This window comes from Amblyraja radiata, chromosome 32 (assembly GCF_010909765.2).
Source record: "Amblyraja radiata isolate CabotCenter1 chromosome 32, sAmbRad1.1.pri, whole genome shotgun sequence".
NCBI classification, from domain to species: Eukaryota; Metazoa; Chordata; class Chondrichthyes; order Rajiformes; family Rajidae; genus Amblyraja; species Amblyraja radiata.
In genome coordinates, this window is record NC_045987.1 from 21,159,992 (window position 1) to 21,406,185 (window position 246,194).

Consider the following 246,194-nt stretch of genomic DNA (forward strand, 5'->3'; position numbering starts at 1 on the left):
TCAGGGTAATTGTCCATAACATAGAAAAATAGGTGCAGGAGTAGGCCATTCGGCCCTTCGATCCAGCACTGCCATTCAATATGATCATGGCAGATTATTTAAAATCAGTACCCCGTTCCTGCTTATTCCCCACATCCATTCATTCCTTTAGCCCTAAGAGCTAAATCTAACTCTCTCTTGAAAACATCCAGTGAATTGGCCTCCACTGCATTCTGTGGCAGAGAATTCCACAGATTCACAACTCTCTAGGTGAAGGAATTTTTCCTCATCCCAATCCTAAATGGCCTACCCCTTATTTTTAAACTGTGACCCCCTGGTTCTGGACTCCCCCAACATCGGGAACATTTTTCCTACATCTAACCTGTGCAATCCTTTAAGAATTTTATATCCCCTCACATCCTTCTAAATTCTAAACCCAGTCGACCCATTCTATCATATGTCAGTCCCGCCATCCTGGGATTTAAACTGGTGAACCTACGTTGCACTCCCTCAATAGCAAGAATGTCCTTCTTCAAATTAGGAGACCAAAATTGCACACAATACTCCAGGTGTGGTCTCACCAGGGCCCTGTGCAACTGCAGTAGAACCTCCTTACTCCTAAACTCAAATCCTCTCACAATGAAGGCCAACATGCCAATAGCTTTTGTTACTGCCTGCTGTACCTGCATGCTTACTTTCAGTAACTGATGTACAAGCACACCCAGGTCTAATTGCACCTTTCTTTTCCCAATCTGACACCATTCAGATAATAATCTGCCTTCCTGTTCTTGCCACCAAAGTGGATAACCTCACATTTATCCACATTATACTGCATCTGCCATGTATCTGCCACTCACCTGACCTATCCAAGTCACCCTGCAGCTCACACTGCCACCCAGCTTTGTGCATTCCGCAAACTTGGAGATGTCACATTTAATTCCCTTGTCTAAATCGGTAATATATATTGTAAATAACTGGGGTCCCAGCACCGAGCCTTGCGGCACCCCACTAGTCACTGCCTGCTATTCTGAAAAGGACCTGTTAATTCTTACTCTTTGCTTCCTGTCTGCCAACCATTTCTCTATCCATGTCAATACCCTACCCCCAATACCAATAATTTTGCACACTAATCTCTTGTGTGAACCTTGTCAAAGGCTTTTTGAAAGTCCAGATACATCACATCCACTGGCTCTCCCTTATTCATTCTACTTGTTACATCCTCAAAAAACTCCAGAAGATTAGTCAAGCATGATTTACCCTTCCTAAATCCATGCTGACTTTGACCGATCCTGTCACTGCTTTCCAAATGCGCTGCTATAACATCTTTAACAATTGACTCGAGCATCTTCCCCCCTACCGATGTAAGGCTAACCGGTCTATAATTCCCCATTTTCTCTCTCCCTCCTTTCTTAAAAAGTGGGGTTACATTGGCTACCCTCCAGTCCACAGGAACTGATCCAGAGTTGAGCGAACATTGGAAATGATTACCAATGCATCCACGATTCTAGGACCACCTCCTTGAGTACTCTGGGATGCAAACCATCAGGCCCTGGGGATTTATCTGCCTTCAGTCCCAATAGTTTACCTCACATCAATTCCTGACTAATGTGGATTCCCTTCAGTTCCTCCTTCCCACTAGATCCTCGGTCCCCTAGTATTTCTGTGAGATTGCTTGGGTCTTCCTTAGTGAAGACAGAACCAAAGTATTTATTTAACTGTTCTGCCAATTCCTTGTTTCCCATTATAAATTCACCTGTCTCTGATTGTAAGAGACCTACATTTGTCTTCACTAATCTTTTCCTTTTTACATTTTTGACGAAACTTTTAGAGACCGTTTTTATATTCCCCGCAAGCTTTCTTTCATGCTCTTTATTCCCCCCTCTTAATTAACCCCTCTGTCCTCCTCTGCTGAGTTCTAAATTTCTCCCGGTCCTCCGGTTTGCTGCTTCCTCTGGCCAATCTAAATGCCTTTTCCTTGCATTTAACACTATCCTTGATTTCCCTCGTTAGCCACGGTTGAGCCGCCTTCCCCATTTTATTTTTTTGCCAGACAGAGATGAACAATTTCTCGAGTTCATCCATGCAGTCTTTAAATCTTTGCCATTGCATCTCTATCGTCAACCCATTAAGTATAATTTGCCAGCCAGTTCCTATCTCATACCTTCAATGCCTCCTTTCTTTAAGTTCAGGATCCTAGTTTCTGAAATAACCGTGTCATTTTCACTTTCCATCCTAATGCAGAATTCCGCCATATTATGGTCACTGTTGCCCAAGAGGCTTTGCACAACAAGATCACCTCCTAATCCTTCCTCATTACACAATACCCAGTCTAGGATGGCTTGTCCTCTAGTCGGCTTTTCTACATTTGGTTTAAAAAACCATCCCGTATACATTCCAGGAACTCCTCCTCCTCAGCACTGCTACCTGGTGGAACTTCTGACTGCCTTGTCCACGTGTGCATTTTATGCTGTGCATCATCGTCCACTTGTCTGACTAGATCTGCTATGGGTTGTTTAATGCAACTGATGGCATTACAGTATAACACGGAACATTTGTGTTCGAGTGGCTGGAGTGGGGCTTCAAACCCACAACCTCTGCCTCTGAAGGGAGAATGTTATTGAGTGAGCTAAAGCTGACAGGAGAATGTCGGCTTTACCAACTTGAATTCTGACATGGCCTATTGTACTGCAAACAAATCAAAGCTTCATCATAGGGCAACGGCAAAACATCCCCAGGAGAAAGCAGTACAAATTGCCTTACTATTGACAGTTCGGACTAATGGAATGCATTTCATGTTTTAACAGCATGTAGCTGTCCAGCATGAATTGACCATTTTCAAATGTGGTTTTAAAACTGCGCACTGCAACATGAAATAAGCTGGGCGGCACGGTGATGCAGCTGGTAGAGCAGCTGCCTCACAGCGCCAGGGAGCCCGGCTCGATCCTGAACTTGGGTATTGTCCGTGTGGAGTCTGCACGTTTTCCCTGTGACTGCGAGGGCTTCTTCCGGGTGCTCCGATTTCCTCCCACATCCCAAGGACTTGCGGATTTATAGGTTAATTGACCTCTGTAAGTCGCCCCTAGTGTGTAGGAAATGGATGTGAAAGTGGGTAACACATAACTAGTGTGATCGGGTGACCGATGGTCAGCGTGGACTCGATGGGCAGAAGGGCCTGTTTCCATGCTGCACCTTTTAATCAGTCAATTGCACATTTCCATCTATCAAAACAGAAAGTAGTTGGGTTTTAAATCGACTTTTTATCCAGGATTTGGAATAACTTGCTTATTACTTTTCCCATTTGACTTAAACGCTGTTGGATCAGGAAAGGTCAAGAAGCGCGAAAACCATCTGAACATCTCCGTCACCCAATTCCTTCAGCTCCAGGCATGCTTCCAGCGGAGTTTAGGAACGTATTGATTCCCGTGAGGTGCCTTCAATGAACAGGAATGAAGCTGACGCAACTGTCATTGCAACCTTTTATTCAGTGGAAGAATGATTGAGATTTACAAAAAGGGAATGAGATATTAGTCAACCAAATCAGGGGACTGGAATGCATCAAGACAAAAGACCTTTACCCAGATCCCCACAGACTAACTAAATGAGGTGCCCTGCTGTGGGGGTGGAGTGGAGACTTAAACAATTTTAACGCTGGTTTAAATGAATTGTCAAACATTAACTAGGGAAAGCTGTTTCCCTGGGAAGAAGGCAGAATAAAAAATTACCATGGAGACACGACATTGTCACCCATCTTGCACTCCTGCCCCTTCGAATAGCAAGCCATTATTTATGGCTGCTTCCCAATGAATGGGACCACATTCACCTCAGCCCGAACATTTCTTTTTTGCTCAGCTCTTAGAGGGCACACTGTATAACGATGCAGATTTAATAGGTTGTCATGGAGAATACTGGAGACCATTTAAACATGTCAAAATGAGGGCAAGTTCTGCTTCCCCCACTAAAAGGGTGGTTAAGTCTCCCATCTGAATATTTCATTCTCGAGTATTTTAAGTGATGTAGGACTTTTAACTTTAGAATTTGTATCTTTTATGGAGCATATTTTCATGATTAAGATGTGGCGAGTGGGAGGCAGGGATGAGCGAGCAGTTGGTTTAAACCGAAGATAGACACAAAAAGCTGGAGTAACTCAGCGGGACAGGCAGCATCTCTGGAGAGAAGGAATGGGTGACGTTTCGGGTTGAGACCTTTCTTCAGGAAGATTGGTTTAACTTGCTTTCCATGTAATTGACTTGATTGATTCCTACATTTGAAAGAAACAGCATGGAAACAGGCTCTCCGACCCACTGAGCGACCTTGCTGATCACCCGTTCACACTAGTTCAATGCTATCCCACTTTCTCATCCACTGCCAACACACACAATTTCCAGAGGCCAATCGAGGCCAGAGGACCACAAAACCGCAGGTCTTTGGGATGTGGGAGGAAACCCGAGCATCCTGAGGAGACCCACGCGGTTACAGAGAGAATTGCTTCAACTTTCTCAGTATGAAGCAAAGATTCAATTCACATTAGGTGTTTGAAGTTTGGCAATACTTTTGGCAATACCTTTCTGAGGTGTATTGCACTTCCCAATATAGTTGCTAAAAGTCTATTAAGTAGAGCCTGACTAGGCCATGAATATATTATAAAGCAAATCTCTTTTGTTAGAGAAACAAAAAACTGCAGATACTGGAATACTGTAAGTGTTGGAGAAAATCAGCAGTCAGAAACCAATGCGTGCTTGGAAATGGACAAACATTTCAGGTCGAGACCCTTCCTCAAATTCTTCAATCCTTTTGTCTCACACCTATTTTAATCTTTCGGTTTTGTTGTAAGCATCTGCCCGTTGAAAACCTACCTCGCCTTTCTTCACTTATTATCTGCCATGCTTTGTCGGGCTTCACCTCTCTCCCAGTTTTCTTCGCCCCCACCCCCACAATCAGTCTGAAGAAGGGTCGCATCCCGAAACATCACCTATCCATGTTCTCCGGAGACGATGCCCAACCCGTTGAATTACTCGAGCTCGTTGTGTCCTTGTTTTGTAAACCAGCATCTGCAGTTCTTTATTGGGGTGGAAGATTGCAACCTTCACGTGGTCCGCCCTGTTTCAACGAATGCAACCAACCTGGCGTGCACAATCAAATAAGATCAAATAGAACAAGTTGTTCCACAACTTTATGCTGTGCACGCCATACGCAAGAAGAAGAAGAAGAAGTTCTTTGTTTCTACATCACTCTATTAATGCTGCCTGGCCCGCTGATTTCCTTCAGCAGTTTGCTTTTTAATCCTTTTAGTTACTTTTTCTCCCCTGTCCTTTCATGAGATGTGGGTAACACTGGGCAATGCCAGCACCTACTGCACATCCATAGCTGCCTTTGAAATGAGTGCTTCAGAGGGAATTTAAGGGTCAACCAATTCCTCGGGTCAGAGATTTTGAATGAGCACGGATTTCTTTCCTCAATGACATTGGTGAACCAGATGTGATTTTACAATAATCCAGTCACCATGACGTAAACTAGTTCTTTATTCCAGATTTATCTAATTAACTGAATTTAAAATCCACAGCCATTGTGTTGGGATTTGAGCCCATGCCTCTCAATCATTAGTCCATGCCCATGAATCACTGGTCCACACAGAGAACTGGAACGAATGAACATGCTGTCTGTATAATCACTATGTTTATTCCCCGCGCAATTATTCCAGTAGTTTCAGTTTAGTTTATTGTCAAGTGTACCGAAGTACAGTGAAAAGATTTTGTTGGGTGCTATCCTTACAGTAGCTTACAAACCAACTGTATTGACGTTGAATTCTCCAATCCTAGGTAACAACCCTCCACCTTTCTTTCCCCCCCCCCCATTCCCTCACCCCCATCCCCCCTCACCCCCCCCCCCACCTTCTCGCTCCTCCACTCGCCCCCCCCCTCCCCCTCCACTCACCCCCCCAACCCCCAACCCCATCAGGAAGGATATCATTAAGTTGGAAAAAGTGCAGAAGAGAGTCCCCACGATGTTGGCTGGGCTCGTGAGTTATAGACAGAGGTTGGATCGTCTGGGAGTTTTGCCTTTGGAGCGTAGGAGGCTGAGAGGTGACCTTGTTGAAGTGTACAGGATCGTGAGGGGCATAGATAAAGTGAACGCTCCCAGTCTTGTTCTCAAGGTAGATGATTCTAAAACTTGAAGGCACAGGATTAAGGTGAGAGGGGCAAGATTAAAGAGGGATCATTGGGGCAACTTTTTCACTCGGAGGTTTGTCTGCAACTGGAATGAGCTGCCAGAGGAAGCTATAGAAGTGCACACAATTATGACTTTCAAAAGACATACAGACATATATATGGATAGGAAGTGTTTAGACAGCTATGTGCCAAAGTCAGGTAAATATATCAAGCACAGTATGCCAATTTAGTTGGCATGGACAAGTCTATTTCCGTGCTGCTTGGTTCAATGATTATATGATTTGCCAGACACAGAATGTCATATGAGAGAGTTTCAAACTGTATATTTACCTATAATAAATATATCACCATAACATGTTATAAATGAACCAGGGTATCAGTTGCTGCCTCACAGATTCAATCCTGAACTCAGATACCGTCTGTGTGGAGTTTGCACGTTTTCCCTGTAACGTGGGTTTCCTCCTGGCGTTCCAGTTTCTTCCCATATTCCAAAGACCTGCGGATTGGTACGTTAATCGGCCTCTGTAAATTGTCCTTTACGTGTATGGAGTGGATGAGAAAGGGGGATAACATAGAACTGGTGTGGACGGGTGATCAATGGTCAGCATAGACTCAGTGGGCCGAGGAGCCTGTTTCCATGCTGTATCACTAAACTAAACCTATTTTGGTAGCAAGACTGCGAATGAGGGAAATGAGAGCTAAACACCCTTTGTCTGGACTGTGGATGCTTACTCAAAGGCAGCTGACTCGAGTCTCACTCTGTCTGGTGACAGTAGACAGTTCCCCATCAGATTCAGTTCATCAGACCAGTTACGCAAGTTGGAGCTTACTTGATCATACAAACTTTAATTCCATTTTCTGAAGTTATTCTAATAATGTTGTCTCAAGTTCAAATGAGTTGCAAAGGGGAAAATTGCTAAATGGCAAATCTTCAATTGTTTTGGAGCAAATTGTGGGATGTTTAATTTAGAGATACAGTGGGGAAGCTGGCCCGTTGGCAACCGAGTCCGCGCCGACCAGTGATCACCCCGTACACCGCCACTATCCTACACACTAGGGACAATTTACAGAAGCCAATTAACCTACAAACCTGTACGTCTTTGGAGTGTGGTGGGAAACAGGAGAACCCGGAGAAAACTCAGGTAGGTCACAGGGAGAACGTACAAACTCCGTACCTGTAGTCAGAATCGAACCCAATGCAACTTTAATCAAGGACCAGGAATGGTAAACTCCACTTTCCCTTCAACAGGAGCCAACTAGAATTATTTTAACCAGCAAAAACCAATAGATGTAAACCTAAATTATACCTAAATAATACCAGAAGTGTCTGTTCCTCTACTTTCACTCTGAAAAAGCAGGCGATTTTGTCATCCTGAAAAACATTTGGAAACACAGTGAGTTATTTTTAGTCAATTCGATGAGTGTTACTGTTTCGTTCTCTAAAAAAAAAGTGCAAAATCGCACAAGCGAATGATAAAGGAGGAGGTCTGAGTGTTGTAAATAGTTCGGCCTCTGCTTGTTCTCAGAGGTGTTGTTTCCAAATGCTTCCCCTCCCTCAGAGTGAAGTAACGTCAACCGAGGCAACTTCTGCCAAGTTTTAAAATGGGCTTGCGAGCAGCAGGGGTCTCCCAGACCTCGGCGAGCTATTTCTAAACAGCCTGCCGTTGTGTGCTGGAGGAGGGAGCTGTGTCTGTAGCGCAGTGCTTTGAAACGTGTCTCATTACCATCAGAAAAGCCAAAGAACCTTCTGTCCAGGAGCCAGCGATCGGGCAAAGTGCGTCGGAAAGCGACCATGAAGGAACAAATCTTTTAGCTTTCAAAGATGCTCACTGGAGCTGCTTTCGAACCTGTTGAGCAGGGTAAGAGTTTAATCGTTCCTTCCCTCGAAAATATTGGCAGCAGCTTTTCACCGATTCCGTCTCCCCGCCCACACTCGCCGGCCCCTCTGGTAATGCTTCGCTGAGAGGAACTATAAATTTCCAATAAAATAATTGCAGGTATTTTTGTTTTAATTTCCTGCTCCCCACTGTGATAACATTGGCAGCTGACTTGGGGCAGGCGCTCGGAGAGTTGCTGTGTGAGGCGCTCACCGATTGAAGCAGCTCCTCACCCGATCCTGGGAGCCCGAAACCGGAGCCCATGGAAATGCCCAGACCCCCATGCGAGAGTCATCCTCTTGTGCAACCCCAGGACAGTCTGACGGCAACCGCATCTTCACCGCGCCATCCGTCCTCAGCATCGAGAACAACAAGCCAATACAAGTCGTTTCTGTGAATTTTAAGCGTTTAGTTTTGATGGATGTTAACAATTTTATATGAGACTTGGGGTTTACTGTGATTTTAAATTCTTATTTATAGCCGTAATAAATATGTATGTATTGGCAACTTTATTGCAGTTATGTTCCTTGATTCCCTAATGGCATAGTTTGCTGCTGGGGTGGTAACATTGCTTCAAAGGTTTGAGCTGTTACCTGGAGTATCTATGAGACCAATTAGGTTTTGCTGTTCACTGTGGAACTACAATGTACAGGAACAACTATAAACATCCTTCTCATAACCAGGCAAACATCCGGACCTCTTGTTTTCAATTATTTCCATATAACTTTTAAACACTTCATTGTAACAGGGGACTCGTGCAACAGTTGAAGAGAAATGTGTGGATTACGTTTAATTACGTTTGGGATCTATGCCGCCCTGGTAAGTTTATTTCATGGAAATGTTGAATGTTCATCATACAGGTCATTTGGCCCATCAAGCTGATGCTAACTTTAGGGAAGAAGAATCCATTCGGTCCTGTTCCCTCAACATATTGCTCATAAATCTGCCAAATCTTTTTCCTCCCAGTATTTACGAATCACCAAACACCCAGGTTAGACTCTGATTTTGGGTGCTGTCTATGGGCAGTTTGCACGTTCGGGTGCTATCTCTATGGACTTTGTACATTCTCCCTATGACCGCATTGGTTTCCTCCCGCATGCCCAAGAAGTACAAGTTTGTAGGTTAATTGGCTTAGGTAAAATTGTAAATTATCCCCAGTGTGCAGGATACTGCTAGTATACAGGGTGATCGCCAGTCGGCGCGAACTCGATGGGCCGAAGGGCCTGTTTCTGCGCTGTATTTCTAAAGTCTAAAGTGTAATTGGGTATGTTTCCAAGAAAATTGTCAATGATCAATAATTTTAAATGGAATATTGTTCTCTAATGTTTTTTAAAATAGAGTAATGCGTGTAACTAGAGATACAATTTAACATGAAACCGCAGTTCTTTGAAAGATTCGAGTTTTGTTTTCTCCTTCCTTTCTACAGGCTTGGAGTTCAGATGGAGCCCATTCACAGGGTAAGAATAAATAGGTGTAGCTTGAACTAGTTGTAGTTTTCATCATGTCCAACGTAACAGTGAATGTTGATAATGTAAATACAGAGTTTATGCAAACTATCAGTCTCTTAGCTTCTGGACGTGTTGTGGGGCATCTTCTGATAATAATTTGAAAGGAATTAGGCATTTATGCTTTTGCTCTTGGTTTATTATGGTCACGTGTACCAAGATACAGTGGAAAACATTAGATAGCAGAAATGAAGGACGGCAGATGCTGGTTTACAAAAAAGAGACACAAAGTGCTGGAGTAACTCAGAGGGTCAGGTAGCATCTCTGCAGATGCATTCTCAAAACGGTCCCAACCCAAAACGTCACCTTTCCATGCTCACCTGAGATGAGAACATGACCCGCTGATGTACTCCAGCACTTTGCGACCTGATGTTTTGCGTGCTCTCCATGCAAGTCATTCCATACACGAGTACAATATGACCACACAGGTAATGCAAAAGAGAAAATAAATAGAATGCATATTGTGGTGTTACTGGTACGGAGAAGTGCAGGTATAAAATGTGCAAGGGCCTCAATAAGGTAGATTGGAAGATCAAAATTACATCCTTAGCATATGAGAGGTCCGTTTAAGAGCCTGATAACAGCGGGGGAGAATCTGTTTTTGATTCTGGTTGTGCATGCTTCTTTTGTATCTACTGGCGAACAGGAGACGGGAGAGGAGAGAATGACCGGGGTGTGGGTGGTCCTTGATTGCATTGGCTGCTTTCCCGAGGCAATGTGAAATGCAGATGGAGTCAGTGGAGGAGGCGGGGGAGGTGGGGGGGGGGGGGGGGGGGCAGGTTTGTGTGATGGAGTGGGCTGCGTTCAAGACTCTCTTAAATAGCTTGCAGTCTTGGGCAGAGCAGTTGCAAAAGCCAGCTGTGATGCATTCCACAGGAATGCTTTCTACACTGCATCTGTAGGAACTAGTAACAGTTACTGGGGTCATGCCAAATTCCCCCTAGCCTTCAGAAAAAGTCGAGGTGTCGGTGTGCTTTTCAAAAAAAAGGAACAGGTGACATTTTGAGTCAAGAGACGCTTCTTCAGTCTAGCCTGACAGAAGGTGCTCGACCGGAAACGTCACCTATTCCTTTTCTCCAGAGCTGCTGTCCGATCCGCTGAGTTACTGCAGATTTTTGTGACTACCTTTGGTTTAAACCAGCATCTGCAGTTCCTTCCTGCACACGGTGTGCTTTTTAATGTGGGTGAGAATATTTTGTAAAATGTAAAGTCACTGAATGAATTTTGGGCAATAACGGTCTTGGACTGGATCCACGTATGCATGTGTTGAGAGTGGTTTACTTGAGAGATTTTTTGTTGATTCAGTTTTGTTCCCAGTCCAAGTCTGTTACATTGTTGGGTGTAACTGCTTCTGCACACTTCACTGATGAAGTCATCAGCACACACAGCTAAAGACAAATAATGACACGAACAGCAGAGGTTGTTATAGATACATAGAAAATGTGTGCAGGAGTAGGCCTTTTGGCCCTTCAAGCCAGCACCGCCATTCAATGTGATCATGGTTGATCATCCACAATCAGTTCCCCGTTCCTGCCTTCCCCCCATATCCCTTGATTCCGTTAGCCCTAAGAGCTCTATACTGTAATTCTCTTTTGAATGCATCCACTGAATTGGCCTCCACTGAGGCAGCGAATTGCACAAATTTACAACTCTCTGGGTGAAAGTAAATGTATCTGTTTACTGTTGAGAAGATACCGAGTGGGAATTATTTGATCAAAAATATATATAACCTGTTTCCTTGAGCTGCCATTTACTCTTTATGCCCTTCCAAGATGTTACATTATGTAACTGATCATATTTATAAACAAAAACATTATTTTAATGTATATTTTGCACATTACTGTTAAGTAGAAAGGATAGTAAAAGGGTAAAATATTCATCATACAAAAAATAATACGCACAACTGTTAAAGGCAGTAAATGTCTAAATGTTGCTCCACATTTTGTGTTTAGCATTTAAACACTGTGGTGTCTGATCAGGAGTAGGAACTTCGACAGCTTTATAGATTTATAGAACAGCTGTGAGATTTCTCTCTGTGGCGATGTACTGACACTGACATTGTCTTGGATCGGTGCAGTGCTCCCCATGGATGTCTTACAAGTCCTCTCAGTTCATATAAACAAATAAATATACAACCCCCTTCATCCACGCTGACCAGAAACCCCCCCTCTGCCCTGATCCCATGTGGCTGCATTAGGTCATTCTCACGCTACACTTTTTCTATCCAGGTACCTATCCACATGCCTTTTAATCATTGTAACTGTATTGGCCTCCACCACCTCCTCTGTCAGCTTGTTCCAGATGACCACCTCCTTCAGCACAAAAAAAAATTACCTCTCAGGTCTCCTTCAAATTTATCCCCCTCTCGTTTATTCTGACTATCTTTCTGTCTATGCCTTGCATACTTTTGTGATTCTATACTTCTACTTACAGTGAGAATAAACCCAATCTTTCGTTCCAGGCAACATCACAAGGAATCTCTTCTGCACTCTCCCTAGTGCTATCACATCCATTCAGTGGATTTGCACCCCAAGGTGTACATCAATGTTTATAAGTTCCTTGCCATTTACTCTCTGTGTGGACGAGAGAATTGATGGCTTTGTGGCCAAGTTTGCAGATCATACTTGGTGGAGGGGCATGTAGTGTAGAGAAAGCAGGGACTCTCAAGGACTTGCACAGGTTGGGAGAGTGGGCAGAGAAGTAGCAGATGGAATATAGTGTAGCAAAGTGTGGAGTCATGCATTTTGGTAGTAGGATTAAAGGCATACACTATTTTCTAAATGGGAAGTTAATCCAGAAATCAGAGGTGCAAAGGGACCTGGGAGTGCTGGTGCAGGATTCCCAAAAGGTTAAATTGCAAGTCGAATCAGTAGTAAAGAAAGCAAACTCAATGCTAGCATTTATTTCAAGAGGGCTTGTATACAAAAACAAGAATGTAATGCTGAGGCTCTATAAGCCGCTGGAAAGATCGCATTTGGAATATTGTGAGCAATCTTGGGCACCATATCTGAGGAAGGATGTGCTGGCTCTGGAGAGGGTCCAGAGGAGGTTTACACGAATGATCCCAGGAATGAGAAGGTTAACATATGATGAGCGTTTGTCAGCACTGGGCCTGTACTTACTGGAGTTTAGAGGAATGAGGGGGGACCTCATTGAAACATATAGAATAGTGAAAGGCTTGGATAGAGTAGATGTGGAGAGGATGTTTCCACTAGTGGGAGAGTCTAGGACTAGATATCATAGCCTCAGAATTAAAGGTTGTTCTTTTAGGAAGGAAGTCAGAGGGTGGTGAATCTGTGGAATTCATTGCCACAGAAGGCCGAGGAGGCCAAGTCAGTGGATATTTTTAAGGCAGAGATAGATAGATTCTTGATTAGTACAAGTGTCAGAGGTTATGGGGAGAAGGCAGGAGAATGGGGTTTGGAGGGAGAGATAGATCAGCCATGATTGAATGGCAGAGTGGACTTCACGGACCGAAAGGACTAATTCTACTCCTATCACATGACTTTATGACTTTTTGACTTGATGTCCTGACCTAATTTGACCCCCCAACATGCATTACTTCACACTTGTCTGGATTGAATTCCACAGAGGCACAGTTAAGCAGAACAGATTTTGCTAGCTCTTAAAGAGGCAACCTAAATACAAGCAGCTCTCTTCCAGTTACTATACTATAGTTGCTATATGAATAGATGCTGCAGTGCTGCCAAGTGGAGGTATAGAGCATTAGAAAGACCTGAAAATCATAAAATCTGCAGATGTTGGAAATCTGACACAAAAACTCAGCTGGTCAGGAAGCATCTGTGGAAGGAGAAACAGGTAAGAGAAAGGATTGTCACTCTTGCAGCAGACACAACAATCTTGTGGCTAAGTTACTGGTCATACAGCATGGAAACAGACCCTTCGGCCCAACTTGCCCACACCGACCAACATGTCCCATCTACACTTGTGTCCCATCTACACTAGTGTACAGTGGTGTGGGAACCTGAGAATAGGCTGATGAGAGATAGTCCCCACAGGAAGCAGGTATGTGGACCACAGAGACACTTCAGGTACTGGCGTCAGGAATGCAATCTCTAAATGCTTGAGCTCCGAAGAACCCTCACTGCAGGTAAATGTCCATGTCCTCGCCACCTGTGTCTGGGGGCTAAAGGGAGCTGATGAAGTCTCCTTTTACTGAGCAGGTAGTTTGGGTGATATCCTTCATGTGACGTGGCAGAGATCAGCAGCAACAGCCTGGGAAACTGAGAGTGCCAGACCCAGGCTCATGCGTTCAACCATCAAGGCACATGTGAGACTGGCTCTGTGCTTAGTGGAGATCCATGATCTCAGCACGGATAAAGAATGAGTTTGAATGCTGGCACTTTAAATAATGTGGTTTCAGAGGATATAGGTTTAGTAAACCTTGGTTGTTCTGCATTTAAATAAGAACTGTGGTTTTTCATATCAGATTCAAATCTAACAGTTACAGTAAGTAGACATAGTATTAACTACAGTTGGGGGAGTTGTACCTCAGAACAAAGTGCTTGGGAGAATGAAAATCCTCAGGCAGCCAAGTCATCCAGAAACCAGCCATGCTGTCTGATGAAGGGTCCTTACCTGGAACGTAGCCTGTCCATTCCTTCCACAGTTACTAACTGGTCTGCTGAGTTCCTCCAGCACTTTGTGTTTCACTCTTGGTTAACCCACCTTTCAACAGCACAGGTAGACACAAAATGCTGGAGTAACTCAGCGGGACAGGCAGCATCTCTGGAGAGAAGGAATGGATGACGTTTCGGGTCAAGACCCTTCTTCAGACTGATGTCAGGGGAGTGGGCAGGACAGAGATAGAATGTAGTTGGAGACAGTAAGACTGCTGGGAGACCTGTGAAGGGGGTGGGGGTGGGGGGGGGGGGAGGGATGGAGAGAGAGGGAAAGCAAGGGCTATTTGAAGTTAGAGAAGTCAATATTCATACCTCTGGGGTGTAAGCTACCCAAGCGGAATATGAGATGCTGTTCCTCCAATTTGCGCAGGGCCTCACTCTGACAACAGAGAAGGCCCAGGACAGAAAGGTCAGATTGGGAATGGGAGGGGAGAGTTTTAAGTGCTGAGCAACAGGAAGGTCAGGTATGTTAAGGCAGACTGAGCGGAGGTGTTCAGCGAAACGATCGCTGAGCCTGCGCTTGGTCTCGCCGATGTACTGGAGTTGACATCTGGAACGGCGGATACAGTAGATGAGGTTGGAGGAGGTACAAGTGAACCTCTGCCTCACCTGGAAAGACTGTCGTAGTCCTTGGATGGAGGTAAAGGGACAGGTGCTGCATCTCCTGCGGTTGCAGGGGAAAGTATGCAGGGAAGAGCTGCAGAATATCGAGGAGACCCTGGTGAGAGCCTCATCTATAATGGAAGAGGGGAACCCCCGTTCCCTAAAGAATGAGGACATCTCCGATGACCTAGTATGGAAAACCTCATCCTGGGCACAGATGCGGCGAGAGACAGAGGAAATAGGAGTAGGGGATAGAGTCTTTACAGGAAGCAGGGTGGGAAGAAGTGTTGTCTAGATAGCTATGGGAGTCAGTGGGTTTGTAATTGATGTCAGGCAATAGTCTGTCTCCTGTGATGGAGACGGTGAGATCTAGAAACGGTAGGGAGATTGTGGAGATATCCAAGTGAATTTGAGTGCAGGATGGAAATTAGTCACGAAGTTGATGGTCAGTGAATTCTGCATGGGTGCCGGAGGTAGCACCGATGCAGTCATCAATGTTGCGGAGGTAGAGCTCGGGGATGGGCCAGTGTACGCCTGGAACAGTGATTGTTCGACGTACCCCACAAAGAGGCAGGCATAGCTGGGGCCCATGCGAGTGCCCATAGCTACGCCTTGGATTTGTCTTCTCTAACTGCAAATAACCGTTGCTTTCCCTCTCTCTCCATCCCCTCCGAATTCCTAGTTCTCCTACCAGTCTTACTGTCTCCGACTACATTCCATCTCTGTCCTGCTCACTCCCCTGAAATCCGTCTGAAGAAGGGTCTTGATCTGAAACGTCACCCATTCTCTCTCTCCAGAGATGCTGCCTGTCCCGCTGAGTTACTCCAGCATTTTGTGTCTACCTTCGATTTAAACCAGCATCTGCAGTTCTTTCCTACACGTTCAACAGCACAGCATCTGTATACCTGGAATTGCATAGAACATAGAACAGTACAGCACAGGAACAGAACCCTTTGGCCCACGATGCTTGTCGAACATGATGCACAATGAAACAACACTCCTTCACTTGCACATGGTCCATATCCTTCCATGGGTGGCCAACGGTGCCGCAGCGGTAGAGTTGCTGCCTTACAGTGCTTGCAATACCGGAGACCCGGGTTCGATCCCGACTATGGGTGCTGTATGTACAGAATTTGTACGCTCTCCCAGTGACCACGTGGGTTTTCTCCGAGATCTTCGGTTTCCTCCTACATTCCGAAGACGTACAGATATGTAGGGTAATTGGCTTGATGTATGTGTAAATTGTCCCTCGTGTGTGTAGGATAATGTTAATGTGCGGGGGTCGCTGGTCGGTGTGCTGAAGGGCCTGTGTCCACGCTGTAGCTCCAATCTAAAAAAAAAAACGAATTCCCTGCATAACCATGTTTAAATTCAGATTCAGATTCAGATTCAACTTTAATTGTCATTGTCAGTGTACAGTACAGAGACAATGAAATGCAGTTCTCCCTGGAAGAGCGACATAGAATATAATTTCAATAAATAAATCTATTTACATGCATACAGACATAGTGTTTTTCCTGTGGGAGGAGTGTCCGGGGGGGGTGATTGGCAGTCACCGAGGTTCATTGTTGAGTAGTGTGACAGCCGCTACTCAATGCTACTTAAAATCTGCGTGAAGACACTTTCCCTCAGTTCAGTCTCTCCCTGTCTCTCCCTGTGTCCTGGACAGAGAAGCTAGGAAGCATACAGATAACAGTCAGATTATATCAACTTGGAACAGCACAGCACATGAACAGGACCTGGCGCCCACAATGTTTGTGCCAAACATGATACTGTTAAACAAATCTCTTCTGTCTTCATGTGGTCTATACCTGTCCATTCCCCGCATTTCAATGTGCCTATCAAAAAGCCTATAAATACTATTATCAATTCTGCTACCATCACCACCCCTGGCAGCACCTTCCAGGCACCCATCACTCCCTGTGTAAAAGTGCCTCCCCTGCAGAGCTTTGAACTTTTTCCCTCTTACCCTGAACCTATGCCCTCTAGCGTTTGATATTTCCACCCTGAGAAAGATGCTTCTGACTGTCTACCCTATCTGTGCCGATCATAATTTTCTAAACTTCTATCATGTCCCTCCCATTGTTCCAGAGAAAATAATCTAAATTTGTCCAACCTCAGGTGGCTCTTGCTTTCTCTCTCCATCCCCTTCCCCATCCCAGTTCTTTCACTAGTCTTGCTGTCTCCCCCTACATTCTTTCTTTGTTCCGCCCCCTCCCCTGACATTAGTCTGAAGTATGGTCTAGACCCGAAATGTCTATCTCTCCATAGATGCTGCCTCACCTGCTGAGTTACTCCAGCATTTTATGTCTACCTCTCCTTACAGCTAGTACCCTAGTGCTGGTAAACCTCTTCTGCACCATCTCCAAAGCCTGCACATACTTGAATGACTATAACAAAATGAAATGATAAATCAATGGGAATTATAGATTCACAGATGTAGATTCATATTAAAACGTGATTCAACCATACAGATATGAGTATTCAATTCCCTAGATGAGAATTAAAAGAATTAAAGTGCCAAATTATTTATTGTTTGTTGTAAAATATTGTCAGAGCAATTACAATAACTTTGCGGGCAATAAGTACAATAAAATCCCGTTCTGCAAAATACTGCAGATGCTGAAAATGTGAAACAAAAACCAAAACAATCTGAGATACTTAGCAGGACTGGCAGTGTCTGTAACGAGATAGTGTTAAAATGTTCACTTCAACGAGCTTTTGCCAGACTGAAATTATTATAGATCAACTTTCTAAAGTACTTATAAGTGATGTTAAGTAGAAATATTGCAAGATGTTTCTCGGTGATTGGATATATTTTATTTTTTCGATTCAGATTAGAAATGGACTGAAAATCTCCATATGTTAGTACCCAAATGTTTACGTTCACCAAGAACTCCACAAATTCAGATTATCCTTGAATGGGAAGGATGGTGCGGCATAGTGTTGCAGTCTCACAGTGCTAGTGCTCCGGGTTTGATTCAGACCCCACAGATGGGTGATTTCTTCCCACATCCCAAAAGACGTGCGGGTTTGTAGATTTTTAATTGTAAATTGCCCCTCGTGTGTAGGGAGTAGATGAGAGAGTGGAATAATATAGAACTAGTGTGTTGGTCGGTGTGGACAAAAGAATGCTGTATCTTTCCATCAATCAATCAATGTGTATGCTTTGCAGAGGGCGCAGAAGAGGTTTACCAAAATGTTGCCTGGATTAGAGGGGATTAGTTTCATGGAGAGGTTGGACAAACTTGGATTATATTCTTTGGAAAGTCAGAGGCTGTCGGAGGACCTGATAAAGGTTTATACAATTATGAGAGGTAGAGATAGAATTAATAATAATAATAATAATAAACTTTATTTCAGACTCAAGGTCCAGACAAGGGACATTACATAAAATTACATTGCATATAAAAACATCATAAAATACATATAAAATCTTAGTATATCACTTATAAAAACATCATAAATTATATATTTAAAAAAACACAAAACATGATTTAAAATCCAGAATAAAAAAGAAAAATCAGTGTCCGACAGCGATACCAGTGTCTCCACAACTGGGATTCGTAGCGTGTAGTGCTAAACCGTACGTTTGACAAGGCCACGATAATTACACTTTTTGTCATTTATCCTGCAAATGAATTTATACATATGATTTCTTAGGATAGCTTCTAAAGTGCTGACATGTTACTAGCACTACACCATCTAGGTTTCCTTAGCAGTGTTCTCATGGCATCGTTATTGGCCACCTTGTGTCTCTGCAAACTTCTCTTTCCGTAGTTCGCCCACAGGTGCGCAGTACAGAGTGGTGTGCAATATGCTCTAAACAGCGACATCTTCAACACATCTGTACACGCACCAAACTTACGCAAGAGAATATTCGCCTGTACATACAGCATACATCGTTGCCTATAAATATCCTCATCATCTATCATTTGTTCTGTAATAAAATGCCCAAGATATTTTACCTTATTACAATTACTAAGATTATTGTCAGACAATTTAAAATCAGGTCATTTTAGATATTTATCTTCTTTGGTTCTACAGATCATAACAGCACTCTTACAAGCATTATATTTAATATCATATTCCACACCATACACAGAACATATAGTAAGGAGCTGCTGGGGACCAGTGCTAGATGGACCAAAGACTACAAGATCATCTGCATACATAATATGGTTCACTAAAATATTACCAATCATGCACCCAGTATTACAGGCTTTCAATTGTTTGGACGGATCATCAATATAAAGATTAAAAAGGACTGGTGACAAAATCCCCCCTTGTCTAACACCATTGCTAACCCCAAATGGGGCTGAGACCCTATTGCCCCATTTTATTTGCATAGTTTGGTGGGCATACCAGTAAGCCAGAATTCTCACAATGTATTTAGGCACCCCTCTTTGACTCATTTTAACAAACAGCTTTATGTGCATTTATATAACACGATCAAAGGCGTTGGAAGCATCAATAAAGCACATAGGAATTGAAGAGTTTTTGCCTCTATATTTGTTTACAATCTCCTTTAGGGCATACATGCACAAGTCAGTGCCATGTTTAGCTTTAAAACCAAACTGGTTATCTGTGGAGTTAACAAACTCACTTACTCTATCCAGCAGAACTCTTTCCAAGACTTTTGACAATATGCTGGCTAAAGCTATGGGCCTGTAATTTTTTAGGCTGCCTACTTTACCAGCTTTGTCCTTAATGACCGGCACTAGCAGAACAGACAACATTGAGTCTGGTAACAAGCCATGAATCATAAAGCCAGTAAAACAAAAGCAAGGAGAGGAGCTATCCTCATACTCGCACACTTAAGATGTTCAGCAGAAATATGATCCAAGCCACTTGCTTTGTTGTTGGTCAGCTTGTTCATGGCATGATACACCTCATGTGATTTAATCACCATAGAGTCATTACTCTCAATATTCTCCACCCTATACAAGTCACCCTGGACACAGTTGAATAAAGTATTATAATGTTGTCGCCATAACTCCGCGATATTGGCTGTTCCGGAGATTCCATCTACAGTTCAAGGTAGAGATGTTTTGCAACTGTTAAGAGCTCTCACTTCTTTCCAAAAATCTGTAGCATTGTTGCTTAGCAGCTTCTTAGCCATGGAATCAGCTTGCTCATATTTACAGATGAAGTGAACAGCATACCTATATATTGCATTAGTGAGCTTCTTGTACTCAAACACAGGCCTCTGTCTGTGTCTACCTGCCATAGCCCATGATTTAGTGGCTTCACGGGCTTCAGCTACATACTTATTCCAGCCAGGTCTAATGTTATGTGTCTTATTTTTATGCTGCTTGCAGTAGGGCTTACTGCCTACATATAAAGCGCTTACTATATCATTACACATGGAGCAGATATCTCTCATATGCTTCATATCCTTACAATTAACGTTACTACACATTATTGCATCTTTAGGTTGATGAATATTGCTTAAGGATTTATCTGTAGGGGCATAAGATGTCTTCCTTTGTGGGGGTTGACCAGTCCAGTTTTTCTGTGTTAAAGCTATTTCTATCCCTGGATACCACAGGTAGGTGTTCAACATTTATTGTCATAGCAACAGGTCTATGATCAGTCATTGCTGCCCCATACAAAATGCTCATACACCCCAATGAGGCATGTGCATCAGTTGCACTAATACAGTGGTCCAGCCATGATGTAGTGTGCCAGGCCTCATTAATATAAGTATAACTATCTGTAGGTAAAAGCACTTTGATTGCCAATATTAAATTATTATCTTGACAGAACTGAGCCATATGATTGGCAAATAATGAGTTCCTATCTGAGATATCTGCATTCATATCCCCAATGACATATACACTACAATAATTATTGTTTTGAATAAATATTCAGTCAGATCCTTTTTTTCCCTGGGTGAAAATGTCATGTGTAAATGGAATAGCTTTAAAGTGAGAGGGGCTCGCTGTTATGTTCTACGAAAAGAGAGAGACAAACCCCACAAAAGTTGGTCATGTATTCATGGTGATATTGATATATAACTCTAAACCAGGTCGGAAGACAAGTGCAGTGTAAATATTTAAAGAAACATGACCTGATTTTATTCAAGAGGAGGAGAAGAATTACTATCATAAAGAAACATGTGGCGACTGTAATTTGGTGCCCACACTCATTTTGTTTCAAAGAGTTCTTGTGGGCCCTCGTGAAAGAAGAGGATAACAGGGCTCCCTGTGCAAATGATACGTGAAAGCCAATTAAAATCAAACAGTGATGAGCAACTGGCAATGCTAGAGTTTGGCTGCTAACTATATTTGCTTTCCATTTTCACAGCTTATAGTCATTCATTGGACATTCATTCATCATACTACACTTATGAATATATAACAACACCCTTAAAGTGGCAGCACGCATACAAATATTGTGAGCTACGCTTTGGCAGCCTGCCTGGTGTCAGTGATGTGGAAGAAAAGAGTGTTCTGTTGGACCTGTTAGCTTTACAAGGTGTTAATCAGCAAATATGGATGAATGGAGAATCGAATGTGGCAAAGAGAAGGGATGAAACCTTGGAGGGAAACAGTAAGTGGAAGACATTTCTGTCACCTTTATGAATATTAGTTTGAATAACTAAATATTGCTTACTAGTTATCTCTTGTGGGTGCTGTTCATATTACTCCAGAATATGAAAAGTATTCAAAGGTAGACAAAAATGGTGTCGAAACTCAGCGGGTGAGGCAGCATCTATGGAGCGAAGGAAATAGGCAACGTTTCGGGTCGAAACCCTTCTTCAGACTGTTGTGAGGGTGGGGAGGGACGGGTGGAAGAAAGGAAGAGGTGGAGCCAAAGGGCTGAGGGAGAGCTGAGAAGGGGAGGAGAAAGTAAGGGCTACCTGAAATTAGAGAAGTCAATGTTCATACCGCTGGGGTTCAAACTGCCCAAGCGAAATATGAGGTGCTGCTCCTCCAATTTATGGTGATCCTCACTCTGGCCATGGAGGAGGCCCAGGACAGAAAGGTCAGATTCGGAATGGGAGGGGCAGTTGAAGTGCTGAGCCACCGGGAGATCAGGTTGGTTAATGCGAACCGAGCTGAGGTGTTCGGCGAAGCGATCATCAAGCCTACGCTTGGTCTCACCGATGTAGAGCAGCTGACATCTAGAGCAGTGGATGCAATAGATAGGTTGGAGGAGGTGCAGGTGAACCCCTGTCGCACCTTGAATGACTGCTTGAATAGAGTCAAGGGGGGAAGTAAAGCGACAAGTGTAGCATTTCTTGCAGTTGCAAGGGAAAGTGCCCGGAGAGGGGGTGGGCCGGGTGGGAAGGGACGAATTGACCCTGGTCAATTCGTCCCTTCCAGGTACGGCAGAGGTTCACCTGCACCTCCTCCAACCTCATCTATTGCATCCGCTGCTCTAGATGTCAGTTGCTCTACATCGGTGAGACCAAACGCAGGCTTGGCGATCGCCTCGCCGAACACCCCCGCTCGGTACGCTTTAACCAACCTGATCTCCCGGTGGCTCAGCACTTCAACTCCCCCTCCCATTTCGAATCCGACCTTTCTGTCCTGGGCCTCCTCCATGGCCAGAGTGAGGACCACCGTAAATAGGAGGAGCAGCACCTCATATTTCGCTTGGGCAGTTTGCACCCCAGCGGTATTGATTTCTCTAATTTCAGGTAGTCATTACTTTCTCCTCCCCTTCTCAGGTCTCCTTCAGCTCTCTGGCTCCACCTCATTCTTTCTTCCTCCTGCCCCCCCCCCCCCCCCCCCCTCACCCCTCACCCCTCACATCAGTCTGAAGAAGGGTTTCGACCCGAAACTTTGCCTATTTCCTTCGCTCCATAGATGCTGCCTCACCCGCTGAGTTTCTCCAGCATTTTTGTCTACCTTCGATTTTCCAGCATCTGCAGTTCCTTCTTAAACATGAACAGTATTTATATGTTTTTGTATGATTGTTTTTAACAAGTATTGTGTTTGGTACGTGCATTGCAATAGGCCAAGTAAATGGGCAACACCGTCGTGCAACGGTTGAGCTGCTGCCTTACAGCGAACGCCAGGGGCCTGGTGTTAGTGCCAGACGGCAGTGCTGGTGTATGCGGTGATCGTTGGTTGGTGCAGACTAGGTAGGCCGAAGGGCCTGTTTCCGTGCTTTATCTCTAAACTAAACTAAACCTAAAAATCAACCTTCAAACCTGTACATCTTTGAAGTGTGGGAGGGAACTGGAGCACCAGGAGAAAATACATGTGGCCACATACAGGGAGAACGTATAAACTAGCGCTGTAAGGCAGCATTCTACTGCTGCGCATATGTGCTGCCCAGTTCAAAAATTTACCCAATTCTAACATTTCAATAATTGAAATCCAGAAACAAAGTTTGCAAACAAACATTCTCGGCGAAAAATGTTTATTTTAACATCAAACTTGTGGACATTCTACAATGATAGTTCTACATATCTAAGTCTTATAAGTTCTGCTATTGAATGTGTAACAGAATGTGTTTGAATTTCATCTCAGGACATCTAGCAGTGTTGAAGTTCCCAATTAAAACGGACACCAATTATGCCAGGATTCTCAGCGTGCTGCCTTCTATGTCGGCTGTTACAGCCTGCGTGCGCCTACAGTGGGACAACCAGACAGACACCATTGCCACGGTATTCTCCTACGCTGTTCCGATGTTCACGAACGCATTTCAGCTTCGCGGCCGCATCAACGACACTGGATTCATCCAGCTGGCCCTGATCGTACACGGGCACCACACGGCTTATCGGACAGCGCTGAGGAGCGATGGGCAGTGGCACCACATTTGCGTTACGTGGCGAACAGAGAAGGGGGCTTGGTCTTTCTACGCTGACGGCCAGGAGGTGAGTTCAGGAGAGGGTTGCCACAGCTCTAAGCTTCTTGCTGGAAATGGGACCTTCATTATCGGTCAAGAACAAGACGCATTGGGAGGTGCGTTCAAACAAAACGAGGCTTTTAGCGGCAACATCACAGACCTGAACATCTGGTCACAGGCGCTGGATGGCAGTCAGATTGCGGCAGTCAGCGGGTGTTCCCCGCCTCTTCAGCAGCATCTCGCCTACCGATGGAACGTGACCAGCTTGGAACTTACATCAGTGGAAGTTGGGGAAGTTCATCTGAAATGTTCAGGTAAGTGAGCCATTGGATGATACAAAACCAGAGTTGTGAAAAAGTTCCAGTGCAGTAAATACTGTGCAGAACGCCTTGCTCTTCCTACAGTGAGGGTGCATGTTTGTTCCATGTAGAACAGTACAGCACAGGCCCAGGCCCTTCAGCCCATTATGTCTGTGCCGAACATGACGATTATATGAACTAACCCCTTCTGCTTGTACATGCTCCATATCCCCTTTGGAACATCTTTGCCCCATTAAAAATACTTAGAGTCGTGCAGCATGGAAACAGGCCCTTCAGCCCAACTCGTCCATGCCGACCAAGATGCCCCATCTAAACTAGTCCCAATTGAGCGGGTTTGGCCCACATCCCTCTAAGCCTGGGTTAAACACACAATGCTGGAGTGACAGGCAGCATCTCTGGATCGAAGGAATGTGTGATGTATCAGATTGAGACCCATCTACCTATCCATAAATGGATGTCCCTCTAAAATCTTTACGACTTCACAATTGTAAACTATTGTAAAATGTTGGACATAAAACACAACGTTATGTGGATTTTGCAAAATCTACACAAGGTCTTGTGGTCAGCCTGATTCTTGAACTGTAAAGGCTGTCCAGGAGATGCTGTGGAGAAACATGAGTTGAAAACAAGTTTTGAAGTTGATAAATTACCGAACATGGAGCCAGTGTACATCAGTGAGTGGAGGGACCATGGGTGAATGGGATGGAGCAAATTAGCAAAGGGACAGCAAACTTTGATCTTATTTTCCTTTGCAAAACATTTCTCCTGTGCAATTGAAATGGGTAATTTAGACAAAAGTTACGAAAGCAGTGTCCTGGATTTTCTAGTGAGCTGGGAAAGTGCTCAACATTGGAGATCGAGCAGGCACTTCCTCTCCGCCTTGCATTCTGATGCCTGTTAGATTGGACCTCTGCTGCCCAGCCCCACTGATCCATTAAACTGGCTCAGCATAAAATCACAATCACAATCAAGAATTCTTGCAAAGTAGCAATATTGAAAGTAAAAAGTACTGACATAGAACAGTAGAGTACAGAAACAAGCCCTTTGGCCCACAATGTCCATGCCGAACATGACACCAAGTAAAACTAATCTCCTCTGCCTGCACTTGATCCATTTCCTTCCTTTCCCTCAATATCCGTGTGCGTATCTAAAAGCCTATTAAACGCCACTATCATATCTGCCCCCACCACCTGTTCCAGGCACCCACCATCCTCTGTGTAAAAAACCTTGCCTTGCACATCTCCTTTAAACTTTGCCCCTCTCACCTTGAAACTAAAACCTTCAGTCTTAACCATTTCCACCTTTGGAAAAAGGTTCCGACTGTCTACCGTGTCTATGCCTCACATCATTTTATGTACTCCTCAGGTCTCCCCTCAGCCTCTGATGCTGTAGAGAAAACGGTCCAAGTTCATCCAACCTCTCCTTATTGCTAATACCCTCTAATCCAGGCAGCAATCTGGTAAACCTCCCCTGCACCCTCTCCAAAGCCCCCACATACCACAACGACATAGCATTCATCTTAGAAGACAGCAAAATAAAGATGGGTATTTATTTTACCCATCATATCCAAAGTAAGAATGTGAAAATATCACAAAACAAGCCGTAAAAATTAAAAATATTTTAAAATCATTGTTGTGAATGACCGTGGAAATTAAAGCTATTTTAAAATCATTGAATTTTCAAATAATGATCCAGGTGATCAAGACCATATATTCAGGATAAGTTTTTAGTGTCAGAAACATTGTTCACAGTAAAAAAAATGGCTTAGTAGGCCATATAAAAACTTTTTACATTTCATTTAAGAAGCCGAGACAATTTCCGATCTTTTTTACACACTGTAACTTCTCATTAACTCATTCGTTTTGTTCGAAGAGTTGTATTGCAGAGGACCGCGGGGAGCAGGATGTTGGTGCAGGATGGGGATTCCTGCCTTTACTGCCTGTGTCTGCTCTTGAGGTTGCTATCAAGTTTCCCCCATTACAACAGTGAGCAGTGACTGCCTCAGGGTTCCACTAATCACAATGCCAGACCCTTGCATTGGGACACAAAAGGGTCGCCCTTACATTGGGCCACATTAACGACTGGCTCCAAGAGGCTTATTCAAGACTGAACTGTACGAATTTTCCAATCATGTCACAGCAGGTGATGGTTAAGGAGTTCGAGCAGTGGCCTGTTTTGGTCCTTTGAGTCACAGACGTGGCAGCACTGAAATTAATTGGATAAATCTGGAGTTAAACTTAGGTGTAAGTAACAGTAAGCATGAAAGTACAGTATCGCTAAAAAACTGTATCTGGTTCACTTGTGTCCTACAGAGGCGGACATCTGCTGTCCATACCCTGTTCAGCCCACATCTGATCAAGTTAACTCTTAAGGACATCCTCAAATCAAGGGCAATAAATAGGGCTGCATGGTGGCGCAGTGGTAGAGTTGCTCCTTCCAGCGCCAGAGACCCACGATCAGGTTCGATCTGGAGTATGGGTGCTGTCTGTAGGAATTTGTACGTTCTCCCCATGGGTTTTCCCCAAGTGCTCCATTTTCCTTCCACATTCCAAAGATTGTAGGTTAATTTGGCTTCAGTAAAAATGAAGTGTAGGATAGTGTTAGTGTACGAGGTGGTCACTGGTCGGCGCGGACTTGGTGGGCCGAAAGGCCTGTTTGCACGCTGTGTATCTGAACTAGACTGAATGCCAGCATTGCACTAACCCCCACATCAAATAATAGAAACACAAATTGGTATTTGGCTGTCTAATTGCTAAAGGCACGGTTGTGTTGTTTTTTCGCAGCGGCCAATGTTTCCTCAGCAGAGTGTCGGACTTTTGATGCTGTGTCTGGAGTTGAAAGCCGACTGGACTGTGAGCTTCCCCTCCCATTCATCTGCCAGTTCAACAAAGGTTAGTCGAACGAAACACAGTTAAAGATCTCACAGCTTTTAGACCTGTACAGAATGTTGTGGAACCATGCATCTCTTTCATTGCAGATACGTATCTGAAGTTGAAGAAGTTTGAGTTGGATCCACGTAGTTCATTCAATGCCAAATTGAATGAATTTTCCAAAAATGTCACTGTAAGTTCTTTTTGATATTTATCGTAAGGCTGGTATGATATTTAAAGAGTTTTTCTGATCGCCAAGTTACAAAACAGGACAACTTCTATTCAGAGCATAACAATTGTACCCTGCTTCTGAAAGTTAAGTGATTATGAAATATAAATGTACTGAACTTTTGATATTGTTGTTTATTATGAGATTTACAGTGCGTCATGTCCACATGTCTGTTGTGCTGTTGCAACTAAGAATCCCCTTGCTCCGTTTCGGGACATATTACAATAAAACGCCCTTGACACTTGATTCTTCACTTTTGATCCCTTGCATAGAGGAACAAAGTTAACATTTCAAGTCTTCAACAAATATCGCCTGGGGTCAACAACCTGAAATGTTCATGATTTGCTTCCCACAGGTGCCGACTGACCTGCTGAGAATCACCAGCATTTTCTGTCTTTATTTCAGATTTCCAACACCTGCAGTGTTTATTCCTACAGTGATAACTGTCGCTTTGAAGTCTCCTCTTAGAAATTTGTGGAATGCAATCAATGTACAGAATAAAATGATTTATTTAAGTGTAAAAAATGCTGCACATTTGACCCTTGTTAGTGTTTTTAAGGACTGTGGAAAGATGGGACAACACTTTCATACTGAGCAAAAACATAGAGTGCTGGAGGGTTAAGCAGCATCTGGAGAGGCAATGGAGATATGACGTTCTAGGTTGGAACCCTTCCTCAGACTGATGAAGTGGGGGTGGGGGCGAGGAAGCTGGAAAAGAGAGGTGGGGGCAGGATGAAGCCAGGGAAGTGATAGGTAGATACAGGGGGGGGGGGGGGGGAGGGTTGTTGATTTGCAGATGGGTGGAGTTGGTGACGAAGTTTACAGGTGAAAAGGAAATAAAAGGGTGTCCGATAAGTAAACTAAACCAAACTAGAGGAGAGGAGAAGTGAAATGTAAAGTCAGAGGGACGGATGTGTGTAGAAGGGGACGGGTGGGATGGGAAGAGTGGGTAATAATGGGCACAGGGATGGGAAATGAGTGTTGGAAGGAGGGGAATGAATCAGGGTGACACGATGGCGGTGAAGGCAAGTGCTGAGGAAAGACACGGGGCTGTGGTAGCGAGTCTGGGTCGGAACTGGTCAAACAGTTCTTACCCAGTATCATGAGCAGCGAAAGATTGTAAATACCCATCACACGAGCGACTCTTTCACCTGTGCTCAAGCTATGGGCACAGATGGCACTGCCAACATCCATCCACCATTCACAAACCAAGGAGGCACTTGAGAGCCCTCGCATAGGGGTCATAGATAAAGCGTCATAAATTCTGAAGAAGGGTCCCAACCCAAAACCTCGTCTGTCCATTCCCTTCACAGATGCTGCCCAACTTGCTGACTTCCTCCAGCACTTTGTGTTCTGGTCATAGATTAAAGCTGAACGGTGACTAGGTCTAGATGAAAGGTGGTGGACAGTATTGTTCCTTCTGCTTCTGTCTGTTCCCAGGAATCTCTACCTCCAGCCCCACCTCCAGTCTGTTTTTGTATCATACTTGCGGTATCTGCAGTATTTTTGCTTTTAGAACATAGAACAGTGCAGCACAGGAACGGGCCCTTCCACCACCAATGTTTATACCGAATGTGATTCCAAGTTAAACTGGTCTCATTTACCTGCACATGATCCATATCCCTCTATTCCCTGCACTTCCATGTGCCTCTCCAAAAGCCGCTTAAATTCCACTGTTGCATCTATCTCCACCACCACCACCACCCCTGGCAATGCGTTCCAGGCCCCCACTACTCTCTGTGCAAAAAACGTGCCCTGCACCTCTCCATCACACTTTCCCCCCCCTCCCCCCCCCCCCCCTCTCACCTTGTGGCTATGCCCTCTAGTGTTGGGCATTCTCACCTTGGGAAAAACGTCGCTACGCCGCTTATAATTTTATATACCTCTATCAAGTCTCCCCTGATCCTCTGACATTCCAGAGAAAACAACATACATCCAACATGTATACCATCCATTGCCCTACCTTCAATCTCCTTCGCTGTCTCCTCAAAAACCTCAAACAAGTTAGTAAGACTTTTCGGTCGCAAGTGGGCCAAACTGGGTAAGGGTGACCTTGGTGTCTAACGGCATCTGAGGTTGGGATCTCAGATTCCCTTCATTGAAATACATTTGTGAACGATCCCGTGTTGTCATGGTCACTGTTACTGAAACTTGCTTTTGTTTCACATTTAAAATCTAAATTCCCTAAATTCAAACTTAAATTTGAGTTCATGTGGATCAGTGATGTGGAACTCTGGTGGTGGTGGTGGTGGTAGTACAGTTAACTCCAACATGATCTACATTTAGACATAGAACCCTAGACCTGCACAGCAGGGGAAGCAGGTCATTCAGCCCATCTTGGCCATGCTATTCAAGTGGACATATTACAATTGTCCCATTGGCTACAATTGGCTTGTTGCCCTCCAAACCTTTCCTATCTGTGTATGTGTCCAAATGTTTTTAAAATCATGCAAAGTCTCAGACCAACCCACTGTGTTATGCAAGCAGCAATCTTTCTTTCAAGTTGTTTAGCATTGCTGGAGACACAGAGGTATTTGCGCACAGTAAGAGGGCACAATCACCGGTGAGATGAAGACCAGATAATTGATCCGTGTGTTGTTGATTGAGGGATAAATCTTGGGCAGGACACGAGGGATAAAGTATTAGCTTACTGTATGTTATTTGATATTAGAAGCATTGGTGAGATGAATACGATTACAGCAAGCACAAGTAACACAATCTCTCCCCGCACAGGTTACTGATTACATGTTGCTGAGCGGAGTCAAACTTGTCCCCAATGTTTCTGAAGCAGAAGCAGTACTGAAGGCAGTGCAACATGCCCTGAGTGCGGAGAATGCCACTCTGCAAGCAGCTGACCTGCTAGGTGTTATCAACATGCTGCAAAATGTTGCAGGCATGGAGGTGGATGCAAGTGAACCCAGGGAAGGCCTGGAAGACATGAGCCGAAGCTTCATAGATGTAGCTGCCGACATTCTTGATCAGAGCAACACAGAGAGCTGGAATGAAATCAGTGAGGTAGAAAATGACTTTTCTTCATTGCTAGAGCTAAGGTCTGAGAAAGGATATTTTGAGATACTATACCTTTGTCAGATTGATCATTTGTTTAGGAGATTACATTTATAAAGTTTCAACCTTGACCAGATCTTCATTGTGCTTTCAGATAGTGGTTGGAAATAACTCTGAAAATACTCATCATTCATCTGTATATTTTTATTGATTGATTGATTGAAAGCTACAGTGTGCAAACAGGCCCTTCGGCCCACTGAGTCCATGCCGACCATCGATCACCTGTTCATACTATGCTATGCTAACCCACTTTCTCGTCCACTGCCTACACATTGTGGGCAATTTACAGAGGGCCAATTAACCTACAAACCCACACATATTTGGGATGTCCACGCTGTGAGACCCAGAACGTGCAAACTCCACACAGACAATACCCAAAGTCAGAATCAAACCTGTGATGCAGCAGCTCTACCAGCAGTGCTTTCACAAGTGATAAACTACACTAAGTATCTCTTTGAGATCCTAATATGAGGCCAGATTATGTAAGAATTAGATACAGGATTCAGCCCCTGAAGCCTGCTCTGTCACTTCATTCTAAGGGTGAACCTACACCTCAATCCTACTCTCTCATCTGATCTCCTTTCGTTCAATTTCCTTTACTTCCAGAAACCTCAACGGCAGTCTTGAAAATATTCAGTGACTGAGCATTCAAAGTCCTCTAGGGGAGAGCAATCCAGAAATGTACAGCCCTTTGAATAAAATAATTTGTCCTCATCTCAGTCTTAAACGCCGGATCACTATCCTGAGTCTGTCCCTGAAGTCTAGCCTCTACAGCGTGGGATGTACCCTCTCAATATCTACTGTGACTCTCGCTCAGAATCTTGTGTGCGTCAGTGAAATTATCCCTCATTCTTCCAACTTCCAAAGATTACAGACCCACTCTACCTGTCTGAGCAATGTGCATCCAATCGGTCTGCTCACGTTATTCATGGAAGATGGTGGATATTTATGTTATTATCCAAATTCAGTTAACAGATCTGGAGCTCACAAATTTATAATTTAAAACCAAATGGTTTACTGGTAAATCTTGTTAATCTCACCTATCAATCTGAATTCTGTGGCAAAAGTCAATCACAAATCAAACAACTGAAAAGACAAATGGTGACAAGATCACCCGAACACTAATCCAGGGAATGGATGAATTTTCCCCCACAACACTGTGACTGGCAAGGTGATTGGCAAGGGACGTCAAACAGCACGGAAACAGGATCTTTGGCTCAATTCATCCATGCCGGCCAAGATGCCCCATTTAAGCTTGTCCTATTTGCCCACATTTCATCCAAATCCCCCTAAACCTGCCTGAATGTCTTTTAAATGATGTTATTGTGCCAACCTTTACCACATTAAGTTGATTTAGTCGGAAGAAGGGTCAAACGGCACCCATTCCTTCTATCCTGAGATGCTGCCTTTGCCCTTGCGTTACTCCAGCTTTTTGTGTCTACCTTCGGTTTAAACCAGCATCTGTAGTTCCTCCCTACACATTGAGTTGAGGTTCAGTTGTTTCTTTGGGATGTTCAAGTGACTGACGTTCCCTTATAGTGAGATGTTCATTGATAATTGCACAATATTCAACTCCATTGGCAACTCCATAGATAACAGGGCAGCACACACACCTTTATGCAGCAAGACTCAGGCAATATTCCGGCATGGTCGAACAGGTGGCAAGCTGCATATGTGCCATGTAAGTGTACGGGTGATCATTGGTCGGCACGACCTTGATGGGCTGATGGCCTGTTTCCACACTGTATCTCTAAATTAAACTAAACTAAACTAAAGATAAACGCAACAAGCTGGAGTAACTCAGCAGAACTAATACCTTGTAATGTAGATTTGTTTTTGAAGTATCTTGAATCTTTGTTTCATTAATACCTTGTAATTCTTCATCTTAGATTGTTCCAGGGCCAATGACAGTGGTTTATGGTGTGGACAGAATGATGCAAAATATGAACAAGGTGTTCGCTTTTGGCCAGAAGACTCTCATCATTCGAAATAAAAACATCCGTACGTATAGCCTCAGGAGGCATTTGGAGCAAATATTTAAACGTCTGCCATCAGACTTTATATCACATAATTTCATATCATCTGTTAGTATGGTCCATCAGTGTACAGTATAGATGCCTCCTGGAGATTCTTACAGCTCTGTCTTCGGGACTCTTTATTTGGCAGCTTATGAGTTTAGTATGTTAAAGCAGAAAATTAAAATAATACCAGGGATGCTTGGTGGTAAATGGGATCATAATTGAGATGATAAGGAGAAACCTGTGGTCAACATAGAAATCATTGCTTCGGATTCAGTTTTGAGCACATGCTTGGCACTTTGCCTTGATTGGGAATGGTGTTGAGTATAAAAGTTGGGAAATCGTGATGCTGTTGTACATGTCGACGCTGAGACCACACTTGGAGCACTGTGTGCAGTTCTGGTTGCCCAGCTATGAGAAGGATGCCATTTAGTTGAAAAGGGTGCAGAAGAGATTCACCAGGATGTTACCTGGGCTTGCGGGCTTGAGCTACAAGAAGGGGTTGGATAGGTTGGGACTTTTTTCCTCGGGGTGTAGGAGGCTGACAAGTGACCTTGTTGCGATGTACAAGATGATGAGGAGCATGGTTAAAATAAACACTCACATTTATTTCCCCTGGGACTGAGGATTCAAAAACTAGGGATCTTAGGCTTAAGGGGAGAGATTTAAAAGTGACCAAAGTTGCAACTTTTTCACCTAGGGGTCATCTGTATCAGGAATGAACTGCCAGAGGAAGTTACAGAAGCAGATTCAACTACGAATTTTTAAAGACATTTGGACATGTATATGGAAAGGGAGGGTGCAGAGGGCTATGGGCCAAATGCTGACTAATGGGACTGGTCCAGCATGCCATCTTCGTTGACATGTACAAGTTGTCCAGAGACAAGTAACGTCACTACCCTGGGAGATGCAACATGTCTGACACTTGTATTAACATCCCACTTCCCAGAAATATAAGCCTTCACAAAGATACACGTTAAAAATAAAGTGAGATTTCAGTTAAAAAAAAATTTCCGGGCAGGTAATATTAACCCTAGATGATGGTAGAAAATGACCAATTGAACTGTTATGCATCACAATTAAAAATTAGGCCAATTTTTCCTTCCTCTTGATCTCAGTGGAAAACAAAATCAGACTGGTATCATGGAGACCAAATTGTAAATCACATATCAAACTATTTCTCATAAAGTTAGTCCAATTATATATAAAAAATAAAAGTCAAGGAGCGATTACATCGGCAGCACCTGGGAAAGCGCTCTTCTTGTTGATACTGTTGGGCAGGAGGTGTAGAGTCCTGAAGTCGCACACAACTAGGTTCAGGAACAGCTACTTTCACATAACTATCAGGTCTAGAACTGATCTGCACAACCCTAATCCCACCTCAACTACAGTCCACCTCTTCCACTATCGTGGACTTGGTTTTTTTTCTAATCGTGTGTTTGCACTAATGTCTTGTGTTTTTTATTGCACAGTTTTCTTTCATTTAGAAATGTGATGCAGAATTTCTCTATTATTTGTTTGTATGTGTTTGTCTGAATCTATGTGATGCTGCTGCATGCATGATTTTCACTGTACTTGTACCCCACCGTACTTGAACAGATGGTGAAGTACGTCTGCTCAATAATCTCGACTTGATTTAACTCGTTATTAGCAGCAAATGAAACACCAAAGATCAGTAATTTGGGCAGTTCATTAAATGTCAACTTGAGCCATTGCTTGGCATTAATTATTCCTGTTGTTCTTTACAGAACTTGAAATCAGACCAAAGCAGCTCAACGATTTTGCAAATGGGTTTAATGTTTATATGGGTGATGGGATTAACAAATCATCTGATCAAATTGGACTTTCGAAGGAAGCAGTTGAAAGGCTCCAAAGAAAAGGGAAGTATTGCTCTGTTCTTTCTGTTTCATGGTCATTAATATCTTTTACCGACCTCTTCAAATCTCTCGAGCAATATGCCTCTTGTCATGGCGGCCTTGATGTGCATGAGTGTTGAACAAATGTGGGTATCGGACTCGGAGAAGAGTATTTAGTTTTTGTTCACATCTTGTAGCGAAAAGCTCAAAAACCTCAACAGGATTTGTCTATGAATGAGATTTTAATCTTAGCTGTCATCTAGAGGCCCCAATTATTTATCACACTTGCCCTAATTTTCTGGGAGATCTGACTTTGGAACTCATTGGGAGTTAAAGACATCCAAAAATTGTGCACTGACTCATAACTTTTGGACCTTTGCGCGAATGCTTAATGTGCAGCATCTGAACTGGACTCAACTAATATTTGCTCGAATACCAAGTCAAGCCAGATATAGAAATGTAATGAAGAAAAGGAAAGAAGGAAAAAAATTAAGAGAGGGAACAGTAATGAAGGAAAAACATTTTTTCAAGAAGAAATAATTTCCAAACTGATTAAAATATGAAATGCAGTGTACCCTTGTTTATGCGGTGTTCTTTATAATGGATTTTGGTTATAGCGGATGGGCCTACCGATCTTCACTGCCAGGCTGGGCTGCCGACGCCACCCCCGGCCTGTGCCACCACCCAGACCGCACCTGCCACCGCCTTCTTTGCACCACCTCCGACCCTCACCTGCACTCCGGCCGCCCACGGGTCAGCGACCATTGACTCCGCGACTCCTTGCCTCTGCCCCCCTGGCCACCAGCAGGCCGGAGCCGTCAACTCACCGGGTTTCCAGGCCCAGCTCCAGACCGAGAGTTTGAAGAAGGGTCTCGACCCGAAACGTCACCTATCCATGTTCTCCAGAGATGCTGCCTGGCCCGCTGAGTTACTCCAGCACTCTGTCATTTTGTGTGTTACCCAGCAACCGCAGTTGATTGTTTCAACTACTTGTACAATGATATTACCTTACTTTGTTATAGCGGGCAATCGGCAATAACAATCACCATTCACCCCCTTCCCCCCCCGTCCCCCCTTTACAGTCCATTATTACAAGGGTTTACTGTAATGAGTCTCTACATTAGTTAATGTCAATGCTCCTTGCAAGAGACATTGTTTGGCAATAAATAAGACTTATTACAGAGTTAAGGTGGTATCTATTCTGACTTACAACCAAACAGTATGAACATCAAATTCTCTCATTTCAAGTAATAACCCCATTCCCACTTCTCTCCTTCACCGACAACCACCCCACCCCAGTAAGTGCACATGTTTCTTCCACCATTTCCCACGACCCGTCACCCTGCTCCTTCCCCCTCCTTCCCATGCTTATCTCCATCCCCCGAGTCCCATGTTTCCTTTTATCCCCCCTTTTTCCCCTCCGTCCCATTCCATCCCTATGCCTCCCTCCAGCTGTACATTTCACTCCTCCCTCTCTCCTTGCCCGATGCCCTTTTGTCTCTTTTGCACCTCTAGCCTTTGTTACTTACTTCACCCATCTGCCAATCAATTCTTCTCCTTACCTCTATTCACCTATCACTTGCTGAGAACGAAAGGACACAAAGTGCTGGAGTAACTCAGCGGGTCAGGCAGTATCTCTGGAGAACATGGGTGGGTAACATTTCAGGTTGGGACCCTTGTCCAGACCCTTGTGCAGCATCTTCTGAATGCATAACCCTCTGCTCACTTAACAACAAAAAATGCCTGCATTCTACTCTCTCTGGACCTGCCAAAGACGTGCAGGTCTGTAGGTAAATTGCCCCAAGTGTGCAGGGAGTGGATGTGAAAGTAAGATAACAAAACTGGTATGAATGTGTAATTGATGGTCAGCATGTCGAGGTGGGCCAAATGGCCTGTTTCCATGCTATATCTTGCAATCAATCAATCAACTGTATCTTTCCACTTATTCTACTCTCAACAGCTCAGCAAACCACCAAATTTTAAAAGATTGCTTGTTGGTCAGCATGAACTTGATGGGCTGAAGGGCCTGGCTGCTACACTTCAAAAGTACTTCATCAGCTACGAAGCACTTTGGATCTTCCTGAGGCTGTGTAAGGTGCTGTGCCAGAGAGATGGTTTGGCGGAAACTGGGGAATGATCACACATTTATGGGCCTGTCCCACCTAGGCTATTTTTAGGCGACTGTCATAGTCGTGGCAGGTCGCCGAAAAGCCGGCGATTGGACCCCCCTTCAACATAAAATTTGAAATAGAATCAACACTTTAACAACAAAAAAAAACCGAAGTCAGCACCGGCGACGACCTACCTCACCTGGTGACAACCTACGTTAACCTGGCGACAACCTGGTGACAACTATGACAGCACCTAAGTCAGGCAAAGTCAAGCTACGCTCATTGGCGTCAAACCCACTGTCGCTTACTGTCTCCGAAAATGTTTCAACATGTTTAAAATCCAGCGGCGACCAGAAAGACACTACGACTCTTTGGGCGACTGAGGAGATTACGCACGACCATACAGGCGACACCCCGGCGACCATGTGGCAACAGCCGAGTCGCTGCCAGTCGTCTAAAAAATAGCCTAAGTGGGACAGGCCCATTAGAGTCTCATTAACACTGGAATCAACAGACCCTGCTTCTATTGAGTTTTGATTGAGCTCAACACCTTCTTGTTGTTCCTTGTATGTTTTCAAGTTAAGTTTATTTTTTCTCTCTCTTGTGCCTGTGCTTCAGGTTTAACAGCCACGCTTGTGAACATCTGGTACCTCACTGTTCCCAACTTGCTGGGGAGCAGCCCACTGGACATGGGTGGTTTGGTGAATACAGGTTTTGATGAAGGATTAATGTGAGTGAAATTTCACCATCTCTGCCAATTAGCCATCCCATACAAAGCATAAAATAGAAATGATGCCGGCATATATCAAAAAAAATTGTGTGATACTTCTGTAATCTTACATTGAATATTCTACCATATTTTGAGATGAGATCCTAACTGCAACATGAGTATATTGGTATGATAAAAAGGAACTGCAGGTGCTGGTTACAAAATGCTGGAATAACTCAGCAGGTCAGGCAGCATCTCTGGAGAAAGAGGATAGGTGTTGTTTTAGGTTGGGACCCTTCATCAGTTTGAAGGCTGGTCCCAACCCAAAACGTCACCCATCAATCTGAAGGAGGGTCCCAACCCCAAATGTCACCCATCAGTCTGACGAAAGGTCCCAACCCGAAATGTCACTCATCCATTTTCTCCAGAAATGCTGCCTTACCCGCTGAGTTACTCCAGCACTCAGCGGGTCTGGCAGCATCTGTAGAGGCAAAGTAGGTGAAAGGTTTGTGGTCAAATCCCTGCATCAGGACCATGTGTTTAATTTTCAATTTGATGTGTTATTTTGGGAGCAAGCTTAAGAAATAACCTCAAAGATAAATTGTGAGGCGTTTTCCTCATTCAGCATGAATGAGTGGGAGAAAGTGAATGAGTTTGAGCACAGAGAACAGAATATTACACCTGAGAAGTGAGCGTACACGACGGGTGAAGGGAACACAGGTAACTGCAGGTGCTGGAATCTCGAGCAAAGATGAGGGGGCAAGTCGGGTGAAAGGTGAGGTCCCAGGGGAACTCTATCCTTGTTCCGTCTGGGAGGGAGTGGTGAGGAGCGTTAGAAGAGGGAGGGAGCATGGATTTAAATCTGGCATGGATTGATTGATGGCAGTATCAACCTCCCCAGTTTCATTCAAAGATAGACACAATATGCTGGAATAACTCGGCGGGCCAGGCAGCATCTGCGGAGAGAAGGAATGGGTCGAGACCCTTCTTCAGATTCATTATTTGCCATTTTGCACTTTTGGATTTAAATCTGGAAATAGTATTAAGCATAATATGAAAAAGTAGTCTTGGAAGTAGTATTAAATGTAGTAATGAAAGTAATAGTAAAAGTAGTATTAATAGTCCAGTTACAGTATCTAGTATGAAATTCCAAGGTATGTTTTGCAGAAAAGAACCATCCTTTGCTGCAAAACATACAACCAAGGATATTTCTCTTTGCGCTACGTTGTTCATAGTATTACAGATTATTAACAGTCAACGTTATTGTCGTGTGTCCCGAAAGGGAACAATAACATTCCTACTACTATTTTAAATCCTTCTTATTGATTATTATAAATGTGTTTATTGTGTCATTGCATTAATCAGCCTGCAAATGCCCATTAATACATAGTTCCATTCTCAGTACATATGATAATTAAACACTTGACTCTTGAAATGTAATTAACTTCTTCACGTTTTTGACGAAGATTTGAGATAACTGAACTTTCGCAACCGGGAATAATGGGATATCATGTTTCTTTGCCATACCCAGACACGTCAGTACACAGGTGGCCTCTGCACTTATTTCATCCACTGTGTTCCAAGGAGGTCAGGAAGTCAATACTCCGACTCAGTACAGACTGCTCCACAGAATAAAGGTAAGAGCTGCCATTTTAGTGTTGATCTTCTGGTGATGTCAAATGACCATAGGAACAGATATGTAATCATGGAGTCAGACAGCACAAAACAGGCCTTTCAGACCATTACACCCATGCCAAACCTGTTACTCATCCACACTAATCCAGTGATAATCAGCCAGATTAGGGGAATAGTACAGCACAGGAACAGGCCCTTTGGCCCATATTGTCTGTGCCAAACATAATGCCAAGACCAACTCTTATAAGCCTGCACATAATCCTTATTCCTCTATTCCCTGCATGTCCATGTGCCAGTCCAAACGTCTCTTAGATGCCACTATCGTTACCACCACGTCTCCACCACCACCCCCACCCCCAGCAGCGCCTTCCAGTTATTCCGACACTTTTGCTTCAGATTCCTTTTTTTAAATTTAATATTTTTTATTTTTATTAGAAGTACGGTAAATTACAATACTACACAACACATATGTCTTAATACATTTTTTGTACCGCTTCATTTGTTGAGCTTTAAGAAAAAGATAGAAGTAAAGAAAGTAAAGAAAGTGCGCAAGAGTCGTGAAGGTGCAAGAGAGTGTTGAGAAAAGAAAGCCCCTTAGAAAAGAAGTTAGAGAAGGAAGTAAAGAAAGAAAGAAGACCCTAGAAAAGAAGGAAAAAGAAAGGAGAAACAATCGCTCTAATATAACATTAAACTCCGCAGAAAGGGGACTACCAACCAAGTCTGTTTTTGTTATTTAATTTTTTTTATTTTTGTGTGTTTTTTACCCCCCGTTACCAGATCCTGGCACCTTTTATTTATTTATTTATTTATTTATTTTTAATTACTATTGCACCTTATGCTTATAATAGTTCCAAAAACGTAGACCACGTCTTTTGGAAATGGTTTGCTTTGCCTGCTAAGAGGAATCTCATCTCTTCCAGATGTAGTGTTTCAAACATATTTGATATCCACATTTTTATTGTTGGTGTAAGCGCATTTTTCCAGAATTTAAGTATGAGCTTTTTTCCCATTATTAGCCCATAATTGAGTAAATTCTTCTGAAACACGTTTAGTTCAGGGTTACCTTCCGATATTCCAAAAATAATCCATTCTGGTTTTGGTACCAGTTTTATTTTAATTAATTTTGTAAAGATGTCAAATATTTAATTCCAGAATTTTTGGATTTTTGTACAAAAAACAAAAGAATGCGCTATGGTAGCTTCTTGACACAGACATTTATCACAGATGGGTGAGACATTAGGGAAGAGTTTATTTATTTTAGTTTTTGAATAATATAGTCTATGTAATGTTTTGAACTGGATGAGAGTATGTCGTACGTTGATCGAACATTTATGCACCTGTAGTAAGTGATTATCCCAGCTCTCTTTTGAAATTTTTATAGCTAATTCTTGTTCCCAGTCTCTTCTAATTCCATCAGTTGTGGGTATTTCTATGTTTAAGATGATGTTATATAAGTACGATATTAGATTCGCTGATTCCGCCTTTGTCTTCATTGCTTCATCCAGTAAGTCTGTAGGCATATTATGATAGTATTTTGTGTATTTTTTCAGATAATCACGAATTTGTAGATATTTAAAATATTGATTATTTTTCAAATTATATTTCAGTTGTAGTTGTTGAAATGATAGTAATTTTCCCAATTCATACAGATCTCCGAGCGTTTTGATTCCCATTCTTTCCCATTGTATAAATGATTTGTCTATAATTGATGGTTTAAACGATGGATTATTAACTATTGGTATTAAAAGAGATAGGTTTCTTAATTTTAGATTCTGTTTTATTTGTTTCCATGTTCTAATTGTGCTATGTATAATTGGATTTTTGTTATAATTTTTGTTATTCAGATGTATTGGTGAGAGGAGAGTCGCTCCTATATTACACGGAGAGCAGTCCTCTCTTTCCATTACAATCCAGTCCACCTGCTGGGCAGAATTGTCCAGCAGATGAATCATATTTTTAATATTTACTGCCCAATTATAATACATAAAGTTAGGGAGCGCTAGACCACCCAACTCTTTTCGTTTATTAAGGTGTGCTCTTTGTATTCTATGGGATTTATAATCCCATATAAAATTTGTAATGTCTGAGTCCAATTTTTTGAAAAACTTTTTTGGGAGATATAGGTATTGATTGAAATAGGTATAGGATTTGTGGTAGAAATATCATTTTTATAGCGTTTATTCTGCCTATTAGGGACATCGGAAGTGTTTTCCAGAATTTAATCAAATTATTTAGTTTCTTAAGTAAGGGATTATGCTTCAGATTCCAGCATCTGTAGTTTCTTGCATCTCAATTAATAGACACATCCATCTGTTTGATAAAACGTTAGCTGAACATTATAGAATCAAAACATAAAATCCTAGAGTTGTTGAGTCATACAGCATGGAATTTGGCCCAACTTGCCCATGTCAACCAACAAGCCCTATCTACACTGGTCCCACCCGCCTGCGCTTGGCCCATATCCTTCTAAACCCATCCTATCCACATACCCGTCCGAATGTCTAATAGATAAATCGAATGGACACGATCTTTTTCCCAGAATAGGGGAGTCTTAAACTGAAGTTCTGTAACGCAGTAACACTACAAATAAATCTACAGTAATCAATAATTCAATAAATTAATAATCAGTAATACTAAGTAACCAGAACGTTAAGGAGTGAGGGGCAGGTTTTTCAAGTTCAAGTTTACATTTATTGTCACTGTACCAATTGGTACAGCGAGATTTGGGTTGCCATACAGCGAATAAAACGAACACAACACACGATAGAATTTAACATGAACATCCCCACACAGCGGAATCAACGTTTCCCACTGTGAGGGAAGGCAATAAAAGTTCAGTCATCTTCCTCCATGTTCAAATCTATTTTCTCACAGTGGGTATATGAAATGAGCTGCTTGAGGAAGTGATAGAAGGGGTACAACTACAACATTTTAAAAGACATTTGGACAGGTTCATGGATAGGATAGGTTCAGAAGATTGTCACTGCCCTATGTGGCAGGCATTCCCTGCCACAGAGGGCAGTGGAGGCCAAATCACTGGATGGATTTAAGAGAGAGTTAGATGAGGGGCTAGTGGAGTCAAGGGATATAGGGAGAAGGCAGGTACGGGTTATTGATTGGGGATGATTAGCCATGATCACAATGAATTATGGTGCTGGCTCGAAGGGCAGAATGGCCTCCTCCACCTATTTTCTATGTTTCTATGATATGGACCACATGCAGGCCAATGAGAATAGCTCAGGAAGATGCCTTGGATGAGTTGGACTGAGGGACCTTTTTCCATGATGTCTGACTCGGTGACACTTTGACTGTTTGACCCAACCCATGCCTTGTCTTCTGTAGGACCCGGATAGATGTGATAAAGATTTGCAGGGTACCTGGGCCTAATGGAGGGATAATAGTTTTGGTGGTGGAATTTTCCATGGGAAGGACATTGGTATTAGTATTTTATTATTATTGTCACGTACAAGAATACAGTGAAAAATTCTGCGAGCTATTCAGTCAAATCGAACTATGCAAACGAGTACAGTCAAGCCACACACAAGCACAGCATGTTGTACAAAGAGATGAATACCAGCGTAGAATATGGTGTTACAGCATTATAACATTACAGTTACAAAGAAAAAGTGCAAGGTCTACAATGATGGTAGACAAAAATGCTGGAGAAACTCAGCGGGTGAGGCAGCATCTATGGAGCGAAGGAATAGGCGACTTTTCGTGTCGAGACCCTTCTTCAGACTTGAAACATCGCCTATTCCTTCTCTACATAGATGCTGCCTCACCCGCTGAGTTTCTCCAGCATTTTTGTCTACGTTCGATTTTTCTAGCATCTGCAGTTCTTTCTTAAACACAAGGTCTACAGTGAGGTTGGTTCAAAGATCGGGACTTATGAGTGAACCATTCTATTGTCTGATAACAGCAGGGAAAAAGCTGAGTCTGAATCTGGTGGTACCCTCATTCAAACTTTTATATATTTTGCCCAAAGGAAGTTGGCAGAAGTGGGGATGAGAAGAGGTACTGCTTGCCTGTTACACACCCTGACGTTTGCTCCGTTTCATTCACTCCAGCTATCACTGCATATCAAGCATATCCTGTAATATATCGACAATGCAATTGGTATTCCTTGTCAATATTCAAAGTCCCCCAACACCTCTTCCATGGTGTGTTCCATCAAATCTAGTTTTGTACTGTGTTCATTTTGTGAGAGTTACACTGAGAGATTTCAGGATATACTAGGAGAACCTCTCATGCAGCTTGGGAGGTTATGGGTAGTGGTGGGAGGAGGGTGGCAACAGAAGATGGCTTGAATTGTGGTTTTGCTGGGATTGATCACCGTTTTTGCAGTAGTTCCACCTGGAGCCTTGACTGGATCCACCTCCTACACACCACATCCAAGGGATGTACTTGGCGAATTCTTCTCTCCCTTGCTGAATCAGAGCTTCCAAATGCCTCCATGAGGAGTAGGCTTCTGTCATGTCTGCACCTTGCTCATTCTTCCCCTGTACAGTTCCCTCCTGCATTGGAAGGGGAAGTGAGCTCAGGCTGGGGCCTCCCATTACCAATCTCTGTAATTTCCCTCAGTGCCCGCCTGGCTGTGAAAATGACCCTTAGCGGGGGAAAGTGGTGGTTGGTGATGCAGAGTGGGGGGGCCACGTGCGTGAGACACCCTCACACCAATGGCGCAGACCCCCAGGATGGTTCAGGATACCCATCTGGATTGGCTCGAAGAGTTCCATTGACTCCATCTACATTTCACATTGTCACGGGCAAGGCCACCAACATAATCAAGGATGCGTCTCACCCCGGTCACTCCCTCTTCTCCCCTCTCCCATCAGGCAAGAGCTACAGAAATGTGAAAGCGTTCAACTCCAGATTCAGGGACGGTTTCTTCCCAGCTTTCATCAGGCAAATGAACCATTCCATCAACAACTAGAGAGTAGTCCTGACTTACCATCTACCTCATTGGAGGCCCTTGGATTATCTTTAATAGATGTTAGTGGATCTTGCACAAAACGTTATACCCTTTATCCTGTATCTGTACACTATGGACAGCTTAATTGTAATAGTGTATAGTCTTTTCACTGACTGGAAACCACGCAACAGAAAAGATTTTCACTGTACCTCAGTACACGTGACAATAAACTAAACTGAAACAAAACATTAAAAAAGAACTATTCTCACCCATCATTTGATGAATCAATCATCCTTTGTTTGATTCATGATCTGGGGGACTCCCAGAGTTTTTATGAATGCTATATAAACGCATCTTTATTTTCAGAGGCAGACTTTGACTCTGCCATTTAGTTTATGAAGAGAGAAAAAGCAACTTTCAAGAAATATAATTCACAGCCTGGGAAACAACAGCGGATTGAAAGTGATAGTCATAGAGAGGGTAGGTCGTCAGAACTTTTTCCCCGGGGTGGAAATATCTAAAGACTTGAGGGCATAGCTTTAAAATGAGAGGGACAAAGTTTAAAGGGGAAATATTTTTTATACACAAGGTGTTGGAAGCCTGGAACACTACTGGTCAGGGGTGGTGGTCTAGGCCGATACATCAGTTGCATTTAAGAGGATTTTAGATTGGTACTAAAAAAGGGTGGCACGGTGGCGTTGCGGTAGAGTTGCTGCCTTACACCGTTTACAGCGCCAGAAACCCAGGTTCGATCCTGACTACGGGCGCTGTCTGTACGGAGTTTGTACGTTCTCCCCGTGACCTGCCTGGGTTTTCTCTGAGATCTTCGGTTTCCTCCCACACTCCAAAGACGTACAGGTATGTAGGTAAATTGCCATGATAAATGTAAAAAATAATTATCCCTAGTGTGTGTAGGATAGTGTTTATATGTGTGGATTGCTGGTCGGAGTGGGTCGAAGGGCCTGTTTCAACGCTGTATCTCTAAATTTAAAAAAAACTAAACTTGGATATGCAGGGAATGAAGGGATATGGATCATGTGCTGCCAGAGGAGATTTGCTTATCTTGGCATCATGTTCAGCACTGACATTATGGGCAGAAGAGCCTGTTCCTGTGCTGTACTGTTCTGAATTCTGTGATTGAGAGATTGGATTGCTTGGAATTATGGTATAAACTTGACATAAAGGTTTATTCGTGATTGAATAAAGCTCATGGATTCAACCATGGCACAGTGTGTCCTAAAAATTACCTTTGTGCCCTTGTTGTGACAACAAAGCGGATGGTGCCTCTCACCTCCCTTTCAGGATGTTCTTGTGCTCCACAATGATCGAGAGCCGCAGCCTTGTGTAAAAGGACGTTACAAGATTCACTGACACTTGTCTTCCTTCTATAGGCCATTCCTTCTCTGATCGTTCATCCTCTCTGCGCCTTCTGGAATTTCAGTCGGAAGTGAGTACTCCAAAGTCAACAAGGCAAGGCTGGTACAAACTGTGGCTACATGTCTGGTAGGGTCAGAATTTATGAACCACGTTTACTTTATGTTGCGCATTGCCTCTGAACCCCAAGGTTTCCAGTTCATGTTTCCTTGCACAAACATAAGCACATATGCTAGCATTTATTTATAGATGGCTAGAATACAAAATTAGAGATGTAATGTTGAGGCTCTTTAAGGCGCTGGTCAGGCTGCATTTGGACTATTGTGAGCAATTTTGAGCCGGCTCTGGAGAGGGTCCAGAGGATGTTTACAAGAATAATCCAAGGAATGAGTAGGTTAACTTATAATGAATGTTTGTCGACACTGGGCCTGTACTAGCTGGAGTTTAGAAGAATGAGGGGGGACCTCATTGAAACATACCGAATAGTGGAAGGCTTGGATGGAGTGGATGTGGAGAGGATGTTTCCACTAGTTGGAGAGTCTAGGAGTAAAGGCCGTTTCTTTAGGAAGGAGATGATAAGGAATTTCTTGAGTCAGAGGGTGGTGAATCTGCGGAATTCTTTGCCACAGAAGGCTGTGGAGGCCAAATCAATGGATATTTTTAAGGCAGGGATAGATTCTTGATTAGTACGGGTGTCAGAGGTTATGAGGAGAAGGCAGGAGAATGGGGTTAGGAGGGAGAGTTAGATCAGCCATGATTGAATAGCTGAGTAGACTTGATGGGCCAAATGGCCTAATTCTGCTCCTATTACTTATGGTCTTATGACAAATCCACACTGCAGTACTGTAATAATGCTGCACTATCAGAGGGTTTTCTCAAGAGCCCAACAGCTCGCAAAAGTGGTAGTATGACCATACTCTGAAGAAGAGCAAGGGTGTTGTCCTGACCGATGTCTGTTCTTCAATCACCATCAGCAATATAAATTAGGGGCGGTGCAATGGCACATCTGCCAGAGCTTCTGCCTCACAGCACCAGAGATGCAGGTTAGATCCTGGCATTGGGTGCCGTCTGTGTGGAATTCTCCCAATGACCACATTGGTTTCCTCCAGGTGCTCTGGTTTCCTCCCACATCCCAAAGACGCGCAAGTTTGTCGGTTAATTGGCCCTTTGTAAAATTGCCCCTAGTGTGCAGGGAATGGATGAGAAAGTGAGATAACATGGGCCTAGTGTGAACGGGTGATTGGTGGTTGGCGCAGACTCAGTGGGCCAAAGGGACTATTTCCATGTTGTTCCTTTCCATCAAATTCAATCAAAAGATGGCTATCTGGTTGTTTTGCTGTTTATGGGAATTGTTTGTGAGTGTGTTCGGTGCAATAGTGCCCATACTTCGAAGCTTCATCACAGTGGAGCACATTAGAACATTAGGTGTCTTTTACCTCCTGAAAGGGAGGTAAAAGACACCTGTCTTTGTTTTCACAATAAATGGTGCAAAGGTCACATTTTAGGACATACTGTCCCGTGGTTGGTTCCATGAGTTTATTCCATCCTATATCAAGCTTTATTTCAGCTTTATACCATGCAATCGAGAGCGAGTTAGCCAATTGGATACAAACATGGCTTGAATGTAGGAGACAGAGGGTGGTGATAGAGAGTTGTTTTTCAAACTGGAGATGGTACAAGCATTGTGCTGCAGGGATCCGTGCGGGGTCTACTGCTGTTGGTTGTGTATAGTTATGATTTGGATGTGAATGTTTATGGCATAGTTTGTGGATGACACTGAAATTGGTGGTGTAGTGGACAGTGAGGAAGGTTATCTATGAATACAAAGGGATCTTAATCAGCTGGGCCAATGTGCCCAGGAATGGCAGATAGAGTTTAATTCAGATAACTGTATGTGTTGAATTTTAGGAAAAACCAGGGCAGGACTTTCACAGAAAATGGTTGAGCCCTGGGGAGTTTTGTTAAACAGAGGAACCAAGGGGTGCAGGTACATAGTTCCATGAAAATTGCAACACAAATGGACAGGGTGGTGAAGAAGGCATTTGGCAAGGTTCATCTGATAAGATTTTAAGTACACACGTTGTGACACCATGTTAAGGCAGTACAAGACGTTGGTTAGGTTACATTTGTACAGTTCTGTGCACATTTCTGATCACCCTGCTCTCGGAAGGATATCATCAAACTGGAAAGGATTAAAAAAAAGACTTACAAGGTTGTTACCATGTCTGGATGGTTTGCGTTATATCAAGAGGCTGCAGGGGTGACCTCATAGAGGTTTATAAAATCATGAAGGGTATTGATAATGTAAATAGCCACACTTATTCCCAGAGTTGGGGGAGTCTAAAACTAGAGGGCATAGCTTTAAGGTAAGAGGGGAAAGATTTAAAAGGGACCTGAGGGGCAACTTTTTCACACAGAGGGTGGTAAATACATGGAATGAGCTGCCAGAAAAAATGGTGGAGACTGATACAATTAGGACATTTAAAAGACAAGGATAGGAACAGATTGGAAGGATCTCATCATGTGCCAGTGTGAGTCTAGCTCATTTAGGCAACATGGTCGTCATGTACTAGTTAGGCTGAAAGGCCTGTTTCTGTTTAGTTTAGATCTATAGCGCGGAAACAGGCCCTTCGGCCCACTGAGTCTACGCTGACCAGCGATCCCCATACACTGACACTATCCTACACACTGGGGATAATTTACATTTATACATTTATGCCGAGCCACCCTACGTATATTACTCTAAGTCTACGTTGTGCTGTTGTGTTTATAAAGGTGGTCCTCTAATTTTAGATACCTTTAAATACCTTTGCCACAGGGACAATTTTCCTATCATCCAGATCATAGTTTTGACATCTCTGCCACATCTCCCCTCAATGTAAACAAACGCAGACTCTCCCCATAACTGAAATGTGCCATCCCAGACACAACCCCGTTACACTCCCACCCACGCAATCATGTACTTCTCTGCGTGATGAGGTGGGTTGAAGGCCAGGTTAGAGCTAGCCCCACACAGGGTAGCGATTCCTAGCCTTTTCCTCGCCAACGTGCGCTCACTGGCAAACAAAATGGACGAACTCCGGCTAAGGATCACCTCCCACAACTGGATCAAAGACTGCAACATCCTGATCTTCACGGAAACTTGGCTCAACACCGACGTTCCTGACAGCGCCATCCAGCTAACGGGGCGTCATTTACTCCGAGCGGACAGGACAACAGACTCCGGTAAGACCAGAGGTGGGGGTCTGTGCATTTATGTAAACAAAGCATGGTGCACGGACTCCACCATCATCGAGAGTCACTGTTCAGCTAACCTTGAGTTCCTCTTGGTTAGATGCAGACCGTTCTATCTGCCCAGAGAGTTCACCTCCACTGTTGTGACTGCAGCCTATATCCCTCCTGATGCTAATGCCAAGCTTGCAATGAAAGAGCTGCATACTTCCATTAGCAATCAACAGACGCACAACCCCGAGGCAGCCTTCATTGTTGCGGGTGACTTCAATCACTCTAACCTGAAGACTGTACTCCCCAAATTCCACCAACATGTCTCCTTCCCCACTAGAGTAGACAAGACACTGGACAAAGTCTACACCAACATGGCTGAAGCTTACAAAGCCATCCCCCTCCCCCACCTTGGTCAGTCTGATCACGTCTCATTGTTCCTGCTCCCTAAGTACTCCCCACTCATCAGACGGGTTAAACCCACTGTGAGGACAGTTAAAGTCTGGTCAGAGGAAGCGGACTTCACACTTCAGTGTTTTGGAAACACTGACTGGAAGGCGTTTGCAGACCAGGCCACCCTTGACTCCCACACGGACATTGATTCCTACACATCCTCTATTCTGGACTTTATAAACTCCACCATCAATAGTGTCACCTCCCTCAAACGGGTGACCATATTCCCGATTCAGAAGCCATGGATGAACAGCGAGGTCAGGCTACTGCTGAAAGCACGGGATACCGCTTTCAGGTCAGGCGATGCTCGAGCCTACAGTTCATCCAGGGCTAACCTGAAGAGGGGCATCAAGAAGGCCAAGCTCTGCCATAAGCTCAGGATTGAGGAGCACTTCAACAACAACTCCGACCCCCGACGCATGTGGCAAGGCATCCAGGCCATCACGGACTATAGACCCTCCAACACCACCCCCACATCCAGCGACGCCTCCTTCCTTGAGGAGCTTAATCACTTCTATGGCCGCTTCGACAGGGACAATCTAGAGACAGCCATCAAGGCTGTGCTACCTGCCGATCACCAACCCCTCACACTCACCCCCTACGACGTATACGTGGCACTGAGTAGGACTAATGCACGTAAGGCTGCTGGCCCTGACGGCATCCCCGGGCGCGTGCTCAGGGCTTGTGCTGCGCAGCTGACAGATGTCTGGACTGACATCTTCAACCTGTCATTTGCCCAAGCAGTTGTCCCCACGTGCCTTAAAACCACCTCCATCGTGCCAGTGCCAAAACACTCCACTGCGGCAAGCCTCAACGACTTCCGCCCAGTTGCACTTACCCCCATCATCACCAAGTGCTTCGAGAGGCTGGTCCTGGCACACCTCAAAAGCTGCCTACCCCCCACACTGGATCCCTATCAGTTTGCCTACCGCAAGAACAGGAGTACGGAGGATGCCATCTCAACGGCACTTCACTCCGCCCTCTCCCACCTCGACAACAGAGACACTTACGTAAGAATGCTGTTCATCGATTACGGCTCAGCATTCAACACCATTATACCATCTAAACTGATCACCAAACTCGGTAACCTGGGCATCGATCCCTCCCTCTGCAACTGGATACTGGACTTTCTAACCAACAGACCACAGTCTGTTAGGTTAGACAAGCACACCTCTTCAACCCTCACCCTGAACACCGGCATTCCACAGGGCTGTGTGCTGAGCCCCCTCCTCTACTCCCTCTTCACCTATGACTGCACACCTGTACATGGTACTAACACCATCATCAAGTATGCAGATGATACAACGGTGATTGGCCTCATCAGCAACAACGATGAGTTGGCCTACAGGGAGGAGGTCCAGCACTTAGCAGCATGGTGCGCTGACAACAACCTGGCCCTTAACTCCAAGAAGACCAAAGAGCTCATTGTAGACTTCAGGAAGTCCAGGGGCGGCACGCACACCCCCATCCACATCAACGGGACGGAGGTGGAATGTGTTTCCAGCTTCAGGTTCCTGGGGGTCAACATCTCCGATGACCTCTCTTGGACCCACAATACCTCAACTCTGATCTAGAAGGCTCACCAGCGTCTCTTCTTCCTGAGGAGACTGAAGAAGGTCCATCTGTCTCCTCAGATCCTGGTGAACTTCTACCGCTGCACCATCGAGAGCATCCTTACCAACTGTATCACAGTATGGTATGGCAACTGCTCTGTCTCCGACCGGAAGGCATTGCAGAGGGTGGTGAAAATTGCCCAACGCATCACCGGTTCCTCGCTCCCCTCCATTGAGTCTGTCCAAAGCAAGCGTTGTCTGCGGAGGGCGCTCAGCATCGCCAAGGACTGCTCTCACCCCAACCATGGACTGTTTACCCTCCTACCATCCGGGAGGCGCTACAGGTCTCTCCGTTGCCGGACCAGCAGGTCCAGGAACAGCTTCTTCCCGGCGGCCAGTGGCGTAGCGTGGGGGGGGCCAGAGGGGCGGTTGCCCCGGGCGCTAAATTTTTAGGGGCACAAAAAAATTGTTGGATACATTTTTTTTATAAAATGGCAAAAAAAATTGTTCTAAAGGCACGCTGCACCTCTTTAGCAGCCTTCCCCTGAATTATTGTAATAAAATGTAATTTTTTTTGCCATTTTATAATTTTTTTTATCTAACAATTTCTTTGCGCCCCTAAAAATTAATCCAACAATTTTAACCAACCAGCCATCTCTGCGCCGAGGCCGCTGCCGCTGTCCCAGCCGCCGCTGTCGTCCACTGGGCCCGTGGTCGGGTCGAGTGGCCGCTGCTGCCGGAACGTGCCCCAGCTCCGAGTTCTGGTCGCCGCTGTCCCAGCTCCGAGGCCAGGTCGCCGCTGCCGCTGCTCCAGCTCCGATACCGTGTGGCTGCTGCCGCTGACCCCGCTCCGAGGCCAGGTCGCCGCTGCCGCCGCCCCAGCTCCGAGGCCAGACCGCCGCTGCCGCTGCCGTCGTCCCAGCCGCTGCCGCCGACGTCCCAGCTCCGATGCCGGGCGGCCGCTGCCGCTGTCCCAGCTCCGAGGCCAGGCCGCCGCTGCCGCCGTCCCAGCCGCTGCCGCTGTCCCAGCTCCGAGGCCAGGCAGCCGCTGTCAAAGCCGCCGCTGCCCAGCTCCGAGTTCTGGCCGCTGCTGCCGCTGCCGCCGTCCAAGCCGCTGCCGCCGGCGTCCCAGCTCCGATGCCGGGCGGCCGCTGCCGCTGTCCCAGCTCCGAGGCCAGGCCGCCGCTGCCGCTGTCAAAGCCGCCGCTGCCGCTGTCCCAGCTCCGAGTTCTGGTCGCCGCTGCCGCTGCCCAGCTCCGAGTACTGGTCGCCGCTGCCGCTGTCCCCGCTACCACTGCCCCAGCTCCGAGGCCGCCAGCTCCGCCATTAGGCCTCGGCGCAGGCGGAGACGGGGGATACGACAAAAGAAGTCGCATCCCCCGAAGGAAGGGACCAAAAACCGCTAATGAGGAGGCGCAATATTTTAAACTGCCCCGGGCGCTCAAAACCCACCCTACGCCACTGCCGGCGGCTGTCACTCTACTCAACAACGTACCTCGGTGACTGCCAATCACCCACCCCCCCCCGGACACTCCTCCCACAGGAAAAACACTATGTCTGTATATATGCTAATGTAAAGATTTATTCAAATCATATGCTATGTCGCTCTTCCAGGGAGATGCTAAATGCATTTCGTTGTCTCTGTACTGTACACGGACAATGACAATTAAAGTTGAATCTGAATCTTAATCTGTACGCTGCATTCTGCTGCAGCCTGACCGGTAGTTTATAGACAAAAACACAAACTGCTGGTGGAATGCAGATGGTCAGGCGGTGTTTGTGGAGGGAATGGACAGAAAACCTTTTGAGGCAGGACCTTCCATCAGTCTGAGGAAGGGTCTCAACTCGAAACATTCCTTTCTCCTCATGGATGCTGCCTGACCCATTGAGTTCCCCCAGCAGTCTGTTATTTTGCTCAAGAATCTGGCACCTACAGTTTCTTGTGTCTCCAACATTTGATAGGAATGTTCTTGTTAAAGAGGTTGATGCAAGTTGTTGTTGCATTGGTCCTCTGTAGAGATTTAATCCAGTTCAATGCGATAGCCATCGGTCTGGAAGCACCGCAGCAGGGTGAAGACTCTGGATGTCCACAGTAAATCAAGTGCCCAATTGCAGACTAATTTGGACTGAAGAATTAGAACACTGGTGGCAGAGTGATGCAGCTGGTAGAGCTATTGCCTCACAGCACCAGAGACCTGGGTTCGATCCCACTCTTGGATGCTATCTGGACCCCACTCTCACCATCGACGGCACCACTGTCTCCCCATCTCCCCAGGCCCGCAACCTTGGCGTGATCTTTGATTCCACCCTCTCCCTTGAGCCTCACATCCGCCATGTCATTAAAACCTCCTTCTTTCATCTCCGCAACATCGCCAAACTCAGACCCTCTCTCACACCGCCTGCTGCTGAAAGACTCATCCATGCCTTCATCTCCTCCCGACTGGACTATTGCAACTCACTTCTCCTTGGCATCAGCTCCACCTACATCAACCGACTCCAACTGGTCTAGAACGCAGCCGCCCGACTCATCACCCACACCAAATCCTGGCATCACATCACTCCAGTCCTCAAAAAACTTCACTGGCTTCCCATCTCCCACCGGATCACCTACAAAATCCTGGTCCTCACCTACAAAGCCCTCCACCATCTGGCCCCCACATATCTCATTGACCTCCTCTCCCCCTACCAACCCTCACGGTCCCTCAGATCCACATCAGCCGGTCTCCTCTCCATCCACAAGTCCAACCTCCGCAGTTTTGGGGACAGAGCCTTCTCCAGGGCAGCTCCCAGGCTCTGGAACTCCCTCCCCCAACTGATCCGCAATTCCGTGTCCCTCCCCATCTTCCAGTCCCGCCTCAAGACCCATCTCTTCACCTCTGCCTATCCTTAGCCCCACGTCCCCGTCCCTTTTCATCTGTGCATTAATTGCCTCATGCTGTGTTTTGTATTGAATTCTGTCTTTACTTTGTGTACTAGTCATGTCTCTACTATTTATTTCATTCCCCTTACATGTTTTTCCTATACATGCTCAATTTTTGTAAGGTGTCCTTGAGACTCTTGAAAGGCGCCCATAAATAAAATGTATTATTATTATTATTATTATCTGTGTGGAGTTTGCATGTTCTCCCTGTGACCTCATGATTTTTCTCCAGGTGCTCCAGTTTCCACCCACATCCCCAAAATGTGCGGCTAACTAGCCTCAGTAAATTTCCCCCTAGTGTATAGGGAGTGGATGAGAAGTTGGGATAACATGAATAGGTGACCGATGATCAGCGTAGACTCGGTAGGCCGAAGGACCTGTTTCCATGCTGTATCTCTAAACTAAACTAAATTGAATTAAACAGAACGTGGCTGTTATTTATAAACAACTCAGTAATTCCGAGGACGGGTGAAAAAATGATTTACACATGTTACCAGTTTTAGAGAGTTTGAGTTATACAGAGAGTCTTTTTTTCCCTGGAGTGTCAGAGGCTGGGGGTGGGGTGAACTTATGGAGGAATATAAAATCATGAGGGATATAGATAAGGTGACAGGATAGGTAATGACATCCTTGCTGGAGCAGGGTACCAGAACTGTACAAATGTAGCCTTACCAATATCCAACTGTAACATGACATCCCAACTCCTGTACTCAAACCTGCGGCTGATGAAGGCAAGTGTGCCAATGCCTTGTTCACCACCCTGTTTATTTGTGTTGCCTCTTTCATGGAACTATGTATCTGCACTATGTCTCTGTTCTACAGAAGTCCCCAGGTGCCCTACCAGTTACTGTGAAAGTCCTGCCCTGGTTTGTCCACCAAAATGCAACACCTCGTAGTTATCTGAATTAAACCCTAATTTACGAAGAAAAATGTCACAACAAAAAGTTGACCCTGATGCAGTGACTTGTGCCCACAGGCCAGGGACTGGTGGAAGCTGGTCCACACATGGCTGCAGCATCGTCCAGTCTGATCGCCAGTCAACAACATGTTTCTGCAACCACACCACCAACTTTGCTTTGCTTTTCCAGATTTATGAAACAAAGGTAAAGCATAATTTATTTTCTTTAGCATATAATTTCACTGCATGAATGCTTGCACGGGTGCAGGATTGTAAAGGTTTACATAGTTGTAAACTTGTGTTATCACCAGCATGTTCATTCTGAGCGTTGACTTGCTGTAAGTTATCTCTCTCACCTGACAGCTATGTTCTCTGATGTTGGACAATTCTCCCTGAAGAAAAAGGATCTGAGTGTCTACCCTATCTATGCATCTCATAATTTTTTATTAAGTCTCTCCTCAATCTCTGATGTTCCAGAGAGAACCATCCAAGTTTATCCAACCCCTCCTTGTAACTGAGACCCTCTAATCCAGGCAGCATTCCAGTTTACAATCCAGCGGTATGAACATTGACTTCTCTAACTTCAGATAGCCCTTGCTTTCTCTCTCCATCCCCCTCCCCTTCCCAGTTCTCCCACCAGTCTTACTGCCTCCGCCTACATTCTATCTTTGTCCCCGCCCCCTTCCCTGACATCATTCTGAAGAAGGGTCTCGACCCAAAACGTCGCCCATTCCTTCTCTCCAGAGATGCTGCCTCACCCACTGAGTTTCTCCAGCAATTTGTGTCTACCTAGCATTCTGGTAAACCTCAACATATGATTGGATAGCATCCAAACCAAACGTATTCACTGTACCTTGGTACATGTGACAATAATAAACCTAAACTTAAACCCAAATACCAGAGATTGACACAAAAAGCTAGAGTAACTCAGCGGGACAGGCAGCATCTCTGGAGAGAAGGAATGGATGACATTTCAGGTCGAGGCCCTTCTTCAGACACGGATTCGGTACAGAGATTATCTTGGTGAAATTTACAGTTGCGAAAGTATCATTCAGGCAGGATAGACCAATTACCTGCCTGTCGTTTTCCTACATTTGTATGAATGTCCCCCGGCCCAGCCTCAGCAGGGATTTCCACAGGTTACAAGGGTCTGCCCCTCTCGAGCCTCTATGAGATCAGTTGAGGGAGTTACCAGTTTGATTCCTTCTTGCCGTTTGTGCTGCTGCTGTACTTTTAACATCACAGCACCCCATAACACCACTTACTTTTATTCCCAGCAAAGTTCCTATGAAGAAGCTGTACTAATGAAGTTAACCCTGACTGGCTGCTCTGTGTCCCTGTGTGCAATGGTGACCACGCTGATAGTGTTTGCAGTGCTGGAGTGAGTATTTGCTGTCCTGCCGTGCACCTTCAGTTATTCATTGCACCCTGTCTACACATTTTGTTTTGTAACACTCTTTGCCATTCATAATGATTCATGCTGAGTTCCCAGTGAAGTAGTATAACACCAGGATTATCCTCCCTTAGGTTTCTTGTCCAATACGTGTAAGCGGCTGGTATGAGTGTTAGCACAGGACCATGGTGTCAAGCGTAGTTTAATTAAAAGAACGTCAGATTCAAGCATCCCCAGTGGCACTCCCTATTGAAGTTTATCTTCAGGTGATTCATAGAAGAGTGACAGGCTCTTCGGCCAACAATGTCCGTGCCGAACATGATGCCAAGTTAAACTAATCTCCTGTGATCCATATCCCTCCATTCCCTGCATATCTATGTACCTATTGAAAATCTCCATGTGCCTAGCTAAATGGCACATGATGTCAGATATCAAGAGAAGCTGGCACTCCATTTACTTGACTTCCTACTTCTAACTAGGTGGGTTGCATCAGTGAGTTATTTCAGGCAGGGAATGGGGTTGGTGATTCCGACATGTAAAATGTGACTAGCGTAAAGGTTCACGGAACGCCACCTTACGTTAGTCGAGAAGTGCCTGTATGTTCTTCAGGGGAGGAATCTGCCTTTCTTACCCAATCTGTATGTGACGCCAGACCTACTAATTGCCTGACTCATGGCTCCCCTCTAAGATGGCCCGGCAATCACTCGGTGCAGTAGCAACTGGAGATGAGCAGTAAATGCCGTTTTAGACAGCAATGCCCACGCCTCCTAAATGAACAAGTAAAAGGTGGCACGGTGGCGCAGCAGTTGAGTTGTTGCCTTAGAGCATCAGAGACCCGGGTTCAATCCTGACCATGGATGTTGTCTGCACGGAGTTTGCGCATTCTCCCTATGAGCACGTGCCATTTTTCCGGATGCTCCCGTTTCCTCCCACACCTCAGGTTTGTTCAGGTTTCCAGGTTAATTGGCTTTGGTAAAATTGTAAATTGTCACTGGTGTGTAGGATCATGCTAGTGTATGGGGTGATCGCTGATTGGTGCAGGCTCGGTGGGATGAAGGGCCTGTTTCCGCGCTGTATCTCTAAAGTCTAAAGTTTTAAAGAAATAAACCACAGTTATGTACAAGAATTGTATACGCACACAAGATGTATTTCACGACTTTACAGTGAGTGGAGCCATCCTTTAGTATAACACCAACTTCCATTGACTCCATTTACACTTCACGCTGCCTCAGCAAGGCCAGCAGCATAATCAAGAGCAAGTTGCACCCTGGCCACTCCCTCTTCTCCCCTCTCCCATCGGGCAAGAGATACAGAAGAGTGAAAACGCACACCTCCAGATTCAGGGGCAGTTTCTTCCCAGCTGTTTTTAGGCAACTGAATCATCCTACCACAACTAGAGAGCTGCCCTGAACTACCTCATTGGTGACCCACGAACTATCTTTGATCCGACTTTACTGGCTTTATCTTGCACTAAATATTATTCCCTTATCTTGCACCTGTACACTGCAAATGGCTCGATTGTAATCATATATTGACTGGTTTGCATGCAACAAAAGCTTTTCACTGTAACTTGGTACACGTGACAATAAACTAAACTGAAAACTTCAGCTGTTTGCAAGATTCAGTGATGGGGGATAATTATCTTGCAGAGTTCCAAACTCCGACCGAACTACCGTCCACAAAAACCTCATCGGTGCACTGATCGCAGCCGAGACTCTGCTGCTGGCGAGCGAATCTGCAAGGACGCATCGGGTAAACAAGATCAATTGAAAGCCTCATGTTCATTCATTCATCTACAATGCTCTGGCCCGGAGAGGAATACAACCAGCAATAAAGGATTGAAAGGGAACTGGAAAGGCTAGCTGAGGTTCATAGTCCAATTACCTTTGAAACTTATAAATGCAAAGCCTATATGAAGTCAGATCAAATTAACTAGAATGCACTTAGAGAACATACAACAGTACAGCACAGGATCGGCCCCTCAGGCCCACAACATTTGTGCAATACATGATGCCAAGTTGAATTGATCTAATTTGCCTGTACATGATCCATATCCTTCCATTCCCTGTACTCCGTGTGCCTATCTCAAAACCCATTACATTGCCCATATCACACCTGTCTCCACCACCACCCCTGGCAGCACATTCCAGGCACCCACCACCTTTTGTGTAAAATAAAACAAAGCCCCCAAAAACATCTCTTTTAAACTTTGTCCCTTTCACCTTAAAACTATGCCCACTAGTCTATGACATTCTAATGGGGCCTGTCCCACTTAGGCGACTTTTTAGGTGACTGCAGGAGACTATGCAGTCGCCACATGTTCGCGGGTGGTTGCTGGGGAGTCGCCTTCATGGTCGAGAGGAGTTCCCGCATTCTGGGAACTAGTTGCGGCCTCAAAAATTTGAAAAATGTTGACAAATTTTTCATGTTGAAAAATTAGCGGCGACTGGAATGAAGACGCCATGGAGAGTAACGAGAATTCTTGTGCCGAAGGTGGGTCGCCAGGAGGTGCTAGTGGGTTGCCAGGAACTCGTAGGTTCTCGTAGGTTGTAGCTGGTGCTGACCGGTGAATTTCATTGGCTCATTGGGGAAAAAGTAGTTTTAAGTAGTAAGCAGTATTTTTCAGAACCAAGGATAACCGACCAGTAACGATAAATGTCCGTGTATCTCTGGCTTCTTAAAAGTTGTCTCCGTTCCTTCTCGCCCCCTTCTTCCGCCTCTCCCACCCCTCTCCCCCTCTATTTTAAAGGACTCATGGTACACTGTGCTTTAGCCATCTTAATTACACTGCCAACCCTGGCACCTTGGCTTTGCACTGTGTGAATTTCACTCAGACCGCTCTCCCCCCGCTTGCCCTGTCCCCCGCCTGCTTAACAGGCTGGTGAAGGAAGGCGTGTGTGTGCGTGCGTGCGTTCAGAAAAATGACCCAAGTGGGGCAGGCCCATAAAGGCACGTCCTTGTAATCTGAGTCTGTGCCCTCTGGTCCTACACTCTTCCACCGAGTCCACTCTGTAATCTCCAGTCTTAAATGCTAGGCTCAAACACCAGTTCAGTGCTGGTGGAGGGGGTTGTTTCTGTCCACTTGTATCATTCTGTGAACAGGGTCACTATCATGGTGCCATATTTGGGATCTTGCTGTGTAGACATCAGCTCCTGTGTTTCACACATTGACGATGTGATTACTTAATTGCTGAAAAGCCTAGCAGGGATGTGAAAGTTGCAACAGTGCATTTTGCACAGTGGTGGGTGGCTCTGCAACTTACTGCCTCGTCTCCCACCAGGTGGCGTGTTGGGTCGTGACGGCTCTTCTGCACCTGTTCTTCATGGCTGCTTTTGGCTGGATGTTGGTGGAAGGAATTCTCCTCTGGAGCAAGGTCATCGCAGTCAACATCAGCGAAGGCAGGAGGATGAAGTATTACTACCTGATCGGCTGGGGTAACGTAATCCTCGCCTTCCTTCTGTTAGACACGCACTTATCTGCAGTTCTCAGAATCATTATTATTTACACAGAAGCAGCCACATTTTTAACTCTGGGTGAGCGGTGAGATTTGAGCTGGCCGGATGGAGGGTCAAGGTGTCTTGAAACGTATATGGGAGTTTGTAAACTGTAATATCCAGGTTCAGGAATAGCTTCTTCCCAACGTCCTTCAGACTCGTGAACACTACGAACTCCAACTAAACTCTGAGCTTCGAACTGCCTGGGTTGCACCAGGGACGCTGGGCCTTGTTTCATTTTTGCACCATATTGTTTTTTTTAAATTCATTGGACTTCTTTTTGTTTATTTATCATATTATATTTATTACCTGCTGTGCTGCTGCAAGTACGTATTTCATTGTTCTGTTTCGAGACATTTAACAATAAAAGCACTCGTGACTCTTGACTCTCGACCCTCGTATGTAGACGAGGTCCCCTCCTGACCTCAGCGGGGAAGGATCAGGACTGGCCCTCCGAGTGGCCGGATGAGATTGGAACCATCCCTCTTGTACGGTGGAGGTTGGGGGAAGGGGATGATGAAGGGTCACAGGTGATCTCAAGCCATCAGATCATCTAGCGTCTCACACACCTACTGTTAAATTGTGTAGGAAATACATCAGGCTCTTAGAGTCCACACTTGTGTGTGTTTAACCTCAGTGTTGGTCCGAACCTCATCTTTATTGGCAAGTGGCCTGGTCACCATTTAAGTTGTTTTCAATCATTTGGTCATTTCTTGCGACAGCAATCCAAATTATGTGAAGAATATTCAGTTCTAATTTAGAACGAATGTATGTTCAAAGGATCTGCTGCATGTTGTCAGTACAGGAATGTTTCTACTTGGGCTAAAGTTGGGATGTTATCCCTCTTCAGTGCCTGTGCTTATAAACAGGAGGCAGGGATGGAGAGAGGAATGGACAGAGTGAGAGGGATGCAGAGACAGGGGAGGGGACAGAGAGAGTGAGAGAGGCGAAGACTGGGACAGAGGCAGAGTGAGAGAGAGAAGGCGGGGCAGAGACAGGAGGGGGAAGAGAGGCAGAGACGTGGTGGGGATTGTGGGAAGATATAGAGACCGGGAGAGAGAGGCAGAGATGGGGCAAGAGAGTAATGTAGAGAGAAAGAAATGGAGACAGAGAGAGGCGGGCATGGAGTCAGAGTCGGGGAGAGACAGAGATGGAGACAGAGGGAGACAGTAAGAGAAGAGTGAGGGGGGCAAGGACCGGAGAGACAGACAGAGAGACGGTGAGAGAGGTGGAGACAGACCGATTCAGAAAGAGAGGCACAAGAGAGTTTGTAGAGAGACAGGGCAAGAGAGACAGACAGCAACAGAGCTGGAGATGGAAAAAGGCAAACAGATGAAGAAAACAAGGGGAAGAGAGATAATGATACTAAAGAGGGAGAAAGGGATGCTGAGAAAAGATGGAGAGAGAGATGATACACAAGACATTATGATGGATGAGGAGGCAATCAACGATAAATTAAAAATATATGACAAGAACTGAAGAGTAACTAAGTGTGATGAGTGAGTCTCAGCTCTGGAGGATGAGACATGTACATAACGGTGTTAGCTTAACCTTTTGTTGAAGGCGAAGGAGGGTGGAGTTTTCTTTACCCACGTACTTATCATTGTGCTGTCAATGTTGAATCTCGTGTCAAATCACAAGACTTTTAGTTGCATGCTCTTAACATTTTCAGAACAATGATTTAAAATCAGTAGCAATTTTACTGCGACGAAAAAAGGTCGAGCTGGGGAAATTAATTGAATGAAATTGAGTTTCTCTAAAATGTGTGAGATGAAGGCAAGAGGAATGGTTGTTACAGAGAAATAGGAAAATAACTTATATTTTTTTTTCTTTCAGGATTCCCAGTTTTTATTGTGGTCATCACCGTGGCAACTACCAGCGACCGATACATCGCTGACAATCATTGCTGGCTGAACATTAAGGGCAACGTGATCTGGGCCTTTGTTGGGCCTGTCCTTTTCACTCTAACAGTGAGTAGCCTTGCTTTCTCTATCAACACAGCAGATGAAGTTGTCAGACATTCAATCAGAGCCACAAATGGCTCAGTACATCTCTGACTCACTTTCTTCGATACGGAGGGTAGTCAGCTATTTATAATGTCAGCAAAGGCCTTTATTAGTGAAACGGCGTTCAGAGCCAGCATTGACATCCTTCTACAATGTTCTTCAGCAAATCCAAAGAGGTACAGGGACAATGAAAATCTCGCTTGCAACACCATCACAGGCACATGGACAACACACAACGGGATAATTGTACAGAAATCCCACATAGATTCCACAAGACCGTGAAAAGAAAAGGAACATGCAAAAACAAGGCGTTACTGCGAAAATACGCAATTAGAAAACAAGTTTATGACTATGCAAGAGATGGTCTGTAGTGGTCAGCGCCAGCGGGAGCTTCGGAGGCAATTGGAGCCTTGGTGGCGGCCGGAGCCTCAGCGGCAACGGGAGCCATGGTGGCGGTGGGGCCCCGCAATCGATGAGCATGAGGGGGGAGGGGAAGACAATCGGTATCCGGCATGGGAGGAGGGCTGGGGGGCACTCTAGTTTAGAATCCTCTGCCTAGGAGATAAACCGGTATTTGTTTGTTTGTTTGTTCTGGTGAAGGTGCTGTGTACACGCAGCCAGCCAACACTCGCTTGGCTTTTTCTTTTTGTTTTCACTTTTAATTTCCAGTTTTTGTGTGTTGTGACTGTCGACAGACCAATTTCCCTCCGGGGATGAATAAAGTTTATCGTATCATATTGTATCGTTAGTGAGGTAGGATTGAGGTCGTGTAGGTCAGTTCAAGAAACTAATAGTTGTAGGAAAGCAAATGATAATTGTAATAACTGCAGATGCTGGTTTACACCGAAGATAGACACAGAATGCTGGAGTAACTTGGAGTAAATGGTTGATGCTTCGGGTCGAGGAGAAAGGTCTCGACCGGAAATGTCACCTTTCTTCTCACCAAAGATGCTGCCTGTCCCGCTGAGTTACTCCAGCATTCTGTGTCTATCTTCATTGTAGGAAAGTAGCTGTTCCTGAACCTGGTGTTCTGGGACTTCAGGCTTCTGTCCCTCCTGCCCAACAGTAGCAGTGAGAAGAGGGAATGATCCAGATGACGATAGATGCCATCTTCTTGCGGCTGCTCCTCGTAGAGATGCTTTCAATGAAGGGGAGGGTTGTGCCCATGATGGCCAGGCTAAGTCCACCACTCTCTGCATTCCTTGGCTTTTGTATTGCCGTTCCAGGCCATGAGGCAACAAGTCAAGTGGTAGAAACAAAATGCTGGAGTAACTCAGCGGGTGAGGCAGCATCTCTGGAGAGAAGGAATGGGCGACATTTCGGGTCAAGACCCTTCTTCAGACTCCAACATTTTGTGTCTACCTTTGATTTCAACCAGCATCTGCAGTTGTTTCTTACACTCTTAGGCAACATGTCAGCATGCTTTACATAGTGCAAATGTTGAAGATTGGTCTAATGCCAAATCTCCTCAAACTTCTAAGTAGTGAAGACACTGATGAGCCCTCTTTATGGTTAGATCTATATGCTGGGCCCAGGGCAGATCAGGGCAGGAATCTATCAATCTCTGCCTTAAAAATATCCATTGACAGCCTCCACAGCCGCCTGTGGCAATGAATTCCACAGATTCACCACCCTCTGACGAAATAAATTCCTCCTCAGCTCCTACCTAAAGGAATATCCTTTAATTCTGAGGCTATGACCTCTAGTCCTAGACTCTCCCACTAGTGGAAACATCCTCTCCACATCCACTCTATCCAAGCCTTTCACTATTCGGTACGTTTCAATGAGGTCCCCGCCTCATTCTTCTATACTCCAGCGAGTACAGGCTCAGTGCCGTCAAACGCTCATCATATGTTAACCTTCTCATTCCTGGGATCATTCTTGTAAACCTCCTCTGGACCCTCTCCAGAGCCAGCATATCTTTCCTCAGATATGGTGCCCACAATTGCTCACAATACTCCTGCTCACAATGCAGCCTTACCAACGACCCATAGAGCCTCAACGTTACATCCCTGTTTTTGTATTCTTGCCCTCCTGAAATAAATGCTAGCATTACGTTTACTATCTTTACTACTGATTCGACTTGCAGATTACCTTTTTGGACACTCCCAAGTCCCTTTGCACCTCCGATTTCTGGATTCTCTCCCCATTTAGAAAATAGTCTACGCCTTTATTCCTACTGCCAAAATGCATGACTCCACACAATATTCCATCTGCCACCTCTGCCCACTCTCCCAACCTGTCCAAGTCCTTCTGCAGAGCCCCTTCTTTCTCTACACTACCTGCCCCTCCACCTATTTTCGTATTATCCGCAAACTTGGCCACAAAGCCTTCAATCTCCTCATCCAAATCATTAATATGCAACGTGAAGAGCAGCGGCCCCAGCACCGACCCCTGCGGAACTCCGCTAGTCACTGGCAGCCAACCAGAATAAAACCTTTATCGCCACTCTTTGCCTGCCTTCTCCATCCAGCCAACCGGCTATACATGCTAGTATCTGCCCTTTGATACCATGGGTTCTCATCTTCCTTAGCAGCCTCACCTTATCAAAGGCGTTCTGAAAATCTAGGTAAACAACATCCACTGATTATTAGAGCCCCTATTCTTCTAATAGAGTCACGGAAGCCAAGGGTGTGTGTGAAGTGAATCATTGAAAGTGACAGGGTAGCTTGAGAAAGCCATTGATAAGGTAAGCACATTTCTGTCTGGGCTATATTAATAGATGGACTGTCCTTAGATGCAGGACTTTCTGTTTTTGTTTTGTACTAATATTGTTCCTTTTTAATTTATTATACTCTTTTTTTCTTTATCTATGGGTGCTGTGTTTACAGACATGTTACGCTGCTGCAAGAAAAAATGTCATTGTTCCGTTTTCAGTACATTTCACAATAAACACTGTGTAGCTTGAAGAAGGGTCTTCACCTGAAACGTCACCTATTCCTTCGCTCCATAGATGCTGCCTCATCCGCTGAGTTTCTCCAGCATTTTTATCTACCTTCGATTTTTCCAGCATCTGCAGTTCTTTCTTAAACAATAAACACTCATTCAGTTTAGTTTATTGTCACAGTGGCACATAAGAAGGGAATAACATTTAGTGCAAGGTAAAGAATGTAAAGTCCGATGATTCTCGACTCTTGAAGTTATAGTGAACCAATGCAAAACACTGGTCCAGCCCCCACTACAATACTATGTTTAATTCTGTCAATTGCCACAATTTAAGTTGGATGAACTTTCTCAGTAAACTTTAGCGTTATAATACTGTAACAGTATATAGAAAGTCATGACGTTTTACCCAGGGTGGAAATGTCAAAGACTAGGGGGCATAGCTTTAAGGTAGGAGGGAGAAAGGTTAAAGGAGATGTGCGGGGCAGATTTTTTACACAGAGGGTGGGTGTCTGGAATATGCTTCCAGATGCGGCGATGGAAGTGGATATATTAGTGGCATTTAAGAGGCTTTTCGATAGGCACAAGGATATGCAAGGAATAGAGGGATATGGATCACGTGTAGGCAGATGAGATTAATGGTGCAGCGGGTAGAGCAGCTGCCTCACAGCGCCAGAGACACGGGTTCAATCCTGACCTTGGGTGCATTTTGTGTGGAGTTTGGGCATTCTCCCCGTGACCGCGTGGGTTTTCTCCGAGTGCTCCAGCTTCTCCCACATACCAAAGATGTGTGGGTTTGTAGGTTAATTGGCTTCTGTAAATTGCCCCTAGTTTGTAGGATGCAAAAGTGGGATAACATAGAGCTGGTGTACGGGTGATCTCTGGTCAGCATGGACTCCATGGGCCGAAGAGTCTGTTCCACTGCATCTCTACACTAAACTAAAATATAACATACAGCCTTTCATAATTTAGCTTGCAGTAATAAAAATAAACAAATAGCCATGAAAAATACCATTGTTTTGAAAATCCTGTGGGAAAATAACGCTATTATTCCAAGTGTGAAACTCATTCAGCCCTCGCCTTTTCCCCATTGACATCATTGTATTATAACACAATTTTCTATAACGTAACATATTATAGGACCATAACTACCACAGGTTCATTCCAGGTGGTGATATATATGTTTCTGGACATTGAGAGAATACAGTGAGCAGGCATGTGGTGCTGAGGTAAATGCTCAGCCAAGACTGGGCAGGAATGAGGGGCCTTCATTTCATAATGTCTTCATGACGCTGTGACTTTTGTTCTTGCATTGCAGTTTAATGCGTTTGTCCTGTGTCGTGTGGTGGTGATCACAGTCTCCAGCTTCCAACGGCGCTCGGTGATGTTGGTGTCGGGGGCCAGCCTGCCTCACCGCGTTTACTCCCAGACATGGTGAGTTGCAACGATGCGCCGCCTGTCACGCTGTCACGTGGACAGACAAGGGAACAGGGTGACCGCTGCTTTGCAGACACATCACAGTTATCTGAGGGCACTCAAGCTCTGTTTATATGCTTGGTGGAAATGGGCTAGATATTTTGTCCGGGACATGCTGCATCAATTAATGACGGCAAACCTGATCCAAAGCAATTGGAAAACAACATGAAACTGCAGACGCTGGCTGTGCACAGAAAATTCATGGCTCAGACTCGGGGCACAATTCTGCGAAATGCAGAGGGGAGAATCTTGGAAGTGCAGCCTGCAGTGAAGAAACTTCAGCAGACATCAAGAAGGGTCCCGACCCAAAATGTCGCCTATCCTTTCCTTCCACGGACACAGTCTGACCCGCTGGGTTCCTCCAGCATTTTTATTTCCACAAGAGGACGCTGGCAGGCAGCTGAAACTGGTGATAGACACAAAGTGCTGGAGTAACTCAGCGGGTCAGGCAGCATCTCTGGAGAAAAAGAACGGGTGATGTTGCGACACTTGAGGAGACATCGCGCGTCAATACGCCATCACGCAGCATCACGCCGCAACTTTTACGGTGACCTGATACGTCAGTCAATGATGCCGACAGTCACCAAAAAAAATCACCAAGTGGGATAGGCCCTTTAATAGATGGTGCTTCCATTGGCTGACAGAGGATAACAAGAGGCTCAGGATAGGGGTGATGAGCAAGAGATGAAATGACCGACTGAGGAAAACTCATTGGTAATCAGCAAGTACACCTGGAATTGGCTATCTGAAAATGGATTCACTCATGGCCTTCGAAAATAAGTTGGGTATATACTCATGGTATCACGGTGGCGCAGCGGTAGAGTTGCTGCCTTGCAGCGCCAGAGAACCGGGTTCAATCCTAATTACGGGTACTGTCTGTGCTGAGTTTTGTACGTTCTCTCTGTGACCAGCGTGGGTTTTCTCTGGGAGCTCAGGTTTCCTTCCGCACTCTAAAGGCATACAGGTTTGTAGGCTAAATGGCATGGTAAAATTGTAAATTATCCCTAGTTGTGTGTAGGATAGTGTTAGTGTGCGAGGACCACTTGTCAGCGAGGACTAGGTGGGACAAAGGGCCTGTTTCTGGACTGTATCTCTAAACTAAACTGAACTACTCCAAAGAGAAAATATATTGGAGGAAGGAACAGGGAAGTGGAAATAATTGGATTGCATTTTGAATAAACTGGCACAGCTTGGGAGGGCCGAAGGGCCTCACTCAGTGCCGTGCTTACTTATGATTACAGGGCAACATCACAGGGGAACTGTGGGAGTGCAATGGCATTTAACCAGGGATAGGTGTGTAAACGGGAAGAGGGTGGGGGGACAATATTTACCGCTCGCCCTCACAGCATGGTGCCGCCACATGTACGTTGTGAACAGCTATCGGGATGCATCACAGCGCGGTTTGGGAACAACTCCATCCACGACCACAGAAATTCCCCAGGGTGGGAATGCCAAACACTAGAGGGCATAGCTTTAAGGTCAGAGGGGGAAAGTTTAAAGGAGATGTGTGGGGCAAGTTTGTTTTTTTACACAGGGTGGTGAGTGCCTGGAATGAGTTGCTATGGGGAGGGGGGTTGGAGGCAGATAGAGGAGACGTGTTTAAGGGGCTTTTATATAAACACATGGATAGACAGGAGATGGAGGGCTATGATCATGTGCAGGCAGAGGAGATTAGTTTAACGTGATCATGTTGAGCATGGATATTATGCGCTGATGGGCCTGTTCCTTTGCTGTACTGATCTATGTTCTGCTTATAATGCCACCACCATGAGGGTGGTGGGGGTCTGGAACTCGTGTCCCGTAACTCTCACCACATTTAAAGTGTGCTCCGATGTGGACAGGGGCTGCGATCCAGTGGACCTCAATGAATTTTAGGGGATTAGGCTGGGCTGTTCTTCTTTAAAGGGCCGGATGGCCTCCTAGATTCTATAATTTTATGAATTTTGCTCCATTCACCCATCCTTCCTGAATCTAGCCATTGCCACTGACTCTGTGTTGCAGTGTTTCAGTGTAAGCTTAACTGTCTTTTGCATCCGTCCTTGGCCTGAATCCATCCGACCTCTGTGTCCTTCATTTGGCGATTGAGTTAAGCTGTGCTTTCACTCAGTGGGGCAGGTGCACAGAGAGGAACAACCCAGTCAGGATTTGTTTTTGCAAATCCTACTCAGCAACTACAAACCTGTAATAGTAGACTTGATCCAAGAGACCCCTTTGATGTAGAAATATTCTTCAACAGCTATGTGCTGGTGACAAATATGGCTCAAGGAAGGCGGCAGATTTTTTTTTAAACTGCCTAACCTTGCTTTTTTAAATCTCTAAAGCAACTTAGATGACAAGATCATAAGTGATAGGAACAGAATGAGGCCATTCGGTCCATCAAGTCTACACCGCCATTCAATCATGGCTGATCTTTCTCTCCCTCCTAACCCCATTCTCCTGCCTTCTCCCCATAACCTCTGACACCCGTACTAATCAAGAATTTATCTACCTCCACTTTAAATATATTCACTGACTTTGCCTCCACAGAGCTTCTGTGGCACAGAATTCCACAGAGTCACCACCCTTCATTCCTGCATTGGATCACCGGACTGATCTTGACTCGGGTATCCGAACACAACTCTGAAATCCTTTCCCTGAAACCTTGTGTTCGACTAACAACTCATTTGACAGATTGGGACTTTCAGAATTATTGAAGAAAATTAGAGCACCAGAACATCGGGGATAATGGACAAAGACACGACAGATAATGTGGGGTCATCAAGCACTGTTCTCTGAAATTCCTACACACCTCACTTCTAAATGTCTGATCCCTCGTTCAAGACTTTTCCACTGGTGGAAACATCTCAACATGTCTTCTGTGTAGGAAGGAACTGCAGATTCTGGTTTGCACCGAAGATAGACACAAAAGGCTGATAAAGGGTCTCGACCCCAAACGACCCCTATTCTCCAGAGATGCTGCCTGACCCGCTGAGTTGCTCCAGCATTTTGGGTCTATCTTCAACATCTTTTCTCTCTTGCTTCTTATGGATCTTATATTTTTCCAAGAACATCATTCCTTATTCTTCTAAACCCCCAACGAATGTAGATCTAATTTATTTAGCCATTTATGATAGGATAATCCACTCATCTCAGGAATTGTCTTCTGGAATATCTCTTGAACTGCCTCCAGTATCAGTAAAGTCTGAAGAAAGGTTCTGACCTAAAATATTGCCTGCACAGTATTTCAGGGAGTAACTTTGTGGTGCAGTTCAGTTGTACTTTCCCTGGTCAACAGCAGGTCCAGCATTTCTGATTAAACACCTGAGAGCCACTCCAGTAGGAACCAGAACCATTTCCTCAACGGTCCCTGCTTGGGGGGTGATTTTGTGTTTTACTTGATCCTTCATTTAAGGAGCGGAGGTTTAATCCTGCAATGTTTCTCTTGTTTCCAGGGCAGCTATCAAGCCAGTGGCGATTCTTTTGCCAGTCTTGGGTTTGACCTGGTTTTGTGGGGTTTTGGTCCATCTCGATATTACACTTGGTTACATCTTTGTTGTACTAAATTCCTTCCAGGTAAGTGTGAATCAACTCCTTTGCACGTGTTTAAAGACTACACTGCCTGCATCACAAACATTTAAGGTGCAGGCAAACTGTCTGTGCTTCCTCGTGAGATAATCAGCTATTGTATCAAGTTTTCTTCATAGAGTAGTCATGGGCGTTGGCATTGAACTGTGCAATCTCCGTAGAGTGGCATTATGATAAACGTGTCCTGTGGATCACAAAGTGGAAAGCGTGCGAGAAATGGAAGCAAGGGTACATTCACTGACCACTCTGTCCTGTTCAATATTCAACGTGATCTAGGTTGATTCACTCGTGACCACAGCACCAGACCCTCTGACTCCCCTGTCATTGAAATATCTGTTAGTCTCTCCTTTGAATATATTCAGCCACCACCATCACAGGTCTCCAGGGAAGAAAATTGCAAAGAGTCATCTTGGGTGAAAAGAGAAATTACTTCTCGACTTCATCTTAAATGGGGCATCCCTTGATCTGCAGATATACCCCTGAGTTCCAGATATCCCCACAAGGCCAAGGCTAAAAATGCCCCTCAGTTTGTTAACAGTTTCATTTGAGAGGGTGGACCAAGAGCTTTCCATCCAACAATCTGCTTCTGAAGGGTTGCCGCTATTACAGAGAAGCAAGCCTACCTTTAGCAACAAAACCTCAGGGAGAGGGTTGTTTGTTAGTAAAGCTGAACACACTGTAGTCGTAGAAGATCTTTGCACGTCAGCACATTCTACTCTGCCTCCAGTATTCAATTTGATTGACTTAATACTGCCGTTGGCTTCTCTAGAGTATGTTTAGCCTTCCCCCTCCACCCTACTGACTCAATCTACTGAAGCTTGAAAGCATGCACCACCAGACTTAGCTTCTTTCCCTCTGTTATCAGGCTTCTGAACATTGCCCCCATGGACAAAGTCCATTTGCCTCTACCCCATTGTTGGACTTTGTCTAAGGATCTGATACGCTATAATGTAATGTAATGCAGTGCTCTGTATCTTCCCCTTTGCACTATCTAATGTACGAGTTTGAACTGATTGTATGGTATATCTGATCTCTTTGTATCGCATGCAAAACAAAGCTTTTCACTGTGTGTTGGTACATGTGACAATAATAAACATAACCCTAAACATAAAATAAGAACAGCTTCTTCCCTGCTTTTCTGCAGACAAGTGTACGTGATTAATAAACAAAGGTGTCACGTAGCCAGAAAAGAAAATAATGACTGAATAGAATTGCCGGTACACCGTACCACTGTGTAAACTCACAAAAATGAACGTTGGAAGATACCCTGTTAAATTACAGACAATACAACAGTCAATGGTTGCATAGGGCGTGGTGCAATGGTGCAGCAGGTAGTACTGCTATGACTGGAGTGACTGGTGCAGCAGGCAGTGCTGCCATGACTGGAGTTCGATCCTGAGCTTGGTTACTTGTGTGGTGTTTGCACCTTCTCCCTATCACCGTTTGGTTTTCTCTGGGTGATCTGGTTTCCTCCCACACCCCAGAGATGTGCTAATTGGTTACCATAAATTACCTCAGCAGGAGGGGGAGAATCAGGATGTGGCTGTTGGACTGTTGGGGTCAAAACAATAGCTCACATCTTTAAAACCTATTAAAAGCTACAACTAGCCCTTAATAAAGCTTGACACATTGTCAGTTTGAAATATGAATCCCTGTTCCCCAATGGTTCACAGTGGCCTCATGTGCAAATTGTTGCACTGTGGTTAAACCTCATTGAACAGTCAAAATTGGGGGTGGGAACAGTGACTCAGCAGTAGAGTTGCTGCCTTATTACAGCGCCAGAGACCCGGGTTCGATCCCGACTACAGGTGCTGTCTGTTCAGAATTTACACGTTCTCCCTGTGACCACTTGGATTTTCTGCGGGTGCTCCGGTTTTCTCCCACACTCCAAAGACGTACAGGTTTGTGGGTTAATTGGCTTTGGTAAAATTATAAATTGTGCGTAGGTAGGGTTAGTGTACGGAGTGATCGCTGTTCGGCAGGAACTCGTGTTTCCATGCTGTAACTCCAAAGTCTAAAGATGCACTGTTGTGAAATGGCTGATGAACAATTCCATGTCCTAGGGTCAAGTACAACAACATTCATGAGCAAACACACATGCTTACATATAATTATAATATGGAGACACAGGGAACTGCAGGTGAAAGAATCTTGAGCAAAACGCAAAATGCTGGAGAAACTCAGCGAGTCAGGCAGTATCTATGGAGCAAGTTACAGATGACATTTTGGGTCATCCAGACTTGAATGTTCGTTCCTTCCATATGCTGCCTGACATGCTGCCTGACATGCTGAGTTATTTTGTGTTTGCCCACTTACAATATATCTTGACCAATCGTGCCAGCAGTGGCTCGGTTGACTGCAGTCTTGCCCTCGGAAGATGTGTGTTTGAATTCATCTCCAAATTTAGCACCAAGGGTTACACCCTGCTGCAGTAACAAGTCCCGCCTTGTCAGAGGTGTTTGGGTGATGTCTCTCTTGGATAGAAGTAATATTCAATGTAAGAGGGAAAGTGCATCACTTCACTGGACTTGGCTAATATTTATCTCTCGTCAGTCGATCAGGCAATATTGTCATCGCCACTCTGCCGTTTGTGCTTACTGTACACAATTTGTTTTCTATCTTGTAAAGTTTGGGGAGGAGGGGAGGTGAAGGGTAATCTGCCATTGGATGTGTTGAGGTGAACATTTCAAAAATGCATATAGATTAAAATACAAGTCTATTCTCTCCAGAAGCAATAATATACATAGAACAGTATAGCACGGGAACAGGCCATTTGTCCCACATTGTCCATGCTGAACATGATGCCAATTTAAACTAATCTCCTCAGCCCGTATGTGATTGATAACCCTCCATTCCCTGCATATCCATGTGCCTGTCTAAAAGCCTCTTAAACATCACTATCGTCTCTGCCTCCTCCACCACCCCTAACAGTGTGTTCCAGGCACCCACCACTCTCTGTAAAAAAACTTGCCCCACACATCTCCTTTAAACTTTACTGCTCTGACCTTAGAACTGTACCTTCTAATCCTTGATATCTCCACCCTGGGGAAAAAAGGTTCTGATTGTCTACCCTATCTGTACCTCTCATAATTTTATATACTTCCATCAGGTCTCTCTTCGGTCACCAACGTTCCGCACTTTTAACATTTGTAACATCCGAGGATTTTTCACTCTTGTTGAATTTTTTCAAGTTTCGATGACAAAGAGTTAACTTTTAAAAAAACTTTAGGTTATGTAAATCAATTACAAACGTCTGTCCCATGGAACGAGTGTCTAGCCCTGAAGACAAACTCCTCACATTTTCGTATTGGAATACATTTTGCAAGCTAATTAATTCTCAAAAGAGCAACAATACAAAAGTAATTACCTCCCACTGTTCGCAAACGCAGTGATTAATTGGACAAATGAGATGTTGGTAAGTGCTCCACCGGTTACATAAAATGCTTAAAACTCATGAATTTAGCCTTATCTAGAATTGATAAGTAGTTAAAGTAACTAAAACTGGCAGAATGTTAATAATCACAAAATATTTGGAGCATTGTCCCTTCCATAAATCTTTCAGTTCCATGCCTTTAAAAATCCACTGTAATCATAAATCTCTTGCCTTCTCATACAGATAGTACTTCCAGCTTGATTGCTTCCTCCCGTTGAATTATGTCAATCCAGTAGAAGGGACAGCCTTCTCTTTCCTTTGGAAAACTTAAGAGTCCCTTGAAGTTGTTCTTCTCACCTCGACAGCCTAACGCTCCACGAGCTTGAAAGTAAAGGGAATGGTCTGAAGAGATGACTAGACCCGAAACGTCACCCATTCCTTCTCTCCAGAGATGCTGCCTGACCCGCTGAGTTACTCCAGCATTTTGCGTCTATCTTAGGAATGGTTTTATTTTGCTTTAACATCCCTGCCTTCCCTGATTGTAAAAGATTTTTTGTTGGTGGAATACTGGATGCTAACGGCTTGACATCATTGAGCAGTTTTGATGCCAACCAGGATGGGGCTAACTCTCAGAGTGAATGATGCTGAATGAGTCAGTGGGTGTATTTACTGCTTGACAGCTCTGCCCTCAGTTACTCCTCGTGCTTATTCCTCAGACTGCCTGTCCTACAGCAGAATTGTAGGAATGAGGCCATTCAGCCCATCATGTCTGTGCCCTTCAAACAAGAACATTGAACATAGAATATGGACAGTATAACGCAGGAACGGGCCATTCGGCCTACAAAGTTTGTACCGAACATGCCAAGCCAAACTAATCTCATTTGCCTGTACATTATCCATATCCCTCTATTCCCCACACTTCCATGTGCCTATCTACTGTAAAAGCCTCTTAAATGCCACCATTACATCTGTCTCCACCACCACCCCAGGCAATGCGTTCTATGTCCCAACTACTCTCTGTGTAATAAAACTTGCCATTAAACATATCCCCATTAAACTTTCAACCCTGTCACCTTATAGTTATGTTCCACCCTGGGAAAAAGGTTCTGACCCCATCAACCCAGTCTATTCCCATCTTTTGGCACAGGGTCAGTAGCCCTGCAGAACACAGCATCTCACATCCACACCCAAGCCCTGTTTCTATTTCCACCACCCTGCCGGGCTGGGAATTTTAGCCCCCCAACACTGAGTGATTTTTTTTTCTTTCTGATCTTCTCTCTAATCTTTCTGTCAATGATTTTAAGTCTGTGCCCCTTGATCTTTGACATTTCTAATTTTATATAGCAGCAGAAATATAATATAATTACAATAGTAAAACATTCAAATCACATCACCAGTAGCACACCTCCAGATTCAGAGACAGTTTCTTCCCAGCTGCTATCAGGCAACTGAACCATCCTACCAACAACTAGAGAAGCGGTCGGTCCTGAGCTACTATCTACCTCACTGAAGTCCCTCAAACTATCTATAGTCGGATTTTACTGGACTTTATCTTGCACTAAATGTTTAATGCCTTTATCATGTAACTGTGCACTGTGGACAGTCGATTGCAATCATGTATAGTCTTTACGCTGACTGGTTAGCACGCAGCAAAAAGCTTTTCACTACCTTGGTACCCGTGGCAATAAACTAAACTGAACCGAGGTCACCAATCCATACTTTTTCTGTAACAGTGCAGTGTATCGGCACCTTTAAAATGTTATAAACTAGATTGACGACAGGCAATAACATCACGTAAATGGTTATATGTGTATAAGCATATGTACCACTACCCTGCTTCACCGTAGGTATGGTATTGGCCAGGTGATGAGTGGTGCCTGGTTTCCTCCAGGCGTGACGCTTGACATTCAGGCCAAAGAGTTCAATCTTGGTTTCATCAAACCAGAGAATCGTGTTTAGGTGATTTTTGGCAAACTCCAAGTGGGCTGTCATGTGCCTTTGACTGAAGAGTGGTTTCCATCTGGTCACTCTACCATAAAGGCCTGATTGGTGGAGTGCTGCAGATATAGTTGTCCTTCTGGAAGGTCCTCCCATCTCCATCGGGTTCTTGGTCATCTCCCTGACCAAGGCCCCTCCCCCGATTGCTCATATTGGCCGGGCGGCCAGCTCTATGAAGAGTCCTGGTGGTTCCAAAGTTCTTTCATATAAAAATGACGGAGGCCACTGTGCTCTTCGGGACCTGCAATTCTGCAGAAATTGTTTTACACCCGTCCCCAGATCGGTAATTCGACACAATCCTGTCTCGGAGGTCTACGGACAATTCCTTTGTCTTCTGTTGTACTGTTGTAAATTAATTTAGCTGCATTACAAATTATGGTAATATTCCAGTAAGCCATCTTGCAAGTGTGGCTAAACTCGTAGGTATTATGTTCATTATTTTCATAAGAACCCCACTGATTTATTGACGAGCGATTGGTTTGTAAAAGGATAATTGAGCTATACTTTAAATATATATAATTTGTGACTAGGAAGTGTATTGATGGTGGTAAAATCATTGGTAGTGATGACTGAGTTTCCTATCAATCTAGGTCAGCACACTAGAGCAGTTGGATTTTGTTTGACCAAATTAATTACACTGATACACCATTTGCCTTATGGGGTAAGTGTATGTACATTGCCGCATTTTGAAGGAGAGCCTGGATTTCTCCTCCGTTTTACTGGGACCATAATCTATCCCTCAGTTAGTGGAAATCAGGAGACAGAGTACCTGTACCAGCATAGTTAGTTGAAACCATGATTCAGTTCTTTTTTTAAATTTTTTTATAATATTTTTTATTAGAAGCATATGCATATCATAATCATAACCAATACAGACTTTGTTTACCAATTACTTATTGTTAGTATCTTGGGTCCCGGGGTTATTTATCAATTACGTATTAACACTGTTTCTAATTGTTTATTTTTATTTATAGATAGAAAGAGATGAAAGAAAACAAAAAAAAATTAAGAAAAATTGAGTAAATTATCAATAATACAGCTTAGGAGATAGGTTCGTAGGTTATAAAACGTAACTATTCATCTAATCCTGGATTCAAATTTCAGTCAGGCTCCCCCTTCAAATAATCTATAAATGGAGACCATATTCTAGCAAATAATACTGGTTTGTCAATTAAGGCAAGTCTAATTTTTTCCAAATGTAAGGTCTCCGACATCTCCATAATCCACATTTAAATTGTGGGGTTGTTGGGTTTTTCCAAATTTTTAATATTGATTTTTTCCCCAATTAAAACCACGATTCAGTTCTGCCTGTCTCGGTGATGACGCAGCATTCTCCGTTTTTATTTCAGACTTCTTGCATCTGCATAGTTTTGCTTCATAACCATGTCGTCGTCCCCCCCCCCCCCCCCCCCCCCCCCCCCCATTTTTTCTCCATCTCTTCGTTCATTCATCTACTTCTGTTTACACCTCCAACAGATGGAAGCACTGTGATCATCAAGCCTTCACTGCCCTCCATCAGTGAGCACTTCTGACACTCTCTCCACTGGTCCACTCTGTCACAGACATCTGTACTGTTTGATTTCTAAATCTGGTCAAACCTGAATGCCATAACTTCTAATGTTATAGGAGCAGAACTAGGCCATTCGACCCATCAAGTCTCCATTCATTCATGGCTGATCTATCCTTCCTTCTCAACCCCTTTGTCCTGCCTTCTCCCCATATCCTCTGTCACTCGTACCAATCAAGAATTTATCTAACACCACCTTAAAAATATCCATTGACATCCTCCACAGCCTTCTGTGGCAATGAATTCCACAAATTCACCATGGTCATTACTCTCAGTCAAGTGTCACCTCTTTCTCCCTGCACAGATGTTGCTTGACCTACTGAGTATTCCCAGTATTCATGTTTTGGTATCCATTAACACAGATCATCTTGTCACACTTTCTGGGAGGTTGCTGTCCACAACACTGACTGCTCTGTTTCCTGTGTCACTGTTAGACTGAATAAAATATTATCGGTTGTAAAGCATTTTAGGACATTATGAAAGGTGGTGAACAGTGTCAGGCTGGCACGGTGGCGCAGCGGTAGAGTTGCTGCCTTACAGCGCTCACAGCGCCGGAGACCTGGGTTCGATCCCGACTACAGGTGGTGTCTGTACGGAGTTTGTACGTTCTCCCTGTGACCTGCGTGGGTTTTCTCCGAGATCTTCAATTTCCTCCCACACTCCAAACTCCAAAGACGTGCAGGAACAGCCCATTCAGAAAGTATTCAGACCCCTTCACTTTTTCCACATTTTGCTATGTTACTGTCTTATTCTAAAATGGTTTAAATTCATTTTTTTATCATCAATCTCCACACAATACCCCAGAATGAAGAGGTGAAAACAGGTGTTTAGAAATTATTGCAAAGTAATTAAAAAGATATAACTGAAATATCACATTTACATAAGTATTCAGACCCTTTGTTATGACAATCAAAATTGAGCTTAGGTGCATCCTGTTTCCATTGATTATCCTTGAGATGTTTCTACAACTTGATTGGAGTCCACCAGTGGTAAATTCAATTGATTGTACATGATATGGAAAGGCACACACCTGCCTATATAAGGTCCCACAGTTGACAGTACGTCAGAGCAAAAACCAAGCCATGAAGACGAAGGAATTGTCCGTAGACTTCCGAGACAGGATTGTGTCGAGATACAGATCTGGGGAAGGGTATAAAACAATTTCTGCAGCATTGCATGTCCCGAAGAGCACAATGGCCTCCGTCATTTTTATATGGAAGAACTTTGGAACCACCAGGACTCTTCATAGAGCTGGCCGCCCGGCCAAGCTGAGCAATCGGGGAGAAGGGCCTTGGTCAGGGAGGTGACCAAGAACCCGATGGAGATGGGAGGACCTTCCTACAGGACAACTATATCTGCAGCACTCCACCAATCAGGCCTTTGTGGCAGAGTGGCCAGATGGAAACCACTCCTCAGTAAAAGGCACTTGAGAGCCCGCTTGGAGTTTGCCAAAAGGCACCTGAACAAGACTCTCTGGTTTGATGAAACCAAGATTGAACTCTTTGGCCTGAATGCCAGGCATCACGTCTGGAGGAAACCAGGCCAATACCATACCTACGGTGAAGCATAGTGGTGGCAGCATCATGCTGTGGGGATGTTTTTCAGCGGCAGGAACTGGAAGACTAGTCAGGATCGAGGGAAAGATGAACGGAGCAAAGTACAGAGAGATCCTTGATGAAAACCTGCTCCAGAGCGTTCCGGACCTCAGACTGGGGTGGAGGTTCACCTTTCTACAGGACAACGACGTTAAGCACACAGTCAAGACAACGCAGGAGTGGCTTTGTGACATGCCTTTAAAGTCCTTGAGTGGCCAAGGCCAGAGCCCGGACTTGAACCCGATCGAACATCTCTACAGGGACCTGAAAATAGCTGTGCATCGACGCTCCCCATCCAACCTGACAGAGCTTGAGAGGATCTGCAGAGAAGCATTGGAGAAATTACCCAAATACAGGTGTGCCAAGCTTGTAGCGTCATACCCAAGAAGACGTGAGGCTGTAATTGCTGCTAAAGGTGATTCAACAAAGTACTGAGTAAAGGGTCTGAATACTTATGTAAATGTGATATTTCAGTTATTTCTTTTTAATTACTTTGCAAACATTTCTAAACACCTGTTTTCTCTTTTTTATTATGGGGTATTGTGTGTAGATTGATGATAATAAAAATGATTTTAATCCATTTTAGAATAAGGCTGTAACGTAACAAAATGTGGAAAAAGTGCAGGGGTCTGAATACTTTCTGAATGCACTGTATGTAGGTAAATTGGCTTGGCTAATGTAAAAAAATTGTCGGGTAGGGGATCGCTGGTCAGCGCAGATTCGGTGGGCTGAAGGGCCTGTGTCCACGCTATATCTTTAAACTAAAGCTCTTCCTAACATTGTTATCCCTCATTCCCATTGATTGGACATCCCATCGTTCTAGTGCATTCAATTTGAAGAACTTCTTCTCATCAAGTCCACACACAAGATTAGAAGTTGTTCATCCAGAGCTGAACTCACTTCTCGGCATCTGCATACAATGGTGTCTGTCTTGTGCTTCTCGTGCGTGGTGGTGGAAAGATTGGTGAAAACAGGGCCGCGATGTGAAAGCTCTTTCCTTGACCCCAATTTAAGTAAATAGCTAATTGGTGCAGGGTTATGTTCAAGGTAACTAGCAGCCTGTCATTGAGATGATAAAAACAATTCAGCTGTATTTGCTTGAGCTCCTACGAGGTTAGACTTCCACATGTCCAGAGATGTCAGGGACAAGATCTGCATGAAAACACCTCTGGAGACAAGAGGAACTGTAGATGCTGGTTTACAAATAAAACACAAAGTGCTGGATTAACTCAACAGGTCAGCTTCTCTGGAGGACATGTATAAGCGACGTATCGGGTGGATACCCTTCAGACTGATTGTTGTAGGGTGGAAAATCTGGAAAAGGGGTTGGATGAGACAAAGTCTGGCATGTGAGTGGGATACAGATGAGGGGGGGGGGGGTTATTGGCAGATGGATGAAAAGGAGATAAGCGGGTGTGCGGTAAGGATGGAAGAGGAGCAAATTGTGAAGCCAGAGGAATGGATGTAGGTGAAAGAGGGCAGGGGAAGAGGAAAGGGGGCACTGGATAGTGGGGGAAACAGGTGTACACCTGAGTGGGGCATAGGGAATAGAGGGGGGACAGGGTGGGGTGGGAAGGTTGTTACCTGAAATAGGAGAATTGAAATGCCCTCTGCTTGGTCCTGGACTGTTATTAATCATTTGTTCATTCAAGTGGATTGGGTTTCACTGACTATATTTAATTGCCCATCCCTAACCGCCTTTGAGAAAGTGGTGGTGAACTGCTGAATCCTCGAGGCATGGGCACAGGTTTAAGGTGAAGGTGAAGGAACAATGACGTATTTCCAAGTCAGGATGGCATGTGGCTTGGAGGGCAACCTGCAGGTGGTGGTGCTGCGTATGGTTTTGCTACCCTTTCCATTTTAGCTGGTAGAGGTCATGGGTTTCGGATGTGCCTTGACGAGCTGTCGCAGCGCACGCTGTTGATGGTGTAAACTGCAGCTACCTAGTGCCGGTGTGTGCGAATGGTTGTGGATGGGGTGCCTACCTGGCGGACTGATAAGCCCTGTAATGGTGTTGAGCTTCTTGAGTGTTGTTGAAGCTGCACTCGTCCAGGCAAGTGGAGATTGCTCCACCACACTTCCTTACATAAGCCTTGTAGATGATGGGCTGACTTCGGGGAGTTAGGTGGTGAGTTACTCACCGCAGAATTCCTAGCCTCTGACCTGCTCTTGTGGCCACATAGTGTATATGACGACTTCAGTTCAGTTTCTGGTCAATGGTAACCCCCAGGATACTGATAGTAGGGTGCTTCTGTGATATGAGGGAGTGTTAGCTGGATTTTCCATTGGGAGTGAATTTTCCGCAAAAAGGGATCATCACGAAGATCAAACTTGCAGAGAGAGAAGTGGACCCTCTAGGAGACATCAGGAACTGCAGATGATGGAATCTTGAGCAAAACACCCGAGCTGAAACATCATCTGTCCATTCCATCCACGGACGATGTCTGACCCACTGAGTTCGTCCAGAACGTTAATATTTTCCATTAAAAGACAATTTTGATTTGCTGTGGGGGTGGGGTGCTGTGGTGTTTTGACAGAGCTAAATTAAGATAACGAATGGCCTCCCTGATCTAGATTGTTGCTTTTCTTGTAGACTGAAGTCCCACAGCAGCACCGAGTGACTCCAGCTGACATTCCTGGTAGTAATGTAGAAATGCAGAGCAGAAAAGTTGCTGGGAATCCAAACAGGAAGTCAAATTATTCTGAAACTACGAGAGTTTGTGGGGGATGGTTGTATAATGTCATTTCAGATCTTGTTAATGAGGCAGCCCGGACGGACCCGGTCAGTATGGGCTGTTAATTCGGGTCTGCAGAGTAACTGCTGCTGATTGATCAAGGACCTTCAATATTGCCAGTGATGAGAAGCTGACTAACGATTGTGTGGAACAATGGGTTCTTTTCATTCACTTGTTGCAGATGCTCTGGGGTAGACCAGAGACTGCTTACCTCCCTCTCTCAGACTCCGGGGTAAGATCCAGCTCTTCCTGGGAGTTAGCTCTCTGCTTCAGCCGATGATAGAGGGACTGCAAATGACATGATTTGCAGAAATCAGACTCGATGCAAATTCTCACATATATTTTACAGCATTTTTGAAGCTGGTAATAATAAAATTGATTGAAAGATACGGCAGAGAAACATGCTGTTCGGTCCATGAATACTTTTTTATGGAAGCCATCTTAGCCATGAGCTAAGGCCTGAGGAAGGATATTTTGAGATACATGTATCTATACGAGACCTCAGACAATGGTCGGACTAGTATTTTGGTGGTAGCTTTCAGTTATAGGGTTTGTACCTCAACCAGATCAGAACTGGTGTCCTTTCAGAATACCAGTTGGAAATAACGTTGAAAATAGTTATCATTCAAATGTACATTTTTATTGATTGAGTGAAAGTTGCAGCAAGGAAACAGGCCTTTCAGCCCACCAAGTCCACACCGACCATCAATCACGTGTTCACACTAGTTCTATGTTATCCCACTTTCTCATCCACTCTCTACACACTAGGGGCATTTTACAGAGGCCAATGAACCTACAAACCTACACGTCTTTGGGATGTGGGAGGAAACCGGAGCACCCAGGTGAACCACACAGGGAGAACATGCAAACTCCACACAGACAGCACCTGTGGTCAGGATTAAACTGGGTCTCTGGCGCTCTGAGGCAGCAGCTGTGCCACTGTGCCGCTCCGTTTTGTACCATTCATTATTGACTGAATACAGTCTATATTCCATTAGTTTAATTCTGGGTGGTTATTAGAATGGAGTAATTGTGTGTCGAGCAAAGCGATCTTGTTTACTGTGAAAAACGGATGCTTCTGCTTTGTGGACATATCGACTGGAGGGCAGTTCTCAGGGATGGAGCCCTGGGATTGCCTTTAATCCCATTCTAAAAGCACCGTTGATTTTCTGTTGCCAATACTATTGTGTGATTTAAAGAGCTTTAATTTATTGCTCATAGAGTCATTCAGTGTGGAAACAGAGGGATATGGATCATAGACAGATAAGATCAGTTTAACTTGACATCGTGTTTAGCGTACATATTGTGGGCTGAAGGGCCTGTTCCTGTGCTCTGCTGTTTTATGTTCTAGCATTGTAGAGTAACAGTTCCAGAGAAAAAAATATAATGACTGCAATGAGATAGGTTGGAGGATCGGAACTGTACTCTAGCTTATGGAAGGACCGTTCAGATAACAAAGCTCGGTCTTTCCTACAAGGAAGAAATTGACAAAATTTCTGAAGAATTCTTGTAATGTTTTGTACTTTGCTCCATTTACAAAAATCTACAATTTTTTTAAAGTATTTTTGGAGAGTTTTCAGAAAGTTAGCAATTAAGTCGTAATAAATGTCCTGGATATCTCGTGACTACTTTTTAAGTTGAATAAGTTCAGAGCAATACATTGTCACACACCGTCTTTGTCGGGTGATGTAAGCAAGGGGGCATGACGGATATCTATCGTTCTCCCCGAATCATGTATCTCGTACCTTTGTCCCCATTATTGGGATGGCAAGCAGTCAGTTTTCTTAGGGCTCAGGACTTGCAGCTGGCTTTGAGTTAATCTAAAACTGCGTTGGAAATTCGACAAGACATTGCTTGGTTTGGCAAATTAACCAGCAAAGCTGCTCCTGTAGGAGTATTTGGTGTTCTGTCGAAGGACAGGTCAGTGGCAGGAGTCCAACAATATTACCCTGCCAAAAAGCTCCAAATGAGGAAAAGCATTTAGTCAGGAAATCGGACAAGATGGATCGCAGGGATCTTAGCCATGTTATCTAGTGCTGATTAAATGCAAGCAGATAGCATAAATCAGGTCAGAAGAGCAGGAAATGGTACGCATCAACTCTTGCCGTCAGTATAACATTTTAAACAGTCTCATTTATCTGCGTCCACTGCCCTGTGTGGAACCCTTTGCATTGTCACTCGTGCTCTGGTGAGCAGAGATAGATTGTGAAGACTTCAGTGGGGCAGGGACCCAGTCACACTGGGATCAGCAGACAGCAGAGGAGTAACAAGCTAACATGCGCCAGCTAACGAGCCAGACTTGGATTGCTTTCACTGGAGCGGCAGAGTTTGAAGGGAGACCAGAGAGAAGTATAGACACAAGGAATTGCAGATGCTGGTTTATACCAATGATAGACACAAAGCACTGGAGTAACTCAGCGGGTCATGCAGCATCTCTGGAGAAAAATTCTGAGTGATGTTTCAGGTCGGGACCATTCCTCAGAAGTATATAAAGTTAGGAAAGGCATAGATCGGGTAGATATTCAGAACCTATTTTCTCAATGCAGAAATGTCTCAGACTAGAGGGCATAGCTTCAAGGTGAGAGGGACAAAGTTTAAAGGAGATGTGCATGGCAATATCTTACACAGAGTGGTGGGTGCCAGTGGTGGTGGTGGTGGATATGATCATGATATTTAAGAGGTTTTTAGATAGGCAAATGGTTATGCAGGGAATGGAAGGATATGTATAATATGCAGTCAGATGAGATTAGTTTATCTTGACATATATTGGTTCAGATATTGTAGGCCGAAGGGCCTGTTCCTGTACTGTATGGTTCCATATGGGGTGTAGATATTTAGCTCCTGCTTTTCCATTGGGAGCCGAGGGTTTATTAAGGCAGCTTAATATATTGCATTATGCTTCCACAAGCAGGAGCTAGAAGCCTGAAATAAATCCCATGAATGCAGAAAATGGGCAAAATTACCCTGCTGGCACCTTTCAATCTGTCTGCCTTTTTGATGCGGCGCATTCCCAATCTCCCAGCATCCCAGCAGCTTGCGTGCAAAAGGGTTGGAGTCGCAGGCGAGCAGCAACTGAAACTGAGCCCCTTTGTCCCGATGGTCCAGTCTTGAGATGCCAAAGGCCTGACCCACTGTCGGCCGTTTTGTTGAACACTTGTGCTCGGTCCACCAAGGCCTACTGAATCTCTAGGTTGCTAACCATTTTAACTCCCCTTCCCATTCTCGTACTAACCTTTCTGTCCTGGGCTTGCTCCATTGCCAGAGTGAGGCCACATGCAAAGTGGAGATACAGTACCTGATATTCCGCTTGTGTAGCTTACAACCCAATGGTATGAACATTGAATTCTCCAGTTTTGGCGAACTACCAACCCTCCCTTCTAACCCACTTCCTTCATTCTCCCCCTCTCTCACTTGCCCAAGCTGGATTTGTACCTACTTCTCCCCTCCAACTACTCATTCCCTTCCATCTATTTTCCTTCCTCTGGATTCACGATTCACATCTCTTCAATCCTTCCATCTCACACCTTTGGTCTTTACATTTCTGCCGTTTGTCCAGCCATCTTCCTATCAAGCGCCCCCTCATATTGATCTACATATTATTTGCCAGGCTTTGTTCTGCCCTTCCTCTCTCCCAGCTTTGTTTACCCTGTATTGGTTACCGGAGATTGTAGTAGTGGAGGTCTTACCTTCCACTGCCAGCAACCTCTGGTAACCACCTTCAACTAGCATCGCAACCGGCTTCGACTAAAAAATTACAGGTTTTTAAAACTGCAACCTATTTTTAGTCGAGGCCGGTTTTGAATTTTTTGAAATAATCGCCGGAACATAGAAGAAGCGGAAATCACTTTTGACCATTAGGGAGAGTGACAAAAACCTCTGGGAACCTCACGGAAACCTTGGGTGGGGCGCAAAGTCTCCAGAGGTTTCCGTTTAGGTTTCCTAAGTGGGACAGGGGCAGAAGGGAGTGAAAGAGGGTGATAATGGACCAGCTAAAGCAATAAGGCCTCATCTAGAGCAGGTTGGAGAGGTGAAACATTATCTGAACTTGGTGTTGAGTCATGGCGGTGTTGTGTGTACAGTTGAACGATGAGTGCTCTTCCTGACCTTGAAGCATTATATGTACCTTGAGCTTTAAGCCATGGTTTTGCAATGACATACTGAGGTCACTGGAGCTTGCGTCTTAGTAACAGCTAGCGCCTGGCTTAGCAGCCTGAACATCAGACTGAAATCAATCATTTGATCACAATGTGAACAATAAGATTTGTAAACAGTCCCTTATGAATGCACGTATTAAACAGAGCTCCAAGTGCACAGAGACCCTTCATATATCTGGCAAATAATACCTTATGAAATGATTACTAAATACGGACAGATTACCCCCCCCCCCCCCCTTTACTCCCACTGCCCCAAAGATAAGATTAATGCACCACCTGTAATTAGGCAGATTTGATGCTAATTTTTTTCAAATTACTACTGCTTTGTTAATTAAAATTAAAATAACTGAGTAGAGTGCAAGAGTACATTTGCTATACAAACCGTGTGCAGAAAGTCAACTCTTATAGAGCCCAGCGTTCATGTCTAGGTTGGATGGACGCTCACTTGTTAAACAGCAGCTGTGGGGACGCCGGGCCTTCAGGTTAGACATAGATGTTTGCAGCTGGCTGTTGCAGGGACCACTTTCCAGGGCCACTAAAGAGAGCACCTTGGCTGACATTGAGAGCATTAAGAAAGTCCTAGCTTCCGAGCTGAGTGAGATGACGTGGAGTTTAAAATGAAGAAAGTCAGGAGAAAGTCAAGAGTGTTTAAGATGCACCAGGGCAGGTGCAATTACATTCTCACTTGCTGCAGCTTAGTTTAGTTTATTGTCACGTGTACCAAGGTACAGTGAAAAGCTTTTGTGTTGTGCGTATTCAGTCAGCGGAAAGACTATACATGATTACAATCAAACCATCCACAGTGTACTGATATATGATAAAGGGAATAATGTTTAGTGCAAGATAAAGTTCAGTACAGTCTCACTATCTCTCCGCTTTGGAAGCTCCCCTCTCCCATCAGGCAAGAGATAGAGAAATGAGAAAACACACATCTCCAGATTCTGGGGCAGGTTCTCCCCAGCTGTTATCAGACAACTGAACCATCCTACAAACAACTAGAAAGCAGTCCTGAGCTACTATCTACCTCATTGGGGGTGGAAGATTGCAACCTTCACGTGGTCCGCCCTGTTTCGATGAATGCAATGAACCCGGTGTGCACAATCAAATAAGATCAAATAGAACAAGTTGTCCTACAACTTTAGGCTGTGGACGCCATACGCAAGAAGAAGAAGATGAAGATCTACCTCATTGGACTATCTTTGATCCGACTTTACTGGACTTTACCTTGCACTAAACGTTATTCATGTAATTCACTTTATCATGTATCTGTACACTGTGGACGGCTCAATTGTAATCATGTATAGTCTTTCCTCTGACTGGTTAGCACGCAACAAAACCTTTTCGCTGTACCTGGGTACACGTGACAATAAACTAAACTGAAACTAAAAGCCAAAGTATGAAGTACGACCGAGTAATAGAGCTTGTGCAGTGTAAGAACATGAGAAATAGGAGTGGTCAATGCTGCCCCATGGGAGTGCCCCGTGTTCATAGCTGATCTGACCATTGGCCTCAGCTCCGTCTTCCTTGCCGTGCCAAACAAGAAGCCAACCTCGTCCATGGAGTCCACTGCCCCAGACGAGAGGACATGTTTTAAGATGAGAGGCGGCAAAGTTTAAAGGAGGTATGCGGGGCAGGTTTTTTTACACAGAGAGCGGTGGGTGCCTGGAACGTGCTGCCAGGGATGGTGGTAATAATAATAATAATAATATCTTTTATTGTCATTGCACATAAGTGCAACGAGATTTGGGTTTGCAGCTTGGGTTTGCAGGTGGAGACAGATATGACAGTACTCTGCTGGGACTGCCGACTTAGGTTGTTGTACTTGTGTACTTGGAGTGGAGCCTGACAAGTTTCTGGCAAGGAACAAGACACTTTAGGTGAAAAATATTCTGAAGCAGGAATTTTCTGATAAAGCTGAAATTTCAATAATATTGTAGGAGAACAGTTTTTCATGGCGTGGATGTCTTGGACAGATCCCATGGTGGAAATGTTATCAGACTATTCTGGCCAAATTACAAATGTGTAGATCAGTGTAAAACTTATGGGGTAACTTCAGCCAGCATGCTGTACATTTCCTTTTGAATATTACATGTGTTATCTCACAGAAAAAGAATACCGTTGGCTGGGAGCAATCTTTGGCAACGTTTTGTCTGCTGGGATATTTTTATTTCTTAATTAATGTTTTGTGATAAGCAAAATCTATCATTGGATTTCATCGTTAATAGTATCTAATGTTTTAAAATGTACACTATGACATATTTTAAGTTGTCATTATCCAGACATTACAGAAAGTCTCAATGTCATGGAGTCATTGAGCTACACAGCGCAGAAAGAGGCCCTTCGGCCCACCTTGTCCATGTTGATCAAGTTGGTATTGCAGGCTAGTCCCATTTGGCCCATAGCCCTCTAATCCTTTCTCTCTAAATGTGATTATATCAGACATCATTATCAAGTATAGTTTGGATATTTCTTCGTCAATAAATTGTCTAAGTTTAGAAACAATATTTCTTAACATTAAAGCGGCCTTTTCACGGGGCGACTTGACGCAAGAGTTAACCAGAGTTTAACATCGTGGGAACCTCGTGCGGTAACAGTACGGCATTCGTGGACCACCGTGGACCACCGTAGCGCTAACGGCAGGTAATCGTGTATCTTGGTCACTCGGTAGAAAATTCAAGAAAGTTTGAATTTCTCCAAGAGTGACTTGTACACTTGTGGTTGAGCATTGCAACATTATATGGACGTAGTGGCCAGTGCGATATCCGTAAAAACTCTTGCGGGTACCGTGGAAACTCCTGCGAACGGTGAACCCGGAAGCTGGACAGAGAGGACAGAAGGTGAGTAAAAATTGTCTTCTGTGGGATTGAATTTAAAAAATAAATAAAAATAAAGATTTGCATCCGTATATGGACATCAACTTATTCATGAGTTATGTTAATGAGATTCAAGAAAATAACTATAATCTTTAAAAGGGACTTTACTGAAAGGTTACGCATTTTTATGGTCCGCGAGAAATTTTTCACATGTACTTCTTTGAGAGATACAGGTCGGAGTCCTCGCCGACTAGCGATCGATGCCTTTCCGAAGCAGGGTCCGGAACGCTACCAATCAATGTTGTACAGAGACCCGTGTAAGGAGTGAACTGCACATGCTGGTTTAAACCGAAGACAGACACAAAAATCTGGAGTAACTCAGCGAGTCAAGCAGCATCTCTGGAGAAAAATAGCTGATGTTTCGGGACGAGACACATCTTCAGACTCAATTCCGATTAGGCTGTCTGAAGAAGGGTTCTGATTCGAATCGCCACCTATTCTTTTTCTCCAGAGATGCTGCCTGACCCGCTGACTTACTCCAGCTTTTTATGTTTTTCTTCCCAGATCTGACTTACCTGCTGAGTTACACCAACATTTTATGTCCTTCTGTGCGTATTAACCAGCATTAACCAGCGTCTGCAGTTCCTTTAGACATTACCTAACTTCAGATTTTAGAGATATAGCGCGTGGGAACTCCTGCAAACGGTAAACCCGGAAGCTGGACAGAGGGGACAGAAGGTGAGTAAAAAAGGTGGTCTCAATATCGACAAAGGAACATGTGTCCTTCGAGGACGTCCCACCTAATTGTCATTGTTGGATAATCTTTTTAACAGGAACACTTGCAGAGATGGCTCCCAGAAAATCTCAAAGAAAGGGGGTAAAGCGTGTCAGAGATGTTTTTGCCATGTTGCTCTATTCAGTTTCTATATTGTTTCAGTTTCTATATCTATATTGTTGCTCTATTCAGTTTCCCAGGGGGTCGGGACGGGACTGGAGTTGGGAGGGAAAGGTGGGGGAGTCGAGGGAGAGGAGGGGGAGACAGATGGGGGTGTCTTCATTTACTGGCGGCGGGTGTCTGTCACTGAAACAGGCAGGTGAGATTTCACATCCACCTTGTGTGTGCCTCTCTCTCTCTCTCCCTCCCTCTTACACAGGCTGAGAGACTCTGCCTCTGTGAGTGTACGTCTCTTTCTCCCCCTCTCCCACACACAGTAAGACCGAGGTACTGTGCTCAGTCCATCTGTGTCTCCCACATACACAGTAAAACATGTCTCCAAATGAGCCAATTCAACCAAGGGAGGATATTTATATTGTGTGAAAAAAAAGTTACATCATTTGTGTCACGTGTAGTTCACGATGTTCATTCAAGATTTAACGCGAAAGCTCGGGAGACGGACAAGTCACTCGCACAAATAACAGAAATGCCGAGTACCGTGGGAACTCGTTATCTACCCCCCGTTATATCGTGCGAGACTCGTGCTGGACCACGACCACTTCACTCTGGTGACATCTTGTGTCAACTCGCCCCGTGAAAAAGCCCCATAAGGCAGCAGGACAAGGCTTTCCAATTTAGTACAGTAAGCCGGCACTTTAAATGATGGGATTGAAACTGTTTGTCAGTGGATCCCATGTACCTTCCTGCAGAATAGAGTTCTGTGTGGGAGTGAACTTTCCATCTCAGGAGAGAAGGCGGGATGTCGAGAGCTAAGGCGGCCCATCAAAGCACATCTGTTGCCCACTGGGTATTGAGAGTGGGCCTAAAGACATCTGCAACCCTGCCTGTCCTGCACTGCTGGAAGAAGCAGGATGCAAATTACAATTGAATCGCGATAAACACATAACTCGTCTGCCAAGAAATGCTTGATTTGGACCAGACTTTTGCTTTGATCAGGACTTGTATAAAAACAGCAGAAAACAAGTTAGTTTCATAAGTCATTGTACTGTAAGCTTTTACAATTGTCCAATCGAATTCAAATAGAAAGGTCATTTAGCATTTCAACTTCGAGCAGTGTATTTTTATGGAGTATTTTATCTTTGGAGTAAGCGCTATCATAATGATGAGTGGTTCTTATTTCTAAGCTTGAGGAAGGTAGAGTCAAGAGTCCAGAGAGTATTTAATTGTCATATGAACCGACAGCAGGGCTTTCTTACTATTTTACAGTTTTAGAGATAAAGCAAGTAATCATGCCCTTCGGCCCTCCGAGTCCGTGCCCACTAGCGATCACCCTGTACACTAGCACTATACTACACACCAGGGACAATTTACAGAAGCCAATTTACAGAACCTACAATTTACAGAACCTACAAATCTGTATGTCTTTGGAGTGCGAGAGGAAACTGGAGGACCCTGAAAAAAGTCACGGGGCGAACGTACAAACTCCACACAGACAGCACCCCTAGTCAGGATCGAACCCGGGTCACTGGCACTGTAAGGCAGCAACTCTACCACTACGCCACTGTGCCGACCAGTTGTTAACAAATATTAACAATTACTTGCATTACAGGCCCATTAACACAAAGCACGCAAATAAATATGCAATGATCACTAATAGAATAAATGAATAATCAGTAATACCAGGTAACCAAACCGTAATTGTGTAAAAACAAAGTCTGTTGTGCGACTTAGTTTTACCTGTCATGTCTTTGGAATGGAACTTGAACACAACTTTCTGACAAGGAGCAAAGAATTCTACATGAAAGAAAGCAAATTATTTTGAAGCTGGAATTTGTGATTAAACTGAATATTCAACATTGTTGCAAGAGACCTGTTTCTTCATACAGGTGCATATATCTTGGACAGACTCTATTTTGGAAATATTCTCAGAATATTCTGCTTAAGTTACAAATGTGCCGATCAATTTTCAAACTTCTGCAGTAACTACAACCAGCAGGCGGTACATTGTCTTTTATATATTACACGTGTTATCAAGTAAAAAGGACCATGGTCAGAGAAAAAAAATTTGTTATATTTCATCCGGTGTGGTATTTTCAAATCTTAATAAATTTCTTCGTCTTCTTTTTGCATATGGCGTACACAGCCTAAAGTTGTAGGACAACTTGTTCTATTTGATCTTATTTGATTGTGCATGCCAGGTTGATTGCATTCGTCGAAACAGGGCGGACCACGTGAAGGTTGCAATCTCCCACCCCAATTAATTTGTTAATAAAACAAAAGCCATAGTAGGCCATAGTTGGTGAGGTGGGTTGTGGTTGGTGCTGTGCAGTGTTCAAGGGCCTGATGGTTGTAGGGGAAGAGGCTGTTCTTGATGCTGACGGTCACGGTTTTCAGGCTCCTGTCCCTTCTCCCCCATGGTGGCTGCAAGATGAAAGCGTGGCCAGACTGATGCAGGGCTTTGATATTAGAAAGGTCTATTTGGAAGCAGCGTCTCCTGCAGATCACGTTGATGATGGAGAGGTCACTACCCCACGATGGACTGGGCAATGTCTACTACTTTCGTGCAGATTACGAATTTGCAAATACAAAACAGCAGACATTTAACAATGAATATATCTTACTGTAAGATAAAATATAACCACTGTATGCTTAAAACTTTGTTATTTTTGATTTATTTCAGGGCCTCTATATATTCTTGGTGTACACTCTGTACAACAGCGAGGTATGAGACATTTTTATGTGGATATATCTTTTAATGCCGTATATGGTATTGGCAATAAGCTGGGTCGTTTAAACTTTTGGAAGAGTCAAAACGTTTCATTAAATAACTTCCTTTAGAGTTCAGGTGTAAATTATGAATCCATCACAGGTTCTCCAGTGGAGACCAAGGTTCCTTCCTGAGGGAGTCGGTGGAACCAAATTTCAGAGCCAGAGCACCCTGGGCGCACATGGTCATACTGTGCCTTTAACAAGAGCAACTGAGGAAAGGTCCCACCTTGATCAGACCTTCAGAGCCTTTTCCCCAAGGTGGAAATGTCTAAAACTAAAGGGCACAGGTTTAACATGAGAGGGGGTGGTGATGGGGGCAGATACAACAGCGACCTTTACAAGGTTTTTAGATAGGCACATGAACATGCAGGGAATGGAGGGATATGAATCACATGCAGGTAGCGGAGATTAGGCATCATGTTTATCACAGACATTGTGGGCCAGAGGGCCTGTACTGTACTGTTCTATATGTTCTAGTACAAAGCAAGTACAGGTTAATAATATCCAATCTCCTGTTACAAAGCTCCTCTCTCCCCAAACTAACCAGCAAGTTCCCTCTTGGTGCTGGTATTCAGGTTAAATAAAGGAGATGGACACTCTGAGAGGTCACTTCACTGACAAAGGCTTTTGTGAATTCTACTCATCTACAGGTGAGAAATGCCATCAAGAGAATGAGAGAGAAAAAGAAAGCTTTGTCATTCAAGGTGAGTACAATTAGTTTGAAAGTACTGTTGGCATGTACCGCAGAAGAGCAGTAAAATTCAATGGTGAGAGACCATTAACTTCCGGCATTCCTAAGATCAGATTGTCCATGCATGGGTTAGTGTTCAGGAGCCACACATTATTGAGCAGGCATATGGAATGTTGATGTCTAAAGAAAGTTCCCAACCCAAAATGTCACTTTACCATTTTCTCCAGTGATGCTGCCTGACCCGCTGAGTTACTCCAGCATCTCATGTCCTAAATTGAATGTTGGCCTTTATCGCAAGAATGGTGGACAGGAGAGAGTAAGTTTTCCTTAGCTGGCCAGGGCTTTGGTGAGGCCCCAGTCAGAGTGCCACCTGGCACTTAGATCTCATTTAAGAAAGGATGTACTTGTCTTAGAGTCATAGAGTCATAGAGTGACACAGTGTGGAACTTGCCCACACTGGCCAACATCTCCCAACTACACTAGTCCCACCTGCCTGCGCTTGGTCCATATCCATCCAAACTTGTCCTATCCATGTCCCTGTCTAGCTGTTTCTTAAACTTTGCGATAGTCCCAGCCTCAACGACCTCCTCTGGCAGCTTGTTCTTGGAGGCATTAGATTGATTCCTCGAATGAACAAGTTGTCTTTTGAGGAGAGTATAAGCAGATTAGTTCGAACAATACCTAGAACATTGAGCGGTGATCTCATTGAAGCGTTAGATCCCGATGGGGCCTGGGTAGATAGAGTCAGTCAAGGTGCTTCTCCTGCTGAGAGAGGCCAGGGAGCATCATCTCACAATAAGGGCTCAGCCAGTTAATCCTGAGGTGAGGAAAACATTTTTCTCTCTCGGGAAGTTGGGAATCTTTGGAATTCTCAACTCTAAAGCACTGTGGATGCTGAGTCGTGTGGAACGTCATTCAGAGGCGAGATAGAACTGTAGATGCTGGTTTAAATCGAAGATAGACGCAAAATGCTGGAGCAACTCAGCGGGACAGGTAGCATCTCTGGAGAGAAGGAATGGGTGACGTTTCGGGTCAAGACCCTCTTCAGAGTCCATTGGCTTGGTGGAACACAGATGGTCAGGCAGCATTTGTGGAGGGAATGGACAGATAACCTTTTGAGGCAGGACCTTCCATCAGTCTGAAGAAGGGTCTCGACCCGAAACGTCACCCATAGATTTTTGCAGGGCAGGAGAGTCGAGGATGAACAAAACATCAGAACTTTGGAGCTGAGGGCAAGGTCAGATCAGCGCTGTCCATGCTGATTGGCAGAGCCGCACACCGGGATAGCACCAAAGCGTGGCCACTCTTCGCGTGCTGGTCCCAGAGGATGATCTACTATCATTCAGTACAATCACCTCACTCTACCCGTTTTACTTATGTTTGGTTTGATTGTATTCATGTATAGTATCCGATTTGTATGGATAGCCCGCCAGCAAAAACCTTTCACTGAACCTCGGTACACGTGACAAACCTGAACATTTACTCCTGCTACTTCTTATGCTGTGAATGTATCGTGGCATCATGTTCGACATAGTTATTATAGTCATTTCTTTGTATCATTTGTGCTACTTATGGTGTATAGAAGCACAACAAACAGTGATCTGTGGAAAAGGCAAACTAGACCTCATTGAAACATACAGAATAATGAAAGGCTTGGATAGAGTGGATGTGGAGAGGATGTTTCCACTAGTGGGAGAGTCTAGGACTGGAGGTCATAGCCTCAGAATTAAAGGATGCTCTTTTAAGAAGGAGATGAGGAGAAATTTATTTAGTCAGAGGGTGGCGAATCTGTGGAATTCTTTGCCACAGAATCTGATTCATTGATGTGCTTTGACCATGTCTTCTTCACTATAGAACTGTACAAGTTTGCGGCCATCAAGTTGTCTTGCTGCTCCAAGAATGACCACCGCTCTGAATGCTGGAAACTGTTGCAGTCCTCCAGCTGAGAAGAACATTCCCACACCAGCAAATTCATGCAACAAATCTGTTATCAGTGAAGGTAAACTGATATGCCTGGAGTTTCTGTACCGCAACCCCTATCTCCCCATTGTGGAGTATCATTAGAAAACCCTAAACCACAAGGGAAATACGTACATGCCTTTGTCGACACTATATCTTCAGTGGTTTGTTAGTTAATGCTACAAGTATCCCCATCGTGTTCTGGATATTCAGAGGGTGTTCTAGTCAATGAAGCATCGTTCCACCCACCCCTCAGTCAGGGTTGTGGTTGAATTTTTCCCACTACGGTGAAGAGCACAGGATTCCTGACTGTGGTGACTTATTTTAATGTGGATCAGACATTGCTCAGCAGCTATCATACGGACTCGGCACAGTGCAGTCTCAGTCCAGCAGCATGGAGGCCCAAGGTGACTGGAGATCAGGCTGCATTACACACACCGAGCACACACACTCGCATGCACTCCGCAACCCCAGCTGTCCACTCACATAGACACATTCTACACCCACACACACACACACACACACACACACACACACACACTGATGTAAAGACACACAATTCCGTTCTCAACCTTATGCTCAGCTCCTTCCCTCACTTCCCTACATCAGTCTCCTCCCTCCTTTCCCCTTTCCAACCACCCCTCCCTGCACAATCCCAGTCTGCGACACCTCCCTTCCTCTCTCCTCTTTCCACACAAACAGCCCAAAGAGTCGAGTTTGAGTTCACATTTATTGTCACAACCAATTAAGGTACAGTGAAATTTGAGTTACCATACAGCCACACTAAGTGAAAAGCAACAAAACACACAACCACATAATATAAAATTTAACACAAACATCCATCACAGTGGAATCCACATTCCTAACTGTGATGAAAGGCAATAAAGTTCAGTCATCTTCCTTCTTTGTTCACCCGTGGTCGAGACCTTTGAACCCTTCGCAGTTCGCCGCTGCCGACGGTCCGATGTCCAAACCCTCGCGTGGGGATGATGGAAACTCCGGCGTCGGGATGGATCGGAACACTCCGCGGTATGGAGCTCCCGAGTCCGCCTCTTCTTACCGGAGACCATGGCTTCACGGTGTTAAAGTCCACAGGTCTGAGCCCTTTCACTGGCGTTCCTCGGGAAAGGATCGCAGGCTCCGCGATGGTAAGTCCGCGCCGTGCCCGCAGCTTAAAGCTCCGGGCCAGTCTTAAGGAAAGGCCGCACCATTCCATATTGTTAGGCCGCAGGGGGAGACGGAGATGCGACACGGAAAAATATTGCACCTCCGTCGAGGTAAGTGGCTGAAAAATCCCCTGATCCCACCCCCCACATAAAAGATACCAAGAAACATTAAAACATACATTTAAGACATACTTAAAATAATAAAAACAGAGAAGGGACGTGACAGACTGCTGGCGAGGCGGCCATTACGGGCGCCACCCGGTGGGAACGGTCGTGACACTAACCATTCTTTCTTATCCACCCTGTTGAAATCCTTAAGATCTTCTATATTTCAACCATTCCCTCTTCTAAACCTCAGCGGCTGCAGCCAAGATCACCATAGGCCAACCTGTCCATTCCAGATATTATTTCAGTAACACACAAAGAGCTGAAGTAGCTTTTTATTTTTTGCTCATGATTCCGCCAGCTGTAGTTCCTTGTGTCTCCATTATTCTAGTACACGTTCTCTGAACTACTTCCAACTGATTTACAAACTTCTTTAAGTAAGACCTAGAAGATCTACCTTCTACAGCCATAATCTGTAGCCTCCCATTGATCTGGTATTTTGTTGGTTCACATGCTTGATCGATGGTGTTTTATCATTAATGTCATTATTATTAATGTTTAGTGTTTTCTGAGTCATTCGTAAACTGTCACTGTATGTCATGTTGTTACTTGTGGGCGGAGCACCAAGGCAAATTCCTTGTATGTGAATACTTGGACAAAAAACTTACTTACTTACTTACTTACTTACTTAGTAAACCTATCGTTTGCATTAAAACTTCTGTGAAAACCAACAGGCTAATAGAATTGATCATTTTGCCGAAAACCTGCACTCCGTCTACCAAGGTCTGCTGGATTTTCTGGTCGATAACTCCTCTTCCCATTCCCATACTGACCTGACTGTATCGGTTCTCCTCCATTGCCGGAGTGAGGTCACAGACAAACTGGAGGAACAGCACCTCCTATTCTGCTTTTTGTTTTTTTTAATCAAAAATATTATTCAATTATTAAAAAATAATATTGACACTACAATAAAACAAACCAGAACCCACCACCATAATATAATACAAACAAATATCCTTAATAAACTACTATACAACTATGTTACAATCCTTATTGAGGATGCATTCAACACCCTGCGGAGCCCAGCGGTCCCGTAACTCCCCCAGGGTGCCCGTGGATAGGGCGTATTCCCTTTCTAACCCCACCTGGGCATCCTACTCTGCTTGGGTAGCTTACAATCCAGCAGTATGAACATTGAATTATCCAATTGCAAGTAATACACTCCCAAAGCCCTTCCCACAGTTCTCCCACCATTTCATAGCCCCACTGCTCATTTCCACTCTTCCATCAACTCATCTCCCATCCCCGTCACCCACTTCCTTTTTATCCCCTTCTTGCCCTTCCCCCCCCTGCTCCCTTCAACTATATCCCTCCCTCTGGCTTCACATGTCAATCCTCTACTCCCCGTACCTGACACCCTTTGTCTGCTTTTCGCCTCTAGCCTTTGTCACTCACTCCAGCCATCTGCCAAACATCCCCTCACCTGTATACATCTATTACTTACCAAGCTTTGCCCCATCCTACTCTCTTTTCAACCTTCTCTTCCCCCCCCCCCCCCCTCACACTCCATCATCAGTCTGAAGAAGGGTCCTGACCCAAACAATATCTGTCCATTCCCTCCACAGATGCTGCCTGACCCCATTGAATTCCACCACTTTGTGTTTTGCTCAAGATTTCAGTATCTGTGCCTCCTTGTGTGTCTCTGATAGAAATACTAGATGTCTCATTGCCTCTGTAAATGGCACAGAGAGTCTGTGGGTCCAACAAACCTCCACGGGGATTGTGAATAGATGTTGTCCACTGATGCCTGGCCCCTGGCCCGAGCTGTTAGCTTTTGAGATTCCTCTCTAATTGTGCTTCCTTTTATTTTAGGGAAAACCAACACATCCAGTGAGTTGCCGGGAGCGGAGGGTCTGACGTGTTTCTCACCAGGCATGGCACCAGATAAACAAGTAAGTTACGGTCATCCGATAAATATAAGGTTCATTCTGTATAAATCCACACTTTATAATTCCTTTCTAGTTTAGTTTTGTTAATTGTCCCATGGTCTGAGGTGCAGTGCAAAGCTTCTGTTGCATGCTAACCAGTCAGCGGAAAGATAAAAGGGTGGGGGTTGGGGATGAGGTTGGGGGGTGAGGGTGAGAGTGGGATTGAGAGTGGAGGGTGGGGGGTGAGGGTGAAGGTGGGCAGTGAGGGTGGGGGGTGAGGTTGGGGGGTGAGGGTGAGAGTGGGATTGAGAGTGGAGGGTGGGGGGTGAGGGTGAAGGTGGGGGATGAGGGTGGTGGGCAGTGAGGGTGGGGGGTGAGGTTGGGGGGTGAGGGTGAGAGTGGGATTGCGAGTGGCGGGTGGATGGATGAGGGTGAGGGTGGGGGGTGAAGGTGGTGTGGGGTGAGAGTGGTGGGCGGTGAGGGTGGGGGGTGAGGATGAGGGTTGGGGGTGAGGGTGGGGGTGATGGTGGTAGAGGGGTTGAGGATGGGGGGATGAGCGTGGAGGGTAAGGGTGGGGTGAGAGTGGGGGGGTGAGGGTGAGAGTGGGATTGAGGGTGGAGGGTGAGGAGTGCTGATAGGGTTGACAGAGCATTATCTGAAGTTGTTGAATGGTGTTGGGACTGGAAGGCTGTAATGTAGACTGATCCTCAGTGTAGGAAGCCAAGAGCAGAGAGGCTGTAGAGGGGGTGGGTGGGAGTGACTGCAGCCAGGAAAGTTCCTCTTCATCAATGATAGTTTCTGCAAGACTTTAATTCTGGGCACAGTCTGCATGGACCATTTTCTTCTTACTCTGTCAAGAGTCAAGGATGTTTAATTGTTACACGTACAGAGAACAGAACAATGCTTAACAGGCCTGTTACACAATACACATAGATTTTATAGTATAAACAAAAATGCAATCATTTAATAGCAACATTTCTAGTGAAAATAAAACTAAATGTTTAGTGCAACCAAAGACATTCCATAGTTCATAGTTGAGGTTCGTGTTGTGCGGTGTTCAAGAGTCTGATGGTTGTTGCAAAGAAACTGTTCTTGAACCTGGTGGTCACGGTTTTCAGACACCCGTACCTTCTTCCGGATGGTTGGAGTGAAATGAGAGCATGTCCAAGGTGGGGTGGGTCTTTGACGATGCTGGCGGCCTCTTTGTGGCAGCACCTCTTGTAGGTCCCTTCAAAGGTGGAGAGGAGCACTGGGAAGGTTAATTGTCAGATACATTGCAGCTCTGTTGGAGATATTGTCCAGAGAGAGTCCAGAGGTCTATCCTTGTGGTTTAATCTTCCTTGACACATGGCTTTTTGAAGTCGCCTCACCTAGGGTGCCAATTATGGGCAGGTGTCGTTTGGGCCAATAACACTTGGTAATGAAGTGGATCAGGCCCTAACACCTTGCATCCGTCCAAGAAATTGAACAATATTGATCTGCACCACACCTTAGGGAAGTGCCACTAATCACCATCAGAGATGACGTTCTTCAAGCGCTTCCTTTCATAGCAAAGTCTAAAATGGCAGCTCATTAGGAGGTAACAGGAATGTCAGGCTTTGCCTGTAAGGCAGTGTTGTTTTATTTCCAAGCTGGCTTTGAGGGTAAAATATCCTGTATGTGCTCCTTACTACACGTTTCCTTTAAGGACTTTACCCTGTCCTCTTTGTCCAGGTTGTTGCTATTGTAATGCACATCCAGAGCTAGTGACTGTCATACCTCAAAGTTATTTTAGTAACCATTCATGTGTTTTTATTTTAGCAATTCTATTTTTAATTTGAAGTGTCTTGACACGACCAAAATTCTAACGATTTACCTCAGAACCTTCTAAGAGCGTGAGGCTGTTTTCATTTTTGCAAATGGCCTAATCTGTTAGTTGATCAAATAAAGGGGAACAAACCATAATCATTCAAATTAGTTCAGTTTAGAGATATTTCGCGGAAACAGGCCCTTTGGCCCACCGAGTCCGTGCCGACCAGCGATCCCTGCACATTCACACTTATTCTACACACACTAAGGACAATTTTACATTTATACCAAGCCAATTAACCTACAAACCTGTACGTCTTTGGAGTGTGGGAGGAAAATCAAAGATCTCAGAGTAAACCCACACCGGTCACGTACAAACTCCGTACAGACAGCACCCGTAGTCAGGATCGAACCAGGGTCTCTGGCGCTGTAAGGCAGCAACTCTACCGCTAGGCCACCGTGCCGCAAATGAAAAGTTTCCCCCAGTTGGTGTCCTGTTTAATAAATTAAGTTGATTCTTAACCACCCTCAGGGAAGACCTAGAAAGCCACTCATTTCAATATCAATTTGTTGGGTGACACAGTGGTAGAGAGAGCTGCTGTCTCACAATGCCAGATATTCACATGTTTCCTCACCTTGGAGGGCTGTCTGTGTGGAGCTTGTTTGATAACTATGCTGAAAAGCACAAGGAATGTCTCACTAAGGGCACTGGATGTCTGCCAGGTTTTGTTATGCCCATGTGGTGTTAACCTACAATTGACACCACAATACAATGGACACGCAAGAAGTATTTAACTAACACCTACTCCATAGTTAGTTATTGCTGCAATTAAATCCTCTCCGGGTAGTTTCACGTTACAGCTCCAGTGGTGATTTGCCACATGTTAACAGTGATACCTGTTTAAATCAGGCAAACCATCTTCACACCAACACACCCCTTGGAACCAGCAGAGCATGTAAGATCACTCTGCTTTGGACAGCACCTTTACTGTGATGGTACAGTTTACCGGCAACTCTAAAAAGTTAAACGCTATTATTTTATTTTCTGGCCATGTACATTTATTAATTGTGCGTACACTTTATGTGTACAGTGAAAGCACTGGTAATGGCAAGTCCAAATACGTCCTCCAAGCGAGGAGAAGAGTGACAGACCACCACGGCCAAAAGGTTTACCTGCTGTTTCTACGTCACGGCAGCTCCTCAGAGCAGCTGCCCAGGACACTGATCACAGGAACGTTTTCACCGAATGTCCAGCAGCGTAGAGTAATCAGTCAGGCAGCGCGTTTCCGTGGCCAGCGAGTCGAGATTTGGTAGCTTGATGAGAGAAGAACGTGCCGAAAAAAATAAGGGAACCGAGGAAGTAGGTAAATAAGATTTGACCAATTTGCATCACGGAGGGTTAATGTGTAGGAAGGAACTGCAGATGCTGGTTTACACCGAAGACAGACACAAAATGCTGGAGTAACTCAGCCGGGCAGGCAGCATCTCTGGAGAGAAGGAATAGATGACGTTTCGGGCTGAGACACCTTCTTCAGGTAAATGTGTTGAGCTCGGGTCAGTCACTACCCAGGTCAGAGTCAAGCTCCCCCTCGCTCAGCGTCACATCCACAATTAGGAATAGTTCTGTACAACTGACTGTTCTGTACCTGAGGCATCTTTGCTTTACATTAGTCGGGGCCAATGTGTCCTTTTGTCTGTGTCCACCTGCATCACAGCTTATCCTCATCCTCAGCAGAGTCTGCCCTCACCTTCTCCATCATGGTCTGGTTTGGCTCAGCCACCAAGCACAACACCCGGAGGCTGCAGCGAATCGTCCGATCAGCTGAGAAGGTTATTGGCTGCAACCTTCCCTCCATTGACGAACTGTACACTGCAAGGGCCAGGAAGCGAGCGGGTAAGATCATCTCTGACTCCTCTCACCCTGGCCACAAACTCTTTGAATCACTTCCCTCTGGAAGGCGACTCCGGACTGTCAAAGCTGCCACAGCCAGACATAAAAACAGCTTTTTTCCACAAGTAGTAGCTCTACTCAATAACCAAAAATCTGTTGCCTCCTTTTGTTCTGGTATTTCATTTAATTCTCATACTTAATCAATAATGTTTTATTATTAATGTTTAATGTTTTATGTGTCATAGAAACATAGAAAATAGGTGCAGGAGGAGGCCATTCGGCCCTTCGAGCCAGCACTGCCATTCATTGCGATCATGGCTGGTCGTCCCCAATCAATAGCCCGTGCTTGCCTTCTCCCCATATCCCTTGATTCCTCTAGCCCCTAGAGCTCTATCTAACTCTCTCTTAAATCCATCCAGTGATTTGGCCTCCACTGCCCTTTGTGGCAGGGAATTCCACAAATTCACAACTCTCTGGGTGCAAAAGTTTTGTCATTCCTAACTGTCACTGTATGTCATGTTGTCACTTGCGGGCGGAGCACCAAGGCAAATTCCTTGTATGTGAATACTTGGCCAATAAACTTATTCATTAATTCATAGTACATGTGCGGTATACAGCTGTGTACACCCAGTCCTCTCATACTGGAGGAATGTCGCAGCGTGCAATAATGACTGCACCTGGGTGGTGAATCTGTGGAATTCATTGCCACAGGAGGTTGTGGAGGCCAAGTAAATTGATATTTTTAAGGCGGAGGTTGATAACGTCTTGATTAGTACATGTGTCAGGGGTTGTGGGGGAAGACAGGAGAATAGGGTTGAGAGGGAAAGATAGATCAGCCATGACAGAATGGCAGAGTAGATCTGATGGGCCGAATGGCATAATTCTGTTCCTATAACTTGTGAACTTATGAACTTGCTTGTTGCTATCAACAATTTTATGATCAGCGCAGTTCCAACATGAGAGTTTTAATCTGCTTGGGGAACTCAGTTATAGCCTGGGGAGCACCCCGGCTTTTACTGAGTTACGTGTAGTCTTTTCCACACAGCTGAGACAGGAGTAGTTTAGTTTAGTTTAGTTTATTGTCACATGTACCGAGGTACAGTGAAACGCTTTTTGTTGCGTGCTGTTCAGTCAGTGTAAAAGGAGTAGTAGGTTCCTTTAATAAACGGCAGGTCTGACAGTACAGCATTAGCCCTGGACAAGGGCAGGTCAGAACCTAGAAATACAGCAGAGAGTAACTTAGCTCCTTCCACCCCAAAGGCCCTTCCACCACCTACAAGGCACTAAGCAGGAATCTGACAGAACACTCCACTTGGTTGTGAGCAGTTTTAACATCTCTCAAGAAGCTTGGCACCACCCGAGTTAAAGCGGTCTGTTTGACTGGTGGCTCTGCCACTGCCCCAAACATTCAGTTCCTCCAGCAGACAATACTTTAGTTTAGTTCAGAGATACTGCGTGGAAACAGGCCCTTCGGCCCACCAAGTCTGTGCCCACCACCAATCACCCCGTGAACTAGAACTATCCTACACACTAGGGACAATTTACTATTTTTTATTGAAGCCAATTAACCTACAAACCTGCACGTCTTTGGATTGTGGGAGGAATGCGGAGAACCTGGAGAAAACCCACGCGGTCACGGGGAGAACGTACTAACTCGATACAGACAACACCTGTAGTCGGGATCAAACCCGCGTCTCTGGCCACTGTAAGGCAGCAACTCTAGCGCTGCGCCTCCGTGCATCGTTGTCAGTGCTATCAGTACATCGCTTCACCTTTCACCCATGGGATAGAGTTAGAGCCACAGGCTTTGATAGAAAAAGTAACAGTGGAATGAATATTAAAGTTAAAATTGAGAATTTGTGCAGATTTATAACAAGGTGCATTTAATACTGACACCACAGCTGTCATGTGACCTTCAGTGCGTTGAAGATGTTGGTTATTTTGATTCATGTCACTTGATCATGTCATTATCTGTACCATCGGTCAGTAACCTGAATCTCCGTTCCCTTGCCGCTCTGCCAGTTTTTAATGCGTTATTGCTTAGTGACAGAGGATTAAAATATTTATTTCAAGAATTATGGGGAGATTAAGGTGCAGCTCTGCGAATGGTTTGGGTGATCAACAAATTGCTCTTTGTGTTATGGCTGTCAGCCCAGAGGACCTTGGAAAGTTCTGACAGTTAAGAGAGGATTAAGTTGGGAGATACATGTCCCAGACGGGTTAAACCGCAGCCAGTCCTACTCATGGTCCATGTGCCGCAACTTCTCCACTATAATCCCTGGATACATCCAGTGCCACTGGCAGCACAGAGCTACCGGTGGAGGGAGTGCAGCCAGGAGGAGAGTCTAATGACCATACCCCTGATTAGTCATGGTGTCAGGCCAAGCATGGGCACGGATACATCCTCCCGATTACCGCCGATTGCCTCCCCGTGGCAAATGACTCCTCCATGTCAGATTTAGAAGAAGCACTGAGCGTGGCCAGAATGTACCCTGGTTTGGGGAGCTCAATGCCCACCGCCAAGAGGTAGCACATCACTGACTAAGCTGGCTGAGTGCACAAGGATATAGATTGGGTCTAAGACAGGTACTGAGTCAAACCACATGAGGGGGAAGCCTGGAGACACAAGGAACTGCAGATGCTGGTTTACAAAAAAGACACAAACGCTGGATTAACTCAACGGGTCCAGCACCATCTCTGGAGAACACGGATAGGCGACGTTTCAGGTCAGGACCCTTATTCAGACGTCAACATTCCATTTGCCGCCTTAATTATTTGTGGCTCCTGAACACTAACTTTGCTTTACCCGTGTATGGACAATCTGATCTTGGGAATGCCAACAGTTAATGGTCTCTCACATTGAATTTTACTTCCCTTCCCTGGTACATGCCAACAGTATTTCCAAACAAACTACACTCACCTTGAAAGACATGCTTCTTCAGACAGTTCAGATAAGTCTTCTTGACCAGACGACATTGGTTTACTGCAACATTGGTCGAGGTGGCCACTGTGCAATGCTTGTACATACAAGGTCCCGTCTACACACAGAGGACATCCTCCATTGTGCTGAACGTAAATAGACCACAGAGCCGATCGGGCAGCTCAAGATTGGACATCCACCAGCAGCTCCACAATCTGCAACCTCCTGCCCCGCCAGGTCTCTCCCTCCGTCCATCACCATTGAGGAGTGTGGAACAGCACGGCAGGCACAGCCGAAACTGAGGTGCCAAACCCAGACAAGCTGCAACACAGGACCACAGACGTGCTAAAGATGGACAACAGTAGGCAAAGGAAGAGCAAGGAATCTCACTCCCAATAGGCTCTGCAACCTTGAACACTGGCAGGCAAGCAACAACTGAGGAGAGGAGAGGCTCCAAGATCAAGCTCTTCATCAAATAGTCTCCCACAGTGTCATAAGGAAAAATGAGACCCAACAAAATAAAATGAAAGAGCAGGAAGAAATCCTGTCCTGAATCAGTTGAAATTGGTTGCACAGAGCACAAGAGGAAATACGGTCATAGAAATCTCTGTGCACATGGTTAAGGTGTTAAAAGGATGCCTGAACTGGTGAGGAAAAAACAGTGCTAGAGGAACTCAGCGGGTCAGGCAACATCTGTCTGAACAAGGGTCCTGGCCCTAAACATCACCTGTCCATTCCCACCCCAGATGCTGCCTGAACTACTGAATTCATCCAGCACTTTGTGCTTTGCTGAAGACTACAGCATCTGCAGTCTCCGTGTCTCCATCTAAAATGGTGTGTGTGGGATTGCAGATATTTGGAGCTGGAAATACCGTGTCTGCTTCCGTAAATTGTGTGGAGTTCAACTTGGCTTCTCCAGCTGAGCTGGTCTATATGCCAGTCTTTGAACATTAAAGCAGAGGCTGGAGTAGGCCCCTCTGTGCTTGGATCCATTTCATACGAAGGGGAGAATGGGGAGAAGGCAGGAGAATGGGGTTGAGGGGGAAAGATAGATCAGCCATGATTGAATGCCAGAGTAGACATGATGGGCCAAATGGCCTGATTCTGCTCCTATTTCGTATAAACTTCAGAACGATCAGACAAAATTAATCATTGGTTTCAACTCCACCTTCCTGCTTGAACCACCCATTTCTTAAGTCAATTTCCCACAGGTCAATATATGTGTTTATCTCAAGCCTCAGAAACAGTATTTGTTGCTCTGGATCCACAGCTCTCTAATGTAGAGAATTATGAAGATTCATGAGCCTCTGAATGAAGAAACCCTTCCTCATCTCAAGCTTACGATGGCCTCATCTTATCCCGAGATTGCCGCTCCAAAAACAGAGCTAACAATTCAGAACAAAGAACTTTCACCTAATTTCAATACAATCTTAAGGTCCTAGTGGATGGACCTTGAGCCTTGATCTGTGGCAAGCAAGGCTTGTTCCCTGTGTACAGCCTCTGACCAATCATCCTACGCAGTTCATGCCCATGCCTTCCCGACAGAGCCGGATGTATCTATAGGCTTCGTAGGCTGAAGCCTAGGGCCTCAAAATCTAGGGGGCCTCCGGCCAAGGTGTATAATATTTTTGACACTGTCATAGGCTTTTCTTACATACGCTGTCACAACGCACTGTAGTCTCTAAACAATCCTTCAGTAATTTTCCTTGCCCTCCATTTCAGAATAATAGTGTTTTAAGCCAATAACTCGACACTAGCACTGGCAATAAATAAATAAATAGCGCAGCTTTCCAGCCCCTTATCTCATTGGCCATGCTCGGCTGCACATCGGTGTCAATCTGGTGGATTCTTCCATCTTCCTCTAATCGTGGGGGTGGGGGATTGGGAGGGGCCTCACAAGTGGAATAGCCTAGGGCCTCTCTTCATCTAAATCCGGCACTGCTTCCCGAGGATATCACATAACACTGTGCAGCACAGGAACAGGCCCTTCGACCCACAATGTCCATGCCAGATATGATGCCAGGTAAAACTAATCTCTATTCCCTGCATACCCATGGGCCTCTTGAATGCCACTATCCTATCTACTTCCACCATCACTGCTGGCAGTGTGTTCCAGGCACCAACCAATTGTTTAGACAACGTTCCCCACACATCTCCATTAACTATTGCCCCTCTCACCTTAAACCTATGCCCTATAGTCTTTAACATTTCTACCCTGGGCAAGACATTCTGAGTGTCTCTCCTATTTATGTCTCTTATAATTTTAGAAACTTCTATCAGGACTCTCTTCAACCTCCAACGTTCCAGAGAAAACAAACCAAGTTTGTCCAAAGCCTCCCCTTATCGCAATACCCTTTATTGCAGGCATCATCCTGGTAAAGCTATTCTGCACTCTCTCCAAAGCCACACCCTTCCTGTAACGGGGGCAACCAAAATTGCCCACAGCACTCTAATTATGGCCTAACCAAAGGCCATAAAGCTGCCTCATAACTTCCTAAAGATAGACACAAAGTGCTGTAGTAACTCAGCGGGTCGGGCAACATCTCTGGAGAAAAGGCCTTTACTTACCTCCCCTCTACTTACAGTCTGAAGAAGGGTCCCAACCCGAAACGTCAACCGTTCTTTTTCTCCAGAGATGTTGCCTGGCCCGTTGAGTTACTCCAGCACTTTATGTTAATCTTCGGTATAAACAAGCATCTAAAATTCCTTTCTGCACGTTACTTCCTGTGTTCACCTGTAACTAAAGCAATCTCAAGCTGGATTCAGCTGTCCATAAACAAGTGGGGGGGGAGGGGGATTATCTGATCACAAAAGGTTATCGTGTTCCAGGTTGTGAATGATCCAAAGCCAATGCACTTTTCCACAGATGTTATGTTTCAATCACTCAGCTGTTCTGCTTGAAATTATGATCTAGGTGCAAATCGGCTCAGTTTCACCAAATTACCTCAGAGCCATGTCCTGCTCTTTCCCTCCAATGTTCAAAAACAGCTCCGCTCTCATCTTTTCTTCCACAAGCAAAATTTTTTTCTGGTGAATAATCAGCTAAAGATTGAGGATTGTTTACGCACTGAAATAATTGATTCAGCTGGGAATCAATTTGCACAGTGCTCTCATGCACACCGTTGCAGGAGCGCTCTGACAATTTGCACAGTGCTCTCATGCACACCGTTGCAGGAGCGCTCTGACAAAGAGGCACCTGAAACATTAACTCCGTTTCTCTCTGCACAGATGCTGCACAACCAGCTGAGTATTTCCGTTTTTAACTCAGACACTGCAGATGCCCAAATCTGGAGCAAAAAAAAAACAGTAGCTGGAGGAACTCAGTGGGCTAGGCGGCATCTGTGGAGGTACTCTGAATTCTTCCAGCTATTTGTTTTTTTTCCATCAGTTTTAACTGTTTCGATCTTCTCTTTCGTGCCATTGACCATAAGAGCCCAGAAGACATGATGCAGTTCTATTTGGGAGTTTAAAAAAATGCTTTGAATTTTTATATTGGTCTAAAATGCATAGCCTGATTTCATGGAAACTGCATCAATTTCAATGGAAACAGTGTTGGTAACCAGGGCAATATTCCCACCATCAGTCCTTTCATCCAAGGGATCTCTTCCACTCTGCCCATTCCCTGCACATTGGTTCCATCACTCCCCCTGACGTTGGTTGGAGATTGAACCAAACTGTACACAACTTGGAACCCAAGGTGACTTCCCGCAGTCACTGGGGTAGACTGCTTCATAGAGTCGTAGAGAGTCATACAGCATGGAAACGGGCCCTTTGGCCCAACTTATCCACACCAACCAACATGCTCCTATCTACACTAGTCCAACCTGCCTACATTTGGCCCACATCCCTCTAAAGCTGTCTTATCTGTGTACCTGTCTAAATGTTTCTCAAACATTGCAATAGTAGCTGCCTCAACCATCTCCTCCAGCAGCTCGTTCCATATACCCGCATGAGTGTCACAGAATCTTCATTCACTATTTTCGGCATATACTGTGTGAAATAGTTACCCCTTGGGTTCCTATTAAATCTTCCCCCCCCACCTTAAACCTAAGTCCTCTGGTCCGCGATTCCCCTACTCTGGGCAAGAGACTCTGTGCATCTACCCGATCTATTCCTCTCATGATCCTGTACACCTCTATATGATCACCCCTCATCTGCCTAAGCCTCAAAGAATAGTCCCAGCCTGTTCAACCTTTCCCTATAGCTCAGACCCTCGAGTCCTGGCAACATCCTTGTGCAAGTTTCCACCTGCAGAACATCTACCAGTTTCTACCCTTCCTCGGATTGCCGCTGCTGACACCATCATCCATGCCTTCACCCATTGACACCATCATCCATGCTTTTGGTATCTCCAGAATCGATTGCCACTTCTGTCTGGGTTCCCCATTCTACTTCCTGTAACCAAAGCCCTACTGCCCCTGTCCTACCGTCACAGGGCCATACGGTGCTGGAATAAACCATTCTATGATGATCTGTATTCATCCTCTCTTCCAGCTCCAAGCCCCTAGCCTTCTATACGCCAGCGGTTCAAGTTCTCATCTTGACATTTCTTAAATGGTGTCGGCAACTCTGCCTCTATCACTCTTCGACTCGTGTGTTCCAGGTACTCACCACTCTCACCGTGGTCCCCATTGAATCCCCTCTAAATCTCTCATCCTTTACCTTGAATCTATGTCCCTCAGTTTTATCTACCTCTGATGTGGGGGGGGGAAATTCCTGCGCTCTACCCCCTCACCTTGATTAAGTCCCCTCTTGAACTCTCTCATTCCAGGGAAAACAGACCCAGCATCTCCAGTCTGAAACGCAACTTCCTTGTGAATCTCCTCTGCCCAATCTCCGGTTATCCTGACTTTCTTATTCACACAAACCCATTCTGCATGGTTCACCACACTGGTTCCTGACAATATTAATTGGACCAAATTATCTCAATCCTCCACATCTGTGTAATCTTCTCCACTTCTGCAACTGTGCTCTTCCCATTCCTGCCTCTTAGCAGTAGAGCAGCTGGTAGAGTTGTTGCCTCACATCCTCAGAGACTTTGGCTGCTGTCTGTGTGGAGTTTACACGTTCTCCCTGGGATGACATGGGTTCCCTCCGGGTACTCCAGTTTTCTTCCACATCCCTAAGATGTACGGGTTTGTGGGTTAATTAAATTTGCTGCTGTAAATTATCTCCAGTGTGTAGGGAATGGCTGCGAATGTGGGATAACATCGAACAATGTGAACAGGTGATCGTGATGGTCGGCATGGACTCGGTGGGCTGAAGGGCCTATTTACATGCAGCATCTCCAAACTAAGCTAAACTAAATGAATTGTAGGCATGTTTAATCGCTACACTCTTGGCAACTATGCTAAGAGCTGAGTTTTGAAATCCCTTCTCTAAACCTTTATGTTTCCTCCTCAAATGCAAACATTTAATAACGTCCTAACATCGGGAGATATTAGGAGATATGGCACATTATCATTCTTTGATTGATTCCACTCCTGCAAAGCACTTTAGATTGCTTCATCCCATGAAAGCACTGCATGAATTTGTTACAAAAATAGCCCAGATTTATTGAGGGCAGAACTGTCTGTGCTGGATCTGTGTGTGATTATTTAACATGCCAAGATCTGTTTAGGATCTTAGCTTGCCTTGGACAATTTACAGAGGCCAATGTACCACGCATCTTTGTTGTCACCTACAAACCCACACATCTTTGGATGTGAGAGGAAACCGGAGCACCCAGAGGAAACCCACGAGGTCATACGGAGAACGTACAAACTCCACAAAGACAGCACCCGAGGTCAAGATTGAACTGGGTCTCTGGAGGTGTGAGCCATCAGGTCTACCAGCTGTGCCACTGGGATACCTAGTTCTGCGGTAATGAATCATCAGCATCGTATGAAGCTTCTTTTAAAATGTCAAACAATTCTAAATTCAGTTGGGATCCAAGCAAGGACAATTTCATGAAGCATGACAAGCCCTGCACTGGCTTTACAACCTATTAGCAGATCTCATTTGGTGGATTAAAAATAACCTAAAGTAGATGCAAGTCAGACTAACGATGGATCTGTTTTTTAGAAACGTGAATTCCAGAATTGTCCGAAGCTCTGGGTCGGATGGGTGCAAATTCATGATTGACCTCCTGCCTGGGGCATTAATTCTCCCTGTAACGGCGATATTCCCACTTAATCGAGCTGTACGGGAACCAAATGTCATTCACATCAGACCTGCCATCCGCGTGAGGATCGGTTTCAGCACTCTTTAGATAAGTGTTGATGAAATGCCCCGCTGACCTCAAAACTGACCATTGTAATTTGACACAGCTGAGAATGAGATCAACATGCGCATTCACTACCTCCAGATACAATGTTCCTTTTGTCCCTGTGTGGCACGCACGGCACTGCAAGGTTTTGGAAGTTCCTTTTCTTACACCGTCCCAGCAGTGAACAGAGACCATCGATTGATTTCCACTAATTCAGACACAGGTTTGAATGCAGTACCGAGGGAGGGCCGTTCTGTCGGAGGATATATCGTTCTGTTTAGTTCGTTGTCACGTAAACCAAGGTACCCGGAAAAGCTTTTTTGGTGCGTGCTCGCTAATTAGCAGAAAGACTCTCCGTGATTCCAGTCAAGTTGTCCACAGTGTAGAGATACAGGATAAAGGGAGTAATGTTTAGTGCAAAATAAAGTCCAGTAAAGTCTGATTAAAGATAGTGCGAGGGTTTCCAATGAGGTAAATGGTAGATCGAAGCTGGGTGGCAGTGTGAACTGTGAGGAGGATGCGACGAGAATGCAGGGTGACTTGGACAGGTTGGGGGAGTGGGCAGATGCATGGCAGATGAAGTTTAATGTGGATAAATGTGATGTATCAAAAACAGGAAGGCAGATTACTATCTAAATGGCGTCAAGTTGAGAAAAGGGTAAGTACAACGGGATCTGGGTGTCCTTGTTCATCAGTCTATGAAAGTAAACATGCAGGTACAGCAGGCAGTGAAGAAAACGAATGGCATGATGGCCTTTCTAATAAGAGGTAGAGTATAGGAGCAAAGAGGTCCTTCTGCAGTTGTACAGGGCCCTAGGGAGACCACACCTGGAGCATAGTGTGCAGTTTTGGTCCCCTAGTTTGAGGAAGGACATTCTTGCTGTTGAGGGAGTGCAGCGTAGGTTTACAAGGTTAATTCCCGGGATGGCGGGACTGTCATATGCTGAGAGAATGGAGTGGCTGGGCTTGTACACTCTGGAGTTTAGAAGGATGAGAGGGTATCTTATTGAAACATATTAGATTATTAAGGGTTTGGACACGCTAGAGGCAGGAAACGTGTTCCCGATGTTGGGAACCAGGAGCCACAGTTTAAGAACAAGAGGTAAGCCATTTAGAACGGAGACGAGGAAACACTTTTTCTCACAGAGAGTTGTGAGTGTGGAATTCTCTGCCTCAGAGGGCGGTGGAGGCAGGTTCTCTGGACACTTTCAAGAGAGAGCTAGATAGGGCTCTTAAAGATAGCGGTCAGGGGATATGGGGAGAAGGCAGGAACGGGGTACTGATTGGGGATGATCAGCCATGATCACATTGAATGGCGGTGCTGGCTCGAAGGGCCGAATGGCCGACTCCTGCACCTATTGTCTATTGTCTATTGGATTACTCTCTGGTTGGTGATAGGATGGTTTAGTTGCCTGATAACAGCTGGGAAGAAACTCACTGAATCAAGAGGTGTGCCATCTGTACGGGAGAAGAGGGAGTGTCTGAATGCCTACCCTCTTAGGTGATTGTGAGAGATGGCTTCGTATTATTGGGAAAAGATTCAGGGGTTGTTATCCCCAACATCACAACCAAAGTTCATACTCGAGCAACAAAGCTGAAGCAACCAACCTGGTCATCTTCACAATAGTGTTGGTGGCAGATTGCTGAGTTCAATTTGGCTGCTTTTCATTTTAATAGTGAGTGCAGTTCAGAAGGCTGCCATGGGATGACCTGGCTTTGGCTGTAGGATTAGAGTGGGGTTGCCTGTTTTGTGAAGTGTTCCCACCAGCAGAGAATCGTGTTGGAAATAACAGCGAGCTACTGGTACACCTTGTCCCTTGCTTTACTGTCACGTGTATCGAGGTACAGTGAAAAGCTTTTGTTTGCATACCTACCCGGTCAAATCAAATTGTACTATACATGAGTACAAACCGTGCACAAGTACTGTAGAAAGTATTTATTTATTTATTTATTTATTTTTAATTTTATTAGAAGTAAGTACAATCATATGGCACCAAAGTGCCTAATATATATTTTCATAATACATTTTATGTACAGCTTCTTTTTTGTTGTTGTTATATTATATTAAAGAAAGATTAGAATAAGAAAAAGAAGTAAAGGATAGATAGTAAAGGATAGAAAGACGTGAGATATATAGTGTGTGACGAATGAGGAAGAAAGTTGAGAAAAAGAAAATAGAAAAAAGAGAAAAACATTAAAAAAAAAAAAAAAAAATTTAAATTAAGGAGATCATTGTTTATAATCTTGACCAACCCTCGTCCAGTCCTGAAACAGTTATTTTTTACAATTGTGTTGCACCATATGATTCCAAAAAGACGACAAATGGAGACCAACTCGTTATGAATTGGTCTGATTTATCCATTAGGAGGAATCGCATTTCCTCAAGATGTGCGGTGTCCAACATACTTGCAATCCACATTTTAAGCGTTGGTATTGATGTATTTTTCCAAAATTTAAGTATTAATTTTTTTGCTATTATTAAACCATAGTTAAAAAATAAATTTTGAGATGTGTTCAATTTATTCCCATCTTCCATTACGCCAAATATAATCATTTCAGTATTAGGTTCCATTCTTATCTTGAATAATTTTGTAAATATTTTGAAAATATCACTCCAAAATCTATAAAGTTTTATGCAGGAAACTAAGGAGTGTGTAATAGTTGCATTTTGGGATAGTCATTTATCACAAATGGTGGATATATTTGGATAAAATTTGTTCAATCTTGTTTTTGAATAATATAATCTATGTAAAATTTTTGATTGAATTAGATTATGTCTTACATTAATCGAACATTTGTGAATATATATCAAGTATTTTTCTCATGTAACCTTCGTAATTTTTATCATTAGTTCCCGTTCCCACTCTTCTCTAAGTACCTCTGTCGATGGTAGGTCTATATTTAGAATACTATTATATAAATATGATATTAATTTTTGTGAGTCAGCTTCAATATTCATTGCTTCTTCCAATAATTCAGGAGTTATTTTTTGATATCGTTGTATATATTTTTTCATGAAATCGCAAATCTGAAGATATTTAAAATATTGGTTGTTTTTCAGTTTAAATTTTAATTGTAATTGTTGGAATGTAGGTTTCCCATTTCGTACATATACCCGATCCTTCTAATTCCGAGACTTTCCCATTGGTTATATGTCTTATCAATAAGAGATGGTTTAAATAAAGGGTTATTCGCTATTGGCATTAACAATGATAGATTTCTTAATTTTAAAGATAATTTTATTTGTTTCCAAATTCTTATTGTACCATATATAATTGGGTTCTTCTTATATATTGTGTTATTCAGTTTTTTCGGGGAGAAGAGGATCGTTCCTATATTACAAGGATGACAATCCTCTTTCTCCATTGTACTGTAGAAAGTATAAAGAGAAAAATACCAAAGTACAGAATGAAGTTTGTCCGATGAGAGCGGAGAATATGGGAATGGCCTGGGTGGGAAAGGTCCTTGATTATGTTGGCTGCTTTCCCGAGGCGGCGTGAAATGTAGCTGGTGTTGAGGATGGTGGGGAGGATGGTCTGTGTGATGGACTGGGCGACATTCACAACTCTCTGCAATGTCTTGTGGTCTTTTGTAGTGCTGTTTCCAAACCAAGCTGTGAAGCAACCCAATAGTACGCTTTCTATGGTGCTTGTGTAAGATTTGTTGGAGACATGCCAAACTTTCTTGGTCTCCTACGGAGGTAGAGGTGTGATGTGCTTTTCTGACCGTCACTTCCATGTGGTGGGTCCAGGATAAATTGTTGGTGGCATTTATGCCAAGCTCTTGACCATTTCCACCGACACCATTGATCTGATTGAGGCATGTGATGTGCACCACCTCTCTACCTGAAGTTAATAACTAGCTCCTTCATCTTGAGGGAGAAGTTGTAACCTTGTTCTCTATCTCCTTCCTGTACCCAGTCTCATCGATTGCTCAGGTAGGCTCGATTTACAGTTTAATATCATGTAATGCCAAACCTCAAACAAATGGAGTAATTTTACCCATCTCTCCACCTCTCACTCCCACTCCCATGGTCCCTCACTGCATACCTGTCATTCTCTCTCTCTCTCTCTCTCTCTCTCTCTCTTTCCATCTCTCTCTCTCTCCATCAATCTCCCTCCCTCCCTCTCTCTCTCTCTCTCTCTCTCTCTCTCTCCCTCTCTCTCACCATCTCTCTTTCTCACTTCACCTTTCTTTCTCCATCTCTCTCACGCCTGCTCTCTCCATCTCTCTATCTCTATCCCTCTCTCCCCAATCTCCCTCTACTTTCTGTCCCTCCCTCTCACCCTATCTCTTCCTCTCCACCAATCTCTGACGTCACTATCCTTTCATATCTCAAGGGCAACTAACATTTTCACCCCATTCTTACACTTTGAATTGATAAATGGTTGTATTTCACAATTAAGAGAGCTCCGTGCGTCTCTCTACCCCACTGCCCACCCACGAGGTGCTGTCGTCAATGATTTATGGTTCACATAACTATTCAGGCGATCAGTGCTTCTTGGTTGCATGAAGGAATAGGACTGTGATGATCCCAAACTCAGCTGGGCGTAGAGGATTTATGGTCATGAACATCCTGTTGATGTGGAGAAGTTACCAGCCATACAAATGTGGACACAAGGAACTGCAGATGCTGGAATTTTGCATAGAACACCAAGTGCTGGAGTAATCCAGTGGTTTCCACAAGGTGCTGGAGTAACCCGCTGAGCTACTCCGACACTTTGTGTTCCAGCCCCACAAATGTGACGGGATTTGCACGCACCAGGAAGATCAGCTCTATACATCTCCACCTCTGTACGTACAGCTCAGCTACTGCCTGCGGTTCTCACAGAGCTCGCTTTGCCTGGCCTGACACCAGAGGGAGCTTTTGATCTCTCCATGCCTCTGCTGACAAGGATTGGCAGCACCGTTGTTTTAAATTAGTGACCACCTTCCAGCATTGTGCCTGAGCAGACTCTCTCTCCACCTCACTCAACGAGCTTACGTGAAGCCCACGGTGATCGGGAAGGAGACCCAGCTGACGAGTGGCGCTCTGCTGAAGGTGATCATGGAACCACACAATCCCCACTGGAAGTTTCTTTCTTGTTCTAATCACATTCCACTCTTGGCAGCATCAAAGAGGAGCACAGTGCAGGGGGCCAGTTAGCCCATCATGACTGTAGTCTAGCACAGGAGGACGTTCAGCCCCTCATAAGGCTAGTACACCACAGAAGGGGGCTATTTAGCCCATCCTGAGTGTAGTACAGTACAGGAGCCCCTTCAGCCCATCATAAGGCTAGTAAAGTACAAAAGGCCATTCAGCCCAATGTAAGGCTAGTAAAGTACAGAAGGAAGCGTGTAATGCCCCTGTCCCACTTAGGAAACCTGAACGGAAACATCTGGAGACTTTGCGCCCCACCCAAGGTTTCCGTGCGGTTCCCGGAGGTTGCAGGTGGTTGCCGGAGGTTGCAGGTAGTGGCAGCAGGTAGGGAGACTGACAAAAACCTCCGGGAACAGCACGGAAACCTTGGGTGGGGCGCAAAGTCTCCAGAGGTTTCCGTTCAGGTTTCCTAAGTGGGACAGGGGCATAAGTAGAGTAGAGACCCATCATAGGCAAAGTACAGGACAGAAGCAGGCCATTCATCCCATTATTAGTGGTACTGTACAGCAGCAGTCCATTCGGCTCTTCAAGCTAGTACTAATTCTTTGAGAGAGCAACTAGTCCCTGCCCCCCATTCTTTCCTTGTGGCCCAGCCATTATTTTTCTCCTTGTAGCTGCGAGTCATGGCTCCATTGAACAGTTCAGTTTGTGGGTGGGAAAGCAGTACCACCAGGATGTGGAGCATTCACATTCACCTTACCCATCATTTCACTTTGCCTTTTTCCGAGCGGTGACTACTTTCTCCTCCCAAATTATCTGCCGATCAGTCACATGCTCCTGGTGCAGCCAGCACTACACTTCCAAAATGCAACCCTACCCAGCCAAACATCAAACACAATGATTTATGGCCCACAAAATTATTCAGGCGATCAGTACTGCTTGGTTGCACGAAGGAATAGGGCAGGAATGATCCCAAACTCAGCTGGGTGAACAAGATGTATGGCCATGAACATCCTGGTGATGTGGGGAAGTGACCCTGGGACCGTGTGGGTTTTCTCTGGGCACTCTGGTTTCCTCGCACATCCCAAAGACACACGGGTTTGTAGGTTAATTGGCTTCCCTAAATTGTGCAGAATAGAACTTGTGTATGGGTGATCATGGCCGGCATGGAGTCAGTGGGCCGAAGGGCCTGTTTCCACGCTGTATCTCGACAACTGCGAGGAGGAACTCAGCGAACCAGGCAGCCTCTGTGGAGGGAACAGACAGGAGCTCAGTGGGCCAAACACTGAATGGAAGGGTCGTGACCCCCTCTTCAAATTGAAAGGTCTATTCAGAGGAAGGGTCCCAACCCTAAACATCGCCTATCCATTCCCTGTCCAGATGCTGCCTGACCCGCTGAGTTCCTCCAGCACTTGGTGTTTTATTCAAGATTCCAACATCTGCAGTTCCTTGTGTCTCCAGTCAGAACCTGTCACCCAACCTTCATCTATCCTCTCTCCCTGGTCATCCAACTGAGGCTGATAGCTCACCGCTCTGAGGGTCACAAAAGAAATGCACTCAACACTCAGAGTTTGCATTGAATCTCAGCCAAGGGTGTACAATGACCAAAGGCCTGCATTTATATCCAACCATCATTCTCCAGCTCAGGGGAGACTGCCCTCTTCGGTGTTACAAGGCCCACAGAAACAAGTTTACCCAGTGATAGTGTTTGTGCAGGAAATCTAACAGGAAATGCAGGCAATGGCCAGCAGGTCAGGCAGCATCCGTGGTGTGAAATACAGAGTTAAATGCCTTTCGTTTTAGTTATATTAAAATTGCAACAGTAGGTACAATTTGTTTGACCGCACTGTGTAATGTGGGAGTAACTGTGCTGGCTTTGGGTTATTTTCGTTGACCTTCATTGCACAAATTCTTCTCTTCTAGGGGATTGAGCTGACAGCGTTCAGAGTGTCAGGTACGTGTTGATACAGTGATGCTGCAGGGAGAAGGAATGACCATGGCCACAGCTCAGCCTGAGACCTGAAACAAAGCAAAGTACACGGGTTACAGCTACCACAGTCGTCATGTGGTCATAGAGTCACACAGCACGGAAACAGGCCCTTCGGCCCAACTCTTCAATGCTGACCAAGATGCCCCATCTAAGCTAGTCCTATTGGTCCACATTTAACCCATATCCCTCTAAACCTTTCATATCCATGTACCTGTCCAAGTGTCTATTCATTGTTTTTATTGTACCTGCCTCAACTACTTCCTCTGGCACCTTGTTCCATATACCCACCATGCTTTGAGTGAAAAAGTGGCCCCTTAGGACCCTCTTAAATCTTCCCCCCTCACGGTAAACCTCTGGCCTGCTAGGTTTGTGCATAGTCATACAACATGGAAATAGGCCCTTCGGCCCTGCTAGTCGATGCCAACCAAGTTGCACCCATTTATGCTAGTTCCATTTGCCCACAATTGGCCCATATCCTCTAAACCTTTTTATCCGTGTACCTTTTAACATTTGGACGAGCACATGGATAGGAAAGGTTTAGAGGGATATGGGCCATATTGTTATTGTACCTGCCTCAACCACCTGGCAGCTCGTTCCATCCACCCACCACCCTCTGAGTGGAAAAAGCTGCCACTCCGATTCCTATTAAATCTTTCCCCTCTCACCTGAATACTTATTGTTCGATGAGCATTCACACACACCAGCATCTGGAGGATTACTATGATGGAGCCTGCACGGCCATGGCTATTGTTTGCTCTGGCATCCCAGACAATACTGATCCTATCCACTGGGGGTTGCAGGTAAATTCCAGACAGAGACTGCGCATCGAGTAAGGTCCTACACCGCCTGATAATTGTTCAGCATAGAAAATAAAATCCAGAAGAGGAACAAGGGCAAACTTACATCTGCAAACTTACAGGAGTGGCACGCTGGGGCAGCGGTAGAGTTGCTGCCTTACAGAACCAGAGACCCGGGTTCCATCCTGACTGCGGTGCTGTCTGTACGGAGTTTGTACGTTCTCCCTGTAACCAAGTGGGTTTTCTCCGGGTGCTCTGGTTTTCTCCCACACTCCAAAGACGTACATGTTTTTAGGTTAATTGGCGTTGGTAATATTGTAAATTGTCCCAGTGTGTAGGATAGTGTTAGTGTGCATGGATCGCTGGTCAGCGCAGACTCAGTGGGCCCAAGGGCCTGTTTCCGCACCATATCTCTAAAAACAAAAAAAAAACTAAAGCTAAAAAAAATTAAGACTAATCCATGCCTAATCCAAAATGTTGATGTAGATGACCATTAGCAATGGGCCCAACACCGATCCCTGAGGCCCACCTCTCCAGTCCAAGAAACAACTGTCTACCATCATCGAAGATAGACACAAAATGCTGGAGTAACTCAGCAGGTCAGGCAGCATCTCTGGAGAAATGAAATAGGCGCCTTTTCAGGTTGAGACCTTTCTTCAGACTGAAACGCCACATATTCCTTTTCTCCAGAGATACCACCTGAACCAGCATCTGCAGTTCCTTCCTACACACCTTCGACCATCATCGTCTGCTTCCTACAATGAAGCCAATTCTCCATCTAGTAAGCTGGCTCTCCCTGGATCCCATGCGATCTAACCAATCATTATAATTTCCTTTTCACAAAACCAAGCTGACTTTCTCTTGAATTCTTGAATATCTTGAATTACTCAAAGTACCCCATCATAACATCTTTGTTAATAGCTTCCAACATTACTCAGGTGACTTGTTCAGATAACTCCCCTGTAGTTTCTTGTTATCTCTTTCCCTCCCTTTTCAACAAACTGTTTAATTAAATTAAGAAACCATATCAGAGAACCTGGAATAGCCACTCAAAACTGTAAACTGGAGCAGTGGAAAGCAAACTTAGACAGGAGGAGAATCAAAAGAACTAAAAATACTGGAAAAATGAAACAAAGGCAGAAAATGCTGGAAACTCCCAGCTGGTCAGGCAGCATCTGTGGAGAGAGAAACAGTTAACGTTTTAGATCCCAAATCCTTTATCACAACTGGGAGAATGAGAGGGAAAAACATGTTAGTTTTGTGCTGCAGAGAGAGTGGGAGGGGGAGAGGGGAGAGAGCAACATCTGTGATAGGGTGAGGCCAGGTCTGCCATGGAGATGGGTTGTTAGTGGGGTGGTTAGAGAGGGATAAAGATGTTATGTAATTAGGCCAGGCTGCACTAATGGAGAAGGGGAAACAAGTGAGCCAATGTCACAGACTTACAACAGACATGACTATTTCTGAGTGACTTATTGGCAGTTATTGAGTCATGCAGTCATACAGCATGGATATAGGCCCTTCGGCCCAAATCGTCCACGCTGATCAAGATGTCCCATTTATGTTTTCCCACGTTTTTCTCACATCCCTATAAATCTTTCCTATCCATTACCAGTTACTAATCTATTTTAAATCTAGTACCTACCTGCCTTAACTATTTCCTCTGGCACTCATTATAAATACCCACCACCTCCTGGGTGTGAAAAAGTTGCCCCTCAGGTTCCTATTAAATCTTTCCCCCGCTCATCTTAAACCAATGTCCTCTAGTTCTTGATTCTAGTTCCAGTTCTTTATTCCAATAGTCTGGGTCAAAGACTGCATTTACCCTATCTATATGCCCTTCATCCTCCTGCACTCCAAGGAATAAAGTTACAGCTTAAAGTCCCATTCTTCTCTGCCGTGGAGATGGGGAGAAGGGCCCTAACACCGAGGCTTGTGAATCGCTGGAACCCCATTTCTCCCAAGGGTTGCTTGTGGAACATCAGGCACTGGGTACATTTCACAGCTGAGATACATAGATATTTGGAGAGCAAGCATTGAGCATCAGGGCAGGCCTAGATAGAGTGGATGTGGAGAGGATGTTTCCAGTCAAGGACCAGAGGGCACAGCCTCAGAATAAAAGGACATACCTTTAGAATGCAAATGAGGAGGGTGGTGAATCTGTAGAATTCATTCCCACAAACAGTGGTGGAGGATGTCATTGGGTATTTTTAAAGCGGAGATTGATAGGTTCTTCATTAGTAAGGGCGTCAAAGGTTACAGTGAGAAGGCAGGAGAATGGGGTAGAGAGGGAAAAATAGATCAGCCATGATTGAATGGTGGAGCAGACCTGAAGGGCCAAATAACCTAATTCATCTCCTATGTCTATGGTTTTATGGAAAGTGGACACGGAATAGAGGATCAATAATGACCTTAATGAACAGGACAGCAGCCCCAACGGGCTGAATGGCCTACTCCTGTTGCTTAGGTTCTTATTGTTTGACACCATGCAATGCTGAGATCCTTGTGTTAACTTGCAGGATTGTGAAGCATCAACACTGCCGTACCACCAGAGGGAAGCACCGAGCCACTGGGTGGCTTTGTGGTCGATATGCGTTCAAAGACCAAACGACAACTTGTGGAAGTTGGACTTACAAGCTTCTTTGTGTTCCGGCGATGGATTATAAACCTCAGCCGAATAAGACCTCTTGTGTTGGCGAGGGAGCTCGACTGCAGAGACTGCAGTTGCTGGGAATCCAAAATAAAACAGCAACTGCTGGAAACACACAACAGGTCAGGCAACATCTGTGGAGAAAGAAACAGGGTAAATGTTTCAGGTCAATTCTAGAAGTGATTCCTTCCAGTCCTTCATCTGAAACATTAACTCTGTTTCCTTCTCCACATGTGTTGTCCAACCTACTGAGTATTTCCAGCATTTTCTGCTTTTGTGCCAAACCCAGTATCTTTAGTTTAGTTTAGAGATACAGCATGGAAAAGGGCCCTTCAGCCCACCGAGTCCACATCGATCATCGATTCACACTAGTTCTGTGTTATCCCGCTTTCTCATCCACTTCCTGCACACTGGGGACCCTTTACAGAGGGCCAATTGGCCTTCAAACCCACACATCAGTGGTATGTGGGAGGAAACTGGAGCACCCAGAGGAATCCCACACGGTCACAGGAAGAACATGCAAACTCCGCACAGACAGCACCCAAGGTCAGGATGGAACAGGGGTCTCTGTCACTGTGAGCCAATAGCTCTACCAGCAACACCACTTCATTCTTCTTGCAAACGGAAAAAACCCAGAGAAACTCAGCAAGTCGTGCAGCATCTGTGTAGAGTGGAGTGGGATGGGGGGAGAGCATAAGGAACTGTCGAGGCTTTGGGTGGAGTCCCTGCATTGGGAGTGAGTTTCTCTAATAGTTTATTCTTTGCTCTAGATTGCAGTATCTGCAGCCTTTGTATCTCCATCTGATCTCTTGTTTGTTGATGTATTGTGTAAAGTTCTGTAGTAGTGATACGATTACCCTGGAACAGCTAATATGACAGGTTAGGGCAGCTGGGGATAGAGTTTTGCATTGTCAGATGGTGGACAGAGTTACTGGGGAGGATTCAAGACACTGCCTGCATTATGTGAGATCCAGTTTCCAAGGTATAATTGCCCATTATAGCATGCTGGTGAGAGCAATAGTTATTTACATAATACGAGTCACCTGTAAGGTATCTGAGCTTTACTGTGCATTGGATCAGTGACCTACTGGGGTGATCAGAGAAGACTTGCTGGATGTGTGTGACACTTCATGTGATCAACCAGGTGCAGTTGTGGGGGTACACTGGAGGAAGGGTGTTAGTGCAGCAGAGAACATTTACCAGGGTGGACAATGGAGGAGAGGCTGGATTTGTTTCAAGAGGTCGGCAGGAGATTTAATAATTACGAAAAGACAATAAGTGGGTTTTGTAGGATTAAGATAATGGTAGATGGATTAGAGAGGAAGTGAGGGGAATGGATTGTGGCTCTGGATATCAGTGCCTGGAAGGGTGTTGGAGTCAGGAACTCCCAGCATTTTTGGAAGATACCCGGATGGATATTTCATGTCCTGTCACCTGCATGGCCACAGACATGTAACTCTATTTAAGAAGCAGATAAATCGAGCTGGGAAGCAGGTCTGGGCTGAGCAGCTCGTGAGCTGATGGAATATATTTGCTTTGTTAATTCCTAGCTTGCCAAGACTCATTTTCTGAAATGCTTTTTCCTGTACCGATACAAGTTCGAGACATTCCTGAAGTTGTTTCAGGCATTTTGGAGGCAGGAAAATGGGATCTCTGCTCTGTTCAGACTTTTTAATACTTGTCCTTGTCTGTGTACAATCTTTGTTTATGTGAAGTGGGAGCCATTGTTTTAAACAATGATGTCTATTACGTACATTTGCAAGAGTAAAAACAGTGTGGAATGCAAGTAAAATATATGAATGTGGTAATGATTTAGATTCTTTATTAACATAATTTATACATTAATGAAAGCACAGACAAAAATCCAAAATATTCCAAAACTTTAATTAAAGTATCACAGAAAACAGTAACTTAGGGCAGAGATTAAAATACAAAAGCAGTCAATAAAATTTGTTGTCATTGCAAAATACTCCTTTTTCTTAAGAAAACACAATTTTCCAAAAATATACGCAGGAAATCCTAATAAACACTTGAAATATTCAGTGATCCTAATAGTAACATGTTGAAATATTATCTTTTGGACTGTTCAATATAAAATAAAATGTTTCAATGCAGAACACATGTTGCTCAAAACGCATTTTTGGCATAGCTAAACTGATAGCTGCTATGAGGAATAGTTTTGTTCTACTGATTCTCAAATGGCGATTCACAGCAACCCAGTTTTAAGAACAGATTTCTTTGTTGATTAATGCCAACAAAATGAGTCCCTAAATTAATCCTTGAGCTCCCTCAGAGAATGTCTCATCCTTCTACCATTAACTTAATGCTGTTATTAATGATTTGCTGAAATGGATTAGATTTAACTTCATTTATAATGTTCAAATGTTACGGTACAGGGGACCAAACCAAATATTTGTGCACATCGGTTCACTCTAGCTAGTTGTTACATTACATCCTTGTACGAAAGTACTGAGGCATCATATCAAGGAAGGGCAGAGGAGTCAGCACTTGCAATAAATTTGTGATTAATATAAATATCAGGTCAGGGTTACATTTCTTTTTTAAAAAATCTCTTATTGAAGATCAATTCTGTCACATAGAATAAACGATGTCTGACTGCATATTCTGGTGATGTAGCAATGCATCTTACATGGAACATAGAACAGTACAGCACGGGAACAGGCCCTTTGGCCCACAATGTCTGTGCCGAACATGATGCCAATTTAAACTAATCTCCAGTGCTTCCACATGCTCCATATCTTTCCATTCCCTGCATATCCATGTGAAGCAGTCAGAATGTTACACCTTCTTGGAATTATTCAAGCATTTTCTGGTATCAGACATTAGCTGTATGAAGGTTTGAATTAGACTGTGAAAAGATCCAAGTTTCAACGTAGTTAGTCATAGTTTTATAGTGCATTTTTTATGTCGAACTGCAAATGCTGATACAGTCAATTTATTCTTTATTGCTTTAGAGAAATAAAGCATTTAGAACTGAATTTTGATCATTGTCAGTTAAATTTTGGAGCTGTCCTGACTTGTAATAAAATATCAAATGGGGTAATTTAGAAACAAATGCTATCTCCTATTAATTTTGGCACACCTGAAGTTCATGGATAGGATTTTGTATATAGACAATAGGTGCAGGAGGAGGCCATTCATGGCTGATCATCCACATTCAGTACCCCGTTCCTGCCTTCTCACCATATCCCCTGACTCCGCTATCTTTAAGAGCTCTTTAACTCGCTCTTGAAAGTATCCAGAGAATTGGCCTCCACTGCCTACTGAGGCAGAGAATTCCACAGACTCGCAACTCTCTGGGTGGAAAAGGTTTTTCCTCATCTCCGTTCTAAATGGTCCACCCTTTATTCTTAAACTGTGGCCCCTGGTTCTGGGACTCCCCCAACATCGGGAACATGTTTCCTCCCTCTCATACTTCTAAACTCCAGAGTACACAAGCCCAGCCGCTCCATTCTATCAACAGTCCCGTCATCCCGGGAATTAACCTTGTGAATAATTAAATGAAGGCATTCAAAATGAAAGTTAGAATAAATTAATAGGGTAGGATTTATGAACATATTTGCATAGGCAAGGTAAACAATACAATTTTGTGTTAGGAACAGCAAATGACATGGTCCCTGTCAGTGCTGTTGTTGGACTTACTGAGTGCCAAATGGCTGTTTTCACAGCAGCGACTTTGCTTCCAAAGCACATCATATTTTAAAGCTGATTTGCACACCTCAGGTACTGAGTTGGTGAAAATACAATGGAAATGGAATTTCCCACACTGTCAATGACTGAAGTGCCAGAGGGATCTTATCATCGAGATTTCGATTCTAACAGTGAAATGCATGGAAAGTCTCCAGAAAATATTCTCCAAATGATTCAGTAAGAAATAAATTTAAAGCCTACTGGTAAAGAATAAATAGAAAATCTCACTTCAAAATTAGTTTGCCAATTATTGTATAAAATATTTGAGAGGCAAAAGCGTGAGATTATTATGTCATTTGTACAAATGAAATGACAGTGGCTCGGTACAAAGGCCCAATTCATGGAACTATTTATGACACAGTCTGTCTCTCTGATAAAGGAAATCCATCTCAACTAGCTGGAATAAAAATGCCCACGGCTTTTAGAGTTAACATGGGAATCATAGAACAGAGACCAGCACAGGAACAGGCCCTTTGGCCCACAATGTCCGTGCCGAACATGATACCAGGTTAAACTAATCTCTACCTACATGTGATCCGTATCCCCCTATTCCCTACATATTCACATGCCTATCTAAAACATTCTTAAATGCCACTATCGTATCTGCTTCCACCGCCACTCTTTACCGGCTTTTCACACACCCACCATTCTCTGTGTAAAAAACCTTTACAATTTTTTGATATTTTTTCAATTAAAATTATTTTAATTTTTCCTGGACTCACCTTAAAGCTTTGCCCTCCAATTTTTGACATTTCCACCCTGAGAAATAATCATGTTATAGGAACGATATTGACAAGATGGAAAGGGTGCAAAAGAGAGAAGATTTATCAGGATGTCGCCAGGATTCAAGGGCCTGTGCTATAGGGAGAGGTTGAGCAAGGCTAGGACTTTATTCCTTGCAGCGCAGGAGGATGAGGGGTGACCTTATAGAGGTGTACTAGGTATTGAGAGGAATTGATCAGGTAAATGCGCAGAGTCACTCGCCCAGAGATGGGGAATCGAGAACAAGATGATACTGCTTTAAGGTGAGGGGGGGGGAAATATTAAATAAGAGCCTGAGGGGAAACTTTTTTACACAAATGATAGTAGGTATATAGAACCAGCTGCTGGAGGAGGTAGTTGAGGCAGGAACTATCAGAACATTTAAGAGATATTTGGACAGGTACATGGATAGGACAAGTTTAGAGTGATATGGGCCAAGTGGAACCAGTGGTGATGGGGCATGTTGGTCAGTGTGGGCAAGTTGGGCCGAAGGGCCTGTTTCCATGCTGTATGACTCTATGCTTCTCATAATTTTATATCCTTTTATCAGGTCTCCCCTCAACCTTCCATGCTCAAGAAATAAACAATCCAAGTCTGCCCAACCTCTCTTTATAGCTAATATCCTCTAATCCAGGTAGCATTCCTGTAAACCTCTTCCGCACCCTCTTGAAAGCCTCCGCATACTTCCTGTAAACAGGTGACTAGAACTACACACAATACTACAGATGCAGCCTAAAACTGCAACGGGACATTTTGACCCTTATACTCACCCTTGGCCGTTGAAGGCCAGCGTACCATATGCCTTCTTTATCACTCTTGTTACTTGCATTGCCACTTTCAGGTAGGTATAGCCTTGGGCCACAAGATCCATTTGTGCATCAATTTTACTAAGGGTCTTGCCATTAACTGTATACTTTACCCTTACATCCGACCTCCTAAAATGCACCACCTCACACTTGTTTGGATTAAATCCACCTGCCATTTTTCTACCCATTCCTATACTTGATCTATATCACGCTGTATACTTTGTCAGCCTTCCTCACAGTCTGTGACTTCAGCAATGTTAGTGGCGTCTGCAGATTTATCACCCTCCCTCTTGGTCTCCATTCTTTTTCTGCAAGAAATCTGCAAAAAAAGTTTTCTTTCAGAGTAAAATATCACCTGTCATAATATTTGACTGAATTGATCAAAAGATACAGCATTGAAACGGCCTCTTAAGCCAATCAAGTCCACGCTGACCATCCGTTCTCACTAGTTCTGTGTTATCCCACTTGCTCATCCACTCCCCACACAATAGGAACAGTTTACAGAGGACCAATTCATCTCCAAACCCACATGCCTTTGGGATGTGGGAGGAAACTGGAGCACCCGGAGGAAACCCACACAGTCGCAGGGAGAATGTGCAAACTCCACACAGACAGCACCCAAGGTCAGGATCGAACCTGGGCCTCTGGCAATGTGAGGCAGCAGCTCTACCAGCTGCGCTGTTATGTTGTCCCAGATTTATTTTTAATTTGTGTAAGCATGTTTGAAAGACCTGACACACTAGTTCAGTTTATTCATTGGGAATGACCATGTCGATGAGCATTGAACTTTTCACTTGCATACTTCACCCTTCTGTTGAAGAGCAGCAATATCTCCCAATATCCTAGCATCTCCTGTGGCTCAATGGGTTCCTCTGCTGCCTTGGATTCAGAAGGTTGTGGGTTCAAGACCTGTGAGTGACCTGAGCAAAGTCTGGGCTGCCCTTTCAGGGGGCTCCCTGTAATGCCAGAGGAGCTACCTTTCCGATTAACAGAAGAAATTAGGAACAGGTTTTGACCACCAGACCCCTCAAGCCTGCCCCACCGTTCAATATGATCGGGCTGATCAATGCCTTTGTGTACCAGTCCCCCAAGACCCTCACATCCTACATCTTTAAAACATTTATCTATCTCCACCTTAAAAATACCTGATCCAGCCTCCTGCACCCTCGGGGAGAGAGAAGCCCAGAGATTCACCTCCCTGTAAGAGAAGATATTTCTTCGCACCTCAATTTCAAACTACCACTATCTTGTAGCTTTGTCCCCCAGTTTGTGACTCTCCCACTAGTGGGAACAGCTCACCATCTCCCTCTGCAATCCCTCTTCAGATTTTATATGTTTTAATAAAACCACTCCTCATTCTTCTAAACTCCAAGAACTACAGATGCAAAACTGCATTGCCTCTCTCTCTCTTGGTAGGACAACCCTCTGATCTGAGAAATTATCCTGGTGAATCTTCTTTGGACTGTCTGAATCCCCTTTGGCCAAAGGAATGGAGAAGCTGGGAAGGGTTTGCCCAGTGTCCTAGTCACATGAATCCCACTCCCAACCATAGGGTCTGATGTGCCTCATTTTCGATATTACTAGACTGGGCTCCAGAAGGCTGTAAAACACCTTGAGACACGCTGAAATACATGCAAAAGGCACTAGAGAAATGTAAAGGGCCTGTCCCACTTTCACAACCTAATTCACGACCTTTTTTACTCGTGGACATTTTTCAACAGGATAGAAAAACGCCCCGACCTACTTGATGCCACGAGTATCTATGATTAGCATCACGGCCTGCTACGACCTACCTACCACCTCCTACGACCTCGTGACGACCATGCTGCGAGTATGAGTCAAGGGCAAACTCGGCAGAGGTCGTGAATTAGGTCGTGAAAGTGGGACAGGCCCTTAAGTCTCCTTACTCTCTTGTTTCTAATAGAAGCAAAACATTTCTGTAACCACTGGATTGCGAAACCTGGTGCATTTTATGGCACCCAGAGAGTTATAAATAGGATCAGCACGGGTGTACAGATTTAATCCGTTTATTTCTCTAAGAAGTGAGCTGACATGCATGAAAGCAAAATACAAGAGAATTGTTTATGCCGTATAGTAGTTATGCAAAACAAAGTTAAATATGACAGAATTAACAGTTGTTTACTCATTAAATATTAATTTCCATAAAACAATCGTTTTACCGTAGTCTTATTTTGTACAATTGACCATAATACTCTGAATAAAACAAACTCAAAGCATAAAAATAACAAATACAACTGCTTGCAACTCAATAAAAAATACAAGTGCATTCAGCTTTCAAATATTAAATAAAGTACAGGTGTGCAGTTCTAAGATTGTGTAAAGCGGATAACTGGAGAGAAAAAGAACACTGTTATAGCTCTGGAAATATTACCGCATCGGCTCATTTTACAGCCACTGTTTCTGTAGTTTGAAGATCTCCTGTGTAATAACTTGTGTGGGATTAGGTGTCCATCTCACACATGGTCACGGGTAACAGATTCCCAACTTGGGAATGAGACGTGGAGAAACCTTGCCTGGTGAATGAATCTTTGGATAGACCTAAAACGCTGGAGTAACTCAGCGGGAACAGGCAGCATCTCTGGAGAGAAGGAATAGGTGACGTTTCGTGTCGAGACCCTTCTTCAGACTGAGAGTCAAGGGAAAGGGGAGTCTAGGAATGTGGAAGGGTGAGGGGTGAAAACGACAGATCAAAGCAGATGATGATAAGGATTGTCTATCTGCTAACTTTGGGCTGGCAGATGTTGAGACAGAGAGCATCAGGTAATGGAAGTGCACTTGTGGCAATGTTTCTGCCCTGACCTTAGTGGATGGTGGGACCAGTTCAAAGGAACACCCGGCCACCTCCTGCTTCTAGTTCCCCTGCTGGCAAGTCCCAAGAAAATCAAGTGTAAAGCCTGAACACCCTGTGGCTGTCAACATAGTCACTGCGATCAGAAATGGCCCCAATGCTGATAAAATGTAAACGCCATGCTTGGCTGCTTGGGAATCACACTGTCCCATAAAACACAAAATAAATTCTGAGCCTGAACAAGCCATCTTAAAATAAAGCCAACTTTTCTGCAATGAAAGAAAAAAAGAGAGGCAGCATCTGGAAAATGTTGTAGTCCCAGATTACATAGGTCCTGTATACTTAAAAATCATCTTGTTACTACCTAATTACAGTGATTTAGTAATAATATAAAGTAATGTAATATATATTTATATATATAAATTGGAATCCATAACCTGCCTCTAGGGTTAGGCTTGGTTCTAGGCTCGCTTGGCGTGAAGCATTTCTATCAGCAGGTTGTTGCAAGGCACCTCACCGCTCAGGTGCTTGTAGTACAGGTATTCTTCAGCCTGTTTACTGATGGCGTGGATCTCTGGTAACCGTAGTAGCAACTGTCCAAACTTCTCGCCGTGCTGAGGGTAGTTGCACATGGTGTAGTCCAGGAGGGCAGCGTGGACCTGCTCCTGAACGCTCTCAATCAAATGCCCGCCCTCCAACACTTTCACATCTGTGGGGGGCAAAGGATTCCGTTAACAACTGAATCTAAAGAAGAGTCTCACAGCTGACCTGCGACTGGATCACACTCATTCACTCACACTCACTCACACTCACTCACTCACACTCATTCATTCGCACTCACTCATTCGCACTCACGTTCACACCCACTCACACTTACTCACTTACTCTCACTCACACTCATTCACACACCCACTCTCACTCTCACACTCACCCACTCTTTCACACACTCACTCTCACACTCACTAACACTCTCACACACTCACTCACACACTCTCACACATACCCATTCGCACTCACTCGCTCACTTACGCTCACACTCATTCACTCACATACTCACACTCACATTCACACACTCACATTCACACACTCACTCATACTCACACTCACTCACTCGCACTCACTCACTCACACATACTCAAGCTCACATACTCACACTCACTCACTCACCCACTCAAACTCACTCGCACACTCACTCATACTCACACACACTCACTGACTCACACTCACATTGACTCACATACACTCACACGCACACTCACTCACACTCACTCACTCGTTCACTCACTCTCACTCACACTCACTCACTCACTCACACCCACTCACATTCACACACACTCTCACTCTCACACACTCACCCACTCACTCATGCATTCCCACTCATTCATTCACTCAGTCACTCACTCAGTCACTCCCTCAGTCACTCACACTCACTCACTCACACTCACTCACTCACACTCGCTCACACACACACTCCCACTCTCACTCACTCATTCACGCACTCACACTCGCTCACTCACTAACACTCACTTACACACTCACTCACTTACACACTCACTCGCACTCACTCACTCAGTCACTCACTCACCCACTCAGCCCAGTACTTTGATGAAATCACAAAGAAAGCCCATCGACACCCCTACTTCCTCAGAAGATTGAGGCGATTCAGTATGTCGACCAATACTCTGCTGGGCTTCTACAGGTGTATTGTAGAGACCATTTTCAATGGATAAATCACGACCTGGTTCGGCAACTCCAACACCCAGGAAAGGAATGGTAGACACTGCCCAGTCCATTACAGGTACTGACCTCCCCACCTTCGAAAGATCTACAGGAAGCGCGGCCACAAGAAGGCACTCAATATCATCAAAGCCCCACACCGTGCTGTATCACCGCCCAACATCATCAAAGCCCCACACCACCCTGGTCACGCTCTCATTTCACTCCTACCATTCCTCGGGAAGAAGGTACTGGAGTCTGAAAACTGAGACCACCAGGTTCAAGAACAGCTTTGTCCCAGCAATCATCAGGCTCTGGAACACTACACAACACAAACCTCAACTATGAACTTCTTTGGACTGTCTTTGATTGATTTAAGGACTGTGGGGTATTTTTTGACCTGGTGTTGGGGTTATCAATATATTGAATGTTTGCTTATCATGGACTAATGAGTATTGTGTTTATTGGCCTAAACTGCTGCTGGAAGTAAGATTCATTTCTCCATTGTTGGTGCATATGACCCTTACACATTCTTGACTCTTCAGACCAACCAGCCGTTTACACTCATGCCATTTTATTCCACAGAATCAGGCATGTAGACAATGATACCAGCTCACTGAGCTCTCCACCACCCCCATCTATTGCCCCCACTGCTCACCTCAACTCAGGCCAATTAACCTCCTGTGAAAGGTGGAAACTCAGAAAGTCTCAGGGAACACTTGCAAACTCCACATTAACAGCACCCAAGGCCAGGATCGAACCTGGGTCTCCAGGACCGAGAGGCAGCAGCTCCACCCACTGCGCCAGTGTCCAGAGTTAGTTTTAAGATGGTGTTCATTTTTACTTTAGATCTGCATTTTATTCACTCAAGATAAGCTTGAATTTGTTGAGCTCGATACAGTTTGGGAGAAAGATTGCGAAGATCCATGTATTTAATAGAAGCGTTTTGAGGGAGGGAGAGTCTTTGAGATAAGCAAGGCTGATGGGAGGACAGGCTGCGGAAATCTGCTCGCCTCGACTGTGTAACAGAGAACAGGAACAAGTCGGCGGTGATAATATTTTACAAATCACAGCCTTAGCCTGAGCATTTGACCACTTCTGGGGGCCAGGTGCTGAATAATAAAATCCAGAACCAAATAGAGAAAAATATCATGGGATAGAAGTTTTATATAGTTGGTGGAAGGAGAGGGTCGTTGAGGAAGATTCTGTTCATCCAGAGGTTGTGGTGGGTGTCTGGGACTCACTGAGAGAAACGTCCTGAACATTGAATTGTCCAATTTTAGGTAATACCTCCCCCCTTCACCTTCCCCTGTACCATCCTCATCCCAATGAGCACCTATTTCTCCCACTATCACCCCCCCCCCCCCCTTCCCTTCCACCCATATCCCTCCCTCCGACTTCACATTTAACTTCTCTGCTTATCTGACACCTTTTTGTCTCCATTTCACTTCTAGCCTTTGTCACTTACTCCACCCATCTGCCAATCACTCCCACTTCCCTCAGCAGTAGAGTTACTGCCTTGCAACGCCAGACACCCGGGTCCGATCCTAACTACGGGCGCTTGTCTGGGTGATCTAAGTTGAACTGTGCCATAAGAGCGTTAAATATCCCATAGACTTTCAAAAGAGAATTATCAATCCCAAAATGTTGTATTTGTTGAAAGAAGGAACTGCAGATGCTTCTTCAATTTACAAATAAAAGTCACAATGTGCTGGAGTAACTTTGGGTCAGGACCCTTCTTGAGACTCATTGCTAGGTGACATTTTGGGTTGGGACCCTTCTTCAGTCTGAAGAAGAGTCCCGACCCTAAACGTCACCCATCAATGTTCTCCAGAGATGCTGTCTGACCCGCTGAGTTACTCCAGCGCTTTGTATCCTGTTGTACTTGCGTATGGCTTGATTGTACTTATGTGTAGTATTATCTGATTCGAATGTGTAGTATTATCTTCCCTCTCCCATTGGGGAGAAGATATAAAAGTATGTACCACCAGATTCAGGAACACCTCTTCCCCACTGTTATCAGACTAATGGTCCTCCCATAACCCAGGGTGCAGTCTCGATCTTCCACCCTACCTCATTTCGGGCCTTGGACTTTTTTTAAGCGATGAAGTTCTTTTTTTTTTTTTTTTTTTTTGAAGTTCAGGGACAATCAGGAGGTTGGAATCAGAGGAGATCCCACCACCTGCAGTTCCTTGTGAGCCGAGAGTTCTGGCAAGGTTACAAGGATGGATGAGATTACAAGATAAGAAGAGGCAAGACCATGTTAGGATTGGAACAGGATGCGAATTGTAAAAATCGAGGCATTGCCTAATCACGACCCAAACTAAATATGTAGGGATGGACTGCAGATGCTGGTTTGAACCGAAGGTGGACACAAAAAGCTGGAGTAACTCAGCGGGTCAGGCAGCATCTCTGGAGAAAAGGAATGGGTGACATTTTGGGTCGAAACCCTTCTTCGTTTGCCGGCTAATGGAGGCCTAAAGCTCTCGCCGGAGAACATTATTCTGTTAAAATACTAAATTCAACTAATAATTGCCTATTTCTGAAAATATAGCTTCCCTGGCACAATGGTAAAAAATAATTCACACAAGCCTACAAGTCAGATGGATCGTACATTTGTACGCCCACGGTTGGAACACTTCTGAGGTACAAAGCTCTTCCTAACAATTGTTGACCTGCTTTAAGTTGTTGCCTGCTCCTAACAGATCTCATTATTAGGAGCAGTCTTTGTTCACAAGAGGGCTGTTGCTAAATTGCCATCACTTAAGGGAATGGGAGTTACTGTACAAAAGCTCTTCCTAGCAAAGGATCTGTGTGATTGAAAGGCAACAGAGGTCAATTTGTTGAGGCTCTCTATTAAATGCTTCTTTAGAACAAAGCTAAAACATATCTTCTTCACAACCACTGCATTTTTCCCCCGCATAATTCTAATTTTAATTAAAACTCTTTACCTGCTCAGGAGGAAAATCAATACGGACAATAAATGTCACACTCTTTTGTAAATAATTTGCTTTGTGAGTACTGTGATCAGCTGAATGTAAAAATCCATGCACTCCTGAAGGTAATTAAGACAGAGCAACATAAAAACCTGGCTGGGGAGCTGATTCTATAGAAGACACAAAACACCTCGCACAATGTTTGCAGACTTAAAAAAGGGTGAAATCTGGTGAAAATGACCCTGAATGGATGAGGGGGAGGGGGGTAGAAAAGGCATACTTCAATTAGATTTTTTTTGTTGGGAGAAAGCTTCGTTGAAAATAAATGAAGCACATTGAGTGAAACCTTTAAATCCAGGGCGCAGTTGGAAGAAAGCCATGTCTCTGCTGCCAGAAAGGAGATTTTTTTAGTGCGTACCTCAATACTAACTTTCTTCTTGCCATCAGCAATGCATAACAGCTTTGCAAATTAAACCTGTGGATTGTTTGCGAAAAGGGAAATCAAGTGCTGGCTCGACTCAGATTCAAGAGCAGAGGATTACAATCCGGGCAACAGCCATTTTCTCTTCCCAAGCGCAGACTTTGAAAACCACACTTTTATACAATTAATTACTCAATTGGGGTTGTCATTTGGAGTCACAAGGAAATGCAGATGCTGGAATCTTGGGTAAAACACAAAATGCCAGAGTAACTCAATGGTAGACTGGAGAAACTCAGCAAGTGAGGCAGCATCTATGGAGCGAAGGAATAGGCGACGTTTCGGGTCGAGACCCTTCTACAGACTTCAGGCGAGAAAAAGAAAGGAAGAGGCGGAGGAAGAGCTGGGAATGGGAGGGGAAGGAGGGAGAAAGCAAGAAATTGGAGAAGTCAATGTTCATACCGCTGGGGTGTAAACTACCCAAGCGAAATATGAGGTGCTGCTCCACCAATTTGCGGTGGGACTCACTCTGGCCATGGAGGAGGGCCAGGACAGAAAGGTCGGATTCGGAATGGGAGGGAGAATTGAAGTAACTCAAAGGGTCGGGCAGCATCTGGGAAGGGAATGGACAGGCGACGTTTCGGGTCGAGGCACTTCTTCAGTCTGATTGTAGTAGGGGGTAGAAAGCTGGAGAAGAAGTGGGGGCGGAGGAAAGCCTGGTGAGTGATAGGTGGATGCAGGTGAGGGGGTTGTAATTGACAGATGGGAGGACAAAGGCTTGAATGGAAAGTGTTCAAAAGGGTTTGGTTTAGTTTAGTTTAGAGATATAGCGAGAAAACAGGCCCTTCGGCCCACCGGGTCTGTGCCGCCCAGCGATCCTCGCACACTAACACTATCCTACGAATTCTAAGGACAATTTACAATTATACCCAGCCAATTAACCTACAAATCTGTATGTTGTTGGAGTGTGGGAGGAAACTGGAGCTCGCGGAGAAAACCCATGCAGGTCACGGGGAGAAGGTACAAACTCCGTACAGACAGCACCCGTAGTCAGGTACGAACCTGGATCTCTCTGTCGCTGTGAGGCAGCAACTCTACCGCAGCGCCACCGTGCCGTCAGATAAGGAGAGAAGAGGAAGAGTGAAATGTAATGCCAGAAGGAGGGATGTAGGTGGTAGGGGACGGGGGGGAGGGGAGTAGAGGAAAGGGAGGAAAGAGGAGCATGACCTTGGGAGAAATGGGTGCGCACTAAGGTGGGGGAGACACAGGGAAGAGAGGGATGAAACGTGCACTCTCTCAGTTTCCCAACCCAGCTAATGTTCAGCGGGCCAATGAGGGGCGGGACCTATGGGGATGGGCGGATGAGTGCAAGAAATTCAGGGGAAACCAAGGGAGACGCAACTTGTAACTGCAGATGCTGGAATCTTGAGCAAAACACAAAGTGCTGAAGGTCGGGCAGCACCTGTGGCGTCATTCTTCACGGCAGGCAAAGTCTGCACGTCCCTGTGGCGGAATGGAGTCATGGAGTCATGGGGCAATGCAGGCCCTTCAGCCCATCTCACCTATTTCTCCCACGATCACGCTCCTTTTCCCCCCCCCCCCCCCCCCCCCGTTCCTCTACTCCCCACATCCCCTTCCAATCCCTCCAAACCTTTCCTCCCCACATACCTGTCCAAATGTGTTTTAAACTTCATCATTGTACCCGTTTCTACCTCATTCCTCTGGCAGCTTGTTCCGTTTGCCCGACACTCTGTGTCAGGGTGTTGGCCCAGCAAGTCCCCTTTGAATTTTCCCCCCACACATTAAGCCGAAGCACTCAAGTTACAAACTCTGCCAACCTGGGGAAAGGACTGTGCCTTTCACATTATCTATTATCTATGCCTGTCGTGCTTTTATAAACCTGTATAAGGTCACCTCTCAGTTTCTACTGTCCAGTGAAATGTGTTTATTGTTGTTTTTTATTGTATTGTATTGTATGTATGACTGCTTCAATTTCGTTCAGACTTCGGTCTGGATGACAATAAAAGGCTATCTCATCTCTCATCTCAAACAGTCCCGGCCTGCACAGAATCTCCTCACAACTCCAACCTTCCAGTCCACGCAACACCATCATCAACCTATACAGATGGAGGATTGAGGATTTAACACCAGCTGAGTGAGGGCGATGTACAAACTACATTTAAATGGCTCAATGTAATACAGGGAGCTTCTCATTTATTTTATGGGGTACTTTTAAGGCAGAGGTTGATGGATACTGGATTAGTATGGGTGTCAGGGGTTATGGGCAGGAGAATGGGATTGAGAAAGATAAACCAGCCACGATTGAATGGTGGAGTGGACTTGATGGGCCAAATGGTCTATTTCTGCTCCTGTGACTAATGGACTTATGGACTTACTTCCACCTCCCTGCGACTGTTACTTGGCAGCATTCCGCTGAATGTTGCTGCCAAACCTGCAGTGCAGAACCTGGTGAGACACACGTTTATTTATTTTGTCTACATGGACCAGGCGAGCAGGGGAAGACAAAGCCACTCGAACCAGGGAATTCCTGGCGGCGGGTGATGCCAAGTCCACGGCCTGCATTGGAAAAGCCACTGGGACAACTAAGTGCGACGGTCATTATCATCCCCCTGCATCTGAGCCTCAACAAAGCTATTTGTTTCCGTTCCACTATCGCTCTTCACGAGCTGTGCTGTCTGCTCAGAGGCTTCGGAAGGGAAAACACAGTCTGCTGCTTAATTGACTTTCTCCATTGCAAGCAGTTATGACAATTAAGCTACCGTGCATCCAGGCCCACATAGGGTGAATGTGAAAAGGATGTTTCCACCAATGAGAGAGTCTAGGACCAGAGGCCATAGCGTCAGGATAAAAGGACGTACCTTCAGAAAGGAGATGAGGAGGAATTTCTTTAGTCAGTGCGTAGTGAATCTATGGAATTCATTGTCACGGACAGCGGTGGAGGCCAAGTCAACTGATATTTTTAAGGTGGAGATTGACAAATTCTTGATTCGCGTGGGAGTCACGGGTTATGGGGAGAAGGCAGGGGTTGAGAGAGAAAGATAGATCAGCTAGGATTGAACGGCAGAGTAGACATGATGGGTTGAATGGCCTAATTCTGTTCATAGAATTTAAGAACTTATGCACCGTGAGTGAATGAAATGACTGGACATTCAAGAGGAGAGACAATTTTTGAGTTTTGTGACCCGTTCAAAAATAAGACTGTCCATTTGAGATTTTAACTCCAAGGTTTAGTACAGCTGCAACATGGCATCTCAAACTCAGACACTCAGACCCTTACAGGCCTAAGAAGGCAAATGCACTCGTCATGACCCTATCTGCCTGTGGCACCTGGAGCAGAGCACTTTAAATGGCCAACCACCATTCTGCATGAAGTAATGGCATGCAGGCAGCCAGGCAGCAGCTTTAACTGGTTTAACACCATGGGTGTCAGTTAGTCTGAGATGCCAGGACATCCCTCCGGCCCAGGTGATCTCCCCGTTCCCCCTCCTAGTCACGCCCCTCCCCCAGGTCTGGGTACAGAGGTGAGCCAATAGCCTGGCCTGATCGATGACCCTCCAGCCTCCCCCCCCCCCCAACCCCCCACAACTGCATGAAAGCTTCACCAGCCGGCAAAATCCTACCCCTGCTTTGCCAGCTGTCAACACCGTAAGGATCACTCTACATGTCTCTGACATTTAAAATGCATGAACAATTAGGGACATTCCTACAAATATAATCCTTGAATTGGAAAACTTGAGCACAAACAATAAAAGATATCTAAATTACAGAAACACTCCTCAGAAAAACATCTGACATTGGCTGCTGCTTTCTATCCATGACGATACTCTCCCCGCTGAGCCCAGAGCCACCGCGAGCAGGGGCTAGAGCCAGCCCAGGCTGATTCCTGGCGTAAGTTTCCTGGAGTAAATTCCCACATGATGGAGAGGGAGCAGGAGGGCAACTCCCAGTCGTTCTCCGAACTAAAGGCAGAAATGCTGGCATTTGGTAGCAGGATCTTGACTATTAAATGCACTGTTCCAGCTCAGTGGGAGCCAAGCCTAAAGTAAAATGGCCCCTGTTGATAACTGGGCTTAGTTTAACTTAGTTTAGTTTAGTTTAGTTTAGTTTAGCTTAGTTTAGTTACACAGCGTGGAAACATGGAAACAGGCCCATTGAGTCCACGCCAACGAGCGATCACCCCATACACTAGTTCTATCCTAGGGACAATTTACAGAAGAGAATTAACCTACAAACCCACACATCTTTGGAATGTGTGAGGAAACCGGAGCACCGGAAGAAAACCAACGTGCTCACGGGGAGAACGTACAAACTCCGTACAGACAGCTCCCATAGTTTGGATCGAACCCGGGTCTATGGCGCTATAAGGCAGCAAATCTACCGCTGCACCACCGTGCCGCCCTGTGCAGAGCTGGATGGCAACGATGGATTCCCAGCTGTTGTGCAGTGAACACTCAGGAGGCAGCAGTGCAGGAGTGGGCAGTGCAGGGGTCGGTAGGGAGAATGCAACATGCTGGGGATCCCTGTGGCAGAGGGGCCGGATACACTTTGTATCTGGCCCCTCTATCATAAACCAGCAAGAGGTGCACGTCCACTGCAGGCTAAATGTGACCTCTCTGTGATCCTCGGTCTGTTCAAATAACTTGTCGCTGTGAACAGGAAGAGTTCCAGAATCTATATAATCAGCGGTGGCACAAGAAACTGTAGATGCTGAAATCTGGAGCAAAATACAAAGTGCTGGAGGAACTCAGCGGGTCAGGCAGCAGCTGTGGAGGGAATGAAACTGTCGGCATTTTGGATGCAATCAGGATTAATTGTGGATCTGAAACATTGGCTGTTCCTTGCCAATGTCAAGCAGGTGCTGCCTGACCCATTTGAGTTCTTCCAGCGCTTTGTCGGCAATTCACCTCCCCCCACCTCCAAACCACAGGTGCTGCCTGACCCATTTGAGTTCTTCCAGCGCTTTGTCGGCAATTCACCTCCCCCCACCTCCAAACCACAGGTGCTGCCTGACCCATTTGAGTTCTTCCAGCGCTTTGTCGGCAATTCACCTCCCCCCACCACCAACCCACAGGGGCTGTCTGACCCATTGAGTTCCCCAGCAGTTTGTTGACAAATGCACCCACAGTTGACCCGCTGAGTTGCCTGGCAGTTTGGTCTTTGCCCTGGTTGATCAATGTTCAGAGTATCGGGCTTACCAGGACTGAAGAGGAGGAGGAACTTGAAGCAGACGATATCCCTACGATCGACCTGCAGGGACTGCAGCTTGGCCACCAGCTCCTGCGCCCGCAGCACCAGGTTAATGAGCGTCGAGCCGGCCTGGTTGGCGATCGTGGACAACTCGACCTGAAGGGGGAGAGGAAACGGTCACAGGTTCATTGAGTAGGCTGCTCTGAGCATCACTGAGAAATCACATCGCACCCAGTCACACACTGAAATGAGTAGGAAGGAACTATCCCGCTGAGTTACTCCAGCATTGTGTGTCGACACACTGACGTGCTGTAGGACAAGGTCTTGGGTCAATTCTAGAAGTGATTCCTTCCAGTCCTTCTTCTGAAACATCTCCTCCGTTCATCTCTCCAAACAGCTGAATATTTCCAGCCTTTTCTGCTTTAGTTCCGAACCCAGTAAGTATTTTTAGTTTAGTTTAAAAAACACAGCATGGTAACAGGCCGTTCAGCCCATCAAGCCCACGTCGACCATTGATCACCCATCCACACTAGTTCTATGTTATCCCATTTTCTCATCCACTCCCCCAATTTACAGAGGCCAATTAACCTACAAACCCACAAGTCTTTGGGATTTGGGAGGAAACCAGAGCACCCAGGGAAAACCCACGCGATCACAGAAAGAACATCCAGAATCCACACAGACAGCACCCAGACTCAGAATCAAACCGGGTCTCTGGTGCTGTGGGGCAGCAGCTCTGTTGTGTGAAACATGGGAATGTTAATTCTATGTTCCTCTCTCAGCAGAAGCCGCCTGGCCTGCTGAGCATTTCCAGCACCATCTTATTACATTTCAGATTTCCCATATCTGCAGTTTTTATGTTTTCATTTTCCACTTCTGCCTCTCTCACGGCCCCGGTTGCCAGGTAACCACACTTTGCGACGTTTGGTTTCAAGGTTTTCCTCAAGATGTTGTGTTCGGCTCGAGGGAGAATCAAACCCGCTGAACTGCAGCTGAAGAGAGAGGTGTTGGAAGAGTCTGGCACCAGACCACTGCCCCAATGTCCTCCTTGGACAACCAGGGCAATGAGCCACCTCCTCTGTTACCGTCTCAGTGTAGACAAGATACATTTATTTGTCCCATGTACCAATTGGTGCAGTGAATGTGTGGTCATCATACAGCCATACGAATAAAAAAGAGCACAGAACACGATAGACTTTAACATAGACATCTGCTGCTATACATTTGTCCTGCCTCTGAGATCCTTATCTAAGATGTATCTGAGTGCTTATGCATCGTGATACTCGTACTGCATGTCATTGTACCTCGGTACATGTGACAATAACGTACCAATGAAGCACTGACGGAGCCATCGCACTCCCAGGAGGGTTACCACAATTAAGGGCATTAGCTACCAGGAGAGGTTGACCAATGTGGATTGTTTTCTCTGAGGCATTGGAGGTTGATGGGAGACCAGATGGAAGTATATGAAATGATGAGAGGCATGAACAGGATTAACTTTCAAAACCTTTTTTTCAAGTGTGGGAATGTCAAAGACTAGAGGGGCAGCTTCAATGTGAGATGGGCAACGTTTAAAGGAGATGTGTGGGGAAAGGTCTTTTCATAGAGAGTAGTGGGTGACTGGAGCATGCTGCCGGGGGGTGGTGGTGGGGGGTGGTGGAGGCTGATAGGGGAGTGGCATTTGGACTTTACAGATACCGTGTGGAAACAGGCCGTTCTGCCCACTTAGTCTGCACCGGCAAAGCGATCACACTAGAACTATCCTACACACCAAGGACAATTTACAATTTTACCAAAGCCAATTAACCTACAAACCTGTAGGTCTTTGTAGTGTGGGAGAAAACCAGAGCACCCTGGAGAAAACCCACACGGTCACAGGGAGAACATACAATCGCCTTACACACAGCACCCATAGACTGCATCGAACCCGTGTCTTTGGCGCTGTAAGGCAGCAACTCTACCACTGCGCCACCGTGCCACCCAGTTGCTGTCTTACCCGTTACTGGATGTTTGTGTGTTCATGTTTGCTTTCATCGTGAGCTTGGCGATAGTAAAAATTAACGGCAGCCTTGTGAACAAGCGAGGCTCTTTCTCAAATCTCGCTTGCTGTAAACACCAACCCCGAAGGCAAAGTGTGGGAAAGGGAGGAGTGAGTGATGGAACTCCATCACAAGTGCGTCTGCCTGTAGTGTGTGGACACTAGGCGACCTATCTGTAAATCAGTGTTTGTCCCTGGTGCAGAAACAATCACAGACACAGTCGACAGACACGGCGCCAACTGGGGGATAATTTGACTATTTCCCATCTGAGAAAAAGCCTTTATTATTGCCAAGTCGCCACCAGTTTCAGAAGCTGATCTCAGAAAGGCAACAGTTTTCAAAACAGTCGCAGGTTTTTGTAAATATGCAAACCAGTGAATAAAGTCTTGTCTCCTTTTAAAGGGCGGGAAGATTGCGGCTATCTGTTTAGAAGAAGTGTTTGAGAATATGCTTTGTTAGGGATCTACAAGTGATTCAAAACCTCAGAAGAGTGCAAAGCCCAGTTGACGACCTCTGACCCTCGCCTGCTCCTAACCCTCCCACTCTCTCCGGCGGGGGGGGGGTCACTGGATCTCAGTTCAGGGATATCATCCAAACTCATCACCCTTTGCTCGAGCGCTGGAAAGGGAAACAAAGTGAAGCATTTGCGCCTTTGGCAGCACAGTGGCTGGTCACAGGGAAAACGTGCAAACTCCACGCAGACAGCACTCGAGGTCAATATAGATCCCGGGTCTCTGGCGCTGGGATGCAGCGGCTCTACCTGCTGCGCCACTGTGCCGCCCGGTTTGCAGACACTGGGTTTGGTCTTTCCAAGACCTTCACCAATCCAGTGCAAGATGGCTTTCACACCACCTGGGACGTTAGTGGGAGGAGGAGGAGGAGGAGGAGGAGGAGGAAGAGGAGGAGGTGGCTGGTTGCAGCCACTGGCCTTGGCTGCAGAGTCCATGAAGAAGATGAGTCAGTGGGCAGCCAATTCTCCAGCACCATTCCTGGGAATATGTTCCATGTCAACAAACATGTGACTGAGCATGGGGCCTGGCCCTGGGGCAACCACTCTGCACCTTCACCTGCTTACCTCTTGGGCGGTCACCAGAAGAATGCTGTTCTCCTTCCCGTGGTAAACCTGTCTGAAGATGTGGTCCAGAATCAGCAGATCACTCCAGCAGTTCTGCAGCAGTTTCATCTGGTCATCCACCTGCAAAGGAGAAGGCAACAGGGTCAGGCTCCGAGCTCCAGTGACTGCCCCACCCTCATACAACAGTGTAGGTTCTGTATAAGGAACTGCAGACAGACACAAATCACTGGAGTATCTCAGCGGGTCAGGCAGCATCTCTGGAGATAAGGAATAGGTGACGTTTTAGGAACACCAGATTCAGGAACGTCACCCATTCCTTTTCTCCAGAGATGCTGCCTGTCCCGCTGAGTTACTCCAGCATTTTCTGACTATCTTTGGTGTAAACCAGCATCTGCAGTTCCTTCTTACACATATTGTCTGCTCCACTAAGGAATGGCAGATGCAGGTTTACAAAAAAAGGCACAAAGTGCTGGAGTGACTCAGCAGGTCAGGCAGCATCTCTGGAGAACATTTCCCAACTCGAAAAAAGGGTCCAAACACAAAACGTCACCTATCCATGTTCTCCAGAGATGCTAAGCTACTCCAGCACTTTGTGTATGTGTTGTATGCAACAGGACAGCACAGGGACTGGCCCTTTAGCCCATCATGTCTGCCGCACGATCTCCACATTCAGAGCTCATTTGGCAGCGGTCTTGTTTGTTTGCAGCGACATGCATTTGTTGCACATTTCATTGTCTGCTCGTCAATCCAAGCCCAGCTTCACTACATTTTTTCACATCATTTGGCTGCATCACTGCAACTGAACTTCAGAGGAGGAGCAGAGATTCGAATGCTTTGACAGTGCGGTCGGCATGGGTTACATTCTCCGCAATGTGTCCGTGACCCATTTCATAGAAACATAGAAACATAGAAAATAGGTCCAGGAGTAGGCAATTCGGCCCTTCGAGCCTGCACCGCCATTCAATATGATCATGGCTGATCATCCAACTCAGTATCCTGTACCTGCCTTCTCTCCATACCCCCTGATCCCTTTAGCCACAAGGGCCACATCTAACTCCCTCTTAAATATAGCCAATGAACTGGCCTCAACTACCTTCTGTGGCAGGGAATTCCAGAGATTCACCACTCTCTGTGTGAAAAATCTCAGTCCTAAAAGATTTCCCCCTTATCCTTAATCCTGTTGTTGTGCAACTAACAGCTTTCCTCTCTCCCAGCTTTCTCCCCCCCACCCCCTCCACCACAAACAGTCTGAAGAAGGGTCCCAACCCGAAACATCACCTATCCGTGTCCTCCAGAGATGGAGCTTGACCCGTTGAGTTACTCCAGCACTTTGTGCCATCTCCCCATTTGTTTGGGGATCTCCCACCAGACTTGAACACATTCCACTATTATTGCTGGTTCTAAATCCTGGCATTCACTCCAGAGCAGCACGGTGGGAGTTGCCGTCACCAGAACTACAACAGCTCAATAAGACACCACACTTGTCCGCCTTTCCAAGGGGCAGCAACGGAGATGTAAATGAGTGCTTGTCTCACCAGTGTTGCCATCATTCTGAAAAATAAACATTTCAAAATTGACTCCAGCACCGTGCGGTTGAGTCTGAAGCTCAGATAGTATTCAGCAGGGCAGCCAAGAAACTGGACTAACAGTTACACGGGTTTCAGCGGTTCAGAAATAAAACCAGAGTACTCAGTGGGTCAGACAGCATCTGCGGAGAGAGAAACAGAGCTAACGTTTCATATCGAAGACCTATCATCAGAATAGTCCATCTGCCCCTTTCCTTCCTCCTGACCTGCTGATGATCTCGACTCGCTGTGTAAACAAGGAACTGCAGATGCTGGTTTACCAAAAAAGGACCTAATGTGCTGGAGTAACTCGGCAGGTCGGGCAGCATCACTGGAGAACATGGATAAGTGATGTTTCAGGCAGTAATGTTGGAGAACATAGGTAGGTGATGTTTTGGGTTGGGACCCTTCTTCAGACTTTTATTTCCCAGTGTTGTTGTCCCCAACATTTTGCTTTTATATGGAGGCACAAGAGACTACAGATGATGGAATTTTGAGATGAAAAACAAAACAAAGTCTTGGAAGAACTCAACTGGTCAGGCAGCATCTGTGGAAGGAAATGGACAGATAACGCTGCAGGTTGGGATATTTTCTGAGCCCAGTAAAGGGCCCCAACCCAAATCATTTCCCTCCACGGATGCTGCTTGACCCGCTGAGTTCCTTCAGCACTTTGTGTCTTCATTTTTGCTTTGTGGTTATTGGTTAGGAGACTATGTTTTAGTTCCAGAATTTTCAAGCCAGTCTGGTGTTTGGACAGCATTTTCTCTGGGATTGAAAAGTGTGTCCTTTTAATGAAACAGAAATCTGTGCACTCTTATCCTAAGCAGGAAAAGCTCCTTGGTGGCGTTATGTTTCATCACTTCTGTCGATGGAGTTACAGAGACTTTGGGTAAGTGATTGCTTTTGCATAACAACAGCGGAACAACTTGCCATTGTGTACAACAAGTGACCCCAGCTGCCAACCTGAGCCACGGTGAGATTAATTCTCAGCTCAGTTTATTGTCACGTGTACCAAGGTACAGTGAAAAGCTTCATTGTGCTTTTGTTGCATGCTAACCAGTCAGCAGAAAGACGATACATGATTACAATCCAGCCATTTAGTTTAGTTTTTTTAGTTTAGTTTAGAGATACGACGCGGAAATAAGCCCTTCGGCCCACCGAGTCCGCACGGACCAGCGATCCCCGCACATTAACGCAATCCCACACCCACGAGGGACAATTTACACTTACACCAAGCCAATTAATCTACAAACTTGTTAGACTTTGGAGTGTGAGAGGAAACCGAAGATCTCGGGGAAAACCCACGCGGTCACGGGGAGAACGTACAAACTCCGTACAGACAGCACCCGCAGTCGGGATCGAACCCGGGTCTCCGGCGTTTGCATGTGCTCGAAGGCCACAGCTCTACCGCTGGGCCACCGTGCCGCATTAACAGTGTACAGATACATGATAACGTTTAGTGCAAGGATCTTTCCCCATTGCAGGGTATTTGGAATTAAGGGACAGCCATTAGCCACACATTTAAATAGCTGCAGCAAGTGGCAGCCTTCCAATAACATCGCTTAATCATTAAGCGGGCTTGTTAGGAGCATCCAATCTGAACATGAGCAGTCAAAACATGATTAGGAATAATAAATTAATCTTTGCATTAACTTGTGTGTCCATAAATGTTCACCCTTTAAAAATGACAATCTAATGAGTTGCATCTTTCACAGCATGTCAGAGCTCATTGCAGCCATTGATGTACATTTGATGTGCGGTCTCTGTTGGAACAGTCAATCTCAGAGAGAGCCCACAAGCAACGAGGGAGTGGTTCAGTTTAGAGATACAGCGTGAAACAGAGCCTTAGGCCCACCGAGTCCGCACCGACCAGCGATCCTTGCACACTAGCACTATCTAACAAACTAGGAACAATTTACAAATTTTACCAAAGCCAATTAACCTACAAACCTGTATATCTTTGGAGTGCTGGAGGAAACCGGAGCACCCGGAGAAAACCCACGCGCTCACTGGGAGGAACATACAAACTCCGTACAGACAGCACCCGTAGTCAGGATCGAAACCGGGTCACTGGCGTTGTGAGGTAGCAACTCTACCGCTACGCCACCATGTAGCCCCGTACATTAGAATATATAGTAATGCAGCACAGGAACAGGCCATTCGGCCCACAAAGACTGTGCTGACATGATGCCAAGATAAACAAATCTCCCCTGCCTGCACATGATCCATTTCCTGTCATTCCCTGCATATCCATGTGCCTGTACAAAAGACTCTAAAATGCCACAATCGTATCTGCTCCCACCACCACCCCTGGCCACGTGTTCCAGGCACCCACCACCCCTTCCCACCTTAAAACCAGCCCCTTATTCTTTCCAATATTCACCCTGGGTAAAAGGTTCTGACTGTCATAACTTTATCTACTTCTATCAGTTCTCCCACAACATCTGATGCTCCAGAGAAAACAATGGAAAATTGTCCAATCTCTCCTTACGGATAATACCCTCCAATCCAGGCAACATCCTGCCAAACCACTTCTGTTCCCTCTCCAAAACCTCCACATCCTTCCTGTAATGGGGCGACCAGAACTCTAATATCTCGTACAGCTGAACAGGAATGCTGCCAGCCCCATTCTCCTGCCTTCCCCCATAACCTTTGATTCCCTTGTTCTTCACCACCCCCTTGTCTTGCAAAGAAACCTCTTCTGGGGTGGAACCCTCTCCAAGACAGACATGGAGCTCACCGTTTGACCTGTTTTTACAAAATGTTAAATGGTCAGCTCGACATAGATTACAAGACCTACACCAAACCCAAACCAATTAGGAGCAGACGAGGGCATTCGATCCAATTTGTGATCCCAGCTACAAAGACAGATGTATACAGCAATTCGTTCTTCCCCCGCACAATTAAAGCATGGAATAATCTACACCCAACTATAGTTACCCAACCATATGCAACTAAATTTAAAGTAGCTCTTTCTTCCCAATAACCCTTTCTGGCTTAAGCCCTCCCTTCACCACCTCCAGTTTAAATTCCATTTGGAATATTTTGGAGGACCAAGAAACCAAGAACCAAGAAGAAGAACCCAAGGAACGATTTCTAAATGCATACTATCTTTACCTAACTCCATAACTTCCAAGACATTTGTTGCAAACACAAGTAAAAATATAATACGCAACAGAACGTAAATAGAAGCAGGAGCAGATCACCCAGAACCTCATCGTTCTCTAACCATTCAACAAGACCTGATGATAATCTAACAGGCCGTTTTCTTGCAGCCCAGGTTTTAGCTGCAAGAGAACATCTTAACCAGAGGACACAGGGCCGAGGTGGAGCTGATCTGGCCATGTGCATGGTGACGAGAATTGTGCAACGTAAGGTCTAAGTTTGGGTTTAGGTTTATTATTGTCACATGTACCAAGGCACAGTGAAAAGCTTTGTTTTGCACGCTATCTAATCAGATGAGCTTTTCTATACATAGTTACAATCAAGTCAAACTCAAGTACAATAGATTGAGCAAAGGGGAAGATACAGTGCAAAATATAGTTCTCAGCATTGTAGCACAACAGTTTCATACACATAGTCCATGGGGTAGAGGTGAATCAGACAGTACCCCAACTTATGGAAGGACCATTCAGAAGCCTGATAATGGAGGGGAGGAAGCTGTTCCTGAGTCTGGTGGTGTGAGCTTTCATAACCCAGTACAAATTGGGTTAACCTGACAATGTTACTGACACACAACTGTACCAATGGGAAATTTAAGGCACTTTAATCTCATATACAGAGTGTCGAACTGCCCAGAATGATGATGCTCTGCTCCACTGAGAGCGCCAATGCCCCTCCCATTACCAGCCATGTCTGTCCTGAAGCAACCTCACCAAATGAGGTGGTGGCTCCTGTTGGAAGTACTGTTAACAGTTCCCACCTCAGCGCCCCGCAGCCTGTCTCAGCTCGGACCCCACTGCCCGCATCATGCATGATGGTGGCCTCACGGTGGTTGTCATGGTCTCAGGCATTAGAACCTCTCTCCCCTAGGTCTCTCTGGCACCCGGGCACGAGTCTCCCTTGCAAGGGCACTCCACCACGAGCTTTAACCCACTGGCGGATTTCATGAGAGCAGAATGAGGCTATTCGGCCCATCAGGTCTACTCCGCCATTCAATCATGGCTGATCTATCTTTCCCTCCCAACCCCACCCACCTGCCTTCTCCCCATAACCCCTGACACCCGTACTAATCAATAATCTATCTGCTTTAAAAATACCCATTGACTTGGCCTCCACAGCCGTCTGTGGCAATGAATTCCACAGATTCACCACCCTCTGACCAAAGATATTCCTCCTCACCTTTCTAAAGGTACTCTAGTCTTTTCCAGCCTGGCATCATTCTCTAAAACAATCTAAGCCCGTCCATGTCGTACATGTACTTGTCTTTGCCAGTGGTGCATTCCTTGTCTATTTTATGTCTTTATAACATGAATTAATAATAGTTCTGATCTTGCCAGCACAGTTATCATTGCAAGAGCTGAAAGATACATTGTGTAAGCGTGAGCCAGGCAAACTGTATTCTTTTTGCATTCTAGCAGCTGAGAAATATTCCCTTTCACAGGTTTTCCCAACGTTTTCCCCCACCTCCCACCACATGCTGATAATGACTGGGCAGAAGCCAGTGGGACTGTTTTGCTGCATGGGTGGATTGTGTGTGCTGGCTTCAGGGCAGCCTTTGCATTGATAAGGCACCAGTATCCAATTAAAATGGGCAAAGAAAGCAGCTTTCATGGCAGAGGCACAGATGTGGAGGGGTGTCCGAGAAACCTCCTTGTACCACCTGCGTCTGACACAGCGCACATCCCTGAATACAAAGAACAAAGCAAGACTTCTGTGTCCCTCTCTTAACTCTTCCAGTTCTCTGCCTCTTGTGTTAGCTGTTCAATTGCAGACAAGCTCCCCCTCCTCTACAAGGTTATCTATTTAAAGGCTATTCAAACAATTACACAAATTGCAAATGTCCGGTCACTCTGTAATTGTGCTGACAGAGCTAAAGTTGTTTTTCATACCAGCAATTATGAAATTAATATTTCATCTCAAATAACTTCCCAAAGCCCACTTAATGCCTGCGTCCTGCCTTAGCTATTGGGGCAGATCAACTCCACTCGTTAGATACTATATGTGTGACACGGTGGTGCAGCTGGTAGAGCTGCTGCAGCCTCACAGTGCCAACGACCCGACTTATATCCTGACCTCGGGTACTTCCTTTGTGGAGTTTGCATGGTCTGCCTGTGGCCGTCCAGGTTTTGGCCATTTGGCCATTTGACCCATTGAATGCTGCTCTACTCTGCCGGTCAATCATGGCTAATTTTTTTGTCCCCTCAACCCCATTCTCCTGCCTTCCAATGAGTCCTTCCTAACCAAGGGTTTGAGGGTTAGTTGGCCTCTATAAATTGTCCTTTGTGTACAGGTACATGGTAGAATCTGGGAGATTTGATAACGATATGGAGAGAACATTGTTGGATTACATTGATGTAGTAGTAGTGTAAATGGGTGGTTACTGGTCAGTGTGGTCTCAATGGGCCAAAGTGCCTATATCCGTGCTGGATCTCATTCTCTCTCTCTATCTCTCTATACTGTATATATATAGTCAGAGAGAGAGAGAGAGAGAGAGAGGGAGAGAGAGAGAGAGGGCGAGAGAAAGAGAATGAAAAAATATATATAGTATAAATATAGAATATATATATAGAATATATCTGTGTGTGTATATATAATATTTTATATATATATATATAGGTAGACACAAAATACTGGAGTAACTCATCGGGCCAGGCAGCATCTCTGGAAAGAAGGAATGGGTGACGTTTCGGGTCAAGACCCTTCTTCAGACTGTCATAATATATATATGTGTGTGTGCATACATATACTGTATATATATTGAGGGAGAGAGAGATAGGTGGATAACGGTCAAAGAGTAGGAGAGCAGCTGGTATCACGGAGAGGAAGCAGTGAGAGAGGAGTCTCACAAACATTCGTCGCTGAGAGGATGAGGTCTTTGAAGCTTCAAAAAGCTGCTCATTAGTGTAATAATGGATGGGCCAACCTTTCCTGTAACCAACAGTGGTGTACAAACTCAGCAGGTTGGGTTCATCTGTGGAGGGAATGGATAGATGATGTTTTGTGTTTCAACCTGCAACATTGTGCATTCCCTACACAGATGCGACCAAACTTGCTGCGTTCCTCCAGCACTTTGTGTATTGCTCAAGATTACAGCATCTGCAGTTCCTCATGTCTCCTTTCCTGTAACCCTTTTGGTGTCATATTTGATATATTTTTATAAAGTGAATAATTGATAATACGTTGGAGAGGGATCAAGCTTGATCTTGTTGAAGGGCACGACTGCCTTGCCTTCTGCAGTTGCAAGATTCCTTTATCAAATGGATATAAGCTTGTAAAAAAAACAAATTGACCCCAAAATACATCTCAATAGTCCTGCCAGCTCCTCTCCTGGTTCCAGTCTTTGGTCAGCAAAGATTGCCTGCATGTTATTTAGTCAAATCTTGCTGTATGTGAGTACAATCAAGCCAAGCGCAACTACAACAGGTGGTGCAAGGAATAAAGCATTAGAGTGCAGAATATAGTGTTACAGTTACAGGAAAAAGTACAAGGTCTACAATGAGGTAGGTTGGAAGATTGGGACTACACCCTAGATTATGGGAGGAGCATTCAGTAGTCTGATAACAGTGGGGAAGAAGGTGCTTCTGACTCTGGTGGTAGGTGCTTTCTAGCTAAGCATCAGTGGCCAGAGCCTGCAGGTTTACAGTGACGGGCTGTGGTGCTGGTGGGGGAGGTGAGGGGACGGGTGGTACGCATCCGGTTAAGCCCTTACTATTCATCGTTACAGTTTCAATAAATGCTTTCCAAATGGAATGAGATCTCTGCTGAAGGCAGATACAGGAGCACAGGAGGTGAGTGAGGCAAATTGGACATGTCCCTGTGCGAGCTAACCCACACCAACGGGCAGAGTAACCTCTTCCTGTGCTCAATCACGTGATCATTCCAAGTCTCCCAGCTCTCCAAGGAGTTCCCCATGGCCAACAATGTTTGGGCAAGGAAAATATACTTAAGTAAAGCAATGGTTATCTATTGCCTTCTGCTTACACACAAACACAACATAGCAGCTGGAACTTTTATAAAGCCAACTTTTTTTGAACTGGTGAAGCAATGTAGCTGAAGAGAGATGAGGCCCTTTCACTCATTTAGGATTTTTTGTAGCATTTTCCTCACAGCAGACATACAAGACTGCAGAAGCTGGAATCTTAAGTAAAATACAAAGTATTGGGGAACTCAGCAGGTTAGGCAGCATCTGTGGAGGGAAATGGACAGATGACGTTTCAGGTGGGGACCCTTCTTCACACTGATCAAAGACTGACACTTTTTCAGTCTGAAGAAGAGTCCTGACCTGAAACATCTTCTGTCCATTTCCCTCCACTGAGGTAGTGTACAAAGTGAAAAACAAGCCCTTCGGCCCAACTTGCCCACACTAATCAACATGTCCCATCCACATTAGTCCCACATGCCTGCATTTGGCCCATATCTCTCTAAACCTATCCTATCCATGTACCTGTCAAAATGTTTCTTAAACATTGCGATAGTAGCCACCTCAATTACCTCCTCTGGCAGCTCGTTCCATTCCTACCACCCTTTGTGTAAAAAAAAAGTCCTCTTTTTATTGAATCTTTCTTCCCTTAAATTAAACCTATGTCCTCTGGTTTTCGTTTTCCTTACTCTTGGAAAGAGATCCTGTACGTCTCCGCGATCTATTCCTTTCATGATTTTATACATCTCTCTAAAATCACCCCTCATCCTCCTGCGCTCCAAGGAATAAAGTCCTAGCCCGCTCAACCTCTCCCTCTAGCCCAGGCCCTCGAGTCCTGGCAACATTGTCGTAAATCTTCTCTGTACCCTTTCCAGTTTGGCAACATCTTTCTTATAGCATGGTGCCCAAAGCTGAACACAATACTCTTCAGTCTGAAGAAGAATCTCGACCCGAAACGTCACCTATTCCTTCGCTCCATAGATGCTGCCTCACCTGCTGAGTTTCTCCAGCATTTTTGTCTACCTTCAATTTTCCCAGCATCTGCAGTTCTTCCTTAAACAATACTCTAATGGGCTTGTCCCACTTAGGCGATTTGTCAGAGGACTGCCGGAGACTGTCAAGTTGCCGGCAGTTGCCTGAAAAACTGGGAACTGGAACGACGACTGTCAGAGTGGAACACACACACATATCGCAAAGGCGGGTGCTAGGGCAATCGGGGGAGCGCTGTCTAAAAAATTCCCACGGTGCAAAGCCAAGGTGATACAGACATACACCGCGATTAACAGGAAGGTTGGCGCTGTAATTAAGCCGGCTAAAGCACAGTGTACGGTAAGTCCTTTAAAAGAGGGGGGAGAAGGGGGAGAAGGAGGGAGAAGGAGTGAGACGGCGTGGAGACAACATTTAAGAAGCCAGAGATACACGGCTGTGAAGTTCGGCGGACATTTAACATCACCCATCAGATCCTTTGTTCTGAAAACTACTGCTTACCTTTTTTTCCCCCAATGAGCCAATGAAATTCACCGGTCAGCACCGGCTCCAACCTACGAGAACCTCCGCGAACCTTCGACCTCCTGGCAACCCACTAGGAACAACCTTGCGACCCACCTACGGCTCGAGAATTCTCGCTAATCTCCATGGCGACTTCATTCTAGTTGCCACTAATTTTTCAACATGTTGGAAAATTCTCGGCTACCATAATGAGGCCGCGCGCAACTAGTTCCCAAAATGTGGGAATACCTCACGACCATGAAGGCGACTCCCCGGCATCCACCCGCGAACATGTGGCGACCATCTGGCGACTGCAAAATCTTCTGTAGTCACCTAAAAGGTCGCCTGAGTGGGACAGGCCCATAAATGTGGCTACTTCCAGCTATTTGTTTTTTGACTCCCTTTTCAAATTAATGATCGCAGGTCGGCGCAGACTCGGTGGGCCGAAGGGCCTGTTTCGCACTGTGTCTCTAAAGTTGTCTCTGTCAGATGCCTCTGAGGGAGATGTTTGAAAAAAAACTGTTCAAAAAGGCTTAAGTAATTGAAAAAAAATTAGAAACTACAAAAAATGTTGGCAAAGATGGTGAAATAAAGTAAAATAAGTGAACCACTGTACTTGAATTATCTCCCTCCCAAGGTTCAGTCCTGGAGGGGCCAGGTGTGAAGTGCATGCAGACAAACTCTAATCCAATCAAAGCTCCAGTGCTGGGTCCAAGGGCAGGTAGCTGACCTCCAGCCCATCTCACGGTTTCACCTGTAATACAGCATGCTCTGGAATCCAGGATGAGATCAGCTGACAATTCCCTATCAAATTGCCAGCCACAGATAGTCTGGGCCTTGGTAGAGACTTGGCGATGATTGTGAAATTCCTTCCATTCTGTGATCCGCAGACCATGTGGTGGCTCAGACATTGCAATGGAGTCATGCAGCTCTGAAACAAGTCCTTCGGCCCATCATTTTCATACTGACTATCACCTACCCATCGACACTCTGTGGAAGGAACTTGCAAATCGACGTGTGGGCAGTGTCCCAGAACAAGAGAGGCGAAGATATTTGAAACATCCTGATAACGGTGTCCCCAAGGCTGGAGACCTGTCCACAAGTTCTCTCTAACCCTACCCCAAGCAGCAGTGCCGCTCCTGTGCACAACTACAATGTGTGAGGAAGTTAACAGTGGATCCAGTCAAACAACAACCTCTGGTCAATGCCAAAGCAAAACACTTTTTAAAATTCACTGGATAAGGTAAGCAGCCAGAAACTTTTTTCCTCAAATGTCAACGACGAGCGGACACAGCTTTAAGGCGAGAAGGGCTAAATTGAAGAGGTGTGCGGGGCAAGGGTTTTTACACGGTATGTGAGTGCCTGGAACATTTCAAGTAGTGGTGCTGGAGATGCAACAGTGGCATTTAAGAAGCTTTTAGATAGGCACATGGAAATGGAGGGGTGTGGATCATGTGCAGGCGGGTGAGATTAGTTCATTTTAGCATCATGTTCGACATGGTCATGACTGAGATACCCAACAGGTCAGGCAATAATTTTGTGTGTACACAAAATTGCTGGGGAAACTCAGCGGGTGTGTGTGTGTTTTGTGTGTGTGTGAGGGAGTGAGAGGTAGTTTATGCTTCTGGTCGATGACCTTACAACGGAACTGGCGAGTTCCAGGTTCTAATGGAAGATTGAAGATAGATAGATGTGGACAGCTGGTGGCTCAGATGTTGTCTGGGTGTCGTGCAGCTAAAGGTCTGGTCGCTAGCTGACCTGCTGTGCACTGGCCTCCCCCGTAGAACATTTCCAGCATCCTATTTTGATTCCAGTGTGAAGAAGGGTCCATGTTCTCCAGAGAAATTGCTTAACCCGTTGAGTTACTCCAGCACTTTCTGTCTCTATTTCTTCACATTGAATAATTGAAATATACAGCAAGGAAACAGGCCCTTCGGCTCACCGAGTCCACACCACCCATCGATCACCCATTCACACCAATTCTATGTTATGCCATTTTCGCATCCACTCCCTACACACGAGGGACAATTTACAAAGCCTGATTAGCCTACAAACCCGCACGTGTCCCACACGTCTTTGGGATGTGTGAGGGGAAACCGGAGCGCACGGAGGAAATCCATGAGGTCACAGGAGGAACATGCAAACTCCTCACAGACAGCACCCGAGCTCAGGATCGAACCCAGGGTCCCTGGCGCTGTGAGGCAGCAGCTCTACCAGTGTCCCATTTCCCTGCTGTGTTGTTGTGCATGTTACCTGGGGTGCAGTGAGTGGCGAGGGAGCGGTGGAGGTGCTAATTTCTCCCCCACAGATTGAAGATCTTCCACAGGGGAAGACCACGTTAGGAATGCACCGCTGTGCTTTCACAATCTTCACTTCCTCGCAGATAACGACCAGCGTCCATTGCTGTGTAACAAGTAGCGGTTTGCAGCAAGTGAAACATTTATTGTGATTGGAATAGTAACATATTTATAGTTCTGTGATGCCATCGTCAAAGACACAAAACAGGATGCCAAGCGTACTACTGTTAGTGGAGAGTAATTCTCAACTCAAGGCCATTAATCTCCAACATGGCGTCAGCGGGGAAGAACAGATCCCATTGTTACTGCTTCCTGTCTCCATAGTCCTTTACAGTTTGAATCTGAATTCATCTTTTTGATCTCCCCCACCTTTGTTTGCTTTAAATTCTCTGAGCTGTTGAAATAGCTTTCCATAATTTTGTGGAGCAAGTATCTTTCAGTCTCAAAACCCTCCATCAGCACCCTGCGAGGAAACAACTTTTCATGCATTGACACTTCCATCTGGTTTTCAGAATCAGAGTCATGCAGGACAACGCAGAAACAGGCGCTTCAGCCCATCATGTCAATGCCGACCCCTTTTGCCCATCTAGACTAATCACACTTGCCCACTTTGGGACCATAACCTTCCATTCCTTGTCTATTTAAGTACTTCTTAAATGTAGAAAAAACATTTGTTTCCACCACCTCCTGTGGCAGCAAGTCCCAGATACCAACCACTTTATATGTAAAATATTCACACCCAAGATCCTCTTGAAAGCTTTCACCTTAAACTTATGCCCGCTTGTGTTTTATGCTCCTATCACCATTCAGACTGATGGAGGGTGGGGGGGGGGGGGGGGGGGGGGGGGGAGAATAAGTTATCCCCCCCCCCCCCCCCCACCAGTCTGAAGAAGGGTTTTGGCCCGAAACGTTGCCTATTTCCTTCGCTCCATAGATGCTGCTGCTTCTCCAGCACTTTTGTCTACCAAGGAAGTAGAGGCGTTGGGTATGCTTTCTTGGCTACAGCATCAATGTGGTTGGACCAGGCCAAATTGTTGGTGATATTTACACCTCATAGCCTAAAGCTCTTCACCATCTCCAGTTCAACACTGGTGATACAGATGGGTGTGTACATCATTTTGCTTCCTGAAGTCGATGACCAATTCCTTTGCTGTTCTAATATTGAGTAGAGGTTGAACTCTCTCCAGTTCAATCACATCTCGATTCCATTGTCGTTTTTAGCCCACAGAGTCCGTGTCGAACATCAACCGCTCGTTGCAAAATCCCATTTTTTATTCTCTCTTCATTCCCATGAACTCTCACCAGATTCTGCCCCTCGTCTACACACGAGGGGCCAATTAACAGCAGCCAATTAACCGACCGACAGACTTGTCTTTGGGAAGTGGAAGGAAACGGAATCTCCCAGTACAAACCCACGTGAACACAGGGAGAACCTGCAAACTTATGTCCTCCTGTTCTTCATTTTCCAATCCTGGCAAAATTCCCCTCATGAATTTGTACATCTCTATAAAACCACCCTTCAGCCTCCTGCACTGCAAAGAGTAAAGTCCTAGCCTGCCCAAGCTCCTCCTATACCTCAGTCTCTTGAATCCTAGCAACATCCTCTGCACTTTGCCAGCTTCATGGCAACTTTGCTACCATATATCAGGGTGCCTTGCTGTAATACTGTGCCACCCTGAGTTAATACTAGCTGTTAACCGCTGCCCTACCTGTTCACCCACCTACCCCTTTTTCCGAAGGGGGGGGGGGGGTGGCGGAGGATGGGGCGAGCAGTTCATGATTTGGTACAGATGCCAGGTTCCTGGGCACAGATGTGACCCTGGGCACTGATGCCAATGTTGGTGATACTAGTCCAGGATCCTCCTGTGTCTGAGACTGATCCGGTGATGTGGCAGCTCTGCACAATCTGTGCCTCCCCTCACAGAGAAGCACCACCACTTTGATCAAGAGGATTTACGAGGATGTTGCCAGGACCTGAGGGACTGAGCTATAGGGAGAAGCTGAATAGGCTGGGACTCTATTCCTTGGAGCGCAGGAGGATGAGGGGAGATCTTATGGAGGTGTATAAAATCATGAGAGTAATAGATCGGGTAGATGCACAGAGTCTCTTGCCCAGAGTTGGGGAATCGAGTGCCAGAGGACATAGGTTTAAGGTGAAGGGGAAAAGATTTAATAGGAATCTGCAGGGTAACGTTTTCCTCACAGAGGGTGGTAGGTGTATGGAACAAGCTGCTGAAGGATGCAGTGGAGGCTGGGACTATTGCAATGTTTAAGAAACAATTAGACAGGTACTTGGATAGTACAGGTTTACAGGGATATGGGCCACATGCAGGCAGGTGGGACAAGTGTAGCTGGGACATGTTGGTCGGTGTGGGCAAGTTGGGCCAAAGGGCCTGTTTCCACGCTGTATCACTATATGACTCTCTGACCTCCAGCCCACTCCTCCCACCTGTGTGTTCTGCTCTTACGTCTGCCATTGGATGCAGGCAGCACCCACAGCCCCTGCTGCTGAACAAATTAGTCTCCCTTCTGAAGGCCACACACGACAGTAATTCTCAGCGGGCTGACAGTGTGTGAGAGCTCGCTGGTAGCTGATGGTCCGGCCTGAGCATTTGTCAGCTGCAAAGTGACAGAATTACTGTCACTTAAATGAAACAATATATCTTGGGAAGTGAAATCTGCTTCCCGTCCAGTTCCTTTGTATCGTGGTGTTGGCATGGGCTCTGAGCTGGTGTCAGTCCGTCCATCAATGTGCACCTGCGCTCCCCTGCTCTATATGACAGGATGATTTGCTACAAATCATTTGCCAACTTTCACCTCGGGTCCTTGGACGTTTTCAGTGCAGGGACTGCCGGGCCCAACACCAGGCACATGGGTGACGAGCCGAGGCTGTGTCGCACTTTAACCGCAATTGTGGACACTAACAGTGAGTGCAAACTCTCTATCAGTAAGGCCACTGACTGGCCCAAATATTCTCTGGACACAGGCAGGAGATTATGATGAACCGGATCCACTCTATCTCTCTCTGAACCATATTCACTCTGGTTCCTTAGAGTCATTGAGGCATACAGCACAGAAACTGAACCTTAGCTCCCACTTGTCCATGTCGACCTAGAAGCCCCATCTAATCTCATCCCATTTATAGAGTCATAGAGTGATACAATGTGGAAACAGGCCTGCGGCCCAACACCCACGCAGGCCAACATGTCACAACTACACTAGTCCCACCTGCCCACATTTGGTCCATATCCCTCCTAATCTGTCCTATCTATGTACCTGTCAAACTTTTTCTTAAATGTTGGGATAGTCTCAGCCTCAACTACCTCCTCTGGCATCTTGTTCCATACACCCACCACCCATTGTGTGAAAAAGCTGCTCCTCAGATTCCTATTAAATATCTTCCCCTTCACCCTAAACCTATGCCCTCTGGTCCTCAATTCACCTACTCTGGGCAAGAGGCTCTGTGCATCTACCCGATCTATTCCTCTCATGATTTTATACACCTCAATAAGATTGCCCCTCATTCTCCTGTGCTCCAAGCAATAGAGTCCCAACCTGCTCAACCTCTCCCTATAGCTCAGACTGTCTAGCCCTGGCAACATCCTTGTAAATCATCTCTGTTACCTTTCCAGCTTGACAACATCTTTTCTATAACATGGTGCCAAGAACTGAACAAAATACTCTATTGTCTTCACCAATGTCTTATACAACTGCAACATGACCTATTCTCAATACTCTGACTGATGAAGCCCAATGTGCCAAAAGCATTTTTGACTACCCGATCTATCTGCGATCCCACCTTCAAGGAACCGTGCACCTGCACTCCTAGACCCCTGTACAACAATCCCCAGAGCCCTACCATTCACTGTGAAGGCCCTGCCCATGTTAGACTTCCCAAAATGCAACACTTTACATTTCTCTATCTTAAATTCCATTAATTCACTGGAATTTAGAAGGATGAGAGGCAATCTTATAGAAACATAAAATTCGTAAAGGATTGGACAGGCTAGTTGTAGGAAAAATGTTCCTGAAGTTGGGGGAGTCCAGAACCAGGGGTCACAGTTTAAAAATAAGGGGTAGGCCATTTAGGACTGAGATGAGGAAATACTTTTTCACCAGAGAGTTGTCAAAGTGAAATTCTCTGCCACAGACTTCACTGGGTGTTTTCAAGAGAGTTAGATTTAGCTCTTAGGTCTAAAGGAATCAAGAGATATGGGGAAAAAGCAGGAACAGGATACTGATTTTGGATGATCAGCCATAATCATATTGAGTGGCGGTGCTGGCTCGAATGACCAAATGGCCTTCTCCTGCACCTATTTTTCTATGTTTCTATGTTTCTAATTTCACCATGTTTGGCCCATACCTCTGTAACCTTTCCTATTCATGTACCTGTCCCAAGTGCCATTTAAATGGTGTTAAAATGCCTGGCGTAACTTAGCATGTCAGGCAGCATCCGTGGGGAACGCGGGTGGGTTCAGATTGATTGTGTGTGTGTGGGGGGTTGGGGGGGGGGGGGTGCGGAAAGATAGCTGGGAAAGAAGTGGAGCAGGACAAAGCGTGGCAGGTAATAGGTGAACAAAGGTGGGGGGGGGGTTGATAGTCACTTCATTGTGGGATCAAGAATGATCACAGGAATGAGTAGGCACTGGGCCTGTACTCTGGGCTATGATAAGCGTTTGTCGGCACTGGGCCTGTACTCGTTGGAGTTTAGAAGAATGAGGGGGGGCCTCATCGAGACATTCAGAATAGTGAAAAGCTTGGATAGAGTGGATGTGGAGAGGATGTTTCCACTAGTGGGAGAGTCTAGGACTAGAGGACATAGCCTTAGAATTAAAGGACGTTCTTTTAGGAAGGAGATGAGGAGAAATATCTTTAGTCAGAGGGTGGAGAATATGTGGAATACATTGCCACAGAAGGCTGTGGAGGCCAAGTCAGCGAATATCTTTTAAGGCAGAGATAGATTTTCGATTAGTACAGGTGTCAGAGGTTAAGGGGAAAAGGCAGGAGAATGGCGTTAGGAGGGAGAGAATAGATCAGCCATGATTGAATGGCGGAGTAGACTTGATGGGCCAAATGGCCTAATTCTACTCCTATCACATGACCTTATGATCTTTAAAAAAAAATCAAAAACAGAGGGTGTGAGACAAAAGGATTGAAGAGTTACAAATTGTGAAAATGCCATCCTGTCTGGCAAGATATAGCACATTGCAAGCCTTAAATACCTTGGCTGATTAAACATGTGACTGCAGAAAATTATTCATTTGCTAAGAAAGTTTGGAAATAAGATAGAATCTGTGCACAAAATGTTGGAGTAACTCAGTGGGTCAGTCTGAAGAGGGATCCAGACCTGAAACATTGGCTATATAATTCCCTCCACAGATGCTGTCTGACCCGCTGAGTTCCTCCAGCACTTTGTATTTTTCTCCAGATTCTGGCATCTGCAGTTCCTGGTGTCTCTAGGTTCAGAGCACTGTTGTCTCGTGTGAAAAGCAACTTTCCTACCAATGTTTCTGACACATATTTGATTACAGCGGAGAGTCTTCAGAATTCTGCAGTGTGATGGGTCACCTGTACCCCAGGGGAGCACGGCAGCCCAAGGGAAGAAAGGCAGAGCATCTGTCCAATGACAGACAACACCAGGGTCACATGTCACCCACACACAGGTAGAAATGGGTGAACTAGAATGTTGGTAAAATGATGTCCACCCCTGAAGAAACAAACTACAAAAAGCCTTGATCTGTCATAACTTGCCTCCGCCTCAACAGGTCCACAGCAGACACCATCTGCCTGGCCCTACCCATATCCCTGGAATATCTAGATAGGGAGGACACCTACATCAGACTCCACTTTATTGACTACACCTCTGCCTTCAACACCATAGTCCCAACAAAACCCATCCACCAACTCCTGGACCTGGGACTATACAACTTGCTCCACAATTAGATCTTCAACTTCCTGATCAATCAATTGAAATCAATAAGAATAGATGACAAAACATTATCTATGATAATTGTCAACAGCGCTGCCCCACAGGGTGCCTTCTCAACTCCTTACTCTACACCCTGTACACTCATGACCGCACAGTCAAATTCGAGCTACATTTGCAAGTTTGCAAACACCGTAATGGGACGAAGCTCGAACAATAACGCAATGGAGTACAGGGTGGAGATTAGTAATGTGGTTTCAAGATGGCAAACTCTGCCACAATGTCAGCAAAACAAAGATGCTGGTCATCGACTTCAGGAAGTGAAGTGGTGTACATACCCCTGCCTGTATCAATGGTGCTGGAGTGGAGATGGTGAAGAGCTTCAAGTTCCTTGGTATAAATATCACCAAAAAAGTGTCCTGGTCCAATCAACATCGATGTTATGGCCAGGAAAGCACACCAATGTCCCTGTTTCATCAGAAGACGAAGGAAATTTGCCATGTCTCCAATGACTCTTACCAATTTCTATAGATGCACTGTAGAAAACATCCTATCGATGCAACTTGGTCTTAACAACTGTTGTGCCCAAGACTGCAAGCAATTGCAGAGAGTTGTGAACTCAACCCAGTTCATTATTCAAACCAGCCTCCCCCTTTCATGGATGTCGAGAAAGGTGGTCAAATGTGAGTTGGTGCATTTTGAGAGGTCAAAAGCAAGGGGGAGGTCTACAGGAAATGATAGCAGCAGCATCAGGTTCACAGGCATCTTGGGGTTTATCTATCGCTCTCTGAGAGTGGTAACACAAGTGGAACAGGTGGTAAAGAAGGTGTAAAGCATGCTTGTCTTCATAAGTTGGAGCATTGAGTATAAAAGTTGTGGTCAAGTTGCAGCTGTGGAAAAGTTACTCAGCAGTTCTTCTGTAAGCTCAGCAGAACTTCTGTAAAATTGAAAGTGACCACATAGAACAGTACAGCAGTGCAACAGGCCTTTCAGCTCACAATGTTCATGTCGAACATGATAGCAAGCCAAACTAATCTCCTCTGCCTGCACCTGATCCATGTTCCTACATTTGCTGCATATCAGGTGCCTCTAAACGGCACTACCATATCCTTTAAACTTTGCTCCCTCTTACTAAACCTACACCCTCTAGTCTTCGACAGTTTCGACAGGTCTCCCGTCAGTCTTAGTACGTAGATAGTACAGCACAAGAACAGGCACCACGGCCCACAATGTCTGTGTTGAACATGATACCAAGATCATGCCTTATATGCCTGTGTGTCACGCACATCCCTCCATTCCCTGCATACCCCATGTGCTTATGCCTCAACCACCTTCTACATTAACTAAATCTCCCTGCCCACATCGCCACTGGTGAACAGTAGTCAAACTAGATGCCAGCACTCACTCACTACCCAAACCTCGCTGCCTCTCCACTGCCGCTCGGGAATAACCGCACCCAGCCAGTACACGGGAATTTACACACATGTTCTCCGGGGAATGCAACAAATGGTTGACCTGGTCTTGGCAACTTGCTCAACATTTAAGACTTTGGGTGATTCAGCAGAGAACAGGATGCACTTAAGCATTTAATTTTATTTTGGTCGAGATTCCCTGAAATACGTGTAGTCACTTGAATCCAGGAAACAAAGCCATTGCAGGGCAGTTATCATAGTGCAACAGCCAAGGGGAATAAGGGAAGTGGAGAGTCGAATCCCCTTCAACCATTGTTTAGATTATCTCACTCACCTTGCTACCAAAATTAACCTCGCACAATCATATCGCTTTTTAAACAGGGCATCCCAACAAGAGTCCATTGTGAAAATATTACTTCCTGTCACTGCTGTTTATGTTGGAGTTATTTATTTTAAAGAGAATTTCCCCAGCTGCCAGGATGAAATTTCCACCTATAGTTCTTTATCGAAGCTTGATGAAGTATGGCCAGAGCCTGGGATGCAAGTGAAGGGTGACAGAGGCAGAGGTGACCTTGCTCGCTCTGCCCACCGGTAATGTAACCCAGATGTGACAGCATCGATTTCCACCCCCCCAATCTCCGCAGATGGGATTTTCTCAACGATAACTCCTCAATGTGACATCTTTCAATTACATTTTTCACTTGACACCTTGCTTCACGCCGCTTGTTATTGCAGCGATTCCTATCCTGTCAGGAGTGATGCATTTTAAGTCATTATCCAGAGAGAGGTTGGTCAGATAATTTGTGACTTTAATTGTTCTTTGCTGCAGCTGTCTGCACCTTCTAGATGGCCAAATCAACAATTAATCAAACAATTCATTAACGATGCAGGTGCTAATTATTATTTCCTTTCTTGCAATAACTTTTCGTCAGAAAATAACAAAGGACTAAATGAATTTAAAAAATGTGTATTTGAGTCAAATTCTTATCAGGGTTCACTTCAAAAACCTGGAAGGACATAACAAGACAAAGGGAATGGCCATCTCTTAGTAAATGAGTGAGATGCAATTCCAGTTATAATTGGGGCGTTTGTGTGAAGAAGATTCTATGTTATCAGACTTCTCAGAGCAGCTGCAATGAAGCTTTGGGAAATCATCAGGGCATCAGTGATGACAAATGGTGGAGAATTAACGGTTGGGCCGGCTTGGTGTGATGACAGAGGAGAACATGGCCAAGGATACTAAAGGCACCTGGCCAGGTGACTCATGGGGAAACGGGGATCATTATTGACTGAGGCCTCAACCAATGATCGGCACCAGAGCTGCTCGTAGACGGGAAGCCATCATGTGGAGATGGCATGGTGAGAGGAGGCTAGTCTGTTTCATCAGCTTGGGCAACACTTGCCATGGAAAGCAATGACATAAACAATGGTCAAATCGGGAGTCTAAGATTAGTTTGGCTGTAATTAGTTTGATTGTTGTATGGTTGGATAGCCGTTGCTATCTTGGTAAAGCATGTCCCTGCAAACCTCAGGATCCAGGCATTATTTTGAGACCAGAATTTAACAGCTTGCCTCTGAATGCTTAAGAGAAGGTAAAATACTCTTGTTTAACTACACCAGTGGTTCTAGATAATATGTATCATATCATCTACATTTATAGGTAGATATTATACACATTTACATCTATGTGTATATATATCTGTATCTAATGGATATAGATCTATCAATAATAGAGATATTATACTATCGCCTTAATACCTTGCATCTCCACCTGGGCTTCACCTCATCTCCCCTTTATTGATTTGAGGCTTAACAATCCTGGAGCGTCTCTTTCAATGACTTATCATCCACTACTCCTTTTAACTCTGCTGCCCAAATCCTAACTCTTTCCTTGTCCCATTCACCTACCACTCCCGAGCTCCCTGATCCGGGTCGGCTCTTAAACTGAGGCAACAGCTGACGTTGGAACACTTCCCCCCTTGTTTCCAGACCCTTCACACCTCCCCATGTCCACAATCACCTCCACTCAACAATCCTACGTCAGCATCGTGATTTCCCAATTGTGGCCTTGGGATGCACTCAATCTTAACTCCTTCATCACCACTGTCCAGCCCCTCATCTAGCTCGTTACAAGATGACTCCGGCAAGTGCTGGTCCAGAAGAAGTTCTATGGTGTTCTTATCTAGTATGGTTTGACCGGATAGCATGCAGAACAAGCTTTTTACCAATTGGTGTATGTGACAATAAATGTCCTTTGTCCTTTGTCCTTTGACCTTTGTCAACTGAACCATCCTATCAACAACTAGAGAACAGTTCTAAGCTACCATCTACCTCATTGGAGACCGACCATCAGACTATCTTTAATCGGACATTGCTGGAATTTATCTTGAGGTCCAAACAAAACGGCATTTCGTTTGGACCTCAAGGGGTCCAAATGACAATAAATTGAATTGTATTGTATTGTATTGTATATATCCCGTATCTGTACACTGTGGATAGCTTGGTTGTATTCATGTATAGTCTTTCTGCTGACTGGATAGCAAACAACAAAAAGCATTTTGCTGTACCTCTAGGCAAGTGACAATAAATTAGACTGAACTAAATAAACTGTTGAATCATCAAAGCTCTAGCTGTGAATTCCTTCGTGGAAACCTTAGCTCATAAACAATAAGATGCCACTCAGCCCATCATTTTCAAGTTGGTCAAAATGAAGCTACCCAACTTATACTGTCCTTCCAGCATGAACTCTCTGACCTACAGCTGATGGTTCTTCAATACACACCCCATGCACTGATGGAATTCAATGAAGTTCATGCTTCCATCACCATACTGGACTTGACCCTCTTCTAGTTTCCTCCCCCCCAACTACAATCAGTCTGAAGAAGGGTCCTGGCCCAAAACATTGCCTATCCATGTTCCCCAGAGATGCTGAGTTACTCCAGCCCTTTGTGTCCAAAGAAAGCAACTTCATTCTAACCAATCTTTCCTTATAATTTTCCAATCCTGGTGCAATCCCTCTTCATCTGTTAATCACCTGTTTACACTAGTTCTATGTAATCCTACTTTCTAATCCACTCCCTACACACTAGGGACAATTTGTAGAGGCCAATTAACTACAATATGGGAGGAAACTGGAGCAGCAGGAGGAAACCAGTGCTGTCATGTGGAGAACATACAAACTCTACTCAGGCACCACCCAAGGTCAGGATTGAACCGTGGTCTCTGTATCTGCCGCTGTGAGGAAGCTGCTTGACCAACTGCACCACTGTGCTGCAATCAAGTGTTGTAAATTACGGGGTGATCCTCCCTGAACCTCTTCATTCTGATATCTTTCTTTCCTGTGAAACATGCCTTAAAACCACCTACTTTGGCCAAGGTTCAAATCAGTTGTCCAAATGCATTGGTTGCATCAAGTTTTGTTGGGTGTTCACCTGCGAATGACTACTGAATGCTTCATCACTGGAAGGATGTAGGTTGGTGCTAACAATAACAACATAGCTGATTGGGGGAAATCAATCAAGCTTGAACCAACAGGCGTTGAGTTTGGATTACAAGATAGGGGGGAGCTAGTTATCCTCATATACTTGGGGGGGGGGAGGAAGGAAGTTGGGGGGGAAGGGGAGGAAGTTGTGGGGGGGGGAGGGGTTTGTGTTAATGAGAAAGATTTAAGGGAGAGGAGATGAGAAGATGTGGCCAGTGGTGGAATCCCGTTACTTGGATGGAGTCCATGGGATCCCACCACTGGCCACATCTTCCCATCTCCTCCCCTGTCTGCTTCCTGCTGAGACGGCTCCCTCCGTAGCTCCCTGGTCAATTCGTCCCTTCTCACCCAAACCAGCCCCTCCCCTGGTACTTTCCCTTGCAACCGCAGGAAATACTACACTTGTCGCTTTACCTCCCCCCTTGACTTCATCCAATGACCTAAGCAGTCTTTCCAGGTGAGGCAGGGGTTCACCTGCACCTCTTCCAACATCATGTATTGCATCCCCTGCTCTAGGTGTCAGCTGCTCTACATCGGTGAGACCAAGCACAGGCTTGGCGATCGCTTCACCAAACACCTCCACACAATTCGCATTAACCAACCTGATCTCCCTGTGGCTCAGCACTTCAACTCCCCCTCCCATTCCGAATCCGACGTTTCTGTCCTGGGCCTCCTCCATGGCCAGAGTGAGTCCCACCGTAAATTGGAGGTGCAGCACCTCATATTTCGCTTGGTTTACACAATGGTATGAACATTGACTTCTCCAATTTCAGGTAGTCCTTACTTTCTCCCTCTTTCCCCTCCCCGTCCCAGCTCTCCCACAGCCCATTCCTTTCTTCTTCCCCCCCCCCCCCATCCCCATATCAGTCTGAAGAAGGGTCTCGACCCGAAACGTCATCTATTCCTTCGCTCCATAGATGCTGCCTGTCCCGCTGTTACGGATACTAGTTTGTTACTTCTTCAAAAGACTCAAAAAATGTAACATTTCTTAAACTGCATGGAGGTTTTGAAATACCTCTTGAATTGCCAGAAATAAATGCATGCAATAAAAATGAAATCCAGTGTGTGGAGGAGAATACAAGATGTATCTGTGTTTAGTGCAAACCACCAGATGCAAACTTTCCCCCCAGTTTCTTGGTCCAGGCCCCTGAAGAAACTAACCCTGTAGCACAAGGACCACATGCCCTGGATAGAACTTCCAAAGAAAGCGAACCTGATGGTGACATGATCACATTTTTACGGAGTCTGAACAAATTTGTGTAATTCAAATATTGCCCATACCAGTCTCTAAGTACTCAACCCGACAGACTCCAAATGCCACAGTTTAGGAAATGTCAGATATTTTGTGCAATGCATTGGTTTATATCTTTTATTGACTTCCCACAATGGCGATCTCCATATCTCAACCTAGAATTGTATGAAGGAAATGTATTGAATGTTGTATCGAGGAAACTTGCACTTCCAACCTTTATAATAACTATTTTTTCAAAGGACTTTTTTTCAAAGTTTTTTTCATTAAACAAATAAGCAAGAGCTATTGGGAGCCTTGAATACGATTGATTCGCTTGAGGACACTTTCCTCCGATAATGCTGGAGTGATAACGATACAGCTTCATTTGCCAATCCTCATATAACAAGGTAGTCTGTGCCCACACACACAGCTAGATGCAGACAACATTCAGACATGGGCAAATAGATGCCAAGTATTACTCGTACAGCACTGGTGCCAGGCAATTATCATCTTCAACACGAGAGACTCGAATCACTAACTCATCGACTGTCACATTTTACTGTTGCCAAATTAGTATCAATGACCTGGGAGTCACGAAATGTGTAGGAAGGAACTGCAGATGCTGGTTTATAATGAAGATAGATACAAAACGTTGTAGTAACTCACCAGGACAGGCAGCAACTCTGGAGAGAAGGAATGGGTGATGGGTCGAACCGAAACGTCACCCATTCCTTCTCTCCAGAGATGCTGCCTGTCCCGCTGGGTTACTCCAGCATTTTGTGTCTATCCTGGGAGTCACCATTGACCAGAGCAGCCACATAAAGTATTTCCATTACAAGGATCAAGTCAGAGACTGGGCATCCTGCAGTGAGGGACTCACTTCATGATCTCTCAAAGAATTGAGTTAGTGCAGGTCCAACAATGCTCAAGACACTCATCATCACAGGTTAAATAGCACTCCATTTACCACCATAATGATTCATCCCTTCCATTACCGTCTGCAGTGGCTGGCCCAGGTATCTCAAACAGCGCCTCCCAATCCCCCACCAATGTGACTAAGTGCAAGTTTCCTTCATACAAGTTCAGATATGGAGATCACCATTATGGGAAGTCAATAATAGATAGAACCTCCGCATCACACACCATCCTGACTTAGAAATATGCCATCGTTCCTTCAGCATCACTGTATCTAAATCCTGGTGCTCCTTAATTCACAGAGGAACCTTCATCAGAAGCAATGCAGTGGTCCAAGAGGGCGGCTCACCACCACTTTCTCAGGGGCCACTACAGATGGATAAAAGATGCTGGTCCAGCCAGTGACACTCAGATCCTGCAAAAACTAAACCCATTCCACTCTGCATTTTCTGTAAAGAATATCTCGTCAGCTTGTAAAAGGTTAGAAACTGCACAGACATATAACAATTATATGATATTACAGGATTTTTACATCAATATATTATATTTTATTCAAAATAGGAACAAAATGAATAGATACATTTTGAATTCTAAACCCACATACAACATTTGTATCTTAAATGCCTCAATGCTTTTAAATTATGTATTTACTCAAATGTAAATTGAGAAAGTAGTCAGGATCTAACAATGATCTTTTCCTAAATATATATTAAGGGTATGGTGGATATGGGGTTAGTGTGTTCAGGTAGCCATGATCTTATTGAAGTCTGGACCAGGTACCAGGAGCCAAATGTCCTTGGCTTCAAGGAGCCAACATTCGCATGGATCGAAATGAAAACCAAACAATCGTACTTCTACCACAAACACAACGCTGAACATTTTCAGTTGCAGAACACCTCTACGCCATCGCGTACAACATCAACAGCTTCCATTTACAGAGCAACTTTGATGTCACATTAGCACCTAAGGATGCTTCACTGAGGCTGGGGTGATGCAGCACAAATTCAAACCAGGAAGCTGAAAACTGAATCAATTTTCCTCAGATGCCTGTCGCACTGGTAAGATGGAGTGAGATGGTGGGGAAGGCAGGATTAATATAACTGAGGGAGGTAAACTGATGCTGACTGGCCCCAGTCAGTGATGGGAACTACATGGATAGTGGGCCTGGATACAATCTGGGTGCTAATCTGGAACTGATGGTGCATTGCAGTCCTGTACAGGGTAGATGATCTACATGTCGCAATGACCACAATTAGTCTGGGTGACGACTCAACGCAGCTGATCACCACATCAGTGAAGCAACCAAAGTTGACGGGTGTCTTACCTTAAGTTCTCTGAAGAATATACAACTCCTGGCCCATTCAACGATGGAGAAGAGGGTCTGGTCGGCCATTTTGCACATCAGCCCAAAGGTGCTAAGCTTCTCATGTTTGCCCCGGTTGGCCTGCTCCTGCTGTAGGTGGGTCAAGATCTTCGCCTGGACTTGAGGTTCATCCGGTTCGCAGCGTAGGAGTTCCAGGATCAGCTGTGGGATGGTGGCGGGGGAGCTGGTCTGGTAGGCGTCTGGGTAGGGGTAGCCAACCAGAGATTCCGGCGAGCTGGCATAGTGGTCTGGGTACTCAGACTTGATGGTCCTGCTATGAAATGAGGGGTACTGATAGCTTGGCAGTGTTCCGTGGTTTGGCAGAGCCATGCCGACTGATGGCGCTCCATACAGACCTCTATCGTAATCTGTGACTGGCATCAAGGCCGGGTTTGGAGGGATGCTTTTGGACACAGAGTGTACGTTATGTATGGCAGATGAGTACGAATATTCATTCTGTACAGATGACACCATTTGAGGCACAGTTTCTATCTTAAAGCCGTTTGCCCGGATCAATGCTTTCTTTTGCTGTTTTAACGCACGGTCACGTTTGTACATTGGCCCAAACTTATTTCTTCCTCCTCTCATCCTGTCGGCGCGGACGGCTGGTTAGGAAAGCAAAAGAAAAAAACTCATCATCTGAAGCCGAGGAGAGAGAGTTATCATCCCATTTCAAACACATCATATCTGCAGTAAAACCCACCACGCATCTTCAAAGATTTCCGAGTTCAAAAGTCAACAAACCTTTAAGAAGTTGTTTGACTTCGCAAATATTTATTTCCAAATTTGTCAACTGATCTCTGAATGGGGATGAAGGAAAATTAATATCAAAAAGAGAAAATATCGCTGTTTTCCCCCTAAAGCTGAGATAAACCTATTTTCTTTCAACCTTTCAACAATTTTTGGCAAAACTTCTGAACCGTTTTATTTTGTTTCTTTCTCTCTTTTACTTTCAACACAGAATTCCTAACAAAATGCTGAGTTGCCAACTGGTTAGGGTTATATTGTTTGATACACTGATGGGGCTGCTGTTAAGCAGAGACTGGAATGCTTATTTGAGTGATAACCATCGTTGAACAATTGTTTAACTAGAAGATAAGGTTAGTGTCACTGTCCCAACCCTTCCCCCAGTGCATATGTAAGAGATGACTCCGATACGTCTTGTAAATATTGAAGTATACTGAGTAAAATAATTTTTCCTAGAGTGGTTTGTTATCAGGTTGTACACTTGACAGAAAGTGCTCCAATCCATAATTACCAAATCCACAGACCTCCCGAAATTTCTTCTTTTAATCAGCGTTCAGTCGTGGCGAGACTTAAAGAATAAGGTTGCCAAATATTAAATAAAGACTTATTCACTGATGAATGCGATTCAATCCTGGCCCTTAACCTGCCTGCCGCAAATAAAGATTACGGGACTGAGATTTGAGAACACATTCCAATATCCAGTTTTTGAATGTTTCAATTGAGATGCAGAGCGTTTATCAGAAATTATTGTTAGAAGTTTTAAAAGTATACTAGACCAAGTGGGACCCGTTGGGACCCATTCCCTCAACACAATATTCCAACACTCACCAGTTCCTCCAACACAACCCATTCCACCACTCACCCATTCCCCCAACGCATAGATAGGTCAGACAGTCAGAACCATTTTCCTAAGGTGAAAAAGTCAAAGACTAGAGGGCATAGCTGTAAGGTGAGAGGGGCAACGTTTATAGGAGACGTGTGGGGCAGTAGTTGACAGGGATGGTGGTGGTGGAGGCAGATACCATAATAGCATTTAAGAGGCACATTTGGACAGGTACATGAGTAGGTTTATGAGCCAAAGAGGAATATGGGCCAAAAGCTGGCAGATGGGACTAGTGAAGATAGGGCATGTTGATCGGCATGGGCAAGTTAGGCTGAAGGACCTGTGTCCATGTTGTGTGACTCTGACACATGGATATGCAGAGAACTGAGGAATACGGATGACATGCAGGTCAGGGAGCTTAGTTTATTTTGGCTTCATGTTCAGCACAGACATTGTGAATTGAAGAGCCTGTTCCTGTACTGGACAGTGTATGTTCTATGTGTTATGCATTATTGGTCAAAACAAAGAAAGGGCATGTTCTTACCTATGGCCAAACTGGGTATCAAAGAGGAATGCAATGGACGGCCATTGCTAAACTACCCATATAGCAACACTGAACAGAGATGGATTTCTATCCTAACGGACATGAGTGTTATACGCAGAGCAACCTTAGGTTTTTCAAGTTTTTTCCTTTCTTGACAATAACTTTGCCCATCACCAGCTCCCCCAGCATCACCATTCACCAGAAACTCAACTGAACCAGCCGTATAAAAGTACAGAGACCGGGGACAGGTTGTGGAGTGACATCTCCTGGCACTTCAAAGATTTGACACCATCTCACACGTCCATGTGATGGAATATTGTCCTGCTAATTGTAATGCCAACACCACATGCCACAACCTCCTTCCCAACAGCACTTCACCAATGGACAGGAAATCCATTCACTTAATGGTTAGGAAAGGTTTAGGGGGATATGGACCAAATGCAGGCAAATAGAATTAGCTTCAATAGGGCACTTTGGTTGGTATTGATGAGTTGGCCTGATGGGCATATTTCCATGCTATATAAATTTATGTGTTTAAAAAGGAACTGCAGATGCTGGAAAATCGAAGGTACACAAATACTGGAGAAACTCAGCGGGTGCAGCAGCATCTATGGAGCAAAGGAAATAGGCAACGTTTCGGGCCGAATCCCTTCTTCAGACTGATGGGGGGTGGGGGGGTGGGGCGGGGGGAAGAAAGGAAAAAGGAGGAGGAGGAGCCCGAGGGCTGAGGGAGATATAGGAAGTGGAGGAGACAGCAAGGGCTAACAAAATTGGGAGAATTCAATGTTCATGCCCCCAGGATGCAGACTCCCCAAGCGGAATATGAGGTGCTGCTCCCCAAGCGGAATAGGAAATTGGAGGAACAGCACCTCATATTCCGCTTGGGGAGTGTGTGTGAGTGGGAGTGTGTGTGAGTGTCAGTGTCAGTGTCAGTGAGTGAGTGAGTGAGTGAGTGAGTGAGTGAGTGAGTGAGTGAGTGAGTGTGTTTGAGGTCTCAGTGACTGAGCTGCCACCCCAATAATCCATTCGGCCAGTCCCTTCGGCCCACAACACCTTACTGGCGCTTCAGAACCCCCCCCCCCCCCCCCCCCCCCCCCCCCCCCCCTCCCCCCACCGGCCAGCAATATTGGAATTGGTGGGGAGGTGGAATATTGCGTTGGGGGACCAGCCCTCCCTTGTGAAACTGGGATCCAACGGGTACAACTTAGTCTAGTTTAATATAAAAATGTACACAAATTGCTGGAGTAACTCAGTGGGTGAGGCAGCATCTCAGGAGAACATGGAAGGGTGACATTTTAGGTTGGAACCCTTCTTCAGAAATGTAATATCTTAACTCTGCATGAAAATAAGACTCAAATGGTTATATTGTACATTGAATCCTGAATAAATTGCTTTCTTTCACATATTCTGCATGCTGAAATTACAGATGAACAAACCAAGTCTAATCCATCCTTCTCCGAGTAATGGAAAGATTTAATTCCACTTCCTCAGATACACCAAACCTGTACTGCCATGGAAAAATAAAAGAATCATTCACGCAGCAACAAATTATATTAATGTGCAGCAATCTTGAAGAGGATGCGAACATGGATATTCTCGCTGGTGTCTATTTCATGTGGGTTACCTGGAAGTAACATGAGGTCGCCTCAGACACAGAAATCGATGCCAGTTTACACCATTCACATGCCTGAGCACAGTTATACCTGGCTTCCGTCCAAGCTCAATGGAGGAGTGTTTCTGGTTATGAAAATAGGCTGTGAGTGGCCTGATTAAAGAGCACATCTGTTCAGTCCTCCAGCCAACTGCATATCACAAGTGAGGTGCAAGAGAAACACACCAACACGTAGCAGAATAGAGCCAGATCACACACTGTGATGTATATCACCTCTGACCTGCTGTAATGAGTTCCCCCACAAACCTCCGGGATTTTGGGAGGGGTTTAGGAGGCTGAAATCTGTCTGCTCAGATCTTTATGTTTAACAACAGAGGATCTCAGATAGAGTTATTGTTCTGTTATGATGTGGAGGAATGCAGGAGCTTGTCCTCGAGTCATAAATAGAGTCATTGAGCCATACAGTGTGGAAACAGGCCCTTCGGCCCAACTTGCCTACACTAACCAACATGTCCCATCTACACTAGTCCCACCTGCCTGCAATTGACCCATATCTCTCTAAACCTGTCCTATCCATGTACCTGTCTAATTGTTTCTTAAATGTTGCAATTGTCCATGCATCAACTACCTCCTCTGGCAGCTCGTTTCATACACCCACCACCCTTTGTGTGAAAAAGTTACCCCTCAGATTCCTATTAAATCTTTCCCCCCTCACCTTAAACCTATGGTTTTCGAATCTCCTACTCTGGGCAAGAGACTCTGCTAATCTCCCCGATCTATTCCTCTAATGATTTTATACACCTCTATAAGATCACCCCTCATTCTCCTGTGCTCCAAGACTCTTGCCTTATGAGATAAGGGTGGAAATAAAAACTCTGCAAGGTTTCCCTGCATGACAAATCTCTGGAACTTCGACCAGATGTGCCACAGAGAGTATTCTGACGGGATGCATCTCGGCCTGTTCGGACAACTGCTCTGCTCTTGACCGCCGGAACCTGTGGAGAGTGGTGAACACAGCCCTGTCCATCACAGCTTCGTCAATTCCTTCCATCTTTACAGTGCATTGCATCAGGAAGACTGGAAGTATCATCAAGGAAGCCCTGGCCATTCCCTTTTCCCCCTTCTGCTTTCTGAGAGTAGATACAGAAGATTGAGAGCTCAGACATCCGGACATAAACAACTCCTTCCCCACTACTATCAGACTCCAGGACCTCTTTCACACCCATTCCCAGAGCTGCTGTCACATACTCTGACTGTACTTTAATTTTGATTAATTTTAATTAATTTTTTTTGCACTCATTTGCATTGCAATACAATCTTCCACCATCCTGCCATTTCGTGACTGCCAAGACTGCTCAAAACTAGACTAGGCGTCTAATGATGGACTCCTGAACTCCTGAACTTTAAGAAAGAAAGTGATCATGCACTATTTGGAGTCAAATCAAACCAGTTGCGAAGGGTAAACTCCGCAGAGATTTCCTGATAGTTGAGTGTTAGCTAGTATTTTCCAATGGGAAGTTTGCAAATGTTTGCCCTTCATGGTTCATGTGTATTTGACTTCAAGTTGGACAAAATAAAATATTTATTTTGATCCTAACCTCGGGTGCTGTCTGTGTGGAGTATGCACGTTCTCCCTGTGACTGCATGGGTTTACTCCCGGTGCTCCGGATTTCTCTCAGATCCCAAACATTTGCTGGGAGATTAATTCACAACATTGGATTAATTGGGACAATCTCCCTAATTTTTGTTTGCTTGGAAAATGGATATTGATATTAATTGATTTTTTAAATCATAGTGACAATGTTTACTTGGAAAATGTGCTAACTTGAATCCCTTTCTCTTACCCATGCTGTGATATTAGTCTGACACATTAACATGCAATCTGCTGCTACGAAAGTTAAAGGATTGTTATGTTGTTTTCAGGAATTCTGGCAGCATTTGAAAAGAGAGAAAACTGAGCTGATGTTTAGGTGAGAGGGGACAAAGTTTAAAAAGGATGTGCAGGGCATGTTTTTTATACACAGAGGGTGGTGAGTGCCTGGAACGCATTGCTAGGAAGTGGTAGTCGAAGCAGATACATTAGTAGCATTTAAAAGATGTATGGATAGGCATTCGAGACACAGGAACTGCAGATGCTGGAATCTTGAACAAAGCACAAATTGCTGAGGGAACTCAGCAGCATCTGTGGATGGAATGGATATGTTGATGGACATTTCAGGTCAGGATCCTTCTTCAGCCATTAACTGTGTCTCTTTGCTTTGCTCCTTAGATGCTGCCTGACAGACTGAATGTTTCTGGCATTTTCTGTTTTACTTTCACATTTCCAGCATCTTCAGTTTTCCCTTTCTGAATAACTTGCAGCAAAATTGATTCCCTCCTATGTACTGCAGTACGTCAGTCTCATTGGGTGACAGATGCTTCATTCCAAACAAAACTGAAATTGGAGAATGTTTCCTTGTCACTAAATCCACAGCACAATTCATTACCCAGAATCAGAGCTTCTTGAAAATTGCCCAGTTTTACTCGTATTTCAATTGTGTTTCTCATCTTGACTGTGTTTAGTACTTTGCTTTTGTATACTACATTAACATTTGTGCTTATAAGGGGGGAAATCAAATTGCGCCATTCTATAAGGTGGCAAAATCAGGATTTTCTCACAATTGTCCTCTGGTGTTATTATCAGTAGATCTCCCTCCCCTTGAAGTTTTTCTGGTTCAGAGGACCCTTTCCCTTCCTTTCTTTCAGCAATGATAATGCAAAGCCCATTCAATTCAATGACCACCATCCAATCAACTTGATAATAGGGACCTATTCACCAAGCAAAATAGGCCATATTGCTCAGGTAAACCATTTCATTTAAAGCAACTGCAGGATTTTGGGTTCAAAGATAAATTTCTCTCCTGTCAGGCCCACTCTTTGCTCTTATTTGTTCTAATCAAGGCTGCATTTAATTAATATCATTAAAATATATATTAGATTTAAGTATTTTGTAATTAATTATGGGATTATCTTGACAAGAAAATAACTTTAATAAGTGGAACCTTTTCCTCGGAGTCAATATTAATGATAATCCCATCCCCGTCCCTTTGTGGGCTCGTACTGTGGCTTCTTTATCTGCAATGTAATCATTTAAACATAAGAACAACAGAATCAGGAGTAGAAGATGGCCATGTCCACCATATCCGCCATTCAGCAAGATCATGGCTGATCCTCTACTTGGCTCCACTTTCCCTGCATCGTGTTCACAGATTGCCCAGTGGCATGTGCATATTCTACATCATACTGACTTGAAAATTTATGATTCGACGACCAATCTTGAATCCTTGACTTGGGGAAACATTATCTGTGCATCCGGCTGGTTCAGCCCTTTAATTTTCAATTAGATCCTTGCCCCATATTCTATGTTGTAGACAGCATGTGATTAGCCTGCTCAAACTCTCTTCCCTCAGCCAACCTGCAACCCAGCAGTATGAATATTGATTTCTCTAATTTCAAGTAACCCTTGCATTCCCTCTCTCTCTCTCCAACCCTCCCCCACCCTAGTGGTCCTGCTAGTTTCACTGTTTGTATCCCTTCGTTATCACCTCCTCCACACCAGCAATGGGCTTATTATGGGTTCCTTGGCCATCTGTACCTTTTTATACTTTTAGTTTCCCTCTCCCCTGACTCTCAGTCTGAAGAAGGGTCCCGGCCTCAAACGTCACCCATTTCTTTTTTCCAGTGATGCTGCCTGACCCGCTGAGTCACTCCAGCATGTTGTGTCTATCCACCAACCCAGGAAGCAGTCTGTTCAATCTTTCCAGCCTTCTCTCTGAGTGTAAGCTTTCTTTGGCAAGAAGACCAAACTATACAATACTTCAAGTAAAGTATGTATCCAACCAAGTATATAGCAACTAGCTAGGTAGACACAAAATGCTGGAGTAACTCAGCGGGTGAGGCAGCATCTTTGGAAAGAAGGAATGGGTGACGTTTCGGGTCGAGACCCTGCCTCAGTATCCACGCCTTGTATAATTGCCATAAACTTTAAATTTTCCCTCAAGCACGTTGACAAGTTAACCATAATTTATCCGACGGGAATGTAACATTGTTATTAATTCCAAGCAACAACACAATGGGAAAGATTTAAAAAATCAGAAATTAAATAATTTATAATTCAGAACTTTTTTTTTTGCAATTTATAAAGACGATTAAATGGGAGGATTGTGTCAAATAATAGTTTAAATGTGACAGCCACATAAATCTGAGAAAGTCACCTCAAAACCTTTATTCATTGCCTATGATTGGATATCATCAACATTTTACCAAGACCATAGCATTTAAGATGTAACTTCACAAATGCAGATGGAGCCACTACACAAATGCCTTGGATGGTTTAATTCTGGCGACCATACGGACTGTGTATAGGTACACAAAAAATGCTGGAGTAACTCAGCGGGACAGGCATCATCTCTGGACAGAAGGAACGGGTGTCAGGTCTGAAGAACGGTCTCGACCCGAAAAGTCACCCATTCCTTCTCTCCAGAGATGCTGCCTGTCCCGTTACTCCATCATTTTGTTGATTTAAACCAGCATCTGCAGTTTTTTTCCAAAATGGGCTGTGTAAAGCTTTGGTGTGAAGATACTGGGACATTCGTTGCCCAGCAACCTATTTCAAAAGCTTGAATTTAGATTTTAAAAATTATTTTAGTTCCATTTTCTCCACTTTTTCGTTATTGTTTAGCAAAATCGGATATTAAATAAGTCAGTGAAGAGATGCATCAACTTTATAACATAAAACTCATCTGAAATAGCTAATTATTATCACAATGTGCACCTTTTAAATCATATTAATATCAACATTTTACAGCATTGCCAGGATACCACCATTGCACTCTTACACAACGCATTTAACAAACTAGTGGAATTAGGCAGTAATCCACATGTTCAATCCCAGAGACCTGCGTAGCATCCGTAAAGCAAAATGAATGAAAATGTCACTCCAGTGAATTTACATTTATTGCTAGCATGGAGTTGATTGGTGAAACAAACAAAATCAATTTTTTCAAGTAGGCTTTCAGGATCTTTATTCATTAGTTAAAACTGTAAAAGTCAAATGCTAATTATTTACAATTGGTTTGTTTTCCAAGGGAATTGTATTTAGTGCTTTTTTTAAATGCCCATATAAAATATATAGTCTAGTGTAGTCATCAGACATGATATAGATGGTGATCTGCAGCTACAAAAAAAACATGCAAGACCAACAATCAAAAATAACAAAATACTTGCAAAGGACTAGATTGAAAATTAAATGTTAAGTGGAGCCACAGTAAAAAAGAATAATAATTTCTCACGCCGATGACATGCTATTGTAAAAACTTGCATTAACAGTACAACAATTATTTTCTTAATTCTCTATAACTAGCCAAATCTTTTCTCATTTTAAACAAAACACGGATAGACATTTTATACATATTATGACTTTTGTAGGAATATTTATTGATATACTGTGGCTATTATTCTATTTCATTATTTGATAGAAACATGCTTAAGAATTAGATCTTAGAACATCAAAGTTCTGATGCGTAATAATTCTTTCAAAATTACCGTCACCACTACACAAACAAAATTCTTTTTTTTTCCATATTTTAACTATTATCTTATAGCAGTTTGCGATTATACTTAAGTCACTTACATTGCAGTTTTAAGGATGGGGAGCTTACTGTTATTTATTTGAGTATTTCAACATCAGAAAAATAAAATGTTTTTTCAGGTCATTCTTCTATGGGATAACAGCCTGAAGTTTACCATTAAATAATACTCATTTCTCATAGACCACCTGTACCCAATTTCATTTATTTTTTTCTCCAACACAGGCATTGTGATTTTCACGCAAAGGATTACGGAGATTTGTTATTTTAAAGCAAGGAACCCGTTGTGATATGTGTATATATAAATCAAAGGTTAAACTCAATTCATTAGCTAACTCAAGTCGGGGAACAGATAGCTCCCATTTCGTAATATTAATCCACGGTGTGTCTGCTGGGCCAGACTCACATTATTGCTTCTGCCGATTGAAGTAAATTAGAGTCGATAATAGTCACTGTGTGAAAGGCCTGCACATGAGTTTTCCTTGCAGATATTCTATAACCAAAACATCTCGCTCGTGGAACATAAAGTGACCTGAACAGAAACAAAAATAAACTAGCTGTTCGACTCAATAAAATAAAAATAATTTGTGGCAGTCTAAAACTTGATAGCCAGTTGTAAGGAAAATTCAGTCTTTGGTGAATCTTGTGTGTTTATAATTGTGGCCCATAGAATTTCGGCTAATCTGTATAATCATACTTTAGAGTTCTAAAGACTAAAAGTAACATTTTATTTCTCGCGGCGCGTCTTTCAATATATATTATTGCATGCAGTTAGTTGTCAGGTTAACTGTTTACAGCGCTGCCATTGTTAGAGATTCAGGGGGGCTTCTATGCTTCCTGGTCTAAAAGGTGAAGCCGGGGAAGTGAGACTTACCTTCTAATCTCATGCCCACTGTCAGGCACTTCTGGAATCTGCAATACGGGCATCTCTTCCTCTGAGTTTTGTCGATTTTGCAACTCTGATTCTCGGTGCAAGTGTAGCGCTTGCTGTTCTGCACAGTCCTCTTGAAAAATCCCTACGGGGACAAGGTGGCAAGTTGTGAAGACCCCAAAAAATTAACCCTGACCCGTCCTGATACAAAACCGAAAGCAAATCGAACCAAGTGTCTGCATCCACTCTCCAAAGAGACATCCAAACCCAAAACTCTGCACGGTGCATTTTCTAGGCATTATTATTATTATTATGTTTTAATGTGCATTTTCTTTATTCTCTCGTTGGGCATTTTGTTGTCAATTTTCATGGTGAAACTGGCGCACTTTGTTATTTTATATAATTAACTTGGACCACCGCAGAATCCAGACAGTGGCAACATCTAAACTCACCTTGCAACTTTCACAGGTCAGTAGTCCGTAATGATAACCGGATACTTTATCTCCACAAACCGGGCACAGTTCGTCAAGATCATCGTCATAAACGTAGTCCATCACCTTGAACTGAAGAGCTGAACAGAGGGAGTCAAAAAACAATAAGGGGGTAAAATGTGGGGGGTTCCGTGGCAGAGACGGAGAGGTCCGGTCACAAACAAGAACCTCCCGAAGTACCTGGATATTCAAATGTCTATTTTCCCTCTGACCCTCTCTCTGAAGACAGTCATTTATAGAAATCACACACAGTCAGTCACATATCAGTTCGCCATGGAGACGCGGGCCAGCCCACAGGCGTAACTGAGATATGGCCCTATTGAAGCAATCGATAACAACGATTGTTCGACGACCTATCACACTTTCACTGCCGTGACACACCAGCATCTCACTCTCATGCGGACCAAAACTAAAACATCTGAGTTATGAAGTAACTGAACACTACGATTTTATTCGAGAAGATGCAAAGACTGTTTGTTACTCCTGCAGCACCACCCGTTTGTAAAACAAAATTCCTTAACATAAACACATATTGTTGCAGAGAATAACGGCAGGTTTATTGTATTTATGGATCTGCGCAGACACTTGGAATTAACTTGGAATCAGGAATGCTTCATTTTAAACCGCTAATTACAGGCAAGAAATTATGCGAGTGTCTGAGATCCTGAAATGGGAGGGGGGGAATTAGTGAGCAAAGAAGTGCTAGATTCGCTCTCATTCACAAGCTAATGCACCTAACGAGAGACTATTGTGAAACGGGCTACAGACAGAACATTCAGGCGGTTGGGACCCCACCCCACCCTGAAGATGTTATTTGGAACAGCAAAAGAAATGTGTGTTCCATCCAACCGTCTCTCTGCAAAGAGTTGACCTGAATCCTCGCTTCCAGTGGCAGGGGGGAGCATTCATCGTGCCCCTCAATAAACCTACCGTCGTTAATAAAGTCCAGAAAATAAATATTAAAACCCAATGCATCCATTGCACAGTGAGTTCTACTGAAATTTGTCCCAAAGAGTCCACCCCACCCAGAGGCAGATTTAAACCGTGCTTCGATAGCAGCACACGAACGAATAAATTAATTCCAGTGTGTAGGAAGGAACTGCAGATGCTGGTTTACACCGAAGATAGACACATAATGCTGGAGTAACTCAGCGGGACAGGCAACATCTCTGGAGAGAAGGAATGGGTGACGTTTCGGGTCGAGACCCTTCTTCAGGGTCCATTGGCTTGGGTGGTCGTTGGGTAACATTAAATATTTGCGCGTTCTGGGGGTGGGATTTTAATTGTAATTTTAAATTGATCAGACTCGTTGATTACACTCACTCATAACTGAACCCCGCCACGGAGTCGGGGGCGTCATTGATAACATGTCATGTTTTCATCGTTTTAGGGTCGGTGTCATTCAATATGCATGAGTGGCAAATAACGTTCGGGCTGCAGAAGGGTCTCGACCCGAAACGTCACATATTTCCTTCACTCCATAGATGCTGCCTCACCCGCTGAGTATATCCAGCATTCTTGGATGCCTTCGGGCTGTAATTTGTCACCTTTTTTATTTAACCGTTTGTAGAGATTGTTTAATATTACCACAGGGGAGAAAGAGCTCCAAGAAATCTACATTTGGATAGACACAAAAAGCTGGAGTAACTCAGCGGGACGGGCAGCATCTCTGGAAAGGAGGGATGGGGAACTTTTCGGGTCGAAGAAGGGTCTCGACCCGAAACATCACCTATTCCTTCTCTCCAGAGATGCTGCCCGTCCCGTTGAGTTACTACAGCTTTTTCTGTCTTTCTTCGGTTTAAACCATCATCTGCAGGTCCTTCCAACACATTCTACATTTGTAATTGTGTTCAAACATGCAGTGAGTGGATGGACAATGATATATTCCCCTCCAGTCCACTTCCCCGTTGCTGGAGTTGATTGTAAAAAGGGGCAGAAAGGAGGTTCATTGCATGTAGAAACAAAGAACTGCAGATGCGGGTTTATACCAGAGATAGGCACAAAGTGCTGGAGTAACTCATCGGGATGTATTCAGAGATTTAGCTCTTAGGGCTAACTGGATCAAGGGATATGGGGAGAAAGCAGGAACGGGGAATTGTTGGAATTGATACAAGGTTCACCTGTCCAAGCTGGACCCCCCCCCCCCCGCGTCCGAACTCTTCTCCCCGCTTGTCGCCCCCCCCCCCCCCCCCCCCCCCCCCCTCCGCCAACTGCGGGTCCAGATGCTGCCGAGCGTATACGCTGTGGGGCGACCTGTAAGTTTAACACGGACTGTCGAAGGCTCAGTTGATGATTACTATCCGTATGAATGGGGAGTGAAGCGACGCAGGCATCAGTCCGACACGAGAAACAAACCACGCATGCTGCTAAACAGAGAGACTCTAAATCTCAAGTGGGTGATCTTGGCGGGGGTGGCATGAATGAGAACCCTCTAACCGGGGGGGATTAAACGTCCTGTTAGAACCGGGAATTGTGAGGAATATATTTCTCACTGATTTCTCCCAAATGCAGGAACATCTTGTATAACCACAGAAAGCAGCAAGCGAACGAATCTCAGAGCTTAGAATATTATATTTCAAAAGGATATTTATTTAAGCATCGGAAGGATATTGATCAAACTATTGACTAGAGGATTCACAGACGTTTCAGTGGGATGATAAGTAACGGTCTTTTTTGCCCCCTCATTAGGGCTCAGCTGCAGCACTGGGGGAGTGGACGGGATGGGAGTCTATCACTGCCCATCCATAGCATGTTTGATCTGATTATTCGCATTTGTCATGATCTTTTTTTTTCACGGGTTTTCGAATTCAGTCCTTCCAATTGCAGGAACATTTCACAGAATCTCAGAAAACGTCAGTGAATGCGTCCGAGACAATCTCATAGACTTAGAATGTTATATTTCCGAAGTTTAATTAATTAGTCGAAGTGCCCGGGGCATTTCTGCGTGGCGATACAGGTAACATTGCTCGCATTTATCAGGTTAGCGGCACCTATTTTGTGAAATCGAGATATTCAAGTCCACACTCAAAACTGAACGTGAAGTAAGCTAGATAAAGCCGTGGAATTATTTGTAAAATACAGGTAGGATGTTTCGCAACCCTCCAGGAGTTGCAGTCTCGGCTTTCTAAACAGCCCATTTCTTCTCTCATGAGATGCTGCCTGTCCCGCTGAGTTATTCCAGCATTCTGTGTCGCACTAAACAGCCTGTCGGTATCTCGGGAGCAGCCGGCATCATTGGGTTCTTGTTCCTGCTTGTCGCTGTGTCATTTCCCCCTCTAACATTGTACCAAATAAACTCCATTCCAAGCCCGCAGCGCCCGGCCAACAGGCAGAACTAACGGAGACTTGTTAGATATTGTTAAAGAGTGAAACGATGGGAGTTTTAGAGTCAATTATGAGGCACAAGGAACTGCAGGTGCTGGAATCTTAAGCAAAACACGAAGTGCTGGAGCAGTGCAACGGGTCAGGCAGCGTACGTGGAAGGAATGGCCAGACGACGTTTCGGGTCGGGACTCTTCTTCAGACCTGACCCGGGCGATACACATTCCCTCCACAGATGCTGCCTGGCCCGCTGAGTTCTTCCAGCATTTTGTGCTTTGCTCGAGTTTTTAAAGTTACTTTTGCACCAAATGAGACAATGATTTGAGGTAATTAAATTTAATGGATAGTTGCATGTTCCATATCACACGCCCAATGAAAATCGGAGGTATACAAAAGTGCTGGAGAAACTCAGCGGGTGCAACAGCATCTATGGAGCGAAGGAAATAGGCAACGTTTCGGCCCGAAACGTTGCCTATTCCTTCGCTCTATAGATGCTGCTGCACCCGCTGAGTTTCTCCGGCACTTTTGTCTACATTCGATTTTCCAGCATCTACAGTTCCTTCTTAAACAATGAAAAACGGAAGCATTTCAGGGGTTTGCATTGATTAAAATGTGCCTACTGTTTGATGCTCATTCTTTATTAATACGCGTTTTATACCAAGTGCTGCAACCTATCCAATAGTTCAATAGTTACTTTATTGTCACATGCAGCTGGATACAGTGAAACGCTTTGTTCTGCATGCAACCCAATAAACTCATTTTATGCATAAGCACAATCAAATATAAGTAAAAGTCCATTAGTTTATAATTGATAGGAGCAGAATTAGGCCATTTAGCCCATCAAGTCTACTCCACCATCATGGCTGATCTATCGTTCCCTCTCAACCCCATTCTCCTGCCTTTACCCAATAACGCCTGACAAAAGGGTGCAATGTTAGAATAATCGATTTGAAATGTCCCGCCACCTGAAGGTGAACCTGCTTTGCCTTCCCCGGGGCTGGGCGCGAGGCAACCAATGCGGGTGGCCCCGCCTCTCCTCGCGGCGCGCGGCCAGTGGGCGCGGGGGGGAGGGGCTGACCACGACCCACCGGCCTCGAGAGGCAAGATGGCAGCTCCAAAGGGAACGTGTTGCACCCTTCACACCAGCAGCAGGTGACATCTCTCTCCTCCATCTTCACCGCCAGTCTCTCTCCCATCTTCACCGCCAGTCCCCAGGTTGTTGGTTTAGGTGTCAGGTCCCAGCGCGAGGAAGCTTTTTGTTAGTCGCGGTTGGAGGTCGCCCACTGCGTGGAAGGTTCCAGAAGGGCCCAGTCTGCTCCCCAACGTGGACAGAGGGGTGGGCGACATTGACATTGAAAGGAAGAAATGCCTCTCAGGAGGGGAATTATTCCAGTGCCCTGGCCAATCTCACAAATAGCACCAAACAATGTATATGGACGTTGTTTTGCTGAAGGGGTTTACTGTGCAACTTGGTTGCTACATTTCTTACATCTACAAACCTTGGAATGTACTTTGCTAACCAAACTACTTTGAGATATCTTAAAAGGCCACTATAACATGAGTAAAGCATGCTAATTCTGCAAATTACGTATGTTCAATTTACATTAAAGCCATTCACTTTTTTTAGACAATACACACACACACTGAAGACGCTGAAATTTGCAGCTGCTGAATTCCTCCAGCAGTTTGTTTTACAATTTACAAAACTTTGTTTTTGCTGTAACAAACAACGTTATGTGCTCTCTACATAACAATACAATTCCATCATGGAAATTCCTGGTCGTTTTGATTGATAACATTTTGCTTAGCAAAATATTATTCAAGAAGTCATCCATCTTAGAAATTCTACTTCTCATTACAATGTTCCTAACTCTGCGCAATGAGTGAATTGTGGTACAATAGAGATAGTTTTTGATGGCAATATTAAAATAAGGCTGCATATATTGTATAAGACGACAATACTATACTGGCAAAATGCTGATGTATAACTAATTCTTATAGTAACTATTATTTTACACAAAAAATGTACATGTAACTAATGTCTAAATTTAATTTCTCTGAGGAAATCATCCTGTTTTTAAATGGGAGAAGTTGCCCTCTTTTCTATTTTTCTGTGAAGACTTTAATATCAGAAGAGGTTGGAGTAGCCATTCAGCCCATTGAGCCTGTTCAATTAATTCATGCCAGATCCAATTACCTGTTCTCTCACCAAATCCCTTAATTATTTTATAGAATAGAAATGTGTCAACTTCAGATGTGAATATATTAATGAATTCAGCCACCATAACTTCTGGGCCAAAACACTCTGGTGCCTTTGAGAATAAGGTCATCTTTATTTGCTGGAGATCAGAATATTTCATCCTCCCTCCATTAATCCCATCTCCAACTTATTGTTTATTAACAACAATTGCATCAAATATTGTGCTTTTTAAATTCATTATTGGGATGTGGACATTACTGACCTACAGTGTTGTTGGGGGTCTGAGGGGTAAAGTAAGAAGAAGGATGTGTGAGAGAGGACCAGGATAGATAGGAGGAACAAGGAAGATGCAGAGGGGGTATGGGGTAGCTGAAATTGGAGAATTCAATCTTCCCCCTGATCAATCTGCCCATCAAGTGTAGCTCACCCATATCTTCCTATCGCTTGCACCCACCCCCCCCCCCCCCCCCCCCCTCTTTATACTGGCTGTTTTCCAGTTACTCTGAGTCTAGGTGAAAGGTCTCAACCTAAATTTCTCAACTGTCCATGACTTGTTCATGACCATAAGTCATAAGAGCAGAATTGGGCCATTCGGCCCATTGAGCCTATTCTATAATGGCTGGTCAATCTTTTCCTCTCAACCCCATTCTCCTGCCTTCTCCCCTTAACCTTTGGCACCCTTCCTAATCAAATGCCTGTCATTCCAGCTTAAAAAATACCCCAAATCTTGGCCTCTACAGATACTGCCTGACGTTGAGTTCTTCCAGCTATTTTTCCTCTGTTTTATTTGAATTTTCTTTTCACATTATTTTAATAACAGGGTACAAAAATGACACAGGATTTTATAACTCATAAATGTAAATGATCCCGAACATGCAGCTACTGTGTGAGAATTGTCCATTCAGCAGACATTTATTGTTAACAGAAAAATCTCATTTTTATTTTAGTCTTTCATTTTGTGAAATATGAATGCGGGTAACTAAGAATGCAGTTCTTTGGAAAGGGATTTCTAAGTTTCAAAAACAGTTAATGAAAATTACTACAGTTTAAACGGAAAAGTTAGTAGAAATGTATATTATTTCAATAGGATTAATAAGAGAGGTATAAAACAAATTATTCTTTGAAAAAAAGGCTGGACTATCTCCATTATTAAGCTCAAAATTATTTCTGCTTTTCTTTTGATAACATTTTAATTTTTTATGTTCTCATCCTCTGTATTTCTGTTCATCAATTTTATTCTTTGTTTCTTTTACCTTTCATGTGTCGCTCTATTTTTGTTTCAATCTATTTCTTATTCATTCTTTTCCTTTTTACTATGCCCTTTTAATTCCCAACCCATCCCCCCTCCCTCCCCCATTTCCCTTCTCTTGTTTGTCTCCCTCCTGTTCTTTATCATTAAATTGCTTTCAATCATGCATTTACATTTTTTTTTTGATTTTGCCTGACTCCATAATCTCCCGAGCTTTTGTTGTGCTCTATCTTTCGGCTTTGTTCCTGCATTATTCGTTTCGTTCTTGGCGCTGTACCACTGCCCTCCCTTATGTCTCTTTTTGTCTCCCATCTTTGTGCAGGCGGGAGGGAGTTAGCTTCCCAGCGCAGAAATGTTTCCAACACTTGCTGATATTCTCAATCCTATCGCAGTATCTTTTACTGAAATCTTAAATGTTTCTATTTATTCTAGCTGTTTTTGAAAGAAGCAAAGAAAACACAATTTCAGCAATGCATTTGATATAATCTTCAGCAAGGTAAATTTCAATACAATTTTAATAACAGGCACGATCAGATATTTGTATTGAATACAAATGGGCCTTTGTACATTGCATTGTTAAATACACAATTTGTACACTTTTGGCAGGATGTTTGCTAATGGTTTGGGTTAAGTCTTTGCATAATCTTGTCATTAAAAATATTGGTAAGGGAATGTATGTGCAACATTTGTAAACAGGGAAAATTCACCTCTTAAGCTCTGCTGAACCCTGATGAATGGTGATCTTACTAAAACGAGTTGCATCTCAGTCTAAGCACCGATGCTTTTCATCCTTAAAAATAATTTTTGTTTAGGTAACTTTTCTGAGCCTGAATGGGAAGCCCTTGTTCTTAAGTAAAAACATGGATGTGTTGGGGGAAAAACTCACTTAAAGCCTTTTAGTTTACTAATCTCATAAAATTTAACTACCGGTGTCAAATTATAAATACACATTTCTCTTTCTAAAAACAAAAATTCCTTTAACGATGGAAACTGATGTCATTTTATCAACAAGATAAGGAACACTCATGAACTTAGGGCTGGGACACTAAAATTTGTTATCTCATTGAGGTGTTGATCAACTGTCAGCTGTTTCATTATATATTAAATGCAGTGTTTTCATTTCAGTGTGCCCTGCCGCGATTCAATCATAAATTAGAGTTCAGTTGCATTCCTAAGAGAGCACTAAAACCTTCAAAGTTTTGTGCAGTTACCTTTCCAGATTACTTCAATTCTATTTCATTTGTCAAAACACATTTGAAATAATGTATTTGAATCAAAGGTCATAAAGGAGACCAGTGTCTGAGAAAAATTGTACACACAATTGGTTTATAGTCGTAATCTCTGAACTTGCACTGCTCTATTTTCAGTCTATCATTACACTAACCTAAACACAAGTGGCAAAATTAAATGTTTTCTTTCTTCAATAAGTATGCACTTGAATAAAAATGTGGTTATGCGGCATTTCATTGAACATAAATTGTCACCTTCCGCAGAGTAAACAAGGAGCAGATATATTGGAATTTATAATTAGGAAATGTATGTTGACCAAAAATAAGTATTATTCCCAGCTACCACTCAGATGTACACTGTGTCATGTACGTAAAACTATGCTGAGCAAATAAAAAAAACACCATAGATTCAATGGAAATTATATTTTTCAGTTAGACTTCCGTTAGATCTTGTGATGCTGATTTCTTTTTAGAAAAATGTATTCAAAAATATTTCCCTTTATCAAGTGTAAATAGTCATATTTTAAACATCTTCGCAAAACTGCGATAAACAATTCTACTTAAAGAAACATTGCTACAAAATCTTTTTTTTTAAATCTGCAAAACCTTCGCCGATGTCATTGCATTTTAAAGAATTTTAGTGAATCTGATTCTCTGAAAGCTCTGAAAAATGACAATGTATCGAATCAAAATTGTAGAAATAATTTAAAGACAATCAAAAGATTTTAAAGACAAAGTCAAACATTCCATCAAAACACCCATAATCTCTGCAGTGAAATAATTGGTACTATTATTGGCTTCTAAACTACATTAGTCAAAATCTGATTTCTTATGGTGATCTCTTGTAGACTGTTTCCTTTAGGTTTATTTCTATAACTCCAGTACCTGAAACCTATTTATAATTTGCTAAATATTATGAAGAATTCTTTTGAAGGAATACATTTGTAACAACATTTATTAAACAATGTATTTGCAATTTTCTGACAACATTGTTTAAAGTTTGTTATTTCTAGGTGCTGAACAAGTAGTTCTCTAACAATGTACTACACTGTTAATTTTTTTCTCCAGAATATATGTTTTCTATTGATTGTTTTTTCCCTCTGCTATCACAGTGAAGCTCCCCGTGTTATCAGAACAAGCAAGTAGCAAACTTCTACCATTTTACAAATACAAAGTGCCCTAGGATTCTAAAAGGGTGCAGCATTTATTTGAAAAACGCTCGGTTTCTTCCCACTACTAAAACATCCTCTATATTTATCTGTATTAATGATAACTATAATTGTATAAAGACACCATTGGATGCGGCCAAAAATATAACACAGATCAACATTATTAATCAAAACCTTTACAGCAATTTTATACAAGTGAAGCGGAAACTAAACTGAAATAGTGACCACATTTCTGTACCATGCGAATGCTGTAAATCAGACTCTTTGAACTGCAATAATTTAAAATGCCACCAGCCTAAAACCATACGTTTTAAGATAACATGATGTGTTGGCCCAGAAACTGGTTCACTTTTTTGATCGTTCTACCACCGACCATTTATAGTTTCTTATTAAGGTTCACATTTGGAAATAACCAGCCCTTTTACAATTAGATGGTTTACATTTTGCCAGGTAAGAAATTTTAATATTTTATGCTTACAAGTTGTTTAGAAATTTTCGGGCCGTATAAAATATAATTATTTCCACACAGTGGCTAATCTCTATGCATTTGCCACTGAATGCTGCAAATCTCTGTTACGCTAGTAATAATTTTTTGTATGTTTAAATGTAAAATACTCTCCAATACAGGGCTTTGGTTCAATTGACTCTAACAGAGTTATAACCGCCTAATCCAGCACACTGTGCTTCATTTAACCATTCTCTCTAATGATTGCGTGTAACTGATCAAATATGTTTAAAAGTACTTACGTGTGTCTGGAAGGGTTGGCTTACAAGAGAGTGCCAAAGAAGGACTATCAGACATTACTGCTTTAAGAAAATCCACTCCAATCTGCTTCACCTCTGGCCTAGTTAAAATGATCTTCAAATTAAAAAAAAATCAAGAGAGTTGGAAAAGTAGAAATGATATGCTTGCTACTGAACTCTGATCTGAATGTGTGACAGTACTGCCGTAAACTACACCAGCCAACTCATGATGGGGCTAATAATGAAATAAAGGTCCGGGCTAGAAATTTGATTGGCCCTCTTGGTCAGGTGACCTCACGAGAGATAAGAAGTCCTGGTTACAAAATGACAGAAGTTTTTTTTTTGAAAGAACAGATAATACAAAAGAAATAATTAACCAAGTCGGGTAGAGAGAGAATGGATGGGAGAGGTTTCCATCGCAAACTTGTGGGCTGTACAGTGCAAGACCTTCCGATCTCTGCCGTTTGAAAAGCCAATTATTTGTTTTCAACAGCGTATCTTCAGACTAGTTTCAGTTTTGTTTGCCACCCCATGAGGAATGGATTTCCCGTTGAAATATAAAATGACAATGCACAGCTCAGCCTAGAATCAAGAAACGACGTGGGTGAGCAAGTGGTGCAAACTCGTTCTACTACAGTTAGCAAAGGAACCAATACTTTGTCTTATTGAGCCCACAAAGACCATGTTGAACATCCATGAATTTATTAATAAGTTTGCCAAAGCTATTATAATTTAAATCTGTCTACATATACAATTTTACCACTATGTTGATCAAACCGAATCGTAAGTATTAACTGGATTTTCTGAGGTGTGGGCCATACATTAAGGTGGATAGTTTAGGAAATGAACATAATAGCAAGAAAGCGTCCCACCAGTGATGGGTTGGAGTTCCTTGGGGTGAATTGTAGGAGTTGCCTGCTCTACTTTGGATTGGAGAAGGTTTCGGGGATCGTTCGTGAGATCCTGAACCAGGGTTTTGAAGTCCAAGTGTTGGGAGATAAGGAACCAGCTGAAAGAAGCAGCAGCACTAGGTCAAAATGGACATGGTATTGAAGATAGACTGAACACCAGTCTGAAGAAAGGTTCCGACCGAAACGTCACCTATCCTTTTTCTCCAGAGACGCTGCCCGACCCAATGAGTTCCTTGAGCATTTTGTGTCTATCTTCACTGAAAACCAGCATCTGCAGTTCCTTGTGTAGGAAGGAACTGCAGATGCTGGTTTAAACCGAAGATAGACACAAAATGCTGGAATAACACAGCGGGACAGGCAGCATCTCTGGATAGAAGGAATGGGTAACATTTCAGGTTGAGACCCTTCTTCAGACCTGACTTATTCAGTCTGAAGAAGGGTCTCGAGCTGAAATGTCACCCAATTCCTATGCAGAGATGCTGCCTGTCCCACTGAGTTACTCTAGTATTTTGTGTCTATCTGCAGTTCCTTACTGGACATGGTATTGGCTGGTTTGTGGACAATGGTCTTCTATTTCAGTTAGTGTTAAACAGGGCTTAAGTCGGGAGACTAGATAGTAAGATGTTGGGGATCAAACCTGTATATGTTCAAGGCACAGCCACTTTTAACTAAGACTTGTGTCAGAAAAGCAGCTTCGTTATAAACGCAGGTAGACAAAAATGCTGGAGAAACTCAGCGGGTGAGGCAGCATCAATGGGGCGAAGGAAATAGGCAACATTTCGGGTCAAAACCCTTCTTCAGACTGATGTGAGGGTGGGTGGTGGGAAGAAGATAGGAAGAGGTGGAGTCAGTGGGCTGAGGGAGAGCTGAGAAGGGGAGGAGAAAGTAGAGACTACCTGAAATTAGAGAAGTCAATGTTCATACCGCTGGGGTGCAAACTGCCCAAGCGAAATATGAGGTGCTGTTCCTCCAATTTACGGTGGTCCTCACTCTGGCCAAGGAGGAGGCCCAGGACAGAAAGGTCGGATTCGGAATGGGAGGGGCAGTTGAAGTGCTGAGCCTCCGGGAGATCAGGTTGGTTATTGCGAACCGAGCGGAGGTGTTCGGCGAAGCGAGCGCCAAGCCTACGCTTGGTCTCACCGATATAGAGCAGCTGACATCTAGAGCAGTGGATGCAATAGATGAGGTTGGAGGAGGTGCAGGTGAACCTCTGCCGCTCCTGTAAAGACTGCTTGGGTCCTTGAATGGAGTCAAGGGGGGAGGTAAAGCAACAGGTGTAGCATTTCCTGCGGTTGAAAGGGAAGGTGCCTGGAGAGGGGGTGGTTCGGGTGGTAAGGGACGAATTGACCAGGGAGTTACGGAGGGAGCGGTCTCTGCGGAAAGCAGACGGGAGGAGATGGGAAGATGTGGCAAGTGGTGGGATCACGTTGAAAATGTCGGAGGATTATTTGTTGTATGTGACAGCTGGTAGGGTGGAAGGTGAGGACAAGGGGGACTCTGCCCTTGTTACGAGTGGGGGGATGGGGAGTGAGAGCAGAGTCACGGGGTATGGAAGAGACCCTGGTGAGGGTCTCATCTATAGTAGAAGTGGGGAACCCCCATTTCCAGAAGAGTGAGGACATCTCCGATGCCCTGGTGTGGAACACCTCATCCTAGGTGCAGATGCGGCCTGGACAGAGGAATTGGGAGTAGCGGATGGAGTCCTTACAGGAAGCAGGGTGGGAAGAAGTGTAGTCCAGATAGCCATCGGAGTCAGTGGATTTATAGTGGATGTCGGTCAGTAGTCTATCACCTGCGATGGAGATAGTGAGGTCAAGAAATTGTAGGGAAATGCCGGAAATGGTCCAGGTGTATTTGAGTGCCAGATGGAAGTTAGTGATGAAGCGGATGAAGTCAGTGAGTTGTGTGTGGGTGCAGGAGGTAGCACCAATGCAGTCGTCGATGTTGTCGTTATAATCGAATATACCTGGACCTTTCTCACAAATATGAATTGCACAGACATGCTTTGTGCAGTGGTAATCCTTTTGATCAGTGTTTAAAATGTCCTCAGGTTTGTCTTCAGGTTTGACCAGCCAGTGGGTTGTTGGGAATTGGTTACCTACTGGTTTAATCTCCAACATCTTGCTGGCTGGATTTCCAACTTAAGGCACCAACACAAGACCATTGTCCACAAACTAGCCAATACCATGGACACACCGATGCTGGAATCTTGAGCAAAACACAAAGCCCTGGAGAGAATCAGTGGATGAGGTTAAGCATCTGGGGAGGAGATGGACAGGAGATTTCAGATCAGGACCCTTCTTCAGAGGTGTCAATTGTCCATTCCCTTCACAGATGTTGCCTGACCCACTGAATTCCTCCTGCACTTTCTACTGCCCCTTCAATACCACACCCATCTTTGGTAAGTCCAGCAAGCTCTTGATTTCGCAAAACTTGGACTTGAAATCCCTTCAAACCTTCTGAATGATTTGCTCCAACCTTTTCCTTGCGCCTAATATCAAGAGACCTACTGCACACAGAGTCATTCAGCAACTGCTGTAAAAGTTCCTTGTAACAGGCTCATCCATTCCGAATGTTATTGACCCACCACTAAATGTGACATTTATAGTTGTATCTGGCACATTTCAATGGACCGCAAATAGTATAAATCTCTTCAAATAAAACAGAGTGAGACAGCAGAACGTGTATGACATGGAAATATAAAGTTCCATGGCAGGGTATTTTATTACACATGGGCTTTGTTTAGCATACTGGTTGTGAAATTAACTTTGAACAAATGCACAGTGAGTAAGTTTTGAATACTTTGTTCAAACTGAATCAAAAAGGAACATGTTGTGCTGCTAGTGATAGTCATTGTGGAAGTCTCAGAAAGGCAGGAGATGTTTCAGTTCCACGGCAGTCCCTGATGAAGGCGAGGCTCAGTAGATGGCTGGTAGGGTGTTCAAGGCCACCTACAGTGGTGGTCTTTACCGAGGTGGACAACCCCGGACCTCAGAGGGGCCTCAATGGGAGAATGATTCCTGCTTCAAAGTATCACTAAGAGCTTTGCATGGGAATGTGTTGTGAACTTTGGACCATTTCCACGACCTGGAGTTGGAAATGGATCATTTTTATAAACGATAAGCAAAAGAATGGGTGGTCAGTTCCGACAAAGCTGTCAGTGGTGTGTGTGGAGCCCAGTAGTGTGTGTGTGTGTGTTTGGGGCCCGGAGGCAGCTTGTCTGTGTGGGCCCCATGGTGTGTGTAGCCCCCCCCCCCCCCCATGATGTGTGTGTGGGGCCCTGCAACGGTGTGAGCCGTGGCGATGTGGGCCCTGGGCACAATTATACACGAGGACAATTCATATCAATGTTAACGCAAGACTCAGCAGATAGAGTTATACAGCACGGAAACAGGCTTTCAGCCCAACTCACTCATGCTGACCAAGTTGCCCATCCAAGTTCACCCCACTTGGCCCATATTGGTCCATGTGCCTCTAACCCTCTCCCTTCTAATGTCGGGATCATTGGTTCAAAGATGAGGGGAGGTCAGTCCAATGTCTCAACAGATAAGGGTGGGTTCAACAGAGTCCAATTCTTAATGGTGCCAGTGTGTGTTCCACCTGTCTAAATGCCTTGTGTACTGAGGAAACATCAAGAGGACCTGAGGAATACTCCCTGCACTTTCTGCCACGTTCCTCTGGGAGAGGAGGTTCCCTGCAGGCATGTTCATGCAGGAAACAGCCAATACTTTGGTTCCGAGGCCCTTCATTGTATCTGGGGAAGTAGCAGAGCAAGAGTGATCTGTTGCAGAGAGAGTTCAGGGGTGCAGGGAGGTTAACACCCCCTTGATTTTTCACCCGGAAGTGTCAGGAGATTCACCAGGGCCTGGGACAAAGTATTTCCATTATGTGGAGAGACTGTAGAGGCCGGGACTGTTCTCCCCGGGGTGGGGGAGGTTGAGAGATCAGTTTGAATCCAGTGGAAAAGGAACTCGCATTGACGATGCCTTGGGCCTAACGTCTCAGACCTCTGCACCCGAAGATAGCCCCAAAAGATTTATACTGCAGCGTTCTTGTTCCTACTCTTGCCAAATCGTATAGTTTTGAGATTATTGTGTATCACATGTTAATTCGTCCACTCTGGGAAGGTAATGGATGCATCAACGTATTTGAGGTATACATGCTAATCTCTTAATTGAGTGGCAGAGGGACTCCATATGAAGGTTTTAAATACTCCTCCATGAATAGCTTCATTGCACCTGTGGCTATTGTAGCAATATGATTGTGTAACTCAACAGGCCAACCTTATTAACTGGGAGCCATGAGTTCAAATCCCAAAGTTGAGCTGGATACTATGTGTAAATGGCTCAATTATGCCTGGAGAATGGGGGGGGGGGGGGGGGGGGGGGGGGAGTTAACAGGGATGTGAGAGATTAAATGCTAAATATAATTAAAACAGGCCTTTCGGCCCACCAAGTCTGTGCCGACCATCAGGCACCCATTGAAACCAATCCCACATATTGTTTTCTGCGCTTTCTTATCAACTCCCCCACATTCTACCACCACTGGGGACAATTTTCAGCAGCCAATTAATTTACCAACCTGCACGTGGGAGGCACCCAGAAAAAAACCTTGCCGAAAACTGACACGACGTGTAAACTCCACACTGACAGCACTCAAGGTAAAGAGTGATCCCAGGCTGCTGGAGCGTTGATGCAGCGGCTCTACCAGCTGCACCAGCGTGTTGCCCTGTCACAGAGAAAGAAGTGGGGAAATGTGATTCCTGGGATTGTTCTGAGAGTTGGCGTAGACTCAATGGGCTGAATGGCCTTTTCTATGTCACTGGAAAAAGAATAAAGTGGCACCAACTGAATTATAATTTAGCTAATTGATGCTAGGGGAAAATTCTAGAAGCTACTCAGACCATGTGAGGCGGCATAGTGGCGCAACTAGTAGAGCCGTTGTCTCACAGTGTCAGAGGCTTGGGTTCAATCCTGACCTTGAGTGCTGTCTGTGTGTTGTTTGCATGTTCCTCTGTAATCTCATGGGTTTCCTCGGGGTGCTCCGGTTTCCTTCCACATCCCAAAGACATGCAAGCATATATGTTCATTGGCCTCAGTAAATTGTTCTTAGTGTGTAGATGTGTGTTGATGCAAAAGTGTGATAATATAGAACTATTGTGAACAGGTGATCAATGGATGACATGGACTTGGTGGGCTGAAGGGCCTGTTTACAGGCTGTATCAATCGATTAATAAACATGAAAGGGATACACAAGAAACTACAGATTCTGGAATCTCTAATAAAAAACAAATTGCTGGTGCAACTTAGTGGGTCGAATAGATTCTGTGGAGGCGGAGGGATGGGCCGACATTTTGGGTTAAAAGACTGTGTCACAAAAGGTTGATGGCGGACGTGGACTCGGTGGGCCGCAGGGTCTGTTTTCATGCTGTACCTTTCAATCAGTCTTTAAATTAATGAATAAATGTGGAATTGAAAAGATGATGTGGTCACCAGTGGTGATCAGTGATTGTTGTACTGTTGATCAGGCTTGGTGCAGTCATTGGCACCATGGCTGGTCTGACTGATATGGTGGTGACCTGTAATGGACGCTCATGTATGGGGAGAATTGGGCACTGTGGAAGTGCCTTCACTTCTTGCTCTGCATCTACCTATCATTACTACCACCTCAAGAGCAAATACTGACCACACCCAATGATAACCCTCACATTTAAAAGCAATCATTTTAATGAGGGCGATTACAAGTCTGTCGAGATCTTGGAGGCATGATTGTGTACACGTCTGCTTTAACTGCAGTTAGCATTCATGGTTTATCTTATCTAAATTATATTTCATCAATCACAGTAGAAAAATAAAACCAAGTGAGTGGGAAATGATTTGTAGCATGTGGGGGTGCAGCTGCTGCCTCACAACGCCAGAGACCCGGGTTCGATCCCGACCTCAGGTTTTTGACTTCCTTATCCAGGGAAAAAGGGTCTGTACATTCAGGATGCTGCCTGATCCGCTGAGTTCCTCCAACACTTTGTGATATGCTGGGATTGTTGAGCAGCGGATTTGATTAAAAGTTTAGTGGTGGCGCAGTGGGTAGAGCTGCTGCCTCACAGCGCCAGAGACCCGGGTTTGAACCTGACCTCAGGTGATGACTGTGTGGAATCTGCACGTTCTACATGTTACCGTGTGAGTTTCCTCAGGTACTCCGGTTTCCTTCCTTGTCCTAAAGACGTGCAGGTTTATAGGTTAATTGACTTCTGTAAAATTGCCCTTAGTGTATGGGGAGTGGATGAGAAAGTGGGATAACATAGAACTAGTGGGAATGGGTGATCGCTGGTCAGCGTGGACTCAGTGGACTGAAGGGCCTGTTTTCAAGCTCAACCTGTTTCTAAAGCTGAAACTAAAAAAATAAAAATAAAATAACTTGAAGCACTGCACTGCATGATGGCATTTTTTTCTGAAAACCTATAAAACCAGACGAGCAGGTCACACCATAATGTAATGGCGAACTTCCAGGACAAAGGTCTATACACATGGAATCAATGATGGGGTGAAGTCGTAGATACTTGGCTTAGCACTGACCTCCCACCCGAAGCCTTCCTGACGCCAGGAATTTTCATGACCAATAGCACCTACTCACTACCTTTCAAGCCTTAAAATACAAGCGGTGGGCACGGGTCAAGAACCTTTAACCTGCTGAAACAATGTTCTCACTGAGAGGAAATGGTCATCTCTGTCCCGATCTAAATCAGCATAGATCATGATCCACTTTACTAAGTCTGCCTCAGAAAATAAACACCCCGTTGACACGTTGGATAAACCAAGCCAAATAACGTGGGCGTAGAAAGTATTATTCTTGTCAATAATATATTTTTCTAGTCAATAAATGTGATGAATTACAAGCTTATTTGCCTTAATTTATTTACCATTCACATCCAGGCTGAATGGCCAAACTGTTTCAAATAATAAATAAAACCGTAATTGGGTTTTCTCAGAACCTTGTGCTTAAGTAGCGAATAGACAACCTTTACAACCTTTGACCCTGTGAGAAGCATCGTAAAAGAGCAACTGCTATAGTACTGAACAGTCAATTAGGGTGAGATCTGTAATCTTGTGTGTAATCTTTCTCCTCTGTCCCTCTGTTGTCTGCCTTCTGGGCTGTGATCACGTGGACTGACTGGTTTTTGCTGCCTTGCCCTCGTGGGTATGAAGCTTTCCCGCTCTGACGTGCTGGTGGGAGACTGTTTGGCCCTGAGGTCCACCGTGGCGAAGCCCAGCCACGTGGTCCAGCCAGCAGGAGGCATGTGGCTTGGTCTCAGTAGCCGGTTCTCCCCTCATTAGGGCCATTATTGCAGAGAGCGGGCAGGTATAGATGCCAACAGCGCGGGGAGACAAGGAGGGGATGCATCCTCAGTCCCTTCAGTAAACACACATCATTGTGGCGGCTGTACTCAATTCCATAACGTTTGGGAGCTAAGTACACAGATATCTGACGATGAACATCCGGCCCATATCTGCTTACTCGTATAACTCCAATACTTACCCAATGAGGAAAAGACCGTGAAGAAAATTGTTCTCCAGGATGAAACTATGGGCTGTGTTACTGGGGACTTACAGAGGCTCCAAGTGTGTGTATGTGTGTGTGTTTGTGTGTGTGTGTGTATATGTGTGTCTCTCTGCGTGTGTTTGTGTGTGTGTGTTCTGTGTGTCCCTCTGTATGTGTGTGTGTCCCTCTGTATGTGTGTGTGTCCCTCTGTATGTGCGTGTCTGTGTGTGTTCCTCTGTGTGTGTGTGTCCCTCTGTGTGTGTCAGTATGTGTGTCCTTCTGTATGTGTGTCCCACTGTGTGTGTCTGTATGTGTGTCCCTCTGTATGTGTGTGTGTGTGTGTGTCTGTCTGTGCGTGTGTGTCTCTGTGTGTCCCTCTCTGTGTTTTCCTGTTTGTGTATGTGATTGTGTCCCTGTGTGTGTGTGGGTGTGTCTGTGTATGTGTCTGTGTCTGTGTGAGGGTCAGAAAGCTGATTCATTTAACTGACCTGAAAGATTGTGTGTTGAAATGTTCACCGGTGCCTCTGCATTGAAATCTTGTGGGTTCAAATTCCACTCCGGGAACTTGAACTTAAAATTCCAGGCTGTTCCAGAGTGCTGCTGCATTGTCAGAGATGTTGTTTGGATGTTGAAAGGGAGTAGCATTTGTTGCTGGTGCCCAAGTCTGTATTTAGCCCTCATGCAGCATCACTAATGTTGCAACGATAGATGCATTAGAAACATTGAGACACAGGGAACTGCAGATGCTAGAGTCCTGAATAAAACACTGCTGGAGTAACTCAGCTCTGAAGAAGGATCCTGACTCTAAATGTCAGCTTCACTCCACCAGGAAGCTTATTGAGGAACAGCATTACAGTGGCAAAGGTCGAGTGAAGTGTTAGGCTGAAGACACAGCTTTGTCTACCGATCCTGATCATCAAACCCAACGGTTCAGAAAAAGACCCTTCAGCCCATCGAAACTACGTGAAGCTTCAACCACCCACTTACACTAGTTCCAATTCATCCTGCCCACATTCCCATCAACTCCCCCAGATTATACCAACCATCTCAACACTGGGGACAATTTACAGCAGCCAATTAACCTACCAACCCACATGTTGTTGGAATGCGGGAGGAAAACAAGCAGCCACGGTGGGGCGGCACCATGGCGCAGCGGTAGAGTTACTGCCTTACAGCACCAGAGACCCGGGTTCAATCCTGATCACGGGTGCTGCCTGTACGGAGTTTGTATGTTCTCCTGTAACTGCACAGGTTTTCGCCGGGTGCTCCAGTTTCCTCCCATACTCCAAAGACATGCAAGCCTGTAGGTTAATTGGCTTCTGTAAATTGTCCCTAGAGTGTAGGACAGTGTTTGTGTACAGGGTGATCGCTGGCCGATACATACTCGTTGGGGCCGAAGGGCCTGTTTTCGCGCAGTAGCTCTAGAGTAAAACAGGGAGAATGTATAAACTCCACACAGACAGCATCTAAGGTCAGGATCACTGGAGCTGCAAAGCTCTGAGATTTGGTTTGTGGGGTCAGTGGCTGAGATCGCAACTTGTTGCTGACTCATGGTCGAGACTAATTTGCGAATGCAGACAAATTTGAGAGGTTTTTCAAAGTCACTTCAAATTGGTGGGGTCCATAAGGCCACATGGATGCTGCTTTCTGTATTTCTCTGTTGATGTCCAACTTTTTCCGATCTGTGATTTAAGGAACATCTCATTGGCCACTGGGAGAAGGTGGCTCATAAGGACTCTGGCAATACCTTTTCTGTGGCCATCAGATGGGGAGTTATCACAGGGCCACCTCAGGACTGCATGCTCAGTCCCCTGCTCAAATCTCTCTATACTTATGACTGTGTAGCCAGTGTTACCAGCCCTACCCTAACCACCCTAACCTCTGATGCTCAAGAGAAAACAATTCAAGTTTTTCCAACCTCTCCATATAGCGAATACCCTCTAAACCAGGCATCATGCTGATAAACCTCTTCTGCACCCTTTCCAAAGCCTCCACATTCCTCCTGTAATGGGGTGACCAGAACCGCATGCAATACTCAAATGCAGCCTAACCAAAATGAAACTGCAACACTCTGACTCTAGTACTAAATATCTTGAGCAATGGCAAGCATATCATATGCCTACTGTGTCATTCTATCTTCCTGCGTTGCCACTTTCAGGAAGTTCTGGACTTTGAACCCTAGATCCCTTTGTCGTAGAGGGATGACTCTCGACCCCACAGAATGCAGGGGTGGGGATCAACATTTCTGCAGTCAAGTCAAGTTAGTTTATTGTCACATGCACGCTGCAAATGCAATTAATTAATTAATTAAATAATCCTTTTAGTAGCAGAGCAGTGACGGAGATGTGATCCTGGGCAGAGTCCGGGGCTTGCCTGAGAATTTGTTGATGGAATTGAAAACGATATGGAATATACTCCCTTTTCTTCCTTTTCATTACTCTGGGAGTTCTCCTCCTCTGAGGGGACAGACAACCAAGGAGTTCTTGTGTAGGAAGGAACTGCAGATGCTGGTTTAAACTGAAGATAGACGCAAAATACGCTGGAGTAACTCCGCGGGACAGCCAGCATCTCTGAAGAGAAGGAATGGGTGACTTTTCAGGTTGAGACACTTCTTCAGACCCAAAGGGTCTCGACCCGAAACATCACCCATTCCTTCTCACCAGAGATGATGCCTATCCCGCTGAGTCACTCCAGTATTTTGTGTCAACCAAGGAGTTCTTGATGGCCTTAGCACCTTATTTTCTTTCTAAATGTTCGCTGTCCATTTACAATAATGTGAGTTTTCCCTTTTCGGTAAAAGCTGTGTTCATTGTGATCAGTTTGTGAATTGAAGCAGCCAGTGTGAAATTAAATTAAATCTATAAACAAGGTGGCTGGGGGGGGGGGGGGGGGGGGGGGGGAGCAGAGAATTAATGCTGACCTTGCCAGCAATGCTTGGATCCTGGAAAATCAATCTGTGTGATTGGTGTGAAGTAGAAGAAATGGAAGAAGTCTATGGAATAAAACCGTACACGTGCAAAGCGTAAGAAGGGTATGGATTCTCAGTAGGGCAGGTAAAAACAGACTCAGCATTTCATGATGAAGACCCTTCGTGCATGAACTAGATAAATGTTGGCATAAAAATTTGGATTCAGCTGGCTGGGTACATGGCATTGTTTCGTACTTTCATGGACTTGTCACAATTCACAAAGTGCCGGAGGAACTCAACGAGTCCGGCAGCATCTGTGGAGGGAATGGACAAAATTGTCAGGTTGGAATCCTTCTTCGGACCCTGAAGAAGTGTCTGAAGGAAGGTCCCATCCAAAATGATGTCTGACGATCACCTCTACAGATGTTGCCCGACCTGCTGTGTACCTCCAGCATCTTATGTTTTGCCCAATATTTCAGCATCTGCAGTTCCCTGTGCCTCATCTTGTATTTTTGCTAATTGTGTTTTGCACTAAAATCTTGCTTTTTGCACGGTCTTTTTTCTTTCCATCGTCTCGGAGAATTTGAGTAGTTTATGTATAATTTGCATTGTCAGAGTCCATGTGGCTGTAATGCTGCTGCAAGCAAGATTCTCATTGTACCTGTACCTCACTGTACGCATGCACATGACAATAAACTCGACTCAATGTGACTTGTATTTATTGTTCTGTGCAACCAGGTATTCAAAAGCATTTTCCTAGTAACCAGTTACGAAGGAGCAATGGGAGACACAATAGTGAATGACTTGAGAATACATGGAATTAATGGGGAGGGTGGGAGTGTGGGGAAAGGTATTGGAAAAACTAAACGGAGAGATCGTTCTGCATTGGCTTTGCTAAAGATGGAAACAGAATTGCAAGCTCTGCGGTTTCAGCTACTGGGAATCATTTTGTCTATGGGTTTATCTTGGTGTAAGAGCTGAGACACAATAATGTAAAACAGAAATCGAGAGACTAAGCATATTTCTGGAACAACGTTCTGTGGATGATCAATGATCTTTGGAAAAAGTCATGTTCATGAATTGATGAATCCAGATTGAGCCTATCACAAGGCTCAGTTTACGAATTTGCAAAGAGAGCGATCTCTCTTGCTAAAGGCTGTGGAGAGGCCAGTTTTGTGAAATCCTGCAGGATATCAGGAGTACCAGATGTTTAGATTCCCATGCCAAGCACAAATAAATCTTTGTGGGCTCAAGGCCTTTCCAGCTGTGGATACGAGGGTTAAGGTAGTGCCTCGTTATAAAGTGCAGCCGCTTTTATAACTACAGCGTCTAACTGTTCCATGTCCACTCCCTATTGCTGTACTTGGATATGTTGCAACAGCCCCGGTCTCTCTCAAAATGAACAGCACAGTCTGTGTACTGCTTCTGCAGAGAATAACTCCACAGAGGAAGACAAGTAGATTTTGTGTTGAGCTTGGAATCTACGGCTGATCAGGCGGGAGAGAGCAACTCAACAAAACAAAACAGCAGACAGCATTTGTAAGAGTGTAATAATAACACTGTGTGGCGATAAATGATTTGATAATAAACCGTTACCACTGTGAATTAGATGAAAGTTGTCAATGGCTTTTCTAACTAAAAGCGTGCAAAACTTGAGATCTTCAGTTCTAAGTCTTGCTCAGGCTATTGATCGCCAAACTAATGTAATATTAAGGAGAAGCAAACTGTGGGATTCTCATAAACATACATACATAAACATAGAAAATAGGTGCAGGAGTAGGCCATTCGGCCCTTCGAGCCTGCACCACCATTCAATATAATCATGGCTAATCATCCAAATCAGTATCCTGTACCTGCCTTCTCTCCATACCCCCTGATCCCTTTAGCCACAAGGGCCACATCTAACTCCCTCTTAAATATAGCCAATGAACTGGCCTCAACTACCTTCTGTGCAGAGAGTTCCAGAGATTCACCACTCTCTGTGTGAAAAATGTTTTTCTCATCTTGGTCCTAAAGGATTTCCCCTCTATCCTTAAGCTGTGACCCCTTGTCCTGGACTTCCCAACATCGGGAACAATCTTCCTGCATCTAGCCTGTCCAACCCCTTAAGAATTTTGTAAGTTTCTATAAGATCCCCCCTCAATCTCCTAAATTCTAGCGAGTACAAGCCGAGTCTATCCAGTCTTTCCTCATATGAAAGTCCTGACATCCCAGGAATCAGTCTGGTGAACCTTCTCTGCACTCCCTCTATGGCAATAATGTCCTTCCTCAGATTTGGAGACCAAAACTGTACGCAATACTCCAGGTGTGGTCTCACAAAGACCCTGTACAACTGCAGTTGAACCTCCCTGCTCCTATACTCAAATCCTTTTGCTATGAATGCTAACATACCATTCGCTTTCTTCACTGCCTGCTGCACCTGCAAGCCTACTTTCAATTACTGGTGTACCATGACACCCAGGTCTCGTTGCATCTCCCCTTTTCCAAATCGGCCACCATTTAGATAATACTCTACTTTCCTGTTTTTGCCACCAAAGTGGATAACCTCACATTTATCCACATTATACTGCATCTGCCATGCATTAGCCCACTCACCCAGCCTATCCAAGTCACCTTGCAGCCTCCTAGCATCCTCCTCACAGCTAACACTGCCCCCCAGCTTAGTGTCGTCCATAAACTTGGAGATGTTGCATTCAATTCCCTCGTCCAAATCATTAATATATATTGTAAATAGCTGGGGTCCCAGCACTGAGCCTTGCGGTACCCCACTAGTCACTGCCTGCCATTCTGAAAAGGACCCATTTACTCCTACTCTTTGCTTCCTGTTTGCCAGCCAGTTCTCTATCCACATCAATACTGAACCCCCAATACCGTGTGCTTTAAGTTTGTATACTAATCTCTTATGTGGAACCTTGTCGAAAGCCTTCTGAAAGTCCAGATATAACACATTCACTGGTTCTCCCTGATCCACTCTACTAGTTACATCCTCAAAAAATTCTATAAGATTCGTCAGACCTTTCGTAAATCCATGCTGACTTTGTCCAATGATTTCACCACTTTCCAAATGTGCTGCTATCCCATCTTTAATAACTGACTCTAGCAGTTATGTAATGGAATGAGGAGGAATTTCTTCATGGCTGATCTATCTTTCCCTCTCAACCCCATTCTCTGCCTTCTCCTCGTAACCCCTGACACCCACACTGATCAAGAATCTGTCAATCTCCACCTTAAAAATATCCATTGGCCTGGCCTCCACAGCCTTCTGTGACAATTAATTCCACAGATTCACCACCCTCTGACTAAAGAATACTAAACTTTTACATGATAAATTGCTGGGAGTCACTTTATTCATTTATTTGCGTGCAGGGCACCTCACTGTAATTTATTGACAATCACTATTTGCCCCTGACCTGAGGAAGAAGTTTTAGTCACTGCACCGAACTAGTTCACTGATATCTCTCAGGGAATCTGTCAAACACAGCACAGTGCAGTGCTGTGGTTGACTGATTCCATGATAGATATCAGTGAACAGTTCAGTGCTGTGGTTGACAGATTCCATGATAGATATCAGTGAACTAGATGAGCTAGTGTCACCGAGACTTGCATTTTTGTATTGACTGACTGATTGAAACATACAGCATGAAAACAATTCCTTCGGCCCACCAAGTCCACGCCGACTATCATTCGCCCATTCACACTCGTTCTATGTTATCCCACTTCCGCATCCACTCCCTGCACATTCGGGGCAATTTAAATTCCAGAGCTACCATGTGTGGGATTTGAACTCTAGTCTCTGGATCAGCGAACTGGACTTCTGGATGTTAGTACAGCATCTTAACCATTGTGGTACCACTGATTACAGTGCTGGACTGTTGATCCAGTGATAGGTGTTCGAGTCCCACATCGGGTTGCAGGAAAATTAAATTCAATAAATAGTTAAAAGATCAGCTAATTCCAGCTCCAGAGACTGCTGGATTTTGTTGGCTGACTTCATCCAGAAGAGAGAATCTGCCTGACGACATAACTCAAACCTGCCCCCTGTAATGGGCTGGTAAGACACCCAGTTCAGTGGCACATAGACATGGGTCGTAAACACTGGCTTCACTGGTGACAGCTATGTCACGTAAATGGGTCAACTAAACTAGAATGTCAAATAAAGCTGTAATTTGAAATGTCATATATTTCAGCCTTAACACAGAAAGGACATGGAGACTTTGGAGAGGGTGGAGAAGAGGTTTACCAGAATGCTGCCTAGATTAGAGGGTATTAACTATAAGGAGCGGTTGGATATACTTGGATTGTTTTCTCTGGAGCTTTGGAGACTGAGAGGAAACCTGATGGAAGTATGTAACATTATTAAAGGCATAGATAGGGTAGACAGTCAGAACCATTTTTTTCCCCCGTGGTGGAAATGTGAAAGTCTAGAGACTTGGCTCTAAGGTGTGAGGGGCACAATTTAAGAGCTATGTGTGGCAAGTATTTTACACAGAGAGTGATGAATGCCTGGAACGCGCTGCCAGTGGTCATAAAGTCATGTGATATGAGCAGAATGAGCTTATTTAGCCCATCAAGTCTACTTGTCCGAGGAGCCAACATTGGCATTAAAGAAGTTTTTATATTGGTACATGGAAATATGGATTACGTGCAGGCAGAGGAAAGTAGTTTACCTTGGCATCATGTTCAGCATTGACATTGTGGGCCGAAGGGCCAGTTCATCTGCTGTGCTGTTCTGTGTTATAATGAGAAAGCTGGACCTCGGCCTGCGTTAGTGGTGGTGGCAAGTACTCTCAAAAATTTAAGAAGGATCGTGACGTGCACTTGAATTGCCACGGTTTAGGAAGCGACAGGCCAAGGCCAATGGGATCAGTATGTAGGAGTAACTAATGGCCATTGTGGACACAGCGGGCTGAAAGCACCATTCTTCTCCCTTCTGGAACATTCCAGTGTCATTGACAGACGGTCAGGATCTCTTGGATACTCCTGCCTCGGTAAAACATTTGCAACTTCAGTTGCTGTAAACTAGAAAAATGTGAAGTTGTTTTTCACCCCAATCTTGAAACTAATGGAGTTATGGTCACTGGCTCCACAGTTCTTCCTCACTTCATCAATTCTTCCTCACCATCAACCTCACTTCCTAAGAGGAGCTTAAATGAAGCCCCCCTCTCTAGTAGGGCCATCTACATTGCTTCGGAAACCTCTCCTGGTCACACGTCTGCCCCATCTAACTCCTTAGCACTAAGGCAATCGCAGTCAATATTAGGGGAGTTGAAATCACCTCGGTGGCACAGTGGTGCAGCTGGTAAAGCCGCTACCTCAAAGTGCCAGAGACTCTGTCCGTTCTGTGTGGAGTTTGCATGTTCCCCTTGTGACAGCATAGGTTTCCTCCAGGTACTGCAATTTCCTCCCACATCCCAAAGACGTGCAGGTTTGTAGGGTAACTGACCTCTGTAAATTTCCCCCAGCATGTAGGGAGTGGATGAGAAAGTGGCTCACGAGATATAGATCTAGTATGAACGGGTGATTTTAAAAAAAGACATGAAGTGCTAGAGTAACTTGGCGAGTCAAGCAGCATCTCTGGAGAACATGGATAGGTGCCATTTCAGGTCGAGACCCTTCTTCAGATTGAAGAAAGATCCCGACCCGAAATGTTACCTATCAATCAGTTTGAAGAAGTGTCACAACCTGAAACGTCCTATCCATGTTATCCAGAGATGCTACCTGACCTGGTGAGTTACTCCAGCACTCTGTGTCTTTTGGTTGACGTTATACAAGTTTTGGTTGAATGCTGCCATGCATTAAACGTGCTACTGAGTGCTGACGGTTTGGTTTTATGCAAACCCAGGTCCACTGGTCTGGTTCTTGACATGCGGAAACTCCTGGGAAAGTGATCAGATGCTGGTGTTGACTTGAGGGATTGTCAGAGAGTAAAACAAATAACAATTACTGAGAAAATAATCTTCATACGTTTAACATGGAGAACTTCAACGAACATGGATGTTGGGCAATCATTTCCACCTCCTCAGTGCCTGGTTTGTCATTTTGTAGCCGCAACGGTGATAATGAAAATGGTGTAAGAGAGGTGGCTCCGGAGTAATAATTGTGTGCACGGTGTTCTCATGGTCAAGAGGAACTAGATCACAGCCGCACAGATTAATAACACTTAGGACTGTCAACTGTAAGTGGTTCACCAGCATGTGACTCTGAGATGAAATGCCAGGGATTTGCTTTCTAATCAATGTCACTGGAATAAGCCAAAATCTGACTTCCCCTGATCTCAGCCACTGTTGGACTCCTCTTAGACATGCCCTCTGAACCAATCCTCTCCCAGTCCACATACCATGAGCAACAGGCAGTCATCAAGAACGTCAGCAACTGGGGGCGGCGCAGCTGGTAGATTAGCTGCCTCTCAGCACCGGAGACCCGGGTTCGATCCTGACCTTGGGTGCTGTCTGTGTGGAGTTTGCAAGTTCTCCCTGTGACCATATGGGTTACCACGAATGCTCCAGTTTATTCCTCCATCCCAAAGACATGCGGGTTTGTGGGTTAGTGGCCTCTGTAAATTGCCCTGAGTGTGTAAGGAGTAGGTGCAAAAGTGCGATAACGTAGAATTAGTGTGAGTGAGTGACTGATGGTCGGTGTGGACTTGGTGGGCCGAGGAGCCTGTTTCCATGTTTCAATAATGGCTGTTTCAATCAATTAATAAACATGATGGGGAGACACAGAGACTGCACATTCTGGTATCTGGAGCAAACAGCAAACTGCTGGAGGACCTTAGTGGGTCGAGCACACTTTTGAAGGCCGAGGGATGGTGGACAATTTAAGTTGATAGCCTGTATTGGTTGCCCATCCTTCTACCTCCACGTATGCTGCTCAACCTGCTGAGTTCCTCCAGCAGTTTGCTGCTCAAGAACCTGAATTGGGGTAATCCGTGCAAATGAGGTGGGAGACCCCTGGTCCATTATCTGGACTCGGCAGGAATGCAGAAACAAGCATATCTGCTTGCCTCTCTTGAAACACAAGATAATAGGAGCAGGAGAAGTCCACGCAGCCCCTAAAGCCTGCCCCACCATACAGTATGACCATGGCTGATCTGCCCTAGACCTCATCTCTTCTTTGCCGCTTACCCTAAGCCCTCAGTTCCTCGATCTTTCAAAAAAATTATCTTTAACTACCTCCAGCATTCCAGTTACAATCTTGTCCTAACCCCCATCCTTATCTGCTTGTTCAAGACTCTCACACTACATCAAGCCACCTCATTCTGAAGAAGGGTCCAACCCGAAACATCATCTGTTCATTTCCCTCGACATATGCTACCTGACCTGCTGAGTTTTCCAGCAATTGCTTCTTGTGCTCAAGATTCCAGCATCTGCAGTTCCTTTTGTCTCATCCATGGAGTTTAGTGCGTTTCAATAAGGTCAGCCTCCATTCTTCGAAACTCCAACAAAGGTCGATCTTATTTCTCCAAATACTCGTGATGGGGCAGGTTTCTCATCCCATGATGGAGCCTGGTGAATGTAAGCCTGGCCTGGTCCCTGCCTTTTAAAGATGAACATACCACACTCTACACTCAGGAGGCCAGTCACACCCAAACTACTTTGTCAGTCTCCATCTGTATCTTCACCCATCTGACTGTTTAGCAGAAGACATGAAAATATATGTTAATGGAATCAGTGCAAATGAACAGGATCTTCTCCATTGTTAGCAGACTACTAAATGGTCCTCCAAAAAGCTAAGGTGTAGTTCCGATCTTCCAATCCACCCATTGGGGTCTTGCACTTTTTCTCTGTAACGCTATATTGTAACACTATATTCTGCGTTCTGGTATTTTTTCTCTTTGTACTGACTGTTGTATCTGTTATTTGATTATATTCATGTAAAGTATGATTTGATTGGATAGCGTGTAACCAAAGCCTTTCAATAGACCTCGGTACACGTGGCAATAATAACACTATATGGCAACACCAATACCGGTGGAAGTGGGTGAAGCCAGCTCGGTTGGCTTGCCACTTGGTCTCTGCCAAGCTGTGATGATTAAATTTGCTCCTTTTGTGTAGGGTTCTTCACTGTGGGGTTGCTGCTTTCAGTATTTTTGAACTTTACTTTTCATTTAAAGGTCACGTTTTTGAGCCTGTGGTGATGGTTGTTGGTTGTGTGGAAAGCTTGGCTTATGCTGTGGCACCAGTGGGCAGTTGTCATGCTATAGACATTGAATAAAGTCGTGCAAATTGGAATCGCTCAGCTCTGCAGTCAAACCTCTCCTGCTTTGGATTTTGTTTTCTCTCTCTCATCCCTTGAATTATAATGTGGATGCAATGAGTACAATATCGACCTGCATGGTTTGGCAAGGGAAGGTTTACTCAAATGGAGACCAAGGAACTGCAGACGCTGGAACTCGAGCAATAAACAAAGTGCTGGCGGAACTCAGTGGGTCAGGCAGCATCTGTGGAAGGAAATAGTGGGCTGAAGGCCTTGCGCATATTTCTGTACTGTTCTATGAAGTGGCCAGACATCATTTTCAGGTCAGGACCCTTCTTCAGCCTGATGGAGTTTGGGGAGATGGTTCTTTCTACTAGCTTTTCCCCCTCTACTCCATAGTCTGAAGCAATGTTGCTTGTCCACTTTCCTCACAGATATTGCCTGATCTGCTGAGTTCCTCCAGCACTTTGCTTTTCCGTCAAAGACCTTTCAAATGTTTTTATTCTGGCAGAATATGATATTTGATACAAATTCTCTTTGTACAGTACAATTCTTATAAAACCAAAGCCACTTTGCAGATATATTTTATATTCTAATTGGCTTGACTGTGCTATGAATAGAGGCTTGGCTAAAGCTGATAGAACAGTGTGTGCTTGGATCTCAAAGTCTATGTGATTCCAGAAATCCAGGGTGTTTCCTTACCAGGGAATTGGACATAACGGAGGAACATGTAACTGTTCTAGCGAGTGACACAATTGCGAATTAGCATTTAACCAATATTTGACAAGTCTATGGGGTGGCACAGTGGTAGAATTGCTGCTTTACAGCGCCAGAGATCCAGGTGCGATCCTGACTAGGGGCGCTGTCTGTGCGGAGTTTGTATGTTCTCCCTGTGACCGTGTGGGTTTTCTCCGGGTGCTCCAGTTTCCTCCCACATCCCAAAAACGAGAGGTTTGTAGGTTAATTGGGTTCTGCAAATTGTCCCTCGTGTGTAGGGTAGAACTGGTGTACGGGGTGATCATTAGTCATTATGGACTCAGTTGGCCGAAAGACCTGTTTCCACTCTGTATCTCTAAAACTATGATCCATTTAGGGTCCATGTGGCAAAACCCATCTCGTGTGGTCTGCCACATTACCATGGATCTGTAACTTGCCCACACCTGGAGCTCGGCTCCAAAGGATCACAGTTCCAGCTCCTCTATTGTAGGGAGAAGGTTGCCGATGTGGCGATGTTTTGGGTCTAAATGCCTATGACATACTTGGTCTGACTTAATGTTTATTAAATGTGAATCTGACATCTAGTGGCAAAGCATTACTACTGCAGTAAATTTTAGTTTTGTTTCCATTGGATTCGATGAAGTCGTAGAGTATAGAACAGTAGAGCACAGGAACAGAACACGAGGCCAAGACCAACTCTTATCCTGCCTGCACATGATCCACACCCCTCCATTCCCTGCATATCCATGTGCCTGTCTAAAAGTCTCTTAAACACCACTATTGTATCTGCCTCCACTACCACCCCTGGCACCACTTCCCTGGTTGCAGGCACTCACAAGTCAACAGGGAATCACCCCCCCCCCCCCCCCAGTGTCTTACAGACCTGTGACGTGCACCACCTGAACTGGCCAAGTCCCCTAAGCTTTGCTCCAGACATAGCTAGTCACCTAGCCAACTCCCTCCAATTTCAAAGGGTCACTGAATAGTGTCTATTTTTCTTTACTTTATAGATACAGCGCAGAAACAGGCCCTTTGGCCCACTGGGTCTGCGCCGACCAGCGATCACCTCGTACACTAACTCTATCCTACACATGAGGGACAATTTAAAAATTTTACCGAAGCCAATTAACCCACAAACCTGAAGTATGGGAGAAAACTGGAGCACCCAGAGAAAACCCACAGGGTTACAGGGAGAACGTATAAACTCTGCACAGACATCACCCGTTGTCAGGATCGAACCCTGGTCTCTGGCACTGTAAGGCAGCAGCTCTACTGCTACGCCACTGTGATGCCCTAACTAAACTAAAATTATTACTATTAATTTGAGAGTGTCATATAACACAGAAACCGGCCCTTCCGCCCAACTCATCCAAGCCGACCGAGATACCCCATCTAAGCCAGTCTTAAGTGCCCCTATTTGGTCCGAAACCTTCTGACCCTTTCCTATCTCTGTATCTGTCCAAATATCTTCTAAATATTGTTACAGTAGCTGCCTCAATTACCTTCTCTGGCAGCTTGTTCCATATACCCATTTCCCCCTCATCTCAGGTCAGGGAGATGAATCTATCTTCACACATGGTAGGACATACAGCAACTCCTCCTTAAATGTATTTTAAAATTTACTGATTGTAAGGCTGGGTGAGCGGGCGCACGGGTGGGTCGACGGACAGATCTCCTCTTCTTTCTCCTTCTTTTCATCTTTCTCTTTCCTTTCTTCGCTCTTTTTTCTTATTTCAATTTAATATTCTGTTTGTAAAATGTTAAAATTGAAGCTGTGCTAGAGTTGTAGAACTGTTAAGTCATTCTTATTTGTACAATTGCTTTCCAATAAAATTATAATTAAAAAAAAAAAAAATGTAATGTGTTAGTAATATATTTGCGTCCATTTGACCGTTTTTAAGTGTCCGGTTGTAAGAGATGTTTTAGGTCAACCCTGTAGGCCCGTTTCCACGGCAAATTACTGAAGGCCCTTGGTATTGGGGAACAGCGGACCATGCGTACAGTTCCACCGAGTGAACCGGTGTGGCAGGAATGCACTTGGGCTGGCACGGACCTGAGGTCGACCACAAGGTCCATCTGGGCCAAGCCAGGTCCATCTGGGCCATGCCAGGTCCTGCTGGGCCAAGCCAGGTGCTGCTGTTAGGGACTCTCCAGGGACTGTGACTGGAGCTCCAGCCACCCACATGTCCCTGACCATGTCGCTGACCTCCGTGTCTCAGTGGGAAATAATTCATGCCACTCTCAAGGGTCGAGAGTGTTTAATTGTCATATGAACCATGACTGGAACAGTTACCGTAAGTTAAAGGGCACATTAACGTCACAACTCACCTTCTAAACTTCTTTTTTCAGAAGGAGAGTATGTTCTCATTTGTGTAAAGTATCTTTACTTTAATTATTTTATGGCTGTTTATTTAAGTCTCTCTGAGTGTGACAGGACCACAGTGTAAAGACAGAACACACTCTGGCTGTTATGTTTGACTCAATGTCATTAACGGCCAGGTGATTGATCAAAATGTAAACAGTGTATTAAAACTTTGATGAAGATGCTGTGCATTGTTTCAGTTCAGCATCATATCTGAACTATCTTGCTCAGTCCCCGATGAACGAGCTCAATATTCATCAGATCCATTAGGTTTAATATCCTCTAATCTTCCTGCAGTCCAAGGCTTCATCCCTGATTTAATGTCTGTGCACAGGACTTGTCTACTTTACAATGTCTCATGAAACCACCTGTGCTTTTTTGATTCAGTTTGCCAGTGCAATACTTAAGTACTGCAAACTGATGTAACCACGGTATCAGCCATAATCCAGTTCACAGTGACCGCAATGTCTGCCGTTTATAGGATCCCACTGCTGTTACTTATCTACTAATGCCGACCACATCTCCCAAACCTGTGACCTCTACCATTTGTAGGGCAAGGGCAACAGATGCATGGGTGCACCACCACTGTCTGGTTCCCCTCTACATTGCGCACCATGGTAGTCCACAATGGGAGATTGGGTCTAAACCCTAATTTACAAGCACTGGGTCACTTGAGAGATTACCTAGTGTGTCCATTAAACCCCAAATCTAGCAGCCGCTGCTGACACAAAGAACACAAAACGTCTACAGGTGTGTCCAAACAGTGGGCAAAATAAGACACTCAAGGTGGGTATATCCCCGGGGCCTGACCAGGTAAATGCTAGGATCTTATAGAAAACAAGGGTGGAGATTGCTGGGGTCCTGATGATGATTTGTGAATCTTCACTGGGCACAGGTGAGAGACTGGAACGTGGCTACTTTGTACCTTAATTTAAAAAATACAGCATGGCTACATGGGGAACCTACACAACAGTGTACCTAACATCAGTGGTAGGAAAGTTATTGTAAGGGATTTTGAAAGATAGGCTTTATTTGCATTTGAAAAGGTAAGGGGTGATCAAGGGTAGTCGGCATGGCTTTGTCCATGGGAAATCAAATCTCATGAATTCGATCAAGTTTTCGAAGAGGTGACCACGAGGATTGATGAGGGCGGGACGGTTGATGTTACTTACTTTACAAGGCCTTTGACAAGGTGCCACATGGTAGGCTATTCCGGAAGGTTCATCTCCAGCCTTTGTCACTCACTCCACCCAAATGCCTTCACCCGTATTCACCCATCACTTTTCCAGCTTTCTCCCCCCACTATGATCCGTCTGAAGAAGAGTCCCGACCCGAAATATCACCTGTCCATTCCCTCCACAGATACTGCCTGACCCGCTGAGTTATTCCAGCATTTTGTGTTTTACTGGCATTTTATAGGCATTTCTCTTGTCTAATGAACAGTCCACATTTAGCTGACACATTTCAAGAGTCAAGATGTTTAATTGTCATTTTTACTTTCAGCTGCATAACAATGCACATGGATAATATATAATGAACTAAAATTCAATAAATATTCAGTAGAAATTTAATTCAATAACCAATCATTGTGCAAAAAATCCCAAAGTTCTAGTGCAACCAAACATCAATTAATGTTGTGTAGTGTTGAAGAGTCTGATAGTTATTGGAATGAAGCTATTATTGAACCTGGAGGTCACTGTTTTCAGACTCCTGTGACTTCCAAATGGTAGGAGTGAAATGAGAGATAGACACAAAAGGCTGGAGTAACTCAGTGGGATAGTCAGCATATCTGGAGAGAAGGAATGGGTGACCTTTCGGGTCGAGACCCTACTTCAGACCCGAACTCGAGCCTCGACCCGAAACGTCACCCATTCCATCTCTCCAGAGATGCTGCCTGTCCCACTGAGTTACTCCAGCCTTTTGTGTCTATCTTCGGTTTAAACCAGCATCAGCACTTGCTTCCTACACAGTGAAATGAGAGTGTGGCCAGGGTGGTGTGGGTTTTTGAGGCTGGCTGCCTTTTTGAGGCAGCACCTCCTGCTCCCGGCAGCAGTTGCAACACTTTGTTTCAAGCCACAAGATGAATGGAACCCACTTACCATTCATACTGATTGCCAAGACCAAAAATAGTTCATACATCTCTGCAAACAGGTAACTTTCTAAGATACTTTCTGTTCTTATTTAGACTAAATTGTTGATAGGAGAGGTCACATTACAAAGATTAACCGATTCCCTGTTTTATGGAAATCCTCATCCAAGCAAAATTCTGTTTTCGGAGGAGGATATGTTTATGAAGCAGTTGGAATCTATCAGGTTTTCACTAGATTAGTGGGGAAAGTTTAGTCTTCAGATTTGCCAAACCAAAGTTTTGAACCTGCACCCAGTTATCAGGTGCTTTAGAAGGTGTGAGTTAATCTCTAATATTTATGGAGCATCAAGGTGCAGACGTACAATGTTAGTTCTTCAGCCACTTTCAAGTAAATTGTGGCGAGGTTTATTTTTAACTTTGCGTATTATCTTCTTTTGGGAGAATTTTGCAAAATAAATGCTTACCAGAGTATTCATTTTCTGAAGCTGTAACGTTATTTAAGTGGAGCAGAGATTGAACCTTCCTCCACATTGTCTCAATGATACTATTTAACCCTGATCCCAGAGTGACATCAGTCTGATGTTTCTCTTCACCTTGTTTTCAATTCCTGTCACATCCCCCGAGTTGAAATCACGGTGACGTGTTTTGACAGACCTATCAAACCTTTACAGTCAGTACCTTTGTAGTTAGGCCACATTCAGGAAGGAACAGCAGATGCTGGTTTATACTGAAGATAGACACAAAATGCCGCTTTAGCTCAGCTAGTCAGGCAGTATTTCTGGAGCAAAGAAATAGATGACGTTTCGGGTTGGGACCCTTCTTCAGAGTGAACGTTAGAGAGGAGGGGAGGGAGGCCAGAACAGAACCAAACTTTTTGTTCTGGCCTTTTCTCACCTTCAGTCTCCCCCCCCCCCTCCCCCTCAGATTCAGATTCAGGTTCAGATTCAACTTTAATTGTCATTGTCAGTGTACAGTACAGAGACAACGAAATGCAGTTAGCATCTCCCTGGAGAGTGACATAGAATATGATTTCAATAAATAAATCTATTTTACTTCGGAGTCACGTGAGTGACTACGTGAAGAACCCCGCCAGGACGCATGCGTGCCATATATCGCTACACGCATTGCGAAACAGTCAGGTGGGGTGGAACGACCTTCCCCCGCAGCGGCAGTTTTAAAAGCCGGAACCTGCAGGTAAGAGATACTCTGCGGTCTTTTGTGTTGTTCCCATACTGATTTACAGGTGGGGAGTCAATGGACAAGTCCAAGAAAACAACGAAGACTGCGACAAAGCTGGCGGGGGAGGACCGCGGAGTTGTGGGCAGCCAGCAGCGGCCAGCGGCACATGAATTACATGGGAACAGCTGTGCCCGACTTCGCCTCTGCACCGGCCAGATCCACTCCGCGGCCGGGCGGTAAGGCAAGACAAAAAACCAACAAAGTCGTTGACTCAGATGAGTCCGACTTAGAGCAGCCGCGAGCGGCCAGCGACCGTGAGCGCTGGAGCCGGATGGAGCGGTGTGTGGAGCAGTTGCTCCAACGTGACAGGCTCCGGGAGATGGAGTCTAGTCACTGTGGGCACTATGTTAAACCCACAGCAGCACCTCTTGTAGGGCTGTACAGTGCATCTCCCTCGTCAGAGGGGAGTACTGGGGGTCAGTTCTGGGCTGACTCTGCGTCTGGTATTTTGGTAGTACCCGATTGGCCTACTCAACCATGGTTCCCTGTGATACTCAACATGGTATTAGAACCATGTATCACCATCCCGAATAGACCAGATTTATTGGTTCATCCCGTAACAAGGGATAGCCACCCATGTCATAACTATATGAATTTATTAATTTGTAGAGTCTAAAAATACCTCTACTACAGCTGGGACTGACGGACCGAACAGTGAACATAATTTCGGCGGCCCACAGACAGTCCACCAAAAAACAGTATCTGGTCTATATCAGGAAATGGGAGATGTATTGTCACAGAAACAGCATCACCTACAGATCAATGAACATCCCGTCTGTTCTGGAATTCCTGGCAGGCCTTCATTATGATGAGGGGCTCAGTTAAAGTGCCATCAACTGCGCCAGAAGTGCCCTATCAACTTATCTATGGCAAGGAACAGAGCGTCATTCTGTTGGGACTCACCCCCTGGTAACAAAACTTACGAGGGGAATTTTTAATACCAATCCCCCAAGAACCAGGTACTCTCAAATATGGGATGTGAGTATTGTCCTGACGATGCTAAGGAATTGGTCTCCAGCAACAGCTCTGTCCCTACATAGACTGACACTGAAAACAGTCATGCTAATGGCTTTGGTCACGGCACAAAGGGTACAGTCGTTACATAAATTAAGACTGGACAACATGACTTCTTCATCTGGAAATATTACGTTTCATATTTATGAATTAGTTAAGCAGAACAGACAGGGATCAGCAGGCCTCAATATAGAATTTAGGTCTTACCCAACAGATGATCGTCTCTGTATAGTAAGACATTTGTTGTTATACATGGAGAACACGAAAATCATCAGAGGCAATGAGAAGGCACTTTTAATCAGCCACAAGCAACCACACAAAAAAGTGACGGTCCAGACCATCTCAAGATAGCTGAAACAGGTTCTAACACAGGCTGGGGTGGATACTAATATTTTAAAATCTCATTCCACCAGGGCTGCAGCTACATCGGCAGCTATGCAGTTGGATGTACCAATGGACCAAATCCTCAAGACAGCAGGATGGTCAGGGGAAAAAACATTCCAACTATTTTATCATAAACCAGTCATTAAACCTGGAACGTTTGCAGAAACAATTTTAAGTTCTGTAATTTAATTTACCCCATAAATAGGGGCTATAATTTGGTGTTAATAAATTTTTCATGGATTTCAATGTCGGATTCATGTCTAAATTATGTTGACACAATTCCTCCCACAGTCATTAAGGCAGATGTGATGCATGGACTCGTTTCCGCGGCATGAAATCACAGAGCTTTGAAATCTTCACGTAGTCACTCACGTGACTCCGAAGTAAAATAGTAAGATTAAACGAGAACTTACCAGTTCGAAGTTTGATCGTTAGTTTATGAGGAGTATGTTGAGGGAATACGTGCCCTCCGCTCCCACCCATGATCATATACTCAACTGGTATTTCTTCTCTAATCTTACCATGTTCAGTCATTACAGTTATTTGTGATTTCACACCACTGAAGAATGACACGCATGCGTCTTGACGGGGTTCTTCACGTATTCCCTCAACGTACTCCTCATAAAATAACGATCAAACTTCGAACTGGTAAGTTCTCGTTTAATCTTACTATTTACATGCATACAGTCATAGTGTTTTTCCTGTGGGAGGAGTGTCCGGGGGTGGGGGGGGGGGGTGATTGGCAGTCACCGAGGTACAGTGCTGAGTAGTGTGACAGCCGCAGGGAAGAAGCTGTTCCTGGACCTGCTGGTCCGGCAACGGAGAGACCTGTAGCGCCTCCAGGATGGTAGGAGGGTAAACAGTCCATGGTTGGGGTGAGAGCAGTCCTTGGCGATGCTGAGCACCCTTCGCAGACAATGCTTGCTTTGGACAGACTCAATGGAGGGGAGCGAGGAACCGGTGATGCGTTGGGCAATTTTCACCACCCTCTGCAGTGCTTTCCGGTTGGAGACAGAGCAGTTGCCATACCATACTGTGATACAGTTGGTAAGGATGCTCTCGATGGTGCAGCGGTAGAAGTTCACCAGAATCTGAGGAGACAGATGGACCTTCTTCAGTCTCCTCAGGAAGAAGAGACGCTGGTGAGCCTTCTTGACCAGAGTTGAGGTATTGTGGGTCCAAGAGAGGTCATCTGAGATGTCGACCCCCAGGAACCTGAAGCTGGAAACATGTTCCACCTCCGTCCCGTTGATGTGGATGGGGGTGTGCGTGCCGCCCCTAGACTTCCTGAAGTCTACAATGAGCTCCTTGGTCTTCTTGGAGTTAAAGGCCAGGTTGTTGTCAGCGCACCATGCTGCTAGGAGCTGGACCTCCTCCCTATAGGCCGACTCATCGTTGTTGCTGATGAGGTCAATCACCGTTGTATCATCTGCATACTTGATGATGGTGTTAGTACCATGTACAGGTGTGCAGTCGTAGGTGAAGAGGGAGTAGAGGAGGGGGCTCAGCACACAGCCCTGTGGAACGCCGGTGTTCAGGGTGATGGTTGAAGAGGTGTGCTTGTCTAACCTAACAGGCTGGGGTCTGTTGGTTAGAAAGTCCAGTATCAGTTTAGAGGGTATAATGGTGTTGAATGCTGAGCTGTAATCGATGAACAGCATTCTTACGTAAGTGTCTCTGTTGTCGAGGTAGGAAAGGGCGGAGTGAAATGCCGTTGAGATGGCATCCTCCGTACTCCTGTTCTTGCGGTAGGCAAACTGATGGGGATCCAATGTGGGGGGTAGGCAGCCTTTCAGGTGTGCCAGGACCAGCCTCTCGAAGCACTTGGTGATGATGGGAGTAAGTGCAACTGGGCGGAAGTCGTTGAGGCTTGCCGCAGTGGAGTGTTTTGGCACCGGCACGATGGAGGTGGTTTTAAGGCACGTGGGGACAACTGCTTGGGCAAGTGACAGGTTGAAGATGTCAGTCCAGACGTCTGTCAGCTGCGCAGCACAGGCCCTGAGGACGCGCCCGGGGATGCCGTCAGGGCCAACGGCCTTACGTGCATTAGTCCTACTCAGTGCCACGTACACGTCGTAGGGGGTGAGTGTGAGGGGTTGGTGATCAGCAGGGAGCACAGCCTTGATGGCTGTCTCTAGATTGTCCCTGTCGAAGCGGCCATAGAAGTGGTTAAGCTCCTCAAGGAAGGAGGCGTCGCTGGATGTAGGGGTGGTGTTGGTGGGTCTATAGTCCGTGATGGCCTGGATGCCTTGCCACATGCGTCGGGGGTCGGAGTTGTTGTTGAAGTGCTCCTCAATCCTGAGCTTATGGCAGTGCTTGGCCTTCTTGATGCCCCTCTTCAGGTTAGCCCTGGATGAACTGTAGGCTCGAGCATCGCCTTACCTGAAAGCGGTATCCCGTGCTTTCAGCAGTAGCCTGACCTCGCTGTTCATCCATGGCTTCTGAATCGGGAATATGGTCACCCGTTTGAGGGAGGTGACACTATTGATGGTGGAGTTTATAAAGTCCAGAACAGAGGATGTGTAGGAATCAATGTCCGTGTGGGAGTCAAGGGTGGCCTGGTCTGCAATCGCCTTCCAGTCAGTGTTTCCAAAACACTGCTGAAGTGTGGAGTCCGCCTCCTCTGACCAGACTTTAACTGTCCTCACAGTGGGTTTAACCCGTCTGATGAGTGGGGAGTACCCTCGCCCTCCTCGCCCCATCTTTCAGTCTGAAGAAGGGTTCTGACCCGAAATTTTACCTATTTCTATGATCCAGAGATGCTGCCTGACCCGCTGAGCTAATCGAGTATTTTGTGTCTATCTTTGGTTAAGTGATAGTTAGAGTGTCGTGTGCAGTTTTGATCACCCCATTACAGGAAGGATGTGGTGGGCTGAGAGGATGCAGGAGGTTTACAAGGATGCTGCGTGGATTAGAGGGTATTAGCTATAAGGAGATGTTGGATGAAGTGGAATTGTTTTTACCGGAGCTTCGGAGATCTGATATAATAATAATAATAATAATAATAATAATAATAATAATAATATCTTTTATTGTCATTGCACATCAGTGCAACGAGATTTAGTATGCAGCTTCCAACCGATGTAAAAGAAAAGTAAAATAAATAAATAAGCTGTGTAACGTGACCATCCGAGGGAGACAGTCCAGGGGGGATGGGGGGCACTCAGCAGGGCCGGTTCAGAGCTGCTATAGCTCTGGGAATAAAGCTGTTTCTGAGTCTGGAGGTTCGGGCGTAGAAGGCCTTGTAACGTCTGCCGGAGGGAAGTAGTTCGAACAGTCCATTACAAGGGTGTGAGGAGTCTTTATGGATGCTGATGGCCTTCCTGAGGCACCGTGTGTGATAGATGCCCTCCAAGGCTGGTAGCTGTGTCCCAATAATCCTCTGCGCTCTGTGAACGACGCGCTGAAGAGCTCTCCTCTCCGCCTCCGTGCAGCTGAGATACCACACAGAGATGCCATACGTTAATATGCTCTCTGTGGTGCAGCGGTAGAACGTTGTCAGCAGCTGTTGGGGCAGACCAGTCTTTTTTAATGTCTTTAGGAAGAACAGTCGTTGCTGTGCCTTCTTGACCAGCGCAGCGGTGTTGGTGGACCATGTGAGGTCCTCTGAAATGTGAGTGCCCAGAAACTTAAAGCTGGACACTCTCTCCACACTTTCCTCGTAAATGGAGATTGTGGCGTATTCTCCATTATGGGACCTCCTGAAGTCAATAATCAGCTCCTTGGTCTTGGAGGTGTTTTGTGACAAGTTGTTACGTGCGCACCAGTCCGCCTGGTTCTGCACCTCCGCTCTATTTTGTTTCATCACCGTTGGTGATCAGCCCAATCACTGTTGTGTCGTCTGCAAACTTCACGATGGTGTTGGTGTCGAATGCAGGAACACAGTCGTGAGTGAAGAGGGAGTAGAGCATGGGGCTTAGTACACAGCCCTGTGGTGTGCCGGTGCTCAGGGTGATAGTGGAGGACAGGTGTGGGCCCAGTCTCACTGCCTGCGGTCGCTCCGTCAGAAAGTTCAGGATCCAATCGCATATCGCCGAGCTGAGGCCTAGCTGGTGGAGTTTGGTGGGGATGACCGTATTGAATGCAGAGCTATAGTCAATGCATATAAAGGCATAGACAGGGCAGACAGTCAGAACCTTTTTCCCAGGGTGGAAAAGTCAAAGACTAGAGGGCATAGCTTTAAGGTCAGAGGGGCAAAATGTAATGAATTTGTGCAGAGCAAGTTTTTTACAGAGAGAGTGCTGGGTGCCTGGATTTTCCTATGTTCAGCGGCAGTATATGTGGCATAGAAATAGACTTCCCTTTATAGGGGAGATCAATAGCTAGAGCACACACACAGGAAAAGAGATTGAACTTTGAACCGTACTGCATAGGAACAGGCCCTTAGGCCAACAATGCCGCTGTGCACATGGTGCCAAGTTATCTCCTCTGCCTACACGTGACCCATATCCCTCCATTCTTTGCATAACATGTGCCTATCTAAAAGCTACTATCATATCCGCCTCCACCACCACCTCAGGCAGCCTGTTGTAGGCTTTTTACCACAAAATAAGACGTGCCACACACATCTCCTTTAAACATTTACTTCTCATCTCAAAGGGCTGGGGGGGGGTGTTTGTGAAATGTTTTTTTTACAAATGTTTAGTGGGGTGGAAGGGAGGAGGAGAGAGGAAACACCTTGCCTGAACGGGTGGTGATGGAAGAAACCCCCATCACCTATACAAGACGGTCACTAGAAGGGCCCTGGATGGAGAGATGGACATTGTGAATAGCTCTTGCTCCTCGGGTCCTGTGCAAGGACTTCTGCAGCACTGTACCCCAGATCCACGTCCCAGACGTGAATGGGTGACCACGAGCCAGCGGTATTCTCCAGCCACTCTCTATCCATTGTTACACGTCTTGCTACAAACATGCGTGCTTTACCCAAAGTAAAGGCAGCTCAAGTAAAGGAACCTTTGTATGTTTAACCTGGAGATAAAACAAGCAGAAGCTGGGGAGATCAGAGGTCCACCACCCCTATACAGATGTGCAATGTGGAGATATTGGATCTCCTTGCCCTACAGTTATACCTGACGCTGAACATGGATGGCAGGGTGAATTCTCAACACCAAGGAAAGTGCACCGTGAGTTGGGAAGGCAACCTTACATCTCCTTAACCAATGAAGGTGAATGGGATCCTGGAATTGATGGAGCAAAATTGCTTCATCAAGTCATTGTGTATAAGATCATTTACCCAATCTATTTCCATCATGATCTTATCTAGCTCTATAAGATCACCCTCATCCTACTGTGCTTCAAGGAATATAATCTTGCCATAATTTGTTTTACTGAATTACAGCACCTTACATTTATCTGAATTAAACTCCACCCTGCCATTCCTCAGCCCATTGGCCCAGTTGATCAAGATCCCGTTGTGATCTTAAATGACCTTCTGCACTGTCCACTAAACTACTAATTGTATTGTCATCCACAAACTTACGAACCTTGCCACCAACATTCACATCCACACTGTTAATATAAATAAGGAACAACAGTGGACTCAGCACCGATCCTTGAGACTCACCATTTGTTACTGGTGTGCAGTCTGCAAAACAACCCTCTACCACTACACTCTGTCCTCTATCTTCAAGCCAATGTTGTATCCAGTTGGCCAGCTCCACCTGGATCCCATGTGATCTGACCTTCAAGACCAGCGGTACCTTGTCAAGGGCCTCGCTAATGCTCGCTCCGATCCTCTCTGAACACTCCATCATAAAACCAATCGTGATTTACTGAGGGAACAGTAAATTCACGGCTGCCACAGAGTGGTACCAGCTTCTCTCCTGTGAACCGTGAACGCCCCAACCACCACCCCACTCCCCCGATACCACATCAGCCATTGCAGTCTATAGTCCCTGCCCCTGAATAACGTCTGAGTCGGACAGGTCTTTGACTTGTTCCTTGTCACTGCCCTCTTGTATTTCCTCTTACTATCAAAATATCCCGTTTTGCCCCTTATTTCATGATTACATCTGTAGGGGTATTAGTTGTCATACATCACGGAAACAAATCTTTCGACACAGCTCATCTATGCTGATGAAGATGCCGCATCTACTCTAGTCCCACCTCCTCGTATTTGGCCCATATCCTGTAAACCTTTCCTATCCATGCACCTGTCCAAATGTTGCTGTATCAGATCTTCTGACCCACTCCAACCCTCTCTGACCGCTCCAGCCACATCTTCCCTGCTGCTCCCCAACACACACGTGTTCCAGCTCTCTCACATGCCTATTTATACGTGTGCATTCAGATATAGCACAGTACAACACAGGAACAGGTCCTTCAGCCCACAATGACCATGACAAACACGATGCCGAGATAAACTAACCTCTGTCTGCACATGATCCATACCCCTCCATTCCCTGCTTTTAAGGATCTTGTTGTGAAGATGTGCCTAGGTGTCCTTGAGACTCTTGAAAGGCGCCCATAAATAAAATGTATTATTATTATTATTATTATTATCAAAAAGCATATTCACCACTATCCTATCTGTCTCCACCACCACCATGGGCAGCATGTTCCAAGCATCCACCACCCTTTGTGTAAAAAATAAACTCGCCCCACTCAACTCCTTTAAACTTTGCCCCTCTGACCTTAAAGCTATGCCCTCTAGCCCTTGACATTTCTATCCTGGGGAAAAAGGTTCTGACTGTCTGTGAGCGATTATGCCTCTCATAATTTTACATCAGATCTCTCCTCAACCTCAGAAACCCAAAAAAAAAATAATGCAAGTTTGTCCAATCTCTCCTTACAGCTAATACCCACTAATACAGGCAGCATCCTGGTAAAACTGAGTCCCTCCACCTCATTCCTGTAAAGTGGGGGATGAAAGTTGCACACAATACTCCAACTGTGGCCTAACCAAAGATTAATAAAGCTGCAACATGACTTCCTGACTTATACTCAATGCCCGACCAATGAAGGCAAGCATACCATATGCCTTCTTTGCCAATCTATCTACCTGTGTTGCCACATTTAGGGAGCTATGGATTTAGATTCCTCTGTACATTAGTGCTATGAAGGGTCTTGTCATTAACTATATACTTTCCTCTTACATTTGACCACCCAAAATTCAATGTCTGACATGTGCGGATTAAACTCCATTTGACATTTCTCCACCCACATCTGTAACTAATCTACATCCATCTATTTTACAATGGACTACTTTATTTAAGAATTTGGTTTAGCCAATAGGAAATTAACAGTGACCTTCTGATAACCAATCTAAAATTGTTGTTGCAACAATGTTGAGACATCTGTGATTAAACATGCATTTCATCAGAGTTGTTTTTCTCTGTTTCTCCTCCGAAAGATTTGTTTCTCGTGAATCAGATATTGCCTTCATATTCAAGAAACATTGGTAAATGGGAAGAGGGTGTTTGACACTGTTCTGCCTCATTACTGAACGTAGTCTGGCCTTAATGATGCCAAATATATAAACACATCAATCACTTTTACAAGCCACTTGCAGTTATTCACCAACTTTACAACATTGATAAAGATAAGGTTTGTGAGGCAATGTTTCTTGACTGAAATGGGTTCAGACGTTGTCAAGAACATCTTATTATGATAACCTACAAAAAATTACCTTATCAAATAAAAGCGTGAACGACTTCAATCTTATTTAATGTGTTGGTGTCAAAGATTACCTCTGCTCCAACATAAAGATGATTGGCAGTGATGTTCTTCTAGTTCTCTATGGGTTCTTTACAAATCTTTTGTTGTATTAATGACCTCATAAAAGTCTTTACTCAATCTAAAGTTTATGAGTACACTGATAACTGTAGTGTATGATGTGGCTACAAATCCTGACGAATTGTTGGAAGTGTTTTAACCAAGAGATGCTGTTAGTTTTCAGCGAATGTGAATTGCAAATGAAACCAAGGATATACTATTCATCTGATAGATTGCCCTTGCATTTACTGCACCTTAGTTTTAAAGGCACTCTTTTCACAAAAATAATGAATTAAGCCACTTGATTTTAGATTTAAGTTTAGTTTAGCTTAGAGATAAAGTATGGAAACAGGCCATTCGGCCCACTGAGTCCACGGCAACCATCGATCACGAGGGCGGCACAGCTGGTGGAGCCACTGCCTCCCAGTGCCAGAGACCCAGGTTCGATCCTGACCTCAGAAACTGTCCGTGTGGAGTTTGCACATTCTCCCTGTGACCGTATGGGTTTCCACTGGGTGCTCCAGTTTCCTCCCATCTCCCAAAGACGTGCAGGTTTGTAAGTTAATTGGCCTGTGTAAATTGCCCCGAGTGTGTGGGAGTGGATGAGAAAGTGGGATAACATAGGAGTAGTGTGAAAGAGTGACCGATGGTTGGAGTGGACTTGGTGGGCTGAAGGACCAGTTTCCATGTTGAATCTCTAAACTAAACTGAACCCGTTCACACTATTGTAAGTTATCCCACTATATCGTCCAGTCCCCGCACACGAGGGGGCAATTTACAGAGGCCAATTAATGTACAAACCCCCAAGTTTTTGGGATGTGGGTGGAAACCAAAACAGCAGGAAGAAACCCACACTTTCGCAGGTAGAACGTGCAAACTCCACTCAGACAACATCTGGGGTCAGGATCGAAACTGGGTCTTTGGCATTGTGCTGTTGACTGGGTCTCTGCCTAGTCTCTATCAGTTCAAAGTAATGTTGTTTCGACTGCAATGTCGTTCCGCTCCATCAATCAAGGACAGCTTAAGTTTGGGAAATTCCTTAAACAAAGAAAAACATTGTACAAGCAAAATGAAATAAGTATTCTCTGTCCAGGAAGAGAGTTTAAGTGGCCTGTGTGCATGATCTGGTGAAGATCTTGTGTAGGATGTTAGAGGTGGACAGACAATAAGGAGAGGTGGGGGACAGGGAGTCTGTCGAGGAATGAAAGGATAACCATAGTCCTGGGTCATACTGAGTTAGAGGTAGGTTAGTGGATGGGAAGGTGAGAGTCCATGGAGGGGTTTCAAGTCAAGATTGTTGATCCAGTTGTAACTCACTGCGGGACTGATGGATTAACGAGGATTGAATCAAGGTTGGAGAGGGGAGAGGGCAGGGCCGGTGAGGGGAGAGAGGGTGAACCAGGGAGGGGACAGTTGGTGAGGAGGGAGTGGAGGGCAGGGAAGGGGGGTTGTCAGTGTGGGGGGTGAAGGAGAACCAGAGAGGGCAGAGTCAGTGAGGAGGGAGGGGAGAGCTGGCAATGGGGGAAAGTGGGGGAATGGAGGAGGAGAGAACCAACGAGCGGGGAGAGCAGGGGAGGGAGGACGGGGAGAGTGGGGGATGGGGTAGAGGGGAGAGTGGGGGATGGGGTAGAGGGTAGAGTGGGGGAGGGAGGAGAAGAGAGGCAGCGGGCAGGGGATTGGAAGGTTTTCACTGGAGGCAGGAGAAACAAATGGGATTTCAGACATCTAGGCATAAATTGGAGTCGTTGAGTGTATTTTTCAAAAGTTGAGTCTTTGTTCAGGAACTATGCCAGATACAAAGACTGAGTTGGATTCTGGCATTATGATGCCAGTTTATGATAATGACCTTCATTATCCTGTCTCCTGTAGCACTCCTGATGTCCAAGCCACAGGGGCAATAGTCACTCCTACCTCATGCTGAACATTGTCCATTGCTTAGCTGCCCTGTTCACTGACAACCCGTCCCCATTCTGAGAATCTGCGTATTTTAAGACAATCTAATAATTGCAGTCATAATAATGAAGAACTCGCGGATGTTTAAGAGCCATGTTCACAACCAGAAAGCTCGGTGGTGCAATTTGAGAACTTAATGACGTTCGTGGCAAAGAACTGTTTGTGCAAAACACCCACATAAGAACATAAATAAATGGGAGCAGGTGCAGGCCGCTCGGCCCTTCAACCCTGTGCTGCCGTTCAATATATAATCACAACATGATTGATCTGCCCCAGACCTCATCTCCTCTTCTGTGCCAGAATAGAACATTCCAGAAATTCACCACCCTCAGCAAATACCTTGACAATATCTACCTGATCAAAGCTAAGCATTTCACAATTTGGCCATTCCGGATGTCGATTTTCACTCAATATTTAAAATCAATTTTCCCACATGTTTTAATAATTATTGCTTTCCTCTGGGACCTTTATTCTGAGATTCACCAGGATTTTACAAGGGCTTGTGGGCTTGAGGTATAGGGAGAGGCTGGATAGACTGAGACTTCTTTCTTTGGAGTGTAGGTGGTTAGAAGGGAGGGAGTGGGGGTTGTGACGTTATTGAGAGGCATTGATAAAGTGAATGCTCCAAGCCCCTTTTCCAGGGTCGAGGATTCTAAAACTAGAGGGTAAATGCTTTTGTGGGAGGGGAGAGATTTAAGAGAACTCTGGGTTGTCTGTATCTAGAATGATTTGCCAAAGAAACTTATAGAAGCAAATACAATTACGACTTTTAAAATACATTTTGATAAATAAACATTTAAGAAGGATTTAGAGGGATATGGGCCAAATGCAGGCACATTGGTCTAGCCCAACATGGTTGGTGTGGACAAATTGGGGCGAAGGGCCTGTTTCCATGCTGTACAGCTCTATGACTGTGAGTAACTCAGTAACAGCTGGTAATTCAGAACCTATGAGTGGCCCTTGGTCTTCTTTGAACTGAAGTGTGAATTTGTGGGCTGATCTCTGGTCAAATGGTGCTCACTGTGATCGTGTGTGTTGGGTGTTTGAACAGGCTGCCAACCCATACCTATCTAACCCAGTATTGAGGCAATGCCAGTGGTAAACCAGCAACAACTCAACGGGTCAAAGATTCCAGTCACTTTCTCACTCCTCATGAGAACAAAACAACAAAGTGCCCAACTCTGGCTTTTAAGATTGACTTAATTTGCAGGGATAACCTTGAATTGTTGACCTGGTAAAATGTGGAATCTGGGCCTTCGATTCATGCTTAATAGAACTGCTGGAGCACTGTGAATAATTAGATTTTTAAATTATATCGGACAAATTAGAGTCATAGAGTTGTATGGCACAGAAACAGGCCCTTCAGCCTCGTGTGTCTATGCTGACCATCGCCCATTTATATACTAATCCCACTTGCCTGCAATATTTCCACATAACCTATGCCCTGCTCATTCAAGTATCTGTCGTCATGCCAATAAATACAGGTAGCTTTTTCCAGATACTCACTACAACTTCCCTTTAAACCTCCTCCCATTCAACTTGGTCCTCTGGTTTTAGACACCCCTATGCTGGGAAATGGGCAATTGCTGTCGATTCGACCTGCACCTCTCATAGTTTTCTGTACCTCAACCATGTCACCTCTCAACCTCCTCCGCTCCAGGGAAAACAGATCCAGACCGTCCACTCTCTCCTGACAAATCAAGCCCTCCAAGACAGGCATCATCTGTGCAAATCTTTCCTTCACTGTCTCCAGCTTAATCACATCGAGCAGAACGTGATGCCCCACTTCATTTGCAACCTAATTCACATTTTGTTCAATTGTAATGTGTCCCAGCTCTTGTTCTCAGTGACTTGGCCAAAAAAGGCAAGCATCCCATGCGCCTGCCTGTGTTGCCACTTCCAGAGAATTATAGAGTCATACAGCACAGAAATAGGCCCTTAGACCCAACCCACCCATCCATCCATATTATGTACCTCTTGGTCTCTCTGTTCACCAGCATTCTCCAGAGTCTTTCACTGTCTACATCCTGCCCTGAAAATGGCCTGTCTACATCCTACTTCCAAAATGAAATGCTTTGTACTTGAGGGAATGACATTCCATCTGCCATTCACATGGCGAGTTGTTCTAGAGCCTGTTGTAACCTTATAAACTATCTTCACTGTCCACCATACCACCATTTTGGAGTCTTCTGCAAACCTACCAATCATGTCACCAACATTCTTATCCAAGTAAGTCATTACTGTAGCTGACAAACCATAGAGAAGATAAACACAAAATGCTGGAGTAACTCAGCGGGACATCTTCAGACTGATGGGTCTCGACCCGAAACGTCACCCATTCCTTCTCTCAAGAGATGCTGCCTGTCCAGCTGAGTTACTCCCGCATTTTGTGTCCATCTTCGGTTTAAACCAGCATCTGCAGTTCTTTCCTACACAAACCATAGAGAAGCCAGCACTGCTCCCTGCAACACACCACTGGTGACAGGCCTCCAATCTGAAAATCGACCCTCTCCTACCACCCTCTACCTATGACCATCAACCAGTTTTGCATCTAATAGGCTGGCTCACCCTGCGTCCCTTTTGATTTAACTTTCCAGACTATCCTGCTAAATAGGATCTTGTCGAAGGCCTTGCTAAAGTCCACATAGATAACATCTATCGCACCGCCCTCTTTAATCCTCTTGGTCACCTCTTCAAAAAAAACTCAATCAAATTCTTGATGTAGGATTTCCATCATACAGTCATGCTGACTACCTCAAATCAGTCCTTGCCTTTCCAAATACTGTCTCTCAGAATCCCACCACTGATGCAAGTCCCAATGGCCCATAGACTTATCCCTAAATGAAGCCACTAGATACCCTCCAGTCTTCTGGTACTTCGCCTGTGGCTATTGGAGATGCAAAAAAATCTCTACCATGATCCCAGCGATCTCCTCCCTTCCTTCCTATAACATCCTGGGATGCGCCAGGTCAGGCTCCAAGGATTCGGCCACCTTCATACAGTTTGTGACCTCCAACACCTCCTCCTTCTAGATGTAGATATGCTGCAGAATATCACTGTTGCCGTGCCTGAACTCTCTTGCTTCTTGTATTTCTCCACGGTAGAAACAGATGAGAAGTATTCATTTGCGACCTGAGCTCTGAGCATGGATTACACTGATCCGGGATGGGCACTACTCCCTCCCTTTCATAAATTCATGTTATAGGAGCAGAATTAGACCAATTTGGCCCAATTTATGTTTTTAAGAACTTTATACCTATGGAATATTTTATGATTCTCTTTTATATAAATATCACATATCTCTGCTGGAGATATTTCTCGACCTATTTTTGCTTTCCTAATTCCTTTATTAAGTGCACTCGTACATCCATTATACTCTTCAAGTGACTTGCTTGATCCCAGATGTCTATACCTGACATTTATCTATTTTTTCCAGACAAGTCCCTCAATATACCTCATCAACTACAGTTCCTTACTCTTTCTCTAACCTTGCCCTTCACCCTAATGGGAATGAGCTCGCTCTAATCTCCTATCTCACTTTTCACATCCTCTCTTTTACCAGCCATCCCTATACTTAAAATAAATGCTTCCAATCAACTATTAAGAGTTTCTATCTGATGCCATTGAAAATTAGCCTTCCTCAATTTAGGACTTTAACCTGTTTACCTGTCCTGTCTTTTTTCATCACAATCTTGAAAATATTGGAGTTATAGTCACTGGCCCACAGTTTCCTGTCACTGACCCATCAATCCCACTTTCTAAGAGCTCAAATGAAACCCCCCTCACTAGTAGGCCCATCTACATTGCTTTAGAAACCTCTCAGAATCACACTAAATTAAGTCTGTCTCATCTAATGCCTTAGCACTAAAGCAATCCCAGTCAATAACAAGGTGGTTAAAATCACCTCAGGCTGCCACAGATGGTGGAGCTGCTACCTCACAGCGCCAAAGACCGGGTTCGATCCAAACCTCGGGTGCTGTCTGTGTGGAGTTTGCGTGTTCTCCCAGTGACCGTGTGGGTTTCCTCCGGGTGTCCCGATCTCCCCACACATCCCAAAGACATGGGGGTTTGTAAGCTAAATTGCCCCTAGGGAATGTATGGGGAAGTGGGATAATATAGATCTAGTGTAAACAGGTGATTTAGTTTTACTTTAGCTTCTATATTTTCCTATTCTATTGTGCTGCAGCGAGTAACAATTTCATTGTTCTATCTGGGACACATGACAATAAAACACTCTTGACTCTTACATATCTGTTATGGGGCGGCACAGTGGCGCAATGGTAAAGTTGCTGCCTTACAGTGCCAGAGACCCGGGTTCGATCCTGACTAAAAGGAAAGGCAGGGGCAGGACAGCCATGAGGAAGGTCTGATAGACTAAACTACATTTACTTTAATGCAAGAAGCTCGGGCAAGGCAGATGAGCTCAGAGCATGGATGGGCATGTGGGTTTCCTTTGGGTGCTCTGGTTTCCTCCCACATTCCAAAGACATGCAGGTTTGTCGGTTAATTGGCTTCTGTAAATTGCCTCTAGTACGTAGGAATAACATAGAACTAATGTACAGGTGATCGTTGGTTGGTGCTGACTCAAGGGTTGTTTCCACACTATATTTTCTAAACTAAACTAAACCTCCTACCTTTAGATCCACCTCTGCCAGAATGGTTTAAACCCTTCCGTAGCACCAGCAAACCTCTCCACAAGGATAATAGTCCCCCTCTAGTTCAGATGCACTGTGCCCTCTTATACAAGTCACCTCTGCCCCAGATAAGATCCCAGTGGTCTAAGGAGCTGAATCCTGATGTACCAGCTCCTCAAACAATATATTAATCAATAAATCTGTAATGTTGCCCTTCGTGCAAATCGGGAAAGTTTTATGGTTGAGGATTGTAAGCGGTGGACTGGATTGGAGTTATTAGACTGGGCCACTCAAAGTTGAAATGTACAAACAGGTCATCTGAGACTGAGGTCAACCCTCACGATGATATTAAAGTCAGTTAATGAATGAATGGTGAAATAAATATCTGGTGTCAGTAACATTGTTCATGAAGCTCCTAGAGCATAATCTGCCCCAACTGGTTCACTGTTGTCCTCTCCAGAAGGAGATCGGGCCTTGTCGTTGTCTAGCCAGTGTGTGGCTACAGACCCACAGCAGTCTGGTCAACACTTGACTTTGAGTTGGACCAAAAAGCAATAAAACACAAAGTAAAATTCAATCCTAAAAAAAAAACCTCAATAAGTTTGTTAAAAATCTGGGCCTTCACCTCTTCAACCTTGATGTAAATCCAGGCCAGACATATGGTGCGAAGGTTTTCTTTAGTTGATGACTGTCGTAGTTCCGGAGAGAGGTTTGGACAGGAGACAGGTTCCTTTCAACAGTTGAGAAAAACCCTTGCACTCACGGCAGCCGAGAACATTCAATTCCGTCAACCATAACTTCGGCAACATCCTGGTCTAGTACTCTGCCTGAAGCAAAGCCTCTTTGGGTAATTTGGGGTGGGGGGGGGGGGGGGGAGCTATCAGAGAGGCATGATAATGTGACATTTTCTGGTCTACATCTTAAGCATTTGCAATAGTCACAGAAGGGACCATTCATTCCGTAGACGCCTTTACATGTTTTTTGCATAAAGTATGTAAAGTCTTTGGAGAATAACCTGAGTAGAGAGTGGATAAAAGATGTTGTAGGCAGACACACTGTAGACAGACAACCACCGCTCAACTTATCAAGTTTATCCATGCTCAGAGTCATACAGCGTGGAACAGGCCTAACTTTCCCACACCGACCAACATGTCCCATCTACAGTAGTCCCACCTGCCTGTATTTGGCCCATATCCTTCCAAAACCTGTCCTAACCATTTATGTTCTTAAACGTTGCGATAGTACATGTCTCAACTACGTCCTCCGGCAGCTTGTTCCATACACCCACCACCTTATGTGTGAAAAGGTTGCCCCTCAGATGCTGATGCCTGGGTTTGACAAATTCATCTGTAGACCTTGTGAAGTGTTTGATTGAGCCCCACATTGTTATTGCTAAGAGCTTCTCTCCCACCCCACCAACTTGTAGAAGCAGCGGGGAGGCTCGACAGGGAGATGGGTTGCAGGGAATCTACATTCCACAGATTTCTGGTAAGTTTTGCACTGAGAGCTACAATGGTTGGAAATCTCTTTTTGTGTTGTGGTCTGAGCAAGGTCTTGTGTCCATTGGAACCAGACAGCGGACTATGGATCATCATCAACTATCAGAGGGAAGATCGATGCTTGAAGAATCAAGAGTCTGAACCAGAAAGTGCCCATTTGATTATTTAATTCAACATCCGATTTTTCATTAAAAGCAAAATATAGAGAAGGAAATTAAGTTGAAAGGGAGTCAGAGGATAAAGCTTATTTTGTCACTTCTTAAACACCATTTGAATCTCAAGGAATGAGGTTTCACACTTGCAGATTTTAATTTTCAGTGCTGAGGAGGTTGGTTGGCGATGATTAGGGTCCATCACTACATTGACTTTACCCGCACTGGGATAGACGAGCTCTGAGTTTCTTTGTCAATTGTAGCATTGAAACGAGAGTTAGATGAATATCTTAAAGAAGAAAATCTACAGGGGAAGTGGGACTAACTGGGTGGTTAATGCACAGAGGTGGCAGAGATGTGGAAAGCTGACTGGCCTCCGTCCGATTCTGTGTTCCCACATGTTTAATGAGCCTTCACTGCGTACCTGAAGCAATTTCACACAATTTTGGGTGTAGTTCCGGGTGTCTGGAGGAGCAGAGAGAGATTTGGGACTTTGCGATTTCTCTGTTCCACAGCATGTTTGGTCATTCTAACTTGCTGCCCTGTGTAATTTTTGTTGATATTGAGTGCTAGTGTCTTGGCTGTCAATGTTACTGTGGTGCCGGCCAGCGTCACTCCACAGGCTGGTCATTGTGTCGCGCGCCAGTGATCCTGCAAATCGCTGTAACTGCAGCCCCAGTAACACTGGAAGTGAAGTAACCATTGCCACAAGGGTTAAATTCATTAGAAACTCCAAATCTCAAGTAGTTTTGTGTAACCTTGATGTTGTATATTGCAAGATATCCTTCAGCATCTTTATCATTCCCCACTGCACGTTATCTGGTGCTGGCTTGGCTTATTCATTCTACTTCCTACATAATTAATAACGCGTGCCTGCAACAGGTGTGGTCTCACTACCGCATGTTCATCATTTATCTGCTGTTCCATGAGGAGTCCCTGACTTCCCCAACCTCTGCTGGTGATTGGCTGCACCGTAGCCTTGTTCCACTCACAGATCACTTGGAAACACCAACCTTGTGTTTCCCAATCTGCATCCTGGAACATTTGCACTCAGTTCATCTCACGTCACCATGGTTACTTGCACCTGCCTCAGCATAGATGAGATAGGAGCCTCGTGTTTATACGATTTGCATGTAAGGTCCTTGAGATGGACAATGTCAAAATGGTCAGAGAATCTCTTCTGAGTTCAGCGGAGGCTTGGTTAAAATTGAACCATTAAATATTGGTAATAAAACACAAAGTGCTGGAGGAATTCAGTGGGTCAGACAGCATCTGAGGAAGTGAAATAGGGTGAGATCCGAAACGTCGCCTGTCCATTTCCTCCACAGATGCTGCCTGCCCTGCTGAGTTCCTCCAGCACTCTGTGTTTTGCTCTAGATTCCATCATCTGCAGTCCTTCGTATTTCCAAATCATGGTGCAGGTTTGATATGTTTCTTATTGACTTCTCGTGGCGATCTTCCAATTGTATTTTGAGAACCTTTGCATGTTTCTTATCCTGTTGCAAAATAGCGTGATCAGTGTAAAAGGTGGGGAGCAGGGAGTAAACAATGGATGGTGGAAACAAAGAACTGCAGATGCTGGTTTATGCCAAAGATAAACAAAGTGCTGGAGTAACTCAGTGGGTCAGGCAGCATCTCTGGAGAAAAAGGATGGGTGACATTTCTGGTCGAAGGGAATGCTGCCTGACCCACTGAGTTACTCCATTTGGACATTTAGATAGGTACATGGATAAGATAGGTTTAGAAGGATATGGACCAAAGACAGGTAGGCGGAACTCCTGTAGATGGGGCATGTTGGTCAGCGTGGGCAAGTAGGGCCAAAGGGCCTGTTTTCATGCTGTATGACTCGATGACTCCAGCCCATTGTACCTATAACCAGTGGTGGGTAGATGAATTCAGGGCTTTGAGACTAAAATGGAATACTGTGTATATCATTGCATGATATTTATTGAGAGTCTTGCTTAGTTGTTGTTATGACTTGTCTGGGTTGTGGGTTTAGCTCCAGATCTGACCTTCGATGCTCAGCGATGTTCTGCTGCTGTACCGAGGGAGCGCTGCACTGTCAGAGGTGCAGGCTTCTAGAGGCACCACCCTTGTGAGGGGGCGCCAGGCAGCTGTGCTGGAGGTGAAGTTAAAGGAGTGCACTGCACCTGGACCCAACTCGCAGACATCTCAGACAGCCTCAGTGAACAGCGTGGCTGCTTCCACTCGAGGTGCCGGCAAATATTACAGCCAGAAAATCCAGGTGTAGTGGCCAGCTTACTGAACCAGTGAGGTGGTTTGGTGAGATCAGCGATGTGTTGGAATTATTTGATTGAATTCATCGCACGAAACATCATGGAAACGGGTCTTTTTGCTCACCAAGTCCAAACCGACCATCGATCACCCGTTCACACTAATTTTAATGTACCCCGCTTTTTCATCCACTCCCTGCACCCTAGGGGCACTTTATTGAGGCCAGTTAACCTTCAAACCCACACATCTTTGGGACATGTGAGGAAACCGGAGGAAAAACACACACGGTCACAGTGAGATTGTACATACTCCACACAGACAGCATCCGAGGTCAGGATCAAACGTGGGTCCCTGGGGCTGTGAGGCTGCATCACTGTGCCACTGTTATAAACACAGGGGCATCCACCATCCCTGTAACATGGCAGGACCTTCTTCACCAGTCCACAGGGAATCTAGTGGTGTTTGTTTTCAGATGAAACTGCAACTGCCCCGTCTCGCCCTGTATCAGGCTACCCAGTGATGGAGCTGTCCGTATATCTGAGGGACCACAACCCAAGCCCTGAGCCAGTCAAGGTCAGCCACTGCCTGAGGCTCAGTGGGTCCTTGCACCTTCTTAACTGTCTTCCAACCTTCAGCCTAGTTTTGGCAGGTGGGGAGTTAAAATCCAGGCCAGGGGGCCAATCACCAGGTCCCATTCTCATTGGGAGGTTGATTCAGTGTCCCTCTCCCAAGCCCTGCACTGACTTTACCGCCCCTTCCAATTGTGTCACCACTTTCAGCAAGCCGTGGACTCACATCCCGAGATCAATGCTCCTCCAGGTCTGATACTGGGTTTACTGCTCCCATGTAAAGGAAGAGCTGTAGGTATGTCTCGCAACTCCTGGCCATTTGGATCCCACCCTGGCAGTGGGGAACAGACAGGTGAACAGATATGAGGATAGGAAGGGTTTAGACGGCTGGAGTACAAGTGCAGGCTAATGGGACAAGCATTGCCATGTGGGGCCAAATGACCCATCTCCATATTTAGCTCTATGACCTAGTCATGCTTGGTTTATTAAAAACAATATTGAATCCATCCTATGTGAAGATGTGAATCTTCAGCCATCCCCGTATTAAATCCTGGTATCTGATTATTTAGCAGAAGACTTTGTACTTAAAATCCACAGACAGGATCCAAAATCCCGTAGTAAATTAGCTGAGAGGAGACTGGCCTGAGACAGTGAGTATTTCTAAACAAAATCAGTGTAGTGTGCGCTTCCCCACTACTGATCAAGGAAGAGTAGAATCGACCCGTTCGTCAATTTTGTCTCACTCAACCATGGCAATGTCATTACTGGTATAAAGTGCCTTCAGTCTAATCTGCAAATGGATGTGAAAGTTGCTATGGTTGTCTTGTCATGTCATGTCATGTCTTCTGGTTGTATTTTAGCTCCTTTTACACGTGTTTCCTTCACATTCTTCAGTTATTTATCTCAACCTTGAATAATTTATCAGCTGTTGGGAAGTGTTCCACTGGACGGCACAGTGGTGCAGCTGGTAGAGCTGCTGCCTCACGGCCCGGGTTCGATCCTGACCTTTTTTTTTTTGTTTGTGTGGAATTTGCACGTTCTCCCTGTGACCGCACAGGTTTTCCCCAGGTGCTCCGGTTTTCTCCCACAACATACAGGCATGCGGGCTCGTTACTTGGCCTCTGTACATTACCTCTAGTGTGCAGGGAGTGGATGAGAAAGTACGATAACAGAACTAGTGTGAACGGGTGATCGATGGTCAGTGTGGACTCGGTGGGCCAAAGGGCCTGTTTCCACACTGTATCTTTCAATCAATCCAATCCATGACAGTGCAGCAATCCCTCGACACAGCGACAGAACATTGAGCATCAGAGGTCTGACATGAAGCCCAAACCCACAACCCAGACATGTCATAACAACTAAGCAAGCCTGACAGCAAGTACTGTGTAAATTGTCCCTCGTATATAGGGAGTGGATTCAAAAGTGGGAAAACATAGAACTATTGTGAATGGGTGATCGATGGTTAGCATGGATTCGGTGGGCTGAAGGGCCTGCGTCTATGTTATATCTCTCAATCGATATTTTTGATTATATTAATATAGGGACATCACTCCTCACAAACCATGCATGAAACATTCACTGATGCTACGCTGAAAGCATTCTCTCTGCATCTCACTCAAAAGTGGTTTTCAAGTGTTGCATCTGTTCTACTGCGTGTCCAGTCACAGTGAGCAGATTCAACTCCCCGCCTTACAACCACGGAAAGTTGTAAACTAAAAGGTCACACAACTAGTTCACGTTTTCAATTTTCTGTGAAAAATTTATGTCCAAGATGAACTGGATAGCAGTTTTTAAGATTAAGTAGACGTCTTGCTGACATGAGTTCACTTTATACATTGCAAGCTTGTCATTCATTCCGAGTAAAAAATGGTTTTGCTTTTCCTGACTGTAAACAATTTCAATACTAGGGACACCCATCTCAGCCTTGAGTTTATTGTGTGAAGGTCGGAATCTGATGCTGTAACAGGACCTGCCAAACACATTGAGCAGGGGCCTTGGAGCTGATAATGTATGTTCTATCTAATGATGACACTGGTGATCCACCAGAGATCAGGTTAACAACTGTGACGTTACTGCAAGTGTTTAAATATTCGAGTCCCAGTCAGAAATCATGGAATTCCAACCTTCAGTGATAAACTGTGACATCTACCGTCACATCAATTCTGCTTTACTGGAAAGTATTTCAACAGAAGAGAAAAATGCGGCTTAATTTTGGAAATTAAGCCAGACCAGTCAACAAACTGGGAAGGATGTTTTTCAGAGAAGTATTTATAGGATAATGGAACTGCTGATAGTTTTCATTCAGTGTGAGATTTAAAGTTTGACCCAGATTACATTTTTTGTCCAATACATACAATGGAACATAAAAACTCAAACAGAAATCTCATTCAGCTTTGAAATGAATGAAGCAGGAACACCATTAGCTGAGACACAACCCTAATCCTATCTCAGCAACAGAACACTATGGACCTACCCTTGCACTACCATGGACTTGTTTTCTAAATGTGTATTTTTGCACTAAAAAAACCTGTGCATCAAAAAATTTAAGATCTCAGTTTTTTGGGAGATACCGTATGGAAACAGGCTCTTTATTCCACTACATCCATGCTGATTATCAACTATCCGTTTACACTAATTCTTTTGTTATCCCACTTTCTCATCCATTCCCTACACTCTAGGCGCAATTGACAAAGGCTGATTAACCCGCAAACCTGCACGTCTTTGGAATGTGTGAGGAAACCAGAGCAGATTATCGTGGACTTCTACCCACCACTGAACTGTCATGGAGACATACAGCATGGAAACAGGCCCGTCAACGCATGAACTCCATGATGATTTTAAATTACCTCACTTATCTCACTTTCCAGCACTGCCTGGGTGATTCAAGTGCTTACCTAGATACTACTTCCAATTTGTAAGATTCTCTCCTGCACCTGGAGAAAACCCATGCGGTCACAGAGAGAACATGCAAACTGTACACAGACAGCATCCGAGGTCAGGATCAAACCTAGGTCTCTGGCACTATGAGGCGGCAACTTTACCGCTGTGCCACTATGCAGCAGTTTTTTTTCTTTTTCCTGTCTTGTAGAATTTGTGTATAATTAATGTTTTATGTGTTGCCAATGTGCCTGCAATGCTGCTGCAAATATGGTGCCCATTGTACCTGTAGCTGTACCATACGCATGCACTGTTTCTATTCGAGTAAGCAGTGCAATTGTATCTTGGCCACAAAGGACACCACGAGAACTTCCTGTACACTCCAGCCAAAGACCCCAGCCTTAGGAATGACTCATCCTGACCAAAATAGTCACAATCCATCTGAAGGGCTGAAAAAAGCAAAGGATTTCCTGACAATAATGCTCGAGGCAGCTACTTTCCCAGAACAAACTCTATAAAACATCCAAAGTGTCTTCCTCCCTGTTCATTAACCCTTTCAGCCCAGGCCCTAAGAGGTTGTCGAGAAGCTGCAGCGACACTATCTGGGGCCGGTGATTGTATTTGCATTTCTCCCCTGCATGTATTAAAAATAATGTGTATCGGTCAAGACACTCTGCAGGGCACAGTGGGTAGAGCTACTGCCTCACAGTGCCAGAGACCCAGGTTTGATCCTGACTTTGGGTGCTGTCTGTGTGGAGTTTACATGTTCTCAGGAAACCCGTGGGTTTCCTCTGGGTTGTCAGGTTTCCTCCCACATCCCAAAGACGTGTGGGTTCGTAGGTTAAATGGCCTCTGTAAATTGCCCCTAAGGTGTAGGTCTTCTTCTTGCTTATGGCATGCACAGCCTAAAGTCTTGGACAACGTGCTCTATTTGATCTTATTTCATTGTGCACATCAGGATGATTGCATTCGTCAAAGCAGGGCGGACCACATGAAGGCTGCAATCTCCCACCCCAAGGGTGTGGATGAGAAAGTGGGATAACATAGAACTTGCGTGAACAGGTAAATGGTGGTCAGCATGGACTCGGTGGGCTGAAGGGCCTGATTGCATTCTGCATCTTTCAACCAATTACTGCCTTCTGCTTCAGAGTTTATATTTGGATTTGACACAGGAGACTTGAAAAATAAGTTTGTTACAAGTCGTTAAAGAACCTGACTGAAATTAATACAAAGTGCTGGAGTAACTCACTGGGTCGGGCAGCATCTGCGGACGACAAGATTAGCTGACGATTTGGGTCGGGACCCTTCTTCATTCTGTGGCACAATAGTCCAGTGCTCTGCCCCACAGGAGCCGGCGAGCAATCCCCTCCCGTTCCAACCAATATTGACCTCACCGTCAGCACTGAAGAAACTCTTAGCCAGTCTCTGCGACCTGTAGGGAGAGGTTGAGCAGGCTAGGACTTTATTCCTTGGAGGGCAGAAGGATAAGGGGTGATCTTATAAGGTGTATAAGATCATGAGAGGATAGATTGGATAAACAAAGTCTCTTACCTAGAGTAGGGCAATAAAGAACCAGAGGACATAGGTTTAAAGTAAGGGGGAAGAAAGATTTAATAGGAACCTGAGGAGCAATTTTTTTAAATACAAAGACTGGTAGAGCTGCCAGAGGAGGTCGTTGAGACAGGTACTATCACAACATTTAATCAAACATTTGGACAGGTACATGGATAGGTTTAAAGGGATATGGGGCAAAGGCAGGAAGATGGGACAAGTGTAGATGGAACATGTTGGTCAGCGTGGACCGAGGGGCCTGTTTCCACACTTCGACTAACTGGGAACTGAGCACAATTAACTGCTGTGTTGCCTGCATTATAATAGTGGTTCTAATTCAGAGCATTGAACCAAATGTAAAGCCCTTTGGATTGTCTTTTGAAGGGGATTTGAAAAGGACTAAGTAAATGCAAGTCTTTATTCCTTGCTATTAATGTGAATCATCACCATAACCTAATTCTCTGCATTTGTGTGCACATCAACTGTGTTCTGTTGTAAATGAGGCAGCGAAAAAAGATCTTGGACACTGGCATTATAATTTGAGTATGGCTCTATTAATAGCTTAATCAATTTGCACACACATTTTGAATGAGGAACGAATTTTGTCCTTCATGGAGAAGGTCCTTGAAACCATTTGGGTGCATTTGTTTCTTTAAAAAAAAGATAATCAGTGTTTTTATATCCAAAATACAGGGTGGGTGACCTTTGAACTTCCAAAGACTGCAGGAGACTAGAGATGAGTAGCTTGGGAATGTAATTGGAAGGAATTTATAGAATTGTTTTATTAAACTAAGTCTGTGCTAAAGATTATTTATAAAACATACATAAAGTTAGCACTGTTTGTGCTTTCAATGGTGCTAACATCAATCTTGTGGCTGAATGGAAAGTAAAGTGCAGTGTGTAACTGGGTACCAATTGTTACTATGCATAACTGCAGCCAAATGGTGTGCTTCACACCAGGAACGTGTGGTTAATGCAGTATGAAAGAAAAATTATTATTCTGTGATAATCCAGATTTTTGGCTCTCGGGTGGCACGGTGGCGCAACGGTAGAGTTGCTGCCTTACAGTGCCCGATCCTGACTATGGGTGCTGTCTGTGCGGAATTTGTACGTTCTCCCCATGATGCGTGGGGTTTCTCCGAGATCTTCAATCTCCCACGCTCCAAAGACATACAGGTCTGTAGGCTAATTGGCTTGCTATAATTGTAAATTGTCCTCTCGTGCTAATGTGCAGGGATCGCTGGTCGGTCTGTATTCGGGTGGCCGAATGGCCCGTTTCAGCGCAAAATCTCTAAAACTAAAAAACTTATATTTGGGATCTTCACTGATTTTGGTTCCAATCAGCTCCAACTACTGGGAGTACAAATTAAGTTTGTCTTTAATCACCAGTATCTACACCAGATGGCATAGCCGCTGCCTCACAGGGCCAGAGTCCAGGGTACGATCCTGACCTCGGGTGCTGTCTTTGTGGAGTTTACACGTTCTCCTCGTAACCACGTGGATTTCCTCCAGGTGCTCCGTTTTCCTCCCACATCCCAAAGATGCGCAGGTTTGTAGGTTAATTGGCCTCTGTAAGTTGTCCCTAGTGTATAGGGAGTGAATGCGAAAGTGGAATAACATAGAACTAGTGTGAACGAGTGATCGATGTCGGCATTTACTCGGACTGAAGCGAATGTTTCCATGCTGCATCTGTAACATTTTAATTTAGTTTAGTTTAGAGATACAGTGAGCAACTGGCCCTTCGGCGCACCAAGTCCGCGCCGACCAGCGATCCCCATACTCACTATCCCACACACGAGAGAAATTTACAATTTTTACCAAACCGATTAACCTACAAACCTGTACGTCTTTGGAATGTGGGAGGAAACCGGAGCATCCGGATGGCCTACTTCTGCACCTATTGTCTATGTAAAACCCTCACGGGGAGAATGTACAAAGGTCGTACTGACAGCACCCGTAGTCAGGATCTAACGCAGGTCTCTGGCTCTGTGAGGCAGCAACTCTACTGCTGCATCACCATGCTGCCCCTAAACATACTACTTATATCTCCCAAAATAAATATACAAGGTCTGATATAGAGAGCTTAAACCAAGAGCTGAGCCAATATACCACATTCATCGTCAGGTATAACACGGGCATCCCTGGACCAAATCACTCTATTAATTTACCCTATGTCTGTCTCTGACACAGTTACCTACTTTCAAATTCATAAACAAAAGACCAGATTTCCACAAGTAATGTTTTACAATGGATTACCCCATTTTTGCACCTAAACTTGACGCTTTCAAAATAGACACGCCTGTGTAATTTGTTCTTTACTTAGGCAGAGCAGATTTATTTCAAAATTGAAATGTTTCCAAATCCAATCGAATTTATTGTCATCGGCACAGTATTGTGAGGTACACATACAATGCAAATCTTGCTTGCAGCAGCATCACAGGCATATAGACTCAGACAAACATTAAAAACATGAATTATAAGTAAATCACATGTAAATTCCACAAGACAGTGAAAAGAAAAAGACTGTACAAAAAGACATTAGTGTCAATATACAATTATGAAACAATACCATGGTTTTTACAATTTCAATTATCAGTTTAACTTCAAACTGTGCACCTGTATTTAAGGAGAATAGAATATGTCTAAGTATTAATAGATGGTCAGTTTAACATGGAAAGAAGGAAAATAATGGAGATCATTTGAAAAGGACAGAAGGACATCTTGAAGTAGGACGTATAGCATTGAGGAGATGGATGGAATTCAGAAGGGTACAGATTGACTTTTTTGAGGAAAGTAGCACGGTGTGCAGTGGTGCAGTAGGATAATTTATCTCAATTTCATTGATAAGGCACCAAAATAGGCAAACATCGTCAAAGAATGTGGGAGGGGGAAAGTTTAATGGAGATATGTGGGGTAAATTTTTTAAATGCAAAGAATAGGGCCTAGAACGCACTATCTGGAGAGGTGGTGGCAGATACGATAGCGGAGTTTGGGGATTTTAGATAGACACATGTGACCTATGGACTCTATCGTGTAGCGAGTGGATGCGAACGTTGGATAATATAGAACTACCTGTGATGTACCAACATAGAACTACATAGACATACCTTTAGAAAGGAAATGAGGAGGAATTTCTTTAGTCAGAAGGTAGGAAACCTGTGGAATTCATTACCAAACACTGCTGTGGACGCCAGGTCATTGGGTATTTTTAAAACGGATAGTGACAGAATCTTGATTAGTAATGATGTCAAAAGTTAGGGCAGAAGGCAGGAGAATGTGGTTGAGAGAGAAAGATACATCAGCTATGATTGAATGGCAAGTAGACTCAATGGGCTGAAGTTCCTAAATCTGCTCTTATGGCTTATGAACTAGTGTGAACAGACGATCATTGGTCTGGGGGGACTCGGTGGGCCGAAGGGCTTATTTTCATGCTGTATCTTTAAACTAAGCTCCCAACATATATAAACAACTGCACCCTGAAATAAAAGAGCTTTTCTGAAGGAATAACTAATGTTTAATTAGAAATTATCATCTAAAAATGCAGTATCAGCATAAATGGTTCCATGTCACCAATATCCAGGAAACAATATGGAGTGGGGAGGAGGAAAGATGACAGAAGATGTTAGCAGAACAGAAAATTGCACTGTTTATTATCAAAGTGATTTGCAAAGAAAGGAAATGCAATGACAAGCTAAAGGATGCAGCTGCTGATTTTGCCAAGACACAATATTTCATGTTGACCTCTGATCTTTTGAAATTAGCTCATTCGAGTCCCATACAACACAAGAAAAGTAAGAGTTCTTTAACAATCTATTTCCTTTCACTCTCAACTGGTTAAACTTTTTGAATCAGCAGAAATTTTAAAGTAATATGTTTAAAATGTGACATTAATCACTGAAGCAAGTTATATCATACAAGCTATACACAATACAAAACCAATATACGCAAATGAGAAAATATTTTGGAGAACACCAGAATTTGCGTACACGTGCAAATGAGTATCAGATTAATTTGTTTTATTGAGGCTATTATGGTATTGTACTTGTTAATGATTTAATTAATTATTTACTTTTCCCCACCATATTTAAAAAACAATCCTCTACTTTTCTTAATGAGAAGGGGGTAATATTTTTGGACTGAGCAGTTGGTTTTGTTAGATCTTGTTGGAAGCATTTCTACACCTGTGGCAGATGACACTACAGTGGATGGTATTGTAGATAGTGAAGATGGTTGTCAAAAATTCAGCAGCATCTTGATTGGTTGGGCAGGTGGGCAATGGTTGATGGAATTTTATACATAGAAATGTGAGGTGTGCAGTTTGGAAGTCTAACATGGGCAGGACCTACACAGTGAATGGTAGGGCTCTGGGGAGTGTTGTAGAGCAGAGCAATCTAGGAGTGCAGGTACATAGTTTGTTGAAAGTGGCGTCACAGGTAGATGGGGTGATCAAAAAAGCTTTCAGCGCATTGGTCTTCATCAGTCAGAGTATTGAATATAGAAGTTGGGACGTCATACTGCAGTTATTTAAAACATAGGCGAGGCCACATTTAGAGTATTGTGTTCTGTTTTGGTCACCATGTTATAGGAAATATGTTGTCAAGCTGGAAAGGGTGCCAAGAAGATTTACATGGATGTTACGATGACTCAAGGGAGAACTATAGGGAGAGGTTGAGCAAGCTAGGACTCTATTCCTTGGAGCGCAGAAGGATGAGGGGTGATCTTAGAGGTGTACAAAATCATGAGAATAGATTGAGTAAATGCAGAGTCTTGTACCCAGAGTAATGGAATTGAGAGCCAGAGAACATAAGTTTCTGGTCAGGGGGTAAAGATTTAATAGGAACTGGGCAATAACCTTTTTATACAAAGGGTGGTGGTGTATGAAACGAGCAGATGAATGAGGTAGTAGAGGCAGGTATTTTCATAATGTTTAAGAAGCATTTAGATAGGTACATGAATAGAATAGGTTTAGAGGGATATGGGCCAACCGCAGGCAGATGGGACTAGTGTAGATGGGCGTGTTAGTCAGCGTGGGCAGGTTGGGCCAAAGGTGTTCTGGGTGGTTCAGGTCAAAGTCTGCATTGCAACCAAAATAGGAAGGAGGAACACAACCTTTCCAAATCTGCCGATTGATCTGTTGGCTAGTTCCAAAGTCCAACTTGAAATGAGTTCAAAGATGTGTAATTACTTTGGCAGTGTTGTCTTAGGGCATGGATCTGCTGCCACAGGAGATAAGAGCATGGCAGAATTCATCCCTGACCATACCACACTAACAGAAGCAGTACATCAAACCATTTATTTTTTTTACACATGGCTAGTATGTTACCTGTTCTACGTATTTTGGAAAACAGTTATAAATGCCACATTTTAAATTCTCACATCTTTATTTTTATATCTTTAAATTCATGCTGAATGGAAAAAAAAAACATTTGACAGAATGAAAAGAAATAATAGATTTGTGAAATCAGTAATGTTCTAATTTTGCGGTTATCACCAAGACATTTGCACCCGAATGAACTCAAAAATTATGAAAGCATGAATATTCAGAATTCAGCATAATCATGGATAGGAAACATTGGTTTAGTGGTTGAAATATAGTCTGTAGGGGATGATTGAGATGTTGTCAAGCTCCCAATAGCCCATTTCTGGACTAACTTTTAATTGTGATCAATGCAGTAAGCTGTTTTGATATGCAGGGTGATTTAAAAAAAGGTTGGTGCACAAATGCCACAATTCCTGCTAATGTTATGTGACATTAACACTATAACACAGTCACTCACAAAACAGACTGGAGACTCTGGTAAGTTGATTCACATTTATTTTTCAAATTTCTAAAACTCTAAACATGCTTTTGAACATTTATTGGTCACATTTCTCAGAAGGTAGTCAAGTTACTGAGCAGAGCAAACAGAAATCCAGGAAGAAACCTTTATTACATTTTCTAATACATGGAAAAAACATGTTGCACACTTTATTTTTAACAATATATGGCTCTGAACTTTGATCCCGTTGCCCTATATACTCTGGATGTAAATAATCAGTGATCCTTTCATAGCTGAAAGATATACATGTTAGCTATCAAAGGTTAAGCTGAAGTGACATCATGCTTCCCTGATATATTCAAGGGATTTTGGGAAAAGTTTGAATTTTTTTTTAAATGTTGTGATTATTACAACAAATGCTTTTTTTTGTAGAGCCAATCAGCTTCACTTTACCCGTAACTATTTCTGACAACGAAATGAAGGCTCCTTGGCTATACTGTTGCAAATGAAAAGCAGCAACACTCCCTGAATTGAACTGCCTCAAAATTGTCATCTGAACTCTTTTGAAAACAAACAAAATCCTCTACCCAGTAGAAATGAAGAAATAATCAGTACCATTTCTTCCATTTTGCAGTTACATTATTTTGCCTTCCTTGTTCCTACCAGTAACAATGGATTGTGCAATGGCAAACCTGCTGGCATTTCAACAGGCATGCTGACTAAATGTACTGAGGACCAGGAACATGGGCTTACAAAGCTCAACTACTTCACAGACAGATCAGTTGAAGAAAAATCATTTTTCCTACTTAATTGATAGTTTAAGGAAAATCTAATTATGCTTATGAAGATGGGAAATGTCCAGGTACTATCTAAATTTTAGACTGATACCCATGGTGATATCTAAATATATTTAAAGATAAGTTATTTTATTACATCGAATTTAAAAAAGGAGCTAAGTACACCAACTCTTCCCTCACAGTTGCGGATCCTCCCTGCGGTAGGGTTCTGTTCCTGTGAACTGTCTATAATCCACACAGTCACTCTGTAACTCGCTCACATGTATGGGCTGTATTAAAGTGGGCATTTCTAAGCTGAGAAACTGAGTAACATCACAGGAGGCTAAATAACATGATTCAAGGAATACTTATTTTCTAAAAAAACATTCTAAAATGCAGGAGTAGGCATATTAGACATGCTATGTATGCGCTAACATGTAAAATAGTCTGGAACTAAATGAGACTACAGATGCTGGAATCTTGACAAAAAAAACAAGTACTGCAAGAACTCCGTGGGTCAAGCAGCATTCAGGGTGGGAATGGACAGGTGACATTCTGCGTCAGGACCCTTCTTAAGATAGTTTCATGATTTTTAAGCATAACT

General features: G+C 44.6%; 2 protein-coding genes across 3 annotated transcripts; one reads left to right on the forward strand and one right to left on the reverse strand.

The window, feature by feature from the left end:
• Positions 1-7,700: 7,700 nt before the first annotated feature.
• adgrd2 (adhesion G protein-coupled receptor D2) lies at positions 7,701-119,895 on the forward strand. Of its 2 annotated transcripts, XM_033049363.1 has the most exons (26): positions 7,701-8,005; positions 8,772-8,842; positions 9,450-9,480; positions 21,084-21,329; positions 23,261-23,893; positions 26,683-26,790; positions 26,877-26,962; positions 29,732-30,013; positions 31,954-32,065; positions 33,831-33,962; positions 36,668-36,779; positions 38,290-38,395; positions 44,697-44,752; positions 53,804-53,930; positions 55,003-55,106; positions 56,768-56,870; positions 58,400-58,553; positions 60,450-60,583; positions 64,821-64,936; positions 68,410-68,530; positions 90,353-90,394; positions 91,092-91,145; positions 92,987-93,131; positions 96,235-96,314; positions 116,140-116,170; positions 119,520-119,655. In XM_033049363.1, the coding sequence occupies exons 2-26, from the start codon at positions 8,798-8,800 to the stop codon at positions 119,525-119,527; spliced, it is 3,168 nt and encodes a 1,055-aa protein (XP_032905254.1). In that variant the 5' UTR covers positions 7,701-8,005; positions 8,772-8,797; the 3' UTR covers positions 119,528-119,655. The 2 variants fall into 2 exon arrangements, with proteins under 2 accessions (XP_032905254.1, XP_032905253.1); XM_033049362.1 differs by lacking the exon at positions 116,140-116,170 and having other exon boundaries at positions 119,520-119,895.
• A 7,050-nt stretch (positions 119,896-126,945) lies between these two features.
• Positions 126,946-188,733, reverse strand: nr5a1 (nuclear receptor subfamily 5 group A member 1). The gene is made up of 7 exons (XM_033048875.1): positions 188,520-188,733; positions 178,566-178,684; positions 178,117-178,258; positions 167,851-168,494; positions 141,131-141,250; positions 138,025-138,172; positions 126,946-128,447 (listed from the first exon to the last, which is right to left on the reverse strand). Exons 1-7 carry the CDS (start codon positions 188,572-188,574, stop codon positions 128,200-128,202), a joined length of 1,476 nt encoding a protein of 491 aa, XP_032904766.1. The 5' UTR covers positions 188,575-188,733; the 3' UTR covers positions 126,946-128,199.
• Between the last annotated feature and the right edge of the window lie 57,461 nt (positions 188,734-246,194).

Coding starts and splice junctions, on each gene's coding strand:
- nr5a1 (XM_033048875.1), bottom strand. CDS start 188,574: ATGTCTGATAGTCCTTCTTTGGCACTCTCTTGTAAGCCAACCCTTCCA. Junction 178,259..178,565: donor TGACCTGTGAAAGTTGCAAG/GTGAGTTTAGAT, acceptor TTGTCCCCGTAG/GGATTTTTCAAGAGGACTGT. Junction 128,448..138,024: donor CCTCCTCCTCTTCAGTCCTG/GTAAGCCCGATA, acceptor TGCCCCCCACAG/ATGTGAAAGTGTTGGAGGGC.
- adgrd2 (XM_033049362.1), top strand. CDS start 8,798: ATGTGTGGATTACGTTTAATTACGTTTGGGATCTATGCCGCCCTG. Junction 36,780..38,289: donor GGTTTTGATGAAGGATTAAT/GTGAGTGAAATT, acceptor TGCCATACCCAG/ACACGTCAGTACACAGGTGG. Junction 55,107..56,767: donor ATAGTGTTTGCAGTGCTGGA/GTGAGTATTTGC, acceptor ATTATCTTGCAG/AGTTCCAAACTCCGACCGAA.